Genomic DNA, 288358 nt, shown 5'->3' with positions numbered 1-288358 from the left:
TTAGCACAGACTAAATTGGTTTTCAACCATTTACATCGTTGTAACGAATCATTTTTTATTAAAATCATTCCTGTAACCGAGAAGAGTTATACCTTCCCGTTGTCTTATTATTATTGCCGAAATAACATTGGACAACGTGAAGAATGCGTAAGAAAAATATATATTTAATAAAGTTACATTCTACGCATAAAAGCATCTAAAACTCTAACAGACATAATGTCAATGTCCTGGCGACAGTTATGACGTTGCTGTTGTGTTTACGCCTTCAGGACTTGAGGACGATTTACATTGTTTACTGATGTACTTAATTCATGATTATGTTTAAATTTCTTTATTATGTCATTACCCTCCAGTAATTTCATTTCCTTCCAAGATACATGCGATGAATTACTATTTCAGTATCAACATACGCTGAAATGAGAAAACAATGTATACGTACAATGTCTATTTAAAAAGTTAATTACACAAAAAATTAAGTGAGCTGCTAAATAACATAAATGGAAATGTACCCTTGAGATTTAGTAACTTGTGGAGGTTATTTTTAAATCTTTATGTTTCTTCGGAAACTTAAAATAGTTATGTCTACTACAACTATCATTATTATTTCATATTGATGCTTAATCCCGCATGTCTAGCGATAGACTTGGGTGGGCAATATCGTTTTATCTTCTGTTATGTTATGTTCTGTTCGGTTCTATTGTGATCTGTTATGGTAATTTCCTTCCAAAATTTTAAGAACTAATTTATATAGGTTGGATTCTGCAGCTAGTAACAGTCATACACACGGTACAGAACTATATTAAGTCACATCGACATCGTATCAAACGTACATTAAACTATCCCCGAAGACTTGTTTAATTCTAATATTGTTTAAAACAGTTGCATACAAACACAAATACATTATATATACGTTAACATATGGCTAGCACAAGTTTCCAGTCTTAAATTATCCACAGCAACGGTACCAATACCTCATTAAGTTTTCGTTTCTATATTTGCAGACCCAGGGAAATGTCCTATATACTCTAATCCTTATCATGCTATTAAGCAGAGATGAAATAATAACAAGGGTACAGTCTACTACAACAATAGAACCTACGACTTCAACAATGACAATGTCCACAACTGCAGCACTAACCACATCGTCTACTGTTGAAACGACTATCATCGCTACTGATTCTTCACCTGCACCGTCTTCCACCGAAGTACCTACAACAACCGCTTCTACCGAAGCTCAGATTACTACACCATCTACTAATGTAGCCCCTTCTACAACTACTTCTATTGAAGATCAGACTACGACAACGTCTGCTACTCAGGCTGTTACCACTACGACTACAAACACAGCTCCAACGACGACCTCGTCTGCTACTTCAGCCAATACAACTACTGCTTTAACAGAAACAGCAACTAACACAGCGTCTATTACTGCATCCGCAACATCAGCTACTTCTACGGAATCTCCAAGTACAACAACGTCTACAACAACATCTTCCGCAACGAACAGTGCCTCCATCACCGAGGCCCCAACAACAACGTTGCCTGCAACAGAAGTCCTGACAACTATGATAACAACAACAGCCGTCGTGACTACCACTTCAACCACTGAAACTCCAACGGCAACTATTTCTATCACAGAATTCCCAGCAACGACTGCAGTGACAACCACCTCCACAACCGGTGCAACAGCATTCACATCTGATGCGCCTAACACGCAAACGTCAACAGTTACAACGAACAACATGCTTAGCACTGAGGTGTCTAGTGCGACATCTAGCACAGCTTCATCAATTACAACGACAACAACGGACGCATCTACTATATACGGTAATTAATGCATAGTTCGTTTCTGGATACTGAATTTTCATTACTTTTTGGTTTTCAAGTCTCTATATGTCTTGTGGTAGACCCTATATTTAATTAGGTCGTAGAGCCCTCTGTGTTACCTGCTGACCCCATTGTTTTCACAACAGCTCACAATACAATAAATGTCAAGCCGAGAATATAGATATTTGTAAAAAAAAAATATGAACACCGCAGACAGATGGCCTTGGGCCAGACAATAATCCTACACACTAATGATGTTATTGTATATACATGATGAAATGTATGAAATTATGTTTGTTATGACAAAATTGAAGACTAACTCAGCAAGAAATTTTGAAAAGGGAGAAAGAGAAAAGAGCAAGAAGAAAGAAATATGGTAAAGATAGGGAATGTAGATAAATATATATGATGCTATCTCTTTGTATCTGTGTGTTTGCATTATTGAATCGTTATTATTATTATTATTATTATTATTGTGGTTGTTGTTGCTGTTAATTATAATAATAATAATAATTCCATACAGCTATGTATTATGGAGACTGAGCTATTGATATATTTATTTCCTCCCTATATTACGAATTTCTACAATCAATACCACAGTGAATACAGCAAACATACAAAGTACAGTAAGTAAAGGGGAAAAATAACATACATTTACAAATGATCATATTTACACAAGTACATACAGGACCATCATTCACCACGAGACCTATAGAAACTGTATTCGATATATCTTCATATCATAGTGCCAATAATAATAATAAAAATAATAATAATAATATAGGACTAGAATATGTATATTGATGAAAAAAAGAAAGAATAAAACGAAGTGGAGAGAGGAGATATTAAGATACGGAAGTATTGCTAGTTTCACCATAAACAAACCATAAATACGCCTGTATATCATTTTCGGTCTGTTTAAGATATAAAATATAAGTTGATCAAAATAATATTTGAAAACTGTCGAGGTATCAGTCAATTTTCATGACGTACTAAAACAAGTTAAAACAATATAAATACATCTGTACCATACTACACAATTACAGCTTGTACCATTCACTGAGGGCCCCGAGTGGCCGAGTGGTCTAAAGCGCTGTCCTTTACGAATCACTGCCATCTCACCTCTGTCTGCGTGGGTTCGAGTCTCGGATTCAGCCAATGTGGGTATGTGAGAAAGCTTGCCAGTAGCTTCTCGTGGGTCGGTGGTTCTTTCCGGGGTTTTCCCGGGTTCTTCCTCCACCATTAATACTGGCCGCCATGTATAGCCTATCGTGTGCTGAAAAATGGCGTTAAACCCTACAACAACAACCATTCAATGAATGCGAACAATTCTAAAGAATAACAAAGAACCTCTGTCTGTCTTGCCTGACATTTGAATTTAAATCTATTGACATGCCTTTAATTATTTCAATTCTCATATTAAACAAATATGTTTACGAGCAAAGAATACAGCGAGAAGGACATTGCAGTAGTTGAGTGGAGAACAATGACAAGAGAAAAAACGGACAGTCTTAGTTTTGGGGGTCTTATAGGAATTATATTTTGATCATCGTTCTAGCTGGCACCACACCGGCGTCTATTAATATATATTCAGCTAATACGACAGAATCTGCCCCAATGACTACAAACTCCACCACTAAAGCTCCACACAGCACAACAACCACAACTGCTCTTGAGAAAACCATCACTATCAACGAAGCCCCAATTACTTCCACCTCTGTTACAGAACCCAAGACCATTACAACAACATCAACCACAGTAACCATCGCATCTACCATTGAGGTTCCGATCTAAAGTCCTCACTACTAAGACAACTATCCCCACCACTGCAACGCCATCTAGAACGAACATGTTTTCCACAAAAGCCGAAATAACTACCCATGTGACTACCACTACTACCAGTGAATCTTCAAAGATACACACCTCCAAAACATTATCCATGACTGCTACAACACCAGTAACCAACGTAATTCCTACATCAATAGCTGCAGTTCCAACTACAACTACAGCTACTACAGAGGCCAAAACAACTACGATAGGAACCATAACCAAGGCAACTGAGATATCAGCAGTAACCACAGAAGTCCCCACTGCTACGACAACTATTCCCTTCACAGAAGCACCTTTGAGTACAAGCATGACTTCGACAGACACCCCAAATACAACACCCGCTTATATAACTACTACTACCAAAGAAACTCCAACGACATACACGTCTAATACAGCATCCACCACCTCTGTAGCAACAGGCAAAATCGTAACCAGCACATCCACAAACGACATTCCAACTACATCTACTACAGATACCCCTATACCTACTGCAGTGACAACCAACAAGGCAACTGAGGCTTCAACATCAAACACGTTTACCACTGACATTCCCTACTACTTACCGCTGGAACTCCATTGAGTACTGGCATGCATTCTACAGAAGCACACACCAAAACAGCCACAATATCCCCTGCGACTACCATTCTTACCAATGAAGCTCCAAAAACACCCAGCTCCAATAAGGAAAACACGGCCAATACAAAAATAATAACAGCCGAAAACACCACATCTGTAACTGAAGTTTCAACTGCATCGTCATCTACAGCAGACGGCCGGATAGCTACCGCATTGACAACCAGAACAGCCATAAGGATTTAACAGCAAACATGACAAAAGCGAAGACAGGATCCTAAATAAAAGTATTACAGGGAGAAAATGACAAGGAAAAGCAGAGGGAAATAAATCAAAGGAAATGCGTAATAGATAACGATCTATAATGTCAACTTAGATTGTGTCTCCATGTTTGCGTAATACTAAAATTAAAAATCCTCTGATATATATCGTTAAAATTACTTGCTTGAATGAATGATTTATTTCTCAGTATATTACGAAAAAAACAGTTAATGTTACAGATAATGTTAATTATATACAGCAAATACATGTATACTGAATAAAATAGAAAGAAATATGCGAGGCGAAAATGAAGTTATAAAGATAAAGAAGTGTTGCGATTACAAACTCTAATACACAATATATATAAAACTGTATATCATAGTAGATTTGTTTATGATAAAATGTGCAAAGCCTTCATGAGGATATTTCGAAATTAAGGAGGTATCAATCAATTTATTTTCTTTACTTATGCAACAATTTAAAACACAATTAGTAGAAATATACCATTATTATATTACTTTCTTAAATCCAGTCACATTCATAGACTGCGAACAATAATAAAACATGGATATGCATTCTCTTCTACCTTGAGTAACATTTGAACCTGATTCGATTAAATAATTTTAATGGTTTTGAGTTCTGCTTCAAAAAACAACACGTTTCGGCACAAACAGTACAGACAGACAGGCATAACAGTAGCGGATTACAATAACAGAAAACCTTATCAGTCCTTTATATTCCAGACCATATAGTGCTTTTATTTTAATCAATATTTTAGCTGCCACCACAACAATCTCTACAAATACAGAGCCAACTAGTACATCTCCAACCACCACAACAATCCTCACTACTGAAGCTCCATTTAGTACAAGCATGCATTCTACAGACGCCCCAACAACAATCGTAAATGTCCCTGTCACTACCACCACTGCCTATCAAGCTCCAACGACATCTACCGCTAATACAGATTCCACGACCACTGCAACAACAGCAACCATGGTAGGAACTGCATCTACAACTGATGTTCCATCTACAACTACATTTACTTCAGAAACTCAGACAAGTACCACAGTGACAACCACTGAGGCTTCAACAGCATCCACGTTTACTACTGAAGCCCCTACTACTACGACAAATATCCTTACCCTTGGAACGTCACCAACTACAGATATGGCTTCCACAGAAGCCCCAACAGCCACAACTGCCTATGACAGTACCACCACTAACAATGAAGCTCCAACGACATCTGTTTCTAATACGGAATCAAAGGCAACCACAACAGCAGCAACAATCGTAACCACTACATCCACAACTGAAGTTCCAAATACATCTACTATAGAAGCTCCGACAACTCCACAAGCAGCAACTACTACAGTCACTAAGGCTTCAATCCCAACCGAGTTTACAAATGAATGGCTCACTACTACGACATCTGCCTCAACGAGCAGCACTTCCATCACTATGGGCACAACGACAATATTGTCTACAACAGAAGGCCCCATAACTGATATTGTGTCCACCACCTTAACTACTGGAGCTCCGACTACAACCATCCCTGATACAGAAGTTACAGCAACGGCCGTAGTGACAGTCACCTCCACCACTGGGTTGATAACTGCACCCATGTCCACTGCTGAAGTCACTACGACTGAAACAAATGCAGTCGCACCGTCCAACAACCTCAGCACTGAGGTCTTTACAGCGATTGATAGCACAGTTTCACCAACAATATCAACATCAACTATCCTTTCCACTTTCTCGGGTAAGTAATCAACAGTCTTTATTCAATCCAGAATTTTCATTTGTTTCCTGGTTTTCAAGTTTCTGTCCTTTCTTGTGCTTGACTCTGTATATACTTTAGCCACAGAGTCGTCTGTATTGATTAAAAATAATCTAATAACCAAATTGTTCGTCAAGCAGCTTCTAAGAAAATACAAACACATGACAAGACAAGAATGTTTTCTTTTCTTTTTACTATTCTCCTTACAGAGGTGGCAAAAGGTAGGTAACAATGCTACAAACCAACTTACAGATTATTTTTGTCATGTTTGTGTTATTGTCCATATAGAGCAAATTATGTCAAATTACCTTTCGCATGACAAACGTGAACACACGATGGTAAATACAATTTTTCAAGGGAGTAAAGGAAAAGAGCAAGATACTGGAAATACATCTAAGGATAGTCGTTGTAGATAAAGATCTATAATTGTATATATATTTGTGTCTGTACGTTTGCATAATGATAGAAACAATAATAAAAATAATCTCCTAAGAAAATCTCATTAAAATTGCTTCCTTGGTTAAATGCAGCATTTCTCCGTATATTACGAGTAAAGCAATCAATGGTCCGGATAATATAACTACAAAAACAATATACGCAAATTAACTATAAGAAAATAAAATACGTTTACAATTGATCATTTGCTTTAAAATTAAAAAAATATATAATATATATTCCCCATGAAAATAAGGACTTTTAAACTCGGCATATATTCGTCTAATAGTTCTAATAACAATAATAATAATAATAATAATAATTCTCTCATTCAACGATGCGTAACGAATGAAATAGAAAAAAATATACGAGTTGGTGATGGAAGATATTAAGAAATAGAAGTGTTGCGATTACAAACTTTCGCACACCATATATATTAAACAGCATCTCATCGCAGATTTGTTTATGATAATATGTGCAAAGCTTTCATGATGATATCTCGAAATTAAGGTGTCAATCAATTTTCTTTACTGATTCAACAATTTAAAAATTAATTAGTAGAAATATTCCATTGTTATATTACTTTCTTAAATCCAGTGACATTCATTGAATGATAATAATTACGAAACATGGATATGCATCTTTTCTACCTTCAGTGACATTTGAACTTGATTCGATTAAATAATTTTAATTGTTTTGAGTTCGGCTCAAAAGAACAACACTTCTCGGCACAAATAGTACAGACAGAAGGGCATAGCAATAGTCGATTACAATACCAACAGAAAACCTTATCAGTCCATTATATCGAGGTCATATAGAACTTATTTTGATCGCCATTTCAGCTGCCACCACAACAATCTCTACAAATACAGAGCCAACTAGTACATCTCCCACCACCACAACAATCCTCACTACTGAAGCTCCATTTAGTACAAGCATGCATTCTACGGACGCCCCAACAACAATCGTAAATGTCCCTGTCACTACCACCACTGCCAATCAAGCTCCAACGACATCTACCGCTAATACAGATTCCACGACCACTGCAACCACAGCAACTATGGTAGGAACTGCATCTACAGCTGATGTTCCATCTACAACTACATCTACTTCAGGAGCCCAGACAAGTACCACAGTGACAACCACTGTGGCTTCAACAGCATCCACGTTTACAACTGAAGTCCCTACTACTACGACAAATATCCTTACCCTTGGAACGTCACCAACTACAAATATGGCTTCCACAGAAGCCCCAACAGCCACAACTGCCTATGACAGTACCACCACTAACAATGAAGCTCCAACGACATCCGTCTCTAATACGGAATCAAAGGCAACCACAACAGCAGCAACAATCGTAACCACTACATCCACAACTGAAGTTCCAAATACATCTACCACAGATGCTCCGACAACTCCACAAGCAGCAACTACCACAGTCACTAAGGCTTCAATCCCAACCGAGTTTACAAATGAATGGCTCACTACTACGACATCTGCCTCAACGAGCAGCACTTCCATTACTGAGGGCACAACGACAATATTGTCTACAACAGAAGGCCCCATAACTGCTACTGTGTCCACCACCTCAACTACTGGAGCTCCGACTACAACCATGTCTGCTACAGAAGTCACAACAACGGCCACAGTGACAGTCACCTCCACCACTGGGTTGATAACTGCACCCACGTCCACTGCTGAAGGCCCCACGACTGAAACAACTGCAGTCGCACCGGCCAACAACCTCAGCACTGAGGTCCCGACTGCGATAGATAGCACAGCTTCACCAACAATATCAACATCAACTATCCTTTCTACTATCTCGGGTAAGTAATCAACAGTCTTTATTCAATCCAGAATTTTCATTTGTTTCTTGGTTTTCAAGTTTATGTCCTTTCTTGTGATTGACTCTGTATATACTTTATTCACAGAGACCTCTGTATTGATTAAAAATAATCTAATAACCAAATTGTTCGTCAAACAGCTTGTAAAACAATACAAACACATGACAAGCCAAGAATGTTTTCTTTTCGTTTTAATATTCTCCGTACAGCGGTAGTAATGGATAGGGAACAATGCTACAAACTAATTTACAAATTATTTTTGTCATGTTTGTGTTATTGTCCATATAGAGGAAATTATGTCAAATTACTTTTCGCATGACAAATATGAACACAAGATGGTAAATAACAAGATTCAAGGGAGAAAAGGAAAAGAACAAGAAACTGCAAATGCATCTAAGGATAGTCAATGGAGATAAAGATGTATAATTACATATATATTTGTGTATGTATGTTTGCATAATGATAGAAACAATAAAAAATAATCTCCATTGGACAAATCTCATTAAAATTGCTTGCTTGATTGAATGATTTATTTCTCCGTACATTGCGAGTAAAGCAATCAATGGTTCAGATAATACAACAACAACAACAATATACGCTAATTAATGGTAAGAAAATAAAATACGTTTATAATTGATCATTCTTTAAGAAAAAGAATATATAAGAAATATTCTCCATGAAAATAAGGAGTATTAAACTCGCATATATTCGTCTGATAGTTCTAATAATAATAATAATAATAATAATAATAATAATAATTATATCCGGGATCGATATGTGTAAGGAATGAAATGGAAAGAAAATGTACGAGTTGGTGATTGAAGATATTAAGAAAAAGAAGTGTTGCGATTACAAACTTTCGCACACCATACATTCAAAACTGCATATCATTGCAGATTTGTTAATGGTAAAATGTGGAAAGCTTTGATGAAGATATTTCGAAATTAAACAGGTATCAATCAATTTTGTTTACCTATTGAACAATTTAAAAAATCAATTAGTAGAAATATAAAATTATTATATTACTTTCTTAAATCCAGTGACATTCATTGAGTGCGAATAATTATGAAACATGGATATGCATCTTTTCTACCTTGAGTGACATTTGAACTTGATTCGATTAAATAATTTTAATTGTTTTGAGTTCTGCTCAAAAGAACAACACTTTTTGGCACAAATAGTACAGACAGACAGGCATAGCAATAGTGGATTATAATAACAACAGAAAACCTTATCAGTCCTTTATATCGAGGTCATATAGAACGTATTTTGATCGCCATTTCAGCTGCCACCACAACAATCTCTACAAATACAGAGCCATCTAGTACATCTCCCACCACCACAACAATCCTCACTACTGAAGCTCCATTTAGTACAAGCATGCATTCTACAGACACCTCAACAACAGTCGTAAATGTCCCTGTCACTACCACCACTGCCAATCAAGCTCCAACGACATCTACCGCTAATACAGATTCCACGACCAGTGCAACCGCTGCAACCATGGTAGGAACTGCATCTACAACTGATGTTCCATCTACAACTACATCTACTTCAGAAGCCCAAACAAGTACCACAGTGACAACCACTGTGGCTTCAACAGCATCCACGTTTACAACTGAAGTCCCTGCTACTACGACAAATATCCTTACCCTTGGAACGTCACCAACTACAAATATGGCTTCCACAGAAGCCCCAACAGCCACAACTGCCTATGACAGTACCACCACTAACAATGAAGCTCCAACGACATCCGTCTCTAATACGGAATCAAAGGCAACCACAACAGCAGCAACAATCGTAACCACTACATCCACAACTGAAGTTCCAAATACATCTACCACAGATGCTCCGACAACTCCACAAGCAGCAACTACCACAGTCACTAAGGCTTCAATCCCAACCGAGTTTACAAATGAATGGCTCACTACTACGACATCTGCCTCAACGAGCAGCACTTCCATTACTGAGGGCACAACGACAATATTGTCTACAACAGAAGGCCCCATAACTGCTACTGTGTCCACCACCTCAACTACTGGAGCTCCGACTACAACCATGTCTGCTACAGAAGTCACAACAACGGCCACAGTGACAGTCACCTCCACCACTGGGTTGATAACTGCACCCACGTCCACTGCTGAAGGCCCCACGACTGAAACAACTGCAGTCGCACCGGCCAACAACCTCAGCACTGAGGTCCCGACTGCGATAGATAGCACAGCTTCACCAACAATATCAACATCAACTATCCTTTCTACTCTCTCGGGTAAGTAATCAACAGTCTTTATTCAATCCAGAATTTTCATTTGTTTCTTGGTTTTCAAGTTTATGTCCTTTCTTGTGATTGACTCTGTATATACTTTATTCACAGAGACCTCTGTATTGATTAAAAATAATCTAATAACCAAATTGTTCGTCAAACAGCTTGTAAAACAATACAAACACATGACAAGCCAAGAATGTTTTCTTTTCGTTTTAATATTCTCCGTACAGCGGTAGTAATGGATAGGGAACAATGCTACAAACTAATTTACAAATTATTTTTGTCATGTTTGTGTTATTGTCCATATAGAGGAAATTATGTCAAATTACTTTTCGCATGACAAATATGAACACAAGATGGTAAATAACAAGATTCAAGGGAGAAAAGGAAAAGAACAAGAAACTGCAAATGCATCTAAGGATAGTCAATGGAGATAAAGATGTATAATTACATATATATTTGTGTATGTATGTTTGCATAATGATAGAAACAATAAAAAATAATCTCCATTGGACAAATCTCATTAAAATTGCTTGCTTGATTGAATGATTTATTTCTCCGTACATTGCGAGTAAAGCAATCAATGGTTCAGATAATACAACAACAACAACAATATACGCTAATTAATGGTAAGAAAATAAAATACGTTTATAATTGATCATTCTTTAAGAAAAAGAATATATAAGAAATATTCTCCATGAAAATAAGGAGTATTAAACTCGCATATATTCGTCTGATAGTTCTAATAATAATAATAATAATAATAATAATAATAATAATAATTATATCCGGGATCGATATGTGTAAGGAATGAAATGGAAAGAAAATGTACGAGTTGGTGATTGAAGATATTAAGAAAAAGAAGTGTTGCGATTACAAACTTTCGCACACCATACATTCAAAACTGCATATCATTGCAGATTTGTTAATGGTAAAATGTGGAAAGCTTTGATGAAGATATTTCGAAATTAAACAGGTATCAATCAATTTTGTTTACCTATTGAACAATTTAAAAAATCAATTAGTAGAAATATAAAATTATTATATTACTTTCTTAAATCCAGTGACATTCATTGAGTGCGAATAATTATGAAACATGGATATGCATCTTTTCTACCTTGAGTGACATTTGAACTTGATTCGATTAAATAATTTTAATTGTTTTGAGTTCTGCTCAAAAGAACAACACTTTTTGGCCCAAATAGTACAGACAGACAGGCATAGCAATAGTGGATTATAATAACAACAGAAAACCTTATCAGTCCTTTATATCGAGGTCATATAGAACGTATTTTGATCGCCATTTCAGCTGCCACCACAACAATCTCTACAAATACAGAGCCATCTAGTACATCTCCCACCACCACAACAATCCTCACTACTGAAGCTCCATTTAGTACAAGCATGCATTCTACAGACACCTCAACAACAGTCGTAAATGTCCCTGTCACTACCACCACTGCCAATCAAGCTCCAACGACATCTACCGCTAATACAGATTCCACGACCAGTGCAACCGCTGCAACCATGGTAGGAACTGCATCTACAACTGATGTTCCATCTACAACTACATCTACTTCAGAAGCCCAAACAAGTACCACAGTGACAACCACTGTGGCTTCAACAGCATCCACGTTTACAACTGAAGTCCCTGCTACTACGACAAATATCCTTACCCTTGGAACGTCACCAACTACAAATATGGCTTCCACAGAAGCCCCAACAGCCACAACTGCCTATGACAGTACCACCACTAACAATGAAGCTCCAACGACATCCGTCTCTAATACGGAATCAAAGGCAACCACAACAGCAGCAACAATCGTAACCACTACATCCACAACTGAAGTTCCAAATACATCTACCACAGATGCTCCGACAACTCCACAAGCAGCAACTACCACAGTCACTAAGGCTTCAATCCCAACCGAGTTTACAAATGAATTGCTCACTACTACGACATCTGCCTCAACGAGCAGCACTTCCATTACTGAGGGCACAACGACAATATTGTCTACAACAGAAGGCCCCATAACTGCTACTGTGTCCACCACCTCAGCTACTGGAGCTCCGACTACAACCATGTCTCCTACAGAAGTCACAACAACGGCCACAGTGACAGTCACCTCCACCACTGGGTTGATAACTGCACCCACGTCCACTGCTGAAGGCCCCACGACTGAAACAACTGCAGTCGCACCGACCAACAACCTCAGCACTGAGGTCCCGACTGCGATAGATAGCACAGCTTCACCAACAATATCAACATCAACTATCCTTTCTACTCTCTCGGGTAAGTAATCAACAGTCTTTATTCAATCCAGAATTTTCATTTGTTTCTTGGTTTTCAAGTTTATGTCCTTTCTTGTGATTGCCTCTGTATATACTTTATTCAAAGAGACCTCTGTATTGATTAAAAATAATCTAATAACCAAACTGTTCGTCAAACAGCTTGTAAAACAATACAAACACATGACAAGCCAAGAATGTTTTCTTTTCGTTTTAATATTCTCCGTACAGCGGTAGTAATGGATAGGGAACAATGCTACAAACTAATTTACAAATTATTTTTGTCATGTTTGTGTTATTGTCCATATAGAGGAAATTATGTCAAATTACTTTTCGCATGACAAATATGAACACAAGATGGTAAATAACAAGATTCAAGGGAGAAAAGGAAAAGAACAAGAAACTGCAAATGCATCTAAGGATAGTCAATGGAGATAAAGATGTATAATTACATATATATTTGTGTATGTATGTTTGCATAATGATAGAAACAATAAAAAATAATCTCCATTGGACAAATCTCATTAAAATTGCTTGCTTGATTGAATGATTTATTTCTCCGTACATTGCGAGTAAAGCAATCAATGGTTCAGATAATACAACAACAACAACAATATACGCTAATTAATGGTAAGAAAATAAAATACGTTTATAATTGATCATTCTTTAAGAAAAAAATATATAAGAAATATTCTCCATGAAAATAAGGAGTATTAAACTCGCATATATTCGTCTGATAGTTCTAATAATAATAATAATAATAATAATAATAATAATAATTATATCCGGGATCGATATGTGTAAGGAATGAAATGGAAAGAAAATGTACGAGTTGGTGATTGAAGATATTAAGAAAAAGAAGTGTTGCGATTACAAACTTTCGCACACCATACATTCAAAACTGCATATCATTGCAGATTTGTTAATGGTAAAATGTGGAAAGCTTTGATGAAGATATTTCGAAATTAAACAGGTATCAATCAATTTTGTTTACCTATTGAACAATTTAAAAAATCAATTAGTAGAAATATAAAATTATTATATTACTTTCTTAAATCCAGTGACATTCATTGAGTGCGAATAATTATGAAACATGGATATGCATCTTTTCTACCTTGAGTGACATTTGAACTTGATTCGATTAAATAATTTTAATTGTTTTGAGTTCTGCTCAAAAGAACAACACTTTTTGGCCCAAATAGTACAGACAGACAGGCATAGCAATAGTGGATTATAATAACAACAGAAAACCTTATCAGTCCTTTATATCGAGGTCATATAGAACGTATTTTGATCGCCATTTCAGCTGCCACCACAACAATCTCTACAAATACAGAGCCATCTAGTACATCTCCCACCACCACAACAATCCTCACTACTGAAGCTCCATTTAGTACAAGCATGCATTCTACAGACACCTCAACAACAGTCGTAAATGTCCCTGTCACTACCACCACTGCCAATCAAGCTCCAACGACATCTACCGCTAATACAGATTCCACGACCAGTGCAACCGCTGCAACCATGGTAGGAACTGCATCTACAACTGATGTTCCATCTACAACTACATCTACTTCAGAAGCCCAAACAAGTACCACAGTGACAACCACTGTGGCTTCAACAGCATCCACGTTTACAACTGAAGTCCCTGCTACTACGACAAATATCCTTACCCTTGGAACGTCACCAACTACAAATATGGCTTCCACAGAAGCCCCAACAGCCACAACTGCCTATGACAGTACCACCACTAACAATGAAGCTCCAACGACATCCGTCTCTAATACGGAATCAAAGGCAACCACAACAGCAGCAACAATCGTAACCACTACATCCACAACTGAAGTTCCAAATACATCTACCACAGATGCTCCGACAACTCCACAAGCAGCAACTACCACAGTCACTAAGGCTTCAATCCCAACCGAGTTTACAAATGAATGGCTCACTACTACGACATCTGCCTCAACGAGCAGCACTTCCATTACTGAGGGCACAACGACAATATTGTCTACAACAGAAGGCCCCATAACTGCTACTGTGTCCACCACCTCAACTACTGGAGCTCCGACTACAACCATGTCTGCTACAGAAGTCACAACAACGGCCACAGTGACAGTCACCTCCACCACTGGGTTGATAACTGCACCCACGTCCACTGCTGAAGGCCCCACGACTGAAACAACTGCAGTCGCACCGGCCAACAACCTCAGCACTGAGGTCCCGACTGCGATAGATAGCACAGCTTCACCAACAATATCAACATCAACTATCCTTTCTACTATCTCGGGTAAGTAATCAACAGTCTTTATTCAATCCAGAATTTTCATTTGTTTCTTGGTTTTCAAGTTTATGTCCTTTCTTGTGATTGACTCTGTATATACTTTATTCACAGAGACCTCTGTATTGATTAAAAATAATCTAATAACCAAATTGTTCGTCAAACAGCTTGTAAAACAATACAAACACATGACAAGCCAAGAATGTTTTCTTTTCGTTTTAATATTCTCCGTACAGCGGTAGTAATGGATAGGGAACAATGCTACAAACTAATTTACAAATTATTTTTGTCATGTTTGTGTTATTGTCCATATAGAGGAAATTATGTCAAATTACTTTTCGCATGACAAATATGAACACAAGATGGTAAATAACAAGATTCAAGGGAGAAAAGGAAAAGAACAAGAAACTGCAAATGCATCTAAGGATAGTCAATGGAGATAAAGATGTATAATTACATATATATTTGTGTATGTATGTTTGCATAATGATAGAAACAATAAAAAATAATCTCCATTGGACAAATCTCATTAAAATTGCTTGCTTGATTGAATGATTTATTTCTCCGTACATTGCGAGTAAAGCAATCAATGGTTCAGATAATACAACAACAACAACAATATACGCTAATTAATGGTAAGAAAATAAAATACGTTTATAATTGATCATTCTTTAAGAAAAAGAATATATAAGAAATATTCTCCATGAAAATAAGGAGTATTAAACTCGCATATATTCGTCTGATAGTTCTAATAATAATAATAATAATAATAATAATAATAATAATAATTATATCCGGGATCGATATGTGTAAGGAATGAAATGGAAAGAAAATGTACGAGTTGGTGATTGAAGATATTAAGAAAAAGAAGTGTTGCGATTACAAACTTTCGCACACCATACATTCAAAACTGCATATCATTGCAGATTTGTTAATGGTAAAATGTGGAAAGCTTTGATGAAGATATTTCGAAATTAAACAGGTATCAATCAATTTTGTTTACCTATTGAACAATTTAAAAAATCAATTAGTAGAAATATAAAATTATTATATTACTTTCTTAAATCCAGTGACATTCATTGAGTGCGAATAATTATGAAACATGGATATGCATCTTTTCTACCTTGAGTGACATTTGAACTTGATTCGATTAAATAATTTTAATTGTTTTGAGTTCTGCTCAAAAGAACAACACTTTTTGGCCCAAATAGTACAGACAGACAGGCATAGCAATAGTGGATTATAATAACAACAGAAAACCTTATCAGTCCTTTATATCGAGGTCATATAGAACGTATTTTGATCGCCATTTCAGCTGCCACCACAACAATCTCTACAAATACAGAGCCATCTAGTACATCTCCCACCACCACAACAATCCTCACTACTGAAGCTCCATTTAGTACAAGCATGCATTCTACAGACACCTCAACAACAGTCGTAAATGTCCCTGTCACTACCACCACTGCCAATCAAGCTCCAACGACATCTACCGCTAATACAGATTCCACGACCAGTGCAACCGCTGCAACCATGGTAGGAACTGCATCTACAACTGATGTTCCATCTACAACTACATCTACTTCAGAAGCCCAAACAAGTACCACAGTGACAACCACTGTGGCTTCAACAGCATCCACGTTTACAACTGAAGTCCCTGCTACTACGACAAATATCCTTACCCTTGGAACGTCACCAACTACAAATATGGCTTCCACAGAAGCCCCAACAGCCACAACTGCCTATGACAGTACCACCACTAACAATGAAGCTCCAACGACATCCGTCTCTAATACGGAATCAAAGGCAACCACAACAGCAGCAACAATCGTAACCACTACATCCACAACTGAAGTTCCAAATACATCTACCACAGATGCTCCGACAACTCCACAAGCAGCAACTACCACAGTCACTAAGGCTTCAATCCCAACCGAGTTTACAAATGAATTGCTCACTACTACGACATCTGCCTCAACGAGCAGCACTTCCATTACTGAGGGCACAACGACAATATTGTCTACAACAGAAGGCCCCATAACTGCTACTGTGTCCACCACCTCAGCTACTGGAGCTCCGACTACAACCATGTCTCCTACAGAAGTCACAACAACGGCCACAGTGACAGTCACCTCCACCACTGGGTTGATAACTGCACCCACGTCCACTGCTGAAGGCCCCACGACTGAAACAACTGCAGTCGCACCGACCAACAACCTCAGCACTGAGGTCCCGACTGCGATAGATAGCACAGCTTCACCAACAATATCAACATCAACTATCCTTTCTACTCTCTCGGGTAAGTAATCAACAGTCTTTATTCAATCCAGAATTTTCATTTGTTTCTTGGTTTTCAAGTTTCTGTCCTTTCTTGTGATTGCCTCTGTATATACTTTATTCAAAGAGACCTCTGTATTGATTAAAAATAATCTAATAACCAAACTGTTCGTCAAACAGCTTGTAAAACAATACAAACACATGACAAGCCAAGAATGTTTTCTTTTCGTTTTAATATTCTCCGTACAGCGGTAGTAATGGATAGGGAACAATGCTACAAACTAATTTACAAATTATTTTTGTCATGTTTGTGTTATTGTCCATATAGAGGAAATTATGTCAAATTACTTTTCGCATGACAAATATGAACACAAGATGGTAAATAACAAGATTCAAGGGAGAAAAGGAAAAGAACAAGAAACTGCAAATGCATCTAAGGATAGTCAATGGAGATAAAGATGTATAATTACATATATATTTGTGTATGTATGTTTGCATAATGATAGAAACAATAAAAAATAATCTCCATTGGACAAATCTCATTAAAATTGCTTGCTTGATTGAATGATTTATTTCTCCGTACATTGCGAGTAAAGCAATCAATGGTTCAGATAATACAACAACAACAACAATATACGCTAATTAATGGTAAGAAAATAAAATACGTTTATAATTGATCATTCTTTAAGAAAAAGAATATATAAGAAATATTCTCCATGAAAATAAGGAGTATTAAACTCGCATATATTCGTCTGATAGTTCTAATAATAATAATAATAATAATAATAATAATTATATCCGGGATCGATATGTGTAAGGAATGAAATGGAAAGAAAATGTACGAGTTGGTGATTGAAGATATTAAGAAAAAGAAGTGTTGCGATTACAAACTTTCGCACACCATACATTCAAAACTGCATATCATTGCAGATTTGTTAATGGTAAAATGTGGAAAGCTTTGATGAAGATATTTCGAAATTAAACAGGTATCAATCAATTTTGTTTACCTATTGAACAATTTAAAAAATCAATTAGTAGAAATATAAAATTATTATATTACTTTCTTAAATCCAGTGACATTCATTGAGTGCGAATAATTATGAAACATGGATATGCATCTTTTCTACCTTGAGTGACATTTGAACTTGATTCGATTAAATAATTTTAATTGTTTTGAGTTCTGCTCAAAAGAACAACACTTTTCGGCACAAATAGTACAGACAGACAGGCATAGCAATAGTGGATTATAATAACAACAGAAAACCTTATCAGTCCTTTATATCGAGGTCATATAGAACGTATTTTGATCGCCATTTCAGCTGCCACCACAACAATCTCTACAAATACAGAGCCATCTAGTACATCTCCCACCACCACAACAATCCTCACTACTGAAGCTCCATTTAGTACAAGCATGCATTCTACAGACACCTCAACAACAGTCGTAAATGTCCCTGTCACTACCACCACTGCCAATCAAGCTCCAACGACATCTACCACTAATACAGATTCCACGACCAGTGCAACCGCTGCAACCATGGTAGGAACTGCATCTACAACTGATGTTCCATCTACAACTACATCTACTTCAGAAGCCCAAACAAGTACCACAGTGACAACCACTGTGGCTTCAACAGCATCCACGTTTACAACTGAAGTCCCTGCTACTACGACAAATATCCTTACCCTTGGAACGTCACCAACTACAAATATGGCTTCCACAGAAGCCCCAACAGCCACAACTGCCTATGACAGTACCACCACTAACAATGAAGCTCCAACGACATCCGTCTCTAATACGGAATCAAAGGCAACCACAACAGCAGCAACAATCGTAACCACTACATCCACAACTGAAGTTCCAAATACATCTACCACAGATGCTCCGACAACTCCACAAGCAGCAACTACCACAGTCACTAAGGCTTCAATCCCAACCGAGTTTACAAATGAATGGCTCACTACTACGACATCTGCCTCAACGAGCAGCACTTCCATTACTGAGGGCACAACGACAATATTGTCTACAACAGAAGGCCCCATAACTGCTACTGTGTCCACCACCTCAACTACTGGAGCTCCGACTACAACCATGTCTGCTACAGAAGTCACAACAACGGCCACAGTGACAGTCACCTCCACCACTGGGTTGATAACTGCACCCACGTCCACTGCTGAAGGCCCCACGACTGAAACAACTGCAGTCGCACCGGCCAACAACCTCAGCACTGAGGTCCCGAGTGCGATAGATAGCACAGCTTCACCAACAATATCAACATCAACTATCCTTTCTACTATCTCGGGTAAGTAATCAACAGTCTTTATTCAATCCAGAATTTTCATTTGTTTCTTGGTTTTCAAGTTTATGTCCTTTCTTGTGATTGACTCTGTATATACTTTATTCACAGAGACCTCTGTATTGATTAAAAATAATCTAATAACCAAATTGTTCGTCAAACAGCTTGTAAAACAATACAAACACATGACAAGCCAAGAATGTTTTCTTTTCGTTTTAATATTCTCCGTACAGCGGTAGTAATGGATAGGGAACAATGCTACAAACTAATTTACAAATTATTTTTGTCATGTTTGTGTTATTGTCCATATAGAGGAAATTATGTCAAATTACTTTTCGCATGACAAATATGAACACAAGATGGTAAATAACAAGATTCAAGGGAGAAAAGGAAAAGAACAAGAAACTGCAAATGCATCTAAGGATAGTCAATGGAGATAAAGATGTATAATTACATATATATTTGTGTATGTATGTTTGCATAATGATAGAAACAATAAAAAATAATCTCCATTGGACAAATCTCATTAAAATTGCTTGCTTGATTGAATGATTTATTTCTCCGTACATTGCGAGTAAAGCAATCAATGGTTCAGATAATACAACAACAACAACAATATACGCTAATTAATGGTAAGAAAATAAAATACGTTTATAATTGATCATTCTTTAAGAAAAAGAATATATAAGAAATATTCTCCATGAAAATAAGGAGTATTAAACTCGCATATATTCGTCTGATAGTTCTAATAATAATAATAATAAATAATAATAATAATAATAATAATAATAATTATATCCGGGATCGATATGTGTAAGGAATGAAATGGAAAGAAAATGTACGAGTTGGTGATTGAAGATATTAAGAAAAAGAAGTGTTGCGATTACAAACTTTCGCACACCATACATTCAAAACTGCATATCATTGCAGATTTGTTAATGGTAAAATGTGGAAAGCTTTGATGAAGATATTTCGAAATTAAACAGGTATCAATCAATTTTGTTTACCTATTGAACAATTTAAAAAATCAATTAGTAGAAATATAAAATTATTATATTACTTTCTTAAATCCAGTGACATTCATTGAGTGCGAATAATTATGAAACATGGATATGCATCTTTTCTACCTTGAGTGACATTTGAACTTGATTCGATTAAATAATTTTAATTGTTTTGAGTTCTGCTCAAAAGAACAACACTTTTTGGCCCAAATAGTACAGACAGACAGGCATAGCAATAGTGGATTATAATAACAACAGAAAACCTTATCAGTCCTTTATATCGAGGTCATATAGAACGTATTTTGATCGCCATTTCAGCTGCCACCACAACAATCTCTACAAATACAGAGCCATCTAGTACATCTCCCACCACCACAACAATCCTCACTACTGAAGCTCCATTTAGTACAAGCATGCATTCTACAGACACCTCAACAACAGTCATAAATGTCCCTGTCACTACCACCACTGCCAATCAAGCTCCAACGACATCTACCGCTAATACAGATTCCACGACCAGTGCAACCGCTGCAACCATGGTAGGAACTGCATCTACAACTGATGTTCCATCTACAACTACATCTACTTCAGAAGCCCAAACAAGTACCACAGTGACAACCACTGTGGCTTCAACAGCATCCACGTTTACAACTGAAGTCCCTGCTACTACGACAAATATCCTTACCCTTGGAACGTCACCAACTACAAATATGGCTTCCACAGAAGCCCCAACAGCCACAACTGCCTATGACAGTACCACCACTAACAATGAAGCTCCAACGACATCCGTCTCTAATACGGAATCAAAGGCAACCACAACAGCAGCAACAATCGTAACCACTACATCCACAACTGAAGTTCCAAATACATCTACCACAGATGCTCCGACAACTCCACAAGCAGCAACTACCACAGTCACTAAGGCTTCAATCCCAACCGAGTTTACAAATGAATTGCTCACTACTACGACATCTGCCTCAACGAGCAGCACTTCCATTACTGAGAGCACAACGACAATATTGTCTACAACAGAAGGCCCCATAACTGCTACTGTGTCCACCACCTCAGCTACTGGAGCTCCGACTACAACCATGTCTCCTACAGAAGTCACAACAACGGCCACAGTGACAGTCACCTCCACCACTGGGTTGATAACTGCACCCACGTCCACTGCTGAAGGCCCCACGACTGAAACAACTGCAGTCGCACCGACCAACAACCTCAGCACTGAGGTCCCGACTGCGATAGATAGCACAGCTTCACCAACAATATCAACATCAACTATCCTTTCTACTCTCTCGGGTAAGTAATCAACAGTCTTTATTCAATCCAGAATTTTCATTTGTTTCTTGGTTTTCAAGTTTCTGTCCTTTCTTGTGATTGCCTCTGTATATACTTTATTCAAAGAGACCTCTGTATTGATTAAAAATAATCTAATAACCAAACTGTTCGTCAAACAGCTTGTAAAACAATACAAACACATGACAAGCCAAGAATGTTTTCTTTTCGTTTTAATATTCTCCGTACAGCGGTAGTAATGGATAGGGAACAATGCTACAAACTAATTTACAAATTATTTTTGTCATGTTTGTGTTATTGTCCATATAGAGGAAATTATGTCAAATTACTTTTCGCATGACAAATATGAACACAAGATGGTAAATAACAAGATTCAAGGGAGAAAAGGAAAAGAACAAGAAACTGCAAATGCATCTAAGGATAGTCAATGGAGATAAAGATGTATAATTACATATATATTTGTGTATGTATGTTTGCATAATGATAGAAACAATAAAAAATAATCTCCATTGGACAAATCTCATTAAAATTGCTTGCTTGATTGAATGATTTATTTCTCCGTACATTGCGAGTAAAGCAATCAATGGTTCAGATAATACAACAACAACAACAATATACGCTAATTAATGGTAAGAAAATAAAATACGTTTATAATTGATCATTCTTTAAGAAAAAGAATATATAAGAAATATTCTCCATGAAAATAAGGAGTATTAAACTCGCATATATTCGTCTGATAGTTCTAATAATAATAATAGTAATAATAATAATAATAATTATATCCGGGATCGATATGTGTAAGGAATGAAATGGAAAGAAAATGTACGAGTTGGTGATTGAAGATATTAAGAAAAAGAAGTGTTGCGATTACAAACTTTCGCACACCATACATTCAAAACTGCATATCATTGCAGATTTGTTAATGGTAAAATGTGGAAAGCTTTGATGAAGATATTTCGAAATTAAACAGGTATCAATCAATTTTGTTTACCTATTGAACAATTTAAAAAATCAATTAGTAGAAATATAAAATTATTATATTACTTTCTTAAATCCAGTGACATTCATTGAGTGCGAATAATTATGAAACATGGATATGCATCTTTTCTACCTTGAGTGACATTTGAACTTGATTCGATTAAATAATTTTAATTGTTTTGAGTTCTGCTCAAAAGAACAACACTTTTCGGCACAAATAGTACAGACAGACAGGCATAGCAATAGTGGATTATAATAACAACAGAAAACCTTATCAGTCCTTTATATCGAGGTCATATAGAACGTATTTTGATCGCCATTTCAGCTGCCACCACAACAATCTCTACAAATACAGAGCCATCTAGTACATCTCCCACCACCACAACAATCCTCACTACTGAAGCTCCATTTAGTACAAGCATGCATTCTACAGACACCTCAACAACAGTCGTAAATGTCCCTGTCACTACCACCACTGCCAATCAAGCTCCAACGACATCTACCGCTAATACAGATTCCACGACCAGTGCAACCGCTGCAACCATGGTAGGAACTGCATCTACAACTGATGTTCCATCTACAACTACATCTACTTCAGAAGCCCAAACAAGTACCACAGTGACAACCACTGTGGCTTCAACAGCATCCACGTTTACAACTGAAGTCCCTGCTACTACGACAAATATCCTTACCCTTGGAACGTCACCAACTACAAATATGGCTTCCACAGAAGCCCCAACAGCCACAACTGCCTATGACAGTACCACCACTAACAATGAAGCTCCAACGACATCCGTCTCTAATACGGAATCAAAGGCAACCACAACAGCAGCAACAATCGTAACCACTACATCCACAACTGAAGTTCCAAATACATCTACCACAGATGCTCCGACAACTCCACAAGCAGCAACTACCACAGTCACTAAGGCTTCAATCCCAACCGAGTTTACAAATGAATTGCTCACTACTACGACATCTGCCTCAACGAGCAGCACTTCCATTACTGAGAGCACAACGACAATATTGTCTACAACAGAAGGCCCCATAACTGCTACTGTGTCCACCACCTCAGCTACTGGAGCTCCGACTACAACCATGTCTCCTACAGAAGTCACAACAACGGCCACAGTGACAGTCACCTCCACCACTGGGTTGATAACTGCACCCACGTCCACTGCTGAAGGCCCCACGACTGAAACAACTGCAGTCGCACCGACCAACAACCTCAGCACTGAGGTCCCGACTGCGATAGATAGCACAGCTTCACCAACAATATCAACATCAACTATCCTTTCTACTCTCTCGGGTAAGTAATCAACAGTCTTTATTCAATCCAGAATTTTCATTTGTTTCTTGGTTTTCAAGTTTCTGTCCTTTCTTGTGATTGCCTCTGTATATACTTTATTCAAAGAGACCTCTGTATTGATTAAAAATAATCTAATAACCAAACTGTTCGTCAAACAGCTTGTAAAACAATACAAACACATGACAAGCCAAGAATGTTTTCTTTTCGTTTTAATATTCTCCGTACAGCGGTAGTAATGGATAGGGAACAATGCTACAAACTAATTTACAAATTATTTTTGTCATGTTTGTGTTATTGTCCATATAGAGGAAATTATGTCAAATTACTTTTCGCATGACAAATATGAACACAAGATGGTAAATAACAAGATTCAAGGGAGAAAAGGAAAAGAACAAGAAACTGCAAATGCATCTAAGGATAGTCAATGGAGATAAAGATGTATAATTACATATATATTTGTGTATGTATGTTTGCATAATGATAGAAACAATAAAAAATAATCTCCATTGGACAAATCTCATTAAAATTGCTTGCTTGATTGAATGATTTATTTCTCCGTACATTGCGAGTAAAGCAATCAATGGTTCAGATAATACAACAACAACAACAATATACGCTAATTAATGGTAAGAAAATAAAATACGTTTATAATTGATCATTCTTTAAGAAAAAGAATATATAAGAAATATTCTCCATGAAAATAAGGAGTATTAAACTCGCATATATTCGTCTGATAGTTCTAATAATAATAATAGTAATAATAATAATAATAATTATATCCGGGATCGATATGTGTAAGGAATGAAATGGAAAGAAAATGTACGAGTTGGTGATTGAAGATATTAAGAAAAAGAAGTGTTGCGATTACAAACTTTCGCACACCATACATTCAAAACTGCATATCATTGCAGATTTGTTAATGGTAAAATGTGGAAAGCTTTGATGAAGATATTTCGAAATTAAGCAGGTATCAATCAATTTTGTTTACTTTTTGAACAATTTAAAAAATCAATTAGTAGAAATATAAAATTATTATATTACTTTCTTAAATCCAGTGACATTCATTGAGTGCGAATAATTATGAAACATGGATATGCATCTTTTCTACCTTGAGTGACATTTGAACTTGATTCGATTAAATAATTTTAATTGTTTTGAGTTCTGCTCAAAAGAACAACACTTTTTGGCACAAATAGTACAGACAGACAGGCATAGCAATAGTGGATTATAATAACAACAGAAAACCTTATCAGTCCTTTATATTGAGGTCATATAGAACGTATTTTGATCGCCATTTCAGCTGCCACCACAACAATCTCTACAAATACAGAGCCATCTAGTACATCTCCCACCACCACAACAATCCTCACTACTGAAGCTCCATTTAGTACAAGCATGCATTCTACAGACACCTCAACAACAGTCGTAAATGTCCCTGTCACTACCACCACTGCCAATCAAGCTCCAACGACATCTACCGCTAATACAGATTCCACGACCAGTGCAACCGCTGCAACCATGGTAGGAACTGCATCTACAACTGATGTTCCATCTACAACTACATCTACTTCAGAAGCCCAAACAAGTACCACAGTGACAACCACTGTGGCTTCAACAGCATCCACGTTTACAACTGAAGTCCCTGCTACTACGACAAATATCCTTACCCTTGGAACGTCACCAACTACAAATATGGCTTCCACAGAAGCCCCAACAGCCACAACTGCCTATGACAGTACCACCACTAACAATGAAGCTCCAACGACATCCGTCTCTAATACGGAATCAAAGGCAACCACAACAGCAGCAACAATCGTAACCACTACATCCACAACTGAAGTTCCAAATACATCTACCACAGATGCTCCGACAACTCCACAAGCAGCAACTACCACAGTCACTAAGGCTTCAATCCCAACCGAGTTTACAAATGAATGGCTCACTACTACGACATCTGCCTCAACGAGCAGCACTTCCATTACTGAGGGCACAACGACAATATTGTCTACAACAGAAGGCCCCATAACTGCTACTGTGTCCACCACCTCAACTACTGGAGCTCCGACTACAACCATGTCTGCTACAGAAGTCACAACAACGGCCACAGTGACAGTCACCTCCACCACTGGGTTGATAACTGCACATACGTCCACTGCTGAAGGCCCCACGACTGAAACAACTGCAGTCGCACCGGCCAACAACCTCAGCACTGAGGTCCCGACTGCGATAGATAGCACAGCTTCACCAACAATATCAACATCAACTATCCTTTCTACTCTCTCGGGTAAGTAATCAACAGTCTTTATTCAATCCAGAATTTTCATTTGTTTCTTGGTTTTCAAGTTTCTGTCCTTTCTTGTGATTACCTCTGTATATACTTTATTCAAAGAGACCTATGTATTGATTAAAAATAATCTAATAACCAAATTGTTCGTCAAACAGCTTGTAAAACAATACAAACACATGACAAGCCAAGAATGTTTTCTTTTCTTTTTGATATTCTCCGTACAGCGGTAACAATCGATAGTGAACAATGCTACAAACCAACTTACAAATTATTTTTGTCATGTTTGTGTTATTGTCCATATAGAGCAAATTATGTCAAATTACTTTTCGCATGACAAATATGAACACAAGATGGTAAATAAAAAAATTCAAGGGAGAAAAGGAAAAGAGCAAGAAATCGGAAATGTATCTAAGGATAGTCATTGCAGATAAAGATGTATAATTACATATATATTTGTGTATGTATGTTTGCATAATGATGGAAACAATAAAAAATAATCTCCATTGGACTAATCTAATTAAAATTGCTTGCTTGATTCAATGATTTATTTCTCCGTATATTACGAGTAAAGCAATCAATGGTTCAGATAACACAACAACAACAACAATATACGATAATTAACGATCAGAATATAAAATACGTTTATAATTGACCATTCTTTAAAAAAAAAAGGAATATATGAGAAATATTATCCATGAAAATAAGGAGCATTAAATTCGGCATATATTCGTCTGATAGTTCTAATAATAATAATAATAATAATAATAATAATTATATCTGGGATCTATATGTGTAAGGAATGAAATGGAAAGAAAATGTACGAGTTGGTGATTGAAGATATTAAGAAAAAGAAGTGTTGCGATTACAAACTTTCGCACACCATACATTCAAAACTGCATATCATTGCAGATTTGTTAATGGTAAAATGTGGAAAGCCTTGATGAAGATATTTCGAAATTAAGCAGGTATCAATCAATTTTGTTTACTTTTTGAACAATTTAAAAAATCAATTAGTAGAAATATACCATTATTATATTACTTTCTTAAATCCAGTGACATTCATCGAGTGCAAATAATTATGAAACATGGATATGCATCTTTTCTACCTTGAGTGACATTTGAACTTGATTCGATTAAATAATTTTAATTGTTTTGAGTTCTGCTCAAAAGAACAACACTTTTCGGCCCAAATAGTACAAACAGACAGACAGGCATAGCAATAGTGGATTCTAATTACAACAGAAAACCTTATCAGTCCTTTATATCCAGGTCATATAGAACGTATTTTGATCGCCATTTCAGCTGCCACCACAATAATCTCTACAAATACAGAGCCAACTAGTACATCTCCCACCACCACCACAATCCTCACTACTGAAGCTCCATTTAGTACAAGCATGCATTCTACAGACGCCCCAACAACAATCGTAAATGTCCCTGTCACTACCACCACTGCCAATCAAGCTCCAACGACATCTACCGCTAATACAGATTCCACGACCAGTGAAACAACAGCAACCATGGTAGGAACTGCATCTACAACTGATGTTCCATCTACAACTACATCTACTTCAGAAGCCCAGACAAGTACAACAGTGACAACAAGTGACGCTTCAACAGCATCCACGTTTACTACTGAAGTCCCTACTACTACGACAAATATCCTTACCCTTGGAACGTCACCAACTACAAATATGGTTTCCACAGAAGCCCCAACAGCCACAACTGCCTATGACAGTACCACCACTAACAATGAAGCTCCAACGACATCCGTCTCTAATACGGAATCAAAGGCAACCACAACAGCAGCAACAATCGTAACCACTACATCCACAACTGAAGTTCCAAATACATCTACTATAGAAGCTCCGACAACTCCACAAGCAGCAACTACCACAGTCACTAAGGCTTCAATCCCAACCGAGTTTACAAATGAATGGCTCACTACTACGACATCTGCCTCAACGAGCAGCACTTCCATTACTGAGGGCACAACGACAATATTGTCTACAACAGAAGGCCCCATAACTGCTACTGTGTCCACCACCTCATCTACTGGAGCTCCGACTACAACCATGTCTGCTACAGAAGTCACAACAACGGCCACAGTGACAGTCACCTCCACCACTGGGTTGATAACTGCACCCACGTCCACTGCTGAAGGCCCCACGACTGAAACAACTGCAGTCGTATCGGCCAACAACCTCAGCACTGAGGTCCCGACTGCGATAGATAGCACAGCTGCACCAACAATATCAACATCAACTATCCTTTCTACTCTCTCGGGTAAGTAATCAACAGTCTTTATTCAATCCAGAATTTTCATTTGTTTCTTGGTTTTCAAGTTTATGTCCTTTCTTGTGATTGACTCTGTATATACTTTATTCACAGAGACCTCTGTATTGATTAAAAATAATCTAATAACCAAATTGTTCGTCAAACAGCTTGTAAAACAATACAAACACATGACAAGCCAAGAATGTTTTCTTTTCTGTTTAATATTCTCCGTACAGCGGTGGTAATGGATAGGGAACAATGCTACAAACTAATTTACAAATTATTTTTGTCATGTTTGTGTTATTGTCCATATAGAGGAAATTATGTCAAATTACTTTTCGCATGACAAATATGAACACAAGATGGTAAATAAAAAGATTCAAGGGAGAAAAGGAAAAGAACAAGAAACTGCAAATGCATCTAAGGATAGTCATTGCAGATAAAGATGTATAATTACATATATATTTGTGTATGTATGTTTGCATAATGATAGAAACAATAAAAAATAATCTCCATTGGACAAATCTCATTAAAATTGCTTGCTTGATTGAATGATTTATTTCTCCGTATATTGCGAGTAAAGCAATCAATGGTTCAGATAATACAACAACAACAACAATATACGCTAATTAATGGTAAGAAAATAAAATACGTTTATGATTGATCATTCTTTAAGAAAAAGAATATATAAGAAATATTCTCCATGAAAATAAGGAGCATTAAACTCGCATATATTCGTCTGATAGTTCTAATAATAATAATAATAATAATAATAATAATAATAATAATTATATCCGGGATCGATATGTGTAAGGAATGAAATGGAAAGAAAATGTACGAGTTGGTGATTGAAGATATTAAGAAAAAGAAGTGTTGCGATTACAAACTTTCGCACACCATACATTCAAAACAGCATATCATTGCAGATTTGTTAATGGTAAAATGTGGAAAGCTTTGATGAAGATATTTCGAAATTAAGCAGGTATCTATCAATTTTGTTTACTTATTGAACAATTTAAAAAACCAATTAGTAGAAATATACCATTATTATATTACTTTCTTAAATCCAGTGACATTCATTCAGTGCGAATAATTATGAAACATGGATATGCATCTTTTCTACCTTGAGTGACATTTGAACTTGATTCGATTAAATAATTTTAATTGTTTTGAGTTCTGCTCAAAAGAACAACACTTTTCGGCACAAATAGTACAAACAGACAGACAGGCATAGCAATAGTGGATTATAATAACAACAGAAAACCTTATCAGTCCTTTATATCGAGGTCATATAGAACTTATTTTGATCGCCATTTCAGCTGCCACCACAACAATCTCTACAAATACAGAGCCAACTAGTACATCTCCCACCACCACCACAATCCTCACTACTGAAGCTCCATTTAGTACAAGCATGCATTCTACAGACGCCCCAACAACAATCGTAAATGTCCCTGTCACTACCACCACTGCCAATCAAGCTTCAACGACATCTACCGCTAATACAGATTCCACAACCAGTGCAACCGCAGCAACCATGGTAGGAACTGCATCTACAACTGATGTTCCATTTACAACTACATCTACTTCAGAAGCCCAAACAAGTACCACAGTGACAACCACTGTGGCTTCAACAGCATCCACGTTTACAACTGAAGTCCCTACTACTACGACAAATATCCTTACCCTTGGAACGTCACCAACTACAAATATGGCTTCCACAGAAGCCCCAACAGCCACAACTGCCTATGACAGTACCACCACTAACAATGAAGCTCCAACGACATCCGTCTCTAATACGGAATCAAAGGCAACCACAACAGCAGCAACAATCGTAACCACTACATCCACAACTGAAGTTCCAAATACATCTACCACAGATGCTCCGACAACTCCACAAGCAGCAACTACCACAGTCACTAAGGCTTCAATCCCAACCGAGTTTACGAATGAATTGCTCACTACTACGACATCTGCCTCAACGAGCAGCACTTCCATTACTGAGGGCACAACGACAATATTGTCTACAACAGAAGGCCCCATAACTGCTACTGTGTCCACCACCTCAACTACTGGAGCTCCGACTACAACCATGTCTGCTACAGAAGTCACAACAACGGCCACAGTGACAGTCACCTCCACCACTGGGTTGATAACTGCACCCACGTCCACTGCTGAAGGCTCCACGACTGAAACAACTGCAGTCGCACCGGAAAACAACCTCAGCACTGAGGTCCCGAGTGCGATAGATAGCACAGCTTCACCAACAATATCAACATCAACTATCCTTTCTACTATCTCGGGTAAGTAATCAACAGTCTTTATTCAATCCAGAATTTTCATTTGTTTCTTGGTTTTCAAGTTTATGCCCTTTCTTGTGACTGACTCTGTATATACTTTAGTCATAGAGTCCTCTGTATTCATTAGAAATAATCTAATAACCAAATTTTTCGTCAAGCAGCTAGTAAGACAATACAAACACATGACAAGCCAAGAATGTTTTCTTTTCTTTTTAATATTCTCCTTACAGAGGTTGCATAAGGTAGGTAACAATGCTACAAACTAACTTACAGATTATTTTTGTCATGTTTGTGTTATTGTCCATATAGAGGAAATTATGTCAAATTACTTTTCGCATGACAAACGTGAACAAAAGACGGTAAATAAAAAAATTCAAGGGAGAAAAGGAAAAGAGCAGAAAACTGGAAATGCATCTAAAGATAGTCATTGTAAATAACTATGTATTATTGCATATATAATTGTGTCTCTATGTTTGCGTAATGATAGAAACAATAATAAAAATAATCTCCTAAGACAAATCTAATTAGAATTGCATGCTTGGTTGAATGCTTCATTTATCCGTATATTACGAGTAAAGCAATCAATGGTTCAGATAATAAAACAACAACAACAATATACGCTAATTAACTATAAGAAAATAAAATACGTTTACAATTGATCATTCTTTTTAAAATAAAAAGCATATATGATAAATATTCCCCATGAAAATAAGGAGTATTAAACTCGGCATATATTCCTCTGATAGTTCTAATAATAATGATAATAATAATAGTGATAATAATAATTCTTTCCCGGAACGATATGTGTAAGGAATGAAATGGAAAGAAAATATACGAGTTGGTGATTGGAGATATTAAGGAAAGGAAGTGTTGCGATTACAAACTTTCGCACACCATATATTCAAAACTGCATATCATTGCAGATTTGTTTATGATAAAATGTGCAAAGCTTTCATGAGGATATTTCGAAATTAAGGAGGTATCAATCAATTTTCTTTACTTCTTCAACAATTTAAAAAATCAATTAGTAGAAATATACCATTATTATATTACTTTCTTAAATCCAGTCACATTCATTGAATGCGAATAATTTATGAAACATGGATATGCATCTTTTCTACCTTGAGTGACATTTGAACTTGATTCGATTAAATAATTTTAATTGTTTTGAGTTCTGCTCAAAAGAACAACACTTTTTGGCACAAATAGTACAGACAGACGTGCATAGCAATAGCGGATTAAAATGACAACAGAAAACCTTATCAGTCCTTTATATCGAGGTCATATAGAACTTATTTTGATCGCCATTTCAGCTGCCACCACAACAATCTCTACAAATACAGAGCCAACTAGTACATCTCCCACCACCACCACAATCCTCACTACTGAAGCTCCATTTAGTACAAGCATGCATTCTACAGACGCCCCAACAACAATCGTAAATGTCCCTGTCACTACCACCACTGCCAATCAAGCTCCAACGACATCTACCGCTAATACAGATTCCACGACCACTGCAACAACAGCAACCATGGTAGGAACTGCATCTACAACTGATGTTCCATCTACAACTACATCTACTTCAGAAGCCCAGACAAGTACAACAGTGACAACAAGTGACGCTTCAACAGCATCCACGTTTACTACTGAAGTCCCTACTACTACGACAAATATCCTTACCATTGGAACGTCACCAACTACAAATATGGTTTCCACAGAAGCCCCAACAGCCACAACTGCCTATGACAGTACCACCACTAACAATGAAGCTCCAACGACATCCGTCTCTAATACGGAATCAAAGGCAACCACAACAGCAGCAACAATCGTAACCACTACATCCACAACTGAAGTTCCAAATACATCTACTACAGATGCTCCGACAACTCCACAAGCAGCAACTACCACAGTCACTAAGGCTTCAATCCCAACCGAGTTTACAAATGAATTGCTCACTGCTACGACATCTGCCTCAACGAGCAGCACTTCCATTACTGAGGGCACAACGACAATATTGTCTACAACAGAAGGCCCCATAACTGCTACTGTGTCCACCACCTCAACTACTGGAGCTCCGACTACAACCATGTCTGCTACAGAAGTCACAACAACGGCCACAGTGACAGTCACCTCCACCACTGGGTTGATAACTGCACCCACGTCCACTGCTGAAGGCCCCTCGACTGAAACAACTGCAGTCGCACCGGCCAACAACCTCAGCACTGAGGTCCCGACTGCGATAGATAGCACAGCTTCACCAACAATATCAACATCAACTATCCTTTCTACTCTCTCGGGTAAGTAATCAACAGTCTTTATTCAATCCAGAATTTTCATTTGTTTCTTGGTTTTCAAGTTTATGTCCTTTCTTGTGATTGACTCTGTATATACTTTATTCACAGAGACCTCTGTATTGATTAAAAATAATCTAATAACCAAATTGTTCGTCAAACAGCTTGTAAAACAATACAAACACATGACAAGCCAAGAATGTTTTCTTTTCTTTTTAATATTCTCCGTACAGCGGTAGTAATGGATAGGGAACAATGCTACAAACTAATTTACAAATTATTTTTGTCATGTTTGTGTTATTGTCCATATAGAGGAAATTATGTCAAATTACTTTTCGCATGACAAATATGAACACAAGATGGTAAATAAAAAGATTCAAGGGAGAAAAGGAAAAGAACAAGAAACTGCAAATGCATCTAAGGATAGTCATTGCAGATAAAGATGTATAATTACATATATATTTGTGTATGTATGTTTGCATAATGATAGAAACAATAAAAAATAATCTCCATTGGACAAATCTCATTAAAATTGCTTGCTTGATTGAATGATTTATTTCTCCGTATATTGCGAGTAAAGCAATCAATGGTTCAGATAATACAACAACAACAACAATATACGCTAATTAATGGTAAGAAAATAAAATACGTTTATGATTGATCATTCTTTAAGAAAAAGAATATATAAGAAATATTCTCCATGAAAATAAGGAGCATTAAACTCGCATATATTCGTCTGATAGTTCTAATAATAATAATAATAATAATAATAATAATAATAATAATTATATCCGGGATCGATATGTGTAAGGAATGAAATGGAAAGAAAATGTACGAGTTGGTGATTGAAGATATTAAGAAAAAGAAGTGTTGCGATTACAAACTTTCGCACACCATACATTCAAAACTGCATATCATTGCAGATTTGTTAATGGTAAAATGTGGAAAGCTTTGATGAAGATATTTCGAAATTAAGCAGGTATCTATCAATTTTGTTTACTTATTGAACAATTTAAAAAACCAATTAGTAGAAATATACCATTATTATATTACTTTCTTAAATCCAGTGACATTCATTCAGTGCGAATAATTATGAAACATGGATATGCATCTTTTCTACCTTGAGTGACATTTGAACTTGATTCGATTAAATAATTTTAATTGTTTTGAGTTCTGCTCAAAAGAACAACACTTTTCGGCACAAATAGTACAAACAGACAGACAGGCATAGCAATAGTGGATTATAATAACAACAGAAAACCTTATCAGTCCTTTATATCGAGGTCATATAGAACTTATTTTGATCGCCATTTCAGCTGCCACCACAACAATCTCTACAAATACAGAGCCAACTAGTACATCTCCCACCACCACCACAATCCTCACTACTGAAGCTCCATTTAGTACAAGCATGCATTCTACAGACGCCCCAACAACAATCGTAAATGTCCCTGTCACTACCACCACTGCCAATCAAGCTTCAACGACATCTACCGCTAATACAGATTCCACAACCAGTGCAACCGCAGCAACCATGGTAGGAACTGCATCTACAACTGATGTTCCATTTACAACTACATCTACTTCAGAAGCCCAAACAAGTACCACAGTGACAACCACTGTGGCTTCAACAGCATCCACGTTTACAACTGAAGTCCCTACTACTACGACAAATATCCTTACCCTTGGAACGTCACCAACTACAAATATGGCTTCCACAGAAGCCCCAACAGCCACAACTGCCTATGACAGTACCACCACTAACAATGAAGCTCCAACGACATCCGTCTCTAATACGGAATCAAAGGCAACCACAACAGCAGCAACAATCGTAACCACTACATCCACAACTGAAGTTCCAAATACATCTACCACAGATGCTCCGACAACTCCACAAGCAGCAACTACCACAGTCACTAAGGCTTCAATCCCAACCGAGTTTACGAATGAATTGCTCACTACTACGACATCTGCCTCAACGAGCAGCACTTCCATTACTGAGGGCACAACGACAATATTGTCTACAACAGAAGGCCCCATAACTGCTACTGTGTCCACCACCTCAACTACTGGAGCTCCGACTACAACCATGTCTGCTACAGAAGTCACAACAACGGCCACAGTGACAGTCACCTCCACCACTGGGTTGATAACTGCACCCACGTCCACTGCTGAAGGCTCCACGACTGAAACAACTGCAGTCGCACCGGAAAACAACCTCAGCACTGAGGTCCCGAGTGCGATAGATAGCACAGCTTCACCAACAATATCAACATCAACTATCCTTTCTACTATCTCGGGTAAGTAATCAACAGTCTTTATTCAATCCAGAATTTTCATTTGTTTCTTGGTTTTCAAGTTTATGCCCTTTCTTGTGACTGACTCTGTATATACTTTAGTCATAGAGTCCTCTGTATTCATTAGAAATAATCTAATAACCAAATTTTTCGTCAAGCAGCTAGTAAGACAATACAAACACATGACAAGCCAAGAATGTTTTCTTTTCTTTTTAATATTCTCCTTACAGAGGTTGCAAAAGGTAGGTAACAATGCTACAAACTAACTTACAGATTATTTTTGTCATGTTTGTGTTATTGTCCATATAGAGGAAATTATGTCAAATTACTTTTCGCATGACAAACGTGAACAAAAGACGGTAAATAAAAAAATTCAAGGGAGAAAAGGAAAAGAGCAGAAAACTGGAAATGCATCTAAAGATAGTCATTGTAAATAACTATGTATTATTGCATATATAATTGTGTCTCTATGTTTGCGTAATGATAGAAACAATAATAAAAATAATCTCCTAAGACAAATCTAATTAGAATTGCATGCTTGGTTGAATGCTTCATTTATCCGTATATTACGAGTAAAGCAATCAATGGTTCAGATAATAAAACAACAACAACAATATACGCTAATTAACTATAAGAAAATAAAATACGTTTACAATTGATCATTCTTTTTAAAATAAAAAGCATATATGATAAATATTCCCCATGAAAATAAGGAGTATTAAACTCGGCATATATTCCTCTGATAGTTCTAATAATAATGATAATAATAATAGTGATAATAATAATTCTTTCCCGGAACGATATGTGTAAGGAATGAAATGGAAAGAAAATATACGAGTTGGTGATTGGAGATATTAAGGAAAGGAAGTGTTGCGATTACAAACTTTCGCACACCATATATTCAAAACTGCATATCATTGCAGATTTGTTTATGATAAAATGTGCAAAGCTTTCATGAGGATATTTCGAAATTAAGGAGGTATCAATCAATTTTCTTTACTTCTTCAACAATTTAAAAAATCAATTAGTAGAAATATACCATTATTATATTACTTTCTTAAATCCAGTCACATTCATTGAATGCGAATAATTTATGAAACATGGATATGCATCTTTTCTACCTTGAGTGACATTTGAACTTGATTCGATTAAATAATTTTAATTGTTTTGAGTTCTGCTCAAAAGAACAACACTTTTTGGCACAAATAGTACAGACAGACGTGCATAGCAATAGCGGATTAAAATGACAACAGAAAACCTTATCAGTCCTTTATATCGAGGTCATATAGAACTTATTTTGATCGCCATTTCAGCTGCCACCACAACAATCTCTACAAATACAGAGCCAACTAGTACATCTCCCACCACCACCACAATCCTCACTACTGAAGCTCCATTTAGTACAAGCATGCATTCTACAGACGCCCCAACAACAATCGTAAATGTCCCTGTCACTACCACCACTGCCAATCAAGCTCCAACGACATCTACCGCTAATACAGATTCCACGACCACTGCAACAACAGCAACCATGGTAGGAACTGCATCTACAACTGATGTTCCATCTACAACTACATCTACTTCAGAAGCCCAGACAAGTACAACAGTGACAACAAGTGACGCTTCAACAGCATCCACGTTTACTACTGAAGTCCCTACTACTACGACAAATATCCTTACCATTGGAACGTCACCAACTACAAATATGGTTTCCACAGAAGCCCCAACAGCCACAACTGCCTATGACAGTACCACCACTAACAATGAAGCTCCAACGACATCCGTCTCTAATACGGAATCAAAGGCAACCACAACAGCAGCAACAATCGTAACCACTACATCCACAACTGAAGTTCCAAATACATCTACTACAGATGCTCCGACAACTCCACAAGCAGCAACTACCACAGTCACTAAGGCTTCAATCCCAACCGAGTTTACAAATGAATTGCTCACTGCTACGACATCTGCCTCAACGAGCAGCACTTCCATTACTGAGGGCACAACGACAATATTGTCTACAACAGAAGGCCCCATAACTGCTACTGTGTCCACCACCTCAACTACTGGAGCTCCGACTACAACCATGTCTGCTACAGAAGTCACAACAACGGCCACAGTGACAGTCACCTCCACCACTGGGTTGATAACTGCACCCACGTCCACTGCTGAAGGCCCCTCGACTGAAACAACTGCAGTCGCACCGGCCAACAACCTCAGCACTGAGGTCCCGACTGCGATAGATAGCACAGCTTCACCAACAATATCAACATCAACTATCCTTTCTACTCTCTCGGGTAAGTAATCAACAGTCTTTATTCAATCCAGAATTTTCATTTGTTTCTTGGTTTTCAAGTTTATGTCCTTTCTTGTGATTGCCTCTGTATATACTTTATTCACAGAGACCTCTGTATTGATTAAAAATAATCTAATAACCAAATTGTTCGTCAAACAGCTTGTAAAACAATACAAACACATGACAAGCCAAGAATGTTTTCTTTTCTTTTTAATATTCTCCGTACAGCGGTAGTAATGGATAGGGAACAATGCTACAAACTAATTTACAAATTATTTTTGTCATGTTTGTGTTATTGTCCATATAGAGGAAATTATGTCAAATTACTTTTCGCATGACAAATATGAACACAAGATGGTAAATAAAAAGATTCAAGGGAGAAAAGGAAAAGAACAAGAAACTGCAAATGCATCTAAGGATAGTCATTGCAGATAAAGATGTATAATTACATATATATTTGTGTATGTATGTTTGCATAATGATAGAAACAATAAAAAATAATCTCCATTGGACAAATCTCATTAAAATTGCTTGCTTGATTGAATGATTTATTTCTCCGTATATTGCGAGTAAAGCAATCAATGGTTCAGATAATACAACAACAACAACAATATACGCTAATTAATGGTAAGACAATAAAATACGTTTATGATTGATCATTCTTTAAGAAAAAGAATATATAAGAAATATTCTCCATGAAAATAAGGAGCATTAAACTCGCATATATTCGTCTGATAGTTCTAATAATAATAATAATAATAATAATAATAATAATAATAATTATATCCGGGATCGATATGTGTAAGGAATGAAATGGAAAGAAAATGTACGAGTTGGTGATTGAAGATATTAAGAAAAAGAAGTGTTGCGATTACAAACTTTCGCACACCATACATTCAAAACTGCATATCATTGCAGATTTGTTAATGGTAAAATGTGGAAAGCTTTGATGAAGATATTTCGAAATTAAGCAGGTATCAATCAATTTTGTTTACCTATTGAACAATTTAAAAAATCAATTAGTAGAAATATACCATTATTATATTACTTTCTTAAATCCAGTCACATTCATTGAGTGCGAATAATTATGAAAAATGGATATGCATCTTTTCTACCTTGAGTGACATTTGAACTTGATTCGATTAAATAATTTTAATTGTTTTGAGTTCTGCTCAAAAGAACAACACTTTTCGGCCCAAATAGTACAAACAGACAGACAGGCATAGCAATAGTGGATTATAATAACAACAGAAAACCTTATCAGTCCTTTATATCGAGGTCATATAGAACTTATTTTGATCGCCATTTCAGCTGCCACCACAACAATCTCTACAAATACAGAGCCAACTAGTACATCTCCCACCACCACCACAATCCTTACTACTGAAGCTCCATTTAGTACAAGCATGCATTCTACAGACGCCCCAACAACAATCGTAAATGTCCCTGTCACTACCACCACTGCCAATCAAGCTCCAACGACATCTACCGCTAATACAGATTCCACGACCAGTGCAACCGCAGCAACCATGGTAGGAACTGCATCTACAACTGATGTTCCATCTACAACTACATCTACTTCAGAAGCCCAAACAAGTACCACAGTGACAACCACTGTGGCTTCAACAGCATCCACGTTTACAACTGAAGTCCCTACTACTACGACAAATATCCTTACCCTTGGAACGTCACCAACTACAAATATGGCTTCCACAGAAGCCCCAACAGCCACAACTGCCTATGACAGTACCACCACTAACAATGAAGCTCCAACGACATCCGTCTCTAATACGGAATCAAAGGCAACCACAACAGCAGCAACAATCGTAACCACTACATCCACAACTGAAGTTCCAAATACATCTACCACAGATGCTCCGACAACTCCACAAACAGCAACTACCACAGTCACTAAGGCTTCAATCCCAACCGAGTTTACAAATGAATTGCTCACTACTACGACATCTGCCTCAACGAGCAGCACTTCTATTACTGAGGGCACAACGACAATATTGTCTACAACAGAAGGCCCCATAACTGCTACTGTGTCCACCACCTCAACTACTGGAGCTCCGACTACAACCATGTCTCCTACAGAAGTCACAACAACGGCCACAGTGACAGTCACCTCCACCACTGGGTTGATAACTGCACCCACGTCCACTGCTGAAGGCCCCACGACTGAAACAACTGCAGTCGCACCGGCCAAGAACCTCAGCACTGAGGTCCCGACTGCGATAGATAGCACAGCTTCACCAACAATATCAACATCAACTATCCTTTCTACTCTCTCGGGTAAGTAATCAACAGTCTTTATTCAATCCAGAATTTTCATTTGTTTCTTGGTTTTCAAGTTTCTGTCCTTTCTTGTGATTGCCTCTGTATATACTTTATTCAAAGAGACCTCTGTATTGATTAAAAATAATCTAATAACCAAACTGTTCGTCAAACAGCTTGTAAAACAATACAAACACATGACAAGCCAAGAATGTTTTCTTTTCTTTTTGATATTCTCCGTACAGCGGTAACAATCGATAGTGAACAATGCTACAAACCAACTTACAAATTATTTTTGTCATGTTTGTGTTATTGTCCATATAGAGCAAATTATGTCAAATTACTTTTCGCATGACAAATATGAACACAAGATGGTAAATTAAAAAATTCAAGGGAGAAAAGGAAAAGAGCAAGAAATTGGAAATGCATCTAAGGATAGTCATTGCAGATAAAGATGTATAATTACATATATATTTGTGTATGTATGTTTGCATAATGATAGAAACAATAAAAAATAATCTCCAGTGGACTAATCTCATTAAAATTGCTTGCTTGATTGAATGATTTATTTCTCCGTACATTGCGAGTAAAGCAATCAATGGTTCAGATAATACAACAACAACAACAATATACGATAATTAACGATCAGAATATAAAATACGTGTATAATTGACCATTCTTTAAAAAAAAAAGGAATATATGAGAAATATTCTCCATGAAAATAAGGAGTATTAAATTCGGCATATATTCGTCTGATAGTTCTAATAATAATAATAATAATAATAATAATGATTATATCTGGGATCGATATGTGTAAGGAATGAAATGGAAAGAAAATGTACGAGTTGGTGATTGAAGATATTAAGAAAAAGAAGTGTTGCGATTACAAACTTTCGCACACCATACATTCAAAACTGCATATCATTGCAGATTTGTTAATGGTAAAATGTGGAAAGCCTTGATGAAGATATTTCGAAATTAAGCAGGTATCAATCAATTTTGTTTACTTTTTGAACAATTTAAAAAATCAATTAGTAGAAATATACCATTATTATATTACTTTCTTAAATCCAGTGACATTCATTGAGTGCGAATAATTATGAAACATGGATATGCATCTTTTCTACCTTCAGTGACATTTGAACTTGATTCGATTAAATAATTTTAATTGTTTTGAGTTCTGCTCAAAAGAACAACACTTTTCTTCACAAATAGTACAAACAGACAGACAGGCATAGCAATAGTGGATTACAATTACAACAGAAAACCTTATCAGTCCTTTATATCGAGGTCATATAGAACGTATTTTGATCGCCATTTCAGCTGCCACCACAACAATCTCTACAAATACAGAGCCAACTAGTACATCTCCCACCACCACAACAATCCTCACTACTGAAGCTCCATTTAGTACAAGCATGCATTCTACAGATGCCCCAACAACAATCGTAAATGTCCCTGTCACTACCACCACTGCCAATCAAGCTCCAACGACATCTACCGCTAATACAGATTCCACGACCAGTGAAACAACAGCAACCATGGTAGGAACTGCATCTACAACTGATGTTCCATCTACAACTACATCTACTTCAGAAGCCCAGACAAGTACAACAGTGACAACAAGTGACGCTTCAACAGCATCCACGTTTACTACTGAAGTCCCTACTACTACGACAAATATCCTTACCATTGGAACGTCATCAACTACAAATATGGTTTCCACAGAAGCCCCAACAGCCACAACTGCCTATGACAGTACCACCACCAACAATGAAGCTCCAACGACATCCGTCTCTAATACGGAATCAAAGGCAACCACAACAGCAGCAACAATCGTAACCACTACATCCACAACTGAAGTTCCAAATACATCTACTATAGAAGCTCCGACAACTCCACAAGCAGCAACTACCACAGTCACTAAGGCTTCAATCCCAACCGAGTTTACAAATGAATTGCTCACTACTACGACATCTGCCTCAACGAGCAGCACTTCTATTACTGAGGGCACAACGACAATATTGTCTACAACAGAAGGCCCCATAACTGCTACTGTGTCCACCACCTCAACTACTGGAGCTCCGACTACAACCATGTCTGCTACAGAAGTCACAACAACGGCCACAGTGACAGTCACCTCCACCACTGGGTTGATAACTGCACCCACGTCCACTGCTGAAGGCCCCTCGACTGAAACAACTGCAGTCGCACCGCAAAACAACCTCAGCACTGAGGTCCGGACTGCGATAGATAGCACAGCTGCACCAACAATATCAACATCAACTTTCCTTTCCACTCTCTCGGGTAAGTAATCAACAGTCTTTATTCAATCCAGAATTTTCATTTGTTTCTTGGTTTTCAAGTTTATGTCCTTTCTTGTGACTGACTCTGTATATACTTTAGTCATAGAGTCCTCTGTATTCATTAGAAATAATCTAATAACCAAATTGTTCGTCAAGCAGCTAGTAAGACAATACAAACACATGACAAGCCAAGAATGTTTTCTTTTCTTTTTAATATTCTCCTTACAGAGGTTGCAAAAGGTAGGTAACAATGCTACAAACTAACTTACAGATTATTTTTGTCATGTTTGTGTTATTGTCCATATAGAGGAAATTATGTCAAATTACTTTTCGCATGACAAACGTGAACAAAAGACGGTAAATAAAAAAATTCAAGGGAGAAAAGGAAAAGAGCAGAAAACTGGAAATGCATCTAAAGATAGTCATTGTAAATAACTATGTATTATTGCATATATAATTGTGTCTCTATGTTTGCGTAATGATAGAAACAATAATAAAAATAATCTCCTAAGACAAATCTAATTAGAATTGCATGCTTGGTTGAATGCTTCATTTATCCGTATATTACGAGTAAAGCAATCAATGGTTCAGATAATAAAACAACAACAACAATATACGCTAATTAACTATAAGAAAATAAAATACGTTTACAATTGATCATTCTTTTTAAAATAAAAAGCATAAATGATAAATATTCCCCATGAAAATAAGGAGTATTAAACTCGGCATATATTCCTCGGATAGTTCTAATAATAATAATAATAATAATAATAGTGATAATGATAATTCTTTCCCGGAACGATATGTGTAAGGAATGAAATGGAAAGAAAATATACGAGTTGGTGATTGGAGATATAAAGGAAAAGAAATGTTGCGATTACAAACTTTCGCACACCATATATTCAAAACTGCATATCATTGCAGATTTGTTTATGATAAAATGTGCAAAGCTTTCATGAGGATATTTCGAAATTAAGGAGGTATCAATCAATTTTCTTTACTTCTTCAACAATTTAAAAAATCAATTAGTAGAAATATACCATTATTATATTACTTTCTTAAATCCAGTCACATTCATTGAATGCGAATAATTTATGAAACATGGATATGCATCTTTTCTACCTTGAGTGACATTTGAACTTGATTCGATTAAATAATTTTAATTGTTTTGAGTTCTGCTCAAAAGAACAACACATTTTGGCACAAATAGTACAGACAGACGTGCATAGCAATAGCGGATTAAAATGACAACAGAAAACCTTATCAGTCCTTTATATCGAGGTCATATAGAACTTATTTTGATCGCCATTTCAGCTGCCACCACAACAATCTCTACAAATACAGAGCCAACTAGTACATCTCCCACCACCACAACAATCCTCACTACTGAAGCTCCATTTAGTACAAGCATGCATTCTACAGACGCCCCAACAACAATCGTAAATGTCCCTGTCACTACCTCCACTGCCAATCAAGCTCCAACGACATCTACCGCTAATACAGATTCCACGACCACTGCAACAACAGCAACCATGGTAGGAACTGCATCTACAACTGATGTTCCATCTACAAATACATCTACTTCAGAAGCCCAATCAAGTACCACAGTGACAACAAGTGACGCTTCAACAGCATCCACGTTTACAACTGAAGTCCCTACTACTACGACAAATATCCTTACCAATGGAACGTCACCAACTACAAATATGGCTTCCACAGAAGCCCCAACAGCCACAACTGCCTATGACAGTACCACCACTAACAATGAAGCTCCAACGACATCCGTCTCTAATACGGAATCAAAGGCAACCACAACAGCAGCAACAATCGTAACCACTACATCCACAACTGAAGTTCCAAATACATCTACCACAGATGCTTCGACAACTCCACAAGCAGCAACTACCACAGTCACTAAGGCTTCAATCCCAACCGAGTTTACAAATGAATTGCTCACTACTACGACATCTGCCTCAACGAGCAGCACTTCCATTACTGAGGGCACAACGACAATATTGTCTACAACAGAAGGCCCCATAACTGCTACTGCGTCCACCACCTCAACTACTGGAGCTCCGACTACAACCATGTCTGCTACAGAAGTCACAACAACGGCCACAGTGACAGTCACCTCCACCACTGGGTTGATAACTGCACCCACGTCCACTGCTGAAGGCCCCTCGACTGAAACAACTGCAGTCGCACCGGCCAACAACCTCAGCACTGAGATCTCGACTGCGATAGATAGCACAGCTTCACCAACAATATCAACATCAACTTTCCTTTCCACTCTCTCGGGTAAGTAATCAACAGTCTTTATTCAATCCAGAATTTTCATTTGTTTCTTGGTTTTCAAGTTTATGTCCTTTCTTGTGATTGACTCTGTATATACTTTAGTCATAGAGTCCTCTGTATTCGTTAGAAATAATCTAATAACCAAATTGTTCGTCAAACAGCTTGTAAAACAATACAAACACATGACAAGCCAAGAATGTTTTCTTTTCTTTTTAATATTCTCCGTACAGAGGTGGCAATGGGTAGGGAACAATGGTACAAACTAATTTACAGTTTTTTTTTGTCATGTTTGTGTTATTGTCCATATAGAGCAAATTATGTCAAATTACTTTTCGCATGACAAATATGAACACAAGATGGTAAATAAAAAAATTCAAGGGAAAAAAGGAAAAGAGCAAGAAACTGGAAATGCATCTAAGAATAGTCATTGGAGATAAAGATGTATGATTGCATATATAATTGTGTCTGTGTTTGTGCATAATAATAGAAACAATAATAAAAATAATCTCTTAGGACAAATCTCATTAAAATTGCTTGCTTGGTTGAATGCTTTATTTCTCCGTATGTTACGAGTAAAGCATTCAATGGTTCAGATAATACAACAACAACAACAATATACGCTAATTACTATAAGAAAATAAATTACGTTTACAATTGATCATTCTTTTTAAAATAAAAAGCATAAATGATAAATATTCCCCATGAAAATAAGAAGTATTAAACTCGGCATATATTCCTCGGATAGTTCTAATAATAATAATAATAATAATAATGATAATAGTGATAATAATAACTCTTTCCGGGAACGATATGTGTAAGGAATGAAATGGAAAGAAAATATACGAGTTGGTGATTGAAGATATTTAGAAAAAGAAGTGTTGCGATTACAAACTTTCGCACACCATATATTCAAAACTGCATATCATTGCAGATTTGTTTATGATAAAATGTGCAAAGCTTTCATGAGGATATTTCGAAATTAAGGAGGTATCAATCAATTTTCTTTACTTCTTCAACAATTTAAAAAATCAATTAGTAGAAATATACCATTATTATATTACTTTCTTAAATCCAGTCACATTCATTGAATGCGAATAATTTATGAAACATGGATATGCATCTTTTCTACCTTGAGTGACATTTGAACTTGATTCGATTAAATAATTTTAATTGTTTTGAGTTCTGCTCAAAAGAACAACACTTTTTGGCACAAATAGTACAGACAGACGTGCATAGCAATAGCGGATTAAAATGACAACAGAAAACCTTATCAGTCCTTTATATCGAGGTCATATAAAACTTATTTTGATCGCCATTTCAGCTGCCACCACAACAATCTCTACAAATACAGAGCCAACTAGTACATCTCCCACCACCACAACAATCCTCACTACTGAAGCTCCATTTAGTACAAGCATGCATTCTACAGACGCCCCAACAACAATCGTAAATGTCCCTGTCACTACCACCACTGCCAATCAAGCTCCAACGACATCTACCGCTAATACAGATTCCACGACCACTGCAACAACAGCAACCATGGTAGGAACTGCATCTACAACTAATGTTCCATCTACAAATACATCTACTTCAGAAGCCCAGACAAGTACAACAGTGACAACAAGTGACGCTTCAACAGCATCCACGTTTACAACTGAAGTCCCTACTACTACGACAAATATCCTTACCCTTGGAACGTCACCAACTACAAATATGGCTTCCACAGAAGCCCCAACAGCCACAACTGCCTATGACAGTACCACCACTAACAATGAAGCTCCAACGACATCCGTCTCTAATACGGAATCAAAGGCAACCACAACAGCAGCAACAATCGTAACCACTACATCCACAACTGAAGTTCCAAATACATCTACCACAGATGCTCCGACAACTCCACAAGCAGCAACTACCACAGTCACTAAGGCTTCAATCCCAACCGAGTTTACAAATGAATTGCTCACTACTACGACATCTGCCTCAACGAGCAGCACTTCCATTACTGAGGGCACAACGACAATATTGTCTACAACAGAAGGCCCCATAACTGCTACTGTGTCCACCGCCTTAACTACTGGAGCTCCGACTGCAACCATGTCTCCTACAGAAGTCACAACAACGGCCACAGTGACAGTCACCTCCACCACTGGGTTGATAACTGCACCCACGTCCACTGCTGAAGGCCCCTCGACTGAAACAACTGCAGTCGCACCGGCCAACACCCTCAGCACTGAGGTCTCGACTGCGATAGATAGCACAGCTGCACCAACAATATCAACATCAACTTTCCTTTCCACTCTCTCGGGTAAGTAATCAAGAGTCTTTTTCAATCCAGAATTTTCATTTGTTTCTTGGTTTTCAAGTTTATGTCCTTTCTTGTGATTGACTCTGTATATACTTAGTCATAAAAATAATAAAGATAATTATTATTATTATTAATGATAATTCTAATAACCCCATACAGTTATGTATTACGGAAATTGAGTGATTGATTGGTGTCTTTATTTTCTCTGTATATTACGAATTTATATAATCAATAGTACAGTGAATACAGCAAACACAGAAAGTACAGCAATTGATGGTGAAAAATAAGACGCATTTACAAATGATCATACTTAAACAAGTACAAGGCCGAACATTCACCATGGAAAATTAACTAGGCGTATATTCATGTCATAGTTATTTTACTTTCTACAAGGTCGATAACAACAACAACAATATTAATAATAATAATAATGTGCTGCTATGATATGCATAATGATAATGAAAAAGAGGCTTGGAGAGAAAATATTATGAAGCAGAAATATAATACTTTATATCTGATTATTTTTTTAGGATAAAATTTACAAAGTGTTGATGAAAGAATTTTTTTAGAAATTGTGGACGCATCATTTAACTTTCATGATTTTTTAAAACAATTTCGAACAATAGATACAAATATAACTGTGCCAGTCTACTATAACGTATGTCATTCACAGAATACATAGAAATGCGCCTGTTTGACTTTGCTTGAAACTTTAATTTCATTCAACAGAAATTTGGTTCATGGTTTTGATTAACGCTCCGGAAACGAACATATTTACCAACAAACAGAATAGACAAATGTTAGACACTTCTATATTACACATCGAGTTGATAAAAATAACCTGGTCAGCCCATAATATTTGAGGTCTTATGGTAATTATAGTCTGATGATCATTTCAGCTGCCACCACACCAACGTCTCATAACATGACAACATCTGCAACCACGACAACCATCACTACCAGTGAAACTTCATTTACTACAATCATGCCTTCTACAGAAACCCCAACAACAACCCCAACTGCCCCTGTCAATACCACCACTACCAATGAAACTTTATTTACTACAATAGTGCATTCTATACAAACCCCAACAACAACCACAACTGTCCCTGTCAATACCACCACTACCAATGAAACTTTATTTACTACAATCATGCCTTCTACAGAAACCCCAACAACAACAACAACTGTCCCTGTCAATACCACCACTACCAATGAAACTTTATTTATTACAAAAGTGCATTCTACACAAACCCCAACAACAACCACAACTGTCCCTGTCAATACCACCACTACCAATGAAACTTTATTTACTACAATAGTGCATTCTACACAAACCCCAACAACAACCCCAACTGCCCCTGTCAATACCACCACTACCAATGAAACTTTATTTACTACAATAGTGCATTCTACACAAACCCCAACAACAACCACAACTGTCCCTGTCAATACCACCACTACCAATGAAACTTTATTTACTACAATAGTGCATTCTACACAAACCCCAACAACAACCACAACTGCCCCTGTCAATACCACCACTACCAATGAAACTGTATTTACTACAATAATCCCTTCTACACAAACCCCAACAACAACCACAACTGTCCCTGTCAATACCACCACTACCAATGAAACTCCAACTACATCAACCTCTGAAACTTTATTTACTACAATCATGCCTTCTACAGAAACCCCAACAATCACCACAACTGTCCCTGTCAATACCACCACTACCAATGAAACTGTATTTACTACAATAATCCCTTCTACACAAACCCCAACAACAACCACAACTGTCCCTGTCAATACCACCACTACCAATGAAACTCCAACTACATCAACCTCTGAAACTTTATTTACTACAATCATGCCTTCTACAGAAACCCCAACAACAACCCCAACTGCCCCTCTCAATACCACCACTACCGATGAAACTCCAACTACATCAACCTCTAATACTGGATCTACAACCACTATAATAACATCAACCACCGTAACCACCACATCTACAACTGAATATACACTGACATCTGCTCCTGCAACAACAGTCGCAACGACCACCAGTTTCAGAACTAATGACCCTGCAGCAACATCTAGCACAGCTTCATCTCCAACAACTACAACAACGACCATTTCTGCTATAACTGGTAAGTATTTTGTGGCATTTCACATTTTCACTTGTTTCTTGAGTTCAAGTCTCTGTCCCTTTTTGTTACTGACCATATATCTAAACTGAACACAGAGCCTTCTTTGTTCATTAGAAAACAAGGAGTAACTAGCTCCTACAGTTAAAGCTAAGAATTTTTTTAGTGTTGGCGTATATTGATAGCCGTATGTCAGTGAACCATCCCAAGGATTACCTTACAGCTTATATTATCACACGTGTGTTATTCACGATACATAATCACATCTAGGGAATTAAACTTGTCAAGAAAAAAGTGAAGAATAAGAAGAAGAAAATGAGGAATAAAAAAGAGAAACAGATAAGAGCAAGACTTAACAAGTTAGGTAAAGTTGTGCTATTTTAGGAGCAGTATACATTCAGCTTCTAAACATTTCATTTTATTCCTTCTTTAAACTATTAGCGTCTCAGAAATGTAGTGTCTTTTGTGAAATAAGAAGAAAACAAAAGGTAGAGATGATTACTTTATTTTAAGTGTATACTTCAATATATTTAAGCTATCATTATTGCAAAATAATTACATTATCAGCGTCTAAGAATCCTACAATTATTCCCTTGCGTTAAAAAGAAAGAGCGAAAAAGCATTATTTCTGATTTTCTATTTCAAATCAGGAAAAAAGTTGGTCTCAACATTGTATATTTCTTTTAGTTTTGCTTTGAACAAGATTATACTTTTCTGATTGTTTGAAGCTATTTCTAAATTTATATAAACCTTAGCAGGCAGGTCCTCATACGTTTTTCACACCTAATTTTCGAGGTGTAGAGCACTAGGTATAATATAACAGTTTTACAATTGATAATAATCACCGCCTATACTCGCTTAGAAGTCGAATCCAGCCGCAAACTGCACAGTCCCTGATCTACCGTTTCATAATGAGCCGGTAGACCTGAATCTGTGTTGTTTGTTAGGAGTAATTAATAGAACAAAAGCCAAATGCATAGACCCTGATCTGCCGGAAAATTTTACCACAAAATATCAGGGTCTATATTGTTTGTAGTTGGATTCGACTTTAAAAGCGAGTTACTCCCTAATTTAAAGTGACGCTTAGTGTGTATATTAGATTTCAACACATCTAAGACAAATGATGAACTTCAGGAGCCAATCAGTCAATGCAGATATGTATTTTGACAACAGCCAATGTAGAAACTGTCTTTCTGAGAATATTTAATGAACTTCTCTCTGCTTTGGATAGTGGAAAAATTACAGTACTCACCCTACCTAATTTGTCTGCGGCATTTGACACAATACAATAGACCACGATAAATTACCTCACCGTCTCTAGCATATATTTGGTACTCATGATAAGCCTTACTATGGTTTAAGTCCTACTTAGTCAACAGCACACAAATTGTGTCCATAAATGGAAAACATCCCAGTCAAGACGATCTAGGTTTAATGTTTCCACACGGATCTGATCTCAGCCCTGTTCTCTTCATTTTATACACACAGCCACTCTGAAGTGTCATAGATCGATGTCTGATGTCTCACGAACTCTACGCTGACGACATCGTACTATACAAATCTAGCTGCCCAGCTGAAGCTGGGGTTACCACTGAAGGTGCATTTTCAGTGTGACATCATGACATGTAACAAGCTGCAGATGAATGATGATAAAACTGAAGCTATCCTGATCAGCACGCAATGACTTCATCATTCAAATCATTTACCTCAAACAATAAGCATCAGTACCAACGTTAAATTCAAAGTGTCAGTATAAAACTAGCATTCTCGACAGTACTCTCTCATTACAACCATATGTCATGAACATATGCAAGGCTGCATATCTGGAGCTGAGATGCATCAGCTCCATTCGCAGTTTTCTTTAGGCTGATGCTACTAAACCACTTGTGTGTTCCTTAGTACTTTCAAGGCTGGACTATTGTAATTCACCTCTACCTGGTTCGTCTTAGTATCTACCACAAACACTTCACAATGTTCAAATCGCAGCTGCTCGGATTATCCTTAGAGTACGAAGAACTGAGTACACCTTCCTCTGCTCTGTAACCTCCACTTGCTCTCCGTTCGTTCCAGAATCAGATACAAGATCTGTTCGCTATGCTACATTTCGTCAACTGATTCCAGTACAATATACATATCTGACCTCATCTATGTTTATACCCCATCAATAAACTTACGCTTATCTTTCGACGCTCATCTTCTCGTTGTTCCCACTGTTTAAAGGTCGTACGTGACAACGTTCTTTCCGTAACATAATCTACTATGTGGAACGACTTGCCCATTGATATTAGAAACAAGGACATTGTGACCTCATTCATGAATGTTTTTAAACTCACCTTTCGACTACAAGAACAGACACAAAGACTTAGCGTTTCCTTCCTTTATTATTGTCAGCATGTTTTTGTTTTGTAATTTCATGGTTTTTTGTCTTTGTAATCTTGTCGTTGTTTATGTTTTTATGTATTATCTAATATGCGCTTAGAGATTCTAAGGATTAGGCTCTGTACTAAGCCCATATTATTATTATTATTATTTTTTAGTAGTAGTGGTATATTTTAGAAATTCTTTCATCTAATAGACTTTAAGATAAAATACCCTAAGGTCATTTTTGGAAAATGAATGTGCTACTTGTGTTTTTCCGTTATCGAGTCCTTAAAACTGAATTTCATCTGCAGCGTCTAATGACATTGTTGCTACATGCGTGAAAGGTGCTGATGTCGTATCGCATTCAGTGGCACGTGATAGTGATGCGTGAATATGGTGTTGATCATTAGCAATTTTGGCATTATTCCCTAAAAACTGCGTCAAAATCCGGTTAAGATGAATAAATATGATCCGGACTCGAGCACCTTTAAAATGTGACGTTTAAACTTAACAAAACCATATCCGGTAACATAAAAAATAAGTTCGTCATTTGTTGTCCCGGCTTTTTTCTCTAACAACGCTCTATGAAGTTAATATCGATGGTGGTGCGGGTAGATCTGATTCGATTTACATTCATGATACGGTCTCCGCTAATTATGTCTCCATCTTTTTAAACTGTTGATTATGTATGCTCATCGACATATTGTTTTGTTGCAGTGTTAGAATCACTGACGTATTGATTCGTTGCAGCAATGTTTCATCAGCATCGTTGGTGGGTTTTCCCAGCCATCTAATTCGATTTCGGTCATGATGAGGTCTTGTCTCATTTCAGCACTGACCTTCTTAACTTTGAATCCGTGTTTGTAATGACGTCATTTTTTGTAGATTCCAACGAATCAGTGAATCGTCCGATTTAATTGATCGAGTCCGGGTTCTGCGCAAATTGGTAGTAATACTCGTGTACGTGTTTGTGTATGTCCACTCTTGTGATAGATCCACTCAACGGTTGTATCATTACTCATTCATATAAGTCATGGGTATCTAGGTACGTAATGTAACTTTTCTGGATGGTGGGGTCATATCTATCCACGTGTGATTTATTTGTTCAAGCGTAGCGATGACTCGCCATCGAAATCTCGGCACAAATACCACGTTCGGCAAACAAATGCTGATCGATGTCAGTAAACAGTTCCAACTCGACGCTGATTTTCGACAGCGGTGCACCCCCTTGCTATCCACGGTATTGACAAGTAGTGCGTGGGATCGAACATCGAACTTGTACACGCGCATATAAGTAGATCATCGAAACAGCCTGTACGAGCAAACCCTAACATGAACTTTCGCACATTTTTAAAGAGTATTCCCTGAATTTTCCTGGGTTCAGTCATCAAACGTCTCGAGGATCTTTGCAAAACTTCTATCGTTTTCATCATTGATTACCTTGGTGTCTTTGCGGTTCAGGATCCAAAGAGCACCATGGCAAAGTACTCGCAGTCTCGCATGATATTTTGACCCCATCCTTGAAACCATTGATTGAGGAAATATAGTAAAGTCCGAAATTAATGTTTACCGTGACGCCAGATGTGAGTGGCATTACGACTACCTGCCCCAATGTTGATATGATTCCCGAACGTATGTTTGAGAAAAGCTTGACAGCGGATAATTGAGTTGACATTTTAATTCTGATTGTAGGTGTTAAATTTATAACATTTAACAACTCCCTCCCCCATTCCAGCCATTTTTCTGTAACGAGTGACTACTCTTTCATGTCCGAAATTGAATATACGAAAAACCACAAAAGATGACACAACGTTTGCTATTCATGAAATTTTGTCAAATCTTGCAGACAGTTTAGCCAGAAAACTTTGAACAGGGCCTTGACACGTTTTCAGTGCATGTATGAAACAATTGGTCGCTTCAACAATCGATTCTGATCCATATGGATTATTGATAATACCGGAAAAACTTGGTATGACGATGTTGTTGTTTATTTTTTCTTTCTTTTTTTTTTCGTTCTGATGCAAACTAGTATGTATCTTGTGATTCACATTTAATGACCATTTCTTTCAGAATTCATCGCTGCATTTATCTCAGTATCAAACAATTGTTCATATTTTCTTTTCGTTATACACATATTCTACAGCTATTCCTGCTTATTGGATTTGGACTACATGGGATAGCTGCTCTAAGTCATGTGGCACCGGAATTAGGACAAGAACACAGATTTGTACTGATGCTAATAGTGCAGACAGGACAAATGCATGCAGTGGATCAGCACAAACTGAAAGTGTTAGTTGCGTGAATTCGAAAGACGTCAGTTGTCCAGGTAAATATATTCATTCACTCATTCATTACCCATTGAAAATGACAGATTTTCCAAGTTGTCTACACTTACATTAAATTTTCATTACTTTTGCTGTTTACTAATGAAAGTACATATTATCTTGCAAATCTGCGGGAAATGTAAAGATATTTCTTCGAAATGTATTGCATGGAATCATTTTCTACTGTTTCCGAATGTTTAGAAGATAAACGTTTGGAAATGTAGCTTTAGGGGCCGACGAGTTTGAAAAAGTGTGGTGATAGTCTGGGGGAAATGATCGGGCTCACACGTACAAAATATTACTGATCTCAATGTGAAAACTGCATTGGTTCCCGTTTGAAATTAAACAACATATGGTTTCATCAGATAAATTGACTTTTCTGAGGAATCAGAACTTCATATATTGAAACTAAATCTCTTATTATTTTCTTTCATAGTAATAACTATATATTCCAAAATTATTAATGGTACGTGCACATCTTTTCCAAACAATGACTCACTGGTGTCTTTCTGAAGTTCGATGTTTTCTTTTGTCGTTCATTTACAGTCTGACAAAATAAATGCAATCAGTTTTCAATGTTCGTCATTTAATTATTTTTACTGTACTGATTTCGAAAAACAATTTCATCTTTTAGCCTCTCTCTCTCTCTCTCTCTCTGAAAAATATATGTTTCCTCACTATCATTTATTTTTTATACATATGGCAAGAATAAGTCGAACTGATTTGGTATCTACCCTTCATATTTCTTGCTAAATGATTCAATTTCGAAAACTCATAATTATATGCATGTATTTTATAATCTTCCTTGATGCATTATTGTAAATGGCTGCTTGCAAGTGCTACTTTCATAATTTTATCAATGTATATTGTATTTACATTGATGCAGATTGTACATGGCAATTTGCAATTGCTACTTTCCTTCTGCATTATTGTCAATGGCTGCTTGCAAGTGCTACACTCATAATTCTAGTCATAATTTTCTATTCTTCATTGATGCAAGTTGTAAATGATTGCTTGAAAGTGCCTAGATCTACTTTTCTTCTGCGTCATTGTATCTTGCAATTTGCCAACTAACGAATTTATTCTGTAGTTTGTTGTATGGCAAATGCTATGTCAGTTATTACAAGTTTTAACATTCCATTGATAAACTTGCTATAATACAAGTTACACAAACTGCACCTTCCAAAATCATGACTATGATGTAGCATCAAGCACGTGGCAAGTTAGAATCAAGTAAGTAGCATAAAATAATGCCTCATTATGACAACAGATGGCGCTGTGACACATCCATTTCTTACAATACGACAGTTCCCCTGACCCTAGCAACAAGAGGTTATACCACTTTACGGCATGTTTGGGCGTCTTATTTAAAATAGCATACGAATTAAATTACACCAGCTGATGTCTCTGAGTATTAACATTCGGAAGAGAGGTGACCTGCAAGTAACACAAAACAAATTAAATGCATCAAATTGTATAAAATTAGATGTATTTACACAACGTTATATTTCCTCTAACCCTTCCCACCCTATTTTATTTGAACATTTTGTCGGTTTAATTTACCGCTGCCGCACGGTGGCAGAATGGTAGCCGCTTGCAAGTAAGATTTAAGGTCCCAATTTGTTTATATATTCTCCCTCACAATGTTATCAGTTTAGAGCATATTTATTATTTTAGAGTGCAGTACAAATTCTGCTCTTTGTAGCAGTAAAGACTTCGTAAGGTTTGAGCAAAGTGCAGATAATTGCACCTCGAGGTCATACATTCATTTCTTTATTCACGAGAGAGAGTTGTTGTTTTTGTGGGGTTTAACGCCATTTTTCAGCACAAGATAGGCTATGTATGGCGGCTAGTATTAATAGTGGAGGAAGAACCCGGGAATAACCACCGACCCACGAGAAGCTACTGGCAAGCTTTCTCACATACCCACATTGGTCGAATCCTAGACTGGAACCCACGCAGACAGAGGTGAGATGGTAGTGATCCATAACGGAGAGCGCTTTAAACCACTTAGCCACTCGGGGCCTCCACAAGAGAGAGAGAGAGAGTACATTACAGAGATGAGGATTCTGTTTATTATCTCAACCATATGTAATTAAATTTTACTCTTAACCTGCAGTTCACAGTGGCAGTTTATATATATATATATATATATATATCACCATGTCGGCCAATTCTGCGCGTCGGGTAATTCTGCTCAACGATACGTCATTTATGTCAACATTTGATCACGTGATATTTTTGGTCAAAAATCCATTTGTGTTCAGAAAGAACAATTGTACGTTAATTAAGAAAAGTGATATTCATAAAGTGTACAAAAATATCCCACATTTAGGCTCGAAATGTACATAAAAATGTGAGTTCTAAATGGCAACGTGAAGACCCACTCCATGACCTTCTTGAACCAGTAACCCAGAAAATTTGATTTACTATGCATCTTTTAGAATCATACAAATAAATACATTACATAAAAGATGGAAATGTATACCTTAAAACAAAACTATTTAAATCCAAGTGTCCAATTTTGCAAGAAGTTGTCCCACACGTACAAAAACGTCTGCTACCCAATGTGTATACTTGCTCCTAGAACATAAATTTTTAACAAATGCCCCAGTGTATAGTCTGTTTCTAAATTCTCTAGTAATTTTTCCCCATCAACAAGATGTTGTAAACACATTCCATCCTATTCATTGTTGTTTCTCTTCCACGTAATAGCTTATTTTTCATAAAAATGTTGAACTTTACTTTTTCACAAGATCGGTTTAGATTGCTTAATATTTTTTGCCATTTATTGGCATTTTTATGTCGAATTTTATAAAACTAGCTATAAAACTGACCTAATTACTCAACTGAACTGCTGACAGAATCAGTCCAAAGTAATATATTTAAGTTCTATAGCCCGATGGATAAACATTACATCTTTTCAAAGCCATGCGCAGAATAGGCCGACATAGTGCGAGTCAGGAAAAGGGGGGATGGGTGGAGTTATCCCCTGTGTCCAAAAGTAATATTATTTGGAACAAAATATTCTGGTGGCAATTGCGTCTTTTCAGTTGGTAAGCATTGCTGTATTTAATTTTTGTCAATTACTCAAATTCGGTATGCATTTTGCTTCAATATTGGAAATGAAAACATTAGGTGCGCAGAAATGCCTGACAGCAGTGTATATATATATATATATATATATATATATATATATATATATATATATAGAGTGTATATATAACAAGAAGTAAGGTAAATAGTCAAATTATACAGAATTCTTATATATGTATGGCATCATTGGCATGGATGATTATTCAATAACCAGATAGTATTGTTACAAGTTGAATGTGACAAGAATGTTATATCTCCAATTTCATTTTAAATCTCCAATTCCAATACAACAGCAAAAGGCAAATGACTTAAAACAAGGACATCACATACAAAGCATATATGCTACAAAAATATGAACATATTTCATTATATAAGAAAAGAAATTCTAAGAGTATACTTCCATACAATTATGAGATGCTTTATTTTGACAGATATCAAACTGGAAACTACATTTTTTTATTATTTAAAACCAGATTCATCCAGATATGAAGCAATATTTTTAGTACAGATAAGATGACTGATTGTACAGTACCTCACTGATAAAACATCAGACTCCTTTGGTAGCAATTATAAAAATATAATATATTGAATATAAATAACATTGCTACCACTACCAGTAACCAGCTCAGTTTGTTTGTGTTACTGCTATAGTACAGTACCAAAATTGCCTGATACATTTGGATATGAAATTAATGTAGTAGTTAAAAAGATTAATACAAATTTTTACATGTATCTTCTACAGATGTGATTGTTTTCTGTTAGAAGAATAAGACATCCCCTACATAATTTTCTAAAAAAACTTGTAAAGTTTGTAAGGCTAGTCACGGCTCAGGCTGTTGTAGCATTCACCACCCCACATAAACATCTTCATTTGTCTGTGATTTTATCATTATTTTATCCTGTTTAAAATATAAGTTAATATTGTCATGACACAAAAAATATCAGCACAACTATGCAATAAAGCAAAATAAATAAAAACAATATACAGTCCTATGTTTAACTTTTCATAGGAAATATAAGAGAAAAAAAGTTTAATTTAGACCGGCAGTCATAAAACAATACTGTTAGATGAATTAGTCTGAAACAAAAATTATCATACAGGTAGGCAGTTATAAGGAACAAATACCTGGATTGTCTTGTTACATTGTTCATATAGATTTATTTGCCAATCCCTTTTGTTTTTCACTTTCACATGAATAAATTATGAATGAAGACAAGCTTTTCACATAATCTGGCTTTTGGATTGGACGTACACTCATCATTGCAAATTCTGAGGAATTAAAACTAAATTCTGGAATGGCCAAGACACATTATCTTTTGTGTACCAATACATTTGTAAATTATGACTCAAGAACAGTCAGGTTATATTCCCTAGTGTCTGTTTCAAGAATTAATCCCCAAAAACATTCCATTACTGCATCTGTATTCAATATATATATATGTACTGTACAAAAATGCTCACTTTTTGATGAATTTATTTTGAAGGCAACAAAAACAAGTTGTTTGCACTTGCTATGAGCAAAAAAACATGAAAAGGATTATATTTTACTTGCTAATTTGTTATTTCTGATACTGTTACCTTCACAGAACTATTATATTTATGAACCTGAGATGAAATTGTAAATTTGGCCTCTTATCCCTAATTTATGTGTCTTGGAACAATGGATAAGTTAAATTCCATAATTTAAATGTCTTAATCACTCAGCAGAGAGATTCATAAGTAAGTTAGTTTCTTCACAGAATAATAGAAACCACTAGCCAATTTCTGACTGCAGTTGTAAGATATCTGAGCAGAAAGTAACAGTTACTTTATAAGCATGCATGTCATTTTAATGTGATTTATAGGCCCCCCCAAGTACTATTCCTCAGAGAAGACACAAGACTGGGTTTTAGAAATGAAAGCCACACAAGTACCAGTTTGTTACTTTGTGAAAAATTGTGTCATTATGAGAAAATGGAGACACCTGATGTACCTGCTGGTGATGAGTGGTCAGTGGGCAATCGAACTGTTGTTCCTAAGTCATATAGACAGGAATTGCATAGTCTAGCCCATAAAACTCCTTAAGCTATTCATTTTGGCATCAATAAGACTTCTCACAAAATCCTGAATCATTTTTATTTTGCCGAAAATTACAAGTGATGTTTATAAGTACCATAGATCTTGCCACACTTGTCAAATGGTAGGAAATCCCAGTCAGAAGATATCTAAGGCACATCTACAACCTAATCCTGCATTTGACCATTTGACAAGCCATTTAACAGAAAAATGATAGACTGTTGGTTCTTTACCTAATACCAAGTCAAGCAACCAATACTTGTTGACCATAATGTACTCATCCTCAAGATTTCCATATTCTATTCCTTTGAAGAATATTAAAGCAAAAACATCTAAATGTTTAGGCAATCTTTTTAACACTTGTTTGCCTCCCCAAATCTGTCCAGCAGATTTTATGTTTGATTATTTCCAACAACTTATGCATGAATTAAACATCAAACAGTTTAATATTTCTGTCATCCTGAAAGTAATGGGGCTAGCTCAAGACTGTCCTTAAACATTTTCACCTACCCAGGATACATGTATACCATTATATTGAATCAAACCTTAAAAAGGACAGTGATCAGTAAAATCATGCATTGTATAATTATCGAGTAAGATCAAGAGTGTTTTATTCCCCATATTGGTATTTATCACCAAATGAAAGACACCATGACTACCCTAAAACAATAAAAGACTGTCCCAAAACACCATCATTTACCCAGGATACATATAGGCAATGATATAGAATAAAACCAAATAAAAAGACAGTGATCTGTAAAATTCTACCCTGTATAATTATCGAGTAAGATCAGTAGAGTTTTTTCTTTTGTTGATACTTGCTGAAGACTGTCCCAAAACACACTCATCAACCCAGGATACGTGTATACAATTACAGTGACTTAATGAAATAAGCATTTTTGGTGCATTCTCTCTCTTTCTTTCTCTCTCTTTCTTTGATCATAGATAATTCACTAAACTAATTTCATATTGCAAAGAGCAGCACAATTAACAAGTCAGAATCATGCATCACTACATTCATATTTCAAAAATTCTGTGCAGCTTTTTTTTTAAATCTTTAATGTGACAAGGAGCAACTGAATAATTAGAACCTAAGGGTGCTGTATTTATATTTGTAACATTCTTGAACCAAATTATTAATTTTAATTGGTTTGATGATGGTAAGAATTACAATAAATAAAAGTAAAATCTCATGTAACATCTTTTGTCTCTGACTATTTCCACTTTTACAAAAGTTTTAAAGGATGCAAACCCGTTTTAAAGCATTTTTTAAAATTGTTTTTTATATATAAATACATTCAAAGGTTGAGGTCCTGTACATTACAATGCAATTTAAGTATTGAAAAACAATTGTACACTAAATCTAATCTTTCTAATCGCAAGTAAACATTTTTAGCGTGATATGATCGTGATTTTCCACAGTTTGATTATTTCTGTTTTTGCGGCAAAATATGTTCCAAAATGAAGATCGTGATAAGAATAAGAACACCTTTAAGGAATGCTTAATTTTTTTTGTCATTTTACCTATAAATATTTTTTTATGTGCTATTGATGTTGCTGTGAAATATTTTATTTTCACGGGAGCTTATGTACAAGAGTATCACAGGAAAAGATAGACATCTGTGAGGTGCATCAAAATGGGTGATGTACAGTACAATCCTTACAACCAGGATTTGTCTGATGAAAGCTCGTTAGGAAGAGTATGAGGGAATATATCATTGTCATTTCTGATCCTTACTGAAATAACTAATGTTTCCAAAGTAATGAGAGATATCACTAAGAGGCAGATTTCTTAAACGGTGAAGGTAAATACTTATGTGCGTCAAAACTAGGGTTGAAAAAGATGGACCACCCTGCTGTACTGTATGTGTTTTTGTTTTTGTAAGGTACTATAGATCACTTAGATCTTCGAGAAAGCATATGGTTTTAGAGATGATTAAAACTTTTGCTAACGTACACCTTAAAAAAGGGATTGAAAAAGTTATCTACACAAAATGAATGTCGTAAAGCTCTGTGGGGAGCATTCATTATTTATAGTAAAGGAAATACTTTAGAAATTTAGAGTGCCGTCTGTTGTCATAATGATAATGGCTAACTAATCTCTAGTGTGCCATTATGACAACAGATGGCAACATGAGTTGGACAACAAAGACGATACTGATAAAACTTAGTATTTACATTGTTGCAAAGCCAAATCTGTATGAGAACAGCAGTTGGAATGATGTAATTGTGAAGTTTATAAATAGATTATACAAAACTTGTAATAACTGACATAGCATTTGCCATACGACAAATTACAGAATCAATTCAGTTAAAATTGGCAAATTGCAAGATACAATGACGCAGAAGGAAAGTAGATCGAAAACCTTGCAAGCAAACATTCATAGCCTGGATCAATGAAAAATAGAAAATTCATGACTAGAGTTATGAATGTAGCACTTGCTAGCAGTCATTTACAATAATGCAGAAGGAAAGTAGCACTTGCAAACTGCCACGTAGAATCTGCATCAATGAAAATACAATATACATTGATAGAAATATGAAAGTAGCACTTGCAAGCAGCCATTTATAATAATGCACAAGGAAGATTAGGAAATACACGCATGAAATTATAGCGGTAATCCTCCTCCATAGTCTCATACTGTCTGATCTAGTACGCTATGAGTAATGTCAGAAATAAATAAAAGGTGGAGAAATACTTGTTGGTCTAGAAGTTTTCCATATTCCTAACTTTTGGTTTAGGTCTGCTTAGCTATTGTTAATTTGGTATTTAGGGATGGGTATGATCGTGTAACATTCCTATGGTACTATTACAATCTATTATTTTGATTTTTTTTAATAATAGTAGTAGCTGCAGTATTAGTAGTTCTTATTGTTTGTGATGTGTTTTTTTTTCTTGTTGTGGTTGTTGTCGTTTTTATTTGCTGGAACACAAATGAATGAAAATTGCAATGCTTGAGTTGAAGTTATATTTACACAGTAAGTTCTGGGGAAGAATAAAAATAGATTTAAGTCAATAAAAAGTCTTAAATGGGTACTGCCTCTGGAATTTACCTTCATCTGCCTATCAAAGCATAAAAAGTTTAGCTTTTATATTCAGATTTCACCAGTTTTGAAAACACTTAAAGACAATGTTTTGGATTACACCTTCATTTTCATGTTTGAAACATTTTCCCAGTGATAAGCAGCAAGTGCTTACTGTGTCTCTGAAGGTTGTTGTCAATGAAGTAACTATGCTAAATTAAACATGCTGATAAATTGCTCATAATGGAAAGGAATAGATGTTAAATTAGTTATTATGTAATCATTATTTACAAATACATGACCCTTGAAGGATTTGTTCTTCGTAATGCATTTAATTAACAATCAGACTCATTGACATCAGACTTGCTCAGAGGGTGCGTTTTGGGATGAACCACACCAACAGTTGATTTGCTTAGAACTTTACAAATCTTGTCTGGTGTCTAATTATGTTACCCCTCGGCTATGCTACACCGGGAGATCATCCTGCGATGAATGTGTTTTGCAAATCAATACTGGATATCACGACTCACCTTACATGATTTATTAAAATGTTGTTAAACCCTTGGGATGAAGGTTCAATGCATGCAAAATGGGTTCCTCAGTGACCAACTTTTCAGGATTTCATGTAGTATTACCTGAGATTTGCAGTGTATTCTTTTATCTTGCAGTATTGGTGCTTCATCCTCCCAAAAACATATTTTTGTGACCTATATTCATAGATTTGCCTAAGCAAACTGATTGAAAGATACAGACTTGTATCACATACATGAGGGCACCTTGTAGGTAGCAACATAAGATACAGGTAGATATATAGTGTATAATACATGGTATACTTCTTTTGTCAGGAATTGCAAGTAACCCATGTGGCAATGACCCTTGCAATGAAAACAATGTGCCCCGGACAAATCACTCTTGCGAACAAGTCTACAATTCCTATGGATTCATCAGTGGTTTCAAATGCCACTGTCAACCTGGTTACATGGAAGCAGGAGTTTTCTGTGAAGGTAAGATGGGTTCCATTTCTGAGAAAAACTAATTCTAACAGAGTTAATAAATTAGGCAGCAATGTTTTTTACAAATGTCTTTAACTTCAAAAACTTTAAACCATGGGAACATGTTTGGTTGAGACTACAAGTTTTTTTATGCCGTATATAAGACCATGTTTAACATCATTACTGAGTCATTTGAGGCATCAATACACTAATTAAATTTAGATGAATCAAGACCACTAATGTTAAACACTAACTCAGACACAGTATATACAAAAATTGTCTTAGGTTATGTTGCATTTTCTAAATATAATTGCATTTGAATGAAATGGCTGGAGCTTTGAATGTCATTGACCTTTCTAGAATGGACTGAATTAGACTTCTTTGAGGCTGTTCAACTCGATGAACATTTTAAGTTTTTATTTAGGCTCTGATTACTATTAAATGCAAGTAATATTTCTTTGTATTGGTTAGCAATCCTCCAGAAAACTCAGAGTAAAAACTATTGAATGCAAGTAACATTTTGTATTGATTAGCAAACCTCCATAAAATTTGGAGTAAAAACTATTTAATGATGATTTCTCAGGACTACAGTATATTTGCAATAACAGCTGATTAGCTCAATAAGTGTAGGAATACTTTTAAGTATTTGAGTGATTCATGTAGGAAATGTTAAGATAGATTTTGCTGCAATTGATCATTAAAATATTCAGTGAGAAAATCTATGTACTGGTAATGACCATGATTAAAATACCGCTGTTGAAAATCTCTTAGATCTTTATGGAAATTATTTGTTTGGACATTTACAACATTTATCAAATACAAGTGAAATCAATACATGTAGATATCCCCTCTCATTTTCAAAGACAATTTTTATTTTGTTATGAGAATGACTCATTGTAAATAAGCCATTAAGCATACTGATTATAAGAAAATTATAAAAATCGATTGGTAGATTTTTATTTCACCCCTTGTGTGCATTAAATACAGGCAAACTAATTTGATTGTTTTTGTATACAGAAAAGCAAGCCAAAATAATGGTGTGACTGATTCTCATACAACATTGTGGTTGATATGACAATATCTTTCCTTTGTTAATATTTGACTTAGGCAGGAAGTGGGAAAATTCAATCAACATGTTTTTTTTTTCTCCTCAGATAAGAATGAATGCACATCAGAAGACAATATGTGTAACCAAACTTCATCAGTGTGCAAGAATACAATTGGCTCATATAAGTGTGTTTGTAAAACCGGCTATCAGCAGTTGACAGATCTTAATTGCAGAGGTTAGTGAATGGTATCAAGTGTGTGTATATCAGCAGTTGACAGATCTTATTTGCAGAGGTTAGTGAATGGTATCAAGTGTGTTTATATCAGCAGTTGACAGATCTTATTTGCAGAGGTTAGTGGATGGTATCAAGTGTGTTTATATCAGCAGTTGACAGATCTTACTTGCAGAGGTTAGTGGATGGTATCAGGTGTGTTTATATCAGCAGTTGACATATCTTACTTGCAGAGGTTAGTGAATGGTATCAAATGTGTGTATATCAGCAGTTGACAGATCTTATTTGCAGAGGTTAGTGGATGGTATCAAGTGTGTGCATATCAGCAGATGACAGATCTTATTTGCAGAGGTTAGTGAATGGTATCAAGTGTGTTTATATCAGCAGTTGACAGATCTTATTTGCAGAGGTTAGTGAATGGTATCAAGTGTGTTTATATCAGCAGTTGACAGATCTTATTTGCAGAGGTTAGTGGATGGTATCAAGTGTGTTTATATCAGCAGTTGACAGATCTTACTTGCAGAGGTTAGTGGATGGTATCAAGTGTGTTTATATCAGCAGTTGACATCTTACTTGCAGAGGTTAGTGAATCGTATCAAATGTGTGTATATCAGCAGTTGACAGATCTTATTTGCAGAGTTGGGTTAAATGTAACACATACTGTACATATCACAGGTGAGTGAAGTGTGAAAACAGTTAAATAACAGGATATAACAGATTTTACTGGCAGAGGTAAGTGAATAATGTGAATAATCTATGTGTCAGCAGTATAGAGCATACAATATTGTCCTTAATTTTGGTATCATTTTTGTAAATTGCTTCTAATTTACTAGTATTTATTAGCAATGATAATTGTCAGTTGCAGTTAATTTTCAAATACAAACATGTGGAAACTTGAATAAGAAAGAGTTTTCTCTACAATAATTAGAAGAAAAATATATTTTGTTGATTAATAATATATGAAAACTCGTAGATGATAAAAAAATTACAGACATAGATTCACTTTTGGAAATAATTTATTTTTTCATTTAAGAAATATATTTGACTTTACTTGTTATTTAACAAAAAAATATACAGTATTTCCATTTTATCTTCTGCTCCTTGTCTCTTTCTCTTTCTCTCTCTTTTTCTCTCCATCAGGACAAACAGGTCTTAAAATATAAAGAGCCTGTATGCCCTATCATTCATATTATATTTAATAAATCAATAACTAGGTGCCATTAAAAAAAGTGCCTTAAAGTTAACTTGAAACAACAAAGAATAGGGTAAAAGGATTAACTTTTTAATTAGTTTTCCGTGTGAATACTGCACATTATTAGCAATTGAACATTAATTAAATGTTTCTATGCGATATTCCATCACTGGTTCAGAATTGTATACCTTTTAACAATTTAGGACCAGTGTACAAAACGTCTAGTTAAATAGTAATAAAATTGTTTAAATAGCATTTCAAATTCTCATTGCAACCATTTCAGAGCGATGAAACGAGACACTAATGAATGTAGATTGCAAAACGAAATTTAGTGAGAATCCAACTTTAGAACTGTGTGATGTTTATACATTAAAATGTATAAAGTTTAAAACACTTGCCTTTGATTCCTTGCAGATATTGATGAGTGTTCTCGAGGAACAGTCAACTGTGATGAACCAAGCAAGAGGTCCATCTGCACAAACACTCCAGGCAGCTATACTTGTACATGTGCAGCCGGGTACACAGGAAATGGGACTTACTGCATCAGTAAGTTATTAAAGGAACATATTTCAATTTTTGTCTCATTTTCTAGAATTCCAAAGCACCATAAAATGCTAAAGTTTTTTAGATGACCCTTTCCTTCATTGTTTCTGTTTTCAAATACGAAAACGTTTCATAGTACTCAGAGGGGGACATCCACTATGTTGAAGCTCCAGTTGTCAAATGCTAGACAAAATATTAACTATGTTTTTGGCGTGTTTTTGCTGTAACTGTGCTAAAAGGTCATCTGCTTGATGAATTTGGAGTTAGATAAGAGTGGTCTCTCATTGAATAAATGGATTGGTACCAGGTTTTTGTCGCATGTTTGGCTCATGCCTAAACAATACACATTTGCAAGAGGCTTTTGCAATAACCAGGCATCCCTTGTCAAAACAGATTTGATCCTCTTGCTGATGCATGTTCTGAATGTGGAAACTTACCAGCTAATTGTACAGATTCAAATATGACTGATAGTTCAGATTTATACTATGATTATAAAAATAGAAAATGCAGTTGTAGAAAAACTAATTTGTTATACAGTAATGATAGTTGTAATGATGATCACTGTGAACATAGTTTTAATACTTTTAATGTCTCCTTGAGTGCCTCTAATAGCATTAATACTAATCTCATGAATTTAGGAGTTTCTAGCAAAGGTTTACACATAGGTCATTTAAATATTCAGGGTTTTCGTGGAAAGATTGATAAAGTGAAGTTACTGCTAACCTCTCCAAATAATAATATCCTTTTATTTGGGCTCTCGGAAACAATGTTAACAAAAAATCAGGGTGAAAATTTCTTGTATATCAATGGCTACGACAAACCTTATCGAAAGGATAGGAAAACAGGTGGCGGTAGGCTCCTTGTGTATATTATAACCGATACTATTTGTAAAAGACGGGAAGACCTAGAAATACAGGAAATAGAATCCATTTGGCTACAGATCACTCCAGAAAAAGCTAAGCCCTATTTAGTAGGTTTTGTGTACAGACCCCCATCATCACCACATGCTGATTGGTGTGAATATTTTGAACTTCAAGTAGATAAAATTTAAAAAGAAGATAAAGAATTTTACATTCTAGGCGATATAAATAGAGACCTTCTCAATGATCAAATAAAAGTGAATTGGATGAATTTTATTGCTTCATTAGGTATGGAGCAACTAGTAAATGAATCCACCAGAGTAACATCTACCTCTAAAACACTTATAGATCATATTTATACCAATACAAAAGAAAATGTTTTGGAAGTAATGGTTCCAAAGATTGGTATAAGTGACCACTTTGCAATTTTTCTAACACATAAAGTCAATGGCAAATCAACAAAAACATAATATCCATAAATCCATTACTTATAAATCCTTTCAAAACTTTGATACTGTTAAATTCCTAGAAGATCTGAAACAGATTTCATGGAATACAGTTTAAATCTTTGAAGATATTGATGATGTTTTCGATACTTGGACAGATTTGTTCATCAGTATAGTGAACAAGCATGCCTCTTTAAAAACACACAGGATAAAGAAAGACCACCAGCCAGGCTGGATCTCCCCAGAAATTTTAGAAGCAATAAAGCGAAGAGACCAACTAAAATCAGTAGGAAATCAAACTGAATATAGAGTTTGGAGGAATAAAGTTAATAAAATGATACATCAAGCCAAACAAGCGCACTATAAAAAAGTGCTTGATGAAAACCAAAATAATCCCAAAGCTATCGGAAAGTGTTTACAGGGTTCGATGCAGATAAATGTAAGAGTAAAGCTAAAATTTTATCCCTCAATCATGAGGGCATTTACACTGATAATCCAGCTGACATCTCAAATATTTTTAACAACTTTTTTGTTCAAATTGCTGAAAAACTTAAAGAACCCAGAACTTCATCTGATCATCTGGAACTCAAACATTTTTGTGCTAAAAAACTATCAAACAATATAAAGTTTGAAATTCCTGAAATGAGTCCTGAATTTGTGTTGAAATATATAAAAAAAATGGATGATTGTAAAGCTACAGGACTTGATATGATTGGACCAAGGCTACTAAAGGTAGCTGCACCTGCAATTGTAGAGAGTATAGCTTTCATTTGCAATGAAAGTATTAGGTCTAATAAATTTCCACAAACATGGAAAACTGCCAAGATTATACGATTGCATAAAGCAGGGACAAAAGATGATGTAAATAACTACAGACCCATCTCTATCCTTCCTTGTCTCTCCATATTACTAGAAAAACATGTACATGATTATTTTCTCAACTATTTAAACACTTATGATCTTATTCATGATAATCAGTCTGCCTTTCGCCAGAATCACTCCTGTGAAACTGCACTTGTATCGTTGATTGATAAATGGCTGAAAGCATTAGATCAAGGAGAAATGGTAGGCACTGTTATGGTTGATTTTCGTAAAGCTTTTGATCTTGTAGACCATGAAATTTTGCTTGAAAAACTAAAAATCTATCAATGCAGTGAAAACTCCCTAAACTGGTTTACTTCTTACTTAACTGATAGAGTGCAAAAAGTATCTTTAAATGGTCAACTTTCTGAAAGTAAAAATATTAATTGTGGAATACCACAAGGCTCTATCCTTGGGCCTCTGTTATTCATATTATTTATCAACGATTTACCTCTTAAGATTGGAACTTCAGTTTCTTCCACTGACCTTTATGCAGATGATACTACACTGAGATTGGTAAAACCAAAACAGTACTTGAAAATAACTTACAAGATGCTCTCAACAGACTTCAAGTATGGTGCAAGGAAAACAGTATGATCATAAATACAGAAAAAACGAAAGCCCTACTAGTTACAACACAACAAAAATGAGCAAGGCTAGATAGCAACAAACTCCAGGTTCTGTTTGACAGTGTGAGCCTCAATATGACCTCTCAAGATAGAATTCTTGGTGTATTCGTGGATAACAATCTTACTTGGTCTATTCACATTAAACATATTTCAGAAAAGGTTAACTCTTATCTTTGGCTACTGAGGAAAATCAAAACATACATTCCTCTTCAGTATAGGGTCATCTTTTATAAAAGTTACATTCAGCCATATCTGGACTTCTATAATGTAATTTGGGGTAATACCTCTAATTCAAACATAACAACACTTTTAAGACTCCAAAAGAGGGCTTGCCATTTAATTCTATATCAAAGTATAAACAATTTTCAGGATGCAATGAATAATATAAAGGTTTTAACAATACATGAAAGAATATTTCTTAGAAAGGCCAAATTGATGTATAAAATATCCAGAAAAGACATTCCTGTCTATCTAAGCAATATCTTTCACCAAAGAGATGCTGATGGCACTCCAAATTTAAGGTCCATAAGAAGAAAAAATTACATTATACCAAGGCCAAAGAAGGAATTGTTTAAAACAAGTTTTCAATATACTGGTCCACTGGTATGGAACAACATTCCCAGTGACATAAGGCAGGCTCCTAGCATTTCATCTTTTCACAGTCAATGTTTTAAATGGATGAAATCTTTAGAAAATTGAACAGTTCTAGTACAAAAAATACCGCCTGCTTTTCTGTAATTTTACATCATTTTCATAGCTGAATTTTTCAATGCAGGATTATATTTTATGTTTTATATATGTTTATGTTTTCGCTGATGCCTGTGAATGTGTTCCAGGCTTGATACTTTGAATTTTAAAATTACCAGACTCTTCACATCATGTTGTATATACTGTATATATTGTACATAACAGATAGAAGGCCTCAAGGTAGATTAGTTCTGTAACTAACTGAGTTACCTTCTCTAAATAAAGTCTTTATTATTATTATTATTATTATCCACTTTGTATCTTGACTCTGGCTAATCTAAGAGAGCCAAACCATGCATATACAAAGATGCAGATGCCATTAATTGTGCCATCTCAGCACTGACTTCTTGATGAATGGATCACTATGGACAGAATGATTGCAAATTCAGTACAAGATATAACAAATTCCTTGTAAAACAAAGCATGTCAGAATATCAGTTTCTTACAGTGTCCCACACTATTGTATTCCTGCCATTGCCCACAGTGGGATAACCAGGGTATATTCGAAATGAACAGACTACCAGGCTCATATTGACATGGCAAAGTGGCCCACATGTAACAGTTATTTATAACTCAACACATATGTAGATCTTGATACTGTCTGTAGTGATAATTCTCTTGATAGCTGGTACAAGTCATAAGCATCAGCCATCAAGTCAGGATCATTATCCACTTAATCATTAGACATCAGTCAAGTCAGGATCACTTATGCTTTGACACAGTTTCAGACTTTGCATTCTGAGCAGCAGAACTGGGTATGGTACTCTGTTTTCCCAATATAGTTAATACCAGGTCTGTCACAGATACCAAGTGTACCGTGGACTGGATTTGGTGAACAAACAAATGTCTTAAATTGAATGAAATAGTGTCTCTTTGGATACAGACATTTCTACAAACTTCTAAGCCATTTCATATTGGCCATCTACGTCTCATGTAAAACTGGATGACATATTTTGAATTAGAAATTGTAAAATCCTAAAAGATAACAAGAAATATTACATTATTGGTGGTCGTGGGTTCGATCCCCAGCTGAGTCATACCAAAGACTTACAAAAATGGTACTAACAGGTGCCTTGCTTGGCGCTCAGCATTAAGAGGTTAGTGTTAGGACTGGTCGGCCCGGTGTCAGGATAATGTGACTGGGTTAGACATCATGCTACATGTCTGCGGCATGATGCCCCAGTGCTAAACATCACTATAAACTGCCACATTGCAGACATTGTAGCGATATGACTGAAAAATTGTTAGAGCTATGTTAAAAATCGAAATCACATCACATCACATTATTGGTAATATGAACAAGGCTTTACTAAATAACACATATGTCAAAACTGGACTGATATTATTGAACATTTTGGACTGATTCAATTAGTTATGGAACCCACTAGAAAAACAACTAACTAAAAATCATTTAATGGTTGATATATATATATATATATATATATATACATACTCTTGAAAACGTTTATAAATTGTACATTTCTTAAATTGGATTCATAGATTCAATGTTATTCTTCTGACTTGAAAAACAAGCAACAAAAGTAAAAACACAAATATCAATTTTTTACAGGGTATTTAAAACTGTTAAGAATGTCAACTTTTGGAGGGCTTATAACATATTCATTGGGGTACTCTAGCAACATTTGAAGACACAGATGATATCTTGGATAGACTTGTTGCTGAATGTAATCAATCAATACATACCATTAAAAATGCATAGAATAAAACATGATCTTCAACCAGGAAATCATGTATGTTATTAAGACAAGAAACTACTCATAAGCTGCAGGTATGGAAGAGTATAAATGTTGGAGAAATAAAGTAATACAGATGATTAAAAATGCAAGATAGACAAATTATCAAAAAGTTATTAAGGACAATTAAAACAACCCTAAAGCTACTTGGAGATTATTCAGTGATTAAGGAGCTGGAAAATCAAAGCATAAGACTGGTAAATTATGTCTGAACATTGATGGTGTATGGAAAGGACCGTTTATAAATAGCAAATATTTGTAATTACTTTCTTGTGAATATGGCCTATCAGCTATTACAAGCTAAGATTTTATCAAATCACTCACAGTTCCAAGGATTTTGTGCTAAAGGGTCATAAGAAGATGCCAGGTTTTTGAAATTCTTGAAATAAGTTTAAGTTTCAGCTTAAAATATTTGCAAAACATTGACATTACTATATCAACAGGACTTTGTATGATTGTCTCAAAACTTTTAAAAGCAGCAGAGACAATTTTATTAACATGTAATATTGGCCTGTTGATACTACTTTCACTAAAGCAGCTACAAAACAAACTTAGAAATTAATCTTCATAAAAGGCTTCAATAAAATGTAGGGAGAATGGTATATGTACTGTTGTAAGTACAAATAAAACAAAAGAACATTTGCATTATTAATAACAAGACATCACACAAAGAAGCAAAATTAAAGACAAATGACTTGAGACTTCTCTGTAATATCAAAAACTGAAAGTGGTTTCCACAGACAACATTCTTGATATTCTTGTTGACAGTCATTTATTTTATGTGGTCTGATCATGCAAGTTTCAAGACAAAGAAAAATCAAACTCTTATCTTTTGATTTTAAGACAAATAAAGTGTTTCATTAATAAACAAGACAGTGTCACCTTTTACAAGAACTTAAATCAGTCTCAGTTGTTTATTCACTGCCAAATTTTGAACAAAATTTAATTGCAGCAATTCAACCACTTGTGTGTTGTTAAAAGTATGTATATATTGTTACACAGTATTGCCATTAGTATGATCATTTCAGCCTTTTTTGACTCCCCATGCTTAATTGTTTGATTATTGCTGTAATATTAATTAAAATAGGGTATCTAATAACTTCTGATTTCATTCCAAACATTGTTATGAAATTTCATTATGACTTTACAAACACAAAAGTAGTGAAAAGAAGGGTAATACTCAGAATTGCCTGCATGTGACCTTTGGATTCTTCTACTATCGTTAGTGTTGTGGGTAACATGTGTACCTATCATGCAAAAGATCTGTGGTTCGAATCTCATTGTTTCCATTATATTTTTATGCATAGTGTTATTTCATTGCCTTTATTTTCTCCTGCAACTCTTCATTTTACACAACTCAAATACTGTTTGCTGATAAAATTATTTGATCATATGGATGTACTGTCTGGTGTAAGTGTTGCATTGTATAACCTGATTTTCCTGGCTTTAGAGTCAATACATATTAGTGATAGAAGTATAATACAACATTGCAACTGTTCCTTTTGAACATAGAAACAAAAGTACATTGAGATCTACATGAAAAGCTGTTTTACAGCCTCTTCAAATATTTTTATCTACCAACAAAAATTTATTTAATATTTCTATTTTGTAATTCTGTGATAATATGACTGCTCAATGAGCCTGCTCAAATATGATGTGTGAATGTTAACTTCAAAATATAAAGTTAAAAACAAAATATTAATGGTGCCTTTACAATGTGCATATACATTTTCTCTATGCCATGAACACAGATCTTGTGCACATGCATTTCTTTCAAATGGGGCATTGGATGAAAATTATTAGTCTTGGTTATTTTTGAAGAATTTATACACCCACATCTTTTTCTAATTAGAGGTCTTATTTGAGTAACACATCGCTCTTGAATACTTTTTAGAAAAGTGGTTTTAATATGGATTGATTTTGAATCTAAATCTGAATGATTGCTCAAAATTTGAATGATTTCTCTAAACCTGAAAGATTTTTCTAAATCCGAACAATTTTTCTAAATCTGAATGATTTCTCTAAATCTGAATGATTTCTCTAAACCTCATTGAGAAGGCTTGCACTTGATACTGATAAGATTTTCATGCAGCTTAAAAAATGTTTCCAGTTTTATATTTTTTGGGGATTTCTTTTATTGATGGAATGATGGCCTTTTACTTTAGAGTATGCGTGACTGTTATGGGGGCTTACAGGGTTTAAGGGACACAAATCTATTTGTTAGATTTTGCTGAGCCAGTACATAGGCATCTAAGCACATTGTTTTCTGTGCTGTTAGTCTTGCACACAATCAAACCATTTTTTTAAAACTTGACTGGCATAATTGTTAATATTGCTGCCTTAATTTATGGTTGCTCACTCCTACATTGCTACAGAGAACAGATTTATGTCATTTGTCATCATCCTTCCTGCTCCTCTACCTCCCTCCCCCCCACCATGCCCCCTTTGCCTTGTTCACAGCCACTGAGGGTCTGTTGATTGGTTGTTTTCTTCTAAATTTGTAAGGTAGTGGATGTACTCCTAATATATTATAATTAGATGAGTATTGTCAATGAGTATTTGGACTTTAGAAATTACCTTGAAATCATCTGGGGTTTTTTTAATAAAAAAGAACCAAAGAATTCAGAGACTTCCTTGGTTATTTCCTGGGCATTTTTACCATGTGAATGTATCTCTATCAGTAAAAGTGTGAAATGGATCCCAGACATAGATAGCTGGCTGGTTGGCTGGATCAGTAGACAAACATAGCCAAATTTGTTTTAATATTTTAAATAAATAGAGTACAGGTTAAAGATATTTTGAGATATAGATCAAGATGATAATAATTTTATGTTGTTCTCTCACCTTCAGGTGACAACATGTAGGTATCACTTTCCTGGCAGCAAAAAAACTTTATATAAAGTTGAATTTTGAGGAAAATAACAGTAAACAGTAGTTGTATAAACTATTTAATAGACTATATAAACTACACTGTATAAGAAAGGCATACAATACCATTATACATAATGGATGGTATTTGTAAAAGAAATGATTATTAGGTTACAAAAACATACAATAATTAAAATAAATACAAGGTTTTACAGAAACAATTTAAGTAATTTTAATGAAGAAGGTGACTAAACATAAAATATATAGTTTTACAAAATAAAAGTACATCCATAACTTTCATACCATATACAAATACATCCATAACTTTCATACCATATACAAATACATCAATAACTTTAGTACAACATATATGCATAATTTTTATGCAACATACTAATGCATAAATGACTTTCATACAACATACAGGTAGATCCATGACTTTCATACAACACACAGGTAGATCCATGACTTTCATACAACATACAGGTAGATCCATGGCTTTCATACAACATACAGGTAGATCCATGACTTTCATACAACATACCTATACATCCATGACTTTCATACACCATACAGGTAGATCCATGACTTTCATACAACATACAGGTAGATCCATGACTTTCATACAACATATAAAAATACATCCATGACTTTCATACAACATACAGGTAGATCCATGACTTTCATACCTATACAAATACATCAATAACTTTAGTACAACATATATGCATAATTTTTATGCAACATACTAATGCATAAATGACTTTCATACAACATACAGGTAGATCCATGACTTTCATACAACACACAGGTAGATCCATGACTTTCATACAACATACAGGTAGATCCATGGCTTTCATACAACATACAGGTAGATCCATGACTTTCATACAACATACCTATACATCCATGACTTTCATACACCATACAGGTAGATCCATGACTTTCATACAACATACAGGTAGATCCATGACTTTCATACAACATATAAAAATACATCCATGACTTTCATACAACATACAGGTAGATCCATGACTTTCATACCACATACAGGTAGATCCATGACTTTCATACAACATACAGGTAGATCCATAACTTTCATACCTATACAAATACATCAATAACTTTAGTACAACATATATGCATAATTTTTATGCAACATACTAATGCATAAATGACTTTCATACAACATACAGGTAGATCCATGACTTTCATACAACACACAGGTAGATCCATGACTTTCATACAACATACAGGTAGATCCATGACTTTCATACAACATACAGGTAGATCCATGACTTTCATACAACATACAGGTAGATCCATAACTTTCATACCTATACAAATACATCAATAACTTTAGTACAACATATATGCATAATTTTTATGCAACATACTAATGCATAAATGACTTTCATACAACATACAGGTAGATCCATGACTTTCATACAACACACAGGTAGATCCATGACTTTCATACAACATACAGGTAGATCCATGGCTTTCATACAACATACAGGTAGATCCATGACTTTCATACAACATACCTATACATCCATGACTTTCATACACCATACAGGTAGATCCAAGGCTTTCATACACCATACAGGTAGATCCATGACTTTCATACAACATACACACCAGAAATCAAACATTAAGACAAATGCTTAGTATTAGGTAATGCACATAAATAAGGAAACAAATTAAAACACTATGCAAAGGCATTTAACACAAAGTTTTTAATTAACAAGATATTGGTTCCTCAGAACCTTTTGTGTTGCATGCGGTCTATGCAATGGTATATCTGCATGTATAAGCCTTGCATGAAACTGAACACCAAACTTAAACTAACTGAATCTTAGCAGTGATGCTGCCATTGCTGATGATTTTGGAAATGCCAATGTTTTATCGTATTATTGCATGTGAGAGAATAAATTCATTGTTGAGTCTGTAGATGACTTAGTGTGTTATAAACATTGACACTGATGTATATTTTGTCAATTTTATTTAGTATGATGTCCTATCATTGTATTGTTATCAATATTACAGGGACTGATCATCTTATGCCATTCAGTAGCCATGAAATCATGAACAGTGCTTACTCAGCCTACATCTTTCCCAAGTATGCCGTTCGCATCTACAACTCCATGTGTTTATCTTTCTATGTAAGTATCACAAGAAGGTATATGGAGAGCTTTCCAAGGTGAATGTGTTTTGTATATTTAATTTGTATTGTGTGATTAACCTTTGGCCATTGTTAAGGGTAGGAGTTTGGGCATATGTGTCTTATGTCATTTTTTTGTAAACATGTTGACTTGATTTTGAGTTTTAGATATAGCCTTGATTCAGTAGGTAGCAGATTCCAGAAGCAAATTTTGCTTACAGTTTGATGTATATTTCTATTAAGATGACCCTCATCCTGGTCCTCTTATTGTGTCCTAGGTTTTTATATTAATGTTGTTTACTTCAGAATTGTTCATTCTTATTTTCAATTTCAGTTGCATTCAGATTTAATTTGAGAGGAATCTTTTATTTAAATTATTCAATGCAATTACAAAGTGTTCATTAACATTTTCATTCTAAATCAATATTTTGGGATTATTGTGAATTAATTTAGAGACAGTTTTGAATTATTTCATTATGAAAAAAATACTGTTAGCACATCAACACTGTTCCAGACTATTGTTACATTAATACATTCAAGATTAGAATTTAGTAGGAACACCTCTGGAATTCATTCTGAATGCTTTACACATTTGGAATTGTGTATAGAACTTTTAGGACTGTTTGGGATTTAATTCACAATACGGTATGTTCTTTTTAAGTTTTAACTTTGTATTCTAGGGAAATAAATTATTTCTTGAATTTTATAAATTTGTTGGTTTTCACTCTTTTCTGTTACTTAGTTTAAAACCATAGGGTCATAACAAATGAAAAGGAGGAAACCAATGGATTACTTAACCCTTTACCTCAAAGAGCAGAGTTATAAAGTGCAGCACGCTATAAATAGAACACCTGTTACCTATTTGATTCCATACGCGTAGGCCTGCCTGTTAACTGTTAAGCAATGTAAATTAAGTTACGTTTAACAACAATTTTAACCATTTTACATTTTTGGTACACATTTATTATGTGTGGAAAATTTAAGAATAAAGTCCAATTGTTATAGCTGTGTAATTATTTTTCACGGAAGAATTTTTTATATGCTTTAAAATCTTGAGAGAACTCATTCACTGTCAAGTCAGTCAGACCGCGTGACCAACTGTAGTTGACATTTCTCATACTCGAAATTTACAAGTTTTTTGTCCGCATCTACATCACTAAGTCATCTGGATTTGATAATTTATAAAAACTAATTGCTGCCTACATCAGTATCAGAGCCTTTACCTAAGTTATTGAAGCTTTCATAATTCTGATTCTAATCGCGAAAACTTTGTAAATACTGAATGAAATTTGCGACCTCCATTTTGGGGAGTGGAGATTGCGAACCAGTTACTTTAAATAGCAGATATCAACCAGAGCATAAACAGTGACCACATGATCTGATGTAATTGTCATTCGCAGAAATGAATGTAGTATTTAATAAAGGGGTTTTCCCCGAAGGTGGCACTATGAAAACTGGCTTAAAATGGCTGATGTTTACAGCAGACGTCAAAAGGTGCTTCCATAAGAATAGTGTAGAGGTGTCCAAAGGGACTTGCATGAGATAATGGGTTAAGATATGCACATAGATGTTTCATTGAAAGATTATCTGCATTTCTGTGATTTTTTTACTTATAATATTCAGCTTCTACTTTGGATTTTGTAATGTTAGTGTTCTTTTCCTTATCAGAGATCAAACGTGGCGATTTTCAGCATTTTTCTTATCCAAACATACATGTGAGAAAAAGGGCAATTACATGGTGTAAAAAGTATATCTTTTATATGTTCATACCTTCACTTAGTTTAAACTTTCAACAGTACATATTGTATCAGTTCTATACTCAGATTGGAATAGTCACAATGAATGCACAAAATTATGGCAGTTAGAGAAATTAAATGTTATGAAATCAATGATATTACAGACAAATCAGATGCAAACTATGGATGAAATAATGTTTCTTGATTTAAATTACCAAATAATAGCAAATGTCTACATTGAAATCATCAAGCTTTAATATATGCTTTAAGTTGAATCAAGTCACATTCTGTCTCTTCATGTGTAAATATGTAACACATATGTAATTAAACACTTCTTTAGATTTTGCCTGTTGCCTTGTTAACAGTTTAAGTGATGTAATAAGCATCAGATGTCATGTGATAAAAATAGTAAGGATATATATATATATATATATATATATATATATATATATATATATATATATATATTTTGTTGGTTCACATGACCATAAAGCCAAATTAATTAAAGGTATGGCATATATCCATAGTGACTTTTGCATCCATCAACAATTGCTTGTTTACACTCAGGAATCTGATCTGAATAAAGTCAGACTTGAAGCATGGGTTTACATCATGAGGTGATCTCGCATCTAACTGGTTAACCTAAGAATGAAACGATGCACCTGTGATGCATATCGATATCATACACGATAGACAGAATGCGATATGATGCATATTGATACATATATGAACTAGATGGTATTTAATCTTTGGAAGGTTACTAAGGTGGTCCCCTTTGATGTGGGTTGACAGACTGGTTGTATTTTCAATATTATAGATAGACATATAGTCATCATATATTTATATGCAATTCTCATCAATGACAAGATAATAAAAATACTTTCAAACAGACTATCTGTTGGTTGTTTGTGAGTTTTACTGAACATTATAGCCATTGAATGGTGGCTCCATTTAACTAACTTTAGCCACCAGGCCTTTTATTTTACATGGCATGAATGCTTTGAAACATCTTTTTACCAATTTCATGTCTCACTTAAACCTGGAAGAGATTACAGTGTTATCTTAAACAGAAGAAATAATTCAATTTCCTTGTGCAAAGAAAATCTCATCTAGAACAAATCCAAGCACAGGAATGAGGATGAATACCAACAAAATCAATCAGGCAGAATGATATGATGCAAAAGACTGCTGCAGCCATAGATAATTGTATTTGTTAGTGAAGTAGGAAAACTACTGAAAATTATGTACATCTGACTCATATTTAACATTATTTTCAAGCTCCTAACAAAATCATAACCTGAAAATAATCGGTTTTCTATGTATTCCATATTTTAAACATGCATTTGTAAAACTTCCTTGATGGAACATACAAACTTCACCATATTGCTTATTCCAGGGCCAAATATACTGATCAAATTTAGTTTAACAACCATTCATGTTGTGTTTAAAGAACTCAGATGTGTAAACAGTTGCCTCCCTGAAAAACAGATATCATGACAAGAATGGTTAAATAAAAATTGTATCCTTTGCAGAGCACATTTTCATATGTGGGACTTTCAACTAATTTGCAGGAGTTCTTATGCATCAATGTTCTCCAAGGGTGCAAATTCATACAAATTTGCATGATTCATGCAATCAAACAGCCTTTCTGTTTAAATACTTTGCACAGCAAGTCATGACTTTTGCATAAAATTTCTCTGTTGCTTTGACAATACTTCTGTTTGTCATGCAAGGAATAAGCTACATTAATTTCTGATTGTTGGTTATTGTTTAACCTGGACCAGAATAAGCAAAAGTATTGATGCATCGATATACTGTATTGATGAATTGTTTCACCCCCAGGTTAACCTTGTTACCACACTGGAGGCCATATTTTGTTATCTGATTTTGATCAAACTTGGAATGTATGCTTATAAAATTATGGTTGTCCATGCATTATTAAATAGTGAGGTGTTTATGCATTTCGTTGACTGAACTCATTACCGCTCTGGAGGCTAAAATTTTTATCGGATCTTAATCATAAATGGAAAATATACTTATACCAGTAGAATTTTGGGTGAATTTCACAATTTTGCAAATTGATTAGGCAAGCTTGCATCTTTTTTGATGAGCTTGCAGGGATGGTCCTGGCTTTTAAAAAGCTGTCGCCAAAAAAATCGCCAACCTCAATATTTTGTCGCCAATTTTTAAAAAGTGTTGCTAAAAAAAAGTGTTACATGAAGATCTGTCGCGATTTTAGGGCTGCCCACTTGTTGAATGCAGTTTCAAAGTCTAATTTTTCACATCTGTACATGCTGATTCTCATTAAATCTCGAGAGGTGAGATGCAGAGCTTTTTTTTGATGTCAGTTTTTATGAGGTTCATCTTACTGAATCCACGTTCACAGTCCTCAGTGCTGACAGGTGACACTAGTAGTCTCTCAGCAGACCCCCCCCCCCCTTATGGCTAGCTTCACAAAGCTTGTAGCGAATTGCTTCCTAAATCCCAAGAATGATCACTGAATGCTGTATAAATTTTCTCGACAAGAAAAATATGATCTCCATTCCCATGAATGAAACTTACACGAGTCAACACCTGGCAGTATTGGACTGTATATATAAGCATAAATTCACACCCAATTTAGGGATTCTTTCACTCCTGTATTTTGAGAAATAAATAATTATTATTAATTATGCAAAACTGTTTTTTTTGCTATTTCTTGTTGCGGAGTTTAAGTCTCTGCAGCCGTAACACGGGACTGATGGCAAAAGGAAAAGATCAATGAGTAAAATGCTGCACTGGCGACAGATGTAATTGTGATTGAGATTTTTCCATTTGCTTTGTATTTATACACAGTAGTTGGTACTTCAGAGGTTATCAGTTTTCTATGAAGGTTCAGCAAAACTATTGTATTGGTATATGTATAAAAAAACACAGAAGGATTAGCCATTCAATTAATTGTATCTGTTCTATTCGCATCTTCAGAAGTCGGTCAGTTGTAGGTATAGTGCGGTAGCATGATTGACTGTATCACAGCATACAGTACTCAGCCCAGATGTCAGCATAAGCAGATTATGATGTAACAATGCACTGTAAAGATGGGGTTGTCAATAAGAACAAAGGATCGTTTGTGTAACAGATTGATTCCAATACATTGCTTAGTCAAGTTTGTGGCTTCCTTTCATTCTGCCTTTTAATTTATCCAGTCCAAATCCATGATTGTATGTACAAATTAAATAACCAAAAAGTATGTCACCAAAAAAATCACCAGATGGGATATTTTTGTCGCCAATAAGAAAAAAAATCGCAATTTGCGACACTGACGAAGCCCAGGATGATCCCTGGCTTGGAAAGCTATATTTCTGATTTGATTTTGATGAAATGTGAATGTGTTTCTTTTGGGAATTAATTCCTTGAACAGTGTTATGGTGTGTGTGGCATCATAGAGCAGTCAAATCTGACATCCCACAAATCATATCATCTTTCTATTACAGATTGGTTTAAATGGTATTTATTTAAAGAAGTCATCATGGAAGTACATAAAATCAAGCAAGAGTTATAGAGGATTTATCTACAAGCATAAGCTCTCTTCTCATCAACAATAATATTTGCTTATATAATTTGGCTTACGTGATTAATGAAAGCATAATATTGCAAACACTGAAACATGATAATTAGATATTAAAAGAAAATTATACTTGGAATATTGTTATAAGGTCCAACAGCAGTTCTAATAAGTGTTTACAGCAAAATAATTTTACTGTACACTTTAAAAAAAAGAAGTATTTTGACAATAGGTAACAATGAATATTAAATATAAACAGATAATGATCAACTCGGTGGCTAATAATAGGTAGCACTGATTATTATATGCTCATTTTTTTCTCTGTTAACTTTACATTGTCAGAATCATGCAATATTACCCAATACTGAACTTGCATGCAAATACACATGTTGCATTCACTTGCATAAAGGAACTACTTTCTATTGTAAACAAACAATGGACGCAGATGCCAGAACTTTTGATTTGTAAACAAATAATGTACTTAAATTATTAGTTCTGCAAATCTGAATTACATGAGCCATGTCATAGGTTCTCAATCTTGATTGCACATTTCGAAATTGTACTGTAATTTTGAATATAAGTGCAATTACATCCTCCTTACTGCACTCAAAATGAAATAAGCATTCAATTCTATAGCATCTTTTTGATAATTGCAATTGAAATACTTCATATTTTTCCCACATTATGATTTCAAACATTCAAGGACAGAACCAGAAACACATTTGCTTCTTCCTCACTTCTTCAATCCGATGTATTTCATGTGGAATTGTCACATAAATCTAGTCCATAATCACAAAATTTTGTAGAATTGAAAAAAAATACCCAAATCTATTCATTCCAGATCAAATGGAAAAGTTGTTGCAATGTGTGATCATTCACAATATGACTCCCAATTTCAATTTTAACTAGACATGTCTTTTTCAAATTTATCTGGCCAGAGTTATGTGCGCAGTAATAATGTTGTTGTTGTGTAATGATGAATCTGCACTTGTGTATTTAGTTTGGAATTTGGCATACATTCAGTTACTTTATTTCTTGTAGTGTATTTTGTTAATATAATTAAGCATTAGGTAAAATAAAAATGTTAGCAATATAATAAAAAGGTTACTGCATTTGTATGGGAAAATATGAACTCGTTTTGTCAGATGGATATACGGCACTCCCAATGTCGTGCAGTATTTCCATTGAAAAATCTCATTCATAGTTTCCCATACAAATGCAGTAACCTATAAATATTAAATAGAAACAGATCATGGTGATTTTAGTTGCTGACAGAAGGTGACACTAAATATCCAATAAAAACAGATCATGATAAACTCAGTCACTGACAATAGGTGATACTGAATATCAAATAGAAACAGATCATGATAAGATCAGTCGCTGACAATAGGTGATATTGAATATGAAATAGAAACAGATCATGATAACCTCAGTCACTGACAATAGGTGATATTGAACATCAAATAGAAACAGATCATGATAAGCTCAGTCACTGACAATAGGTGATATTGAACATCAAATAGAAACAGATCGTGATAAGCTTAGTCACTGATAATAGGTGATATTGAATATCAAATAGAAACAGATCGTGATAAGCTCAGTCACTGACAATAGGTGATATTGAATATCAAATAGAAACAGATCATGATAAGCCCAGTTGCTGACAGTTTGTATGATCAAATGATTCATGGGAAAAATTAATTTAAATAAGATGATACTTGAAATTTACTCATTGTTTTTTGGTGTTTGTTCAGTATGCAGTTACTAGGAACATTTTATTTGTGAGTTGTTCATATTAACAAGAAGAAGAAGAAGAAAACTGAATTAAATTTTTGTATCTGATATAAGAACCAGTGTATAAATGGGAAAATAAAGTAGTTCTAAAGTTGATATCACCAGTGGTGATATCACATGTTTGCTAATATGGTGATATCATTTTTATAGCTACTAGTTTTTCTCACGCTGATAAATTTGAATGTCATTATTAAATTCTATATCAACTTAGATAGCAATATCAATGCCATATATCAACTTAAATAGCAATATCAATGTCACAATTATCAACTTAGATGGCAATATCAATGTTATATATCAAATTAGATAGCAATATCAGTGCCATATATCAACTTAGATAGCAATATCAGTGTCACAATTATCAACTTAGATAGCAATATCAATGTCACATATCAACTTTTATAGCGATATCAGTGTCTTATATCAACTTAGATGGCAATATCAATGTCATATATCAACTTAGATAGCAATATCAATGTCATATATCAACTTAGATAGCAATATCAGTGTCATATATCAACTTAGTATATTGACACATATATGATGAACTCCCCAACAAGATCAGGTCCTATACTGCATCTGCTGTTTGTGGTTTCAAGCAAACATTCTTAATCCTGATCATCTTTAACATTATACAATGGTTTATCTGTAACATTATACATTGACTTAACTAAGTCTGTAACATTATCCAATGGCTTATCTAAGTCTGTAACATTATACAATGGTTTATCTGTAACATTATACAATGACTTAACTAAGTCTGTAACATTATCCAATGGCTTATCTAAGTCTGTAACATTATACAATGACTTAACTAAGTCTGTAACATTATCCAATGGCTTATCTAAGTCTGTAACATTATACAATGGCTTATCTGTAACATTATACAATGGTTTATCTAAGTCTGTAACATTAGCCAATGGCTTATCTAAGTCTGTAACATTATACAATGGCTTATCTAAGTCTGTAACATTATGCAATGACTTATCTAAGTCTGTAACATTATACAATGACTTATCTAAGTCTGTAACATTATACAATGGCTTATCTAAGTCTGTAATGTTATACAGTGGCTTATCTGTAACATTATACAGTGGCTTATCTGTAACATTATACAATGGTTTATCTGTAACATTATACAATGGCTTATCTGTAACATTATACAATGGCGTACCTGTTACATTATACAATGGCTTACCTGTAACATTATAAAATGGCTTACCTGTAAGATTTTACAATGGCTATCCTGTAACATTATACAATGGCTTACCTGTTACATTATACAATGGCTTACCTGTAACATTATACAATGGCTTTCCTGTAAGATTATACAATGGCTATCCTGTAACATTATACAATAGCTTACCTGTAACATTATGCAATGGTTTACCTGTTACATTATACAATGGTTTATCTGTAACATTATGCAATGGCTTATCTGTAACATTATGCAATGGCTATCCTGTAACATTATACAATGGCTTACCTGTAACATTATACAATGGCTTACCTGTTACATTATACAATGGCTTACATGTAAGATTATACAATGGCTATCCTGTAACATTATACAATGGCTTACATGTAACATTATACAATGGCTTACCTGTTACATTATACAATTGCTTACCTGTTACATTATACAATGGCTTACCTGTTACATTATACAATGGCTATCCTGTAACATTTTACAATGGCTTACCTGTAACATTATACAATAGCTTATCTGTAACATTATACAATGTCTTATCTGTAACATTATACAATGGCGTATCTGTAACATTATACAATAGCTTATATATGTATGTGCTGTTTGCCAATCTGATTAACACTAAGGTCAGTCTGACAAAAGAGACATGTGACAAGCACAGATAAAAGTTAATATTCAGGTGTCCTTTAAAATTCACAGTCCACATTAGTTTAGTAACCCAACAGATCAAGCACTGCCTTTTGTGTTTTGAAGAGTTATTGCTAGTAATGATATGATGCTTCTTATTTCCATCATTATAAAGGCTGTAATTTGATTTCTGTCAATCAACCATATTATCAGTAGATCTGTATTTTAATCAGATTGTACTGTATGCAATAACAATTACATTATCCCCAGAAAATCTGGCAGACAAATTAATGAGCCTTCTCTTTATTTATTTTAGATAACAAGGAGTGGTCTCCTTCTCTGCACCATCATTTCACAGTCAGTACAAGGAAGAGGTGTAAGGAAGAGTTATTCTAACCCATCAGCATCCTTAGATGTTTCTTCAGACACACAAGTCAATGCTTTACTGGCAGCCTGGTGGGCAAACATGGAACCATCTTCTCAGATTGTAAGTATTTTCTATGCAGCAAGAAAGGAACTTTCAATTTACTTCATAGTTGGATGAAAAATACTTATCAAAACATATATAAAATGATGAAGGAAAGGTTGTTTTTTTTTGCATATATTATTTCATAGTGAGTCATTATTCAAAATGTGCATCAAATGCTAAATGAATGGTTTTATTTTGTCCAAACTGTGATTGCTTGGTGTGTCATTATTTAAAACATACATCCAATTCATAATGAATGACTTGCACTTAAAATTGCATGGTGAGTCACAGCATTATCCCTCATGGCTGCATCCATTAATATTCTATTTTCACCACTCATTTTTCTATGCCTGGATAACTCATGAACATCCTTATGACATGATGTGGAAAACCATCTTTGTAAGCTTCATAACAGAATGAAAGAAATTGATGATGAAGACTATTATGCCTTCAGGCAAATCATTCTAATGAACCATTCATATTAATATGCAAATGGCCTGACTGTACCATCAAGAAAATCATACAAGTCATACTTATCAACCATTCATATTAATATGCAAATGGCTTGACTGTACCATCAAGCAAATCATACAAGTCATACTTATCAACCATTCATGTTAATTTGCAAATGGCCTGACTGTACCATCAAGAAAATCATACAAGTCATACTTATCAACCATTCATATTAATATGCAAATGGCCTGACTGTACCATCAAGAAAATCATACAAGTCATACTTATCAACCATTCATATTAATATGCAAATGGCCTGACTGTACCATCAAGCAAATCATACAAGTCATACTTATCAACCATTCATATTAATATGCAAATGGCCTGACTGTACCATCAAGCAAATCATACAAGTCATACTTATCAACCATTCATATTAATATGCAAATGGCCTGACTGTACCATCAAGAAAATCATACAAGTCATACTTATCAACCATTCATATTAATATGCAAATGGCCTGACTGTACCATCAAGCAAATTTTACAAGTCATACTTATCAACCATTCATATTAATATGCAAATGGCCTGACTGTACCATCAAGCAAATTTTACAAGTCATACTTATCAACCATTCATATTAATATGCAAATGGCCTGACTGTACCATCAAGAAAATCATACAAGTCATACTTATCAACCATTCATATTAATATGCAAATGGCCTGATTGTACCATCAAGCAAATTTTACAAGTCATACTTATCAACCATTCATATTAATATGCAAATGGCCTGACTGTACCATCAAGCAAATTTTACAAGTCATACTTATCAACCATTCATATTAATATGCAAATGGCCTGACTGTACCATCAAGAAAATCATACAAGTCATACTTATCAACCATTCATATTAATATGCAAATGGTCTGACTGTACCATCAAGAAAATCATACAAGTCATACTTATCAACCATTCATATTAATATGCAAATGGTCTGACTGTACCATCAAGAAAATCATACAAGTCATACTTATCAACCATTCATATTAATATGCAAATGGCCTGACTGTACCATCAAGCAAATTTTACAAGTCATACTTATCAACCATTCATATTAATATGCAAATGGCCTGACTGTACCATCAAGAAAATCATACAAGTCATACTTATCAACCATTCATATTAATATGCAGATGGCCTGATTTTACCATCAAGCAAATCATACAAGTCAAACTTATAAAATATTCATATTAATATGCAAATGGCCTGACTGTACCATCAAGCAAATCATACAAGTCATACTTATCAACCATTCATATTAATATGCAAATGGCCTGACTGTACCATCAAGAAAATCATACAAGTCATACTTATCAACTGTTCATATGTATATGCAGATGGCCTGACTGTATCATCAAGCAAATCATACTTGTCATACTTATCAACCATTCATATTAATATGCAGATGGCCCAACTGTACCATCAAGCAAATCATACAAGTCATACTTATCAACCATTCATATTAATATGCAAATGGCCTGACTGTACCATCAAGCAAATCATACAAGTCATACTTATCAACCATTCATATTAATATGCAAATGGCCTGACTGTACCATCAAGAAAATCATACAGGTCATACTTATCAACCATTCATATTAATATGCAAATGGCCTGACTGTACCATCAAGAAAATCATACAAGTCATACTTATCAACCATTCATATGAATATGCAAATGGCCTGACTGTACCATCAAGCAAATTATACAAGTCATACTTATCAACCATTCATATTAATATGCAAATGGCCTGACTGTACCATCAAGAAAATCATACAAGTCATACTTATCAACCATTCATATTAATATGCAAATGGCCTGACTGTACCATCAAGCAAATTATACAAGTCATACTTATCAACCATTCATATTAATATGCAGATGGCCCGACTGTACCATCAAGCAAATCATACAAGTCAAGTCATACTTATCAACCATTCATATTAATATGCAAATGGCCTGACTGTACCATCAAGAAAATCATACAAGTCATACTTATCAACCATTCATATTAATATGCAAATGGCCTGACTGTACCATCAAGCAAATCATACAGGTCATACTTATCAACCATTCATATTAATATGCAAATGGCCTGACTGTACCATCAAGCAAATTATACAGGTCATACTTATCAACCATTCATATTAATATGCAAATGGCCTGACTGTACCATCAAGAAAATCATACAGGTCATACTTATCAACCATTCATATTAATATGCAAATGGCCTGACTGTACCATCAAGCAAATTATACAAGTCATACTTATCAACCATTCATATTAATATGCAGATGGCCCGACTGTACCATCAAGCAAATCATACAAGTCAAGTCATACTTATCAACCATTCATATTAATATGCAAATGGCCTGACTGTACCATCAAGAAAATCATACAAGTCATACTTATCAACCATTCATATTAATATGCAAATGGCCTGACTGTACCATCAAGCAAATCATACAGGTCATACTTATCAACCATTCATATTAATATGCAAATGGCCTGACTGTACCATCAAGCAAATTATACAGGTCATACTTATCAACCATTCATATTAATATGCAAATGGCCTGACTGTACCATCAAGCAAATTATACAGGTCATACTTATCAACCATTCATATTAATATGCAAATGGCCTGACTGTACCATCAAGCAAATTATACAAGTCATACTTATCAACTGTTCATATTTATATGCAAATGGCCTGACTGTATCATCAAGCAGATTATACAAGTCATGCTTATCAACCATTCATATTAATATGCAGATGGCCTGACTGTACCATCAAGAAAATCATACAAGTCATACTTATCAACCATTCATATTAATATGCAGATGGCCTGACTGTACCATCAAGCAAATCATACAAGTCATACTTATCAACCATTCATATTAATATGCAGATGGCCCAACTGTACCATCAAACAAATCATACAGGTCATACTTATCAACCATTCATATTAATATGCAAATGGCCTGACTGTACCATCAAGCAAATTATACAAGTCATACTTATCAACTGTTCATATTTATATGCAAATGGCCTGACTGTACCATCAAGAAAATCATGCAAGTCATACTTATCAACCATTCATATTAATATGCAAATGGCCTGACTGTACCATCAAGCAAATCATACAAGTCATACTTATCAACCATTCATATTAATATGCAAATGGCCTGACTGTACCATCAAGCAAATCATACAAGTCATACTTATCAACCATTCATATTAATATGCAGATGGCCTGACTGTACCATCAAGCAAATCATGCAAGTCATACTTATCAACCATTCATATTAATATGCAAATGGCCTGACTGTACCATCAAGCAGATTATACAAGTCATACTTATCAACCATTCATATTAATATGCAAATGGCCTGACTGTACCATCAAGCAAATCATACAAGTCATACTTATCAACCATTCATATTAATATGCAAATGGCCTGACTTTACCATCAAGAAAATCGTACAAGTCATACTTATCAACCATTCATATTAAGATGCAAATAGCCTGACTGTACCATCAAGAAAATCATGCAAGTCATTATTATAATTATTATTATTATTATTATTATCATTATTGTTGTTATTATTATTATTATTATTATTATTATTATTATTATAAACACATAATGCCCTTAATGGGAGCTATAGAACATATTGCTTTACAGTGAGACCATCTAATATGATGTTCATAATACATATAATGTTACTACCATTGAATGAAATGAGATTCATAACATACTTGCCTTATAGCAAAATCTATTACTCCCAGCATATATCCGACCAATCTAGACTGTCCAGTGGTTTGGATGAAATTACATTGTCATCTGGATTCTAGGTTTGACTACAGTGACAAAACTGCAAGAAATTAAAGTGTCTTGCCATTACTTGGAGTGTTTCCTTGCATAATTGGACTTGTTTTCACCTCTTGTGTGACAGAGCAGAAGCTGGCACACCAGGAAGTCTCTTCCTCCAGTTTGGTTTGTAAAATTGTGTGAATACATGAATGCATCTCCTAATACCCTCACATTTAAGAAGTTAATGAGACCACTAGTCCACATGTATAACTAAATATGCCATATGTACCACCTGTCATATTGCCAGTGAGAGTACTTTAAAAAAATTGCTAGAATCAGTTCCTTAGTTTGGAATAACTGTAAGCTTGAAATAAAGTTTACTTTAAGGGCTGTGAATCAAGATATGGTGTCCCTATAGCAGTCACCTTGTTTATCAACCCAATAATTCAAACTTCTTTATTGGCAACATTGCTCTGCAATCCTTCAACATAACTTGTTGATATTTTGGTAGATGAAACCCGCATTTACATCTTGATATGCCTTTTAAAGGTTTCCACAACTCAGGTTCAATTTTCATGGAGTTATTGCAGTTTTCCAGCAATGTTACTTTTCTGCTACAGTCAGTCTGTGTGACCAGCATTAACTCAGCAGGCGTTACATAAATTCTTCCATTTATGTCCCTGCCTGGCAAATTGTAACGAGCCAGGATCTGTATGATGCACTTACCATAGCTCTAGATTGCAGTAAATTTTCAAGGATATAAAAAGATAATTTATACAATTAAATGGTTTTTCATGCAAACTCTGGTAGCTATATCACTGTTCTATATGAAACTTAAGAAATATATTCATGGAACATAAATTACCGAGACCTGCCTTAGCGACCTAGATGCCAAAGTTACCTGGACTGACAGATGGATGGAAGGATGGATGGGTTTAACACTATATGTATCATCCACATTTCATGGTGAGGCATAAAAAAAAAGGATCATTCCATTTCAGAGCAGTCCGGCAGCTGGTGTTTATTACAAGGTTTTGCGTTCTGAGATAACAGGAGATGCATCAACATTAGCTCAAATGACAAACCTGGTTAAGTCATCACTGAATATAGCAGAAGTGGAAAATTTCACAGCCAGTTTTGTTGTGGTGGTCACGTGGAATAAGTTGAAGATGACTGATTCAAAAGATAACACAAAGGTAAAGCAATTATTATCTACAACGCATACCTGTTAAATCTCAAGTACATGCTGTAGTCTTCCTTACCTTATACACTCGCTTACAAATTGAGTCAATCCACAGACAACAAAGATCCTCATCTGCCACAGCATTAAGCACCTGCCAATTAGTGTGTAAGTTGTTTGTTATACTGATATTCCTAACAAACTGCACAGACCCAGATCTGCCAGCACATTATGCACTGGCTGATCTGGGTTTGTGAAGTTGCCACTGGATTACTCTCATTAGCAAGTAGATAAGGTACCACCAACTTATCTCACTGTTAGTCACACTTTGCATACCAAATCAGTTGTCATTGATGAAGGAGACTGCATTATGATGTAATGTTAGAATGAAAATAATGGAGGTTACAATATTCCACTTATGTCAGAATTTAGGGTCAATCATTTTTGTATGTCACTGAGCTTACAATAACAGGAACATAGATATATGCAAGTGAATTTTGGTTAGATGATTTTAGTTGCATTTTGGTGAACAAGTTGATAGTCAGCACTCCAACTTTGATTTTAAGGTCAAAGGTTATGACCCAGGATTTAGCTGATCCAGCATACATACACAAAACAGGTATGAATCAATTTTTGATCAGTCATTTTTTTAAAATTTCTTCTTTTACAGATATTTTTATTATTGATTTTACTCAACTTATCATATGGACATATCTAGACATTGTCTATGACAATGTAGATTAATGCTCTTCGGTTCAAGATAACAAGTTCAAGGTCAAGTCAAAGAGTTATGTACTGCACTTGTATCTTGTGTTAAACAATAACAAAGTATTTTTGCTACAACATTTACTATATTGGGGGTTCTCAATAATATTACATTTGGTTTCAGTACTTAGAAGTTAAAAAGAACAAAGAAACAGAAAAAGAGACATAGCATTCATTTCTGGACATTTTTTTTGGGTCTGTAGAGCATCCATCCATCCTTTGGAAGACTTTTGTTTGTAATTTCCTCAGTGAAAATACTTATTTTGTACAACTGTGAATTAAACATGAATCTAAACTTTTTGGCGATATGGTTGCATCATTAATTAAAATAAACAAATGTTATGTTTGTAAAATCTCTGTGATCGACTATTTTATGGTAAAGTATCCGGCATGTGCATAAGAGATTTCCATACAGGTCTGTTTCATAAGGAGCAATAATGATATAAAGATATCTTCTAATAATACTATGGATATTGCAATATAACTCTCATGGTAGTTAGCTAGAAAAGAAATGATATGTTTTCAAGTCAAGATTTTTTTTCCTCATAAGCTTTTTTGCATTATGTTATTAGAACTTGTACCAGGTATTACATCCTTCTCAGAATCATTAGCAATTCTTGCAAAACTATTTTGAAGGTGTCAAAAAGAATGATGATACATTTTTTTAAATTAGACAAAAATATCATTTGTAGTTAATGATGAGAATATTTTAAGATTGTAAATGGAGATGATGGAGAAGGTGGTCTTGTTAATACCAAGTATCTACCTAAAATTGAATGGTTTACCTTGTTTGTTTTGGTTATGTTTTTGATATATACTCTCTTATTTGTTCAAGCTCTAACACCAAGAGTGGAAACTAATTATGACACCCAAAATTACATAGAGACTAAATAGATTATAGGGACGGGATAGCACAGTGGTAGTGCAATCATTTTGCACTTAGGCAGTCCTAGGTTTGAGAAGAGTAATGTGGTCATAAATCTAAGGTCAGGTTTCCTTTGAGCCCTCCAGTTTCCTTTACCATTAAGGACCATATCATAATGACACTTCTGAACCATTAGAGAAGCTATTGGTAGAACTTTTTGTGTAAAATAGTTTACTTTGTTATAGAAAACAATTTTTAGCATCTGTTTTAGAAATAGCATGTTCTAATGGTAAATTGTATTATTTCAGACATATCTTTTACATATCATAGCATTAAGTGTTTCTTTTTCAGACTGTTATGTTCCAATCAATACTGATCTCTAACTATGTACATACCTTTTGGATTGCAAAATATGGAGATCGACAAATGCTTTGGAATATTGCTTTGGATTCCACCATGGGAAACTACCCTGCTCAAGTAGGGTTATATGTGCAAACAGGGACAAAATTCATTTACCGCTATGCCTACCTTCCATACACTGATGTCAGCAATATGAATTTCATCGAGAAAATTGACCAAGTATATTTTGTTGTACCAATATCAATATCCTCTTTGCAAACATTGAAAAATCTATGGGTCACCAATGGTTATCAATACACAAAAGACAAGGCTACAGCAGAACGCAGCTACAATGGTCAGAATGGTTTGTTAAAATGGGGAGAGGCATTCTTAGGTCTAACAGATAACAGTCAAAGTTTTAGACACCTGGCTATTGAATTTGATGATTGGCTCAGCATGGACATGGCCGATCAGACAAATGTAATAGATGTAACCCATGCTGAGAAGTGTCCATGTACTTTGAGTCAAGCATCCAGTGTATTTGAGCCAGTGCATGATCCAAAATCAAAGATACCAGCTGGCTTTATGTGTATCAGCAAGGAATATGACCAGGAATCAAATGATGGCCGTGCTGTGCGATGCTGTTATAACTTGCAAAATCAACTCATACATGACCATGCCCTTGTCAATGGAATGAACACTTGCAGGTTTGTAGCTTTAAAATTGAATGCATCATATTCATAATTAACGGTTGTCTCCATTTGAACATTTAGGATAGTGTTTCAATGTTACCCACTCACAAGAAGCCAATATCCTGTCAAATACATGAAAAAGCTTTCATTCCATTCTCCTTTGCTTCTGCTACTGTCAACTGAGATATACATGTCGTGTGTTGCTTTAGTTATTAGACACAACAATTAGCATAGGTAGATTCTGAATGAACATCAGCAGCCATATTTGTGGTATGCTGGCAGATTTGCCATTGATTTTATATAGTGTTTGTAAGTTTAAATAAATTCATTGAATCTCAGGATACTGCTACAAACATGCATACATAAAGAGAACGCAAATCAGGCTTTCTGTTAGTATCTATATTTGTACCATAATTTATAAGTTGATCTTACCTAAGTGTGCCTTGATCAGAATGGTAAATTTTGATGGTGACATATAGGAGAAACTGCCAGGTTGCCCATCATCCAGGTAAATGGACACAAGATTGTCTGCTAGTGACCTTATAGGGAAGCATCTATACATGTACTTCCACAACATTGTCACCTGATTCGTTTTGATTGCAATTGTTAATTAGTGTCATTTAACATTAAAACTGCATAATTCACCACTCACTAAGGGCATTAATGCAAGCTTGATTTATTTTAGGCTTTGTGACTAATCTATAGTACCGTATATACTCACTTATAAGAGGAGTCCAACTGCAAACTGCACAGACCCAGATCTGCCAGCACATAATGCACTGGTTGATCTTGGTCTGTGCAGTTTGTTAGGAGTAATCAGTTGAACAAACAACATAGACCCTGATCTGCAGGCACCTTATGCTATGGCAGACAAGGATCTTTGTTGTTTACAGACTGATTCATTTTATAAGTGAGTATATAAGGTACATGAAGAGCTGCAGTTGCTAAGTGTGATGAGTCAGAATTTAAAGACTGCACTTTCTGACCAAATTACTAAGTTTTATCTTTGTATATGATCCTGAAGTATTTTAACAGCAGATTTATGGTGCTGATGATGCAGGAGTTGGTAGCATCTGTTCTTTTTATGGTTGTTGTAGGGTAGAAGTATTAATATAAATTATTGATGTTGTTTGTTGTAGGGGCAATTGTGGAACTTAGCCATCATCTTGACTTCATTTTTAACTCATGTTGCTGTAAGGCCATGTAACCTTCATCCATTGTACACATGTCAGTTTGCAGATGGTTTTACAGGGAACAATCAGGTGTCATGGCTATAAAGTTTGTTCAGCAGATGAAAACTTTCATTACGTAGCTACCATTACTATAAATAGAAAAGTCCTTTTAAGCAACTTCTCAAAAATTGCTGAATATTATTTAACCAAATTTTTTCACCAAAGCATCCTGGCATCAAGGTCTTCTAAGTTTGTTCAAATGATGCAAAGTGACCATGAAATATAGCCACTGTTACTGAAAATATAAACACCTATCAAAGACTGCTTAAAACTCAACAGATTTCGACCAGGAAGCATTCTAGCATGAAGGCAAATGATGAACACCATCAATTACAAAAATAGATAAAAGCAGCTTTTTCTCATCAACTCCTCAGCAGAATGTAACTAACATTCAGATATTAAGCACATGCACATTTTTTGTACAATCGATGTTACGCTTAACCATCATATATGTCTGCCATTACTGATAATACAGAATGATTTCAATGCCTTTACACAAAAAACTCTCAAAAAGCATCCTGGTATGAAGAGCTTTTAAGTTTGTACAAATGATGATTTTACCATTAAATATGGCTGCTATTACTAAATATAGAAACACCTTAAAAACATTTTCTAAAAAACTGTGTAACAGAATTCGACCACATATGTAAAAATGCATCCTAGCTTGAAGACCTTTCAAGTTTATAAAAATGATGCAGATTTGCTGTCAAATTTGGCAGCTGTTATTGAAAACAGAAAAACATTTTCACTGCTTTCTCTCAAAAAAATACTCAACAGAATCTGCCCAAGTTTGACTGAATATTTCTTGGCATAGAGGCCTTTCATTATTCTACAAATGATGCCATCCAGTAAGAATGATATAAAAAATACAGAACCCATGAAACAATCCTTTTCATAAACACAGAACCAACAGTACTGAATTTTTTTTGTACTGTAAGCATCCTACTGGCCAAGTTGTCAAGGTTATCTAATCGTACATTTGACCATTAGACAAATGTCAGCCAGGTGAGAGATCTCAGACCAACTTGAGCCACATGCTTACACATTCTTTTAATAATTATAAAATATTGAAAACCTTTAAGTTGATTTTGTGATCTAGATTTTATTAAAAATTCGTATTTCAGACGGTACCTTCCACCAAGGTCCGATAAAGATGATGACATGTATGATCTTGCCTGCTCCAGCAATGTGCATAGTTACACTGGTGAAGACTTGTGCTCAAAATTTATTACACGCCGTCCACATTCTACAGGCTGTATTGAATTTAAACCATCAACAGCAGGTTGGTCAAATAGATACAAGTAAATTTATTATGAATGTGAGGATTGTTACAGTTGGGGCTGGGCTGCTCTCAATAGTTTATTAAACTATTATAGAAGTCCCAGGCTTGATTTTGGTCGGAATTTAAATTAGTGAAAGTTAGATGTAAAGCTCTTAGCACCCAGTCAGTAATGCCAATGGTTAGATGGTTAAACATACAAAAAGGTTGAAATTTTATGAATAACAATTTAATAACAGTTGAATAATCAATTGATTCAAATTTCAAAATACACTCCTTATGCTCAACCCATTAATAGCCTATTGCATCACATGATTAGCAGTGTGAGATTGCTTTCTACCTGCCCTTGTATTCTACTCATCTGTGGTATTCTTCTCTCTCCTATTTCCCCCATTCCTTCTCCTATTCCTCCCCAAATATCTCCAATTTCCTTCTCCTCCTCAACTTTTCTCTATACACCTTTTCCTCCTCCACTTTCTCCTCCAGACTCCTTTTTCTCCTCCTCCACCTTTTTTTCCACCAACTAGACTTCTATCAGCTAGTCTCACTACCTACTCTAACTCTTGAAGACTCGGGACTCGATCGAACCCAAAGATTTGTGTCTCCTAAAAAAGCATCCTGTGAAAACACAAGGACGATACAGCATTTTTCCCTAGCCTTCTCATCTCCTACTACACAGCCTATCATCAAATAATGGCTTTTAAACATCTTTGGTCATGCATTCATTCACATTGCGATACCCATACATTCTTGTACGGTAAAAGAAATTTCATACAGCAGACTATCAATAACTTCTTTAGCAATAAATTCTGTCACATCAATACATATTCCTAATCCAGTGATGCAAAACAATATCACAGTAATCAGATGCATTTCTTTACCTTACAACTCAAACAAAGTACACAAACATTCAAATATCCATGATTTGATATATGCATACATCCATAGTAACTTATCTTACATACTTCACCCATTTTCCAAATTCACAATTCAAGTATGTGCAAATTCTAACATAACATGTTAATGAATGCAATAATTTACTATGAAGTAACCTATTAGGGAATTACAATATTAATTCTGACCACAAACTAACAATCTACATACTAAACTATCCTAGTAATTAAGTGTACATACTACAAATAATTACTATTATGATGCCATAATATTCTGCAAAAATCGAGAAAATAACTTGCTAACCTTTTCATAGCTTTGTCTTTCCTTAGAATCAGTACCTTTAAGTTTTACCACCAAATTACAAGTGGCTTCTTCTTGGAGTAACCCTATTTTGCTCAGCAATCTTCCTAGGTGAGACTAAATTTTCGCTTGCTAGTTAGAATGTATAATTCATGTCAGATTGTAGTTACACCCTCTATTTCAATTTCTGCTGTGAACCAATCCAATCAAACTTAACAGACATGGTCCACCTCACTATCAATGTGGGTACGGATAAGAACATGCCTTGTTCACCTTATGGGCTTCCATCTGAACTTAAGAATAAACTGTAACACATAGGTGTGATTCGGCAAACCTTTGTCAACTGATGTGAGTGGTCGCCTTTGCTGATTCAAGATTCTGGTCTTCTGGCTGGTCACGGTAACATTACGTAAGAGATTAACAATAACCTGCGACAATCATTAGACATCAAACACATGGCTGCAGTAATATTTCCAAGACAGTAGATTATAGCTTATACATGACTTTATAGCTGGGGCTTAGCAAACATGACAGTGGGACCCGGTTCCAGTATTAGGGGAAAGTATTTGTCTTATCTTTCATCTTGCCTAATTTTATCATCTTAGAATTACTTAAAATGAATCTTGGAAAATTCTGGGAATACATTTCAGCGTGTTACTGGTTCAGTATCAAAATAGCAGGCTAGAAGGATTTTCTTTGCTATCAAAGACAAAGTTTGAAAAGGATAAAGGTGGTGCTGTACAGTTTCATATTTTGCATAGGGTTAGAATTTTAAAGAAAAAGAATTCCCTGCATTTACTCACTGATTATACTGGCTATTTAAAAAAGACCTTGCTTATCTTAGGTATTGTTCTAAGAACCTTAATTCCCCGTATTTTGGTGTATGATTGATGGGTGTAATATGGGTTATAGAGCATACAGGTGGCCCTTACTCCAGATGTGTACTTTCATAAAACTGCTAGCTCCACTTGGTCATTTTCACTTCCTGGACTTCAGAGGTAAGTTGTCAAAAAATCTGATAACTTTTCTTGCATTTTATATTTTTGGTAACTCATTCATTGCACTTTAAGAAGCTGATATAATCTAGTCTGGAAAAATTAATTTTTGCTATTTTAATAGCTGCTAAAGATAGTGCACTTTAGTCTAATTCAGGCAGACTTTTGTTAGCATAAGGGAGCAGTCATTTTAGTCAGCTGTGTGCTTAGATCATGCTTTATTTCAACAAGTACAATATCCAAAGAAATGTCAGCCACATTACATCAATGTAGCGTAGAGGTATGTCAACATTCTCTTCACTGTGCATGTTTCAAATGCAAACAACTTAGCCATACATATGTCAATCTCTCAAAAGTAAATAATAACTGGTGAACGTCCCCAAGACTGAGCCAGTCACCTACCTGAATGAGTCAGAATGTGGTGTTTGATTGGTTGAATGTCAGGAATGATGTCATGACACCACTTAGACATGTACATTGAAGGTTTGAACATGGAGAAAAGTAAATGAAACATCTAAGTATGTCTGACTGAAATTTAATATGGAAGATTGTGATTTGATATTTTAAAAAAGTGAATAAAGCAAAATCTACATTAATATTTTGGGGAATAAACAAGGATATAAGAGATGCTAAGCATCACTTGAATTTGTAAGTACTGTACATTTTAGTACAGCATAGTCTTGTGGGTATACTCTAACCTACCAGTGAATTACCTTGAATTTGTAAGTACTGTACATTTTAGTACAGCATATGCTTGTGGGTAAAGTCAAACCTGCCAGTGAATTACCTTGAATTTGTAAGTACTGTACATTTTAGTACAGCATAGTCTTGTGGGTACATGTATACTCTAACCTGCCAGTGAATTACCTTGAATTTGTAAGTACTGTACATTTTAGTATGGCATAGACTTGTGGGTATACTCTAACCTGCCAGTGAATTACCTTTATTTAATTTCATGTTGGACAAATCAGAAAATACGCAAATGCAAATTAATCACAAAAACACTCATAGTATGTAACAGTTTATTGATGTGGTTATTGAAATAGCTGGTCACAGTTGTGTGACTTGTGTTGATCTTGCCAATTTTGTTTTGAAATTTTTTGTTTCTAGAAGTGATGGGTCACGGAAAATGCTATATTCTTATATGTCTATAAGTCATGGGACACATAAAAAAATTAATAAATTTTTTGTCTGAAGATTTACAGCCATTACAGTATGCTGATTTGTTACATTATAGAAAAGAGATTATTATAAACAACTCCCTTACATTATAACATGGTACTTTTTGGTCCATAAATACTGAGTGTGTTAAGTGCCAAATGGAGGTAGGAATAATAATAGAAATGTATATGAATGCATTTATGTGGGTGTTGCAGAGACTAGGGGAATGGGGGGGAGGGACAAAATTAGATGAAAAAATTCCCACCTTATGGTATTGATAAATTTAATTTTTGTCTGAATAACAATGTTTTAAAAATTGTTCTGGCAAATGTATTATTCAGAAGACATCAGAGAGATAGGCTTCAGGAAAGTTCAGAATTCCAGGTGTCTCAGAGAATAGTACATTTGCATGCTGTTCTCTAATTGTCATCAGCTTTAGTTTTACATCAAAGCATATCAGTAATTATATAGACAGTGTATACCTATTATATAACATTATGTTGTTTAGTAAAACTGACAAGGTCTTTGATCATGCAACCAAGATTCACTTTGGATACATTGAAGAAAGAAAATATTTTTGAAAAGAATCTTATTTGAACACAACTTTTTGCTTAAAAAACAACAAACATTTATTTTTCTTTGGGCCTAATACTTTAAAGAACTTGGATTTCTGGTATTCCATGTCACTGATTTTGGCTTTTGAATGATCTTCTCCAGTTTTGGTTTTCCAATAGTACTTCTGCATAAGAACCAACAGGCAAATTTGTTGACAGTTAAGTGCTATGTGATATACCTATTGGAATTAATTCTAGTTTTATGTCACATTCCATCATCCTGATAGGTTCACATCAGTGTAGCCATTCTCTGATACTTTTATACAGTATCAAAAAGCAACTGTTTGATTAGAAGTTATGAAAGAATGCCATTGTGAAAATGTTATTTAGCCTGCATAATGTTAAAAAATAACCACATGAAATTATTAAATATTAACCTACAGCTGGTGGCATTGGAGACCCTCATTTAAAGACACTAGATGGCATCACCTATACTTTCAATGGCATGGGAGAATTCATCCTGTTGAGGCATTCCTGGTTTGAACTACAAGGTCGAACAGCTCCAATAGTTAGAGATGGTGTGGAACAGCCTGCCACTGGCTTCACCTCCCTCGCAGCCAAACAGCTCTCACCTGAAAGTAATAAGACTGAAATTAGGATATGTACGATCGGAATTAAACTTGGTAAGTTTTTAGAATACCAGACTGGTTAAAGTTAGTTTATGTATCTGTATGTATGCCCACATATCATGCTGTGACTTTGCACCTCTCTCCATCCATTCATCTGTATAGCACAGAAAGATTTTGCATCTGATCAGATTAAAGTTTCTCACTTTTCATTATTTATCAGTAAAAGAACACATTCTGATTATGTTATTATGTAGACTCCAAAAGGGTTTGATGTTATATATTGTTGATGTGTATGTCTGTCTGCCCATCCTAGACCACTCCGGTAATCTAGTGGTTAAATCATCTACTTAAGATGCAGGAGGTCATGTGTTTGAACCCTGGACAAGTCATGCCAAAGACTTCTAATAATGGTACTAACAATATGCCTTGCTAGGCACTCAGCATTAGGAGGTTAGTGTTAGGACTGGTCAGACTGGTGTTAGGATGTGATTGTGTGGGGACATCATTCTGCATGTCTGTGGCATGATGCCCCAGTGCTAGACATCACTGTATACTGCCACACTGCAGACATCATAGCGATATGACTGAAAAATTGGTAAAGCTACATTAAAAATCCAAATCACACACACACACACACATTCTGCCCTTTCATTCATCTTCGCATCAGCACTTTGTTAGAATGTGTGTTGACATCATTTCTGCAAATACTTTTGCATATAAAGTTAGACTAATTGATGGGTAAGTATTTTATGAGAATATTACATCACTCAGTGAAATCTAAGCCACTGTGACTTGTATTTCAGGGTGTGCAATCCAACCATACCATCATTAACAGTTCCCTTTGCTGTATCTGAAGTATACAGTACACAAAAGTTTAGTAACACCAGAATGAATCATAAAGCCTTAAAAGTAAAAAAAAATGCATTGCATATTGTATGAATAAAAAATTGATTTATCAGAGTCATGGATAATTTGCCTGACCTTATCCTATTGGTTTTTTTTAATGTTTTATTTCTTGTTTGACTGTCCAATAAAGTATCCATTTTTTTATTTGGAATTGTTTAGAACTGGTATACATTGCATGTCATGACTCTATGACAGTGATAACCTATAGCATTTTAGTTAACAGAGATTATTCCCGACATTGCATCATGGAATTTGAGGGAACCAGTTTATGTTGCGGGTGCTTTAATCGTACATGTGAAAGGTTCTAATTCATTTGTTTCATTGTTTTTGTTTGTTTCAAGGTACTAATTTTGCTATGCACAATACAGTATGAATTCTGTATGTGATTTTATTTATTATAGTTTTTTTTTTTTTTTTAATGATCAGTTTGCAAGAATTGAATTCAGATTTTATTAAAAACAAGTCCCCACCCAAATTAAAATATATTTTGTGCTTTTAAAAGCATATCTTGTACTTACACTACTGAAGGAAATCTAACTGCTAGAGCATGATGCATACCATTTCATTCTGACTTTCTCCCCCCAAACTGTGTGCATATCTGTTAGTTCTGTCATCTATGTCTGTTTTCTCAGAACCTGTAATTGATGGTGTACTACAGATTATTTTTTTTAAAAATTCAATTTATTTGTGCATTTAAATTGCATTTCCTATTTCCTCAGAAATTCTGATTGATGGAGTGCTGCAAAACCTTGATTTCAGTTCTGGTTCAGTTGAGTTTCATAACCTCAAGATAGAAAGAGAGCTAAACCAAAATGTCTTTGGGGGAACAGGAGATGAAATTTACATTTTCTACATGAGATTTACTCGTGGTATCCGTGTGGGTGTTAGACTTAGCAAGAAGTTACTTCTCATCCAGCTCGAGATCGACTCTGGCTTTAGAAATGGAACACTTGGTAAGTTGAAGTTCCATTACAGTTAAATGTTCGATGATATAGTGACAACAACCATCAATTTTCAAGATTACCTCTACTAATAAGGAAACACTTTTAATATGGAACACCAGATTTACAATACTGGGAAAGCATGTAATTCACATTTGCAGGACTTTGCTGTAATAAAATTATCATGACATAAAATGCTCAAACATATATCAGCTTAAATTGCTCCCATTTTTTTGCAGCATTATATTAAAATATTGATCTTTTGTATGTGAAAATTAACTTTTCTAAATTTAAAAATTTGTGCCTGTTTTTCTTGTTCACAGGTAATCTATTGTTGTAGATAAATTGTGCATCACTGAGATTCCAGCTTAGTCTTGGTGATCTTGCAACTAATGCAGCTGTTGATGATGACATAATGCAACTGGTGCTGGCACTACCACAACTACTACTACTGTGACTGCTGCTTCAATTGCTGCTACCACTTTTCCTTCTCCTCTTCTCTGTACTCTCATTATTATTATTATTATTATTATTATTAGTATTAGTATTATTATTTGCAGGTCTCCTGGGGACTTTTAATGACAACCAAAATGATGAGTTTGTCCTACCAAATGGAACTGTGTACCTCTCTGGAGCATCACTGACTGAACAAAATTTGTATTCCTATGGCTTCCACTGTAGGTGTAACAACACTTATATTTCTATGGTTTCCACTGTAGGTGTAACAAAACGTATATTTATGTGGTTTCTGATATAGGTGTAACAAAATTTGTATTACTATGGTTTCCATTGTAGGTGTCACATGTAGAACTATTATTAGTTATGGTCAATAGTGAAAACACAGATTTTAACACAGATTTTAGTTGCTGTGATGTGTGCCTGTAATTGTATTTGATTTCCATCTTGATCACATGCAGTAATAATTTTATCTAAACATGTGCATTTGACGGAAGAAAAAAAAATCCTATACTACCATCTTTCTTAAATTAAGCTAAACAAGTTATTTACATTATTTCATTTTTGATAATTAAAGCATAACTCTAAAATATGAACACTGCAAAAAAACAAATAGCGAAAAAAGTGATTTTACCAATCTGTAGTTATTGAATTTGCGTTAAATTTTAATTCATCCTAAAACTGTTTTTTTCAGTGTATTTATAGGACTTTGTATTGTTTTAAATTTTGGTATCTTATGTCTCTTTGCAGGGAGAACTCAAGAAACATCATCGCTCTTTAAGTATGATGGAACTCAATCATGGGCCAGTATTAACAATCTCGCATTTATGCCACTCTTCTTCAATTCCAACTTGACTGTCTTCTTTCCAAATGCCACAATCCGAAGATATGCACAGGATATTTGTTATGGAGAAGGGCTCAATGATCCAACACCGGAACAAAGAAAACCATGCTATTTTGATTTTGGTGTCACCTTTGATGCAGACATTGCCAATGATACAGAGAGGACTCTCAAAACTATAGAATCAGACAAAAAAATGTTAGGTATGTCATATGTCCTCCTTTTTTGCAAATTAATGTCATTATCTTCAATAAGACCAGGCTTCCTTGATACACTGTATGTAGATTTCGACAAAGAGATCAGATTGTAATAATGGGAATTTAAGTTTTGGATTAAGATATATTTTTACGACTAAATTACTTACAAATTTGATCTAATTCTATTGCAGTAGATCTTCTACAACAGTAATTTAGAAAAATAGATTACAGCGCCATATAAATAAATACATTCATGTTTTTTCTTGCAGATAGTCTTGTATCTGAGAAATATTTGATGATATATATCCTTAAATCTAAGAAATTCCTCCCAAAAAAAAATGTTAAACAAACAAGACTCGCAGCTGTGCAATTTAAAACAAAGTAGTTATGTTTTGTTGCTTTAATTCTATCACAAAAATATCAGCATTGCCAGAAATAAAGCAAGATAATACAAAATCTCAATCTGAGGAAAGTTTTGAGAATTTTAGCAAAACTAGGGCCAGTGGAATCAGTTAAATCAGTGTGTGACTGAAGCCAGTGTACACCACTGGTTTTTCACAGTAAAATGCATTGCCTGGACTCCTCATTAAAAAGATGTTGATCCCTATCATGTTCTTTACTGGTGCTGCTATTTTTTTCAGGCAATTTTCCACCTAGAATTTCTAATACAGATGTATTGCAAGTTGAAGTTGGTAGATCTTACCCAAACCTAGTCACACTGCACACAGTGGATCCAAATGGAGACCCTTTTTACTATTATCTAGAACCTGGTACTGCAGCTGGTGTTTCGGTGAACAATGCTACACACTTATTGTCCTGGAATGCTGTACCAGATGGGTACAACTTGACAGTTGGGGTTGTAGTCTCAGATGAATTAGCATCCGCCTTGTGGAGACCAAGAATTGAGCTTTGTAAATGCAAGGTAAGAATAAAATATATTTGAAATATACATTTCTTCTTTAAATACACTCTTCCAATCACACTGACATCAGGAGGGATATAAGCCTGCTGCACCATGAATCAAGCTCTCCTAAAAAGATGAAAATTCATCAGTTCTATCTCATGTAGACAAAGGGCAATAACTTTTACCCATTACCTCCCCTTGCCACCACCAGGTATTGCATTTTTAGTTTTGCTTCCATACTTTTAACTTCATGCAGATAGCTTCAGACCAATCCATGACGTATAGGTGGAAAAAATTAGCAATCCACCATGGAACTTTGGATTTATTATGTATAGGAATAATTTCCCTACAAAAAAAGGTTGCATACATTATTTATACATTTTGTCTAAATTTTGGGTGAATTTGTCACATTATACAGATTTGTATATTTTAGCCACGTGTAAAACATGCTGTCAGTGAATGTATTTTGTCACTGATGGTTTAGTGCAACACTAACTATTTTCGCTTACTCCTTAGAAACATGTATAGTATAACAACTTATGTACATGCTGGATTGTTCATTTATCCTTTTTTCTCTTCTTGTGTCATTTCAGTTTAAAATGTCAACCAAGTGCATAAAATGTAAGAATTTTAAAGCAATGGAAGATGCACATAAGTCTTATCTAGTATGTACAAAATATAGGTCATCTCTTAATTGTAGCATGCACTGTGTTGTCGGAAGAAGTTTGGGCTGTAGTTTAGTAAAGCAGCCAAAGGGAGAAAGAAAATAAATAGTATCACATTTTTATGATGTTGATATTCTAAGCATTCATCCAAAGTCAGTATCTCTTGCTAGCCTTGTGGGGTATGCTGCTTGGGGTGCCCCCCACCCACCCAATTGTGAAATTTACAATCAATAGCTGTGTTTATTTCAATGGAAATGGGGGAACAAAACATTGATGTTTCACAAATCATCATGGAACAGCAAGCTCATTTGCTCAGGTACTGATTTGGCACCAGTCCCTCTAAGAGAAGACCACTCTTATTTGACTATTGTCTGTGCAAGCAGATGACCTTTTAGCACTTTTCTTGCTAAAACAAGAAAAAAGACGTAGTAAATGAACTTTCTTTGCTTGGGGAGCTTAATTTCTGAGGTAGTTTAATTGATGTTCTTCTAATATATTATGATTGGGTAAGTACTGTTAATAACAAACCATTTTACTCCTAGAAAATGGTTTCACAGGTTAATCCCACATCTTTTGCAGGGTCAATTCATGTCAGATTAATGAAGCTTATAGTATAAATTTTAAAAAATTCTCTCTTGAGATGAATTAATTGTTGATTACTTCTTTCTTATTAGTAAAATTGTTGGCATTTCTAATAAATAGCAACCAGTTTGGACAGAGTTCAGTATTGCTCCTTGACAGTGCCATCAAATTTGGACACAGTTCAATATTGCTCCTTGACAGTGCCATCAAATTTGGACACAGTTCAATATTGCTCATTGACAGTGCCATCTAGTTTGGACAGAGTTCAATATTGCTCCTTGACAGTGCCATCAAATTTGGACACAGTTCAATATTGCTCCTTGACAGTGCCATCAAATTTGGACACAGTTCAATATTGCTCATTGACAGTGCCATCAAATTTGGACACAGTTCAATATTGCTCATTGACAGTGCCATCTAGTTTGGACAGAGATCAATTTTGCTTCTTGATAGTGCCATTATTTTCGCACTCATTTATGAAATTAAAAGTTCCATAGATTTCCTCAGTAACTTTTTTTAAGAACCTCATTCACATGCTAGTCATCCATGCATTTTGTGGATACAGTCTGCCTTAAATGAGATGCTTTAGAACTAAACATTGACCTTTGACACCTTGTTTTAAATCCTTCACAATATTAGTGCCAAGATAAGTGATTTTGCACATTTTGTTTAGGATTCCACACTGCTTAATCTGAAATTATTGATATGCAGTAATATTCCCAAGACAGGTTGACTATAGCTTATATTATGTCTCTATAGAATGGGCTTAACAAACGTGACATATACAGTTAAAAGAAATGTTAAAAAAGAAAATGTTAAAATATAGTTTCATATATTTAAATGAAATTACTTAAAAAAATCAAAAATTTTGTCCAGAGTTATATCATCATAAAGATTTTTAAATCACAACCCATAACAAAAATTTCCATCACACAGAATGGAAGTCTTCAAGAATATATTTGATTGTCATTAGGACACTGGCACAATATATACACTCTGGTCAAGATTCACTCTTCAGGAGGTAGGTATTTGTGTCCTGTATGCAATTAGTATAGTATCATCTCATCAGCTTGTCAGATGAAGAATGCCACCCTCCAGTGATGGTCTTCATATTCTGAAGTTTGATTGTGGAGTCTTTTTTCCACCTCTTTTGCAAAGCATGTATGACAATAATTTATATAATATTTAAAGTCAGTATATCTAATCTTCCATTCAGACATAGGTGACTGCAGGGTAGCTTTGGCTGCATTATCTGCCTTTTGATTACACATGATACTATGATTACTCATGATACCAATATTAGCAGGCAGTCAACAGTACTTTTTCTAGACTGTTATAGCAATATGAACGGTTTATAAGATTTAAGGTTTGCAAAGTTTTTGGGGATCCCATAAGGTGAGGAAATGTTGAGAAATTTCTATGTAGTATGAAGATTTTTGTATGGCTGTAATTTCTGCTATAAAAAAATGGAGGCTTTATACAGTAACAGGCTGGAGATAGTGCCATGCGGTGTAGTTATGGAAGTTTTGACCTTGTCTCCACCTTTGTCCGTACACAGGGACATTTGGCCTTGACAGCAGGTTATGATTTTCATTGAACTTAATTTAAAAATGAAAGGTTTCATTGAAGATTGGTATTGGAGAAGAAAAAATGGCACAAAAATATGACTAAAGAAATAAAATGAAAGAAAACTTTGTTTTTTTTAATTATGAACATCTTTTTATTTGGTTAGACATTATTTCACCTTTATGTGATGTTTCTTGTCAGTAAATATTTTAATAATGGTATGGGCATATGGGCACCAAATTACCGTTTCACACAGGGCACCATATTATATTGTGCTGGTCTTGTTTAGGAATATAGCATTTTGCAGTATTTGCAAGATTGGCTTTTGCTACTTCTAGATAGGACAGATTTGTATATTATAAGACATACTAAAGTTTGGATCTGAGCATAAAATGTTTGGCATTCAGGCCTAAAGATGGCATAAAATGCTTGGCATTCAGGCCTAAAGATGGCATAAAATGCTGGGCATTCAGGCCTAAAGATGGCATAAAATGCTAAGCATTCAGGCCTAAAGATGGCATAAAATTCTTGGCATTCAGGCCTAAAGATGGTATAAAATGCTTGGCATTCAGGCCTAAAGATGGCATAAAATACTTGGCATTCAGGCCTAAAGATGGTATAAAATGCTTGGCATTCAGGCCTAAAGATGGTATAAAATGCTTGGCATTCAGGCCTAAAGATGGCATAAAATGCTTGGCATTCAGGCCTAAATATGCATAAAATGCTTGGCATTCAGGCCTAAAGATGGCATAAAATGCTTGGCATTCAGGCCTAAAGATGGCATAAAATGCTTGAAATTCAGGCCTGAAAATGCCCAATTAACTGGATAAGAAGATAGTTTGGTAGCAGTTTGATTCACCTGAGATAAATTATCATTCATTTACCTAAGCATAGAGGCTTCTGAAGGAGAATTTCAAACTTTTCCCAGACAAAGTCTAAGTCCCAGATTGTATATTGAATTTAGCATCTGCATTAGTTCATGATAAAATATAAGCTCAAAAAAATTATCTCCTTTACAAACAATGTAATAGAACTGTCAAGGCCGAGTTTGGGATCATTGCGAATAGAACTGTCAAGACTGAGTTTGGGATCATTGTGAATAGAGTTGTTAAGACTGAGTTTGGGATCATTGTGAATAGAACTGTCAAGACTGAGTTTGGGATCATTGCAAATAGAACTGTCAAGACTGAGTTTGGGATCATTGTGAATAGAGCTGTTAAGACTGAGTTTGGGATCATTGCGAATAGAACTGTCAAGACTGAGTTTGGGATCATTGTGAATAGAACTGTCAAGACTGAGTTTGGGATTATTGCAAATAGAACTGTCAAGACTGAGTTTGGGATCATTGTGAATAGAGTTGTTAAGACTGAGTTTGGGATCATTGCGAATAGAACTGTCAAGACTGAGTTTGGGATCATTGTGAATAGAACTGTCAAGACTGAGTTTGGGATCATTGCAAATAGAACTGGCAAGACTGAGTTTGGGATCATTGTGAATAGAGCTGTTAAGACTGAGTTTGGGATCATTATGAATAGAACTGTCAAGACTGAGTTTGGGATCATTGTGAATTCTCTGTTTATGTAGAAGTGTATACAGATCATTTTGGATTTTAAAAAATTTGAACCCATTTTCTTCTGCTCATTTCTGAACTCCATTTAAGCATATCAGTTATCAAAGGTTGACATGATCCTTAGTTACAACTGTCTCACTGTGCATATTGTTTAAATATGGATTAAACTGAAGATATGCCCCAAATGTGTATATTAATGGATTATAATCCCAGTGTAAAGTATTTCAAATTATGGTGAACTCCCAATATAAGCGGTTGATTGCTAAAAATTGTATTCCCATTTGTCACCCAAATCATTGGCTCACGACCCAGTCAGGATCACCCAAGAGAATGCCCCATTCAACATGTCCTTCCACACCAATGAAGATAAATTTTAAATGTTAAGATATGATTACAGATTTTAAACTTTGAGATAGGAGTTGGGTGGTCTTTAGATATGCATGATGGGTTTAGAATTTCCATTCATTACTGTGTTGGGGCCCAGGGCACTTTTATAGGGATGGAACTCTTTAAAGAATTTAAAGAACTAATAAACAATTATTCTTTCATATAAAAAAACAGGACCCATTCTCAAGTTCATGAATTAAAGTAATGACAGAAATGTCATTCTTCCAAAACCAGGAAATTTATATCCATGAAAATATACGAAGTCAGAGTTTTTGTATCATTTCATGCAGTACTACGCAATTTGTGTGTATTAAGGAAAGAATGTGCAATTTATGTTCCTTTTGTCACATTTCAATAGTTTTGATCATTTTCTATGATTCAACCTTGTTTGCATTTTCTAGAAAATTTATCAAGTGACTGATAATTGATCATTAGCTACCTTTAACAAATAACCTTTTGAATATATTCAAAGATGATTATTTTTATATGAGACCAGTATGATAATTTAGCAGAAGAAATCAAGACAGTTGAAATGTTATTTGTGCTTTGTCATTACATGTATATGCTGACTGGTTCTTCATCAAGTTTTTATGCAAGGTACTCCAGAAGGTATCAGAATACAATAGTTCACTGCCAGTAACCAGTCAAGTTAAATAACAATGTAGATGTATTAGATAATTCATCTGTTTAATGTAATTAATGACTGTTTTTCAATTGGCTGAAAGTAAGTAGGGTAATCACAACTTTAGGCACATAAGAGCATAATACAGTCTTGTGGAAATTTTGTTTGACATAACATTAAATGGCTGAGTCAGACTATTTAACTAGACAGATTGAAAATTTAATATTAAAAATATAATAAATAGTAGCACAGAGAAATGATACAGATTAATGCTTTGTATTGCTAGACTTGTTCAAATAAAAGCTTATTGAAAGTAATTGAAAGAAAAACTTAGTATTTACAATTCTTGATCAAAATGTACAGCATTTTCTGCAAATACTATATATAATATATGTTCAACAGAATGGAGGTGTGTGTGACTTCTCTGTTGCTGGAAGTGAACTGTTTGTGATAGTACCATGTAACTGTACTGCTGGTTATGCAAGTCAGTTCTGCGAGATTGATATTGATGGCTGTGCAGGTAATCCTTGTTACAGTGGTGTAACCTGCACAGATGTACCTGCTCACCTTCTGAGTACCACGCCAGCTGGTTATGTATGTGGTCCCTGTCCAATTGGTCTGATAGGAAATGGAAGTGCATGTCGGGGTAAGTATCTTTGGTAGTTTTATTTGGCTTGGAAATTTCCAATTACTGTTCAACAAGAAATGTTCAAGCAAATTATATGTGGAATCTAAGTGTAGAAATGCAGTTTTGTTATTGTTTTAAATTTGCATTGGTCCAGTGACTGCAGAAGTTGCTAAAATTAGCAATTAAAATATATTGCTAAACTGGAGTAAATTAATTGCCGATTTTGATTTTGAATGTAGCCATGAGACATCAGTGCTGTCACTTTAACAGCTATGTGCATATCCATCCATGCATATGCCCACATCCTAAATCAGTTTTGATTTCAGTTTTTGTTTACTTTTCTTTTATTTTAGTTATATTCTGTGACCCACCCTCTTTAGGTTTGGGAATACAACTTTAGTATGTGCTTTTCTTGATCTAAATAAATGCCTACATCAATGAAACTTGTGGATGGGCTCAACATGCCAGCCATGGCCAACTTGTTGCATGAAGCATGTGAATGGGCTCAACATGCCAGCCATAGCCAGCTTGTTGCATGAAGCATGTAGTTGGGCTCAACGTGCCAGCCATGGCCAGCTTGTTGCATGAAGCATGTGGATGGGCTCAACATGCCAGCCATGGCCAACTTGTTGCATGAAGCATGTGGATGGGCTCAACATGCCAGCCATGGCCAGCTTGTTGCATGAAGCATGTACTTGGGCTCAACATGCCAGCCATGGCCAACTTGTTGCATGAAGCATGTAGTTGGGCTCAACATGCCAGCCATGGCCAGCTTGTTGCATGAAGCATGTACTTGGGCTCAACATGCCAGCCATGGCCAGCTTGTTGCATGAAGCATGTGGATGGGCTCAACATGCCAGCCATGGCCAACTTGTTGCATGAAGGATGTACTTGGGCTCAACATGCCAGCCATGGCCAACTTGTTGCATGAAGCATGTAGTTGGGCTCAACATGCCAGCCATGGCCAGCTTGTTGCATGAAGCATGTGGATGGACTCAACATGCTATCTATGGCCAGCTTGTTGCATGAAGCATGTAGTTGGGCTCAACGTGCCAGCCATGGCCAGCTTGTTGCATGAAGCATGTAGTTGGGCTCAATGTGCCAGCCATGGCCAGCTTGTTGCATGAAGCATGTACTTGGGCTCAACATGCCAGCCATGGCCAACTTGTTGCATGAAGCATGTGGATGGGCTCAACATGCCAGCCATGGCCAGCTTGTTGCATGAAGCATGTGGATGGGCTCAACATGCTATCTATGGCCAGCTTGTTGCTTGAAGCATGTACTTGGGCTCAACATGCCAGCCATGGCCAGCTTGTTGCATGAAGCATGTGGATGGGCTCAACATGCCAGCCATGGCCAGCTTGTTGCATGAAGCATGTAGTTTGGCTCAACATGCCAGCCATGGCCAGCTTGTTGCATGAAGCATGTGGATGGGCTCAACATGCTATCTATGGCCAGCTTGTTGCATGAAGCATGTACTTGGGCTCAACATGCCAGCCATGGCCAGCTTGTTGCATGAAACATGTGGATGGGCTCAACATGCTATCTATGGCCAGCTTGTTGCATGAAGCATGTACTTGGGCTCAACATGCCAGCCATGGCCAGCTTGTTGCATGAAACATGTGGATGGGCTCAACATGCTATCTATGGCTTGTTTCATTATGATTGATTATACACTGTGAACCAATTGTTGATAAATTCCTTTTTTCTTGTTTTAATATTCGACAAAATATCAGCAAACTAATTTGAATAATTTTATTACAGATCTAAATGAGTGTCTGGAAGTAACCCCAGCTCCTTGTCAACATATTTGTAAGGACCATCCTGGCACTTACCAATGTTCATGTTATACAGGTTATTCTCTGCAGGATGACCTGAAGACCTGTTTAGGTACTGTCATTGTATTGTCAGTTTTATGTCAGTGTGTTGTTGATAAGAAATCAGTGAGGTAACCACTCTTTTATTGTATAATGCATGTTAGTGGGAAAGCATGATGTTGCAGTATATTTTCCACCTCCATTGCCAGCAGTAATTGCAGTGGCATCGGTGTCAACAGATTGAATATTTTCATTTGCATATATTTTTTACAGCCCTTGATGGATTTTGTTAATGCTTGGCATCAGTCTTTATGAAGCTATTCTGTGGCATGATGGCTTACCCCATTGACCTTGGGATCAAGGTCACAGTCATAGAGCATTTGCATTAAAACATTGGTTAAAGTGTTTGATTATATTTCCTAAAGTCCTTGATATATTTGGTTTAAACTGGAGACAATTCATGAAGCTATTACATTTCATCCTGTGACATGACGGCACCCCTCTTTAGCCTTGGAGTCAATGTCACTGTCATAGAAAGTTTGCATTAAAGTTTTGGTTACAGATTTGTATTTGTTTATATTTACTAGATCCCTTGATAGAGTTTCTTGACACATTTTATTCTGTTACATTTGTATTATTTTTATTTCCCTTATTACCATTTCAGGTAATTTCCAACTTACGTATTTAAGCAGGGTGCATTTTATATGATTATATAATATAATAATAAAAAAACATTTTTAAATCTGATAACATTAGCGTTTATTTTTTGCTTGATGGGGCACTACCCACATTTTTGGGTGGCACAAGAAGTTATTAATATATTCATTTTTGTGTTCCATTATGATTTCAATAGCGATTTAGAGCAAAATAAGTTAATACACAGTTACTTTTCTTCATTTTCTGCACAAATTTGTAATTGTGTCTCATTTAGCCTGGCTGTAGCTACCACTACTGTATATATGCAGTGTCAATACCACTTGTCTAGTCCCCACTGATGCATGTATGCTTATAATACAGCACTTATAACTCGAAATTCCAGTATTGCATAGATGCGTACATTACCTCTTCATTAAATTAACTATGTTTGGTTGAAAGTACCAAAGTTTATAAATTTTTGATGACCATAACCAATAAGAGAACTGTTTACTAAACATTTTGATACAAGTTTGGAATGTGATTGGCTAAATTTAGACACAAATGAAGGGCTTTTCTGCACTTTTCTGACACATGTAGATGAGATGAACAAAGATGGATTCCGATTCAGATATGAATGAGTTTGAAGGATACAGTGCAGGCGATATTGAAAAATATCATGGCTCAGTCATAGAAACTGGATCAGATATTATGTTGGTCCAGTTTTAACACCTGATGTAAGTGATTTTGAATCACATGAGGAGAAGTCCATTGTCCCACTTGCACAGTGGAGTGATGACATTGCTGTGGTCAAGATAAACAATTTTGGTTCTGATGTGGGTTCAACTATTGAACTTGAACCGAAGCAATGAGAAAGATTTTTTCAAGTTTCTTCCTGAATTTCTTATGGAAAAGCTTGTACAAGAAACAAATTATTATGTCAAGAAAATTGGGAATCAAAAGCAAGACCCGAAATGGTATTCTATCAGCATCCCAGATATCTGGGCATTTCTTGGAATCCACATTGTCAAAAGTATTATGCAGATACCCAAGTATTCTATAGCTTGGATGATTATGTGTATTGCATAAGTTGCCAGTAGAGTTTGTTTAAGGTACACAATACCCAATATATTTCCCTTTGACAGGTTAAGATTCATTTTGTACAATGTATACCACACCCAATATGGTGCCCCTGAATGGCTAAGATTCATTTTGTACAAAGTATACAATACTCAATATGGCCGTGCCCTTGAATGGTTAAGATGCATGTATTATTACTGAGCAGCATGATTATACAAATGAATGAAGACAGTGTAAAAACATTCTGGCTGCATGCATTAAATTACAATGTCTGTAGCAATATATAAACATAAGCACATGCAGATCTTGTGCATAAGTTCTAATTTGATTATGTACTTTGCCGTTCTTTTGTCAGATTGCTAATTCATTTTTTTTTCCACAATTTATTTTACACATTTTGTATTTGTAGATATACACACAAGGTAGAGGTAAAATGTATTGCATATACACAAGGTAGAGGAAAATATATTGTGCTTGCACAAGGTTGTTGTTGTTGGGTTTAGCGCCATTTTTCAGCACAAGATAGGCTATGCATGGCAGCCAGTATAACTGGTGGAGGAACCCTGGAAAACCTGGGAAAGACCCACCAACCCACAAGAAACTACTGGCAAGCTTTCTCATGTACCCATGTTAGCTGGGCCTGAGACTCGAACCCATGCAGACAGAGGTGAGATGGCAGTGATCTAGAATGGTGAGCACTTTAGACCACTTAGCCACTCGTGGCCCCATACACAAGGTAGTGGTAAATGTATTGAATAAGCACCACAAAAAAGATGGAAACACAGTGATGTTTTTTTTTGATCTGATATAAAATATTGTTGTTTTTTTACATCTTGAGTCTGTTCAAAACTTTTGTATTTTTTCCTGGATCACCTGGAGTTTTTCATTTTCTATCTGTTAAAGAAATACAGTATTAAAAGGTTTCTTCTTGTTAGGCCACAAAATATTGGTGTTGCCTCCTTAATCGTAGGTCATAGGTATTGTATACGACAACACCAATGAAAAAAATGGATTCTATCTTAAGAGATCACCTATGAGAATTCAGAAAAGTGGTCTCTAAAGAAAGTGGCCTTTAGTATAGATTCATTCAGCATCTACACTATCACCTGTAGAATAAAATTATGTGGTGTCTGAAAACAGCTAGGTTTTTTTAGCACAGGTTTGATTGTTTCACATGTGTTGTAATTAAGTACTTTACTGTCTTGCACTTGTGCAAGAAGTTGATTGTCAAATTCATTTTTATGGATTCTCCTGATTGAAATAGATTGTCAAATTAATTATGGACTATACCCAGTTTGAAATAAATTGCCAGATTAATATTCATAGATTTGAAATTTATCAAACTTATTTAAATAGATTGTCAAACTCATTAATTATTGACTTTAGTCATTGAAACAGACTGTCAAACCCATTTTTATGAATTTTAAATTTAATACTCATTGAACAGACTGTCAAACTCATTTATATGGACTTTAGCCATTGAAATAGACTGTCAAACCCATTTTTATTGACTTTGAATTTGACACTCATTGAAACATACTGTCAAACTCATATTTTAGTATTTTACATTTAGTACACATTGAAATAGACTGTCAAACTTATATTTGAGTACTTTACATTTAGCACACATTGAAATAGACTGTCAAACTCATATTTGAGTATTTTACATTTAGCACACATTGAAATAGACTGTCAAACTCATATTAGAGTACATGTACTTTACATTTAGCACACATTGAAATAGACTGTCAAACTCATTAGACTTCAAATTTAGCACATTCACATATGCTTTCAAACTCATATTAGAGTACTTTACATTTAGTACACATTGAAATATACTGTCAAACTCATATTAGACTTTAAATTTAGCACACATTGAAATAGACTATCAAACTCAGAGTACTTTATGTTTAGCACACATTGAAAAAGACTGTCAAACTCATGTTAGACTTCAAATTTAGCACACATTGAAATAAACTGTCAAACTCATTGATTATGGATTTTATTCACTGAAATAGACTGTCAGACTCATTGATTATGGACTTTGCTCGTTGAAATAGACTGTCAAACTTATATTTATGGACTTTAAATTTATGAAACTAATTGTACTATACTGTATGTTACTTGCTGCATGCAGCTTGTTGTCTATATACTGTAGTATTCAGTTGGTTTAAGAAATTTCATCAACTAATCAATTCTTGCATGAAATAAACGCAGTTAAGAATTTCCAAAATTCACAGTGCTGCATCCCCAACATGTGCTTCAAAATGTTTGTATTGTTTCTAGATTTTTTTTAAGATCACATGCATAAGATTGCTTTTCATGAGGGCTGTGCAAATAATTGAATTGATCCAAAGTGTTTGAGTGATAATTCAGTTCTATAAGTTTTATGGAAGTTTAACCTTTAAATCCAGTTTCGTTTTATTTCTTGATTATTTTTTTTCCAGATGTAAATGAATGTGTACTTGGGACTCATTTTTGTGATGAAAATGCAGTGTGTGTTAACACAGTTGGCTCATATACATGTACGTGTAATTCAGGCTTTACCAAAGTCAATCTGGGTCTAATTGGAGACTGCCTGGGTAAGTACATTGAATATGTTTTCTATGACTACTATATAATAACAAGAACCCTTCCATCATGGACAGGTTAGTTCCCAAGTACATAGACTCACTATGAGTGAGGGTGTGAGTTATTGAGGGACCTATAATAAAACTTATAAAGGTATGGAAATCAATGGAGTGGGGTGAAAGGGGGAGGGGCAGGTTACATTGTTGAATACTCATCTAATAATCATGTTGAAATTAACTGGATATCAATATCTCTTGTTAATGGTATAGTTTATTTTTCTTCATATATTAACTTTAATTTCAGGATAAACTATGTTGAAGAGATTTGTTAAAACATTATTCCACATTATTTCAGTACACTTAACATGTGAACCACAAAACACATTGTGTATTATTACATCACTGCTTTTCATGTTGAATTGAATACATTCCAGTTTCATTGTTCTTTCAAAATATATGAGATTTCTTTTTTGTCAAAAGATAGATATTCATTTCGAGAAACTACAATATCAAAACTTGTGTTGTCTTCTATCATTAGAAAGAGAGATAGATAGATAGACAGACGTACAGATGGATGGATTAAGTTACCCATATTTGATTGAATCCATCATCAGAATCAACATCGTGCAAGTAAATTCCCAAAGTAATCCCAGGACTTTTGCTCACCCTTGAGCCAACCTCTGAGTGTTGTCTCAACAAAATGCAGTTCATTACAAACTTTTGATCTCACGTCACCATTATGAACCCTATCTATGATACATAACTTTTTATTCATCAAGTTTGCCTTTTGCTTGATTCCTTTGCTCCCTGTGATCACTTTTACAAATGATTAAGAAACATTACTGATTAATATATATACTGATGTTAAGTAACATATAATATTTGAAACCATGTTTGATTGGTCAAATAAAATGGATTGGTTTTGATACATTATAGTGCCCACAAGAGCTTATGAATGCAGGATTTGCATGAATGGAACAATTTATTGTGTACCCCATTATTTGATTTGATACAAATGAAAATATGATTGATATTTTATTTGTTCCAAATTGTATTCAATAGAAATTCACTGATGAATTTGTCTCATGATAATAAATACCACTTTTCTTCTTTTGTTTGCTTGTGTTTCCTCATTGATTTTGCCTGAATAAATAAATAAGTCCCGATGAAACAAGCAAAAGCTTAACACGAATTGTGGGTCTTACTCTTGCCTATGTAGACGTCACAGAAACTCAAGTTGCTACTATTGTACATGTACTTGAAAGTCATTATTCCTAGTTATTTTTACTTTGTGAATTAACAATTTGTATAGTGCATGATTTTTGTGTTAATAACAGTAGCTATTCTACAGGCAATGGTAGTCATTCGCTTTGTAATAGTTAAAAAGCCATTGTCATTTATATATCTTATGTACATGCTTATAAGTCGAGTCAAACTGCACAAAACAAAGATCCTGATCTGCCATAGCATATTGCGCCTGCAGATTAGGGTCTTGTTTGTTCTACTGATTACTCCTGACAAATTGCACAGACCCAGACATTGTATCATATGATGGCAGATCTAGGTCTGTGCAGTTTGTAGATGGACATGTCTAATAAAAGCAAGTAATGATGGTTAGTGATATTTTCTATACATAGTGCACAAATAATTTAAAGATCATTTTTCTGGCTTTCTTCCTCTGTCCTTTGGCAGTGTTATCATGCATACCCATCAGTCACACATTGGTTAGGTATTGCTTTCCTGTCATTTTTGGCACTGTTATGGAGCATCCATGTTCCATGAACACATTGTTCATAGTCTGGTACAAAACTCAAGGCTCAGAATTTTAAACTTAATGGTTTTGAGTATAATAATATTTTTAAGTTTCAGAATGCAGGAGAAGAACCAGAGTTTAAAAAACACTAAAATTACTATCATTTTAGCTTTGTTCAGAGCAAAATTACCAGGTGTCAACATTTTCAGACTTTTAGAAGTCTTATTCTCTAATTCCAAAGGTTTAAAAGGCTACAATACTGAGATTTAACCCAAGTCAGATTGACCTAAAATGCCAAATATGGTCTTGTAATATTTGCATAGTGTCAGGTATTTTTACTTCTCTAACTCTGTGATAGTGCTGTGGCAGTGTTGGGCTTATTGAAATATCATGCTTGATGCTCCAATACTTATAAAACTTTCACTATACTTATACATATTCAGATAGTTTGGTAATACTTGTCACTTCATTACCGTATTCCATGTAATTTTTTGTACACGAAAAAATAATTATCAATTTAAGTGTACAAAAAATTATATGTAAAATAAATAATTATCATTTGGTGGTATTGACCATGTACAAAAAATAAAGGGATCGTACCTGAACAAGTTCTACAGAACACACACTACTAAACAACCTAACGGTACAAACATACAAAGTAAACGTATATTTTCTGTCTCATTCTGCTCTCAATTCAAGAATCTAATTAAAATAAAAATAAAAGTGCTTAAAAAGATTTTTGTTGTTAGTGAAAGAGGGAGAGAGAGAGGATTATGTCTCAGCGTGCAAGCTCAGTGTCTGCATTTAGAGCATATGTATCTGTTATGTTGTTTAATGTTGTCAAAATGATTAACATGGCTTGAATATGTATTAGTTATGTGTATTATTTATTGGTAAATTGTACGCAATGATACGAGTCCACATTGTCAAGAAATTAATAGCAACTTGTATTTTTACAGCAACAATAATCTAATAATCAAATTGCAATAAAAAATAACTTGAAATCATATTTTAGTTAATGGGCATGATCATGCGCACGTGTGTGTGTGTGTGGAAGAGAGAAAGAGATGAAACAAAATTTTGTCAGCGTACAAGACCACAATTATTCAGGGTGGTTTATTTGTAGCTTTTGCAAATAGAAAAAGAATATTATGAGTTACCTGATGATTGTGATAATCCTCAAATATTATGACACTACTGTATTCCATTATCAATAAACAGCAGTAAATCAACTATTCACCCTTGTATTAATTATGATGTACATTGTCACAACAACCATATGGCTATGCAGTGCTATTTACACGGTAATTAAACATGCTTAGCGCTTTGGTTATCCAGTTGAAACCAGATAGAGGGCAAGAATTGACAGAAGAAGTCAAATCAACAAAGCTGCCAGTAGGGAAATGAGGCTCTCTTTAGGGAAATGAAAATCTGTCACTGTGCTATTGAAGCCATTGTCCATACAGCAGATGTTATAAGTACAAGCGATCATACGCATTACTTATTATTCGAACTTGCCAATAAAGATAATAGTGGGGTATATCATAGATCAGATTAGCATTAAAATGTTAATTATATCCAAGTCAAAACAGAACAAGCACTTAAAAGATAATATATGTTTGTATACAAATCGATTTAACGAAGTCCGTGACTTTCAAATTTACAATGAAAAATGACAAGGTTTTTATGTTTTATGTTTGTATGACTATGATGAGACAATAAGACTAGTTGACCAATGGTCTGTGGTCTTCACTTTAGCATGTACTGAGATCTAATTTTTGTTGGATAAGAAAACATTAAATGGCTTCCAAACTCATTTTAAAATGCATATGGTGTTTTGTTAAGGTGATGGACTTAATAAGGATAACTAATTAACAATAATACTTAAAGGTATGGTCTGTGAAGTCCTTTGTCCATTTGTTAAAAATTACCAGTAGATATTGTAATGACAGTTAGAGAGCTTATGCACATGAGTGCCCACAGGATATTTTTGCTGAGGGGGGGTTTCAGAATTTTTTGCAGTCAGTCGTGGCTGGGAGAGTTAGTAGAGTAAGCAGTTTGAAACTAAAGCTGATATTTACTAAATGCTTTGAACTGAATCCTGTGACATATTTTCAGCTTCATTTGCATGATTAAACTTGTCGGAATTTATATTTTGTTGTTGTAGGGTTTAATGCCATTTTTCAGCACATGATAGGCTATACATGGCGGCCAGTATTAATGGGGGAGGAAGAAACCGAGAAAACCCCAGAAAAAAAACAACCCACAAGAAGCTACTGGCAAGCTTTCTCACATACCAACATTGGCTGAATCACTGAGACTCGAACCCACGCAGACAGAGGTGAGATGACAGTGATCCATAACAAAGAGCGCTTTAGACCATTCGGCCACTCAGGGACCCCTTGGAATATATATATATATATATATATATATGTATGTATGTATGTATGTATGTATGTATGTATGTATGTGTATATATATATATATATATATATATATATATATATATATATATATATATATATATATATATATATATATATATATATATATATATATATATATATATATTGCAGTATCACCTTTGCTGTGGGCACCCATGCTTATGCATCAATCATTGTGTTTTCTCACCAATAATTAAATAATAATTATTAATTTTTGTAAAAACAAAAAAAATTACAATATGGTATTTTTAATCTTTTTTACAAATGTAAATTTTCTTAGTATAAGTTTTATGTCTGATAATTTAATGGATTTTTTTTTAAAGTACAGTTTGATATGTACAAAAAAATTATGCTACATTTAATTAACTATTAGTTTGATAACTGGACTTTGTACACAAAATTAAAGGGTACGAAAAAATACATGAAATACGGTGTGTGTGTGTGTGTGTGTGTGTGTGTGTGTGTGTATATATATATATATATATACACAATAGTCCCCCTCTTGAATAGCCCTCCTGACCCAGCGGCCACCCACTTCTTATGGCCAGAATCCCTTGGCACCGACGAGTTTGTATTCAAAAGTACCCCTCAAGAACAGTCACCCCTGTAATGTGATCAGTGGCCAGCATATTAGTACAGAAATAGAAATTGTTCCATTCACAAGCAGACACTTTTTTTTCATATGTATCTAGAGCCAGTAATTAATTCATATCATGACATAAGGTAAGTAATCAGATTATCTCTATCATTGATACATGTCTCCCAATGTCAAGTTTCCATTACTGAAAGAAGTGGTGACTAAAGTACACGTAAATATTATATCATTGTCTATAAAAGCTGATGTTTACAAGAAATGGGCTCAACAATGTTATGATAGAGTTTTGGGCTTCACACATCTATTGTGTTCTTCTCTTTGATGATTAGGCCTACAACCAGATGTAATTGTCAAGATCATAACAGGGTCAGCATGGGCTGAAAATAGATTTTGTGCATTAACACATACACAGAGAAATTAACCTTGAACAAATCAGGCTACCAGACAAAGACCGAAAAATCACATGACAATACATTTATCGCTTCCTTTATGAAGAAGGCATTTTGTCCACTTGACAAAAGTTTCAGCTGCATAATTAAATCGCATACAGTTAGCAACATCCGAATAAATCATTACCAAACATTAACATGTCATCCCATAAACATAGACATATTATTTTAGAAGAAAGTCAGTTATTTTACTCAACAACATTAGTTGAGGTGGGGAGGGGGGACTTGATGAACAATTTTATGTTGAAAAGACTCGAATAAAACAATTTTATGTTGAAAAGACTGAAATAAACAACATCATAACCGATAAGGACATTTTTGAATGGTTTTGCAATGTGCATGATAACAGTATCTGCTCCCATATATATTGATGCCAAGAGTAAGAACTATTAATATATATTCAGTTGAAATAAGTCTGTTCTTAAGACAAGAAGAACCTTTTAATAATTAATGTTACTTTTAAATGAAGACATTAAATGCCTTGAAGTATGTAGCTTTCTTACTATGTACATTACATTTACTTCTCACAAAAAATTTAGTCCCCCTCTGTTAAAGGCCACCCATCTTATAAGGACATTTTCCCGGTGCAGAAGGGGTGGCGTATAAGAGGGGGACCACTGTATATATATAGATATTATATAAGTTTGTCAATTATGTACCTTAATTTCCTTTGTCAGATATTGATGAGTGCAGTGGCCAAACAGACAACTGTCCTACAAACTCAGTATGTATTAACATGGAGGGAAGCTACAGATGTAACTGCCATGTTGGTTATAGAATGGACCAGGAAACAAATACTTGCATAGGTGAGAGGAACTTTGGCCTGTATTTATGACATTTTAAACATGTTTTGTCTCAGCATTTAGCCAAATATTTCCAGTGTAACCAGTTTGATGCACATTTTGAACGATACATTTACTGTAAAACATATTATCATTGATTGATTTGGTTATGTAATTAATGCATATTTTGCATGTATTTTTGACAAATTTATATTTTTGCAAATAAATGTAACTGTTTTCTTGAGCTTAACACATTAACCCCTGGTGACGAATTTAAGTAGCAGGAGGTAGTAGCCTACTGCCAAGCTCTGTAGCATCAAGGTCATGTATGATACGCTAAAGTGGGTGGTATTATTGAAAGGTAGACAGCTGTAGCTCTACAATGATGCCAAAAAAATCTGGAATTTCTAGTTGCACTACAAAATACAGAGTGAAAAACCTCATTTACTGGACCCAATTTTTTTTCTACCCAAAATTTGCCCGTGGTTGAATTTGATTTTGTGACTGAATTTTAGACATTTTGGTCTCAGATCCAAGGCAGACTGGTATGAACTGCAAACAGACAGATGAACCTTAAGTTTGCAAAATGTAGGATAAGTTGGGCATTTGGAATAAAGAGTGGTCTTGATAAGAAAATATCAGGTCCATTAAGCAAAAAAAAACTCCAGCTTTTACCCTTCTGCTCATGCACAAGCCAAATAGCCAATGAAAAATGATGTTTCTGACACAACTAGGCAGTATGTTATTGGAAGATCACCTGGAAATGTTTTAGGTTTTATTCAGAATTAGCTTTCAAAATGTGTTTCCTACTCGAATTTCAGACGAAAATGACAAAAGCCTCCAGGGGTTAATGTGTTAAGTATTTGCTCACTATATATGGTTCTTTATTGACTTCTTACCCTTTGGAAAAATGTATTTCAGTGTAACAACCCTGTGTATAATATACCATATATAATCACTTACAAGTTGTAAACTGCATAAAAACAAAGATCCTGATACGCTGTAGCATAATGCACCTGCAGATGAGGATCTGTATTGTTTGTTGTACTGATAGCACAGTTTGACAGGACCCTTGAGGAAATAATGTATTAGATGTAATTGGTGTTGACAGCAGAGTGGTGGGTAGCACTTTGCACCTTACTGGTCATGATTAAGTTGTTGGATTTATCTAGGTTTCTGTTGTCCACCACCACAATCAACCGTACTTATAATACCAACATCAGAACAATTAAGAGTACTTATCACAAATTGTGAGAATTTATTGTACAATCCATGTAAAGCAAAGTTTTGAAAATAAACTGAATAAATAAAAAATAACCATATATGATATAGTGACCATAATTTTTTAAAGTGATCACATTCCTTCAGAAGTCAACTGGAATTTCAGATGGCCCAGTAAACTGGAATTTCACATGTTGGTTCATTCAACTAGAATTTCAGATTTTGGCCCAGTAAACTGGAATTTCAGATGTTGGCCCATTCAACTGGAATTTCAGATGCTGGCCCAGTAAACTGGAATTTCAGATGTTAGCCCAGTCAACTGGAATTTCAGATTTTGGCCCAGTCAAATGGAGTTTGAGATGTTAGCCCAGTCAAATGGAAGTTCAGATGTTGGCCCAGTCAAATAGAATTTCAGATGTTGGCCCAGTCAAATGGAATTTCAGATGTTGGCCTAGTCAGCTGGAATTTCACATGTTAGCATTAAATTACTGTACGGTTGATTTTTATGCATTGCTCATGCTGCTCTTATTTTTCAGAGATCAATGAATGTTTGCTTCCAAACTTATGTGCCGAGATTTGTGTTGATGCTTTGAATAGCTATACCTGTAGCTGCCATTCAGGCTTTGTCCTCAACACATCTGATGGAATAACATGCCTACGTAAGTGGAGCATGTAATGGTTGATTTTTTAAATTCCACATCAAGTTATAGGCAGTTTTCTTTAAACAGTCTCTCTATGTCAATTCATTACATGTTTGACATGTCGTCATAGCTATAAATTTTATTGCATTACATTGTCATGCTCCCACTGCTGTAACTGTAGGGTGATCATTACCCATATTTTTAAAAATAGCATGTGAATGCATCTCAAGGAGCATGAGATAGCTATGCCAAAATCTGGTTGCTGTAATCCATTTTTGCGCTTGAGTGACCTATATATTTTCATCTGTTTCATACACCCTCAGTTACTTTGATTCTGTTATATATACACTCATAAAACTAATATATGCATGCTTTTCAGTGAAAGTAGTCTTATAATGCAAAAACTAGGTCAGTTTGATCTAGTTTTATGATTGATGTCTGTTCTGTATTTTTTAGCCATTTATTTCTTTAATCCTCATTATTTTTAAAACTATTACATCCAGACTAGTCCAACTATGGTTTGATCAAAAAATAATAAAACTGTGTTGGTACAGATGGATGAATAATAATATTTCCTTCATATGGCAGTTTATTTATCAGCTTGAACTCTCAAGAAAATGGTTAATTTATTCAAATCCTGTCCAGATTGTCCTAAATCAGATGTCATGACTTATCTCTTTGCATGACTTTCAGCTCTGCTATGATTGGCTTGACATCTGTTGTCCATAGTACTCTGTATATTGTCCAAATGTGTTCCTCTCGGCGTTGAGATTTTGTGTTTAGATTTATTTTTGCAGGTAAACACACTGTTTCTAAAATGCAGTTTAGGTAGACGTCTCAAGGTGTTCTGATTGTCCAGTACTCTGTTTTCATTTGTTCATTGGATTCCAACTTCTGTGGATTTCTTGGTTGCTACAAACCACAAATTGTAATAAACTGCAAACAATGGGACTACTCTCAATGGAATTGCCATACATTCATATACCCCAAAATGAGACTACTGTCATTGGAATAGCCATACATTTATATACCCCAAAATGATACTTGTGTCATTGGGATAGCCTCTGATTTAAATACCAGTGAATTTGAGACTTTTTACTTATTTTTTAAAATTACAACAGTGATAATCACAAACAATTAATTAATTCACAATTTCTAAAACTAATGCCACAAAATTGCACACCCTGGTCTAAGTGAAACTGATTGGAGATTGTAAGAATATTATTGTACATTTTGAATATTATTGTACACTTTGAATATTATTGTACACTTTGAACAGCTTCCTTATTGATGACAATGTTATTATACATTTTGAATATTATTGTAGATTTTGAACAGCTGTCTCCAACTGTACTGATGAGAATATGATTGTACATTTTGAATGTTATTGTACATTTTGAATATTATTGCACACTTTGAACAGCTTCCTTATTGATGACAATGTTATTATACATTTTGAATATTATTGTACATTTTGAACAGCTTCCTCTAACTGTACTGATGAGCAGAGACTTCATTGTGATGGAGGAAACTTACGGTCAGCCTGTGCCGTGGACATAACAGATGGTCAGATTTTATGTGAATGTCCACATGGATTTGCTCTGAATGGATCTAGATTTTGTGAGGGTGAGTTCAAGCTCTATAGTCATTGCAGAAAGTGGTCCTAATGAGCTCACACTTTTTTCAAGTCAAGACTTATGATGTAATAAAAATAAGCTATGTTAAAAATCAGAATCACGCACACACACACACACATTAAAAAAAAATACAAATAAACTCACAGTTTTACTTTTTGAGTTTTGCATTGTAAAGATTTTTTAACTGATTGTCTAATGATGCCTTTAGTTGAAATTATGGTGAATTGTCATTATTATGTGGGAATTTAATCGACACCATATTTATTATCTGCTGGTTCACCAATTTAATAAAGATGAAGCTGCATTCCATTACAAAAGAATCGAGAATACCATGATTGTAAATTGAAATGATCGCATAACATGATTTTATGGTTCTTCTGATGAAAAAGAGTGAAAATATTTTGAACAAATGTATGTCAGAGTCGGTAAAAAGAGGAATTCAAGCAGGACTTGAAAATCTCAGGCAGATGGTTTAGCATTTAAATAATGTGGGCTGTTTAGTGAAGAGTGTCAACACCTCCATTCATATTATGATGTCAACAACCAAAATGAAGTCACCAAGGCACATAGTCACTCCATTGTCAACAACCCAACAATGAAGTCACCAAGGCACATAGTCACTCCATTGTCAACAACCCAACAGTGAAGTCACCAAGGCACATAGTCACTCCATTGTCAACAACCCAACAATGAATTCACCATGGCACAGAGTAATTTCATTGTCAATAAACCAACAGTGAAGTCACAGTGGCACACAGTCATTCCATTGTGAACAAACCAACAGTAAAGTTACCATGGCACACAGTCATTACATTGTCAATAAACCAGCAATGAAGTCACCTTGGCACACAGTCATTTCATTGTAAATAAACCAAAATGAAGTCACCATGGCACATAGTCACTCCATTGTCAACAAATGAACAATGAAGTTACATGGCACACAGTCATTTCATTGTCAATAAACCAACAATGAAGTCACCATGGCACATAGTCTCTCCATTGTCAACAACCGAACAATGAAGTCACCATGGCACACAGTCATTTCATTGTAAATAAACCAACAGTGAAGTCACATGTGCCACACAGTCATTCCATTGTCAACAAACCAACAGTAAAGTCACCATGGCACACAGTCATTACATTGTCAATAAACCAGCAATGAAGTCACCTTGGCATACAGTCATTTTATTGTAAATAAACCAAAATGAAGTCACCATGGCACATAGTCACTTCATTGTCAACAAACCAACAATGAAGTTACATGGTACATGGATATTTCATTGTCAATAAACCAACAATGAAGTCACCTTAGCACACATCCACTCTATTGTCAACAAACCAACAATGAAGTCACTATGGCACACAGTTTTTTCATTGTCAATAAGCCTAAATGAAGTCACCATGGCACATAGTCACTCCATTGTCAACAAATGAACAATGAAGACACCATGGCACACAGTCATTTCATTGTCAATACACCAACAACGAAGTCACCTTGGCACATAGCCACTCCATTGTCAACAAACCACCAATGAAGTCACTATGGCACACAGTCATTTCATAGTCAATAAACCAAAATGAAGTCACCATGGCATATAGTCACTCCATTGTCAACAACCCAACAATGAAGTCATCATGGCACACAGTCATTTCATTGTCACTGCAAACCACCAATGAAGTCACCATGGCACACAGTCATTCCATTGTCAGTAAACCAACAATGAAAGTCATCATAGCACACAGTCATTCCATTGTCAGCAAACCAACAATGAAGTCACCATGGCACACAGTGATCCTCTAGTGAACTCCATGGATGGCAAACCAAAGTGTAGACAGTTTGTACTTTCCACGTCCTTATGTTTCTATAAAATGGTACTTGCCCTATCTAAATATCTGGTTCGACTATAAAATCATAATGGACCTGATGAAAAGTCCAGTCAGTCATCTAAACACAATGTGTATTGTTACGGGGTATAGCATTGACTGTTAACTTGGTAACTTGTTCAGTGACTCACTGTACTTTTGTGGTCAAGAAACATGCCTTGTAAGAAAATCACACCTTAATTAATAATTGTGATTATAAACCTAGATCACTTAATGTATTTGCTAAGTGTGCATACATTGAATAAAATATGCAATGCAAAAACAAATTTTAGCTTTAAAAATGAGTGATACCATAAGAAACCATGAAGTTAGATTACTGTGTTGTTCCAGATGTGCCAGACCTGGAAATGAAGCTGATACCTTGGATAGTTATACAGCCATTCATGGCATAGCATAGCATCATGGACTTAAACAGATCATAGTATGATTTATGATCAATTTATATGTGAATATGAAATATTAAGCAGGAATCATACCATCCCTCAGGGGGCCCCAAGTGGCAGAGTGGTCTAAAGCGCACTTCGTTATGGATCATTGCCATCTCACCTATGTCTGCATGGGTTCAAGTCTTGGATTCAGCTAATTAGGGTATGTGAGAAAGCTTGCCAGTAGCTTCTCATGGGTCAGTAGTTCTTTCCAGGGTTTTCCCAGGTTCTTCCTCCACCATTAATACTGGCCGCCATGTATAATAATAATAATAATAATGAGGACTTTGTACAGTGCCTAATCTTTAGAAGCTCTGAGCACTTTACAACATTAGACAACACCTATAAGATAAAAAACACATAATGAAATGATTACAAAAACAAACACCATGAAATTAGAAAACATAAAAAAAACATGCTGAGAATATTTAAGGTAGGAAACATTATTCAGTCTTTTAAGTTTGTTCTTGCAGTCGAAATAAGTGTGTTTTGAGAGCCCTCTTGAATGTGATTACTGTGTCTTTGTGTCTAAGTTCAGTGGGCAATTCATTCCACGTTGCTGGGCCCTGGTATGCAAAAGAACGCTGTCCATATGACTTTGTTTTCATAGTGGGAATAATGAGTATACGATTGTCAAAGAGGAGCGTAAGTATCTTGCTGGTGTGTATACGTGAGTGAGGTCAGATAGGTATGTTGGACTAGAGTCCGACAGTGAAACGTAGCACAGAGAACAAATTTTGTGTTTGATTCTGGATCAAATGGATAGCCAGTGTAGGGTACAGAGCAGCGGGGAAGTGTGCTCTGATCGTGGTACTCTAAATATGATCCAAGCAGCTGTGTTTTGAACTTTTTTGAGCAGATATTGAGATGAACCAGACAGAATTGAGTTACAATAGTCCAGTCTTGAAAGTACTAATGAACACACAAGTCTTTTAGTGGCATCCACTGAAAGATATTTGTGAATTGAGCTGATGCGTCTCAGTTCAAGATATGCAGCCTTGCATATGTTCATGACATGTTGGTGCAATGTGAGAGTACTATAGCCTATCGTGTGCTGAAAAATGGCATTAAACCCTACAACAACAACCATCCCTCAGATTTTTATTGTAGTAACTATACAAGAATAAATTAATATTGATCATAAATGTTGACAACATCCACCAACCTAGCTGCCATGGCATAACCCTGTCCACAAAGTGGACACATTAATACTACCACACACCCTGCTTTACCACTGAGAGCTATACAGTTAGTGAACTTATTTTAAAATCCACCCCACCCCACCCAAAATTTCAGGGCTCATTACAATGTTTACAATTTAAGGCAAATGTGGTATCAAAACCTCCACATCACTGTGTGAATAAAACTACTTTTAGATCACATCACAAGAGTTTCCCTAAAGAAGTAAAACTAAATTTTGCTGGGCAGAATATTTTCCATTGGAGATTGCAGCAAAGGGCATCCTCATGATATTGATTCAGAATCAATTTTGGGAAGGAATGCAGCTTGAAAACAATGCTAGACTAAGTAATTTGGAAGGTCAAAGTTACCTTAAATCTTTATTGTTAAAATTTGAAGTGTGATATATCTCCAGAATTCAGAGGGTTGTTAGTCTTGTACATCTTCACATTTTTATCAAAATTAAACATGTGTTAAGTGAAGTACACAAAATGCTAGGCATTCTCATACAGTAACTGTTAAGTGAAGTACACAAAATGCTAGGCATTCTCATACAGTAACTGTTAAGTGAAGTACACAAAATGCTAGGCATTCTCATACAGTAACTGTTAAGTGAAGTACACAAAATGCTAGGCATTCTCATACAGTAACTGTTAAGTGAAGTACACAAAATGCTAGGCATTCTCATACAGTAACTGTTAAGTGAAGTACACAAAATGCTAGGCATTCTCATACAGTGACTGTTAATTGTTCCATATGGTCAATAAGACCATTAGCAAAATTTTGAAAGTGTGTTAATTTTTAATAATGTCTGTTGGACTTTTCAAAGTGGAATCTTAATACATTTTACTGTAAGTATAAGACAGAGCTGTTAATTTTGGACAGTAAATTATTTTACAAATTAAACATGAAATGTAGTAAATCATAATTACTGTCATGTTCAGATTCATCATAGGATTTTAAACAACTTCCGATGATTTGTCCATCTGTAGATGTACTTTTTTATCAAAATATTCATATGATATGTCCATTTGTAGATGTCATTTTTTCATAAAAACAATACTCAGATGATTTAGGTTGTCATAGTTATTTTGACGATCATCATGATCAGATTGAGCATGATGATGACTATGCCAACAACGATGATGATGACAAGGGCTGTGATGATGAAAATTATGAGACAGATGAAATTTATACTTTAAAACACAGAATAACCTTACTCTGCATTATCATGAAATTATTTATTATTTGTGAAAACAAAATGTATGAAAAACATTAACACATTACTTCTTGTTTATCTGTTTTAGACATTGATGAATGTGCTATGAGGAGTGATATGTGTAACGAGGGAACTAGCATATGTGTAAACATAGAAGGTGGATATAGGTGCACATGCAAGCCAGGATATCAACATGCTCCAAACAATACCATTGAATGTGTTGGTAAGGTGCTTTGCATAATTTTCCTTAAGTGGTAGCACATAATTATAATTATAAACACACTGTTTTATGAGTTAGAAGGAGAGAAGTTTTCCATTTGGAACATCAGATTCTTCTCTGAAGAATAAATGGTAATATTCTCCAGAATCTTTTTTCTCTCACTTTTTTTTGACCATCAATTGCATTACTACTATATTTTTTAATGAGCATCAGCTGGGAATAAAAATCATAATGTCATATATTTCCTGCATTTTAATCCAATAAAAATATTGATTTCAAGAGCCCATATTCTGTAAGAAATGTCAGGGTTTGTAAATGAACTAGAGCTAATCCCATGGCTTACCATTGCAAAACTGGGGGCTTTTTATTAGATGTCCTGTCCCCTGTCACCCAACTTGACCTTGACCTAGGGATCATAACACAAATTTTATCACATGTGTTGTATATTGTATCACTGCAAAGTGAATATATAATAATTTGTGACAAATATAAAAATGTCCCTGTGATTTTTTGTTTATTTGACTTCAATCCCCAACTAGGAACCCAGAAGTGTGGGCCAGAAGCATGGGCCAGAAATAATGCTCCTCTTGCATATGGTGAGCACATGGATTACATATACTTGAGGAATTTCCACCCATCAATTTTGTAGGAGATTTAGTTATGCATGGATGAATGGATGGATGGGTAGACAGATAGATGATATAAAAATATGATGGGATTAAAAATATTTAAATATCGAACATTTTAGTGAATTTTCAAGGTAAGTATTCCTCATATAGTCCCAGAATATTAAAGATCCAGGAAAGTTTAGAATCACGTAATTCAAAATATTATGATTTACTGTAACTGTATTTTACTTTATTTTATTTGCAATTCAGACATCGATGAATGCATAGCTGCAACACACAACTGTACCAGTTCAGCTTTCTGTGTCAACGGGGTCGGCTCATATGGCTGTGATTGTATAACTGGATATACATTAACAAGTAATGGTTTGGGATGTGAAGGTAGGTTTTCAGAATAATTAGCAGCATGTGGTATGGGATGTAAAGGTAGATCTTCAGAATAATTAGCACCATTTCAGGTATGGGATGTGAAGGTAGGTCTGTGAGTAACTATCATCATGGGATGTGACTGTATGTTTACAAAATGACATCATTGTCAGATAGCTTCATGTATTTATTGTTAACTCCAATTATTTACCTTTTTTATCTTAGTCCTGGAAACTCACATTATGTTATGGTGTCTACAACCTTGAAAAATCTTTTAATTTAAGGGTTTTCCTCCATAACTCATTGAATTTTGAATCAAATGTTTTTTTCCTTGAAAACTCCTTGAATTTTTTGAAAATTTCATTGAATTGTTACAGAATTGCTTTAAATTTGTCTGAGGGAATACATAATGTTAAAACTAAATAAAATGTTTCACTTTTATTTTTGTTATTTACTTGTTCTCCAAAAAGCATGAATAAATAAATAATCAGATAGTGTAAAATTGGCTGACTCAACAGACACAAAATATGAGTAGCTTTTACCAGATGGAGTAGCATCCCTTTGTTGTTGTGGTGGGCTAATTAATTAAGTATTTGGGGTCTTATGTTATGTGTTTAGGCTCAAATAAACAGTAACACAAGAAAGAATGAAAACAACAAGCTTTGAAAAATATAATAATTTATTTCCCTGGAAAAATTCTGTAAAAATGAAAAAATATGAACTTACAGTTTTAAGAATCAAATCCAAAAATAATCCAAGAATAATTCACGAATAAAATTTTAGAAGTCCTAATAATAAAATGTTCTAATGATTTCAAGTTCAAGTCCCAACAAAGAATCCAAGATGGAAGATGGCGATGTATGCTGTAACCTGTAGTGTGTTGAAGTCTACAGGTCCTTGTAGAAACAAAAAATACCACTGGTTTTGGAAATTCAAATAAATTTTAATAAGAGCTGTCTTTGTTCAAGAATTTCATAAGAGCACATGTAAATCTTTAGAGATAAAAGAATTAATCATTTTGAATCCCAAAAATATGAAATAACTCCAAATGACACAACAATCACTTTTCAGTGTAATAGCCCAACTGAGATTATTTCTCTAAAACAAAGGTTATATCATATTCTAAAATGCAGTTTCGAAAATCCCCAAGTTGCGAAACAGAAAGGGGGGGTCATGTGATCGTGTTTATATGTATGCCAAACATGACCCTGACAAAAACCAATCATTTTACTCTGAAAAATAAAATGAAAAAAATTGTTTACATCTTAAACCACATAGTCCCATCATGACCTCGACAACAACCAATCATTTTTATAAAAAAAAATAAAACTTATTTATGTGGCTGCTACTAATTTTGAATTAAGGTCAGGCTCTAGGTCAACATTTGATGTTTATTAAAATGAACAGTCATGGAGGTCAACATTTGATGTTTATTAAAATGAACAGTCATGGTCAAACTATTTTCTGGAAAAAGTATGAGTTCCTAGCAAATATTATTTTTACATAAAATGAAATTTAAAAAAAAATATTTTAAAACTTACAAACAATTAAATCAGATATAATTAAATCAAATATACATAACAGGGGGCAGGTTTCTTTAGACATATTTATGCAGTGATAAATAAAACTAATGTGTAGAAAGTTTAGATTCCACAAGAGAAAATACTCCTTTAAAACTTCAATGTTATTGAAATTCCTTTAATAGTCTTAAAACAACAACTCATTGGGTCTGTATGAACCATGTATTTGGCCACCAATCTCTCTAATAATCTGCTAAATGCTGAGGAAACTTTGAGAAGAAAGTTAAGATCGAAAATGCACCCAAAATGTTTGCTCTGATCAGAGCTTGACCTTAACTGTTGCTGAAGTTAGGGCAAGTGTTAAAACTGAAGTTAGGGCAAGTGAAGACTAGAAGAGATTGTCCATCCTGGCAAGTGATTTTTCAGGTGTTACTGATTAGCATCTTAGAGGATCATGTTTGTTGCATTTGTAACTGAAATAATGTAAATTGCTATTCCCTGCTATTTTGCTGCTGTACGCTTGTCAATAATTACAAAACATTTGTTGAAATATCTCATTCTGGGCAGTAAGTGAAAGACAACTCAGAATGTAAATTCACACAGCCATGAGTCACATATCTTGATCCCTTTATAACCTGATGACTGCCTGCATATTAAACATATAATATAATAATCATCAGCTATAATTATTGGATTATTCAAATTAGGGATTACAGTTAATTTTTTTGAATGAAAACAAGCAGTATAGGATTCTTTGTCAGTCGAATGTTAAGTAACCTAGCAGGATTGCTAGAGTCATTAACCAGGCAGCTCACCATAACATGGCCAATGCCTTGGTCAACTTAGACCAGATATGACATATGACTCATATCTGCAGTCCATGCTGCTCAAGCCTCATCATACCCTTGCTTTACAGATGACACCATTTGGATATCCATTGCTTTTTGGAAGAACAATTGAAGAAGTTCAGAGGAAGGCAGCTCAGGACCTGCATCCCACTCCCAACTTGCCACTTGACCCACACAGGCATTTGAAAATGCTCAGCCCCCAGACCCCACCAGTGCCAAGCGGCATTAAAGCCTCAGGACGAGGCATATTTTCAGTCAGATTTGCACCAATATTGATCCAAACCCAATGCAAGAAGATAACAGTTTGAGGCAATCATACAGGGGCAGTAAGAAACCAGATCAACTCTCAGGCAACTCCGTGGTGGTGACCTATCTCGTCAAACAGGGGTGGGGCGTGGGGTACCAGATCCCAACATGTGTGTTCTAATTTGGCAGTTTCTACATTGGTGTGACAATCTGCATATCAATGTACAAATCAGACACATTCCCAGCAGAGTCATTGTTTTGACCAAACTCTATCAAGAAGAGGTTAAACATAGAATGGTTTCTCCATCATTTGATCTTCACTTGGATCTGCAAACTTTGGGTTCCATCTGATGATCTACCCTTCTGTGATAAGGTTTAACCACAAATTACCCACTTTCATATCTCCTGTCCCAGACCCAGAAGATTGGGCTGTGAATGCACTGTCAATCATTTGGAAAGAGTTGTTGGCATTTGCCTACCCTCCCACAATCCTAATCCAGATGTTATGGGGTCAGAAATGCAAGATGGTTCTGATAGCCCCTCTCAGATGAGACAAATCCTGGGTCACCAATCTACCCGATCTAGCATAGACCTGCCCAGGAAGATTCTGGCCAACCTAAATCTTATCAAGCAACTACGGTCACAGGTGTTCCTTCCTTGTGCTGACCATCTTCTTCAGCATGCTGATCTCTTATTAGACAGTCTTGCAAAACAAACAGTCTAACTCTTCCAATGTGGAGAGACTCTCAGGAGCAAAAAGACCCTCCGCTCTGAAGGCTTACAAAGGAAAGTGGCATGTTTTCAGGGACTGGTGTTTACCATAACATCGTCCCTGTGAGTGCCTCAATTGCTCAAATGGGCAACCTTTTTTATCAGGCTTTTCCAGGAGAAAAAGTTGGCTCCAATTGCTATCAAAGGCTACCACTCCATGAAATCATACAAATTCAAGCATCATAGTAGACATTATATTGCCATGATAAAGACCTATTGGATCATTTAGCCAATTTTGATCTCAATTGACCAAAATCCCTAACTTTGTTTCCAAAATGGAATCAAAGAATCCTGGGTTTTATTGTTGTTGTTGTTGTTGTTGTAGGGTTTAATGCCATTTTTCAGCACACGATAGGCTATCCATTGCGGCCAGTATTAATGGTGGAGGAAGAACCCAGGAGAGAACCACCGACCCACGAGAAGCTTCTGGCAAGCTTTCTCACATACCCACATTGGCCATGGGTTTTAACATGGCTCAGTTCAAATGAATTTAAGCGTCTGGCCCACACTTTGCTAAAGTTACTATCACACAAGACATGTTTCCTGAGAGCTTTAGCTTCTGCATTCAGGGTAAGATGCATGTCCTTTCTGTTGACTCAAACTATCTTCAGTTCAGCTTTGATGGTTTGATGGTCCTCTAAGCACAACCAGGCTTTGTAGCCAAAAATAGGTTACCATACGTTGGTAATCAAAGAGTCATCATTTTGCTTGCTGATGTCTATAGACAGGTCGAGAGTAGTCAGCATGCAAGATCCTATCCGCACACTCAAGCACTACTTGAAATCCACATACCCAAGTCATGGCATGTGTAAATGCCTCTTTCTTCCAGTGAAAGCAGGGAAACAGGATATCGCCCCACAACCCCATGCTTCATGGCTGAAATTACCGCTCCGGTGGCCTAGTGGTTAGAGCGTCCGCCTCGGATGCGGGAGGTCGTGGGTTCGATCCCCAGCCGAGTCATACCAGAGACTTAAAAAATGGTACTAACAGCTGCCTCGCTTGGCATTCAGCATTAAGAGGTTAGTGTTAGGACTGGTCGGCCTGGTGTCTGGATAATGTGACTGGGTGGGACATCATGCTACATGTCTGCGGCATGATGCCCCAGTGCTAGACATCGCTATAAACTGCCATATTGCAGACATCGTAGCGATATGACTGAAAAATTGTTAAAGCTACGTTAAAAATCAAAAATCACATCACATCACATCACATCATGGCTGAAATTTGTTATATGCTTGGTGTACTCTGAGGTCTCACAAAATTAGAGTCACCTCATGAATATTACCATGGCCAGAAATAAGACTATATAATTATATCAGTTGTGACCCTTCCAATATAAGTTTGTATTGGAATACCAATTTTTTTATATCTAATGTATCTAATGTGATCAAAAGAGACACTGGAGAGGAGACAAACCAAAGAGACACTGGAGAGGAGACAAACCAAAGTCAGAGGTTCATCTTGTGGAATAAGTCTTTATGGAGTTTTGAACCTAACCACAAGTCAATGCAAAAACGTTACTAAAACTTGTAAAACATTTATAAAATAATATTGTCAGTTTCTGTTTATGCTTTGGATTTATTCAAGTGTATAGCAACTTTTACCTGATTTTCATATGTACACAATACTGTATTTCTTATCTATAGATAATGTTTCTAAAATGAAGCCTTTTAATTTTCATATGGAAATAAATAATGAAATGTAAGAGTGACATTATAAGCACAATGTAAATGTTCCCAGGTAATATGTAACGAACTCAATACAATTTGGCAGCAGTTCCAAACCTACTCTCAGGAGGAGTAGCAGAGACTTTGTAACCATGGCTCAATGGAAAGAAAGCAATTACCAGTCTCTCTCCAGCACAGCAGATAATGTGTAACCAGGTCTTGGAAAGAATTTTAGCAATTACCAGTCTCTCTCCAAAACAGCAGAGAATGTATAACCAGGTCTTGGGGGAAAAAGCAATACTAGTCTCTCTCCAGTACAGCAGAGACTGTGTAACCAGGTCTTGGGGGAAAAAAAGCAATTACCAGTCTCTCTCCAGTACAGCAGAGACTGTGTAACCAGGTCTTGGGGAAAAAAAGCAGTTACCAGCCTCTCTCCAGTAATGGGTTAACTGCTATTTCTGACTCTGATTCATAGCTAGCACATGAAAGTGATCTCCTTTATTTGCATATCAGCTGCAGCATTCATGTCATAATTATATAGGTAAATAAATGTCTGCCTTCATTGGAAGTTATTGGTAGGCCTATTTTACAGTCAGCTGAGCACTCAAATTAACACCTGTCCTATTAACCTGTGCAATGCAGCTCCAGTATGAAGTGTTGTAAAGTGCTGACACTTTGTAACTAGTGCTATTTTTCTAAGCTTTACATGGCAGTAAAGCAAAGACCTCAGTTGGTCCTGCAGGTTCGTGGTACCACTTAGTTAATGGTTTCATGCATTATATAACCCATGGTACTGGTCCCCCCCCCCCCCAGTGAGTTAAAGAGCAGCATTTGTTCAGATGATGAATAAGCCCAAACTCATGGCAGTGCCAATACTACTATATGATTAATAATACATGTGAACAGTACAGTAGAACCTGTTTCGAAAGACCATCCTGCTGCCAAGACAGGTACTCTCATGGCAGGTCTCAATACTATATAATTAATAAATGTGTGCATTGAGTATGGCCCCTTAAGACAGATTGTTTCTCCGCAGTGGTTTTTCAATACAGGTTTTAAAGTATTTGTCTAAAGAAGCTGTATAAAGATAATAAATGGGCAGATCAAGTAGACCATTGTTTGTTGTGCAAAAACTATCTTTGCATTGAAAATGAATATGGTTTCATTTTGTAAGGCCATATGAAGTTAATTAGGGAGCTTTCTTTTTGTTTTTGTTTTTTTTTACCAGCAAAAGAAATAAATCTACAAACCATACAGTGGTAAAAAATACGGTATCTCTAAAACTATTAATATGTATTTTTGGAACAAATCAAGGTTATACATGTAACATATAAGCATTATCATTTTAGGTAAGGTTTTAACATTTGAAATATTGATGTTAATTGAGTTTTCATTGTCAAAAATGAGTTTTGAAATATTGTAACTAACTGCAGAAACAAAACAACTTAAATATTTATCAAATTCTTAAAGTTTGATTTGTAAGTATCGGAATATTTAATGAAAAAACTTACAAAACTATAGTGAGTACTGCCTATATTGGACAAGTGAAACAGTCTGCAGGACAACTTATGTTCTTTTTCCAAATGACTTATTTGGGTTTAGGGGGCACTCACAAGTTAGTATGTACTTTTGAGAGTGTGACGTATGTAAGGTGAAGTTGTTTGCATTTAAAACATGCACAATGGAGAGAATATTGGCATACCTATATGCTGCATTAATGTAATGTGGATGATATTTCTTTGGATATTGTACTTTTGGAAATTGTACATGATTTAAACACACTGTTAACTAAAATGATTGCTCCCTTGTGCTAAAACATCAGCCTGAATTAGTCTAAAGTACACTATCCATAGCAGCTATTAAAATAGCGAAATGAATTTTGCCAGACTAGACAATACCAGCTTCTGAAAGTGCAGTGAATGAATTACCAAATATATAAAATGTAAAAAAGATTTATCCGCTCTTTTTTATACAATTTGCCTCTGAAGTTCAGGAAGTGAAAATGACTAGGTGGATCTAGCACTTTTTTGAAAGGTGCACATCTGGAGTAAGGCCAAGCTGTATACTCTATAACCCATATTACACTCATCAATCATACACCAAAATAAAGGGAATTAATGGTTTGAATTATACCTAAGATATACAAGGTCTTTTTCAAATAGTATAACCAGTGAGGAAAAGCCGAGAAAATTTTATTTCATTAAAATCCTAACCCTATGCAAAATACGAAACTGTAGAGCGCCACCTTAGTGAATAAAATAATAATGCTAATCCATGTCAGTGAGGAGTAATTCATCCAAGTCAGTGAGGAGTAATTCATTGAAGGCAGAGGTGGCGCTCACCAGATAATATGTACTTTTGAGAGAGTGACGTATGTAAGGTGAAGTAGTTCGCATTTAAAACATGCACAGTGGAGAGAATGTTTGCATACCTCTATGCTACATTAATGTAATGTGGATGATATTTCTTTTGGATATTGTACTTTTGGAAATTTTACATGATTTAAGCACACTGCTAACTAAAATGACTGCTCCCTTGTGTTAAAAAATCAGTCTGAATTAGTCTAAAGTACACTATACATAGCAGCTATTAAAATAGGGAAAATGAATTTTGCCAGACTAGACAATACCAGCTTCTGAAAGTGCAATGAATGAATTACCAAATATATAAAATGTAAAAAAAGTTATCGGCTCTTTTTTATACAATTGACCTCTGAAGTTCAGGAAGTGAAAATGACCAAGTAGAGCTAGCACGTTTTTGAAAGGTGCACATTTGAAGTAAGGCCAAGCTGTATACTCTATAACCCATAGTACACCCATCAATCATACACCAAAATAAAGGGAATTAAAGGTTCTTTGCATTATACCTAAGATATACAAGGTCTTTTTTAAATAGCCAGTATAACCAGTGAGGAAAGCCGGGGACATTCTTTTTCTTTAAATTCCTAACCCTATGCAAAATGCGAAACTGTATAGCGCCACCTTAAAGAAAATAAAAAAATGTTTGCAATTATTTTTTTTTATTTTCATATAATTATGTATGATGTTCTGAATAAAATGGTACATTCATATTGCATTTAAGCATGAAAATAAGCTAATTATGATCGTTTTTCTCTTGCTTACATAATTTGCCATGAGGTATGTTTGTGTGAGTAGTGACCTTAATTATGGGGAAATTAGAAGACTTAGAATATAGGAATAGAGTCAACTTAAATTTAAAACTGTTGCAATAAGTGACAGAAATATATGGTGAAAATGTTTCTTTTCATTTATTTGCAATGAAATAAAAAAATAAATGATGAGAAAGTGAATTCGCCTTTTCCATATTAAACAATAGGCAAATATTTTACACTTTGACCTTTGACCTTTATGAAACTGATGGGTTACCTCCCTTTTCTAATTGTAAAATTCATTGCTGATATCTCAGAAATAATTCTGGCTAGTTTCATGTTCCTATCATTCAGCATAACATTGGTTGCTATGTTTACAAAATGTAATGTGCATTCTTAAAATAGCTCACTTTTATCATGGGGGGGGTAGGCTGGACTTGTTAGAGACTCTGACACTCATAAATACTGTTCTGTGGGGAAAAAGGCAGGAGAATTATTCATAAGGATTGTTTTGATGCTTGCGACTTAAATGTTTCAGCCATAAAAACATAATTAAATCATAAAAAAATAATACCTACATCTTCTTTATGGTGGCGCTCACCAGATAATATGTACTTTTGAGAGAGTGACGTATGTAAGGTGAAGTAGTTCGCATTTAAAACATGCACAGTGGAGAGAATGTTTGCATACCTCTATGCTACATTAATGTAATGTGGATGATATTTCTTTTGGATATTGTACTTTTGGAAATTTTACATGATTTAAGCACACTGCTAACTAAAATGACTGCTCCCTTGTGTTAAAAAATCAGTCTGAATTAGTCTAAAGTACACTATACATAGCAGCTATTAAAATAGGGAAAATGAATTTTGCCAGACTAGACAATACCAGCTTCTGAAAGTGCAATGAATGAATTACCAAATATATAAAATGTAAAAAAAGTTATCGGCTCTTTTTTATACAATTGACCTCTGAAGTTCAGGAAGTGAAAATGACCAAGTAGAGCTAGCACTTTTTTGAAAGGTGCACATTTGAAGTAAGGCCAAGCTGTATACTCTATAACCCATAGTACACCCATCAATCATACACCAAAATAAAGGGAATTAAAGGTTCTTTGCATTATACCTAAGATATACAAGGTCTTTTTTAAATAGCCAGTATAACCAGTGAGGAAAGCCGGGGACATTCTTTTTCTTTAAATTCCTAACCCTATGCAAAATGCGAAACTGTATAGCGCCACCAGAGAGGCATAATTCATCAATGTCAGTGAGGAGTAATTCATCAATGTCAGTGAGGAGCAATGTCCTGATTATGCAAAGTAACATTGGGTATTACAAAGTGATGTTGAGATTGCATAGGGTTAATTAAAAATGTGTTGTTTTAAATGTCTTTACATTCTCTGTGTGTTCCAGACTTTAATGAATGCAATAACACAGCCACTAATACCTGCGACAAGGAGGATGCTGTTTGTACGAATACGGCACCACTGTTCCAATGTGACTGCAAGGTGGGCTATACAGGAGATGGATACACATGTGTTGGTAGGTGGTCTAAACTGAAGCAAACTAACAGTTATACTCGCTTAAAAGATGAATCCAACTGCAAACGCACAGACATAGATCTGCCACTTCATAATTGTGTTTGACCCGACTTATGAACAAGTGTATATGGTATATGGGTGATTTTAATTTCTCCCTAAGGTTCATGGTCTCCAGTTCAGAATCATTTCATTTAAGTCTGTGCATGAGAGAGGAGATTGTGGATGATTTTAATTATTGACTTTTTCCTATTATCAGCAGATCATGCCTGTAACTTAGGGACATAACAACTAGCCTACAGATTTGATTGGATGGTTGCTTTGTTGATATTTAATGGCACACCAACACTTGAAACATTATACAGGTATTATGCTGAAGACATTGGACTAATGTACCATGCTCACAGAGACACGATGGTGGCTAACGGTGTCCAGTCTGGAAAGGATTTGAACCTACACTTTCTAGTTTCAACACTGACATACCAATTAATCACTGGATCTGACTTCAGCATCTCCTACAAATAATATTTGCCAATGTCTCTAATAAAATTAATTTTTTTTAATGAAAATGTATTACTTTAAGGCTGATACAAGCTAGACTTTTTTAAAACAGAAAAGGTCACCACACTGGGGGAAAATGCTTTAAAGTTAAAACTTTTCAGAATAAAATAGTTTATCCTGTGCATTTATTTACTTATCTATGTGTCCGTGTTTTATGGATTATTAATCAGCTTTGACAATTTCAGTCATATCACTACGATGTCTGTAGTGTGACAGTTTACAGTGATGTCTAGCACTGGGGCATCATGCCACAGACATTTAGTGTCATATCCCACCCAGTCACATTATCTTGAAACAAGGCTGACCAGTCCAAGTTCTAACCTGTTAATGCTGAGTGCCCAGCAAGGCAACTACTAGTACAATTTGTATCAGTCTTTGGTAAGACTTGGCCAGGGTTTAAACCCATGACCTCCCACATTCAAGAGAATGCTCTAACCACTTGGGCACTTATTTATGCAAATCATAATATTTTAGCACCATTATCTATTAACAACTTTCTAGTTTCGGTATATAATGAGCATAAATTACTGATTAACAAAAGTATATTTATGTTTCTTATGATTTTGACAGTAAACAAGCAAAGTATACTGGCAAATAACACTATATATGCACTGAAAAAATATGAAAATAAATCAAGCATGGTTCTTTTATTTCATCAGAAAGGCTTATCATACCTTGAACAATATAAATTTCTATCATCAGTGAGGGATGTTTGAATAAATTAGATGAATTTCTGCCAACAATGAGGGATGTTTAAATACAACCAAATTAATGTTTTGTCAACAGTAAGGGATGTTGAATACAATAACATGAATTTCTGCCAACAGTGAGGGATGTTTGAATACAATAACATAAATTTCTTGTAACAGTGGGGGATGTTTGAAATTATACAGCAACATGAATTTATGTCAACAGTGATGGATGTTTGAATACAACAACAAAAATATCATGCAATAGTGACTAATGTTGGATAGAATAACATGAATTTCTGCCAACAGTGAGGGATGTTTGAATACAACAACATGAATTTCTGCCAACAGTGAGGGATGTTTGAACACAATAACATGATATTTTGCCAACAATTAGGGATATCTGAATACAACAACATGAATTTCTGACAACAGTGAAGGGTGTTTGAATATGAGAACATGAATTTCTGACAACAGTGAGGGATATTTGAATACAACAACATGAATTTCTGACAACAGTGAAGGGTGTTTGAATATGAGAACATGAATTTCTGACAACAGTGAGGGATATTTGAATACAATAACATAAATTTCTACCAACAGTGAGGGATGCTTGAATACAATGACAAGAATTTCTGCCATTAGTGAAGGATGTTTGAATATGACATGAATTTCTGTCAAGAATGAAGAATGCTTGAATACAAATTTAGAGAAAACATTCATCACAGTTTTTTATCGGAAAACTATACATGTCCATCTTCTGCTTAGCAGTGTGTTTAGTATTTATGGAATGATACTTGTGAAATTGTAACAAAACTAATATCTCGACTGGGATGCAAACTCTTTGTCTATGTTTGTATTCTTAAATCATAGACATTATGTCATCATCTTCTTGTCATATTATTTTAGCTTTAAGTTTAATAAAAATTGTATGTTCACTCACATTTTGTAATGCTTTATCCTTGATTGATTCCAGATCTGAATGAATGTGCCCTTCCCAACAAAGGCGGATGTAGCCAGACGTGCCATAATTCCATTGGCAACTATTCATGCTCCTGTCAGACAGGCTACATATTAAATCCAGATGGAAAAACCTGCAACAGTAAGATTAACAGTTGTATGTTGTATATCATTATTTAGATGAGGATTAGCTGGCAACCCTTCTGGAAATCTTTATTGAAATAAAGGATGATTTGTGTCAGAATGGGTTTTGTTTCAGCACTAAATCATTGCATAATAACTCATTTACAGTCATAAAATGGTTACAATGTGGTACATTGTATAGTAATAGTCTTTGATTGTATAGGAACTTGAGACCCAAAAATACATACATTTCTGATTGGAATGATTTGTGTATTATTTCCTGCAAAATTAAGAAATTTGAGTCTTGAAATGATAGGTTCAATGACATTGATGGTGGTTTACTGTTCTAAATTGAATTTTTTGAAGGAAGTATTAGTGGAACTGGTAAAAGAACTATTTACAATAGTTAATCCACTGGTAATATCCTGAAGAAGACTTGTCTTTATTCTAATATATTTTGGAAAACTTTTATCACAAACTGGACAAAAATATATTTTAGTTGTGGTTCTATATTAATAGATATACAATGGCATCGTGGTTTCCATCAGTATAGTATGAATTTAAATGCTGCAGATTTTAACACTTGACCAATCAGAAAACTTGTTACATTCAAAAGTATGCATATCTAGTTTTAGTATATGAAAAAAAGAAAAAAAAAATATGATCAAAGCGACATTCCACTTATAGAGGATAAATTGATTTATGTGACTATGCATTTATCTAATTATTTATTTATTTATTTATTTATTTATTTATTTATTTATTTATTTATTTATAATGTCTCCCAGTGAACGGCAAGATATACATATCATATATCCACTAGCAAAGCTTGTGGTGTCAACAATGGTGAGGTATTGTAAAGGTGTTTGAATGCAACTGATCTTCTATGACATCTGCATCTTAATAACGCTACTCCAAGGTGAGACACTGCATGCTGCAGAACAATTTTTATTTATTTATTGTAGACATAAATAATTTATTGTAACTAAATAACCATTTAATGGTATTTTTCTTTAGATGTGAATGAATGCCTGAAGGCGATTGACAATGACTGCTATTCAAGTGACTATTGCAACGATACGATAGGCAGTTATACATGCTCATGCCCAGTTGACTTCAGATTGAAAGCAGATGGACGGACATGTGAATGTAAGTCATTTTTATTTACAGTAAAATATATTTAAAACAACCTCTCAGTGAACAAACTAAATGTGATCACCATGAACAGATTATTTTGATATGCAGGCAAATATTTGTTACAAGTCTATACTCTTAAAATATTTTATTTCGCTAGAATACAAAGTGAAAATGAGAAAAAAGAACTTGTGGTATTGTGAATTAAATCCCAAAATAATCCAAATATTACAGACATAAGTCCTAATAATTTAATGTCCTGAATAAAATTCAGTACAAGTCCCAAAGAAATGAAGGCGATGACGTGTCTGTTATAGCTTATAGAGTGTTGATGTGTCAACAATCTTTTGTTGAATCACAGTAATATTATTCCAGGTTTGAATTCAGTATAAATTCCTGTGAATGTCTTTATTCAAGAATTTTGTCAGAGTACTTTTGTATTCCCATAGAAAATAATTTGAAGAAAATAAAATTCACCTAAACTGGTCACAATTTAATATGACAGTCCTAGATGCTGAAGCATGAATGACCAAGTCTTTACAATCACAGGATTATATAGTTCTCTATTTGACCTCGGGTCACAATTAGAATTTTCTAAAAACAACCATTACCTAATGGAAAATAACCTAGAATGATCCTGATGTTTACAAAACAGTAACCTGGATTCAGTATAATTCACTTAGGAAACTCCAAAAACTTTGACCCAAATAAACATTTACTTCTTCTATTAATAATGATCCTGATATCAAGCCCATACACAGAGAGAATAATTTAGCTATGTATTAGTTGCTTACATAAAATAAAATAAAAAAGTCAATTAGGTCAAGCAGAAATGAACTCAGTTTTGGACATTAGGTCAAATCCAGCGTACAATGTTATATTACAGTAGCATGCAATGAAATACATTTTTTTAAAACCTAACAAACAAACAATTAAATTAAAATTAAATATACATAATATATCATTGACTTTGTAATAAATGAGATCCAATATACTTGACCTTTGTATGCAGGTGAGTGTTACATGCATGTGGTCACTTTATCAGTTTTGACTGTACCCAGATCAACAATTAGATTTATTTGTTGATTAATAGATGGATGTGAGAATGAATGGAGAGACAGATTAATTGTCTGTTCTGCAGTTGCATTTGGCAAAGGTGTTTTTTAGACTAAAACCTTAGAATAATACTTTGTTTTATTATATCTTGGGGGAAAGAAAACAAAATTTATGCAAACACATATTAGGGTAAACTTGGTAATTCTGAGAATTTATGACATGTATATCAAATCTTACTTGAGTATTCATTTCAAAATAAAAATGAGGAAATACATTTAAAATGTCTGTATTTTTAGATGTTTGGCAAGAAAAGATTGGAATCAGCTTTATAAATTTCATATGAAATGAACACAATTGTACTAATCCTATTTTATCACATCACTTTTACCAGAGTTTATGATTAGATTTGGATCTGACTCCTAAGTCTGGTTAATTTACCAGTATATATGACTGGATTTTGATTAGTGTAATAAAGATAAGTGATACTAATGCATAGCAGTAATGTGCTAAGGTTTGGATGACCATTGGGGTCAAATCAGCTTTACTGCTTAAAGAGTATGAGTGGTGAGGAGTGTGTATCCAGAACGGTGCAAAATAGTATTGTGAAATCCTGATTCCTCAGACATTAAATCATTCCTTGTTTTAAGTTTTGACAGAGTTATGATGTCCAGTTATGTTTAATTTGTCTACTATCCAAAGTAAAATCTGGCATTGGTTTATGAAGTATCATAAATTACACCATAAATTAAAAGGCATACATATATAAATGAACATTTATGTGAGGTTTAATTTTTACATGGTTATAATTTGGACAAAAATTGTGTGAAATAAAAAATAGTAATTCAAAGATAAAATTGGAATACTGCAAATTCAAGACAATCAGTCATTCAAATTTGTTAAAATTTGAAAAATTGTCATAAATGTAATGTCAACATTCTGCCTTATATAGCATTACATTAACTATGCATAAGAATGATTACTTTATGGACTTGCATAGCATCACATTAACTATGCATAAGAGTGATTACTTTATGGACTTGCATAGCATCACATTAACTATGCATAAGAGTGATTACTTTATGGACTTGCATAGCATCACATTAACTATGCATAAGAGTGATTACTTTATGGACTTATATAACATCACATTAACTATGCATAAGAGTGATTACTTTATGGACTTGTATAGCATCACATTAACTATGCATGAAAGTGATTACTTTGTGGACTTGTATAACATCACATTAACTATGCATAAGAGTGATTACTTTATGGACTTGTATAGCATCACATTAACTATGCATAAGAGTGATTACTTTATGGACTTGTATATCATCACATTAACTATGCATAAGAGTGATTACTTTATGGACTTGTATAGCATCACATTAACTATGCATAAGAGTGATTACTTTATGGACTTGTATAGCATCACATTAACTATGCATAAGAGTGATTACTTTATGGACTTGTATAGCATCACATTAACTATGCATAAGAGTGATTACTTTATGGACTTGTATAGCATCACATTAACTATGCATAAGAGTGGTTACTTTATGGATTTGTATAGCATCACATTAACTATGCATAAGAGTGATTACTTTATGGACTTATATAGCATCACATTAACTATGCATAAGAGTGATTACTTTATGGACTTGTATAGCATCAAATTAACTATGCATAAGAGTGATTACTTTATGGACTTGTATAGCATTACATTAACTATGCATAAGAGTGATTACTTTATGGCCTTGTATAGCATTACATTAACTATGCATAAGAGTGATTATTTTATGGACTTTCAGCAATATATGAATGTGCAGCTGGCCATGGATGCAGCTACACATGTGGAAAGATTGGTGGTGTCGACATGTGTCAGTGTCAGCATGGAATGGAACTTGGCAGGGACAACAAGACATGCATAGGTTATTATTTGGATAATAATAATAATAATAATAATAATGATAATAATAATAATAATTTTTCTATTTATGCCACATTCACAAAACTCATTGAGAAGACAACAAATTGAGCCACAGGTCACTGTTGGCCATGTACCATACCTTATTTGTACTAGACTGATTCTTTTTTCAAGATAAGGTTTCTCAAATCACCCCGTATGATCTGTTCAGATGAAACAAAACAAACAAACATTTAACTGCCCAGTTACCATGTAAACTCATTTATAAGTCAAGTTCCACTTTAAACAGCATAGATCCTGATGTGCCATCACATAATGTATTGCAGATCGGTCTTTATTGTTTGTTCCACTGACTACTCCAAAGAAAAAGACATAGATTTGCCATTACATAATGCACAAGCATGTCTGGGTCTATGCAGTTTATAGTTAGATCCAGTTTGTACACACATATATATCGTATGTGTCTCTTTAGTTAGCGTTAGTGCCACAGTCCATTATATTAGTAGGGAAACAAATCTCAATCAATACAGCATTATTGTATCATATTCAAGGTTTCATTGACCTACATTTCATTTCAATACAGCCTCTTTGTATCAAATTAGGTCTCACTGACCTACATTTAAATTCAGTACAGCATCTTTATATTCTGTTAGGTTTCATTGAGCTATATTTCATGCAAATACATCATCCTTGTATCCTATTAGGTCTCAGTGACCTACATTTCATGTCAATACAGCATCCTTGCATCATATTATGTCTCAGTGACCAACATTTCATGTCAATACAGCATCCTTGTATCATATTATGTCTCAGTGACCTACATTTTATGTCAATACAGCATCCTTGTATCATATTGTCTCATTGACCTACTTTTCATGTCAATACAGCATCCTTGTATCATAGTATGTCTCAGTGACCTATATTTCATGTCAATACAGCATCCTTTTATCATATTATGTCTCAGTGACCTACATTACATGTCAATACAGTATCCTTGTATCATATTATGTCTCAGTGACCTACATTTCATGTCAATACAGCAGCTGATTATCCTTATAGGTCTCATTGACTTACATTTCATGCTTGAAACTTAAATCAACATCCACTGTGAATGACTGAGTTGCAAAAGTGTTAGGACTTTCATCCTAATGAGTACAGAACCATTTGCACCAAATTATATCACTTTGACTTATCCTTAACATGTGGTGAAATGCTAGCTCTCAACTGATATTGCCACAGGTGAGATCACATGTGCCCTGTTTACATATTTCAGTGTGATGCATGTCTTTGTCAGGTGTATATACTTATATTAAGTACATACTTTTACCATTACAGATGTTAATGAATGTAACAACAGCACACTCCACAACTGTCAACAGGAGAATAATGTAATGTGCATTAACACAAACATGTCCTATGAGTGCCAGTGTATAAACAGTTCTTACATTCAAGTTGAGCTGACTAGATGTATTGGTAAGTGTAAATAAATTATGAGTAGCAGGATATATTACAAGATACATTTAGAAGGTCTAGATGTTTTTCTTCTGTGTCAACATGGCAACCTTGTGTGTGATTTTCATTCATTTGCCTTTATTTCAAACAGCTTCTGCTATAATCAGTATCTCAAAAATAGTTCAAGAAATACAAAAACCGATGTATTTCAGCTAGAGGTACTTGTGTTGAGGTAATAATTATTTGAAAATAGTAAACTTAAACATATTTGTATGCATGTTTCCAATATAAACATATTGCCTCATTTAGAAAAATTCTAAGTTAAATAACTATTTCAAGTTTGCAGATTTTTTAATTTTATTCTGTATGAATCCTTGCAAGTAAAATTGCCATGTAAATATGAGTACAACTTTAGTTTTTCAGCAGTATAATGTCCAGTTTTTGTTGCAGCCTAAATTGACCTAATAAATTTCAAATAACAAAGTGTTGTTAATAATATATGATATTAAGCCGGCCAAACTTCAAAGTCCTAATCCCGAAAAAATTACAAGATATATCATATATTTTAGATTTTATGTAAAAAATATCTGCCAATACCTCAAGGTAATTGCTGTAATAACAGTTATCAGCTGTTCACTTACACTTTCTTTGAAGATGTTTAGATGAGAGGATTTTTATTTCTTCTCAAAGATTTGGATGAATGTGCAAGTGGAACTTACAGTTGCCCTACCCACTCCAGATGTGTGAATGCTGCACCTGGCTTCACCTGTCAATGTCTCACAGGCTATATTAAAATTGGAGGAGTGTGCCAAGGTGAATTTTTTTACCTTATGTATTTTAACAATAAAAGAGGAAGGCACTGTGAATATCTGTGTAAGTGTAAAATTACCCAACTATAAACTGTGCCAGCAGATAATGGTTTATGATTTTGTGTATAGGCAGTTTTATTCTATACAGATTTACTCTTGTATGGTTGATAGCATTATGTTTGGTTGGTTTTTATGTACTGCAAACACAAACTGAAACTATTTAATCAGCAGGATTAAGTGCACTGAGTGCAAATGCTTTAAGCTGGCTGACAATAGCCATGTTACATGCTGAAATGTATTGGGTGTGATACGAGTCATATATGCAGCATTTGTGTCTGATGGACAGGTAATCTGTGTCTGACCGTCTTGGCCAGGCAGTGAGGAGATGCAACATCAGAGGTGAATATGCCATTAGCCTTGCTACTGCCTCAGTGAATGACTCTATGCTGGTGAAAATATTAAAAGCAGAGAGTAAAATTAACCATTCTATATCAGGCATCAAACACAGTTTTAGCCGCTTTCTTCCCCTCCATGATCAGTACAGTTGTACCTATAGGATCAATTCCAACTTGGTATGCTGGCCTATATAGTCCAACAGTGGCATCCAAGGTTGTTTGGCAGAAGTTAATAGTAGCACTGTGATGACCTCAACTGATGCAAGGGGGTACCAATTATAGTGATTAGATGAAAGGATCACCCATCTCCATCATAAGTGGACTTTGCCAACAGAGGCAGATGGTACGTTGTCGACAATATGGTCAATACCAACTCCAATAAGGCCTATACTAATGCGAACCTCTGTTCTAGGTATACAAGGTCACTTACTAAACAGCTTAGCTGGTCCAGACCTTTTAGTCTCGTGGTATCTATACCCAACTGTGAAAGAGATCAACTTGGGTTTGATTCCAGACCATGACATTTTAAAATTTGTCTCCCCTCCTGTTACATCTAACTCTCAGTTGCTGTTGGTCAGGTTGGGAATACGGTTCGACTGCTCTGAGTGGTGAAACATGATGACATTTAAGGATGAATCTCAGGGTAAGAGTGTAGTGGTCTAGTAGCTGTGTGTGGCCAGTAATTAACTAGCTAGCTGGTCTGGACATTTTAGTATTGTGGTATATGCACCTGACTGTGAGACAGACAACCTGGTTTTGATTCCCAACCACAGTAGTTAGAATTTATTTCCTCTCCTATTACAGCTGTATGGATCCATATAGGCCTGGTGCTATTATGAATCCATCTGATTCCATTCCAAATACAAAGTCAGGTAGGTCCAGTACCATTACAGACCTATGATGGTCCATTGCCAACTCCTCATCCCCATTACAGACCCATGATGGTCTATTGCCAACTCCTCATCCCCATTACAGACCCATGATGGTCCACTGCCAGCTCCTCATCCCCATTACAGACCTATGATGGTCTACTGCCAACTCTTCATCCCCATTACAGACCCATGTTGGTCCATCGCCAATTCCTCATCGCTGTTTAAAACAGAGCCAGCTTGTCTTGTTATGGCCTACCAATCCGGTTGCAACAACAATGCAGTCTAAGAGAGATCATACTATTTTTGGACCATAATCGTTTCACATAAGAAAGAGTAGACAGCTTTGGCTCCTTCACAGCACCTCACAGCTTACCATTACAGTGATGGCTTTGGTGAAATTATAGTTCAGGTTGCCTGATATCATTTTCAGACCTTTGATGATGCATTCTGCGATCCTCAGGAAATTACAGTATCCCAACTTGTATCCTAATCTACTTTGCCATCTGTCTCAGAGGGGAAGGCATGGTAGCTCAGCTGGTAGAGTGTCAGATGTGTGTTATGTATATCTATATTGTGTACATCACTCTGTCCATAATTGGGGACTTTACTTTAAGTCAACGATCTTCTGTAAACATGTTTACATAGCTCCATTTTGTCAATGAAGTTGTAAATAAAATGTTGGCATAACCTTTTGAGTTTAGATTATTTGTTTAACAAACCTTTTTACAGTTTGATGGAATTTTAGGATGTGTATAGGAAGGGACTGGTAAATAAATAATTCCTGTTTTTGATTTAAATATGTCTTTTGAATTCATTTGATATCAAGGTTTACAGTTGTATTTATATATAATTCAAGAGTTATTTATTAAAAATATGTATTGAAATTACAAAGTGATCATTAACTTTGGATTAACACACTAATTTGGAATTATTTTGCATTCATTCAGAGACATTCTAGATTGCATCATTGTGGTACATCAGGACAGTCAAGACTTCAAATACATTTGGAACATTCTAAATTTTGGTATTTTAATAGGATATATAATTATTTTGGATTCAATTCACAATGCTCTAAATGTTTTTATTTTACTTAGATTGTTAGCTTAACTTTCTTTCTTTCTTTTACAAGAGAAGTCAGATTTTCAGAACGATACATAAGAATGGAGTTGGTAATTTTTATTATTGGTTTTTGACATTATTCATACTGTATGCAATATATTTACACAAACTTATATATTTACATGCAGATGATGATGAATGTATCAAGGGAACTCACACTTGTCATCCAACCAATGGACAATGTACAAACACAGATGGGAGTTATACTTGTTCTTGTAAGGCAGGCTATGGTGGAAATGGAGTTGTCTGCACAGGTAAACAAATTCTAGTGTATATCATGTGGACACTGAAGACAAGTAACAAAACCATTCAAAATTACAGCCTGCCTGATGACCCAGAACCAGCTTTTGACTGGACTTGTAACATTTTAAAGGATTTTGCTATTTGTTACATTAATTATGGGTCTGATAACCAGCCGGTACTAAAATTTAATTATGAACCCTGAGTACGAAGTAGATTTCTTTAATGATAATGGTTTACAGGTCTCAGGCAAATTTATGAATTAATATCCTTAAGATTGTGAATTAATTATAATTTAATTGGTTAAATATAATTTAAGTAATACACAGTGCATCCTTCTCTGGCTCCTTGCTGGGCCCCTCTTTGTCTACTATGGTTCTTTGCCCAGACATGATGTCATTGCAGCCAATATATGTTAATAAGCTAGTAACTAAATTTAGATACATTGTCATACTGAACCAATCAGATGACTGAGTTTTAGCATGTGATCAAACATTGTCAGTTAGGCATCATTCATGTAATTGTACACCTGTAGAGATGCACTATGTTCAGTGCAGATGCTGCATTTTTGTATGGAGTATTGGCAGATGTTATTATAGCAATCCTCAGGATCAGACTTATGGAGTTTTGCTTATCAGTGTCCCGATGTATAAGCCCCTTGCGGCTCCAACCCTACAAACTCCACCGGGTCTCTCTTACTGAGATATTCCTATTGAAACAATTCAGGGGCCATTGCCAAGTTTCATGCATTCACAACTTGGCTTTCAACCCCCAATTTGTGTCATTACTTAACTGTACTCAACTATTATGCCCACATACTTCATACCTGCATCCTACGGTGCATGTATGGAGTATCAGCTGAAGTTCTATTGTATCCACACACAGAGATAATAATTTTTGTGTTGGGTCTTTAGTTTTATGTTCATATAATCTACAAAAATATTGGTACACAATTAAAATGTGCATAATTTACAGCATTCTCACAATAATATCGTATTCATAGCTGTGATAATGCAGTAATGTTATGTTTTAATTTTTCTGCCCTCCTTTTTTCAGAATTACATTTGACTTTATGAAAAATAATGGTCCAGTATGACATATCCACGATGATGTAGTAAGAATTCATTAATTGTTTTCCTGTTTTTAAATAGAGATACATGAATACAAATAGACATTATTTTTTAAAATAAATATGTTGGTTGTCCATTTACCAATAGATATTAATGAGTGTGCTGTTGGAACCAATGCCTGTGACAAAAGACTTGGCAGAGGAATGTGTACAAATACTGATGGATCCTACGTCTGTTCTTGTTCCACTGGATATATTTTGGCTCCTGATGGAGTAAACTGCAATGGTAAATATCGTACCAGTTTGTCACTTAGTCTCAATCGTTAATTATGTTTCCTTTGTCTCAATAAATGTATTGAATATGCCCATAATCTTACATAAATTTTAATTACCTCATTTTATATTTATTAAATATTTAATTTAGACAGTATTTGAAAACATTATAAGTGCTTGTATTAATGCAAATAGGGACTTAATTGCCTTTTTATGCCATGGAATGTTCATTTTTAAAATCAGTAATATGCTGTAGTTGTAATTTGGAATTTGTGATGTTACAATCAAGAATTAAGAATTTGTTATGTTACAATCAAGAATTACAGTAAGTAGCAAAGACGGCTATTTCCTTTTTTATGTCACACTTATTCAATGAGTTAATGATTTTGTTTTGGGTACCAGTCTTAAAATTTAGAATGCCAAAATAAAAAATTCCAATAAAGAGTTTAACAGAATCTATAAAATGTACTGATGTGTTAGGATCAGAATAAATAAGAGAAACAACATACAAGAAATTTTATTGAACAATGGTAGTCTGAGTAAAATACATAAAACACTAGCTCTGTACCAGCTATTTTACCGACATAAGAACAACATTTCCTAATTCAGCAGACAGGTACACAGTATATATTTACAGTGTAACAGTACACATTTAGACATTACAGTGCCAATGGTAATATCAGATTTAAAAGACAATGCAGTAGTAAAAGACAATCGAATATTAGATAAAAGACAGTACAACAGCAGATTTTTAAGACAATACAGCATTAGATGCAAGACAGTACAAACAGGCAGGATCTTGATTAAACCTGAATTCTGTCCCCTGGATGATGGCCTCTTCAGTGTGGTTTTGCAAATTCCACACCAAATTGTGTAATTTCTCTATCCCTGGCTGTCTGTATGTCTGTCTTTTTCTCATGTGATTAATTATAAAACAAAACTAACAAAAGTAATCTGTTCAGAACATTTTACAACATGTATGCACATTATTAGATTAATAACCTGTACAATCTTAATTAATGTAGATGTTGATGAATGTACAAGGCAAACAGACAACTGTTCAGAGATTTGCACGAATACAGATGGCAGGTACCTGTGCAGCTGTCAGACAGGGTTTAGGCTGGCTGCAGATCAGCACACTTGCATAGGTCTGTATATGGTAAAACTAGAATGCTTTCTTCTTCAGTTACATTGTTCAATTATAATACAATAGGAGTACATTCATTATCATGCATAGTTGGCCCTTGATAGCTAGAAAAGACAGTCAGCATGTCTTATGGCATGGTAACAACAAAAGTGGTAAAAGGGCTATGGCTGACTATACTGATCTGTTCTTCCAATTCATTATCCAGTAATAATAATACAATAGGAGTACATCCATTACCATGCATATTTGACCCTCACAAGCTAGAAAAAGCATTTCCCATGTCTTTTGGCATGTTTTAACAACAAATTGGTGAAAGGTCCTTGGCAAGACTACAGACTAGACTCAGGTCTCCCCTTACATACATTATCCACTCATGATGCAATAGGAGCACATCTATTACGATGCATATTTGGCCCTCACTACCTAGAAAAGATGTTCGCCATGTCTCTTGGTTTGATTTAATGATAGAAGTGGTTAAAGGTCCTTGGAGTAGATGTATATATGCCAAATCGTATAAATCGAGTTACTAATTCCACTCATGTCTGTTTTGCATTATTCTTTACAAAGACTAATGGATACTGCTCTGCTTTGTTCCTTGATATGAGTTCGGTGATATCTTGGAGTTGTCTCACCTTAGAAGAATATTCCTGACCTATATTTTGTGGATAAGGGGGAACATTAAATTTGACCTATCCTTCCATCCATCCTTCTTTTCATCTGCCCCATTTTAATTTATTGACAGTGACTCTTTTAGTTATTACCAAATTTGTTATGTTGCTTGTTGCTTGATATTAATAAAACCTTGACAGTGTTCATTGTCAGCATCAGCATTTTTCATCATTATTTAGTTTAGTTATATTCCATGATTGTCTGTTTTTGCTCTTATAATTATAAAACATCACTCTGCAACTTTTCATTTTTTAGAAGAAAAAAATTCATGAATGAAATGTGTAGTAAAACCACTGTCAGTCAGTAACCTTAGCTTGTTAATATTTATTATTTTAGTAAAGAAAAGTCTTTTTTGATTGGTTTAATACCATCAGATTCTTGAAACACTCCTGTTAGTGACCAATTAGAGACATTTTTACTGCTGATCCTTTCACCACAGCTGAAAGTGGGATGGGCTATTGAATGATGTAAATGAAACCACAAGTATTGGTGGGATTGGCCTTATCTGAATAAAAAAAATAGACCATGAGTATTGTTATTAATGGATGGGAATGAGTTATTCCACTCAACATCTGACATCTCCTAACATATCATATATGGTGATATATTTGAAAGAAAACAAGTTTTTAGTAAAATATGTAATATATGATTAAATGATCATGGTTGGGTATTTATCAGTTTTTAAATTTACCTAATCGTTCACTTATCAGTTTTTAAATTTACCTAATCGTTCACAAAGTAAATAAAGTCGGAAGGATTTTATATTAACTTTGTGAGTGATTAGGTGAAACTAACAAATTGATAAATACCCAACTATGATCATTTTTATTCCTTATAATTCCAATATACTTTCTGTCTGTCATCATATCAGCAGATTTCATCAGCAAAACATTCACTTCTAGGTTTTCTTTCATTAGTGTCTTAATTGTGACAGAATAAATAGCCCTATGCATCTTCACTAGGGAAGAATCTTCAGTAGTAATAAAAGGTAGAGTGTCAGAGTGGATCATGGCAAGGATATATTGTTATGATCATTATTTTAATTTATTAAATAAATTGGTTGTAGCTGTTTAAACCAGGCTATTCCTTTTTTCAAATTTTATGCATGTGTATGGCAAATGTTGTTATAGCATTGCTTGCTTTGTATTGCGATCTTTCAAAAGCAAAATCATGTCCATTTTTAGTGAGATCCCTTGCTCGACATATGATCCAGACCTTTTTCATAAAAGCCTGGAGTGAAACATTGTTGAAGCAAAATGCAATGATTGGCTTGTAAATCCTGAAACATGCTTTCTTGGCAGAAGGGATGAGAGTTGAAATGCTGGAATGATTGTGCAATTACATTGTTTTAACTTCTATTGGACGATTTTAATCAGGGGTTTAACATTTAGGTCAGAAACCTCAAAGATGGATAGGTGTGGCTTGTTGTTATTATGGACAATGGTGTAGATATAACTATACGTAAAATTACCTGGAAAATTGGAACTAAAAGTAGTTGTCAGAATTTACGAATGTATAAAACAATTTTGATCAGTATCATGTGACCATAACCATTTATATCAGATCAGATTGCAGAAAATTTGGTCAGTTCATAAGAATTGGAATTATTATGTATTGCAGTTTGCAGTACAACTAAACTTATAATATGATATACATGTATATCATGAGAATGAAAGCTTGGAATATTCTTGGCTGCTTGGTATTATGCACCTTCACTGTTGCTCTCTAATTAGTTAGACCCATACTCTCTAATTAGTTAGACCCAGATTATAGTCCATGTATGAAATAGAAATTATGCCTGATTTCTTCAAAGTGATTTTATTCTGAGCACAGTTACAGGTTTCCAGTTTATACTTTTATGTTCTGAGAATAAGTGGCAGCTATTACTGATGATGATGATGATGATGATGATAATGATGATTGTTATTATTATTATTATTATTATTATTATTCTTTCAGTTGAGAAGGCATGTAATGCCACTTCAGCCCCTTCCTGTGAATATCAGTGTACTTCATTGAATGGGACAGACACATGTGTATGTAATACAGGCTACAGATTGTCAGGACTGACAGCATGTATTGGTAGGTAACTTGGATTGACAGATAGATGGATTGATAGATAAACAGATAGTATACATAGATAAGAGTTTATTGTTTACTAATCTATGAATATGTGAACTTTTCAAGAGAAATAATTTTGATAATTCACTGGACTAAATTGTCAAAATTATTTTTTCACGTCAGTCAGTAGACAGCAATGCCATACTATGACCATGGTCTAATAGCATCATGGCCACCTGTATTGAAGAAGTACCAGGTTCAAATCCAACAATGGGTTTTATTTCAGTTTTGTTTCTGTACATTTTAACTTTGAATTAGGAAGGAAAATTGTTACTACTGATATTTTTGGGCTAAAAGCAGACCAAAAATCATTAATGGCTGACTTTATTACGTGGAATGTTTAAAGAAACGTGTTACTTCAATCTGTTAAACATATAAACTAACCAGCACATTTGAGAATAAAAAGGAAAATTGCTTATTCCAAATGAATAATTAGTATATTTTCATCTGTTGCATGAAAATACTGAGTTTTTCACCCACTCGATGAAATCTATCCATTATTAACTCAATACAAGCATATATCCTCTATGTAAACTCCCAACAGAAACAGATATGCTGCTAACTGATGGAGCTAAAATTATAGTTTTCACTAAATACAAACTTCTCATGCAACCTTTTGAACTCATCATATACTATATTTGAGAATAAAGTATAGACCTTTTATTGATGTTGCCATGGGCGATTGAGATATTTTCTTTGGAGTATATTGCAAAACAATATTAGTACTGAACCTTACTATGTTTAGGTGGTTTAATACTGATTTCACTTTCAGTCCTTAATGTAAATACAAATACAGAATATGGCTATTGTCGTGTTTGAATCGAAATTTAGCTTTAACAGACAGAAAAGGCAGAACAAGTTGCAGAATATCATAGTATTTCTTACTTACAAATCTGTACCCCAGTCCAAGACTTATTCATTCATAATCATGTTACCATCTCCATGATTGCACTTATTCATTCATAACCATGCTTCCATCTCCATGATTGCACTTATTTATAACCATGCTTCCATCTCCATGATTGCACTTATTTATAACCATGTTACCATCTCCATGATTGCACTTATCCATTCATAATCATGTTACCATCTCCATGATTGCACTTATCCATTCATAACCATGTTTCCATCTCCATGATTGCACTTATTCATTCATAACCATGTTACCATCTCCATGATTGCACTTATTCATTCATAATCATGTTACCATCTCCATGATTGCACTTATTCATTCATAACCATGTTTCCATCTCCATGATTGCACTTATTCATTCATAATCATGTTACCATCTCCATGATTGCACTTATTCATTTATAATCATGTTACCATCTCCATGATTGCACTTATTCATTCATAACCATGTTACCATCTCCATGATTACACTTATTCATTCATAATCATGTTACCATCTCCATTATTGCACTTATTCATTCATAATCATGTTTCCATTTCCATGATTGCACTTATTCATTCATAATCATGTTACCATCTCCATGATTGCACTTATTCATTCATAATCATGTTACCATCTCCATGATTGCACTTATTCATTCATAACCATGTTACCATCTCCATGATTGCACTTATCCATTCATAATCATGTTACCATCTCCATGATTGCACTTATTCATTCATAATCATGTTACCATCTCCATGATTGCACTTATTCATTCATAACCATGTTACCATCTCCATGTTTGCACTTATTCATTCATAATCATGTTACCATCTCCATGATTGCACTTATTCATTTATAATCATGTTACCATCTCCATGATTGCACTTATTCATTCATAATCATGTTACCATCTCCATGATTGGACTTATTCATTCATAATCATGTTACCATCTCCATGATTGCACTTATTCATTCATAATCATGTTACCATCTCCATGATTGCACTTATTCATTCATAATCATGTTACCATCTCCATGATTGCACTTATCGATTCATAACCATGTTTCCATTTCCATGATTGCACTTATCCATTCATAACCATGTTACCATCTCCATGATTGCACTTATTCATTCATAATCATGTTACCATCTCCATGATTGCACTTATTCATTCATAACCATGTTACCATCTCCATGATTGCACTTATTCATTCATAACCATGTTTCCATCTCAATGATTGCACTTATTCATTCATAATCATGTTACCATCTCCATGATTGCACTTATTCATTCATAACCATGTTACCATCTCCATGATTGCACTTATTCATTTATAATCATGTTACCATCTCCATGATTGCACTTATTCATTCATAATCATGTTACCATCTCCATGATTGCACTTATTCATTTATAATCATGTTACCATCTCCATGAATGCACTTATTCATTCATAACCATGTTACCATCTCCATGATTGCACTTATTCATTCATAATCATGTTACCATCTCCATGATTGCACTTATTCATTTATAATCATGTTACCATCTCCATGATTGCACTTATTCATTTATAATCATGTTACCATCTCCATGATTGCACTTATTCATTTATAATCATGTTACCATCTCCATGATTGCACTTATTCATTCATAACCATGTTACCATCTCCATGATTGCACTTATTCATTTATAATCATGTTACCATCTCCATGATTGCACTTATTCATTCATAACCATGTTTCCATCTCCATGATTGCACTTATTTATAATCATGTTACCATCTCCATGATTGCACTTTTCATTCATAATCATGTTTCCATTTCCATGATTGCACTTATTCATTCATAATCATGTTTCCATCTCCATGATTGCACTTATTCATTTATAATCATGTTACCATCTCCATGATTGCACTTATTCATTCATAATCATGTTTCCATCTCCATGATTGCACTTATTTATAATCATGTTACCATCTCCATGATTGCACTTTTCATTCATAATCATGTTTCCATTTCCATGATTGCACTTATTCATTCATAATCATGTTTCCATCTCCATGATTGCACTTATTCATTTATAATCATGTTACCATCTCCATGATTGCACCATGATTTAGAAGAAGGACATTGTGCTAAAGTCTATCCAACTGTGTTTCCTCTTCTGCATGTATGGAAATCGACCTTAAAATTATTACATGGGTCGCTCATGTAATAACCATATGACATGAGTACAAGTCTTGGGTCCCTCCCCTGGTGTTTTTAGAATGGTGTCAAAGATTCAATATAAATGAATTGTAATTATAGTAACATTTTGTTATATGCCTTTTAACCAGCAGGCAAAGGAACCAATAATGTTATAGAATTGTTTTGTTCGTCCATACTAACCTACATTCATCCATACATGCATCCATTCAGTGTGCACAGTTAATGTAGTTTTTGAACATCTGCCTTTACAAAACCGTGTGAATGGCTAGCAAATGGAGGAATGAAGAATCCTGTTGATATAGAGATCTAAAAGTCAGAGGTCAATTACACTGACAGAAGAAAGAAAAATGGTTTCTTCACAACAACTTGTGTTCTACATCATCAAACTGTACTCAGTTTTGTGGATAACTTGCAATTAGAGTGAAAAAATGTTTAATAATTTTAGAATCAGAAGGTCAAAGGTCAAGACCACACTGTTGGTTTCTACACAAAAATTGTTAGCACTCAACCATTTTTACAAAGTTTTTGGAGAGTTCACTCTGGATAAAAAAACAAATTGATTGATGCTGGTGTGAAAAGGTCAGAAGTCAAGGTCAGTCTTGCTAAAAGAAGAAAAATGTTTTCACATGGTAACTTTAACTGGACCACATACCTTCATCAAACAGTGTGGCTGGTTGTACTTAAAGTGCAGATAAACTCAAATTAGTTTCAGGGTAAAAAGGTCAAGGTTATTTTGACACAGGATTTAAAATGGTTTTGCATAAGAACTGCTGTTCTAGATTAAGTTCCTTTACCAAATTTTATGGATGGCTTCAAATTACCATAGAAAAGCAAAATATAGAATTTAGGATCAAAGGTAATGGTCATGGTAAGTCTAATAAGAAAATAAAATTTAAGCATACTCAGTAAGTTTTGTTCAAGACTGTGTATCTTGACAAAAAGTCAAGGTTGTTGGAACCAAATGGTCAATACTATTAGGAATCAACAATACCCTGCTAGAATCTTCATGAAATACACATAGGACTCATAAACATTTGGTAGTTGTATCACGTACCACTCACTATACTCTTGTTCTTAGCAGAACATACAGTAATGTGTAATGGAGTTTGGTTTCAACTTGGGTTACAGTCTGGAAATTGACTATCCTAATTTAACATGTCTTTCTTTCTTACCCTTTGCTTGTTGAAGGCCAAGTCATAAATTCTTTGCTGTTTAACTGTGCATAACCCTAGTATAAAACTTTTTAAAGTTTCCACAATCTTGTAGATAAACTTCTCGTTTGCTTGTTTAGTGAAATAATTGGTTGCCTAGGCAATTAATCATGACATAATAATGATTATGATTTATTTGTTAGAACACTTGAAGACTTTGAACCTTAGGTGTTGTCTTTAGATTTAAGTACTTTCCTCATGTCCCATTGAACCTGTGAATATGACCAATGGAATGTTATTCAAATACATTCCTCATGTTCCAATGAACATATGATATGACCATGTTATTCAAATACTTTCCTCTTGTCCCAATGAACATGTGATATAACCATGTTATTCAAATACTTTCCTTTTGTCCCAAAGAACATGTGATATAACCATGTTGTTCAGATACTTTCCTCATGTCCCCATGAACAAGTGAATATGACAATATTGTTCATATACATTATTGTGTCCCAACAAACATGTAAATATGAACATTTTCAAATACTTTCCTCATGTCCCAATGAACATGTGATATGGCCATGTTATTCAGATACTTTCCTCATGTCCCAATGAACATGTGATATGACCATGTTATTCAACTACTTTCCTCCTGCCCCAACAATCATGTGAATATGACCATGCTATTCAAATAAAATCCTCACATCATAATGAATATGTGAATATGACCATGTTATTCAGATACCTTCATCATGTCCCAATGAACATGTGAATATGATAATTTTTTTATCTGTACCTTGTTGTAAAACAAAATTTCAGACATTGATGAATGCACAGAGTCCCAACCTTGTGATGTTCAGCATGGATTCTGCACAAATACAGCTGGGAGTTTCACATGTTCGTGTCTGGATAACTACATCCTAGGACCAGGAAATACATGTAGAGGTATGTGCTCTGTATACAAGTTACTGTTGTATGATTTCATTCATAAAGATGAACCATTCTTTAGAGTTGTTTTTATCATATTAACACACATGATACCTTACTGTTATGAATTCCAAATGTAATTAACAGCTATAATGCATCTATAGAGAGATTATTAGAGAGAATAATATAGCAGTATTTATTTCATACCTCATAAAGCCTGAAATTCCAATACGAGTCTAGCAGCAGGAAGGAATTTGACCTGTACCTACCTGTAATTTCAGATCGTAATGGTGGTTTTACTGTTTGGAGTCGTTGGTTGCCATGTTCAAAAACCTGTGGTGGAGGAACTCAGATGAGAACACGCACATGCACAAATCCCTCACCAGCTGGATATGGTGCACCATGTAATGGGTCTACATCAGAAACAGAAGTTTGCAATTCTGTCCTATGCCCAGGTATACTTTCAACTCATCATCATTTTCTTTTTTCCAGTCATTTTTTTCTTGAGGTCCCGAGTTGTTGTGATTGAAAGTGATGATTTTGTTTACTAGTGTAAACATGCATTTCATAATTGCACAGAAATTATTTTGATTTCAGACAATAAGATATTTGAATGCACGTTTTGTAGACATCTTTTATTAAAATAGAGAGCTTCAAACCCAGATGTCTATTCCCATAATGTTTTGTCAGTATTTTTATCATAACAAGATTTCTTGAATTAAGAATAAGTAAGCACATGTTATCCTGGAAACTTGAAATGGTGAGAAAATCTGGATTGACCAGATGAATCATTTATTTTTGTGGTATTAGTTTTCTCAGTTTTATGAAAAATTACTCTTTCCTTGTTACTTATATTGATAATGGTAATGGAGTCTTGTTGTTTCCACAGAAGGTTCAATATTCATTGGATTGTTAAAATTTGTGGCTTGTAACAGTGACAACATCCAGAAAATTGGCACCCCATGATATTTAGAAATTGGTATCTCCTGAAAATTAACGAATTCACAGTGATAGAGTTATGTTGTTAAATATGTTAATTTATTCCCAAACGTCCAGATTCTTGAATCTCTTCTCAGATGCCCTTACTCTTTAATCTCTTTTCAGATGTTGGTAATCTTAATCTCTTCTCAAATGCTGGTAGTCTTACATCTCTTCTCAAATGCTGGTAGTCTTACATATCTTCTCAAATGCTGGTAGTCTTACATATCTTCTCAAATGTTGGTAGTCTTACATCTCTTCTCAAATGTTGGTAGTCTTACATATCTTCTCAAATGCTGGTAGTCTTACATCTCTTCTCAAATGCTGGTAGTCTTACATCTCTTCTCAAATGTTGGTAGTCTTACATCTCTTCTCAAATGCTGGTAGTCTTACATCTCTTCTCAAATGCTGGTAGTCTTACATATCTTCTCAAATGTTGGTAGTCTTACATCTCTTCTCAAATGCTGGTAGTCTTACATCTCTTCTCAAATGCTGGTAGTCTTACATATCTTCTCAAATGTCTGTAGTCTTACATCTCTTCTCAAATGCTGGTAGTCTTAAATCTCTTCTCAGATATCAGTACTCTTACATCTCTTCTCAAATGTCTGTAGTCTTACATCTCTTCTCATATGCTGGTAGTCTTAAATCTCTTCTCAGATATCAGTACTCTTACATCTCTTCTCAAATGACCTTACTCTTTATTAATCAGTTTGTCCTTGTATTATCCTTTTTTAAATATAAAAGCAAATGGATAGATTTCATGCTTAATTTTTTTAATTAATGTGAAATTACTAATGATTTGTAGGATGCCATTTTTTATTTATTGGTAGCAGCCACAAAATTCAAGATTCGATGAACAATAAGCAAGGTTCGGCTGCTCATTCTTGGATTATTTTTGGTACAGTCATTGACCATTGTAGGGCTGGAGGAGAGAGTCCTCCACATTTTATCATGGAAATGAAGGCCATAACAATGCAGAATATCCTAAGTAGAAAGTTTGCCCTAATAATGTCTTACAAATCAGTGAAGGTCAGTTACTTCATCCTGGACACTGATATCAAGTACTGTTCTGAGATTTGACTGGAAATTTTCTTCAGTAAGGACATCTCTCCTTGTCCTTTAGTTTTTTCTGTTACTAGTGGTTATCCTTCTTTGTACTGTCTCTTCTTATATTATTGTTTCACTATTCAGAAATGAGGGCTCATATCATCAAATGGCATCCTCCAGGGTTACAGAGGTAGAGGTTTAAATGTTCGTCAGTTTCCTTCACCTCATGTTACCATTATCACTAATTGTGTTCCTCCAAGAAAACTTGGTATAATTTAGCCCTCCCACAAATGCAAGGATCTTTTGTTAATCTTTAACTTGAGTTTAAACTGAAGAGCATCCAGTGTAAAGGTGGTCACCTAGTGGTGACAAGGGGAAATAATTATGGTGGAATCTTGGTAATTATAAAGGGATCATCTTCCTGTAGATACTATGTTTTGTTGCCTCTTTCTGTGAGGCTTGGATTTAGTGGGATAGAAGAAGTTAATTCACAACTTGCATGTGATTGGGTAAATAATTGTTGAAAAAATAATTCACCCCAAAATATTTCCATTCTGCATCTAATCAAATTAACAATGAAGATTAACCAGGCAGATGACACACCTTTTCAAGAGGAAGTAAATACGCCTGATCTGAACTCTCTATAAAACATTATCTACACATGTCAAGATATATGCATTTTATTTAGATAATTGATCCTGCTGATAAGTGATAATGAAATAATCATAAACCAAATTAAGTGTGTGGTGGATACTTTTCAAGATTTGCTCCATAAAAATAATAACCAATTAAGTGTGTGGTAGATACTTTTCAAGTTTTGCTGTATAAAAAAATAACCAATTAAGTGTGTGGTGGATACTTCCTATGTTTTGCTGTATAAAAATAATAACCAATTAGGTGTGTGGTGGATACATTTCAAGTCTTGCACCATAAAAATAATAACCAATTAAGTCTGTGGTAGATACTTTTCAAGTTTTGCTGTATAACAATAATAACAAATTAAGTGTGTGGTGGATACTTCCTATGTTTTGCTGTATAAAAATAATAACCAATTAGGTGTGTGGTGGATACATTTCAAGTCTTGCACCATAAAAATAATAACCAATTAAGTCTGTGGTAGATACTTTTCAAGTTTTGCTGTATAAAATAATAACCAATTAAGTGTGTGGTGGATACTTCCTATGTTTTGCTGTATAAAAATAATAACCAATTAAGTGTGAGGTGGATACTTTTCAAGCCTTGCTGTATAAAAATAATAACCAGTTAAGTGTGTGGTGGATACTTTTCAGGTCTTGCTGTATAACAATAATAACCAATTAAGTGTGTGGTGGATACTTCCTATGTTTTGCAGAGGAAAATTGCTGAATGATTTGTTTACGGATACACAATTACTTTCTGACTCTGTTTTAAATTTACTTTAATATTCAGCCTCTGATGATGAATCCAACTACGGTGTTCTTGTTCAATTCGGTGGCCTAACAGTCAGCCAGGTAAGACACCATTAGTTAACATGAATCAGTGCATGAAACAAGCTCGAATATTCTCATCCACCCTGCTGTACATCATATAGAGATTCTATTTTTAGAAAACTGCTGATACAGGCAACATACATTAACAGTGTTTATGCATTAAAACAAGCCTCAGAATTTAGTGGATTTGAATCAAAACATAGCCATGTGTAGCTGTATTTAAAAGCACTTACAGCATTCCATCTTTACAGATGGGACAAATAATGCTATCATTTGTATTTCTAAATTAAAATATGAGGTATGAATGGTGTTATTTTCATATGTGAAGTAATGGGCATTGTATTCATATGTGAAGTAATGGTTGATATATTCATATGTAAAGTTATGGGTGGTATGTGTGTCTGTGATGTAATGGTTGCTATGTTAACCAGAAGTTGTTCTTTGCCACTTATTTCTGAAATTGTTGGCTGATACAAAGAAAAATCACATAACTGCAAGTAGCAGTTGCACTCTTTGACATGTAGAAATTTAGCATTTTGGGAGGCTTGCAATTTATGATGGAGAAATTTAGCATTTTGGAAGGCTTGCAGTTTGTGACATGTAGAAATTTAGCATTTTGAGAGGCTCACAGTTTATGACATGTAGAAATGTAGCATTTTGGGAGGCTCACACTTTATGTCATGTAGAAATATAGCATTTTGGGAGGCTTGCATTTTATGACATGTAGAAATTGAGCATTTTGGGAGGCTTTCATTTTATGACATGTAGAAATTTAGCAATTTGAGAGGATTGCAGTTTATGTCATGTAGAAATTTAGCATTTTAGGAGACTTGCTCTTTATGACATGTATAAATTTGGCATTTTGAGAGGGTTGCACTTTATGACATGTAGAAATATAGCATTTTGGGTGTTTGCATTTAATGACATGTAGAAACTTAGCATTTTGAGAGGCTTGCAGCTTGCATCATGTAGAAATTTAGCATTTTAGGAGGCTTGCATTTTATGACATGTAGAAATTTAGCATTTTGGGAGGCTTGCTTTTTGTGACATGTAGAAATTTAGCATTATGAGAGGCTTGCAGTTTATGTCATGTAGAAATTTAGCATTTTAGGAGACTTGCTCTTTATGACATGTATAAATTTGGCATTTTGAGAGGCTTGCATTTTATGACATGCAGAAATTTAGCAGTTTGAGAGGGTTGCACTTTATAACATGTAGAAATATAGCATTTTGGGTGTTTGCATTTAATGACATGTAGAAACGTAGCATTTTGAGAGGTTTGCAGCTTACATCATGTAGAAATTTAGCATTTTAGGAGGCTTGCATTTTATGACATGTAGAAATTTAGCATTTTGGGAGGCTTGCTTTTTGTGACATGTAGAAATTTAGCATTATGAGAGGCGTGCAGTTTATGTCATGTAGAAATTTAGCATTTTAGGAGACTTGCTCTTTGTGACATGTATAAATTTGGCATTTTGAGAGGCTTGCATTTTATGACATGTAGAAATTAAGCATTCTGAGAGGCTTGCACTTTATGGCAATCATGTAGAAATTGAGCATTTTGAGAGGCTTGCACCTTATGGCATGTAGAAATTTACTATTTTGAGAGGCTTGTACTTTTTGACATGTAGAAATTTAGCATTCTGGAAGGCCTGCAAAATTTAATCATATTGGTAAACCTTTATAAAGTGTGATCCCACTGTGGAATGCTCCATTATAACATGAATTCAGATAAAGCACGATCTTGTTGTGGCTCCTGAAATTTCATATGCATGTAGCTTTCTTGTATGCAAAAAAGTATTTTTTCTTCTTAAAAGAAGAGCAAATCACATGTAAAAGTTTACTTCATTTTGAAAGTTTGTATACATGTATATTTCTAGTACAAAAATAATGTATAGTTCTTCTTAAATGTATTAAAAATAATTTATAAAAGCTTAATTCAGTGAACATGCTGGACTTCACCACTGTTGCAAATTGCAATTTGTTTCCTTTATTGTTGACAAAATATACCATCAGGTAATTTTTTTGCGATGACATTGTTGGCTGTTTAAACTTTTATATATTATCTTGGATTTTGAGAGGAGAAATTCAAATGCACCATAAAAGGAAGCAGCAAACTTGATATAAAATGCACTGTAATCTATCATTACATAAACAAATCCTTCGTTCATATTGACAAACCATCTTAACAGTGAATTATTATATCATAATCTTATGCTGACATCTGGCCTGAGTAATGTATGCTGTGATCCACTCCAACAGTCATGCTATCAGACTAACTACAATTGACCAATCTTTGAAGGTAGGAACTGGAACAACTACAATCGACCAAACAAAGGCTAATTTTTAAAAAAAAACATACTCAGAAAAATAGTTTTGTTGACACTTCAAAGAAAAATGATTATCTTTTAAAGCACCAATCATTTTGAATAAATACTTAGCAAAACAATATTCAGTCTCAATCAGTGTTCTCTAGTTATTTCATGTTGCTGCCATTTCATCGAATCTTTTCATATCTTTTGAAAACAAGCCTTCTCAAAATTGGTCACTACAAGTCAATCACTAATATCTTACAATGATGAATTCTTAATCAGTCTTGCAGCCATATAATTATTCTCTACCATAGCCAGAATGTCTGATAAAATTTTCAGACAAAAAGATAGAGCTTTGACATATTGCAACCAAATTTGTACCATGTTAAGATTTCAAAGAATCTGGGTACCTTATTATCTGCCAGATTCCATACTACTGTACTCATCACAATGACTTATCATAAATAAATTGCGACACACTGTTACACAGAACTGTGAAAAACCATTGAACAATGAAGAGTCTGCGCAGTTGTGTGAAAAACAGAATCACAAACTTTTGTTTGATGTGAAGTTTTCTAAACTAAAATTTAGTTTTTAAGTGAATTATTTCATTCATTAGTGTTTTATTGTATGCATTTAACATACATATAAAGAGACTACACATGTAGGGGACATATTGTTTTGCTGCTGTTCATCAATATGTTTGTATGACAATCTCACATTTCACATGAAAGGATTGAACTTGGAGCTTTTAAATTGTATACAATTTATTAGGGTCATAACCTAATTAGATTCTCAGACCAGTACAGTAAATTTATCTTCTGTACAAAACTTTAACATTTTGGAGTTGGACTTTTTTCCACAAAAAATATTTTTGGTACATGTACAATTGAGCAAAACCGACTTGAGGTAGAAATTTAAGTTTTTTCCAGCTGTGCCTTTTCTTTTTCATATTGCTAGGTTTCAATATTTGTTGTTTTGGTCTGTTTTTCTGCCCATCCATGATCCACATTTTTGTTTCTGAAGCATGTCCTCATGTCCTAAACCAATTATGGCATCACCATTCAAGGCATCTCTGTGAAAGTTTGGTACACACATTGGACAAGTGAATATATATGGCATGTTTCTCATAAAACATACATTTTACATTTCCTCTTCAGGAAGTTATTATGGTGGCTATCTGCTGCCATTAATTCACTCAAGATGGATGGCACCAGTTTTATCTTTTGCTAAAGAAAACAATATTTTTAGTTATTTCAAACTTGCCTTCAAATAGTTTAGCAATGATCTCCTAAAGTTCAGTTAAAAATGCTAATAGTTATGTTGAAACTTGCCACTCAGCTAAAGGCAAAAATAAAAGTTAATTAGTAACATTATATGTATTCCAGTAATCATTATACATTTCTATTATAGGGGTCATTATTTTCTACCAGATTCATTAAAACTGATAAAAATATTTCATCATTAAATATTTTTGCATTTGTTACCGTGTAAAAATGAGACCCGCATAATTATCTGCAACAATGACAAAGCCATTTGCAAATTTGGTTGTCTAGTCAAGTCTGCAAATATTTTATTATTCCTGATTTAGATTTAAATTTTAATTAACATCTTCCTTCTTACAGTTTGCAAGCATAAAGTTATCCTTTGCACAGTCCGTGGCTAATCAGGCAAACAAATACTGTAACCAGAATGCTGAACATGCACGCCTCTGCTGCAATTCCAATCTTTACTACAGGTATGTTGTATCTTCTCTGTAAATCTGAAGACTTCATTTGTACATTTTTCCACTAGAATTTCAGTAACTTTTGGTGGACATGGAGGTGGAATAGCATTTTATGAATTATTTAAGAAGAGTTGTTGTAATTGATGAAAATATTGTTTTGTTCTTTATGTGTACATATGTGTATTATTCACACTTTCTATACATTGATGGTTTTACATAAGCTTTACTTTGTTATTAATAAGGTTTCCATGTCATGTAAAGTTTAAACAGAAGAAAGATTGCAAATACATCTTTCAAGCATTTGTTCAAATGGTGCTTTTCCTTAAATTTCAAATTTCATTGATTATTTTTTTTTTAAAGTCTTTGTGTGATCACTTTAGTTCATAAAGCATCTCTATCGAATAAACTTGGAAAATCACTGCAAAAAGTGAGAGAGAGGTTTTATACAGATATTTTTATGGTGTTGCAAGTTTATGAAGTTTCTGAGCAATTAAAACTTAGTAGTGGCAGACAGACATTATTATACTCATGGAACACTAGTTGGGTGGAGGGAGGGGCAAAATTGTGAGAAAACACAATACACTTGCATCATTATTCACAGTTAGTATGCCAGAACTAGAAATACAATCCATATCACTATAATGCTCTCATTTAATGATAATTAATTAGTTATTATTTTGTTTTGGTATCATTTGTTACGGATTTCATGTCAGCTTAAATCACAAATTGTAAAACCTAACAAAACGTTTTCAGCCTCTAACAATAAGAGGTCCTAAAGGCACAAATTTAAATAACCACAGAAAGTATATACCCACAACAAAATATTATTCCATGTTAAAAAATAAAATCCAGTAACTTAAGGATAAAGTCATAAAGCCATCAAGAGGCAACATTTGTCCCAAAGTTGTATCTCCCTTAATATTGCATTACTTAAACTATAATGACAACTAGTTATATTTTAACTTTGTTCTTATACCACTGTTTTACGGCTGGTGCAAATTAATAATAATTTTTTGTATCCATTCCATTTCAGTCCCAATCCAAACAATAACCTGGAATTCACGAATGTGAATAATGTGCTGATTGGGGATGATTACCCTTTGCTAGTGGATGGCAGAGTGACAGCCCTTGTACTGGCCAAATACAGCAAGAACAATGATCTTTGTTCTACAGTGGCTCGTGAGGGTACTGTCAGTAAAAGGAAAAAGCGGAGTATTGTCCTGGATGCTTCCGAACTTGCATTATTAAAAGGAATTCTGCAGAAAATATTTTGGCTTTAGTAAGTTACCTGTATGTGAACTGCAAACCCATTTTCAACTAAAACAAACACTGTTCAGAATAACTATTTAACCAAATTGAACTATGTCAGATAATCACATGTGTTTGAAAAAGGATGAGAGCCCCCAAAGTATCACAGAAGATGCTGCATTTAGTTCTATTGATAGACAAGCTTCTAACAGAATCAGAAGAAATTAATAAAAATAAAGTTTGCAAATTTCAGAAACTGTTCCTAAAATGAAAAATATAGAAGCTGAGAATTCTTAAAAGAAGTTCAATGCTTTTTGTGTGCTTGTAGAAATTTATTTTAAACATGATCATCAGTTATTAAATATTGTATCAAAATGAACAAGGATATTATGTTTTAAGATATGCCTAAAGCCTAATTGGTTATGGAGGAATTATATCAACGATTAGTGAAAGATTCATTATTTTCATGAGCATCAGATTGTATGAATACAGCTTTCAGCATGTTATAGAAAACGAAAAGTGCACGGGTCATTGGCTTGTTGAGATGGAAGCCATCTACTTCTTAAATGCTAGGAAAAACCAAGTCCCTTGCCATTTGTTATTTTATCAACTGGTGTCTTTGAGAAATTCATATTCAAACCCACCACACTGCAGGCAGGCTCTAGTTTCTAATGGACTCACCTTCCTGATAGAATCAGCTCCATGCTGTATAGTCCTTTTATCCCTCTGTCTTCTGTCTAATCAGTACCCGTTGCGGTCATTTTTCATCCCTTAGTCTTCTGTCAGATCTGTACCCGTTGCGGTCATCTTTCATCCCTTAGTCTTCTGTCAAATCTGTACCTGTTGTGGTCATCTTTCATCCCTTAGTCAACTGTCAAATCTGTACCCATTGTTGTCATCTTTCATCCCTTAGTCTTCTGTCAAATCTGTACCCGTTGCAATAATCTTTCATCCCTTAGTCTTCTGTCAAATCTGTACCCATTGCAGCCATCTTTCATCCCTTAGTCTTCTGTCTAATCTGTACCCATTGCAGTCATCTTTCATCCCTCTGTCTTCTGTCAAATCTGCACCCGTTGCAGTCGTCTTTCATCCCTCTGTCTTCTGTCTAATCTGTACCCGTTGCGGTCATCTTTCATTCCTTAGTCTTCTGTCGAATCTGTACCCATTGCAGTCATCTTTCATCCCTTAGTCAACTGTCAAATCTGTACCCATTGTTGTCATCTTTCATCCCTTAGTCTTCTGTCAAATCTGTACCCGTTGCAATAATCTTTCATCCCTTAGTCTTCTGTCGAATCTGTACCCATTGCGGTCATCTTTCATCCCTTAGTCTTCTGTCAAATCTGTACCTATTGGGATCATCTTTCGTACCGCAGTCTTCTGTCGAATCTGTACCCATTGTGGTCATCTTTCATCCCTTAGTCTCCTGTCAAATCTGTACCCGTTGCAGTCATCTTTCATCCCTTAGTCTTCTGTCAAATCTGTACCTATTGGGGTCATCTTTTGTACTGCAGTCTTCTGTCGAATCTGTACCCATTGGGGTAATCTTTCATATCTCAGTCTTCTGTCGAATCTGTACCTATTGGAGTCATATAAATGCAATGAATTGACAATGAACAGTACAAAGCTAGTATCTAAATAGCCTAAGCCCTTTCGACTCTTAATGAGTTTTTCTCAAAGGCAAATACAAAACATAGACGATACAAACAAATAAAACAGAAAAACCGTTGTGTTTGCAAAACTTTACATGGCTGTTTCTACAGGGATTAAACCTTTAAATGTATTATGTACTAGATTTAATTCCTGTAGAAACTGCCATGTAAAGTTTTGCAAACACAACGATTTTTCTGTTTTATTTGTTTGTCTTGTCTATGTTTTGTATTTGCCTTTCAGACTTTCAACAAACCAGGTCCACTTTTATTTTAAGACAAAGGGTACCCATATGTAAAGCTGGATGTATGTGCTTTCAGAGCTTTTACTAAGTGATTGTTTTCTTAAAATAATGAAGATGAGTTTGGAAGAGAGCTAACTAAAGGGCCAATCTGGAGAAATGGTATATATGCCTCAATTAAACAACTAATTGTAAATAAGTAAAGATTCACTCAACCATAATTTATCAATTGACTCCATGCACAGTCTGAGTAGCCCATTAGTACCATATTATTGAAGTTCAAAATGCTGAATAATGTAAAAGCAACTACATGTACCTTGGTTACAAAATTAAAAGGTCTGTTACAAGAACCCTGTCATACACATTAAACATTTTTTGAAGAATAAAATGTGATAATTTTCTTGTCTTTTAACATTATACAGTTTGAGACTAAGGAGTGATTGAGATTTAATTTTAGGACAGATTTTTTAAAGGTATCATTTTCAACATAGTTAAAGGCACAAAGTGCATAGCATTATTAGATTTGCTTTTAAGTATCTGCCCTGCCATTTGCACATGCTTCAGGATTTGTTTTTATTATTTTCAGTTTCTAAAACCTTGTCTATTAAGCAGTCAGCCTCGACTATTTGTACCTGGTCATGTGATTTTCATTATGGGATTTCCAGTCCACTTGCCCATTAATTTAAAATGGATTATACTTGCTTTCAAAAATGTAAATAATGTACTTTTTTCTCTTTATAGTAACCAAGACCTTACCAGTGACATGGAAGCACAAATTAAAGAGACACTTGGATTGTCCTTAAATATTTCTCTGCTTGCAGTGATACCAGTCTCATCAGCCTTAAATAGCGAGGTAAGTGGAGAATTTGTCAGTATAGAGTGTTAGTGTCTCATTCTAATTGTGTTCATGATGAGTTTGGTTTCACAGACACTATGAAAACCATAGTGGCTCAGTGGTCGGCATGCTGGACTTGTAATTATCATTAAGATGCAGGATCGAACACTGCCTAGACCATTCTGGGTTGGCTGCCAGGATGTGTCTGTGAGCAAGGCACTTCCAATTGCATTAAAATTATATAACCTTTAAGATGTGATGGTGTGCATTATTCAATAAATCTTTTATGTATGTAAAGATGAGACTCTATCCTTGCCCAGTGCTACTGAATATATATGTATGTATGTATGTATGTAATAATCACTATGTATGTATATATATATATATATATATATATATATATATATATATATATATATATATATATATATATAAAGACAGAACTTGCACACAAAAAAACATATGTTGAAGATATTCCTTTCCAAATAAACTTAAGCATGCAGTCCTAAAAGATAAAGAGTAAATATGTTAACAGTTTTTAAAAACAATTTAATTTAAAAAAAGGTATAAAATATAACATTCATATAATATCCTTAACATATAAGATGCTGTATCAAAGATGCAATTTTTCATTATGTTATAAGTACAGTGGTTTTGCATTGTAAAACCCTTCAGTAAATTGAGACCCTTCATAAAACACGTATGATTATGGATGAACAAAAATTCAGTTGCATTTTCTTTCTGTCCGATGGCTTCCTAAATAGCTCACACTAAGCATGCTAAAGTTAGGGATCACAATACTATTTGCAAGGTTCACATTCAGTAACTTTATGTTTATACATTGCAGAGTCCAGAACTAGTTGGGAAATCAGGGATTGCAGTATGGATCATTGTATTGTCTGTTATGATTTCAATATTGGTGATACTTGTCATCTTGGTGATAAATGTCATAATGTTTAAAATGTAAGTACACACAAATTTTTTACATTTTTAAAAGCATGAAAGTTTAACTCATTTTTACAGATTTTTGCAAGTTAATGTCAATGGGTCACACATAGTACTCAGTTCAAATTAATGTTTACGAATCACCAATAGTGTGCAATTCAATTAATGCTCATGAGTCACTGTTAGTACTCAATTCAAATTAATGTTTATGAGTCACTAATAGTGCTCAATTCCAATTAGGGGCACTCACCAGTTATTACGTACTTTTGAGAGAGTGATGTATGTATGGTGAAGTTGTTTGCATTTAAAACATGCACAATGGAGAGAATGTTGGCATACATCTGTATGGCCACCCCTTCTGCACCGGGAAAGTGGCAAGTTATAAGACAGGTGGCCTTTAACAGAGGGGGGCTAAAAAATAATTATGAGAAGTAAATGTTGGTGCCAAGGGATTCTAGCCATAAGAATCAGGTGGTCACTGGTCAGGGGACTGTTCAAGGGGGGGCATTAATGTATGCACAAGTCACCAATAATACTAATTCAAAGTAATGCATATGAGTCACTAGTTGTACTCATTACAAGTGTTAGTAGCATTGTGACTAATAACAATATGCAAAGTCTTCCCTAAATGGGGTCATGGACAGCAGAATTGTTTTCTTTCCGAGCCAAGTTTGCAGAAATCTTGAAAATATTTGTTGGAGTCTCTTTGTTAAAAAAATACTATCCCAGACTTGTAGATATACCAATTACATACGTGTTTTTCTCCAAGACAGCAGATAAAATGAGTTTTCCTCAGTGTAGTTACATGTCATAGCTGCTGGGTCAGAACTTATTCATACACCAAAATTTAGCAAGTTCTTTCCCCCAAATTGGTATAAAAAATGATGCATCCACACTTTCACACTATGAAATACTTTTAACTGTAGAGTATGAATGGACTTACTATAAATTGGAATTTATACATGTTTCTCTCTATACTTCTAAGAATATTGTTTTGTCATTGCCACTGAAAGCATCTATAGTTCCAGTCTTGGTTCATGATGCATAAATATGGATTCAGCATCCATATCCAATACTAGATAACTCACTTAAAAGTCAAGTCCATCTCCAAACATAGATTCTGATCTGCCATATCCTAATGCGCCTGCAGATTAGGGTTTTTGAAGTTTATTCTACTAATAACTCCTAACAAATTGCACGTCTAGATCTACCAGTGTGTTATATGACATCATATCTGGGTCTGTGTAGTTTTGCAGTTGGCTTCATCTTGTAAGCGAGTGCATATGATATTATGATGCTCTTGAATTGACCCTGTGTACTGCAATAATCATGGCTGTCTATAAAATTGACCCTGTTTACTGCAGTAATCATGGCTGTCAATGAAATTGGCCCTGTTTACTGCAATAATCATGGCTGTCAATAAAATTGACCCTGTTTACTGTAATAATCATGGCTGTCAATGAAATTGACCCTGTGTACTGCAATAATAATGGCTGTCAATAAAATTGACCCTGTTTACTGCAATAATCATGGCTGTCAATAATATTAAACCTGTTTACTGCTATAATCATGGCTGTCAATAAAATTGACCCTGTGTACTGCAATAATCATGGCTGTCAATGAAATTGACCCTGTTTACTGCAGTAATCATGGCTATCAATAAAATTTGAAATAATTCATGATCAGGCAGACTGAACATAGTACTTTGCATCTTGGCATTTCTTCTTAATGTCCATATTACATTTTGTACAAGGCAACAGCAAGCAGCTGTGATGTGATCTATCTTTATTTATACTCCGTTGTGATGTGGTCTTTATTTATAATCGGTTGTGATGTGGTCTGAATCTTTTGCATCTATAATCGGTTGTGATGTGGTCTGCCTTTATCTTTAGTCAAGTGATCAGCAGCATTTGATAACAGGATTTGTCTCCCCTAAAGTGACATATTATTTATCCATTTGTCTGTCTGTGTCTGTCTGTCTATTTAAAAGTGACATTATTTATCCATTTGTCTGTCTAACTACTAAAAGTGACATTTATCCATTTGTCTGTCGAACTATTTCACACCATAACTGTAATACCATTTGAGACAAATTGACCCCTCTTATGTATCATTACCCTAAGATGTGTTGCATACCACATTCAGGGTCATATGTTCAAGATCAAAGTCAAAGATCAACATTTGAGTTTTTCATTTCAATCCTTTAATGCAACAGCTGTTTTTTTAAAACTAGGCACAGCACATAATTTTGTCAAATTCACTTTGGAGGAATTTTTTTTCACTAGGCACACCGAATAATTTCATCAAATTCACTTTATTTTAGATAAACCTATCTTTGATTTACACAACTTAGGAGTCCTACCTAAACCTTGTGGACAAGTAAGAGTCCAAGTTAGCCTTGTGAAAACATAATTTTTTACAGAAGTTAAATACTCGAACATCGCATAAACAATTGTCCTTAAAGTGAATACAGTAAGGACCCTGGTTTGCTGTCAGATTATACAATGCCAAATCAGTGTTGATACTGTTTGCAACTGGGTGTGCTTTGGACATAGGGAGAATGGGTAGCTATTTTTTTAATGTGTCTTTGGGGAGTCATTGAGGTTGTTTATTATGCAAATGCATTCATTGTAGCAAGATTTGTTATAACAAGGGATTGTTTTACTCTAATATCCCCTCATAGTCATTTAGCATTTTGACTAAATCATCCTTGTTAATTATACTGATCTTCACTCTGCAAGACAAATACTTATTTGCTGATTTGATATGGAAGCTATTTGATAGCATACCAAATTAAAGATTCTGATTTTTTTTTTTACATTGGTTATAAAATGTATAAATGTTCCCATTAACACATTAACCCCATGAGGTTTTTGTCATTTTCGCCTGAATTTTGAGTAGGAAACACATTTTGAAAGCTATTTCTGAATACATCCGAAAATACCAACTTCCAGGTGATCTTCCAATAACATACTACCTAGTTGTGTTAGAAACATCGTTTTTCATTGGCTAAGAAGGGTGAAAGTTGGGGTTCTTTATTTTTTATATATATATTTTGGGGGGTACTAAAGGGACCCATTATTTTTATATCAAGATCACTCTTTATTCCAAATGCCCATCTTATCCTACTTTTTGCAAAGGTTCATTTGTCTGTTTGCAGTTCATGCCAGTTTGCCTTAGATCTGAGACCAAAAAGTCTCAAATCCAGAACATAAAATGTGATTCTAAACACAAGCAAACTTTGGGTAGAAAATATTGGGTCCAAACAATGAGGTTTTTCCCTCGTCTGTATTTAGTAGTGTAACTCGAAATTCCAGATTATTTGGTATCATTGTAGGGCTACATCTGTCTACCTTTCTATAATACCACCCACTTTAGCGTGTCATGCATGACCATGATGCTACAGAGTTCAGCAGTAAGGCTACTACCTCCTGCCACATTAACTCGTCACCAGGGGTTAATGTGTTAAACATGAATTCATGTATTTATTTCTATCTTAGAAACAAAGATTCTAAAAGAGGTACATATCTGAACAATTAATTACTGTTTCATTATAAAAAATTTGAATAATCTCTGACTGGGGACATGCTTATGGATTCTTTTTAAAAAATTGAGATAATGAAAGATTTTTTAAAATAAAATGACGCCTATTTATTCTGATTGCACTCTGTTGAACTTGTATGATGGCATCCAAGTGTCTCACTTAGCCATTGACTGTGTACTGATGTGATGATGTCAGAACGTGGCATCATACAAAAACTTACCATGGGTGACATTTACAAGCTCCCAAAAGATCTTTGTTATGCAGGATAAATGGTTCTTTTTATGCTATGCTATGCATAGGGAGGCAAAACATATTCATGTTAGAATATACAGCTAAACATTTTACACTTGCATATTTGTACATTTTACATTTGTTACTCTTTCCTTGTTCTCTTTTACCATCTGTACCTTTTTTCCTTTACTAACATTTTAAAATTTGTATATATATATATATATATATATATATATATATATATATATATATATATATATAGCATTTCTTATACATTTGTACCTTTATCATAGCACTATATAGACAATAATTTGAAAACATGCCTTAAATTCAATCATTTGACCAAATCATTTCAGTAAAACAAGCAACAAGGTCCACACATTGCCGATTCAGCGGCGGTCAGGAAATCCTGGACCATCAAGCAACAGCCTACAGAGGCAGCGATCACGTGATGCAGAGAAAGCAGAAGAACACAATCCACAGTTGGAAGAGTCTGCAAGAAATTTGCGGCAGGAAGTTTATATACATCATGATAACAGTGTTCCAGATGTGGAAGAGAGTAATCAGGAAACAAATCAACAAAGTAGACCCAGTTCAGGAACATTAATATATGTTGTTCCAGCCACAGAGAGTGAAACATGAAATTAGTAGGGAAACTCCATTCAGAACCTTTAATATTCAATGTAATTATCAAAACATATTTTAATGATGAATCCATAATGTCATTATATATGCCAGTAACATCTCTTGCATTGTACTGAACTAGTTATACATTAAGAGAGATTTATTTATTGCCATTGATAGTCTACAAATATGTCAGTAGAAATTGTTGTCATTTCCATCTTGTGCATTTGTTGTTTCTAATTAGTTACAGTCATTGTTACCATGTTATTAATTTCACCTTTTCTGAAAACCAACAGGTAAAAATATTTTGAATATTTATTACAATTCACTTGTTTCTGAGTATAATAAAAAGAGAGAAAATATGATAAAATGTCAGATAGTATGAGACGATCAGTGTAATTTATATCAATTTCTTGCTTAAATTTGCAACTGAATGGAACACATTGTTATGAAATTTACACCTTGATCTCTCTATATATGCCTGTGGTCAACAGGTGTGTAGTGAAATACCTGAGCTTATTGTCTAAAGTTGGTAAAAGATTTAAATTAATTTAAATCATATTATTAAAAGCTCATGTTTTTCTTAATCGAAGACAAAAATTGAAGTTCAGTTTAAGTTGAGTAGAGAATTTGACAGAAAGTTATGCATCACACTTGATATGCATACATATTTTGTATTGATTTCATTATTCTGTTGGATAGTATTCATTCCATAGTAATTTTACAAATGATAACCTTTTTAGAGAGTATAAATTGAAATTTAAACAAACTTTTCTAAACTACCAAGTATTGCTCATTAGCACCAATTAGATAATGGATAAATATATTTTGTATCTAATCCCTTTTTCTACCTTGTCTGTTCTGTTCACTAATTATCAATACTTAAAGGTTATCCATACTTGGTTATAAATAGATTTACTTGGTTATAATTAGGGGCCATCCATACCTGGTTATAATTAGGGGCCATTCATACTTTGTTATAATTAGGGGTCATCCATACTTGGTTATAAATAGGGGTCATCCATACTTGGTTATAATTAGAGGTCATCCATACTTGGATTTTAAGTAGGGGCCATCCATACTTTGTTATAATTAGGGGTCATCCATTCTTGGTTATAATTAGGGGTCATCCATACTTGGTTATAAATAGGGGTCATCCATTCTTGGTTATAATTAGGGGTCATCCATACTTTGTTATAATTAGGGGTCATCCATTCTTGGTTATAATTAGGGGTCATCCATACTTGGTTATAAATAGGAGTCATCCATACTTGGTTATAATTAAGGGTCTTATTGAGAGAATATAAAGACCTGTACTTTCTTTTTTCAATTCCCATTTTTAAAGTTCAAATAATAATTTGCTTAACACTTGATTTGTACATTTAATAAGTTATATGTTAAACTATTTTGTGAATAACCATTTACTGACAAGTTGTGATGTTTCAGATGCTTATCTGTGATCAGTGTTTTGTACAGTGTTTATGATATTCTATGTATATACTTTTATTTTGTTCTAATTGGTGACAATAACAATAGTGTTCCATCCAAATGTGTACACCAAATTTTATTGGACTTTCAACTATCATTAGTGTTCTTATTAACAAATTGAGACTTAGACCCTCAGTACAGTCCGTCCAGTTTCAAAAGTAATATTAAAATATCAGGTCCTTTCAAATCATGTAAACATAATGGTATGGTACAAGGAAGGTATAGTTGAATCTCTCTGAAAGGTGATTCAGTATGAAGAACACATGCCCATAAAGGACACCTAATGAATCTCTTTATATAAACGACACCTGTCCAGCATGGATAGAAGATGCTTTTTTCCCCAAAATTTATATTATTGTTTGAGCCCAAATTAGTGTGAAGCATGACATAGTAGTAAATTTTCCAGCAGCAATGGCACCATCAGCTTTACCAGTTTTGTTGTGGGTTTGGTTTTAAGTTTGTCAGGCAATGCTTTGATTGTGTGCTTGATATGCAGGTCCTGGTCTACTTGTCATTACATAACATATGAGAGACACTGTGATTGTCTAGGACCAGAGATCATAAAACTAGGACCTTGAGTCTGAGATTGAGTTTCCACCATCATCCAATCAGAAATTAGCTTTCAAAAGTACTGTCTTATCATTTATGATTGGTTGAAACAAAATCTCAAGCTCAAGAGGTTTTATGATTTCCTGGACTGGTTAATATAAACTTCTAAATAAGATTTGTGGCAATCAGCACACTGATGGATTTTCAACTAAAATTTCATCTTGGAAGTACTTTGACAAATAAAGCACAAAAAGGGAAAAATGTCAAAGAACTCATTTACAGACTAAAGTTCGTTCAGCAAAATTGACCATGCTAAATGCATTATGATACTTCCATACTTTTATCTGCACAAATTCAGTACAAGAAGGTTCTCAAGTGAGTTTATGCCTGAATAGATCATTGGAATGTTTTGACCAAGAAAAAGTTCTCTCAGTAGAGTTGTCTGTAATGAACACTATTGGTGTGTGATGTGTGCATGTGGCATCATTTGGTACAATATATACTCATCTGTAATTCGAGTCTAACTGCAAACAACATATTTCCAGATCTGCTGTAACATAATGCACCTACAGATCAGAGTCTATGTTGTTTGTCTTACTGATTACTCCAAACAAACTGCAGACACAGATCTGCTGGCATAATATGAGATAGCAGATCTGAGTCCATGCAGTTTGCAGTTGGACTTGTCTTATAAATGGGTGTATACAGTATAAAAGGATTGTATATATATGCAGATGTGACTAATGAAGTAATTTTGTGTTATTTTGATCATTGACAAGGGTGTTCCAATTGGGACTGTTTTCTGTAGATTGGTTTTACTGTACAGGTACTTTTATTCTTTCTTAAAAAGAAAAAAAATATATTTCCAAAATGTCTCTAGATGAAGGCAGGAGGCTTCCTGAATTTTTTCTAAATGTTGGTTGTTATTCCTATCTGGACCTCAGTTGCCCTGTTTAAAAATGCTGAAATAGTGGTATATATATAATTGCATAGTTTTGTCATATATATATGTTTTTCTCAAGTCTGCTTGACAGAAGCGTGAAATTACAATCACTCTGATATCTGCGTGCATGTCCATCCATATATATATTGGTATAGATGAGGTCAACATGAAAATTTTGTTTTAGGTAAATTCAAGGTGGGCTTGGAGAAATGTGGGTTTCTTGGATTTTGGGTGGGGAGGAGGGCTATGCACGTTGACAGTGTTACCAATTTCAGGGGGTGTCAGTAAAGGGAGTTGAGCAGGTTGGCAACATCGACAATGTAGGGTTTTGGGTGGAGAAGAGGCGGATAGGTAGGTTGGCAGTCTCAATATTGTAGGGCTTTGGGGTGGAAAGGGGAGGGTATTAAGGTTGCCAGCCTCAGCAGTCTCAAAATTGCATGGCTTTTGGGTGGGAAGCAGGGCTATGCAGGTTGACAGCCTCAACTGTTAATGCTGAGATTTGTGTTAAAATTTTCCAAAGCCATTGAACATTACAGCACTATTTGCAGGTGAGTGATATTGTTCAACAAGCACATTCCCCGAATGGTTTGGTGGCAGTATTTCAAAGTTTGCTTTGGTTTTTAATTTGCATTTTATAATGGTAGTAAAATTCTCACAGGAGTATATGTATTTTCAAATCATGTTTTTTTTAAAAAATTATTTTGATAACTAAAAATGTCATGCAATTATTTTTATTGTTCACACACTTTTCATGTGTCTGCTTAAGCAATTATGTTATTGACAAAGTTGCTGTTTAAGAAAGGCACTTGCTTAATACAGGTCACCATTAAGCCAGATTTGTTTATATAATCAAAACATTAGTTTTTACTCAATTTCATGCTAAAATCAAATTCGACTAAAGTTTGTTCTCAATTCTGTATCATATATTTGGGAAGGAGTGCAGTGTATATGCCAGTGTTGGCAATAATTGTTTTTACAAACACATTTCACTGTGATAATAATAAAAGTATGGTGGATGGAGTGTAAATCACAAAACTTTAAATTATTTTATCGATAATAAACATGTTATTTGTTGATGAAGTGTAGTTTCATTTTTTACTGGTGAGAGCGTATATAAATGGCCATATATATGTATGTCATTGAGCATCACAAAAATTTCAATATAAGGTCAAAACAAAATGGTGTACCCAAGCACACACATGAAACTTTCAAACAAGCTCAAGAATGAATGTGATATTTGCAGTGTCAACATCAAACTTGAGAGATGCATTAATTGAAAATACTGTTCTGATTTTTGAAACAGTTATTTAGGACCAATATTCATATATATTCATAAATAGAATGGTTCAGACTATGACCAGTGCTGTCGAGGGTCTTTAAAAATATATCCTAGAAAAACATATTGAGGCACCGACACTATCACATATCTATCAGAGACGTACCTTTTTTCAAGTCTTTCAAAATACTGGATTCAAAAAAAAAATGCAACTGAAGTTTTTGATCGAAAACTAAGAGTCTCAGAGCCAATAAGCCAAGATGAAAAGGTATTATTTCCACAGGCTAAATGGACTGTCACACAACAGCTGCTTTACAATGTTCCCAGTGTAACTATTTTGATACAATATTAGGCTAGCAATAGAAGACACACACTGTATGACACAGGTCATAACTGGGGTCCCTCCAACACTGAGATGAAAGTGACAGGGCATAAACATATGTCTGCTTAAGCTGGTAATAAGAATGGCAATAAATATACTTATATTTATGCATCTTGAATTTCTTCAAAATGTACTTTCTTAGTACTGCAAATCTGAATGATATGTCCTGCAAAACCTGATACACACTGAAACTGTACTAACATTATTTCACATCCTCCTTACTGCACTGAATTGACCCAATAAACCAGTCCATCGTAATCAGAAAAGCAGAAATGAGTTGGATCAACATAACAGCAAAATCCATCCATTCCAGACCAAATGGAAAAGTTGTTGTAATGTGTCTCATTCACAATATGACTCTAAATTTCAATTTTAAGTAGACCAAAATGACATTTCTTTTTTAAACTACTGTCGAGCGTGCAATAAACTTCAAAGGTCACTGGGCAGTACTATGTGTGCATTAATATTGTTATTGTGTATTAATTAATCTACATTTGTGTAATTCTTTTTTAATGCAGCATAAATTCAATTACTTTGTTTCTTGTAGCATATTTTTTATCACTAAGCCATAGATAGAATAAGAAAAGGAGTATATGATAAAAAGGTTACTGCATTTGTACGGGAAAATATGAATTCATTTTCTTGGATGAATACTTCACTCCCAAAGGTTGTACAGTGTTAATCCGAATAAAAAAAATCATGATTTTCCATACAAATGCAGTAGTCTATAAATCTTGTTTGAAAAATATTACTTCTGCCTGAAGAAAATATTTGGTTACAATTTAACATTAACATTAGATGGGCACATTTTAATTCTATATTAATGACTATCTAAAAGGGTAGAACAACTTCTTTTCCACAACTGATTAACTTGAAGAAGACTGAGTACTTATCCATGAGCAGTGGTATAGGGAAACAACTGAGTACTTGTCCATGAGCAGTGGTATAGGGAAACAACTGAGTACTTATCCATAAACAGTAGTAAGGGAAACAACTGATTCTGGTTTCAAAATATAATAAAAAGAGTTGCATCCTTAATACCATATGTCCTACACATGTTAATGGCCCAACAAGAACCATCATGGACACTAAAATTAATATGATATAAACCAGATGTTCTTAAACTGTAGTATGCAGACCAGTTGTGGTGCATGAGTTTCATTACGAGTGATCTACCAATACATTTAGTATGAGACCTTCTGCAATGTTCAAGTGGTCAACCGATACCCTTAGTATGAGACCTTCTGTAATGTTCAAGTGGTCTACCGATACCCTTAGTATGAGACCTTCTGCAATGTTCAAGTGGTCAACCGATACCCTTAGTATGAGACCTTCTGCAATGTTCAAGTGGTAAACTGATACCCTTTGTATGAGACCTTCTGCAATGTTCAAGTGGTCTACCGATACCCTTAGTATGAGACCTTCAGCAATGTTCAAGTGGTCTACCGATACCCTTAGTACGAGACCTTCAGCAATGTTCAAGTGGTCTACCAATACCCTTAGTATGAGACCTTCAGCAATGTTCAAGTGGTCTACCGATACCCTTAGTATGAGACCTTCAGCAATGTTCAAGTGGTCTACCGATACCCTTAGTATGAGACCTTCAGCAATGTTCAAGTGGTCTACTGATACCCTTAGTATGAGACCTTCAGCATTATGTTCAAGAGGTATACTGATACCCTTAGTATGAGACCTTCAGCAAAGTTCAAGTGGTCTATCGATACTCTTAGTATGATACCATTTATCCTGACCTACCATCCAGACAACCCCAAAATACTGGCAAAATCATCGGGAAACACTGGCCCATCGTGTAATGATCGGATGTACTAAAGTTAAAATTTTCCCTAACAAACCTGTAGTAGCATACCAGAGACCAAAAAACCTCAAGGACATCCTAGTCAGGATGAAGCTATAATGCCAATCACTAATCAAGACCACCCTATTTAATCTTGCCCCTGTGAATTTATCTCATCACATGTTAGATCTGTAGCCTTCAGTATGTTGGTGAAGCTGAAAAGCTACACAAAAGGATGAACCTTCAAAGATTTTACTGGATGACAAAGAAGCTGTACAGAAGCCAGGTCGCAGAACACTTCTCCTCCCCTGGCCACACTTTCAGTGACATAACGCTTATTGCAATTGCTGACAACCCCAACTGGAGTTCCAAAACCAGGAAAGAAAAGAATCTTACTGGATATGCCACCTTAGAACATTGAAACCAAATGGTTTAAACCTTGAAGATAACTTGATTGATTACTTGGATTTACGTCGCGTGCACCCAAAAGGACATGTGCAACAGGTTTATTCCTGCGCAGTGGGATGCTAAATGTTCCTGGGGGAAGGAATTAGTGCCACATCCCCCAGTTGTTTATGTGCTCAAGGAGCACTGCTAATTTATCTGTCAGGTCGTAGGACTAAAAAATGTCTCTAACAACCTGAATGAAGAGCTTTCATGAGTGGGAATGGGCCCAACACACACTCATGTTAACAAAGAGTTGATTTCAGTCCATTATTGACTACAAGGTGTCAACCCAAGCAATATGTAATGCCCATTGCGATGGGTTGCAACAATGATGTCCTATAAGGACACATAGCTTTAGGCAGGTGCAAATTGTTCCACATCTCCGCCGTTATACAATGTCAGAGAGAAGCAAGAGGGCAAGGAACTTGGCAAGCCAGCCATGGATGTCATGCACTCACAAGAACCCAGCCCATACTTAGTCAGATTTAGTCTAGTTGTACTAATGGACAATAAAAAATGCCAATAATGTGTTAGCCACCTATGCAATTGGGTCAAATCAAAACAAGTTGTAAAATTTTCCTACGTTCTAACAATCATAACAATTCTAGTACATAATGTACGTTGTAGATTCCCTACAAAATGTTAATAACTAATATGTCTGAGCAAAACATAAAAAGTTTGGTCACTGTTAGGTCATAAAAGGTTTGAACTTTGAAGCAGTGGATGGAAGAATCAAGTTAGTGTACATAATAGTTTTGTATAAATGGGATACCAAGCCAAAATGGTTCCCTGGATAAGAGGCAATATTGGTATCCCTTAGAAGGGCTTTTTAAGCAAAAGTAAAAATCCCCGTTTTTCCTCTGCTTCTTTACATTTCTCCACAGTCCTTTTTCCTCTCAGGTAATTTTGGGGAAATGGTAGCTGTGTAGCGTAAAAATGTAGTTTAAGCTGCTTCTACTAGCTGCTGGACTAGGTAGTTCTTGTTTGCCTCTTGACAGAAATGTGTAAGGATTCTGACACCATAAGTGCCACTCGCTATTCATTTTTTTTTGCTTTTATTTATGTTAGGTGTTTCATGCACAAGCTGCACACTTATTTCTGTCTGACTGAGGCAAGGGAGGTAGTGACCAGGAAGGCAGGCGACCATCTGCTGGCAGGAGTCCGCTCATTCCAGGGTACTGGTCTAAATGGATGAACTTGCACAAATTTTGAGTTTGGGTTAATCTTGTGTCTGAAATTGTTCTAAAGATGAGCTAGGTTGCATTGGATGGAAAACTCTGTGCTGCTTTTAGTGATAGTATGGTCTGTATCACAGAAGTAGGCTGCACTATTACCTTGGCGAGGAAAAGACAACCATGCACAAATAAAATTATCTTTTGCTGCCAACACATCTTTTAATTAATTCTCTAAATTTGCTTAATAGCCTATGACTACTATAACAATGAAATGTCCGGGATATAATTTGCGCTTACATAAATTTACATAAAATAATAGATGTCATTATGGCTCGTCAATTTCTAGGTCATTACAAAATATTTTCCAGTATCAGCAACAAGGTTTATTTCCTGTAAAAACAGCCATGTAAAGTTTTGTAAACATAACCATTTTTCTGTTTTATTTGTTTGTCTTTTTTTTGTGTTGTATTTGCCTTTGAAAAAGACTCATTAAAGAGTCAAAAGCACTCAGGCTAATTAGATACAAGTTTTGCACTGTTTGTTGTCAGTTTATTGCATTTATCTTAATCAATCCCTGACACCTTACGTGATCCCTTGTTGGATCCAGTGCACTTGAAAGGTTTGTTATTTGCCATATGATTTGTATTATATATATATATATATATATATATATATATATATATATATATATATATATATATATATATATATATATATATATATATATATATATTGTAACATATATCTGATTTACAGTGTCTCAACAATTGTACGCTGATGACACCCAAATATACAAATCTAGCCACCCAACTGAAGTTGATGCTACCATCCAAGGTATAGAGAGGTGCATTTCTGATGTGAAATCATGGATGACTTGTAACAAGCTGCAAATGAATGATGATAAAATTGAGGCCATTCTGATCACAACACAAAGACTTTCTCATTCACATCCTTTACCTCAAACAATAAATATCAGCAATACCAACATTAAATTCACACAATCAGTATGAAACCTAGGTGTTACTCTGGACAGTACTCTCACATTGCACCAACATGTCATGAACATATTCAAGGCTGCATATCTTGGGCTGATATGCATCAGCTCCATTCTCAAATATCTTTCAGTTGATGCCCTAAAACACTTGTGTGTTCATTATTACTTGCAAGACTGGACTATTGTAACTCAATTCTGTCTGGTTCATCTCAATATCTACTCCAGAAACTTCAAAAAGTTCAAAACACAGCTGCTCAGATCATACTTAGAGTACCACGATCAGAGCACACCTCCCTGCTGCTCTGTACCATACACTGGCTATCCATTCGATCCAGAATCAAACACAAAATTTGTTCTTGTAATTCTATTAAAATGCAAATTTTGTCACTAGAGATGAACATTTGATGTAAACAACTTTTTTTTTTTGATTTCTTAGAGAAAGTTATTGGTCTAATCAAGGCCATATTCTGTGTACGTGATATAAACATGATCCGTGACCCCTCCCCTTCTGATTTCGCAACTTGGGGGAATTTCAAAACTGCGTCTTATGATACAATATAACCTTTGTTTTGAGAGAGATTTCTCAGTTTTCGGGCTTTTACACTTGGTATCAAGTTGTTTTCTTTGTTGTTGCCAGATTTTGAGTTAATTATCTTCAGATCATTTGGATTTCGAAAGAAGTAATTCTTTATTCTCTGGAAATATCTGAAGAGTGCTTACACAGATTTTGGAAAGACATTGTTTACAAGTTTAATTTGGACTTCCAATACCGGAGTGCCATTATTTGTATTTCTATAAGGAAATGTAGGTAAGCACAGTACCGACTACAGCACAAAATTTGAACTTGAAATTATTAGAACATTTATTACTAGGACTTTTGCAATTTAATTCATGGATTATTCTTCGATTAATGTTGGTTTTGATTCTTGAAACTGTAAGTTCTTCTCCTTTGTTTCATTTTTACAGAATTTTCCAGGAAAAAAAATTATTTGTTAAATTTTAAAAAGCTTGTTGTTTTCACTCTTTCTGTGTTACTGTTTATTCGAGCCTAAACACATAACAATATAAATTAAATACAGTAAACATCTATGCATTATTAGTTGCAGCCTAACTTGATTGAGTAAAATTTCCATTAGGCTGCTTCAGTACCGTAACATGTACCAAGTTTCCCAGGCATTAACAAAAACTGCCAGTACACTTGCCAAGGCTTTTTTTTATAATGAAAATAGGTTACAATGAATAATGAAGGCTGTAATTATGAATAGGAATTGGACCTAAAGATTGTAAACTAGCAAGGCATGTAAATGTTTTGTGTATGCAAAGGCATATCAGAGTTTGTAAATAGCACTTGGTGTCTGCAGTTCCTATCATAAACTCTCAAATGTGCCTGTGGGGACCACTGTTGTAAAGAATACCATTCCTAAAAAAAATGTTTTTTAACTAATAAATGGGAAAAAAAAAAATTAGGAAAATTTGGGGACATGAGGTGGCTCTAAAAGTGATACAAAAATGTTCCTGCCAGCCGCCGGACTTGTTCCGTGCCGGAACCCGGGATTGAACCGGGGGCCTTTAGATCTTCAGTCTAACGCTCTCCCAACTGAGCTATTCCGGCTAACAATAACATATGAAGTATTTTATGTATATGAAAGTAATATAAGTTTCATAGTTTATTCAAATTGCTGAGAATATATTACCAATTGTAAATTAAGGTATTGGGTAGCCAGCCATATTTATTTTGGTAGTCTTTTATATGACTGTTACTGTTACCCAAATGGTATTTACTTCTACCATGAGTCAGTACTGTATAGGCAGGCAGAGGTAAATATTTTTTCTTTCTGGTTTTTTTTTTTTTTAAATTGAGTTTTGCTACCCTCTTGAATAAAGTACTATTATTATTATTATTATTATTATTATTTTAAAACCCAACTCCATATTGGAACCTATGCGTCCAGATATGTTCGGACGGGATGACGTCACTCACTTTGCGACCTACTTTCCGCTGTATTGCGAGGTGAAAACAATCTCTTTGTAACAGTCCTGCAGCGCGATAGGCTCATGGTCATTCCATACCTAAGTGGTTTCGTACCCAAGGTGCTGGTCGTTTCTTACCCAAGGTGCAAGTTGTTCGTACCCGATGTGCTGATCATTTCCTACCCAAGGTAGTGGTCGTTTCGTACCCATTAATTTACATGGTCAAATATACAGTATTGTTATATTTACCGCTCCCTCTTAGCACTAATATTAGTACCCTTACTCGTACCTCGTGGACAGGGTACTAACATGAGCATATACGTGTTAATGGAGCAAGCCGGGTGTGAAACACACCCGGCGCTCTCTTAGCCTAATAATAACACTTTACTGTAAAAATTTTCCTTGCATATAATCCAATAGAGTAGTTCTCTTATTTAATACCGGAAGTATCGAAAATCATTGTAGAAATAGTTGTAAAATCTCGTTTACTTTTTTCAGCCGATATTTTCGTTTAGATCGTCCGCCATGTTATTTCAAATAATGATTACTTCCGTTCTCAGCCTCGTTTGTTTGTGTGCCATATAAGGACATTGACGCCTTATTTGGAAATGTAAACAAATCGTAGTAAAAGTTTGGCGCCGTTTGGATCAGAAATTCTGCGCATTAAAAGTAAATACGGTTTATCGGCAACTTTGAAATTCAACCAAGAAGCGATTATTCGCACTTGATTGATAATAATATAGCATAGAATATCCAAAATATGTTCTGGCAAGCCTTACGTAGAAAAGGGGTCACGGCGAGAGTCTCGCGTTATCTGTCATGGCGGACAGGATAAGGTTAGAGTAACCATGCCAATTTATTTTATCGTGTAAGGGCTTAATAAATTCAAAATAAGCCAAACTTCTTTCAAAACATGATTATACTTATGTAGTTGATTTCTACACTGTTTGTTTTTCTGACTTTAGTGATGATATTTTTTGCTCCATTACATGATATGGGATCAGTTCGTAGCCTCAACCACAACAAATCAAGTTGAGTCTACGACATCGTAGCTAGCTCCCTCTATAGGCGAGATCTTTTTACAACCTTAAAAATTGCATGAGCAAAGCATACTCGGGCCAAAAATTGCCCAAACACAAATAATTACAGTACCTTTGTCCACTTTAAAGTCGGCAAGCTGAAGTAATTGTATTGTTTTCACTATATGTACAAAAAAGAATTAACAAAATTCACATTACCAGTAAAAAAAAAAATAAAAAGAAAACATTCTCAAGATTTAAATAACCGAATAAGTCTATTCTTTTTTGCATCGTTCAAAATTAACAAACATTGTTATATTTCTTGGTATTTTTTAGTAATGACTAACGTGACTGACAAAATTACAAATGTTTATCCTCTCAAAGCAACTAGAAATTCTGTGATCTTTTAATAATTGGGCTGAATGCGGATAAAACAATGTTGCTTGATTAAGTTTCTCTTCTCCAAGGACCAATGCTGGTGTTAATTTCAATTTTTGTCACCTGCTTTTAAAGGTGTTGTCCGCCAAGCCATTTTTTGGTAGACTGCCGGTGTAGTGTTAAATTTTGACCCTCGTTGAATTCTGACCCGCCGGGTCATTTTTCAACGATCGTGATCAAAATGTCACGTTAAAATCTGACCCTTTTTAAAATGTCCTGTTAAATAACGACCCAGATGTAGTATTACATTTTGACCTTCGTTAAATTCTGACCCGGTCGGTAATTTTTCAACGACTGTGATCAAAATTTCACGTTAAAAACTGACCCTTTTTAACGTCTCGTTAAATAACGACCGGTTCAGGTGAAATTATGACCTTAGGTTAAAATGTTCTGTTATCAAAACTCAACGTTGATTTTTGAACCACTTCTAAACTGAAATCAACTTATCACTCCTAGAGCTGTGTGTCTTTCTTAATTATTTTATTTTTATTTTAAGGAAACAATTGTGTGAAATAGAATGATGTTGTTAATCTGTCAATATCGTAATTCTCTCCGTTATACATTTCTTTTAAAAATGTCCCAAAATGCAGAACATTTTCAAAACAGCTGAACTTTGCTTTGGACAAATTGGACAAAATGAACGACTATGTTTCACTTTGGTAAAGCCGCAAGGTTCAACAGGGCAGGTAAACAACTGAACAGTATATTAGCGATGATCAGGAGCGTAGCTGCCTACAAGGCAGAAAGGCAGCTGCCTACACAGTTTTGACGATTTTTTTTTCAATGGTTTAAGTTTCACTCACGAAACCGATATGAAATCTATATAATATAATACAATACATGCGGAAAAGAGGATTCATTGGAAGCAAAAACACAAACAAGATAGTAGAAAACTCGATTGTATTGAGTCTGTTCATGAGAATTTGAAGTTTTATTTTTATTTTTACAGTATTAAAACAGTACCAAGGTTCAGAAAGTCTCAACAAGATGCATGAAATGCTATCTCAGATCCTCTAGATCGTAACAATGTTGCCCCGTACCCACATACACCCCACTCCTCTAGCCGTTCGAGGCTTATCCTTTCAACATGCCTAATCATCAATCATATACTAGCTACGTCCCTGAGGATAACTATAACAGTAATTAAGAACCCGTGAATAATGAATAAACCATCTACTGTCGGTTTAAAGACGCATACTAATTAACGACTTTGTCTTTTTGTTACTGTAGGTAAATCGGGTAAAATTAGGATTTTATTAAATGAAATTGCAGGTTATATGTGTGTGTGTGTGTGTGTGTGTAAGCGTTCGAATCCCAGTGAGGGTACTCTTTTATTAATTTATTTCAGATCGAATTTTGAAGTATTGATATGCAATTTGTTCTAACGTTTTCATGGTTTTAATCTATTTTTGAAATTATTTTTGGGAAATGCATATTATTTTATTTTCAAAAACATTCTGCATTTTAAATTACAAAATAATATTCAAGCGATACGACAAAAAAAAAAAGGCGTGGCGATGTAACTCTTGTTAGACCTAATATGCCGTGTATGTTTCTGAAGTGACCGCGACTTAGCTTGCGGTTTATATATATGTGCATTTAAGAAATTTTGATGCGATCTTAAAATTGCACACCGGTACTCTTAAAATCGATAATGCTAACTGTTTTGTCATGATATTACAACAAATAAAAATCTCAGATATGCATCAGCATGTATTATGTCTTATATATTTTTTTTTTAAATCATATCGAATAGGAATCGAACCAGTGGCCCCTTCTTGATAGATAAGATTTTAAAAAGCTTACAATGGCATGCATTTTAATGCGAATCATTTCAACTGTTATCAATATACATGGGTATAACTTATCTCCCTTTAAACACACCACTGTTTATAACGGTTATCATTTAACTATCGGCGGACAATACAGAGAAGCAGAGATCAATTGGCAATGTTTACGTTTAGGCCAAATGTAAACAAAATATATATTGAAATTTTAAAAATACATTTCTTAATTTTATTACAAGAAAAACGTAAAACCCGCGGCCGTAAAATATCGCTAATTTAGCACGGTTTACCTGTATTAAGATTTCCAAAAATGGCTTTCTTCACTTGGAATTAAATTATATTGTGCTTGGGTAGTGAACATTCCATTAATCCTTTAAAGTCTAACGAATACAGTTGGATAGTTGGGAGCAATCAGGTTTCCAAAAAGCAAGCAAAAAGTTTTTGCTACATTTAAACTAGTATTATGTGTTATTTGTTCAAAATCCCTCAAAATGTAAGGGTGATATGGAGCGGAAACCAAATATATAGTCTATTGGACCTTCGATCACAAAATACCACATTTAGCATGAACCGACAAGACTGGAATCGGTTCTCTGAGCATAATCTCAATATTGTACAAATTTGTGTCGAGTAATTTCAACATCCCTCGAGACGTAAGGAATATATTGACCGGTCATGAACTATATTCAGTTAACATCAAAATATTATATTGACCTTAAACCTACGTGGCTGAAACTTGTGCTCTGCAAATCGTCTCGGTATGATGAACATTTTAAACCAAAAGCACTACGTCTCCCCATTCTTTGGGGGAGATATAATTTGAAAAAAATATTATAAATGCTTGAATACAACTATAGAAACGTCATCTTTTTCCCCATGTTAAGAAATATTGCCTTAAAACACCGGGTACGCTAGTTAGTTGTACTGGGTGACAAATGAAAAAAAAACCACATATGAAGCAAGCAAACAAAAAATAAATAAACAATTTGAATTGGCATTCTTTTATCATGTTCGATAAACGCTTTATTTACAGAAAACACCACAGTAGTATCAAAACTGGCAGACAAGTTGGAATCTGAAAACTAAGAAATAAACTGTAAATAATTCAATTCAAAAGCAAGCGACTTGAACTAATCGACCTAAATGAACGTTAAGTTCGAAATTTAAATGATAACTTCAACTGTAATATTTCTTCAATAAACATTATTGTCACTACAAAGAGCAAGGCAATGGCCTGTACAGTTGCAGATTGCTCAGGAGTTATAAATGCGATTCTGTATTAAAAAAATTTTTATTTTATTGGTTCACTTCTGACAAAACTTCAGCATTTGGTGTCCTGCGTTTCACATCTATTGAAAAGCTGACAATCAAAACAGTAAGTCAAGAAAGTTCTCATGGTCACAAAGCAGATTAAAAACGTTAGGGTCAAATTCTTTCACGGCATCTTCGGTTCCTGGAATTTTGTAGTGCGCATCCTTATATTTCTGTACATAGACAGTATCTGGGCACTCTCTCATTTCTTGAAGTATTTTTTCATCATTATAGTTGTTGACAAAAGCAGCTTCGAGTGTTTCGGCAGAGACATATTTCCAGTATTTCTCTGGAACATAGTTGCGTATAGGAACGTAAGGTGGTCTGCTGAAGAGGTTTTGGAATTCGCAGTCTTCAACATCTAATACTGGCTCGTAATAGTCATTCCGGTGTAATATGTCCATGCTACTCTCTGAGGTAGAATTTATTGGAGTATACTTGTTCCAAGAACAATTATGCTCTGTACTGTACGTGCAATATACGTAAACGTTCGTATATTCCTTCTTTTTTATCATGCGAAAATTATTTTTTAAAAATATATGTTCACGAACTCCGTATATGTAGCGGACGCCGGCTTGCGTATGCATCCTTCGTGTAGTGTGTATCGCTTATGTCAAATAAAAAAATCGCAAATGAGACGAAAGTATCACCCGATTGTTTGAAGGCACCTGCCATTTACGCATGATAAGTTATTTATTGCAAACTGACCCAGACTGTATTGTATCCAGGTTAACTATAAGTCGGTATATCGCAAATAAAATAAAAAATCATTATTTTAATATACATTCAGTGTGAGTGCAAATGTTAATCTTCTTGCTGGCATGGGTTACAAAAGTATTATTAAAGCAAACATCGATTATGATTACATACGGCAAACGAATAGAAGCCCGGGCGATAAACACGACTAGCATGGAGCAGTAAACTCATTGTTTAAACTTACCGACAGGATACCAAATACATAGATTATTTTATTACAATGCAAACCAACCCCGGAAAATTGACTTTGGTATCTTTTTATTGTGCCGATGTTTTCTTCTGTAGTTGGCCGACAAAAGGAAGTCATGTTTGGTTCCTTTGGATTCTTTAATTGTGGCGATTTCTTTCATCTTTTTTTTATAAAGTCTGCCGACATAGGGAAGCCAGCATTGATTCTGTTTACCTGTATTAACAGGAATTTTCAAAATAAATTGAAAATTGGAACAGTTCTGAAAGCGACACAATCTAGTCCGTCGTGCACGCATACCGATATAAAGCTGAACAGTAAATTAGCTTTCATTAGTTTCATCTAAAATATTCCCTATCCATAGTTTATAGTGTTTTATTTTTCGACAAGAATAAGCATGTACTTCGTCTTGTAGGGATAAATGTACGTCATTTCCGGTTGCGTCCTCTATAGGTGGGAAATCGTAACTAAGGGGAAGTAACAGCGTTGTATACTTCTATTTCGAGTAATTAAATTATTATTTCTTCATTACCCTTGATAATTTTTTTGTTTTTTTGTGTGCGAGTATAACTATTTTTAATCATGTAATGCAAATCTGATATAAATAGGAAAATGTTGGAGTATGGCCGGTGACCTTTAACATACTTGCAACAGCTCTTATTTCCACATCCGTGCCCCATTTTCCGTCTTTCCACATCTGTGTTTGATTTCAATATTATGTTAAAGTTTTATTAGTGTATTGTTCAAATGTTCTGCTGTTCTTTGTCATATAACCTTCTGTCTGATTTCAGCATAATAGGTCTGAATTCCAAAAATAATGTAACTAAAAGTGCGGAACAAGCAATTACCGTCACCTCTCATCTGCGCATGTTTTACTGGACTTGCATTGATGCTGACATGTCTGGTAGGAACTGGCTTGTGATAGTTCTTAACTATATGACCAAAGCATCTTGACTTTTCCTTCTGCCAATTTTCACTGGGTGGGTCAAAAACAATGCTTGTTTGAGCCTCAACGTGAAGAGTTCTAACATCATTTGCCTCATATTCATTCCAAACACCTCTAAATCTTTTCCTTTTCTTTGGAGGTAGGAGAGTTTCATCGTCTGGATTATTCTGTCCACCTTTTTTCGACCTTAGTTTAGAGTCCTCTTGATGGTCTTTAATGGTTACTTCAGGTTCCCTTTTGCGTTTTCCAGCGCTACGTGTTGCGTTCACCTTTTCACTACAATGCCCATCATTTTAATGTTCATCTTAGGAGATGATGTTTCATTTTGTAATATAGGTGAATCAGTTATAGTACTTATGTCATTACTCACGACATTCTGTTCACTGCCCTTGACATAAATTTGCTTTATGTCGATATAATCATTCATTCCATATTTTGTGGAATTGTTACTTTTCATTTTCTTCTCGCCACTATATGCCATGTTAGAACCGCGCTGGTCAGTGTCTTGATTTGTTTCATTTTAAACTTGTACTCCTTTAGTCTGCATCCGTTTACAGCTACACTTTGACCATTCAGTCTATAACAACCGGATTTTAACACTTTTTGAATCGTGTAAGGTCCAGACCATAACGGATTTAGTTTTCCACCTTTTCTTGTAAGTTTTCGAGTGTTATGAAGCAAAACTTGATCGCCCACTTTAAACTGAGACGGTTTGATTGTAGAATTATACTACATTTTCTGTTTTTTTCCTGCTCTTTCTTTATATTTCTGCTGCATACTGCCAACATTCTATTAATTTCAAAAACATGTTTCCTCTTTTGTTTAAGTTTTCCTGGTTGTTTAAGTCATCTTGCTTGGTAGATGTTTTTGGCAACTGTAGTTCAACAGGAAGCCTGGCTTTTCTACCATATACCAGAAAAAATGGATCTTTTTTCGTAGTACTGTGCTCTGCTGTTCTATATGCAAATAGCACATATGGCAACTTCGAGTCCCAGTCGTCGCAGGTTTTGTTCACAAAGCTGATTAGCATGTTAGAAAGAGTACGGTTGAAACGTTCCGTTTGATCTCCAGTTTGTGGGTGGTATGGAGACGCAACTTTGTGATTTATTCCCCTTTTCTCACAAAATAACTTGTTCAGTTCATTACAGAATTCTCTGGCCTGGTCCGTTATTAAAGTGTCCGGAATTCCTTGGATGCATACGAATTTAACCAAGCTGTTAAGTATAGTTGCAGCATTTTTGTTAGGCACCGCCTCAGCATCTACCCACTTGGTCAATTACTCGATGTACACAACAATATACTTGTTTCCTGAAACAATAAAAAAAACAAATACTGGTTAATTATAGTGTAGACGAAATATCACAACTTATGATGAAACAAGAAATGTTTATAAAGAAAATGCAACCTGACTTTAATATTTAGTATTAGTGGGGGGTGGGGTGGGGGTTAACAAATTCATATTTTGTAAAATGAATTAGATGGGATATTTTGAGATTGCTCGATAAAGATAACATTGGACGAATTATGCAAATAATCAATTCCGAAGGTGTGATGAAATAGATACATGGGGAGTGTGGTGCTATAAGATAGTGACAGTTATGTTTTCACTAGAGGACTGGTTGAAACAATTAGAGCTGTTAATCATAACATAACTGCCTGGCCGAGGGCAGTGATCCTTGGGAGAGAGATACCTTAACTGCTTTCGTGTGTCAAGTATGAGGTTTCAACTAGACTAAATTATGGACTGGGACAGTGGTTTTAGTACTATTCGCAGACTTGAGAGAGGGAGGGAGATTTTGTAGCTTTCAATGTGAAAGGATGAATTTATAGAGTAATGGACTAACACAACGGGATAGAGAATTTTTACCTTACATAAAAAACCTCATTAAAAGCACCAATCTAACAGACACGTATAGGTTCTTACATCCCACTCAAGAAACTTAAACCTACACAAGAGGCGCGAACTTAAGATCCAGAATCGACAAATTTTACACTCATGCACAGCTAAACAAAAAAATAATAAGTAGCGACATCCCAACAACAACAGTAGTGGACCATCATGCGATAACTATCGAACTCCAGATAATGAGCTCCAATAAATTGGGCAAGGGACAGTGGAAACTAAATAAAGAAATCTTAGATCTCCCTAAATACCAAGAAAAAATATGCAGACTTCTAAGCGAACCACTTGAAAACCATACAGATATCTACACCAAATGGGAAAAAACTAAAACAGAAATAAATATCCCAGAAATATTCAAGGATGAGAAGGGAAAACCTGAAACTAATAGAAAAAGAATGCAATCAAATAATCAATGATCCCACCACAAGGAAAGATCAACTAGAAACCACTACCAAAATATTAGAAAAAATCCTGGATGACAAATATAACGGAGCTCGAATCAGATCCGGAAAATTTGATGATGTTTATAAAATAGAGAAAACAATATACATAAAATAAGAAATAAAAAGGGGAAACGAGAGAAGTATTTCCCAACTTACAGAGAGAGACACACTTATGACAACAAATGACCAAATACTCAACCACATCGAAAAATTCTACACATCATTATACACATCTCAAAACATACCCACAACAAATATAAAAGACTACATAAATAAAATAAGTCTACCCAAGCTAACACAACAACAAAAACAGCAATGCGATGAACTCATCTCACCCATAGAAATAAGTAATGAAATAGAACAGTTAAGCAAAAATAAATCCCCGGGAATAGATTTGTAGTTTATTCTAGTCGGAATCCACGAGTTCAAGGTGTCAGGATAATCCATCCATTTGATGAGAGATTTGTTACCTTTGGTTGAAAGGATTTTTTTGATCCTGAACACGTCTTGGATGGTTTTCTGCAACTCATACTCGTAAAAACAACCTTCGACGGGTTCTCCTGAGGCATCTTTAAGCGTGTACGGCATTGTTGTCTTGATTGTATGCACCGCAAAGACTTCCTCAGTCCAGTTGGGTGTGTATCCTTTCTTGATTGTGCTTTTTTGTCTGCTGATTCTCACTCGGTTACCTCCCTTAAATGTATGTCTAAAAATAAGGCGTATGTGACCTCCTGTTTTCGTTCATGGTCCCCCTATGGGGTTACTAATGAATCTACTGCTGGAGACAGTTTAATGCTTCGATGCCATGCTTTATTACACTGGTCAACGATCTCTTGCAAAATATCTAAGTATCATTTGGTGTTGTGTTATCGCTGGTGAATCTTTTCCACATGCGATATTTACAGTCCCCCACGTGTAGTTCTAGAAAGCTGAAGTCTTCTTCCAATACCGAGTAATCCTGGAAGAAGGGTTCCAGCAATACCAGCTAATAGTGGTGCCATAAATCGGCATGTTTCATCCCAGAGGTGGCCTGTCTGTCTGTGAGTCAACATAAGCTTATCAGGTCTTGTTACTGCTGCCGATATAAGCTTAATGGATATCGGTCTCTTATGCTGGGCTGCGTAGCAATATTTTCTTATGCTGCGGAGTCAGAGTTAATTTTACAGGTAAGTACAACTTTGCTTTACCATATATATATATATATATATATATATATATATATATATATATATATATATATATATATATATATATATATATATACACATGTATTATTTTTTTACGTCTCCAGTTACCATAATCAGCAGCTGAGGTGATGATGGCACGTTTTTGACACATTCCGTTTCGGGAAACACCGTTTCTCATGACTGGTTTTTGTGTTGCTCTAGTCACAGCTCCAGAAGCTGTAGCAAGACCCAGTGGAAACAATACCGAGCTTAATAATTTAGTTGCCTATGTTTTGACAAATGGGACTATAGCGCTGGCAATAAAACACCCTGAGATGTTTTTTCGTCCAGTCTTTTTAGCAGCTCGCTTTTTGCACTGGAGACTTTGTCGCTGACTGCGTTGCTGAGGAATTTTGATATATAATATTCCTTACACAACTGGTCGTTGTCTGCACAATGACGTTTATTTTTCCATCAGGCACATCCACGATCAGAAATCGATCGGATCTCACTAACGCATAACATACATAATCCGCACCAGGACTAGCAATAGTCCACTGGATCTCGACTTCGGCTGGGGAATCTTTGAGATGTTCTGAATGTGTTTAGACAGATCCAAATGAACAAATGGGATACAACGTGGCGAATTCTTCCAGTGACACATGCGTACCAGTATCAGTATCTTGGTATTTTTGCATGGCCTCCATGAGCATCAGGTACGCACGTGAATACTTTCTCGTGGCTGCAGCAAAATTACACTCCAATTCTCGTTCTCGATATTGCCTGGAATTGATACGAACACGAATACGAGATGAACTTAAATGATCGAATACGTGTTTTTTTTCAGCTTGATTTTCACGCCGTGCCGCTAAGTGAAAGACTACAAACACATTTCTGGGAAGGTCACTAACTGGATTCGTGGCCACTCTCCACGACGTAGTCACCTGTGCTTGAGCGAATTGTTGCACGTGAATTCGATTTAGTTCGAACTGAAGGTTTCTGGTAAATCGAGCCAAGGTAGCTTCTAATTCGAGCATGTGATCAGCCGAGTGTGTGATTTTAGGCTTCCACAGCGCGAGCAACGTCATAGTGAGCTGACCATCCTTTGGAGAACAAGCTACACCCGGTCTGTGTTATACTTTCGACGATAAATAATTTTACCTTGGAAAATGAAATTCATCAAAGCCTTTTCGATATCCTTCAGGTACAGTTCATCGCAAAGGCACGTCAGGAAATCATGTTTAGAACCGTTTGTTGTGGCAGAGTAATCATTTCTGTGAAGAATATTTAAAAACGCATGATAAAAAGGTCAGATATCACTGCCTCATAGGATACTGCTCACTTCCAAGGTAACCTCCATTTCAAAGATCCCCAGTTAATTCCGGTAATAGCTCATAATTTACGAGGGTATGACGGACACTTTCTCATCGCAGCGTTTAACCATTCGCAAGTCAAAGAACTCCTAAAATCGGTGGGAAGTAAAATCACATTCATCCCCAATACCTTAAGTACATGTCGTTCTCCATCGGATCCTTTCGATCTATTGATTCGTTTAAGTTAAAGTCAGCATCTCTAGACGAACTCGCTAAAAACTGTTCGATCTTCGTTCATCTCGACGAAACCAATCCAGAAAAAATATATCTACTCAAACAAAAAGGAATTTATCCTTGTTTGCCATTCTCAACCACGATTACAGTATGTCCCCACTAGAACAAATTTAAATCCTCACGTTTCTATTGCAATTCGTACTATGTCAACCATTTTGTTTGTTTGGCTGTATTCCACCATACCTAGTTCTTGCCAGTACCTAGTTTTTTTAATCGACAAGACAGGATATTCAGATTTACTGATTTTAGGGAAGTACCATTCAGTTTTCTTCGGGGGTTGAGGTGGATGTTGGAGAAGGAGGGCATTTTGCACGAAATCCCTTATAAAATTTACTCTGTTAATAATAAATAGTAGCTACTGTATTCATCATAGTATTTAAATAAAATGTATCCTAATTGGAAAGGAACTCTAGCGCCTTCCCATCCCAATGAAATCGCTGGTACCAAACTGATAATATTGATAATATGTAAGAAAAGACAACTATCTATCTATCTATATGTCTATCTATCTATCTATATATATATATATATATATATATATATATATATATATATATATATATATATATATATATATATATATATATATATATATATATATTATAATAATAATGAGGACTTTGTTTAGCGCCTAATCTTTAGAAGCTCTAAGCGCTTTACAACATTAGACAACACCAATAAGATGAAAAACATATTATAATATTATTACAAGAACAAACAGCATGAAATTAGAAAAATATTAAAAAATGAAAAACATGTTGAGAATATTTCAGGTAGGAAACATTATTGGGTCTTTAAATTTGTTCTTGCAGTCGAAATAAGTGAGTTTTGAGAGCCCTCTTGAATGTGATCACTGTGTCTTTGTGTCTAAGTTTAGTGGGCAATTCATTCCACGTTGCTGGGCCCTGGTATGCAAAAGAACGCTGTCCATATGACTTTGTTTTCATAGTGGGAATAACACTGGTCAACAGTGAAATCATTACTGACTTGAAAAGGCCCTAATCTGTAGTATTTTGGTGTGCCGAACACGAATATAACCGTGAAAAATTTGTTTTGGCTCTCGTTTTGAAGATATTCATATACCTCATTTTCTATGTTTCACTGTGTAAATTTCTCCAGTAGGACTGCAGCAACATCCGGAATAATGATGTAACATTGCATAATACCATCATGCTCACATCATCCACAGTTGATTGCATCATTTTCTGATGCAATGCAATACTAATGCCATGCGGCTGCTGAAGTAAGTTGACGTCAGCAGTGTACTATACATGTGTAGGCCTATTATACTAATGCCAGGCGGCTGCTGAAGCTGACGTAAGCAGTGTACTATATAAAGCCCAATCAGATAGGTTCAGCATTTAAAATATTTCAGACGTTGTGCGAGACAGTTCAAGCTACTGTTACATAAAACTTATTATTTTATCCATTTACGTACAATAAAGAACAGTAATGCCTTGAAAGTGTGTTAATACCGCGGACAATTTTTGCTATATTTGTGGGGAAGTGACATTTGCCAACCAGAAGAAAAGTATCAATTCTCAAGTGAAGAAGGCATATCATCTTTACTTCGGATGCAAGGTTGGTGACCAAGACAAGCCTTGGGCTCCGCATATATGCTGTGCTACATGTACAACACAGCTTTCACAGTGGTTGAATTGCAAGAGGTCATCAATGCCGTTTGCAGTCCCAATGGTGTGGAGAGAGCCAAGCAACCACCTAAATGACTGTTACTTCTGCTTGGTTCCTCCTCTTTCCGGCGGAATAACGAAGCGAAAAAAGTCGAGAATAGTCTACCCAAACATTCCCTCTGCATTGAGACCAGTTCCACATGGTGAGGGACTTCCTATTCCAGAACCTCCAGCAGAATATTCTCTTGATTCATCTGACGAAGACAAAGGTGAGTCGACCTGTTCTTCTCCTGGTCCATCAGCATGCAGTGATCCAGATTTTCACTGTGGTGCATCATCAACCCCACACAGAATAACACAGGAAGAACTAAATGACCTGATTCGTGATTTGGACTTATCAAAGAACAAGGCAGAATTGCTAGGATCAAGACTCCAACAATGGAATCTTCTAGAAGAAGATGTCACAATTACTGCATATCGAAAGCGCCACCAGCAATTGGAGCCTTTCTTCAGAAAGGAAAGTAATCTGATATTCTGTTCCGATATTGAGGGCCTCATGAATGCTTTAAAAATCACTCATGACCCACAAGAATGGAGACTATTTGTGGACTCTTCGAAACTGAGTCTCAAGGCTGTGCTTTTGCACAATGGAAACATTCTTCCATCTATTCCAGTAGCGTATGCTGTCCACATGAAAGAGACATACGATAACTTAAGGCAGCTACTGAATTCCATTGAGTATAACAAGTACAGCTGGCACCTCTGTGGTGATTTGAAGGTAGTTGCCCTTTTAATGGGACTGCAGCAAGGATATACAAAATACATGTGTTTCTTATGCGAGTGGGATAGCCGAGCAAGGGAAATGCACTACATGAGGAAGGAATGGACTCACAGGCAGAATGTAGCCATTGGAGAGAAGAATATCCAACACCCAGCTCTGGTTGAGGCTCAGAAAATCTTGCTACCACCCCTTCACATCAAACTAGGTTTGATGAAGAACTTCGTGAAAGCCATTGACCGGACTTTGCCAGCATTCCGATACCTGCATGAAAAATTCCCTCGACTCAGCGAAGCAAAGATTAAAGAGGGAGTTTTTGTGGGTCCTCAGATTCGAGAGCTTTTCAAAGATGACCGGTTCAACAACTTGCTGGAAGGTGACGCGAAACAAGCATGGAATGCTTTTCGCCTAGTTTCTACAAACTTACTCGAAAATGTTAGGGCAGAAAACTATAAGGAACTAGTAGAAGACATGTTGATGAAGTATAAGAAACTTGGCTGCAATATGTCTCTAAAGATTCACTTCCTTCATTCCCATTTGGATTTCTTTCCTAGCAACTGTGGTATTGTTAGTGATGAACACGGCGAACGTTTTCATCAAGATATCGCAACAATGGAACAAAGATACCAGGGAAAATGGTCCACTACAATGCTGGCTGACTACTGCTGGACACTCCTCAGAGATGCTCCCGAACAGCTGTACAAGAGACAGGCGAAGAAATCTAAGATGTAGTCAATGACTTGATTTTTTATAGGTAGGCTATTACAGTTGACCTTTTACTATTGGAATACATTTCGTTATGTAAACATTAATTTCTTGCAGATTACAAAAAAACTAGAGCCAATTTTGCAATTTGACTGTCATATTCGTGTTCAGCACATAAAAATTGATAAGAATTGACTAATTTTATTTCAGTAACATGACTTTTGTAAAAATTTGTTGTCCAGTGTAATGAGTATACGATTGTCAGAAGAGGAGCGTAAGTATCTTGCTGGTGTACATACATGGGTGGGATCGGATATCTTAGACTAGAGTCCGACAGTGAAACTTAGCACAGAGAACAAATATTGTGTTTGATTCTGGATCGAATGGATAGCCAGTGTAGGGTACAGAGCAGCGGGAGGTGTGCTCTGATCGTGGTACTCTAAGTATGATCCGAGCAGCTGTGTTTTGAACTTTTTGAAGTTTCTGGAGTAGATATTGAGATGAACCAGACAGAATTGAGTTACAATAGTCCAGTCTTGAAAGTACTAATGAACACACAAGTGTTTTATTGGCATCAACTGAAATATATTTGCGAATTGAGCTGATGCGTATCAGCTCAAGATATACAGCCTTGCATATGTTCATGACATGTTGGTGCAATGTGAGAGTACTGTCCAGAATAACACCTAGGTTTCGTACTGGTTGTGTGAATTTAATGTTGGCGTTGCTGATATTTATTGTTTGAGGTAAAGGATGTGAATGAGAAAGTCTTTGTGATGTGATCAGAATGGCCTCAGTTTTATCATCATTCATCTGCAGCTTGTTACATGTCATCCATGATTTCACATCAGTAATGCACCTCTCTACACCTTGGATGGTAGCATCAACTTCAGTTGGGTGGCTAGATTTGTATATTTGGGTGTCACCAGCGTACAGTTGGTGAGACACTGGATGATGATGTATGACAACTGAGAGCGACTGAGGGTAGAGAATGAAGAGAACAGGTCCATGAACAGACCACTGTGGAACACCACAACATAGATCAACTGGGCTGGAGTGTATTCTATTTGCAGATACAATTTGTGTCCTGTTGACCAAGTAGGACCACAGTAAGGCTGTATCATGAATGCCAAATACATGCTGGAGACGGTGAAGTAATATATCATGGTCTATTGTCAAATGCTGCAGACAAATCAAGGAGGGTGAGGACTGTAATCTTTCCGCAACGCAGAGATAATGTCATTAACTACTTTTAGAAGAGTAGTTTCAGTACTGTGGCAAAGGCAATATGCAGACTGAACAGTGCTAAAAAGACTGTTTGAATTTAGATGAGATACAGGCTGCGATAGAACAACCTTTTCTAAGATTTTTTATATGAGTGGGGAATTAGAAACTGGGCGGTAGTTCTTTAAATCATTATGGTCTAGTATTAGTTTCTACATCAGAGGCTTTACAATGGCAGTTTTGAAAAATGATGGGAATTCCCCGGATGAGAGAGAGAGGTATTAATAACATCAGTTATTGAAGGCAATACTGGATCAAAGTACTCAAGCAGCAGTGATGTTGGAATTGGATCAAGTTCACATGACTTTGGTGCACTCTTCATCACGATTGTACGTAATAAATCCATAGAGACAGGTTCAAATGTTGCTAATGGTTGCCGCTCAAATTCTGTATCCCAACTGTATGGTGACGACGAGTCAATTGAAATTGTGGTGTCAAGCTTATCTCTAATGGTTTGTACTTTGTCACGGAAGAAATTTGCAGACATGCCCGGAAGGTCGACTGGAGAGAAGGTAGTTGGAAGTGGTGTTGATTTGTTCCTTGACATTAGCTTGTTAGTAATCTCGAAGAGCTCTTTGCAGCTGGAACTTTCCATGATCTTAGTAGTGTAGTGGGCTGATTTCGCTGCATGGACTGTATTTGTGACATTCTTCTTAGCGGCTTCATAGATTTGCTTATGAATAGTGAGTCTGGTGGAAAGCCAAAGCCTCTCAGCTTTTCGGCAGTCTCTTTTGGCAGTGTGAAGCTGGTCCCTAACACTGCTATACCATGGAGAAAACTTTTGAATTGATACTCTGTACTTGGTAGCTGGGGCATATTTGTCAAGCAATGAACGCAGACAGTTATCGAGTTGTTCTGCGGTAGGAGGTAAGCAAGTTGTTAGGTTAGCTTGAATGTTGTGCATTAGTTTGGTTCTATTTATCATACGGAGGTTTCTCTTAGTACCATAAAGGTGGAGGGTTAGGGACTGATACGTCAAGATTTCACATAATGCAGAAGTGATCTGATGCAAGGTCATCGGATACCAGGGAGGATCGTAGAATGTTATCATCAGGTCTATGAAGAATCCAGTCTAAAATGTGACCATGTTTATGGGTGGGATGGTTAACTGACTGAGGTTGAACACATTAATGGAATCTATGAGTTTTGATGTATTTGAGTTTCCGGGACAGTCAAAGTGAAAGTTGAAATCTCCAAGAATAATCAGGCTGCCACCTATAGAATTTCCATAGTCCAGGAGATTCGGAAATTGCTCCAAATAATCAGGCTGCCACCTATAGAATTTCCATAGTCCAGGAGATTCGGAAATTGCTCCAAAAAGAGAGAGTTAGTCAACTTGTTTTTTCTACTAGGAGGAGGGCGGTATAGGCAGAAAAAAATGGACTGACCTTTGCTAAAGTGTGAGTGTGGTTTGCACTAGTTCAAACGATGTGTGGTCGAAATTGAATATTGTGGTGTAGTTAAGACGTTTTATCATGGAGTTTTTGGTGTTGACAGCAATTTCACCTTATCGAGAATTACGGGGGAACGACTTGATGGAGTAAACAGTGGTTGTTAGATCCGCACACTCAGGCTCATCGCCTGATGTTGTTAGCCATTTTTTCTGTCAGGAAAAATATGTCAACGTTTTGGTCGTTGATAAAATTAACTATTTCTGTGCGCTTTTCCGGTGGTCCTACTAACTGGGCATTGAATAATGCAATGCGCAGATGTATTTCTTGGATAGTTGACACAAAGGTTGACGAATTAATAGCGATTTGAATTAGGCTATCTAAATTAAAGGTCGAACTTTTTTTCCTGTTCTACGCCGGCCAGCTTTGAAACAACGATTATTTTTTGTTTCGCTTCTGTTTACATTTAGGTAATGATGAATGTAGTCCCAGTTCGTTTAGTCAAGAGCACAATGTAGTGTGGAGAGCCAAGGAGTGATCATTTAAAGCAATTAATGAGGGTCGATCGTAGCATAAACGGGTTGACTGGCGAGTATCACGTGATGGCGGTTTGTGCAAAAACAGTGGAGCAAGACACCTGAGAAAAAGTCGAATTGTTCTCGTTTCCAAAACATGGAGATGAAGAAACACATACGAATTTAACAGCCAATACATAATGAACACAATAACGAAGATGAAAACAGGCAACAAGCACAAATATCATGAAAACGGCACTAAAAAACGGAACAGCTTCTTCAAGCCGGTTAAGCGATAGCAGTCATCTTGTCAACATATATATATATATATATATATATATATATATATATATATATATATATATATATAGAGAGAGAGAGAGAGAGAGAGAGAGAGAGAGAGAGAGAGAGAGAGACTATCCAGTATACAGACTACTATTTGGTACAAAATATCAAACATCTTAAAAATGATATTTTTTTTAAAAACTGGCTCAAGTGTCCATCTCTGTGCGTATATACTGAAAGGTATCGACTTCTGTTCAAATATTAGTAGATTAGAATTAACGTTCAAAAAGATCTTAATGCATTATGTGATGCCCCACATATTCATAACTTCGGTAAGAGTAAAGCATGTTGCAAACATCCAAATTATTTAGATGGGTTCATTTGGACTGCATCTATAAGTTTCATCATTATGAGGATTACACCAGTCCTCACATTTTTAAAAATAAGGTAGATTGAAATCCATCTACTAATGTAAACGCTGATGAGTATGGGTGATAGAAATGATTAGCAATTCCTTCAAATGGTAGATAAATGTCATTTCTAAGAATACATATGCTGTTTGAAGAAACAATATTGGTATAATCATATATATGTATAACATCTAAGACAATAATATGTTACGATTTCAAGAACAATGAATATCTTAACAGATTTACGCACAGGTATTCTAAGAAATGGACACTTGTGTCAGTTTTATTTAATTTAATTGTATTTCATACATTGTAGGAGAAAAATGTCTTCATAGACTACTCATTAAGTCCAATGCTGATAAAAATTAAAAATCTGAACACGAGACTATTGAAAGATAGTGTATCTGATACTGAACGGTTCACACATAATCACACAAAGTCAAACCCGGAATGATTGTAAGTCTTTGCTATTGTACCTTTGACACATTACTGAATTTTTTTCCTCTGACATACAAATAATCACCATGGAATATAGAATGGAAATGAAACTCTTAAGAATTACGAGGAATATTTAACTGAAATTTATTTTTTACGTATCTAAAGTATGTTACAAGGCATGGTAACAGCATAAATTTATAATAATAATAATAATAATAGGCAACTTCCTGAGTAGAATTAAAATTACGAATATGTTACTTGCTCATTAAATGTCAGCATTATTCTGCCTTAAAATGCTCATATGTCTCTGCAAAATATTTCATTGAAAATTAAACACTTTTAGAAGAGAGGGAGAAAGAGGGACAGGATATCTTAGTTTCACACAGATTTCTTAATACGATTTTTGCTATCAGAATTTCTTGTCATCATTGAAAACACATACTTTCTCATTAATTCTTCAACACTAAATGCATTGTAGTTTACAAACATTAAGGTGGCAATGTTCCGTCTCGGAAGTTTTAATAGCAGACGAAGACAATTATTATAGCCAATAATCACGTTTCTTTTCATACATTCACTAAAGTTTGTCTAAAGAGCAGCGCAGTACAATACGCATCAATAAGATTTGAATCATGTAATTGTCATATTTATACCTGTCAATTTATCTGCAATAATTTCTTACAACCTGCGACAGAAGGACTCAACAGTGACACTTCACCAGCAAAACTAAAAGTTAAGAAGTAAAACATTTGGAGTCAACTGTATTCCCGCGTCACACTGACCCAGCTTAAGATCTATATCCTAAAAGTATATAATAAACAACAAAGGAGAAAGATCACCTCCCTGCCTCTCCCCGTTGCATACATGAAAGACTGGATACTGTACTTCCCCCAATGCAAATAAAACAACTGTTATATTTCAGAACAATAATTCTACAATGTGATAAATAATTTCTCTTCTATTCTCATTAACGGATTATCTTGCACTAAATATTGTGTAATCAAAGTATGATTTTTGTCTTTGTAATGTTGATGTATTTTCTAGTCAAACATTGAAACAATCCTTCGATGTCTATTTATTCCTCAATAACGACATGTTTCGTCTTTTGTAAATACACAATCGAGCAATGCTCAGAATGTAGTTCAGAAATAACTATTGATTGATTTTGTTTCTTTGTTATATTCTGTCATGAGCATTTGTTCAAGGGAAGTGCTATTAAGAAAACCAATATATATATAATTCTTTAAAGAGCTTAATTCAGGACATTTCAAAAACATGCGTAAATGAATCCTCTGTTTCCAACTGGCACACTGGGCATAAGTCATTACGTATTTCAGTCTCTCTTTTGTAAATAGTGTGCATTATTCTGTAATCCAGATCTACACAATCAGGGGTTATGAAAGACAAGTGTATCAATTTTTCAGTAGTTAAGCGTTTCCACTTTCTCCACTCTTATTATCTTGTTTTGCATTCTCAATTTCTTCTTTATCATCTGTCATTATGTGACTCCAACATCCCTCGTAGCATCACCAACCTGCGAATGGATAGTTGTGTATGAGGTACGTATACCGTCAATGGAAAATCCAGTCAAAAAGGTGTCGCAGCACTATGGCGTCAACATTTATAGCGACAAAGGGAATTGGCATTACAAGACCCCTTGGGCGTATATAGCGTCAAGTACGTTAAACATACACCCTGGACCTGAATAGCGACAAGGGAAATACAGCGTCTGACGTCACACATACACATAACACATATACAACAGACAAAACACTGATACAACATTTTTCTTTTTACAAATTGGGGGAGGGTAGGCAAGAAAGTCAATTTCTTTTCGATGCAAATGAGGGGCCCTGAAAAGGGCCTCTGACTTCTTCTTTTTCTATTTCCTCCACTTCTTCAGCCATCTCCTAACCTTTTCCATTATTCCTGTCTTCTTCTTCTTTTGGGAATCTGGCATCCAGTCAGGGTGGCCCATGGCTCTAAACTTATTTTTGATTTTGATCCAGTTATGGTTCAGCCTCTAAAAATCTTCCCTTTTCTTTATATTTTCTCTTTCTTTCCTCTCCTTTAACCACCTGTTCTTGATCTTCTTCACTTCTATATCTATCACCTCTCTCAACTGTTCTTCCGCTTTCTTCAGTTGTTCACCACCCCTTTTGACAAAGGGCCACTCTGACCATTGCTCTATCTCTTCCAAATAGCATCTGACTTCTATTACCTTATCCAGAGACTATTTTATTGTCCCCACTCTGACATGGGGGGATTAATTAATCCTCTCAACCTCTTCACATCTTCCTCTATTATCCCCTTTATCATCTCCCTGGCAACCTTTAGTTGGTTGACATAGGCAAGACTGTTTGTTAACCTCCATGTATCTATTTTTGTGGGGTTTTTTTCTTCACAGGTAATGATAAGTGATCAATTCGATCCTTACTTTCTCTTGGAAAATGTCTAACAAGTAAAAGGCGTTTAGCTCCGACATCTTAACCTTGTCCAAGAGACTTTCGATACGACTGATCTCCAGAGGCGTTAGTGGAGGACAAGAATATTTACGTAAGCCTTTATAGCACTGATGCAACACGACTTCCTTCGAGATGAGACCTCAAGCGTCGTCCAGATACTCGTCCAATTTTCTTCTTGACTCATCATCAGACATTTATCATGTTGAATTTGACTGGGATGATCGTTTTGGCATCCATATCAATTTTCCTTGATCAGTTCCTAAATTTTTTTTTGACAGGTATGTAGCAAAACAGGAGACTAAATGCTGTTTTTGTTCTGGCCATCTGGACTTCATCAATATGACTCCTTCGTCTTTGTGTTTGGGGTCTGCTTCCACAGTCTCCTCACATTCCATGTTCAAAGCTTATCTATAATGTAAAGAGGAATAACAGTCTTCCATGGCTTCTAATAGTCGAGAATTATTTCTCTCAAACTGTTGATTGCCAGGGTATTGTCAAATTCTGCATACAGGATGACGTTCTCCGTGTTAGGTACAGGTTCTGCAAACTGAAGTTCCACTCGAATCTGGCCGGATTTTATAGGGTGGAAATGTCCGTCGTCGCTGCCTTGATCTGGAGTGAAATCAAAAGCCCACAAAGTGTAGCCTTCTGCATAATCTTCGTAAGTAATGCAGTGGCTGGTGATGGTTCTTAACTGACCAGTGGCTTCGTACAGGGACAGGTACGACCTCAAGTAATTCTTCTTGTCACCAATCGAATGGACGGGTATATATGGTCTTGCCATCGCGACTGACGTCAATCTTGGACACGTTTTAGTGATAAAAGTGGAAAGGATGTTGATTGCGGATTCCATTGAAGGCTTCATTGCTCACGATACCAAGGATTAAACGTTTGGGTAACTGGCCTTGGAACAGATGAACTTCGATCATAGAGTGATGTCCTGTGGGAATGGTGAAATTATTCACTTCCACACGTCGAATCGGATACTTAGCGGTCGTTCTGCTCAAAGTGTGACTGATATCGTTTCCCACTTTAGGTAACACTTCCAAGCGTCGCACGTAGAGTTTGGCTTCTTCGATTTTGGTTTTGTAAGCGTCATCAGTTGCATCCATTACATGGAAAGCGGTACTGCTGAGGTTCAGTCTCAGGCGCACAACCACACCGTTCAGCAAATAATTTTCTTGTAACCACATGTCCAAATGCAAACGATCCGTCAGTTCTAAACTCTTGTTGTCTATGATTATTTTGTTCGTCGTTCTATAAATCCCTTATTGTGGCCTTTCTTTTCATCCACTTCGGTGTTGTTAAATTGACCTGGTGTGTCAGGTTTCCATGCCACGCAAGCATCCAGATGAGTTTTCTTCTCTTCTTTTCCGTACGTCAAGAGATTCTCCAGGTAGGCTCGGTAAGGGTAAGTATCCATGCTGCTACTGACCAGTTTGCTATTCAAGTACAAATCCGCTGAGCTGAACAAGGAATGCATACAATTGTTGACGGTGGCTACTGGCTCAGTGTCCTGTAGCATTTCCATCCTTATCCTTAACGTTGACTTTCAAATATAAGTAACTGCTATTCAGATCGATGAAATCTTCGGGCTGTCCTATGATTTCAAAACTCGAGGGGAGTTGATCATGAGTCTTTGACAGGAAACGGGGTGAAATTCGACCAATTGGGATTATTGCATGGTCATCATGGTAGGCGGCATGGCAAACATATCCAGTTCCGACTTGGAACAGGCGCAAGATTCTCAATCATTTTTCTGTTTCTCAATAATTTAATAATCGAAAACGTCTCGAACGGTTCTTCTTTTCTTTGTCTTTCTAGCTTTAGAAGTGTGAAGTCTTGTGAAAGGGTGTTTTCTTCTTCGTCTCTTTCTGCCTTGTCCTTGCTGTGGCGTCAGGTAAGCAGGAATGCCTGACTCGGTAGCGTGCAGGGCATTTATAGGAGTTTCTCTTCGCCCCAAAATGTCTATGTCCGTTTGCAGCAAAACATTTATGCCTGCTCTCAAGAATGCTTCTTTAGGGTTGTTTTTTTTGTCGATGATTACATTTTGGAGAAATTCTTGGCCTTGTATCAATGCGGCATCTTTCAAGGCATGCAATCCTCGTGTCACAGAACGAAAAGCTGATTTTAGCGTATCTCCTAAACCGTGTCCTCGCTGTCGAGCGACGCCTCGGTACACTGGATACATGACTTTTACGAGTCGTTAGAGAACCGTTTTCGAAAATGGAGTTTCACCGTGACTTTCCCTTTGGTGAATGAAATATTTTGTCCCAGATCTCCTTTTATAGCATGGTTTACAGTGTCCAAATAAAACTTGCTGACGGGTAAATAGTGAGGATGTACACATTCGTGGTGTACGTGATAAGTGTTTCAACCTTCCTCGTCAGCGTTCGTGGCAGAATCCACTTTGAAAGGAATGACACGCAGTAACGGTACGGAGGTGTGTCCCACCACGTTGTACTCCACCTTATCGGAGTACACAACGATAAAATTCAGTCCTTGATTCAGTTCTACTGGGGAACGAAAAATAATCGTTGTCGGAAATGACTACTAATTCGCCTCTTTCCTCTACTTTCTTTCTCATCTCCATGTCCCCGCCCAAGATGTCACACAATTCAGGACAAAATGAAATGGACAACATTTTTCTCCCCTCAGGAAATTTCACCAGGAAGCGTCGAGCCACTTAATGGTACTCAAGGGTGACACTTTTTCTGACACTCTACAGAGCTTTAAGAAACACTACATTAAACCTGGATTCAATGGTGTTCACCAAATGTTGACCACTAAAATAATAGCCTGGAGGAATAATCAAGTGATAGGTCGACTTTTGAGTTTCTGAGTTATGTGTTTTCTTATCATATTTTCCATGGGTATTCAAGTACTTTTGCATTTGCTGGTCATGAACTTCCACTGAAAAAACATTTTGATTTGGAAGGACATTGAAGACTTGGGTCAGGTGAATGATTTCCACTAAAGCCACTTCAAAATAGGATAATTGGATGGCCTGAGGTAACTTGGCCGTGTAACAGCACAAAGTGTTGTTGGGAAACACCTCCATGGAATTGTCACTGGGTAAAATTAAGTAAAATTGGTTATGGTGGCTCATAATTCCAGAGTTCTGTGGCTGTCCGATGGGTTACTTGAAGTCAGAGGAGTTCCCAAAATAGGGTTGTTGTTGTTGTTGTTTTTGGAGTGGTGACTGGCACTGGACACAAGATTTCCGTTGTTCCCGTTGAAAGAGAATTTCAGTGATGGATTAGGAAGAAGGTAACCAATGCCACTGCTCAATAAAATAGACCACAATTGTTTGTCTCCTGGTTGCAAAGTCAAATTGGTAATGGCTGCATCGAAGACACATTAGACCATAAAGATTTGGCAGAAAAAGACGATTTGCGTTTTAGTCAAACGTTCTCCACACCACACCCACAAGGGTTGTTCTGTAAATCTTGCAGAGAAGAACTGGGTGAAGGAGTGGTCGCTGCATTGGTAGCGGTAGCCGAGGTGTGTGAAAGGGCATGATGGGCACTTCTTTTTATAGTCGATGACTTGCGAAGCGTCGATCCAATAATCAAAACTATGTGTATATCCTTTCCAACGCAGTTTGACTTCTTTGACACGTCTTTTTCCCACTTTACGGGTTCTGCGTTCGAGAATGCTTTCGATGTCGTACACGTCTTCTTCTTTTTTGGTGACACGTTGTAACTCAGGCAAGTAAAACGTTCCTTTTAATACTTCTCCGTTCATGTATTCCAATTTATAGACGGCAGGAAGACGGCCATGAACTCATCCAGTGACACGAAACAATGCGTTTAGTTTTGCCAATGCGCACACAATCTCTCACCGCCAACACTTCACCTTTCTTGGGGACAGCCACCGTCGGGGACACACCAAACAGGCGGTCAGAAACCAGTACTTCGTTGCCGGGAGTCACATCTTGCGGGGCACGTCCAATGTTTCGATGGTAAGATTGGTTGTATGCTTGTACCAGGTGCAGTAAGATGTCGATGTACTTCAGAGTGTGGTGATGAGTAAAATATTTCCACATGCGTTCTTTCAAAGTTCGTTGAAAACGTTCCACGATGCTGGCATTGTTTTCAGGATTCACGGTAGTAAAAAAATGAATGTCACGTTTCTTTAATATTTTTTGGAAAGCTTGGTTCAGAAATTCGGTACCTTTGTCCGTTTGCCATCGAAGAGGGTGACAACCGCTTTGTTTCAACACCCGTTGCAGGGCTCTCAATAACTCGCTGATCGATTTGGAAGTCAATGGCACGACCCAGGCAAATTTGGAAAAGACGTCGATGACACAATACAAATATTTGTAGCCACGATTATAGCTAGCCAAATGGGATTAATCGGCTAAATCGGCTTGTCATTGATGATCGATGCCTTCCACTTGGGTGCGACTTCTGGAAAACTTGCGTTAAATGGTTTTGTGTAAAGTGTAGGTAGCTTGTTCTTGTAACCATCGATGCACTCGAGGTAAACGGAGACTTTTCAGCTGGGTTTTGGCAGCACGATACAATTTCTGAACTCCTCCGTAACCTTCAGGATGGGATGGATTGTAGTAAATGCTGGCTAAAATCTAATCCATTTTTTGGCTTGTTAATAAGTCATCCACTCTTCGCTGATGCTACTCTTTTTCTCGTGTGGTATTTTCTTGGTTTGTAATGCTTTGCGTGTGCGGCCGACGATATGTGTCGAGGAGGAGGATGTCTGAACAGGGGTAATCGGTTCTTGCTTCACTTCGTTCTTCACCTTCATTTTCTCTTCTGATGATGAAGGGGTAGCCATCAACTTTTTAATCCATCCAATTCTCGATGTAGGTGGTGTTGTTAACTTGCGTACTTTGTCTGGCGAAGTTTGAAACCCTTCTTCTTCTTCTTCTCCATTTTCTGTCCTGGTAACTGGCTGCAGTACTGGTGGTGGTGGTGCTGGACTTTTCATCAAGGTCTTAAAATCTTTCAGAGTGGGTAGAGCCGTTTTGTCGAAGCTTTCTGGTGAAAGAGCTGCAGAACAACAAATCGTGGCGATCCATCAACGACTGCAATTCGTGTTTTAACTGAGACATGTCGCTGAAATTGGGATTCAGAGACAAATGCGGGATTCGTTGTTCTTGCCAACGATGGTATTCCATCCATCGTTTGTAAGGCACTAAAGCTAGTTTTCGTCCTTTGGAATTTCCAATCGAACGTTTTAGAATCAAAATTAAACCAAAAAGGGGCGATTACAATATCAGAAATTGATAAGATTAACGATGGGGAATTATAATGCGCTGCAAATCCTAAGAGATTCTTGATTATAATCGTAAAACACTTTCCGCCAGACTTATTTTTCTATTTTACATTTCATTTTGAGATACTTCAAACCATGCATATACGTAGGAAACTGGAAACTCTGCATCTCACTGGACAAGTTTTAAAACAATTTCTTACTTTGTTGCGAGAGAGAGAGAGGGAGGATGCTCCTAACGATAATACAGATCAAAAGAGATTAAAATGAGTCTTGTCAGAAGATTGTTTTATTTCCTTTTAATCTTGTAAAGAATATTCGTTTATTAAAATGGTTTAAATGAGTTTTAAAATGAAAAGAGGTTTTAGAAAGAAAATACAAAAGATCCTGCCAGCCGCCGGATATGTTCCGTGCCGGAACCCGTGATTGAACCGGGGGCCTTTAGATCTTCGGTCTAACGCTCTCCCAAATCAGCTATTCTGCTTGACATTGACAATTGTCGCAACTTACCTATGTGAGATTGCATTTAACACGGCACACCTCATCCACATAACTGACAAATTTGATCATCTACTTTATCAAACAATTCAGTCACTTCTAAAGTCCACTTATAGACCATTGTACACCAGTAGTTTTCAAATGTATCTTCAGAATTGAAAAAAAAAAACCAGTTTTCTAGGCAGCACCGAGAAAATCAGTAAATTCACACGAATTTCATCGCTAGCTTTAACGATCTTCATACACGCCAACCACTAAAATAAACCGCCTTAAATAAGACAAGAATTCTTTATTTTAGATTGCGCGGTCCAAACATGTCAATTAAAATATACAATATGAATGCACAATAAAGATCAAAGGTGTCTTACGTGCAAATGTATAGACACATCTACAACTACAGAATGGTACAGCATTGTTAAGAACAAAATGAAGTAAGATCTTTCAATGGGTACTTTGTTCCAAATATTTATAATCCGAGAATGTAAATGAATATCGTAATTTTGGAAAGATTTCCTAATACAGATCTTGCCATCCCATATTCTTGTCATCATTGAAAACACATACTTTCTCATTAATTCTTCAACATTAAATGCATTGTAGTTTACAAATATCATGCAGACACTCTTCCGTCCCGGAAGGCTTAATAGCAGACGAAGACAGTTATTATAGTCAATAACCAAGTAAATTTTCATACATTCACTAACGTTTTTCCAAAGAGCATGTGCAGTACAATTCGCAGCAATAAGATCTAAATCATGTAAATGTCATATTTATACCTGTCAATTTATCCGCAATAATTTCCTTCAAACTGCGACAGAAGAACTTACCAATGACACATCACCAGCAAAACTAAAAGTGTTAAGAAGTAACACATTTGGAGTCAACTATATTCCCGCGTCACAGTGACCCAGCTTAAGATCTATTTCTTAAAAGTATAGACTAAACAACAAAGGAGAAAGATCACCTCCCTACCTCACCCCGGCACACATTGAAGAAACTGGATAATGTACTCTCCCAATGCAAACAAAACAACTGTTTGCCATAGCGGGAAACTCGAGTATGAACTATGGTGGCAGGAATTTGATTTTCAAGCAACTTTTCAAACAATGTCCAATGATGACATAGTCTAAATGGGTCCATCTAAAGCCTTTGACTCTTTGCCACGTGCCTTACTGGTAGATAACTACCAATGCGTGTGCTGTCATATAAAGGATTAACATCTTATTGAACGTTATCCTAAATCTAATATTATTAAAATTTTTTAAGATTCAAACGACAATCAGTACCTTTGACAGGTTTTTCACAGGAATGGACACTTGGGCAAGTTTAATGTAACATAATTTGTAATAATATTTAGATTTTGTAACAGATAGTAACCTTTATAGACACCAATGCTGATGAAGAAGTTTTCAATGTGATCAAGACACTAGTGAAAGATAATGTCTCAGATACTGAACGGTTCACAAAAAAATCAAGTGAAGCCACGTCCGTAATAATTGTAAATCGTCGCGATTGCTTCCTTGAAACATACTCAAAGTCGTTGCTTTGACACAAAAGTAATCACCATGGAATATATAATGGATATGAAATTCTTATGAATTACAATGGGCATTTAACTGAAATTTAGTATTTCTTTATCAAATTTATTTAACAATGCATCATCAAAGCCTAAACATGTAATAAAAACAAGCAATTTCCTCAGTATAATAAAAACCAATTGTGCTGTCCATACATGTCAATTAAAATATACAATATAAATGCATCCTACACAATAAAGATCAGTTCAAAACGCAAACATAATATTAAACGGAGTTTCCGATCGAACGTTTGAGAATCAAATTTAAACCAAATATGGGCGATTGCAATAATATTTTAAAATATCTGCAATCGATAAGCCTAAATATGATACGCTGCAACTCTTAAGGAATTCTTGATTGTAATCGTATCAAACTTTCCGCCAGATTAATTTTTCTATTTTACATTTTATTTTATACTACTTCACAACATGCATATGCGTGGGAAACAGGAAACTCTGCATCTCACTTGACAAGTTTTAAAACAATTTCTTACTTTGTTGAGAGAGAGAGAGAGAGAGAGAGAGAGAGAGAGAGAGATAGAGAGAGAAGAGAGAGGGAGAGGGGGAGGGAGGAGGAGGAAACTAACGATAATAGAGATAACAAAAGTGTGAAAGTGAGTTTTGTCGGAAGTTTGTTTTATTACCTTTTTAATCTTTTAAAAAATATTTATTTGTTAAAATGGTTTAAACGAGTTTTAAATTGAAAACAGGCTTTAGAAAGAAAATACAAAATTCCTGCCAGCCGCCGGATATGTTCCGTGCCGGAACCCGGGATTGAACCGGGGGCCTTTAGATCTTCAGTCTAACGCTCTCCCAACTGAGCTATTCCGGCTGACATTGACAATTGTCGCAACTTACCTATGTGAGATTGCATTTATCACTGCGTACCAAATCCACATCACTGACAAGTTTGATCATCTACCTTATAGAATAAGTCAGTCACTTCTAAAAGTACACTTATAGACCACTGTACATCAATAGTAGTGTTTCAATTGTGTCTTCGCAATTCTATAAAAGCAGCTTTCTAGGCAGCATCAAGAAAATCAGTAAATTCACACCAATCTCATCCCTAGCTTTAACGATCTTCATACACGCCAACCACTAAAATAAACCTCCTTAAATGAGACAAGAATTCTTTATTTTCGATTGCGCTGTCCATACATGTCAATTAAAATATACAATATAAATGCATTCTCCACAATACAGATCATAGGTGTCTTACGTGCAAATCTATAGACACATCTACAACTACAGAATGGAAAAGCATTGTTAAGAACAAAATGAAGTAAGACATTTCAATGGGTACTTTGTTCCAAATATCTACAATCCGAGAATGTAAACAAATGTCGTAATTTCGGAAAGATTTCATAATGCAGTTCTTACTATCCGATATTCTTGTCATCATTGAAAACACATACCTTCTCATTCATTCTTCAACACTAAATGCATTGTAGTTTACAAACATGATGGAGGCACTCTTCCGTCTCAGAAGGCTTGATAGCAGACGAAGACAGTTCTTATAGTAAATAACCATGTTTCTTTTCATACATTCACTAACGTTCATCCAAACAGCATCGCAGTACAATACACAGCAATAGGATTGAAATCATGTAAATGTCATATTTATACCTGTCAATTTATCTGCAATAACTTCCTTCAACCTGCGACAGAAGAACTTACCAATAACACATCACCAGCAAAACTAAAAGTGTTAAGAAGTAACACATTTGCAGTCAACTGTATTCCCGCGTCACACTCACCCAGCTAAAGATATATTTCTTTAAAGTATAGACTAAACAACAAAGGAGAAAGATCACCTCCCTACCTCACCCCGTTGAATACATTGAAGAAACTGGATCATGTACTCCCCCCACCCCGCCCCAATGCAAACAAAAGAACTGTTTCCCATACCAGGTAACTCGAGTATGAACTATGGTGGCAGGTATTAGATTCTCGAGGAACTTTTCAAACAATCTCGAATAATGACATAGTCTAAATGGGTCCATCTAAATCCTTTGACTCTTTGCCGCGTGGCTTACTGCTAGTAAAACTAGGAATGCGTGTGCTGTCATATAAAGGATTAACATCTTATTGGACGTTATCCTAAATCTAATATTATAATTTTTTTAAGGTTCAAACGACGATCATTACCTTTGACAGGTTTTTCACAAGAATGGACACTTGGGCTATTTTATTGTAACATAATTTGTAATAATATTTAGATTTTGTAACAGATAGTAATATTTATAGAGACCAATGCTGATGAAAAGTTTTCAATGTGATCAAGACACTAGTGAAAGACAATGTCTCAGATACTGAACGGTTCACAACAAAATCAAAGGAAGCTACGTCCGCAATAATTGTAAATCGTCGCTATTGCTTCTTTGAAACATAATCAAAGTCGTTGCTTTGACATACAAGTAATCACCATGGAATATAGAATGGAAATGAAACTCTTATGAAATACAATGGGCATTTAACTGAAATTTAGTATTTCATTATCAAATTTATTTAACAAGGCATGATCACAGCCAAGACTTGTAATAAATACAAGCAATTTCCTCAGTATAATAAAAACCAAACAATTTGTTATTTGATCATTAAATGAAAACATTATTCTTCTAAAGAATGCTCATATTTCTGTGCAAAATACTTCCATGAAAATGAAACACATTAATGAGAGACAGAGAGAGAGGTATACTCTGTGTGTGTGTGTGTGTGTGTCTGTGTGTGTATGTGTGTGTGTGTGTGATTTAGAATTGAAACGCAACTTTAAGAATTATTTTGTCATATCGCTAGGATGTCTACAGTGGCTCTTTATAGTGATGCCTAGCACTGGGGGCATCATGTCGCAGACATGTAGCATGATGTTCCACCCAGTCACATTATCGTGACACCAAGCTGACCAGTCCTATTACTAAAATCTTAAGCTGAGCGCCATGCCGAGCAGAGGTTAGTACTTTAATTTTGTTACGTCTTTGGTATGACTCGGCCGGAAATCAAGCACATTTAGGAAAGAGAGATCTTCTTTCAATGTATTATGTCTATGCATGTTTATGTGAGTCTCTAGTTGCAAGGATAAATGTCCTTTAGCTAAGAACAATTGCACAAGAGGCGTTTCAAATCAGAAAATCGATAGTCCATTCTATCAGTATAGTCATACAAAGTAAACTTCTTCCATGTTTACATATGTATTATACGAATAGATGTTTAGATATATATTCTTTCAAGCCATGGAATCCACTCACATGGAACCTTCACAATTATACCAGTGGAAAACGCAAACATAATATTAAACGGAATTTCCGATCGAACGTTTGAGAATCAAATTTAAACTAAATATGGGCGATTGCAGTAATATTTTACAATATCTGCAATCGATAAGCTTAATTATAAGACGCTGTAACTCTTAAGGAATTCTTGATTGTAATCGTATCAAACTTTCCGCCAGATTTATTTTTCTATTTTACATTTTATTTTATACTACTTCACAACATGCATATGCGTGGGAAACAGGAAACTCTGCATCTCACTTCACAAGGTTCAAAACAATTTCTTACTTTGTTGTGAGAGAGAGAGAGAGAGAGAGAGAGAGAGGGGAGGGAGGAGGAGGAACCTAACGATAATAGAGATAACAAAAGTGTGAAAGTGAGTTTTGTCGGAAGTTTGTTTTATTTCCTTTTTAATCTTTTAAAAAATATTTATTTGTTAAAATGGTTTAAACGAGTTTTAAAATGAAAAGAGGTTTTATAAAGAAAATACAAGACTTCCTGCCAGCCGCCGGATATGTTCCGTGCCGGAACCCGGGATTGAACCGGGGGCCTTTAGATCTTCAGTCTAACGCTCTCCCAACTGAGCTATTCCGGCTGACATTGACAATTGTCGCAACTTACCTATGTGAGATTGCATTTATCACTGCGCACCAAATCCACATCACTGACAAGTTTGATCATCTACTTTATCAAATAAGTCAGTCACTTCTAAAAGTCCACTTATAGACCACTGTACATCAATAGTAGTGTTTCAACTGTGTCTTCACAATTCTATAAAAGCAATTTTCTAGGCAACATCAAGAAAAGCAGTAAATTCACACCAATCTCATCCCTAGCTTTAAAGATCTTCATACACGCCAACCACTAAAATAAACCTCCTTAAATGAGACAAGAATTCTTTATTTTCGATTGCGCTGTCCATACATGTCAATTAAAATATACAATATAAATGCATTCTCCACAATACAGATCATAGGTGTCTTACGTGCAAATCTATAGACACATCTACAACTACAGAATGGAAAATCATTGTTAAGAACAAAATGAAGTAAGACATTTCAATGGGTACTTTGTTCCAAATATCTACAATCCGAGAATGTAAACGAAAACCGTAATTTCGGAAAGATTTCGTAATGCAGTTCTCACTATCCCATATTCTTGTGATCATTGAAAACACATACTTTCTCGTTAATTCTTCAACACTAAATGCATCGTAGTTTACAAACATGATGGAGGCACTCTTCCGTCTCAGAAGGCTTGATAGCAGACGAAGACAGTTATTGTTGTCAATAACCATGTTTCTTTTCATACATTCACTAACGTTTATCCAAACAGCATCGCAGTACAATACGCAGCAATAGGATTGAAATCATGTAAATGTCATATTTATACCTGTCAATTTATCTGCAATAACTTCCTTCAACCTGCGACAGAAGAACTTACCAATAACACATCACCAGCAAAACTAAAAGTGTTAAAAAGTAACACATTTGCAGTCAACTGTATTCCCGCGTCACACTCACCCAGCTTAAGATATATTTCTTAAAAGTATAGACTAAACAACAAAGGAGAAAGATCACCTCCCTACCTCACCCCGTTGAATACATTGAAGAAACTGGATCATGTACTCCCCACCCCCCGCCCCAATGCAAACAAAAGAACTGTTTGCCATACCAGTTAACTCGAGTATGAACTATGGTGGAAGGAATTGGATTCTCGAGCAACTTTTCAAACAATCTCCAATAATGTCATAGTCTAAATGGGTCCATCTAACGCCTTTCACTCTTTGCCACGTGCCTTACTACTAGTAAAACTAGGAATGCGCGTGCTGTCATATAAAGGATTAAAATCTTATTCAACGTTATCCTCAATCTAATATTATAATTTTTTTAAGGTTCAAACGACGATCTTTACCTTTGACAATTTTTTCACAAGAATGGACACTTGGGCTGTTTTAATGCAACATAATTTGTAATAATATTTAGATTTTGTAACAGATAGTAATATTTATAGAGACCAATGCTGATGAAAAGTTTTCAATGTGATCAAGACACTAGTGAAAGATAATGTCTCAGATACTGAACGGTTCACAACAAAATCAAAGGAAGCTACGTCCGCAATAATTGTAAATCGTCGCTATTGCTTCTTTGAAACATAATCAAAGTCGTTGCTTTGACATACAAGTAATCACCATGGAATATAGAATGGAAATGAAACTCTTATGAATTACAATGGGCATTTAACTGAAATTTAGTATTTCTTTATCAAATTTATTTGACAAGGCATGATAACAGCCTAAACTTGTAATAAAAACAAGCAATTTCCTCAGCATAATAAAAACCAAAGAATTTGTTATTTGCTCATTAAATGAAAACATTATTCTTCTAAAGAATGCTCATATTTCTGTGCAAAATACTTCAATGAAAATGAAACACATTAATGAGAGACAAAGAGAGACGTACACTCTGTGTGTGTGTGTGTGTGTGTGTGTCTGTGTGTGTATCTGTGTGTGTGTGTGTGATTTAGAATTGAAACGCAACTTTAAGAATTATTTTGTCATATCGCTAGGATGTCTACAGTGGCTCTTTATAGTGATGCCTAGCACTGGGGGCATCATGTCGCAGACATGTAGCATGATGTTCCACCCAGTCACATTATCGTGACACCAAGCCGACCAGTCCTATTACTAAAATCTTAAGCTGAGCGCCATGCCAAGCAGAGGTTAGTACTATAATTTTGTTACGTCTTTGGTATGACTCGGCCAGAAATCAAGCACATTTATGAAAGAGAGGTCTTCATTCAATGTATTATGTCTATGCATGTTTATGTGAGTCTCTAGTTGCAAGGATAAATGTCCTTTAGCTAAGAACAATTGCACAAGAGGCGTTTCAAATCAGAAAATCGATAGTCCATGCTATCAGTATAGTCATACAAAGTAAAATTCTTCCATGTTTACATATGTATTATACGAATAGATCTTTAGATATATATTCTCTCAAGCCATGGAATCCACTCACATGGCACCTTCACAATTATACCAGTTGATAACGCAAACATAATATTAAACGGAATTTCCGATCCAACGTTTGAGAATCAAATTTAAACCAAATATGGGCGATTGCAGTAATATTTTACAATATCTGCAATCGATAAGCTTAATTTTAATACGCTGCAACTCTTAAGGGATTCTTGATTGTAATCGTAGGAAACTTTCCGCCAGACTTATTTTTCTATTTTACATTTTGTTTGATACTACTTCACAACATGAATATGCGTGGGAAAAGGAAACTCTGCATCTCACTTGACAAGTTTTAAAACAATTTCTTACTTTCTTGAGAGAGAGAGAGAGAGAGAGAGAGAGAGAGAGAGAGAGAGAGAGAGAGGAGGGAGGAGGAGGAAATTAACGATAATAGAGATAACAAAAGTGTGAAAGTGAGTTTTGTCGGAAGTTTGTTTTATTTCCTTTCTAATCTTTTAAAAAAAATATTTATTTGTAAAAATGGTTTAAACGAGTTTTACAATGAAAAGAGGTTTTAGAAAGAAAATACAAAAATTCCTGCCAGCCGCCGGATATGTTCCGTGCCGGAACCCGGGATTGAACCGGGGGCCTTTAGATCTTCAGTCTAACGCTCTCCCAACTGAGCTATTCCGGCTGACATTGACAATTGTCGCAACTTACCTTTGTGAGATTGCATTTATCACTGCGCATCAAATCCACATCACTGACAAGTTTGATCATCTACCTTATCAAATAAGTCAGTCACTTCTAAGAGTCCACTTATAGACCACTGTACATCAATGGTAGTGTTTCAATTGTGTCTTCACAATTCTATAAAGGCAGTTTGCTAGGCAGCATCAAGAAAAGCAGTAAATTCACACCAATCTCATCCCTAGCTTTAACGATCTTCATACACGCCAACCACTAAAATAAACCTCCTTAAATGAGACAAGAATTCTTTATTTTCGATTGCGCTGTCCATACATGTCAATTAAAATATACAATATAAATGCATTCTCCACAATACAGATCATAGGTGTCTTACGTGCAAATCTATAGACACATCTACAACTACAGAATGGAAAAGCATTCTTAAGAACAAAATGAAGTAAGACATTTCAATGGGTACTTTGTTCCAAATATCTACAATCCGAGAATGTAAACGAATATCGTAATTTCGGAAAGATTTCGTAATGCAGTTCTTACTATCCCATATTCTTGTCATGATTGAAAACACATACTTTCTCATTGATTCTTCAGCACTAAATGCATTGTAGTTTACAAACATGATGGAGGCACTCCTCCGTCTCAGAAGGCTTGATAGCAGACGAAGACAGTTATTATAGTCAATAACCATGTTTCTTTTCATACATTCACTAGCGTTTATCCAAACAGCATCGAAGTACAATACGCAGCAATAGGATTGAAATCATGTAAATGTCATATTTATACCTGTCAATTTATCTGCAATAACTTCCTTCAACCTGCGACAGAAGAACTTACCAATAACACATCACCAGCAAAACTAAAAGTGTTAAGAAGTAACACATTTGCAGTCAACTGTATTCCCGCGTCACACTCACCCAGCTTAAGATATATTTCTTAAAAGTATAGACTATACAACAAAGGAGAAAGATCACCTCCCTACCTCACCCCGTTGCATACATTGAAGAAACTGGATCATTTACTCCCCCCCCCCCGCCCCAATGCAAACAAAAGAACTGTCTGCCATACCAGGTAACTCGAGTATGAACTATGGTGGCAGGTATTAGATTCTCGAGCAACCTTTCAAACAATCTCCAATAATGACATAGTCTTAATGGGTCCATCTGAATCCTTTGACTCTTTGCCGCGTGGCTTACTGCTAGTAAAACTAGGAATGCGTGTGCTGTCATATAAAGGATTAACATCTTATTGAACCTTATCCTAAATCTAATATTATAATTTTTTTAAGGTTCAAACGACGATCATTACCTTTGACAGGTTTTTCACAAGAATGGACACTTGGGCTATTTTAATGTAACATAATTTGTAATAATATTTAGATTTTGTAACAGATAGTAATATTTATAGAGACCAATGCTGATGAAAAGTTTTCAATGTGATCAAGACACTAGTGAAAGATAATGTCTCAGATACTGAACGGTTCACAACAAAATCAAAGGAAGCTACGTCCGCAATAATTGTAAATCGTCGCTATTGCTTCTTTGAAACATAATCAAAGTCGTTGCTTTGACATACAAGTAATCACCATGGAATATAGAATGGAAATGAAACTCTTATGAATTACAATGGGCATTTAACTGAAATTTAGTATTTCTTTATCAAATTTACTTAACAAGGCATGATCACAGCCTAAACTTGTAATAAAATCAAGCAATTTCCTCAGTATAATAAAAACCAAAGAATTTGTTATTTGCTCATTAAATGAAAACATTATTCTTCTAAAGAATGCTCATATTTCTGTGCAAAATACTTCAATGAAAATGAAACACATTAATGAGAGAGAAAGAGAGACGTACACTCTGTGTGTGTGTGTGTGTGTGTATGTGTGTGTGTGTGATTTAGAATTGAAACGCAACTTTAAGAATTATTTTGTCATATCGCTAGGATGTCTACAGTGGCTCTTTATAGTGATGCCTAGCACTGGGGGCATCATGTCGCAGACATGTAGCATGATGTTCCACCCAGTCACATTATCGTGACACCAAGTCGACCAGTCCTATTACTAAAATCTTAAGCTGAGCGCCATGCCAAGCAGAGGTTAGTACTATAATTTTGTTACGTCTTTGGTATGACTCGGCCGGAAATCAAGCACATTTAGGAAAGAGAGGTCTTCTTTCAATGTATTATGTCTATGCATGTTTATGTGAGTCTCTAGTTGCAAGGATAAATGTCCTTTAGCTAAGAACAATTGCACAAGAGGCGTTTGAAATCAGAAAATCGATAGTCCATGCTATCAGTATAGTCATACAAAGTAAAATTCTTCCATGTTTACATATGTATTATACGAATAGATGTTTAGATATATATTCTTTCAAGCCATGGAATCCACTCACATGGCACCTTCACAATTATACCAGTTGAAAACGCAAACATAATATTAAACGGAATTTCCGATCGAACGTTTGAGAATCAAATTTAAACCAAATATGGGCGATTGCAGTAATATTTTACAATATCTGCAATCGATAAGCTTATTTTTAATACGCTGCAACTCTTAAGGGATTCTTGATTGTAATCGTAGGAAACTTTCCGCCAGACTTATTTTTCTATTTTACATTTTATTTTATACTACTTCACAACATGAATATGCGTGGGAAAAGGAAACTCTGCATCTCACTTGAGAAGTTTTAAAACAATTTCTTACTTTCTTGAGAGAGAGAGAGAGAGAGAGAGAGAGAGAGGAGGGAGGAGGAGGAACCTAACGATAATAGAGATAACAAAAGTGTGAAAGTGAGTTTTGTCGGAAGTTTGTTTTATTTCGTTTTTAATCTTTTAAAAAAAATATTTATTTGTTAAAATGGTTTAAACGAGTTTTAAAATGAAAAGAGGTTTTATAAAGAAAATACAAAAATTCCTGCCAGCCGCCGGATATGTTCCGTGCCGGAACCCGGGATTGAACCGGGGGCCTTTAGATCTTCAGTCTAACGCTTTTTTTTTTTTTTCTTTCTTTATTTAAAAAACCCTTTGTACAGTATATAAGTTAAAAATATACAGTCAGTATGTACATAGTAGTTTGTAATGCTATATTACAAAATAATGGTTCTACAATAGTATTTTGTAATGCTATATTACAAAACAATGATTCTACAATAGTATTTTGTTAAGCTATATTACAGAACAATGATTCTAAAATTTTATTTTGTAATGCTATAGTACAAAACAATGATTCTACAATGTAATAAACACTTTATCCTCTTCTATTCTCATTAAAGGATTATCTTTTACAAAATACTTCGTAATCAAAGTCTGATTTTTGTCTTTGTAATGTTGATACGCATATAATATATATTTTCTAGTCAAATATTGGAACAATCTTTCGATGTCTATTTGTTTCCCTAATAAAGACATAATGTTTCTTCTTTTGTAAATGCACAATCGAGCAATGCTCAGAATGTAGTTCAAAAAATAACTATTTACTGATTTTGTTTCTTTGTTATATCCTATCATGAGCACTTGTTCAAAAGAAGTGCTATTGAGAACACCAACTCTACAATTTTTAAAAAGAATCTCAACTATATATACAATATAATTCTTAAAAGAGCTTAATTCAGGACATTTCAAAAACATGTGAAATAAATCCTCTGTTTCCAACTGGCACACTGGACATAAGTCATTATCAATTTTGCCATAGTATTTTAGTCTCTCTTTTGTAAATATTCGATTGTGCATTATTCTGTAATCCAAATCTATACAATCTGGGGTCTTGAAAGGTAGGTGTATCAATTTCCAGTATTTATGCTTTTCCAAACTAAATATCTTACTCCAAAAGGAAACAGAAGCTGGTTCTTGAAAAATCAACGTACATAAAAGCTTGTAAAATAGTTGTGTTGTACATAAACAGAGGTCATATAATTTTGTATCAACTCTGAGAAACATATTATTTCTCCCATTGGTTACAGTGGGTTTTGACTCTGTTGCAACAATATTTCTCCAGCCTAATGGTATACTTTCTATTATGCAATTATAGTCTTTTTTTATCTTATCTGTTTTGATCTCAGAATTTGATTTGTATATCATTTCTTGAATAGCTCTATAAGGTAGTATTCCAGGTACAAATTCATATGTAATATCCTGAACACGAACAATTCCTGCTTCTATAAATTCTGCGAAAAACAACGTTTTACCAGCACATGTAATATTAGGATTTAAAAAGAGAGGTTGTTCAAAAACATTCCTCACATCAATATTTGTATCGATATTATTTCTAAGTTTTTCCCATGCATGAAACATTTCTCTGTAAAATATAGGTAGGGTATTCAATTGTTGCTTATTTAAAGACATGAGAAACAACTCTTTGGTCAACCTCATGTTCAGGACAGTAGATAAAAAGTGATCAAAGGTATTTTTCCACATAGCATGGCAATTCACATCAAAGTATCTTTTTAAAAATTTTAGTCTGAATGCATACATTTTCATCTTTATATCAGTTAACTGTAGTCCGCCATTTCGCTTATCACCAATTATTGTATAATAGTGAACCAAATGGGACTTTCCTGACCAGATAAATCTGAGAAATAATTGCTTCAATTCATCAGCAATCATATCAGGAAGAGGCTGAACTGACACTATGTACAATACTCTAGAAACTAATAAGTTATTAACAACTGTTACTTTTCCTTGTATTGTCAAATATCTCTGTGACCACAGTTGTAATAAGTTTTTAATTTTAGACAATCTATCATTCCAGTTCAGTTGCTCACATAACTTTGCACATTTTCCAACATAAGCTCCCAAAATTAAGATGACGTGATCACACATTTGAATTTGTAATTGTTTGCAATAATCATCAGTAAGTTTACCAGATCCAATACACAGAAGTTCTGTCTTTTCCTTGTTCACCTTTGCACCAGATCCTTTACAATACAAGTCAAGTACATTAAAAGATTGATTAATGGATTGTGTGTCCGCTAATGTCAAGGTTGTATCATCTGCATGTTGAAAAACTTTACTTGTATTACTAGACAGTGGGAGTGGAATACCTTTGATAGTGGGATTTGCTTTGATAGCGAGTCCTAAGGGTTCTGCTGCTAATACATATAACATTGCTGATATAGGACAACCTTGTCTGACTGAATTTTTAATTAAAAAGGGTTTCGTTAGATGACCATTGCATTTAACACTACTTTTAATTTCATTATAAAATATCTTTATCCACTGAATAAAATTGTCACCAAAACCGAACTTTCGTAAAACAGAAATCAAATATGAGTGGCAAACTCTGTCAAACGCTTTTTCTTGATCAATTTTTAAGATATATCCCTCAAGATTGTCTCTCTCAACCATATCTATAATATCTCTTACAGTGACTATAGTATCAGCAATATCTCTCCCAACTATACAACATGTCTGAGTTTGAGAAATAATTTTGGGTAATACCATTTTTAAACGTGTAGACAAAATCCTTGCCAAAATTTTATAATCTACATTAAGTAAACTGATAGGACGCCAATTTTGCAATCTTCTATTATCCCCCTTATTTTTATAAATAAGTGATATAACCCCAAATCTCATTGATCTCGACATAATATTGTCATTCTTAACACTCTGAAAGATGTGCAACAGAATATCATATATACAATCATAAAATTTACATTACCACTCTACTGTCAATCCGTCCGGGCCGGGGCTTTTATTTTTAGCCATCCCTTTTATAGCTGTATGTATTTCATCAACTGTTATTATGGCATCACACATATCTTTATCCTCATCAGATACAGAACAGTTTACAAAATTTAAAAGTGAATCAGTACAATTATCATCAACAGTTACCGAAGAATATAAATGACTATAAAACTGATGTATTTCATCTAAGATTCCGCTTGTATTTGAAATAATTACACCATCATCATCAATCAATTCATTGATTACATTTTTGTTGTGTCGATATTTCTCAAGATTTAGAAAATATTTAGTATTTCTATCGCTTTCAATTGCCCATTTGGCCTTAGATCTCAATATAGCACCCCGACAAAAATCAGTTTCATAGTCACTTAGCTGGTGTTTTAGTTCTTCATATTTGTTAATGTCATATGATTCTTTATTTGCGACTTTTTCTGAAAATGATTTTAATTTATTTTGCAATGTAAAGTATTCTTGTAATCTTTCCTTATTTCTTCTTGTACAGTATACTTGGGAAAATTTTTTAATTTTGTATTTTACATTATCCCACCAAATGAGTGGTTCACTGAAATACATTTCGTCAGTTTTTCCCTCGGTAAGAATTGATTTCACTCTTTGTACATATTTTTCCTCAAAAAGAACATTGTTATTTAATATCCATAATCCGGGCCCTGTTTCCACTTTGCAGGTATTTAGTTTAAGGTATACAAAAGAATGATCACTAAAGGATGTATCTGCATAATAAATATTTTGCACATTGGAGTGCAATTTTGAGGAAATCAAAAAATAATCTATTCTACTCTGCTTCATTTCGCCTAGTACAACTTGTTTTCTGGAGAAACTACGAGTACTAGGATTTCGTGATCTCCATAAATCGGTAATATTCCTATCATGAATAATTTTATAAAGTTCACGCACTGCTACATCATTAATATGTAAGGCTTTGTTATGTCGATCAATACCTGCTAAAGTTGTATTAAAATCACCAGCCAGGATAGTGCTATCACTAGTACTGTTATGTAAATATGTATTTAGCTTCATGAAAAAGTTAAACCTTTCCTTCACAACATTTGGAGCATAAATATTGATTAAATCAATCACTTTATCATCAATAGCTATTTTAAGATGTAAAATCCTACCCTTTTCAATCATTTCTTGTGTCACCTGATTTCTCAATTCTCTCACTACTAAAACAGCAACACCTGCCCTCCTATTGTCAGCATTACTATAAAATATGTCACCATTCCAAATCTCATTTTCTCTAATACTTTCAACAAACTCATCATCCCAAAAGGTTTCTTGCAATAATAAAATATGGCCTCTTTTCTCTTTAAATATTTCTAAAACAGACTTTAGTTTATTCAAATTACGCAAGCCATTTACATTTAGAGATACAATATTTAAAGCCATGATTATGATGAGTGTATTGAAAGTATTAAAAAATGTTGAGTGTTTGATCATTTCTTCATAGGTGTTCGTCGCATGCTATTCATCTTCATGTTAGGTACTGGATTAAACCTTCTCCTTCTCCTTTGTACTACTTTGAAATTTTCGATATTAGTACCGTTTGCTTGACATGTACGTGATTCGTTTGATCTTTCAACAACGTCTGCATCCATCTTCCTGTCATCATCTGAATCTGTCCCCGATCCATCTCCAATTGTATGATTGTTGTTTACTTCCTCAGATTCTATTTCTACATTGGTCATATCAACTCCACTTCTTTCTTTTTCTTCCCCACTTTCTCCACTCTCATTATCTTTTTTTGCATTCTCAATTTCTTCTTTATCATCTTCGTCACTCTGTAACTCCAATATGTCTTCCCTCGTATCATCATCAACTTGCGAATGAATGCCTGCAATGGCCTCTCTGTAACACATACATGTTTGCGCCTCTTTGTGGCATTTGTCGCATATCCTGCATGTACACATAAGAGGAAAACTTCCACAACTGTCACATCTTTGCCTTGTGCAATTTTTTGCTACATGGCCTTGCTCCCCACACTTGTAGCATACAAAATCAGGGCAGTCTTTTATAACATGTCCCGGATCAAGACATCTAGAACATACCTTAACTTGATTATTGTGTAATACTCTAAAGTATTGTTGACCATTGACAGTCTGAAATTTCAGACTGTAAGGCAAGGATTTTACCTGCTGTGGAAATTTACATTTGACATAACGAGTCCCATCAGCCACACTAGTCCCAGGATAATATCTGCGTTGAATGGGAGAAAGAAGTTCTACTCCGTATTCACCGAGCTTCATACTTATATCATCATCTGTGATGTATGCTGGTAAATGAAGAATTGACACAATAATAGTGTCTGAATATAAAAGAGTACAATCAAAGTGTTCACTTCCAATATCAATTTCACACAAGGTATTATATGCTACTTCCTTACTCGGTAGTGTGACCTCATACAAATTTGCACCTTTGGGCACAACTGCATAGACCGACATATCTCCGGTTAATTCTTCTACACTTCTAACAATATCACTTGCCTTTATTTTCTTCACATCCTTTACATCAATCACCACGGTACATTCTTTCCCAAAACGACGAGAATCTCCTGTCTGTCTATCGATGTTACTCGACATGCCATTCTTATTGTTAGCTATTCCACTGGTGTCATTAGAGTGTGAGTCAGCTCCTTGTGCTGCACGTGCAGCACGACCAGGCTTTGTATTCATTGTCACAGAAAATAATATTTTGTGTGGTGGATAAAGTTATCCAAACACTCAAAATATATCTCACTTATAAATGAATGCGATCAAACAAATCTTATCAACGTACCTGTAACAAATTAAAACAGCAAAAATGTCCATTAAAGGAAAAAAACTTGAAAATTCACGGAGCGATCATCAAACGTGTTTTCCTTCTGATGTCATAACCGGAAGCCCTCTCGCACCAAATCCACATCACTGACAAGTTTGATCATCTACTTTATCAAATAAGTCAGTCACTTCTAAAAGTCCACTTATAGACCACTGTACATCAATGGTAGTGTTTTAATTGTGTCTTCACAATTCTATAAAAGCAGTTTGCTAGGCAGCATCAAGAAAATCAGTAAATTCACACCAATCTCATCCCTAGCTTTAACGATCCTCATACACGCCAACCACTAAAATAAACCTCCTTAAATAAGACAAGAATTCTTTATTTTCGATTGCGCTGTCCATACATGTCAATTGAAATATACAATATAAATGCATTCTCCACAATAAAGATCATAGGTGTCTTACGTGCAAATCTATAGACACATCTACAACTACAGAATGGAAAAGCATTCTTAAGAACAAAATGAAGTAAGACATTTCAATGGGTACTTTGTTCCAAATATCTACAATCCGAGAATGTAAACGAATATCGTAATTTCGGAAAGATTTCATAATGCAGTTCTTACTATCCGATATTCTTCTCATCATTGAAAACACATACTTTCTCATTCATTCTTCAACACTAAATGCATTGTAGTTTACAAACATGATGGAGGCACTCTTCCGTCTCAAAAGGCTTAATAGCAGACGAAGACAGTTATTATAGTCAATAACCATGTTTCTTTTCATACATTCACTAACGTTTATCCAAAGAGCATCGCAGTACAATACGCAGCAATAGGATTTAAATCATGTAAATGTCATATTTATACCTGTCAATTTATCTGCAATAACTTCCTTCAACCTGCGACAGAAGAACTAACCAATAACACATCACCAGCAAAACTAAAAGTGTTAAGAAGTAACACATTTTCAGTCAACTGTATTCCCGCGTCACACTCACCCAGCTTAAGATATATTTCTTAAAAGTATAGACTAAACAACAAAGGAGAAAGATCACCTCCCTACCTCACCCCGTTGAATACATTGAAGAAACTGGATCATGTACTCTCCCCCCCCCCCGCCCCAATCAAAACTGCTTGCTATACCAGGTAACTCGAGTATGAACTATGGTGGCAGGTATTTGATTCTCGAGCACCTTTTCAAACAATCTCCAATTATGTCATAGTCTAAATGGGTCCATCTAAATAAAGCCTTTGACTCTTTGCCACGTGCCTTACTGCTAGTAAAACTAGGAATGTGCGTGCTGTCATATAAAGGATTAACATCTTATTGAAAGTTATCCTAAATCTAATATTGTAATTTTTTTTAAGGTTCAAACGACGATCATTACCTTTGACAGGTTTTTCACAAGAATGGACACTTGGGCTATTTTAATGTAACATAATTTGTAATAATATTTAGATTTTGTAACAGATAGTAATATTTATAGAGACCAATGCTGATGAAAAGTTTTCAATGTGATCAAGACACTAGTGAAAGATAATGTCTCAGATACTGAACGGTTCACAACAAAATCAAAGGAAGCTGCGTCCGCAATAATTGTAAATCGTCGCTATTGCTTCTTTGAAACATAATCAAAGTCGTTGCTTTGACATACAAGTAATTACCATGGAATATAGAATGGAAATGAAACTCTTATGAATTACAATGGGCATTTAACTGAAATTTAGTATTTCTTTATCAAATTTATTTAACAAGGCATGATCACAGCCAACACTTGTAATAAACCAAGCAATTTCCTCAGCATAATAAAAACCAAAGAATTTGTTATTTGCTCATTAAATGAAAACATTATTCTTCTAAAGAATGCTCATATTTCTGTGCAAAATACTTCCATGAAAATGAAACACATTAATGAGAGACAGAGAGAGACGTACACTCTGTGTGTGTGTGTATGTGTGTGATTTAGAATTGAAACGCAACTTTAACAATTATTTTGTCATATCGCTAGGATATCTACAGTGGCTCTTTATAGTGATGCCTAGCACTGGGGGCATCATGTCGCAGACATGTAGCATGATGTTCCACCCAGTCACATTATCGTGACACCAAGCCGACCAGTCCTATTACTAAAATCTTAAGCTGAGCGCTATGCCAAGCAGAGGTTAGTACTATAATTTTGTTACGTCTTTGGTATGACTCGGCCAGAAATCAAGCACATTTAGGAAAGAGAGATCTTCATTCAATGTATTATGTCTATGCATGTTTATGTGAGTCTCTAGTTGCAAGGATAAATGTCCTTTAGCTAAGAACAATTGCACAAGAGGCGTTTCAAATCAGAAAATCGATAGTCCATGCTATCAGTATAGTCATACAAAGTAAAATTCTTCCATGTTTACATATGTATTACACGAATAGATGTTTAGATATATATTCTTTCACGCCATGGAATCCACTCACATGGCACCTTCACAATTATACCAGTTGAAAACGCAAACATAATATTAAACGGAATTTCCGATCGAACGTTTGAGAATCAAATTTAAACCAAATATGGGCGATTGCAGTAATATTTTACAATATTTGCAATCGATAAGCTTAATTATCATACGCTGCAACTCTTAAGGAATTCTTGATTGTAATCGTATCAAACTTTCCGCCAGATTTATTTTTCTATTTTACATTTTATTTTATACTACTTCACAACATGCATATTCGTGGGAAACATGAAACTCTGCATCTCACTTCACAAGTTTCAAAACAATTTCTTACTTTGTTGAGAGAGAGAGAGCGAGAGAGAGAGAGGGGAGGGAGGAGGAGGAACCTAACGATAATAGAGATAACAAAAGTGTGAAAGTGAGTTTTGTCGGAAGTTTGTTTTATTTCCTTTTTAATCTTTTAAAAAATATTTATTTGTTAAAATGGTTTAAACGAGTTTTAAAATGAAAACAGGCTTTTGAAGGAAAATACAAAAATTCCTGCCAGCCGCCGGATATGTTCCGTGCCGGAACCCGGGATTGAACCGGGGGCCTTTAGATCTTCAGTCTAACGCTCTCCCAACTGAGCTATTCCGGCTGACATTGACAATTGTCGCAACTTACCTATGTGAGATTGCATTTATCACTGCGCACCAAATCCACATCACTGACAAGTTTGATCATCTACTTTATCAAATAAGTCAGTCACTTCTACAAGTCCACTTATAGACCACTGTACATCAATGGTAGTGTTTCAATTGTGTCTTCACAATTCTATAAAAGCAGTTTGCTAGGCAGCATCAAGAAAATCAGTAAATTCACACCAATCTCATCCCTAGCTTTAACGATCTTCATACACGCCAACCACTAAAATAAACCTCCTTAAATAAGACAAGAATTCTTTATTTTCGATTGCGCTGTCCATACATGTCAATTAAAATATACAATATAAATGCATTCTCCACAATAAAGATCATAGGTGTCTTACGTGCAAATCTATAGACACATCTACAACTACAGAATGGAAAAGCATTCTTAAGAACAAAATGAAGTAAGACATTTCAATGGGTACTTTGTTCCAAATATCTACAATCCGAGAATGTAAACGAATATCGTAATTTCGGAAAGATTTCATAATGCAGTTCTTACTATCCGATATTCTTCTCATCATTGAAAACACATACTTTCTCATTCATTCTTCAACACTAAATGCATTGTAGTTTACAAACATGATGGAGGCACTCTTCCGTCTCAAAAGGCTTAATAGCAGACGAAGACAGTTATTATAGTCAATAACCATGTTTCTTTTCATACATTCACTAACGTTTATCCAAAGAGCATCGCAGTACAATACGCAGCAATAGGATTTAAATCATGTAAATGTCATATTTATACCTGTCAATTTATCTGCAATAACTTCCTTCAACCTGCGACAGAAGAACTTACCAATAACACATCACCAGCAAAACTAAAAGTGTTAAGAAGTAACACATTTTCAGTCAACTGTATTCCCGCGTCACACTCACCCAGCTTAAGATATATTTCTTAAAAGTATAGACTAAACAACAAAAGATAAAGATCACCTCCCTACCTCACCCCGTTGAATACATTGAAGAAACTGGATCATGTACTCCCCCCCCCCAGCCCCAATCAAAACTGGTTGCCATACCAGGTAACTCGAGTATGAACTATGGTGGCAGGTATTTGATTCTCGAGCACCTTTTCAAACAATCCCCAATAATGTCATAGTCTAAATGGGTCCATCTAAATAAAGCCTTTGACTCTTTGCCACGTGCCTTACTGCTAGTAAAACTAGGAATGTGCGTGCTGTCATATAAAGGATTAACATCTTATTGAAAGTTATCCTAAATCATATATTGTAATTTTTTTAAGGTTCAAACGACGATCATTACCTTTGACAGGTTTTTCACAAGAATGAACACTTGGGCTATTTTAATGTAACATAATTTGTAATAATATTTAGATTTTGTAACAGATAGTAATATTTATAGAGACCAATGCTGATGAAAAGTTTTCAATGTGATCAAGACACTAATGAAAGATAATGTCTCAGATACTGAACGGTTCACAACAAAATCAAAGGAAGCTGCGTCCGCAATAATTGTAAATCGTCGCTATTGCTTCTTTGAAACATAATCAAAGTCGTTGCTTTGACATACAAGTAATTACCATGGAATATAGAATGAAAATGAAACTCTTATGAATTACAATGGGCATTTAACTGAAATTTAGTATTTCTTTATCAAATTTATTTATCAAGGCATGATCACAGCCAACACTTGTAATAAACCAAGCAATTTCCTCAGCATAATAAAACCCAAAGAATTTGTTATTTGCTCATTGAATGAAAACATTATTCTTCTAAAGAATGCTCATATTTCTGTGCAAAATACTTCCATGAAAATGAAACACATTAATGAGAGACAGAGAGACGTACACTCTGTGTGTGTGTGTGTATGTGTGTGATTTAGAATTGAAACGCAACTTTAACAATTAATTTGTCATATCGTTAGGATATCTACAGTGGCTCTTTATAGTGATGCCTAGCACTGGGGGCATCATGTCGCAGACATGTAGCATGATGTTCCACCCAGTCACATTATCGTGACACCAAGCCGACCAGTCCTATTACTAAAATCTTAAGCTGAGCGCTATGCCAAGCAGAGGTTAGTACTATAATTTTGTTACGTCTTTGGTATGACTCGGCCAGAAATCAAGCACATTTAGGAAAGAGAGATCTTCATTCAATGTATTATGTCTATGCATGTTTATGTGAGTCTCTAGTTGCAAGGATAAATGTCCTTTAGCTAAGAACAATTGCACAAGAGGCGTTTCAAATCAGAAAATCGATAGTCCATGCTATCAGCATAATCATACAAAGTAAAATTCTTCCATGTTTACATATGTATTACACGAATAGATGTTTAGATATATATTCTTTCACGCCATGGAATCCACTCACATGGCACCTTCACAATTATACCAGTTGAAAACGCAAACATAATATTAAACGGAATTTCCGATCGAACGTTTGAGAATCAAATTTAAACCAAATATGGGCGATTGCAGTAATATTTTACAATATTTGCAATCGATAAGCTTAATTATCATACGCTGTAACTCTTAAGGAATTCTTGATTGTAATCGTATCAAACTTTCCGCCAGATTTATTTTTCTATTTTACATTTTATTTTATACTACTTCACAACATGCATATGCGTGGGAAACAGGAAACTCTGCATCTCACTTCACAAGGTTCAAAACAATTTCTTACTTTGTTGAGAGAGAGAGAGCGAGAGAGAGAGAGGGGAGGGAGGAGGAGGAACCTAACGATAATAGAGATAACAAAAGTGTGAAAGTGAGTTTTGTCGGAAGTTTGTTTTATTTCCTTTTTAATCTTTTAAAAAATATTTATTTGTTAAAATGGTTTAAACGAGTTTTAAAATGAAAACAGGCTTTTGAAGGAAAATACAAAAATTCCTGCCAGCCGCCGGATATGTTCCGTGCCGGAACCCGGGATTGAACCGGGGGCCTTTAGATCTTCAGTCTAACGCTCTCCCAACTGAGCTATTCCGGCTGACATTGACAATTGTCGCAACTTACCTATGTGAGATTGCATTTATCACTGCGCACCAAATCCACATCACTGACAAGTTTGATCATCTACTTTATCAAATAAGTCAGTCACTTCTACAAGTCCACTTATAGACCACTGTACATCAATGGTAGTGTTTCAATTGTGTCTTCACAATTCTATAAAAGCAGTTTGCTAGGCAGCATCAAGAAAATCAGTAAATTCACACCAATCTCATCCCTAGCTTTAACGATCTTCATACACGCCAACCACTAAAATAAACCTCCTTAAATAAGACAAGAATTCTTTATTTTCGATTGCGCTGTCCATACATGTCAATTAAAATATACAATATAAATGCATTCTCCACAATAAAGATCATAGGTGTCTTACGTGCAAATCTATAGACACATCTACAACTACAGAATGGAAAAGCATTCTTAAGAATAAAATGAAGTAAGACATTTCAATGGGTACTTTGTTCCAAATATCTACAATCCGAGAATGTAAACGAATATCGTAATTTCGGAAAGATTTCATAATGCAGTTCTTACTATCCGATATTCTTCTCATTATTGAAAACACATACTTTCTCATTCATTCTTCAACACTAAATGCATTGTAGTTTACAAACATGATGGAGGTACTCTTCCGTCTCAAAAGGCTTAATAGCAGACGAAGACAGTTATTATAGTCAATAACCATGTTTCTTTTCATACATTCACTAACGTTTATCCAAAGAGCATCGCAGTACAATACGCAGCAATAGGATTTAAATCATGTAAATGTCATATTTATACCTGTCAATTTATCTGCAATAACTTCCTTCAACCTGCGACAGAAGAACTTACCAATAACACATCACCAGCAAAACTAAAAGTGTTAAGAAGTAACACATTTTCAGTCAACTGTATTCCCGCGTCACACTCACCCAGCTTAAGATATATTTCTTAAAAGTATAGACTAAACAACAAAGGATAAAGATCACCTCCCTACCTCACCCCGTTGAATACATTGAAGAAACTGGATCATGTACTCCCCCCCCCCCCGCCCCAATCAAAACTGGTTGCCATACCAGGTAACTCGAGTATGAACTATGGTGGCAGGTATTTGATTCTCGAGCACCTTTTCAAACAATCCCCAATAATGTCATAGTCTAAATGGGTCCATCTAAATAAAGCCTTTGACTCTTTGCCACGTGCCTTACTGCTAGTAAAACTAGGAATGTGCGTGCTGTCATATAAAGGATTAACATCTTATTGAAAGTTATCCTAAATCATATATTGTAATTTTTTTAAGGTTCAAACGACGATCATTACCTTTGACAGGTTTTTCACAAGAATGAACACTTGGGCTATTTTAATGTAACATAATTTGTAATAATATTTAGATTTTGTAACAGATAGTAATATTTATAGAGACCAATGCTGATGAAAAGTTTTCAATGTGATCAAGACACTAATGAAAGATAATGTCTCAGATACTGAACGGTTCACAACAAAATCAAAGGAAGCTGCGTCCGCAATAATTGTAAATCGTCGCTATTGCTTCTTTGAAACATAATCAAAGTCGTTGCTTTGACATACAAGTAATTACCATGGAATATAGAATGAAAATGAAACTCTTATGAATTACAATGGGCATTTAACTGAAATTTAGTATTTCTTTATCAAATTTATTTATCAAGGCATGATCACAGCCAACACTTGTAATAAACCAAGCAATTTCCTCAGCATAATAAAACCCAAAGAATTTGTTATTTGCTCATTGAATGAAAACATTATTCTTCTAAAGAATGCTCATATTTCTGTGCAAAATACTTCCATGAAAATGAAACACATTAATGAGAGACAGAGAGAGACGTACACTCTGTGTGTGTGTGTGTGTATGTGTGTGATTTAGAATTGAAACGCAACTTTAACAATTATTTTGTCATATCGTTAGGATATCTACAGTGGCTCTTTATAGTGATGCCTAGCACTGGGGGCATCATGTCGCAGACATGTAGCATGATGTTCCACCCAGTCACATTATCGTGACACCAAGCCGACCAGTCCTATTACTAAAATCTTAAGCTGAGCGCTATGCCAAGCAGAGGTTAGTACTATAATTTTGTTACGTCTTTGGTATGACTCGGCCAGAAATCAAGCACATTTAGGAAAGAAAGATCTTCATTCAATGTATTATGTCTATGCATGTTTATGTGAGTCTCTAGTTGCAAGGATAAATGTCCTTTAGCTAAGAACAATTGCACAAGAGGCGTTTCAAACCAGAAAATCGATAGTCCATGCTATCAGCATAGTCATACAAAGTAAAATTCTTCCATGTTTACATATGTATTACACGAATAGATGTTTAGATATATATTCTTTCACGCCATGGAATCCACTCACATGGCACCTTCACAATTATACCAGTTGAAAACGCAAACATAATATTAAACGGAATTTCCGATCGAACGTTTGAGAATCAAATTTAAACCAAATATGGGCGATTGCAGTAATATTTTACAATATTTGCAATCGATAAGCTTAATTATCATACGCTGTAACTCTTAAGGAATTCTTGATTGTAATCGTATCAAACTTTCCGCCAGATTTATTTTTCTATTTTACATTTTATTTTATACTACTTCACAACATGCATATGCGTGGGAAACAGGAAACTCTGCATCTCACTTCACAAGGTTCAAAACAATTTCTTACTTTGTTGAGAGAGAGAGAGAGAGAGAGAGAGAGAGAGAGAAAGTGGGGAGGGAGGAGGAGGAACCTAACGATAATAGAGATAACAAAAGTGTGAAAGTGAGTTTTGTCGGAAGTTTGTTTTATTTCCTTTTTAATCTTTTAAAAAATATTTATTTGTTAAAATGGTTTAAACGAGTTTTAAAATGAAAACAGGCTTTTGAAGGAAAATACAAAAATTCCTGCCAGCCGCCGGATATGTTCCGTGCCGGAACCCGGGATTGAACCGGGGGCCTTTAGATCTTCAGTCTAACGCTCTCCCAACTGAGCTATTCCGGCTGACATTGACAATTGTCGCAACTTACCTATGTGAGATTGCATTTATCACTGCGCACCAAATCCACATCACTGACAAGTTTGATCATCTACTTTATCAAATAAGTCAGTCACTTCTACAAGTCCACTTATAGACCACTGTACATCAATGGTAGTGTTTCAATTGTGTCTTCACAATTCTATAAAAGCAGTTTGCTAGGCAGCATCAAGAAAATCAGTAAATTCACACCAATCTCATCCCTAGCTTTAACGATCTTCATACACGCCAACCACTAAAATAAACCTCCTTAAATAAGACAAGAATTCTTTATTTTCGATTGCGCTGTCCATACATGTCAATTAAAATATACAATATAAATGCATTCTCCACAATAAAGATCATAGGTGTCTTACGTGCAAATCTATAGACACATCTACAACTACAGAATGGAAAAGCATTCTTAAGAACAAAATGAAGTAAGACATTTCAATGGGTACTTTGTTCCAAATATCTACAATCCGAGAATGTAAACGAATATCGTAATTTCGGAAAGATTTCATAATGCAGTTCTTACTATCCGATATTCTTCTCATCATTGAAAACACATACTTTCTCATTCATTCTTCAACACTAAATGCATTGTAGTTTACAAACATGATGGAGGCACTCTTCCGTCTCAAAAGGCTTAATAGCAGACGAAGACAGTTATTATAGTCAATAACCATGTTTCTTTTCATACATTCACTAACGTTTATCCAAAGAGCATCGCAGTACAATACGCAGCAATAGGATTTAAATCATGTAAATGTCATATTTATACCTGTCAATTTATCTGCAATAACTTCCTTCAACCTGCGACAGAAGAACTTACCAATAACACATCACCAGCAAAACTAAAAGTGTTAAGAAGTAACACATTTTCAGTCAACTGTATTCCCGCGTCACACTCACCCAGCTTAAGATATATTTCTTAAAAGTATAGACTAAACAACAAAGGATAAAGATCACCTCCCTACCTCACCCCGTTGAATACATTGAAGAAACTGGATCATGTACTCCCCCCCCCCCGCCCCAATCAAAACTGGTTGCCATACCAGGTAACTCGAGTATGAACTATGGTGGCAGGTATTTGATTCTCGAGCACCTTTTCAAACAATCTCCAATAATGTCATAGTCTAAATGGGTCCATCTAAATAAAGCCTTTGACTCTTTGCCACGTGCCTTACTGCTAGTAAAACTAGGAATGTGCGTGCTGTCATATAAAGGATTAACATCTTATTGAAAGTTATCCTAAATCTAATATTGTAATTTTTTTAAGGTTCAAACGACGATCATTACCTTTGACAGGTTTTTCACAAGAATGAACACTTTGGCTATTTTAATGTAACATAATTTGTAATAATATTTAGATTTTGTAACAGATAGTAATATTTATAGAGACCAATGCTGATGAAAAGTTTTCAATGTGATCAAGACACTAATGAAAGATAATGTCTCAGATACTGAACGGTTCACAACAAAATCAAAGGAAGCTGCGTCCGCAATAATTGTAAATCGTCGCTATTGCTTCTTTGAAACATAATCAAAGTCGTTGCTTTGACATACAAGTAATTACCATGGAATATAGAATGAAAATGAAACTCTTATGAATTACAATGGGCATTTAACTGAAATTTAGTATTTCTTTATCAAATTTATTTATCAAGGCATGATCACAGCCAACACTTGTAATAAACCAAGCAATTTCCTCAGCATAATAAAACCCAAAGAATTTGTTATTTGCTCATTGAATGAAAACATTATTCTTCTAAAGAATGCTCATATTTCTGTGCAAAATACTTCCATGAAAATGAAACACATTAATGAGAGACAGAGAGAGACGTACACTCTGTGTGTGTGTGTATGTGTGTGATTTAGAATTGAAACGCAACTTTAACAATTATTTTGTCATATCGCTAGGATATCTACAGTGGCTCTTTATAGTGATGCCTAGCACTGGGGGCATCATGTCGCAGACATGTAGCATGATGTTCCACCCAGTCACATTATCGTGACACCAAGCCGACCAGTCCTATTACTAAAATCTTAAGCTGAGCGCTATGCCAAGCAGAGGTTAGTACTATAATTTTGTTACGTCTTTGGTATGACTCGGCCGGAAATCAAGCACATTTAGGAAAGAGCGATCTTCATTCAATATATTATGTCTATGCATGTTTATGTGAGTCTCTAGTTGCAAGGATAAATGTCCTTTAGCTAAGAACAATTGCACAAGAGGCGTTTCAAATCAGAAAATCGATAGTCCATGCTATCAGCATAATCATACAAAGTAAAATTCTTCCATGTTTACATATGTATTACACGAATAGATGTTTAGATATATATTCTTTCACGCCATGGAATCCACTCACATGGCACCTTCACAATTATACCAGTTGAAAACGCAAACATAATATTAAACGGAATTTCCGATCGAACGTTTGAGAATCAAATTTAAACCAAATATGGGCGATTGCAGTAATATTTTACAATATTTGCAATCGATAAGCTTAATTATCATACGCTGTAACTCTTAAGGAATTCTTGATTGTAATCGTATCAAACTTTCCGCCAGATTTATTTTTCTATTTTACATTTTATTTTATACTACTTCACAACATGCATATGCGTGGGAAACATGAAACTCTGCATCTCACTTCACAAGGTTCAAAACAATTTCTTACTTTGTTGAGAGAGAGAGAGAGAGAGAGAGAGAGGGGAGGGAGGAGGAGGAACCTAACGATAATAGAGATAACAAAAGTGTGAAAGTGAGTTTTGTCGGAAGTTTGTTTTATTTCCTTTTTAATCTTTTAAAAAATATTTATTTGTTAAAATGGTTTAAACGAGTTTTAAAATGAAAACAGGCTTTTGAAGGAAAATACAAAAATTCCTGCCAGCCGCCGGATATGTTCCGTGCCGGAACCCGGGATTGAACCGGGGGCCTTTAGATCTTCAGTCTAACGCTCTCCCAACTGAGCTATTCCGGCTGACATTGACAATTGTCGCAACTTACCTATGTGAGATTGCATTTATCACTGCGCACCAAATCCACATCACTGACAAGTTTGATCATCTACTTTATCAAATAAGTCAGTCACTTCTACAAGTCCACTTATAGACCACTGTACATCAATGGTAGTGTTTCAACTGTGTCTTCACAATTCTATAAAAGCAGTTTGCTAGGCAGCATCAAGAAAATCAGTAAATTCACACCAATCTCATCCCTAGCTTTAACGATCTTCATACACGCCAACCACTAAAATAAACCTCCTTAAATAAGACAAGAATTCTTTATTTTCGATTGCGCTGTCCATACATGTCAATTAAAATATACAATATAAATGCATTCTCCACAATAAAGATCATAGGTGTCTTACGTGCAAATCTATAGACACATCTACAACTACAGAATGGAAAAGCATTCTTAAGAACAAAATGAAGTAAGACATTTCAATGGGTACTTTGTTCCAAATATCTACAATCCGAGAATGTAAACGAATATCGTAATTTCGGAAAGATTTCATAATGCAGTTCTTACTATCCGATATTCTTCTCATCATTGAAAACACATACTTTCTCATTCATTCTTCAACACTAAATGCATTGTAGTTTACAAACATGATGGAGGCACTCTTCCGTCTCAAAAGGCTTAATAGCAGACGAAGACAGTTATTATAGTCAATAACCATGTTTCTTTTCATACATTCACTAACGTTTATCCAAAGAGCATCGCAGTACAATACGCAGCAATAGGATTTAAATCATGTAAATGTCATATTTATACCTGTCAATTTATCTGCAATAACTTCCTTCAACCTGCGACAGAAGAACTTACCAATAACACATCACCAGCAAAACTAAAAGTGTTAAGAAGTAACACATTTTCAGTCAACTGTATTCCCGCGTCACACTCACCCAGCTTAAGATATATTTCTTAAAAGTATAGACTAAACAACAAAGGATAAAGATCACCTCCCTACCTCACCCCGTTGAATACATTGAAGAAACTGGATCATGTACTCCCCCCCCCCGCCCCAATCAAAACTGGTTGCCATACCAGGTAACTCGAGTATGAACTATGGTGGCAGGTATTTGATTCTCGAGCACCTTTTCAAACAATCTCCAATAATGTCATAGTCTAAATGGGTCCATCTAAATAAAGCCTTTGACTCTTTGCCACGTGCCTTACTGCTAGTAAAACTAGGAATGTGCGTGCTGTCATATAAAGGATTAACATCTTATTGAAAGTTATCCTAAATCTAATATTGTAATTTTTTTAAGGTTCAAACGACGATCATTACCTTTGACAGGTTTTTCACAAGAATGAACACTTTGGCTATTTTAATGTAACATAATTTGTAATAATATTTAGATTTTGTAACAGATAGTAATATTTATAGAGACCAATGCTGATGAAAAGTTTTCAATGTGATCAAGACACTAATGAAAGATAATGTCTCAGATACTGAACGGTTCACAACAAAATCAAAGGAAGCTGCGTCCGCAATAATTGTAAATCGTCGCTATTGCTTCTTTGAAACATAATCAAAGTCGTTGCTTTGACATACAAGTAATTACCATGGAATATAGAATGAAAATGAAACTCTTATGAATTACAATGGGCATTTAACTGAAATTTAGTATTTCTTTATCAAATTTATTTATCAAGGCATGATCACAGCCAACACTTGTAATAAACCAAGCAATTTCCTCAGCATAATAAAACCCAAAGAATTTGTTATTTGCTCATTGAATGAAAACATTATTCTTCTAAAGAATGCTCATATTTCTGTGCAAAATACTTCCATGAAAATGAAACACATTAATGAGAGACAGAGAGAGACGTACACTCTGTGTGTGTGTGTATGTGTGTGATTTAGAATTGAAACGCAACTTTAACAATTATTTTGTCATATCGCTAGGATATCTACAGTGGCTCTTTATAGTGATGCCTAGCACTGGGGGCATCATGTCGCAGACATGTAGCATGATGTTCCACCCAGTCACATTATCGTGACACCAAGCCGACCAGTCCTATTACTAAAATCTTAAGCTGAGCGCTATGCCAAGCAGAGGTTAGTACTATAATTTTGTTACGTCTTTGGTATGACTCGGCCGGAAATCAAGCACATTTAGGAAAGAGCGATCTTCATTCAATATATTATGTCTATGCATGTTTATGTGAGTCTCTAGTTGCAAGGATAAATGTCCTTTAGCTAAGAACAATTGCACAAGAGGCGTTTCAAATCAGAAAATCGATAGTCCATGCTATCAGCATAATCATACAAAGTAAAATTCTTCCATGTTTACATATGTATTACACGAATAGATGTTTAGATATATATTCTTTCACGCCATGGAATCCACTCACATGGCACCTTCACAATTATACCAGTTGAAAACGCAAACATAATATTAAACGGAATTTCCGATCGAACGTTTGAGAATCAAATTTAAACCAAATATGGGCGATTGCAGTAATATTTTACAATATTTGCAATCGATAAGCTTAATTATCATACGCTGTAACTCTTAAGGAATTCTTGATTGTAATCGTATCAAACTTTCCGCCAGATTTATTTTTCTATTTTACATTTTATTTTATACTACTTCACAACATGCATATGCGTGGGAAACATGAAACTCTGCATCTCACTTCACAAGGTTCAAAACAATTTCTTACTTTGTTGAGAGAGAGAGAGAGAGAGAGAGAGAGGGGAGGGAGGAGGAGGAACCTAACGATAATAGAGATAACAAAAGTGTGAAAGTGAGTTTTGTCGGAAGTTTGTTTTATTTCCTTTTTAATCTTTTAAAAAATATTTATTTGTTAAAATGGTTTAAACGAGTTTTAAAATGAAAACAGGCTTTTGAAGGAAAATACAAAAATTCCTGCCAGCCGCCGGATATGTTCCGTGCCGGAACCCGGGATTGAACCGGGGGCCTTTAGATCTTCAGTCTAACGCTCTCCCAACTGAGCTATTCCGGCTGACATTGACAATTGTCGCAACTTACCTATGTGAGATTGCATTTATCACTGCGCACCAAATCCACATCACTGACAAGTTTGATCATCTACTTTATCAAATAAGTCAGTCACTTCTACATGTCCACTTATAGACCACTGTACATCAATGGTAGTGTTTCAACTGTGTCTTCACAATTCTATAAAAGCAGTTTGCTAGGCAGCATCAAGAAAATCAGTAAATTCACACCAATCTCATCCCTAGCTTTAACGATCTTCATACACGCCAACCACTAAAATAAACCTCCTTAAATAAGACAAGAATTCTTTATTTTCGATTGCGCTGTCCATACATGTCAATTAAAATATACAATATAAATGCATTCTCCACAATAAAGATCATAGGTGTCTTACGTGCAAATCTATAGACACATCTACAACTACAGAATGGAAAAGCATTCTTAAGAACAAAATGAAGTAAGACATTTCAATGGGTACTTTGTTCCAAATATCTACAATCCGAGAATGTAAACGAATATCGTAATTTCGGAAAGATTTCATAATGCAGTTCTTACTATCCGATATTCTTCTCATCATTGAAAACACATACTTTCTCATTCATTCTTCAACACTAAATGCATTGTAGTTTACAAACATGATGGAGGCACTCTTCCGTCTCAAAAGGCTTAATAGCAGACGAAGACAGTTATTATAGTCAATAACCATGTTTCTTTTCATACATTCACTAACGTTTATCCAAAGAGCATCGTAGTACAATACGCAGCAATAGGATTTAAATCATGTAAATGTCATATTTATACCTGTCAATTTATCTGCAATAACTTCCTTCAACCTGCGACAGAAGAACTTACCAATAACACATCACCAGCAAAACTAAAAGTGTTAAGAAGTAACACATTTTCAGTCAACTGTATTCCCGCGTCACACTCACCCAGCTTAAGATATATTTCTTAAAAGTATAGACTAAACAACAAAGGAGAAAGATCACCTCCCTACCTCACCCCGTTGAATACATTGAAGAAACTGGATCATGTACTCCCCCCCCCCCGCCCCAATCAAAACTGGTTGCCATACCAGGTAACTCGAGTATGAACTATGGTGGCAGGTATTTGATTCTCGAGCACCTTTTCAAACAATCTCCAATAATGTCATAGTCTAAATGGGTCCATCTAAATAAAGCCTTTGACTCTTTCCACGTGCCTTACTGCTAGTAAAACTAGGAATGTGCGTGCTGTCATATAAAGGATTAACATCTTATTGAAAGTTATCCTAAATCTAATATTGTAATTTTTTTAAGGTTCAAACGACGATCATTACCTTTGACAGGTTTTTCACAAGAATGAACACTTGGGCTATTTTAATGTAACATAATTTGTAATAATATTTAGATTTTGTAACAGATAGTAATATTTATAGAGACCAATGCTGATGAAAAGTTTTCAATGTGATCAAGACACTAATGAAAGATAATGTCTCAGATACTGAACGGTTCACAACAAAATCAAAGGAAGCTGCGTCCGCAATAATTGTAAATCGTCGCTATTGCTTCTTTGAAACATAATCAAAGTCGTTGCTTTGACATACAAGTAATTACCATGGAATATAGAATGAAAATGAAACTCTTATGAATTACAATGGGCATTTAACTGAAATTTAGTATTTCTTTATCAAATTTATTTATCAAGGCATGATCACAGCCAACACTTGTAATAAACCAAGCAATTTCCTCAGCATAATAAAACCCAAAGAATTTGTTATTTGCTCATTGAATGAAAACATTATTCTTCTAAAGAATGCTCATATTTCTGTGCAAAATACTTCCATGAAAATGAAACACATTAATGAGAGACAGAGAGAGACGTACACTCTGTGTGTGTGTGTGTGTGTATGTGTGTGATTTAGAATTGAAACGCAACTTTAACAATTATTTTGTCATATCGCTAGGATATCTACAGTGGCTCTTTATAGTGATGCCTAGCACTGGGGGCATCATGTCGCAGACATGTAGCATGATGTTCCACCCAGTCACATTATCGTGACACCAAGCCGACCAGTCCTATTACTAAAATCTTAAGCTGAGCGCTATGCCAAGCAGAGGTTAGTACTATAATTTTGTTACGTCTTTGGTATGACTCGGCCGGAAATCAAGCACATTTAGGAAAGAGAGATCTTCATTCAATGTATTATGTCTATGCATGTTTATGTGAGTCTCTAGTTGCAAGGATAAATGTCCTTTAGCTAAGAACAATTGCACAAGAGGCGTTTCAAATCAGAAAATCGATAGTCCATGCTATCAGCATAATCATACAAAGTAAAATTCTTCCATGTTTACATATGTATTACACGAATAGATGTTTAGATATATATTCTTTCACGCCATGGAATCCACTCACATGGCACCTTCACAATTATACCAGTTGAAAACGCAAACATAATATTAAACGGAATTTCCGATCGAACGTTTGAGAATCAAATTTAAACCAAATATGGGCGATTGCAGTAATATTTTACAATATTTGCAATCGATAAGCTTAATTATCATACGCTGTAACTCTTAAGGAATTCTTGATTGTAATCGTATCAAACTTTCCGCCAGATTTATTTTTCTATTTTACATTTTATTTTATACTACTTCACAACATGCATATGCGTGGGAAACAGGAAACTCTGCATCTCACTTCACAAGGTTCAAAACAATTTCTTACTTTGTTGAGAGAGAGAGAGAGAGAGAGAGAGAGAGAGAGAGAGTGGGGAGGGAGGAGGAGGAACCTAACGATAATAGAGATAACAAAAGTGTGAAAGTGAGTTTTGTCGGAAGTTTGTTTTATTTCCTTTTTAATCTTTTAAAAAATATTTATTTGTTAAAATGGTTTAAACGAGTTTTAAAATGAAAACAGGCTTTTGAAGGAAAATACAAAAATTCCTGCCAGCCGCCGGATATGTTCCGTGCCGGAACCCGGGATTGAACCGGGGGCCTTTAGATCTTCAGTCTAACGCTCTCCCAACTGAGCTATTCCGGCTGACATTGACAATTGTCGCAACTTACCTATGTGAGATTGCATTTATCACTGCGCACCAAATCCACATCACTGACAAGTTTGATCATCTACTTTATCAAATAAGTCAGTCACTTCTACAAGTCCACTTATAGACCACTGTACATCAATGGTAGTGTTTCAATTGTGTCTTCACAATTCTATAAAAGCAGTTTGCTAGGCAGCATCAAGAAAATCAGTAAATTCACACCAATCTCATCCCTAGCTTTAACGATCTTCATACACGCCAACCACTAAAATAAACCTCCTTAAATAAGACAAGAATTCTTTATTTTCGATTGCGCTGTCCATACATGTCAATTAAAATATACAATATAAATGCATTCTCCACAATAAAGATCATAGGTGTCTTACGTGCAAATCTATAGACACATCTACAACTACAGAATGGAAAAGCATTCTTAAGAACAAAATGAAGTAAGACATTTCAATGGGTACTTTGTTCCAAATATCTACAATCCGAGAATGTAAACGAATATCGTAATTTCGGAAAGATTTCATAATGCAGTTCTTACTATCCGATATTCTTCTCATCATTGAAAACACATACTTTCTCATTCATTCTTCAACACTAAATGCATTGTAGTTTACAAACATGATGGAGGCACTCTTCCGTCTCAAAAGGCTTAATAGCAGACGAAGACAGTTATTATAGTCAATAACCATGTTTCTTTTCATACATTCACTAACGTTTATCCAAAGAGCATCGCAGTACAATACGCAGCAATAGGATTTAAATCATGTAAATGTCATATTTATACCTGTCAATTTATCTGCAATAACTTCCTTCAACCTGCGACAGAAGAACTTACCAATAACACATCACCAGCAAAACTAAAAGTGTTAAGAAGTAACACATTTTCAGTCAACTGTATTCCCGCGTCACACTCACCCAGCTTAAGATATATTTCTTAAAAGTATAGACTAAACAACAAAGGATAAAGATCACCTCCCTACCTCACCCCGTTGAATACATTGAAGAAACTGGATCATGTACTCCCCCCCCCCCGCCCCAATCAAAACTGGTTGCCAAACCAGGTAACTCGAGTATGAACTATGGTGGCAGGTATTTGATTCTCGAGCACCTTTTCAAACAATCTCCAATAATGTCATAGTCTAAATGGGTCCATCTAAATAAAGCCTTTGACTCTTTGCCACGTGCCTTACTGCTAGTAAAACTAGGAATGTGCGTGCTGTCATATAAAGGATTAACATCTTATTGAAAGTTATCCTAAATCTAATATTGTAATTTTTTTAAGGTTCAAACGACGATCATTACCTTTGACAGGTTTTTCACAAGAATGAACACTTTGGCTATTTTAATGTAACATAATTTGTAATAATATTTAGATTTTGTAACAGATAGTAATATTTATAGAGACCAATGCTGATGAAAAGTTTTCAATGTGATCAAGACACTAATGAAAGATAATGTCTCAGATACTGAACGGTTCACAACAAAATCAAAGGAAGCTGCGTCCGCAATAATTGTAAATCGTCGCTATTGCTTCTTTGAAACATAATCAAAGTCGTTGCTTTGACATACAAGTAATTACCATGGAATATAGAATGAAAATGAAACTCTTATGAATTACAATGGGCATTTAACTGAAATTTAGTATTTCTTTATCAAATTTATTTATCAAGGCATGATCACAGCCAACACTTGTAATAAACCAAGCAATTTCCTCAGCATAATAAAACCCAAAGAATTTGTTATTTGCTCATTGAATGAAAACATTATTCTTCTAAAGAATGCTCATATTTCTGTGCAAAATACTTCCATGAAAATGAAACACATTAATGAGAGACAGAGAGAGACGTACACTCTGTGTGTGTGTGTATGTGTGTGATTTAGAATTGAAACGCAACTTTAACAATTATTTTGTCATATCGCTAGGATATCTACAGTGGCTCTTTATAGTGATGCCTAGCACTGGGGGCATCATGTCGCAGACATGTAGCATGATGTTCCACCCAGTCACATTATCGTGACACCAAGCCGACCAGTCCTATTACTAAAATCTTAAGCTGAGCGCTATGCCAAGCAGAGGTTAGTACTATAATTTTGTTACGTCTTTGGTATGACTCGGCCGGAAATCAAGCACATTTAGGAAAGAGCGATCTTCATTCAATATATTACGTCTATGCATGTTTATGTGAGTCTCTAGTTGCAAGGATAAATGTCCTTTAGCTAAGAACAATTGCACAAGAGGCGTTTCAAATCAGAAAATCGATAGTCCATGCTATCAGCATAATCATACAAAGTAAAATTCTTCCATGTTTACATATGTATTACACGAATAGATGTTTAGATATATATTCTTTCACGCCATGGAATCCACTCACATGGCACCTTCACAATTATACCAGTTGAAAACGCAAACATAATATTAAACGGAATTTCCGATCGAACGTTTGAGAATCAAATTTAAACCAAATATGGGCGATTGCAGTAATATTTTACAATATTTGCAATCGATAAGCTTAATTATCATACGCTGTAACTCTTAAGGAATTCTTGATTGTAATCGTATCAAACTTTCCGCCAGATTTATTTTTCTATTTTACATTTTATTTTATACTACTTCACAACATGCATATGCGTGGGAAACATGAAACTCTGCATCTCACTTCACAAGGTTCAAAACAATTTCTTACTTTGTTGAGAGAGAGAGAGAGAGAGAGAGAGAGAGGGGAGGGAGGAGGAGGAACCTAACGATAATAGAGATAACAAAAGTGTGAAAGTGAGTTTTGTCGGAAGTTTGTTTTATTTCCTTTTTAATCTTTTAAAAAATATTTATTTGTTAAAATGGTTTAAACGAGTTTTAAAATGAAAACAGGCTTTTGAAGGAAAATACAAAAATTCCTGCCAGCCGCCGGATATGTTCCGTGCCGGAACCCGGGATTGAACCGGGGGCCTTTAGATCTTCAGTCTAACGCTCTCCCAACTGAGCTATTCCGGCTGACATTGACAATTGTCGCAACTTACCTATGTGAGATTGCATTTATCACTGCGCACCAAATCCACATCACTGACAAGTTTGATCATCTACTTTATCAAATAAGTCAGTCACTTCTACAAGTCCACTTATAGACCACTGTACATCAATGGTAGTGTTTCAATTGTGTCTTCACAATTCTATAAAAGCAGTTTGCTAGGCAGCATCAAGAAAATCAGTAAATTCACACCAATCTCATCCCTAGCTTTAACGATCTTCATACACGCCAACCACTAAAATAAACCTCCTTAAATAAGACAAGAATTCTTTATTTTCGATTGCGCTGTCCATACATGTCAATTAAAATATACAATATAAATGCATTCTCCACAATAAAGATCATAGGTGTCTTACGTGCAAATCTATAGACACATCTACAACTACAGAATGGAAAAGCATTCTTAAGAACAAAATGAAGTAAGACATTTCAATGGGTACTTTGTTCCAAATATCTACAATCCGAGAATGTAAACGAATATCGTAATTTCGGAAAGATTTCATAATGCAGTTCTTACTATCCGATATTCTTCTCATCATTGAAAACACATACTTTCTCATTCATTCTTCAACACTAAATGCATTGTAGTTTACAAACATGATGGAGGCACTCTTCCGTCTCAAAAGGCTTAATAGCAGACGAAGACAGTTATTATAGTCAATAACCATGTTTCTTTTCATACATTCACTAACGTTTATCCAAAGAGCATCGCAGTACAATACGCAGCAATAGGATTTAAATCATGTAAATGTCATATTTATACCTGTCAATTTATCTGCAATAACTTCCTTCAACCTGCGACAGAAGAACTTACCAATAACACATCACCAGCAAAACTAAAAGTGTTAAGAAGTAACACATTTTCAGTCAACTGTATTCCCGCGTCACACTCACCCAGCTTAAGATATATTTCTTAAAAGTATAGACTAAACAACAAAGGATAAAGATCACCTCCCTACCTCACCCCGTTGAATACATTGAAGAAACTGGATCATGTACTCCCCCCCCCCCCGCCCCAATCAAAACTGGTTGCCATACCAGGTAACTCGAGTATGAACTATGGTGGCAGGTATTTGATTCTCGAGCACCTTTTCAAACAATCTCCAATAATGTCATAGTCTAAATGGGTCCATCTAAATAAAGCCTTTGACTCTTTGCCACGTGCCTTACTGCTAGTAAAACTAGGAATGTGCGTGCTGTCATATAAAGGATTAACATCTTATTGAAAGTTATCCTAAATCTAATATTGTAATTTTTTTAAGGTTCAAACGACGATCATTACCTTTGACAGGTTTTTCACAAGAATGAACACTTGGGCTATTTTAATGTAACATAATTTGTAATAATATTTAGATTTTGTAACAGATAGTAATATTTATAGAGACCAATGCTGATGAAAAGTTTTCAATGTGATCAAGACACTAATGAAAGATAATGTCTCAGATACTGAACGGTTCACAACAAAATCAAAGGAAGCTGCGTCCGCAATAATTGTAAATCGTCGCTATTGCTTCTTTGAAACATAATCAAAGTCGTTGCTTTGACATACAAGTAATTACCATGGAATATAGAATGAAAATGAAACTCTTATGAATTACAATGGGCATTTAACTGAAATTTAGTATTTCTTTATCAAATTTATTTATCAAGGCATGATCACAGCCAACACTTGTAATAAACCAAGCAATTTCCTCAGCATAATAAAACCCAAAGAATTTGTTATTTGCTCATTGAATGAAAACATTATTCTTCTAAAGAATGCTCATATTTCTGTGCAAAATACTTCCATGAAAATGAAACACATTAATGAGAGACAGAGAGAGACGTACACTCTGTGTGTGTGTGTATGTGTGTGATTTAGAATTGAAACGCAACTTTAACAATTATTTTGTCATATCGCTAGGATATCTACAGTGGCTCTTTATAGTGATGCCTAGCACTGGGGGCATCATGTCGCAGACATGTAGCATGATGTTCCACCCAGTCACATTATCGTGACACCAAGCCGACCAGTCCTATTACTAAAATCTTAAGCTGAGCGCTATGCCAAGCAGAGGTTAGTACTATAATTTTGTTACGTCTTTGGTATGACTCGGCCGGAAATCAAGCACATTTAGGAAAGAGCGATCTTCATTCAATATATTATGTCTATGCATGTTTATGTGAGTCTCTAGTTGCAAGGATAAATGTCCTTTAGCTAAGAACAATTGCACAAGAGGCGTTTCAAATCAGAAAATCGATAGTCCATGCTATCAGCATAATCATACAAAGTAAAATTCTTCCATGTTTACATATGTATTACACGAATAGATGTTTAGATATATATTCTTTCACGCCATGGAATCCACTCACATGGCACCTTCACAATTATACCAGTTGAAAACGCAAACATAATATTAAACGGAATTTCCGATCGAACGTTTGAGAATCAAATTTAAACCAAATATGGGCGATTGCAGTAATATTTTACAATATTTGCAATCGATAAGCTTAATTATCATACGCTGTAACTCTTAAGGAATTCTTGATTGTAATCGTATCAAACTTTCCGCCAGATTTATTTTTCTATTTTACATTTTATTTTATACTACTTCACAACATGCATATGCGTGGGAAACAGGAAACTCTGCATCTCACTTCACAAGGTTCAAAACAATTTCTTACTTTGTTGAGAGAGAGAGAGAGAGAGAGAGAGAGAGAGAGAGAGTGGGGAGGGAGGAGGAGGAACCTAACGATAATAGAGATAACAAAAGTGTGAAAGTGAGTTTTGTCGGAAGTTTGTTTTATTTCCTTTTTAATCTTTTAAAAAATATTTATTTGTTAAAATGGTTTAAACGAGTTTTAAAATGAAAACAGGCTTTTGAAGGAAAATACAAAAATTCCTGCCAGCCGCCGGATATGTTCCGTGCCGGAACCCGGGATTGAACCGGGGGCCTTTAGATCTTCAGTCTAACGCTCTCCCAACTGAGCTATTCCGGCTGACATTGACAATTGTCGCAACTTACCTATGTGAGATTGCATTTATCACTGCGCACCAAATCCACATCACTGACAAGTTTGATCATCTACTTTATCAAATAAGTCAGTCACTTCTACAAGTCCACTTATAGACCACTGTACATCAATGGTAGTGTTTCAATTGTGTCTTCACAATTCTATAAAAGCAGTTTGCTAGGCAGCATCAAGAAAATCAGTAAATTCACACCAATCTCATCCCTAGCTTTAACGATCTTCATACACGCCAACCACTAAAATAAACCTCCTTAAATAAGACAAGAATTCTTTATTTTCGATTGCGCTGTCCATACATGTCAATTAAAATATACAATATAAATGCATTCTCCACAATAAAGATCATAGGTGTCTTACGTGCAAATCTATAGACACATCTACAACTACAGAATGGAAAAGCATTCTTAAGAACAAAATGAAGTAAGACATTTCAATGGGTACTTTGTTCCAAATATCTACAATCCGAGAATGTAAACGAATATCGTAATTTCGGAAAGATTTCATAATGCAGTTCTTACTATCCGATATTCTTCTCATCATTGAAAACACATACTTTCTCATTCATTCTTCAACACTAAATGCATTGTAGTTTACAAACATGATGGAGGCACTCTTCCGTCTCAAAAGGCTTAATAGCAGACGAAGACAGTTATTATAGTCAATAACCATGTTTCTTTTCATACATTCACTAACGTTTATCCAAAGAGCATCGCAGTACAATACGCAGCAATAGGATTTAAATCATGTAAATGTCATATTTATACCTGTCAATTTATCTGCAATAACTTCCTTCAACCTGCGACAGAAGAACTTACCAATAACACATCACCAGCAAAACTAAAAGTGTTAAGAAGTAACACATTTTCAGTCAACTGTATTCCCGCGTCACACTCACCCAGCTTAAGATATATTTCTTAAAAGTATAGACTAAACAACAAAGGATAAAGATCACCTCCCTACCTCACCCCGTTGAATACATTGAAGAAACTGGATCATGTACTCCCCCCCCCCGCCCCAATCAAAACTGGTTGCCATACCAGGTAACTCGAGTATGAACTATGGTGGCAGGTATTTGATTCTCGAGCACCTTTTCAAACAATCTCCAATAATGTCATAGTCTAAATGGGTCCATCTAAATAAAGCCTTTGACTCTTTGCCACGTGCCTTACTGCTAGTAAAACTAGGAATGTGCGTGCTGTCATATAAAGGATTAACATCTTATTGAAAGTTATCCTAAATCTAATATTGTAATTTTTTTAAGGTTCAAACGACGATCATTACCTTTGACAGGTTTTTCACAAGAATGAACACTTGGGCTATTTTAATGTAACATAATTTGTAATAATATTTAGATTTTGTAACAGATAGTAATATTTATAGAGACCAATGCTGATGAAAAGTTTTCAATGTGATCAAGACACTAATGAAAGATAATGTCTCAGATACTGAACGGTTCACAACAAAATCAAAGGAAGCTGCGTCCGCAATAATTGTAAATCGTCGCTATTGCTTCTTTGAAACATAATCAAAGTCGTTGCTTTGACATACAAGTAATTACCATGGAATATAGAATGAAAATGAAACTCTTATGAATTACAATGGGCATTTAACTGAAATTTAGTATTTCTTTATCAAATTTATTTATCAAGGCATGATCACAGCCAACACTTGTAATAAACCAAGCAATTTCCTCAGCATAATAAAACCCAAAGAATTTGTTATTTGCTCATTGAATGAAAACATTATTCTTCTAAAGAATGCTCATATTTCTGTGCAAAATACTTCCATGAAAATGAAACACATTAATGAGAGACAGAGAGAGACGTACACTCTGTGTGTGTGTGTGTGTATGTGTGTGATTTAGAATTGAAACGCAACTTTAACAATTATTTTGTCATATCGTTAGGATATCTACAGTGGCTCTTTATAGTGATGCCTAGCACTGGGGGCATCATGTCGCAGACATGTAGCATGATGTTCCACCCAGTCACATTATCGTGACACCAAGCCGACCAGTCCTATTACTAAAATCTTAAGCTGAGCGCTATGCCAAGCAGAGGTTAGTACTATAATTTTGTTACGTCTTTGGTATGACTCGGCCAGAAATCAAGCACATTTAGGAAAGAGAGATCTTCATTCAATGTATTATGTCTATGCATGTTTATGTGAGTCTCTAGTTGCAAGGATAAATGTCCTTTAGCTAAGAACAATTGCACAAGAGGCGTTTCAAATCAGAAAATCGATAGTCCATGCTATCAGCATAATCATACAAAGTAAAATTCTTCCATGTTTACATATGTATTACACGAATAGATGTTTAGATATATATTCTTTCACGCCATGGAATCCACTCACATGGCACCTTCACAATTATACCAGTTGAAAACGCAAACATAATATTAAACGGAATTTCCGATCGAACGTTTGAGAATCAAATTTAAACCAAATATGGGCGATTGCAGTAATATTTTACAATATTTGCAATCGATAAGCTTAATTATCATACGCTGTAACTCTTAAGGAATTCTTGATTGTAATCGTATCAAACTTTCCGCCAGATTTATTTTTCTATTTTACATTTTATTTTATACTACTTCACAACATGCATATGCGTGGGAAACAGGAAACTCTGCATCTCACTTCACAAGGTTCAAAACAATTTCTTACTTTGTTGAGAGAGAGAGAGAGAGAGAGAGAGAGAGAGAGAGAGTGGGGAGGGAGGAGGAGGAACCTAACGATAATAGAGATAACAAAAGTGTGAAAGTGAGTTTTGTCGGAAGTTTGTTTTATTTCCTTTTTAATCTTTTAAAAAATATTTATTTGTTAAAATGGTTTAAACGAGTTTTAAAATGAAAACAGGCTTTTGAAGGAAAATACAAAAATTCCTGCCAGCCGCCGGATATGTTCCGTGCCGGAACCCGGGATTGAACCGGGGGCCTTTGGATCTTCAGTCTAACGCTCTCCCAACTGAGCTATTCCGGCTGACATTGACAATTGTCGCAACTTACCTATGTGAGATTGCATTTATCACTGCGCACCAAATCCACATCACTGACAAGTTTGATCATCTACTTTATCAAATAAGTCAGTCACTTCTACAAGTCCACTTATAGACCACTGTACATCAATGGTAGTGTTTCAATTGTGTCTTCACAATTCTATAAAAGCAGTTTGCTAGGCAGCATCAAGAAAATCAGTAAATTCACACCAATCTCATCCCTAGCTTTAACGATCTTCATACACGCCAACCACTAAAATAAACCTCCTTAAATAAGACAAGAATTCTTTATTTTCGATTGCGCTGTCCATACATGTCAATTAAAATATACAATATAAATGCATTCTCCACAATAAAGATCATAGGTGTCTTACGTGCAAATCTATAGACACATCTACAACTACAGAATGGAAAAGCATTCTTAAGAACAAAATGAAGTAAGACATTTCAATGGGTACTTTGTTCCAAATATCTACAATCCGAGAATGTAAACGAATATCGTAATTTCGGAAAGATTTCATAATGCAGTTCTTACTATCCGATATTCTTCTCATCATTGAAAACACATACTTTCTCATTCATTCTTCAACACTAAATGCATTGTAGTTTACAAACATGATGGAGGCACTCTTCCGTCTCAAAAGGCTTAATAGCAGACGAAGACAGTTATTATAGTCAATAACCATGTTTCTTTTCATACATTCACTAACGTTTATCCAAAGAGCATCGCAGTACAATACGCAGCAATAGGATTTAAATCATGTAAATGTCATATTTATACCTGTCAATTTATCTGCAATAACTTCCTTCAACCTGCGACAGAAGAACTTACCAATAACACATCACCAGCAAAACTAAAAGTGTTAAGAAGTAACACATTTTCAGTCAACTGTATTCCCGCGTCACACTCACCCAGCTTAAGATATATTTCTTAAAAGTATAGACTAAACAACAAAGGATAAAGATCACCTCCCTACCTCACCCCGTTGAATACATTGAAGAAACTGGATCATGTACTCCCCCCCCCCCCCGCCCCAATCAAAACTGGTTGCCATACCAGGTAACTCGAGTATGAACTATGGTGGCAGGTATTTGATTCTCGAGCACCTTTTCAAACAATCTCCAATAATGTCATAGTCTAAATGGGTCCATCTAAATAAAGCCTTTGACTCTTTGCCACGTGCCTTACTGCTAGTAAAACTAGGAATGTGCGTGCTGTCATATAAAGGATTAACATCTTATTGAAAGTTATCCTAAATCTAATATTGTAATTTTTTTAAGGTTCAAACGACGATCATTACCTTTGACAGGTTTTTCACAAGAATGAACACTTGGGCTATTTTAATGTAACATAATTTGTAATAATATTTAGATTTTGTAACAGATAGTAATATTTATAGAGACCAATGCTGATGAAAAGTTTTCAATGTGATCAAGACACTAATGAAAGATAATGTCTCAGATACTGAACGGTTCACAACAAAATCAAAGGAAGCTGCGTCCGCAATAATTGTAAATCGTCGCTATTGCTTCTTTGAAACATAATCAAAGTCGTTGCTTTGACATACAAGTAATTACCATGGAATATAGAATGAAAATGAAACTCTTATGAATTACAATGGGCATTTAACTGAAATTTAGTATTTCTTTATCAAATTTATTTATCAAGGCATGATCACAGCCAACACTTGTAATAAACCAAGCAATTTCCTCAGCATAATAAAACCCAAAGAATTTGTTATTTGCTCATTGAATGAAAACATTATTCTTCTAAAGAATGCTCATATTTCTGTGCAAAATACTTCCATGAAAATGAAACACATTAATGAGAGACAGAGAGAGACGTACACTCTGTGTGTGTGTGTGTGTATGTGTGTGATTTAGAATTGAAACGCAACTTTAACAATTATTTTGTCATATCGTTAGGATATCTACAGTGGCTCTTTATAGTGATGCCTAGCACTGGGGGCATCATGTCGCAGACATGTAGCATGATGTTCCACCCAGTCACATTATCGTGACACCAAGCCGACCAGTCCTATTACTAAAATCTTAAGCTGAGCGCTATGCCAAGCAGAGGTTAGTACTATAATTTTGTTACGTCTTTGGTATGACTCGGCCAGAAATCAAGCACATTTAGGAAAGAGAGATCTTCATTCAATGTATTATGTCTATGCATGTTTATGTGAGTCTCTAGTTGCAAGGATAAATGTCCTTTAGCTAAGAACAATTGCACAAGAGGCGTTTCAAATCAGAAAATCGATAGTCCATGCTATCAGCATAATCATACAAAGTAAAATTCTTCCATGTTTACATATGTATTACACGAATAGATGTTTAGATATATATTCTTTCACGCCATGGAATCCACTCACATGGCACCTTCACAATTATACCAGTTGAAAACGCAAACATAATATTAAACGGAATTTCCGATCGAACGTTTGAGAATCAAATTTAAACCAAATATGGGCGATTGCAGTAATATTTTACAATATTTGCAATCGATAAGCTTAATTATCATACGCTGTAACTCTTAAGGAATTCTTGATTGTAATCGTATCAAACTTTCCGCCAGATTTATTTTTCTATTTTACATTTTATTTTATACTACTTCACAACATGCATATGCGTGGGAAACAGGAAACTCTGCATCTCACTTCACAAGGTTCAAAACAATTTCTTACTTTGTTGAGAGAGAGAGAGAGAGAGAGAGAGAGAGAGAGAGAGGGGAGGGAGGAGGAGGAACCTAACGATAATAGAGATAACAAAAGTGTGAAAGTGAGTTTTGTCGGAAGTTTGTTTTATTTCCTTTTTAATCTTTTAAAAAATATTTATTTGTTAAAATGGTTTAAACGAGTTTTAAAATGAAAACAGGCTTTTGAAGGAAAATACAAAAATTCCTGCCAGCCGCCGGATATGTTCCGTGCCGGAACCCGGGATTGAACCGGGGGCCTTTAGATCTTCAGTCTAACGCTCTCCCAACTGAGCTATTCCGGCTGACATTGACAATTGTCGCAACTTACCTATGTGAGATTGCATTTATCACTGCGCACCAAATCCACATCACTGACAAGTTTGATCATCTACTTTATCAAATAAGTCAGTCACTTCTACAAGTCCACTTATAGACCACTGTACATCAATGGTAGTGTTTCAATTGTGTCTTCACAATTCTATAAAAGCAGTTTGCTAGGCAGCATCAAGAAAATCAGTAAATTCACACCAATCTCATCCCTAGCTTTAACGATCTTCATACACGCCAACCACTAAAATAAACCTCCTTAAATAAGACAAGAATTCTTTATTTTCGATTGCGCTGTCCATACATGTCAATTAAAATATACAATATAAATGCATTCTCCACAATAAAGATCATAGGTGTCTTACGTGCAAATCTATAGACACATCTACAACTACAGAATGGAAAAGCATTCTTAAGAACAAAATGAAGTAAGACATTTCAATGGGTACTTTGTTCCAAATATCTACAATCCGAGAATGTAAACGAATATCGTAATTTCGGAAAGATTTCATAATGCAGTTCTTACTATCCGATATTCTTCTCATCATTGAAAACACATACTTTCTCATTCATTCTTCAACACTAAATGCATTGTAGTTTACAAACATGATGGAGGCACTCTTCCGTCTCAAAAGGCTTAATAGCAGACGAAGACAGTTATTATAGTCAATAACCATGTTTCTTTTCATACATTCACTAACGTTTATCCAAAGAGCATCGCAGTACAATACGCAGCAATAGGATTTAAATCATGTAAATGTCATATTTATACCTGTCAATTTATCTGCAATAACTTCCTTCAACCTGCGACAGAAGAACTTACCAATAACACATCACCAGCAAAACTAAAAGTGTTAAGAAGTAACACATTTTCAGTCAACTGTATTCCCGCGTCACACTCACCCAGCTTAAGATATATTTCTTAAAAGTATAGACTAAACAACAAAGGATAAAGATCACCTCCCTACCTCACCCCGTTGAATACATTGAAGAAACTGGATCATGTACTCCCCCCCCCCCGCCCCAATCAAAACTGGTTGCCATACCAGGTAACTCGAGTATGAACTATGGTGGCAGGTATTTGATTCTCGAGCACCTTTTCAAACAATCTCCAATAATGTCATAGTCTAAATGGGTCCATCTAAATAAAGCCTTTGACTCTTTGCCACGTGCCTTACTGCTAGTAAAACTAGGAATGTGCGTGCTGTCATATAAAGGATTAACATCTTATTGAAAGTTATCCTAAATCTAATATTGTAATTTTTTTAAGGTTCAAACGACGATCATTACCTTTGACAGGTTTTTCACAAGAATGAACACTTGGGCTATTTTAATGTAACATAATTTGTAATAATATTTAGATTTTGTAACAGATAGTAATATTTATAGAGACCAATGCTGATGAAAAGTTTTCAATGTGATCAAGACACTAATGAAAGATAATGTCTCAGATACTGAACGGTTCACAACAAAATCAAAGGAAGCTGCGTCCGCAATAATTGTAAATCGTCGCTATTGCTTCTTTGAAACATAATCAAAGTCGTTGCTTTGACATACAAGTAATTACCATGGAATATAGAATGAAAATGAAACTCTTATGAATTACAATGGGCATTTAACTGAAATTTAGTATTTCTTTATCAAATTTATTTATCAAGGCATGATCACAGCCAACACTTGTAATAAACCAAGCAATTTCCTCAGCATAATAAAACCCAAAGAATTTGTTATTTGCTCATTGAATGAAAACATTATTCTTCTAAAGAATGCTCATATTTCTGTGCAAAATACTTCCATGAAAATGAAACACATTAATGAGAGACAGAGAGAGACGTACACTCTGTGTGTGTGTGTGTGTGTATGTGTGTGATTTAGAATTGAAACGCAACTTTAACAATTATTTTGTCATATCGTTAGGATATCTACAGTGGCTCTTTATAGTGATGCCTAGCACTGGGGGCATCATGTCGCAGACATGTAGCATGATGTTCCACCCAGTCACATTATCGTGACACCAAGCCGACCAGTCCTATTACTAAAATCTTAAGCTGAGCGCTATGCCAAGCAGAGGTTAGTACTATAATTTTGTTACGTCTTTGGTATGACTCGGCCAGAAATCAAGCACATTTAGGAAAGAGAGATCTTCATTCAATGTATTATGTCTATGCATGTTTATGTGAGTCTCTAGTTGCAAGGATAAATGTCCTTTAGCTAAGAACAATTGCACAAGAGGCGTTTCAAATCAGAAAATCGATAGTCCATGCTATCAGCATAATCATACAAAGTAAAATTCTTCCATGTTTACATATGTATTACACGAATAGATGTTTAGATATATATTCTTTCACGCCATGGAATCCACTCACATGGCACCTTCACAATTATACCAGTTGAAAACGCAAACATAATATTAAACGGAATTTCCGATCGAACGTTTGAGAATCAAATTTAAACCAAATATGGGCGATTGCAGTAATATTTTACAATATTTGCAATCGATAAGCTTAATTATCATACGCTGTAACTCTTAAGGAATTCTTGATTGTAATCGTATCAAACTTTCCGCCAGATTTATTTTTCTATTTTACATTTTATTTTATACTACTTCACAACATGCATATGCGTGGGAAACAGGAAACTCTGCATCTCACTTCACAAGGTTCAAAACAATTTCTTACTTTGTTGAGAGAGAGAGAGAGAGAGAGAGAGAGAGAGTGGGGAGGGAGGAGGAGGAACCTAACGATAATAGAGATAACAAAAGTGTGAAAGTGAGTTTTGTCGGAAGTTTGTTTTATTTCCTTTTTAATCTTTTAAAAAATATTTATTTGTTAAAATGGTTTAAACGAGTTTTAAAATGAAAACAGGCTTTTGAAGGAAAATACAAAAATTCCTGCCAGCCGCCGGATATGTTCCGTGCCGGAACCCGGGATTGAACCGGGGGCCTTTAGATCTTCAGTCTAACGCTCTCCCAACTGAGCTATTCCGGCTGACATTGACAATTGTCGCAACTTACCTATGTGAGATTGCATTTATCACTGCGCACCAAATCCACATCACTGACAAGTTTGATCATCTACTTTATCAAATAAGTCAGTCACTTCTACAAGTCCACTTATAGACCACTGTACATCAATGGTAGTGTTTCAATTGTGTCTTCACAATTCTATAAAAGCAGTTTGCTAGGCAGCATCAAGAAAATCAGTAAATTCACACCAATCTCATCCCTAGCTTTAACGATCTTCATACACGCCAACCACTAAAATAAACCTCCTTAAATAAGACAAGAATTCTTTATTTTCGATTGCGCTGTCCATACATGTCAATTAAAATATACAATATAAATGCATTCTCCACAATAAAGATCATAGGTGTCTTACGTGCAAATCTATAGACACATCTACAACTACAGAATGGAAAAGCATTCTTAAGAACAAAATGAAGTAAGACATTTCAATGGGTACTTTGTTCCAAATATCTACAATCCGAGAATGTAAACGAATATCGTAATTTCGGAAAGATTTCATAATGCAGTTCTTACTATCCGATATTCTTCTCATCATTGAAAACACATACTTTCTCATTCATTCTTCAACACTAAATGCATTGTAGTTTACAAACATGATGGAGGCACTCTTCCGTCTCAAAAGGCTTAATAGCAGACGAAGACAGTTATTATAGTCAATAACCATGTTTCTTTTCATACATTCACTAACGTTTATCCAAAGAGCATCGCAGTACAATACGCAGCAATAGGATTTAAATCATGTAAATGTCATATTTATACCTGTCAATTTATCTGCAATAACTTCCTTCAACCTGCGACAGAAGAACTTACCAATAACACATCACCAGCAAAACTAAAAGTGTTAAGAAGTAACACATTTTCAGTCAACTGTATTCCCGCGTCACACTCACCCAGCTTAAGATATATTTCTTAAAAGTATAGACTAAACAACAAAGGATAAAGATCACCTCCCTACCTCACCCCGTTGAATACATTGAAGAAACTGGATCATGTACTCCCCCCCCCGCCCCAATCAAAACTGGTTGCCATACCAGGTAACTCGAGTATGAACTATGGTGGCAGGTATTTGATTCTCGAGCACCTTTTCAAACAATCTCCAATAATGTCATAGTCTAAATGGGTCCATCTAAATAAAGCCTTTGACTCTTTGCCACGTGCCTTACTGCTAGTAAAACTAGGAATGTGCGTGCTGTCATATAAAGGATTAACATCTTATTGAAAGTTATCCTAAATCTAATATTGTAATTTTTTTAAGGTTCAAACGACGATCATTACCTTTGACAGGTTTTTCACAAGAATGAACACTTTGGCTATTTTAATGTAACATAATTTGTAATAATATTTAGATTTTGTAACAGATAGTAATATTTATAGAGACCGATGCTGATGAAAAGTTTTCAATGTGATCAAGACACTAATGAAAGATAATGTCTCAGATACTGAACGGTTCACAACAAAATCAAAGGAAGCTGCGTCCGCAATAATTGTAAATCGTCGCTATTGCTTCTTTGAAACATAATCAAAGTCGTTGCTTTGACATACAAGTAATTACCATGGAATATAGAATGAAAATGAAACTCTTATGAATTACAATGGGCATTTAACTGAAATTTAGTATTTCTTTATCAAATTTATTTATCAAGGCATGATCACAGCCAACACTTGTAATAAACCAAGCAATTTCCTCAGCATAATAAAACCCAAAGAATTTGTTATTTGCTCATTGAATGAAAACATTATTCTTCTAAAGAATGCTCATATTTCTGTGCAAAATACTTCCATGAAAATGAAACACATTAATGAGAGACAGAGAGAGACGTACACTCTGTGTGTGTGTGTGTGTGTATGTGTGTGATTTAGAATTGAAACGCAACTTTAACAATTATTTTGTCATATCGTTAGGATATCTACAGTGGCTCTTTATAGTGATGCCTAGCACTGGGGGCATCATGTCGCAGACATGTAGCATGATGTTCCACCCAGTCACATTATCGTGACACCAAGCCGACCAGTCCTATTACTAAAATCTTAAGCTGAGCGCTATGCCAAGCAGAGGTTAGTACTATAATTTTGTTACGTCTTTGGTATGACTCGGCCAGAAATCAAGCACATTTAGGAAAGAGAGATCTTCATTCAATGTATTATGTCTATGCATGTTTATGTGAGTCTCTAGTTGCAAGGATAAATGTCCTTTAGCTAAGAACAATTGCACAAGAGGCGTTTCAAATCAGAAAATCGATAGTCCATGCTATCAGCATAATCATACAAAGTAAAATTCTTCCATGTTTACATATGTATTACACGAATAGATGTTTAGATATATATTCTTTCACGCCATGGAATCCACTCACATGGCACCTTCACAATTATACCAGTTGAAAACGCAAACATAATATTAAACGGAATTTCCGATCGAACGTTTGAGAATCAAATTTAAACCAAATATGGGCGATTGCAGTAATATTTTACAATATTTGCAATCGATAAGCTTAATTATCATACGCTGTAACTCTTAAGGAATTCTTGATTGTAATCGTATCAAACTTTCCGCCAGATTTATTTTTCTATTTTACATTTTATTTTATACTACTTCACAACATGCATATGCGTGGGAAACATGAAACTCTGCATCTCACTTCACAAGGTTCAAAACAATTTCTTACTTTGTTGAGAGAGAGAGAGAGAGAGAGAGAGAGAGAGAGGGGAGGGAGGAGGAGGAACCTAACGATAATAGAGATAACAAAAGTGTGAAAGTGAGTTTTGTCGGAAGTTTGTTTTATTTCCTTTTTAATCTTTTAAAAAATATTTATTTGTTAAAATGGTTTAAACGAGTTTTAAAATGAAAACAGGCTTTTGAAGGAAAATACAAAAATTCCTGCCAGCCGCCGGATATGTTCCGTGCCGGAACCCGGGATTGAACCGGGGGCCTTTAGATCTTCAGTCTAACGCTCTCCCAACTGAGCTATTCCGGCTGACATTGACAATTGTCGCAACTTACCTATGTGAGATTGCATTTATCACTGCGCACCAAATCCACATCACTGACAAGTTTGATCATCTACTTTATCAAATAAGTCAGTCACTTCTACAAGTCCACTTATAGACCACTGTACATCAATGGTAGTGTTTCAATTGTGTCTTCACAATTCTATAAAAGCAGTTTGCTAGGCAGCATCAAGAAAATCAGTAAATTCACACCAATCTCATCCCTAGCTTTAACGATCTTCATACACGCCAACCACTAAAATAAACCTCCTTAAATAAGACAAGAATTCTTTATTTTCGATTGCGCTGTCCATACATGTCAATTAAAATATACAATATAAATGCATTCTCCACAATAAAGATCATAGGTGTCTTACGTGCAAATCTATAGACACATCTACAACTACAGAATGGAAAAGCATTCTTAAGAACAAAATGAAGTAAGACATTTCAATGGGTACTTTGTTCCAAATATCTACAATCCGAGAATGTAAACGAATATCGTAATTTCGGAAAGATTTCATAATGCAGTTCTTACTATCCGATATTCTTCTCATCATTGAAAACACATACTTTCTCATTCATTCTTCAACACTAAATGCATTGTAGTTTACAAACATGATGGAGGCACTCTTCCGTCTCAAAAGGCTTAATAGCAGACGAAGACAGTTATTATAGTCAATAACCATGTTTCTTTTCATACATTCACTAACGTTTATCCAAAGAGCATCGCAGTACAATACGCAGCAATAGGATTTAAATCATGTAAATGTCATATTTATACCTGTCAATTTATCTGCAATAACTTCCTTCAACCTGCGACAGAAGAACTTACCAATAACACATCACCAGCAAAACTAAAAGTGTTAAGAAGTAACACATTTTCAGTCAACTGTATTCCCGCGTCACACTCACCCAGCTTAAGATATATTTCTTAAAAGTATAGACTAAACAACAAAGGATAAAGATCACCTCCCTACCTCACCCCGTTGAATACATTGAAGAAACTGGATCATGTACTCCCCCCCCCCGCCCCAATCAAAACTGGTTGCCATACCAGGTAACTCGAGTATGAACTATGGTGGCAGGTATTTGATTCTCGAGCACCTTTTCAAACAATCTCCAATAATGTCATAGTCTAAATGGGTCCATCTAAATAAAGCCTTTGACTCTTTGCCACGTGCCTTACTGCTAGTAAAACTAGGAATGTGCGTGCTGTCATATAAAGGATTAACATCTTATTGAAAGTTATCCTAAATCTAATATTGTAATTTTTTTAAGGTTCAAACGACGATCATTACCTTTGACAGGTTTTTCACAAGAATGAACACTTTGGCTATTTTAATGTAACATAATTTGTAATAATATTTAGATTTTGTAACAGATAGTAATATTTATAGAGACCAATGCTGATGAAAAGTTTTCAATGTGATCAAGACACTAATGAAAGATAATGTCTCAGATACTGAACGGTTCACAACAAAATCAAAGGAAGCTGCGTCCGCAATAATTGTAAATCGTCGCTATTGCTTCTTTGAAACATAATCAAAGTCGTTGCTTTGACATACAAGTAATTACCATGGAATATAGAATGAAAATGAAACTCTTATGAATTACAATGGGCATTTAACTGAAATTTAGTATTTCTTTATCAAATTTATTTATCAAGGCATGATCACAGCCAACACTTGTAATAAACCAAGCAATTTCCTCAGCATAATAAAACCCAAAGAATTTGTTATTTGCTCATTGAATGAAAACATTATTCTTCTAAAGAATGCTCATATTTCTGTGCAAAATACTTCCATGAAAATGAAACACATTAATGAGAGACAGAGAGAGACGTACACTCTGTGTGTGTGTGTATGTGTGTGATTTAGAATTGAAACGCAACTTTAACAATTATTTTGTCATATCGCTAGGATATCTACAGTGGCTCTTTATAGTGATGCCTAGCACTGGGGGCATCATGTCGCAGACATGTAGCATGATGTTCCACCCAGTCACATTATCGTAACACCAAGCCGACCAGTCCTATTACTAAAATCTTAAGCTGAGCGCTATGCCAAGCAGAGGTTAGTACTATAATTTTGTTACGTCTTTGGTATGACTCGGCCGGAAATCAAGCACATTTAGGAAAGAGCGATCTTCATTCAATATATTATGTCTATGCATGTTTATGTGAGTCTCTAGTTGCAAGGATAAATGTCCTTTAGCTAAGAACAATTGCACAAGAGGCGTTTCAAATCAGAAAATCGATAGTCCATGCTATCAGCATAATCATACAAAGTAAAATTCTTCCATGTTTACATATGTATTACACGAATAGATGTTTAGATATATATTCTTTCACGCCATGGAATCCACTCACATGGCACCTTCACAATTATACCAGTTGAAAACGCAAACATAATATTAAACGGAATTTCCGATCGAACGTTTGAGAATCAAATTTAAACCAAATATGGGCGATTGCAGTAATATTTTACAATATTTGCAATCGATAAGCTTAATTATCATACGCTGTAAATCTTAAGGAATTCTTGATTGTAATCGTATCAAACTTTCCGCCAGATTTATTTTTCTATTTTACATTTTATTTTATACTACTTCACAACATGCATATGCGTGGGAAACAGGAAACTCTGCATCTCACTTCACAAGGTTCAAAACAATTTCTTACTTTGTTGAGAGAGAGAGAGAGAGAGAGAGAGGGGGGGGGAGGGAGGAGGAGGAACCTAACGATAATAGAGATAACAAAAGTGTGAAAGTGAGTTTTGTCGGAAGTTTGTTTTATTTCCTTTTTAATCTTTTAAAAAATATTTATTTGTTAAAATGGTTTAAACGAGTTTTAAAATGAAAACAGGCTTTTGAAGGAAAATACAAAAATTCCTGCCAGCCGCTGGATATGTTCCGTGCCGGAACCCGGGATTGAACCGGGGACCTTTAGATCTTCAGTCTAACGCTCTCCCAACTGAGCTATTCCGGCTGACATTGACAATTGTCGCAACTTACCTATGTGAGATTGCATTTATCACTGCGCACCAAATCCACATCACTGACAAGTTTGATCATCTACTTTATCAAATAAGTCAGTCACTTCTACAAGTCCACTTATAGACACTGTACATCAATGGTAGTGTTTCAATTGTGTCTTCACAATTCTATAAAAGCAGTTTGCTGGGCAGCATCAGGAAAAGCAGTAAATTCACACCAATCTCATCCCTAGCTTTAACGATCTTCATACACGCCAACCACTAAAATAAACCTCCTTAAATAAGACAAGAATTCTTTATTTTCGATTGCGCTGTCCATACATGTCAATTAAAATATACAATATAAATGCATTCTCCACAATAAAGATCATAGGTGTCTTACGTGCAAATCTATAGACACATCTACAACTACAGAATGGAAAAGCATTCTTAAGAACAAAATGAAGTAAGACATTTCAATGGGTACTTTGTTCCAAATATCTACAATCCGAGAATGTAAACGAATATCGTAATTTCGGAAAGATTTCATAATGCAGTTCTTACTATCCGATATTCTTCTCATCATTGAAAACACATACTTTCTCATTCATTCTTCAACACTAAATGCATTGTAGTTTACAAACATGATGGAGGCACTCTTCCGTCTCAAAAGGCTTAATAGCAGACGAAGACAGTTATTATAGTCAATAACCATGTTTCTTTTCATACATTCACTAACGTTTATCCAAAGAGCATCGCAGTACAATACGCAGCAATAGGATTTAAATCATGTAAATGTCATATTTATACCTGTCAATTTATCTGCAATAACTTCCTTCAACCTGCGACAGAAGAACTTACCAATAACACATCACCAGCAAAACTAAAAGTGTTAAGAAGTAACACATTTTCAGTCAACTGTATTCCCGCGTCACACTCACCCAGCTTAAGATATATTTCTTAAAAGTATAGACTAAACAACAAAGCATAAAGATCACCTCCCTACCTCACCCCGTTGAATACATTGAAGAAACTGGATCATGTACTCCCCCCCCCCGCCCCAATCAAAACTGGTTGCCATACCAGGTAACTCGAGTATGAACTATGGTGGCAGGTATTTGATTCTCGAGCACCTTTTCAAACAATCTCCAATAATGTCATAGTCTAAATGGGTCCATCTAAATAAAGCCTTTGACTCTTTGCCACGTGCCTTACTGCTAGTAAAACTAGGAATGTGCGTGCTGTCATATAAAGGATTAACATCTTATTGAAAGTTATCCTAAATCTAATATTGTAATTTTTTTAAGGTTCAAACGACGATCATTACCTTTGACAGGTTTTTCACAAGAATGAACACTTTGGCTATTTTAATGTAACATAATTTGTAATAATATTTAGATTTTGTAACAGATAGTAATATTTATAGAGACCAATGCTGATGAAAAGTTTTCAATGTGATCAAGACACTAATGAAAGATAATGTCTCAGATACTGAACGGTTCACAACAAAATCAAAGGAAGCTGCGTCCGCAATAATTGTAAATCGTCGCTATTGCTTCTTTGAAACATAATCAAAGTCGTTGCTTTGACATACAAGTAATTACCATGGAATATAGAATGAAAATGAAACTCTTATGAATTACAATGGGCATTTAACTGAAATTTAGTATTTCTTTATCAAATTTATTTATCAAGGCATGATCACAGCCAACACTTGTAATAAACCAAGCAATTTCCTCAGCATAATAAAACCCAAAGAATTTGTTATTTGCTCATTGAATGAAAACATTATTCTTCTAAAGAATGCTCATATTTCTGTGCAAAATACTTCCATGAAAATGAAACACATTAATGAGAGACAGAGAGAGACGTACACTCTGTGTGTGTGTGTATGTGTGTGATTTAGAATTGAAACGCAACTTTAACAATTATTTTGTCATATCGCTAGGATATCTACAGTGGCTCTTTATAGTGATGCCTAGCACTGGGGGCATCATGTCGCAGACATGTAGCATGATGTTCCACCCAGTCACATTATCGTAACACCAAGCCGACCAGTCCTATTACTAAAATCTTAAGCTGAGCGCTATGCCAAGCAGAGGTTAGTACTATAATTTTGTTACGTCTTTGGTATGACTCGGCCGGAAATCAAGCACATTTAGGAAAGAGCGATCTTCATTCAATATATTATGTCTATGCATGTTTATGTGAGTCTCTAGTTGCAAGGATAAATGTCCTTTAGCTAAGAACAATTGCACAAGAGGCGTTTCAAATCAGAAAATCGATAGTCCATGCTATCAGCATAATCATACAAAGTAAAATTCTTCCATGTTTACATATGTATTACACGAATAGATGTTTAGATATATATTCTTTCACGCCATGGAATCCACTCACATGGCACCTTCACAATTATACCAGTTGAAAACGCAAACATAATATTAAACGGAATTTCCGATCGAACGTTTGAGAATCAAATTTAAACCAAATATGGGCGATTGCAGTAATATTTTACAATATTTGCAATCGATAAGCTTAATTATCATACGCTGTAAATCTTAAGGAATTCTTGATTGTAATCGTATCAAACTTTCCGCCAGATTTATTTTTCTATTTTACATTTTATTTTATACTACTTCACAACATGCATATGCGTGGGAAACAGGAAACTCTGCATCTCACTTCACAAGGTTCAAAACAATTTCTTACTTTGTTGAGAGAGAGAGAGAGAGAGAGAGAGAGGGGGGGGAGGGAGGAGGAGGAACCTAACGATAATAGAGATAACAAAAGTGTGAAAGTGAGTTTTGTCGGAAGTTTGTTTTATTTCCTTTTTAATCTTTTAAAAAATATTTATTTGTTAAAATGGTTTAAACGAGTTTTAAAATGAAAACAGGCTTTTGAAGGAAAATACAAAAATTCCTGCCAGCCGCTGGATATGTTCCGTGCCGGAACCCGGGATTGAACCGGGGACCTTTAGATCTTCAGTCTAACGCTCTCCCAACTGAGCTATTCCGGCTGACATTGACAATTGTCGCAACTTACCTATGTGAGATTGCATTTATCACTGCGCACCAAATCCACATCACTGACAAGTTTGATCATCTACTTTATCAAATAAGTCAGTCACTTCTACAAGTCCACTTATAGACACTGTACATCAATGGTAGTGTTTCAATTGTGTCTTCACAATTCTATAAAAGCAGTTTGCTGGGCAGCATCAGGAAAAGCAGTAAATTCACACCAATCTCATCCCTAGCTTTAACGATCTTCATACACGCCAACCACTAAAATAAACCTCCTTAAATAAGACAAGAATTCTTTATTTTCGATTGCGCTGTCCATACATGTCAATTAAAATATACAATATAAATGCATTCTCCACAATAAAGATCATAGGTGTCTTACGTGCAAATCTATAGACACATCTACAACTACAGAATGGAAAAGCATTCTTAAGAACAAAATGAAGTAAGACATTTCAATGGGTACTTTGTTCCAAATATCTACAATCCGAGAATGTAAACGAATATCGTAATTTCGGAAAGATTTCATAATGCAGTTCTTACTATCCGATATTCTTCTCATCATTGAAAACACATACTTTCTCATTCATTCTTCAACACTAAATGCATTGTAGTTTACAAACATGATGGAGGCACTCTTCCGTCTCAAAAGGCTTAATAGCAGACGAAGACAGTTATTATAGTCAATAACCATGTTTCTTTTCATACATTCACTAACGTTTATCCAAAGAGCATCGCAGTACAATACGCAGCAATAGGATTTAAATCATGTAAATGTCATATTTATACCTGTCAATTTATCTGCAATAACTTCCTTCAACCTGCGACAGAAGAACTTACCAATAACACATCACCAGCAAAACTAAAAGTGTTAAGAAGTAACACATTTTCAGTCAACTGTATTCCCGCGTCACACTCACCCAGCTTAAGATATATTTCTTAAAAGTATAGACTAAACAACAAAGCATAAAGATCACCTCCCTACCTCACCCCGTTGAATACATTGAAGAAACTGGATCATGTACTCCCCCCCCGCCCCAATCAAAACTGGTTGCCATACCAGGTAACTCGAGTATGAACTATGGTGGCAGGTATTTGATTCTCGAGCACCTTTTCAAACAATCTCCAATAATGTCATAGTCTAAATGGGTCCATCTAAATAAAGCCTTTGACTCTTTGCCACGTGCCTTACTGCTAGTAAAACTAGGAATGTGCGTGCTGTCATATAAAGGATTAACATCTTATTGAAAGTTATCCTAAATCTAATATTGTAATTTTTTTAAGGTTCAAACGACGATCATTACCTTTGACAGGTTTTTCACAAGAATGAACACTTTGGCTATTTTAATGTAACATAATTTGTAATAATATTTAGATTTTGTAACAGATAGTAATATTTATAGAGACCAATGCTGATGAAAAGTTTTCAATGTGATCAAGACACTAATGAAAGATAATGTCTCAGATACTGAACGGTTCACAACAAAATCAAAGGAAGCTGCGTCCGCAATAATTGTAAATCGTCGCTATTGCTTCTTTGAAACATAATCAAAGTCGTTGCTTTGACATACAAGTAATTACCATGGAATATAGAATGAAAATGAAACTCTTATGAATTACAATGGGCATTTAACTGAAATTTAGTATTTCTTTATCAAATTTATTTATCAAGGCATGATCACAGCCAACACTTGTAATAAACCAAGCAATTTCCTCAGCATAATAAAACCCAAAGAATTTGTTATTTGCTCATTGAATGAAAACATTATTCTTCTAAAGAATGCTCATATTTCTGTGCAAAATACTTCCATGAAAATGAAACACATTAATGAGAGACAGAGAGAGACGTACACTCTGTGTGTGTGTGTGTGTGTATGTGTGTGATTTAGAATTGAAACGCAACTTTAACAATTATTTTGTCATATCGTTAGGATATCTACAGTGGCTCTTTATAGTGATGCCTAGCACTGGGGGCATCATGTCGCAGACATGTAGCATGATGTTCCACCCAGTCACATTATCGTGACACCAAGCCGACCAGTCCTATTACTAAAATCTTAAGCTGAGCGCTATGCCAAGCAGAGGTTAGTACTATAATTTTGTTACGTCTTTGGTATGACTCGGCCAGAAATCAAGCACATTTAGGAAAGAGAGATCTTCATTCAATGTATTATGTCTATGCATGTTTATGTGAGTCTCTAGTTGCAAGGATAAATGTCCTTTAGCTAAGAACAATTGCACAAGAGGCGTTTCAAATCAGAAAATCGATAGTCCATGCTATCAGCATAATCATACAAAGTAAAATTCTTCCATGTTTACATATGTATTACACGAATAGATGTTTAGATATATATTCTTTCACGCCATGGAATCCACTCACATGGCACCTTCACAATTATACCAGTTGAAAACGCAAACATAATATTAAACGGAATTTCCGATCGAACGTTTGAGAATCAAATTTAAACCAAATATGGGCGATTGCAGTTATATTTTACAATATTTGCAATCGATAAGCTTAATTATCATACGCTGTAACTCTTAAGGAATTCTTGATTGTAATCGTATCAAACTTTCCGCCAGATTTATTTTTCTATTTTACATTTTATTTTATACTACTTCACAACATGCATATGCGTGGGAAACATGAAACTCTGCATCTCACTTCACAAGGTTCAAAACAATTTCTTACTTTGTTGAGAGAGAGAGAGAGAGAGAGAGAGAGAGAGAGAGAGGGGAGGGAGGAGGAGGAACCTAACGATAATAGAGATAACAAAAGTGTGAAAGTGAGTTTTGTCGGAAGTTTGTTTTATTTCCTTTTTAATCTTTTAAAAAATATTTATTTGTTAAAATGGTTTAAACGAGTTTTAAAATGAAAACAGGCTTTTGAAGGAAAATACAAAAATTCCTGCCAGCCGCCGGATATGTTCCGTGCCGGAACCCGGGATTGAACCGGGGGCCTTTAGATCTTCAGTCTAACGCTCTCCCAACTGAGCTATTCCGGCTGACATTGACAATTGTCGCAACTTACCTATGTGAGATTGCATTTATCACTGCGCACCAAATCCACATCACTGACAAGTTTGATCATCTACTTTATCAAATAAGTCAGTCACTTCTACAAGTCCACTTATAGACCACTGTACATCAATGGTAGTGTTTCAATTGTGTCTTCACAATTCTATAAAAGCAGTTTGCTAGGCAGCATCAAGAAAATCAGTAAATTCACACCAATCTCATCCCTAGCTTTAACGATCTTCATACACGCCAACCACTAAAATAAACCTCCTTAAATAAGACAAGAATTCTTTATTTTCGATTGCGCTGTCCATACATGTCAATTAAAATATACAATATAAATGCATTCTCCACAATAAAGATCATAGGTGTCTTACGTGCAAATCTATAGACACATCTACAACTACAGAATGGAAAAGCATTCTTAAGAACAAAATGAAGTAAGACATTTCAATGGGTACTTTGTTCCAAATATCTACAATCCGAGAATGTAAACGAATATCGTAATTTCGGAAAGATTTCATAATGCAGTTCTTACTATCCGATATTCTTCTCATCATTGAAAACACATACTTTCTCATTCATTCTTCAACACTAAATGCATTGTAGTTTACAAACATGATGGAGGCACTCTTCCGTCTCAAAAGGCTTAATAGCAGACGAAGACAGTTATTATAGTCAATAACCATGTTTCTTTTCATACATTCACTAACGTTTATCCAAAGAGCATCGCAGTACAATACGCAGCAATAGGATTTAAATCATGTAAATGTCATATTTATACCTGTCAATTTATCTGCAATAACTTCCTTCAACCTGCGACAGAAGAACTTACCAATAACACATCACCAGCAAAACTAAAAGTGTTAAGAAGTAACACATTTTCAGTCAACTGTATTCCCGCGTCACACTCACCCAGCTTAAGATATATTTCTTAAAAGTATAGACTAAACAACAAAGGATAAAGATCACCTCCCTACCTCACCCCGTTGAATACATTGAAGAAACTGGATCATGTACTCCCCCCCCCCCCGCCCCAATCAAAACTGGTTGCCATACCAGGTAACTCGAGTATGAACTATGGTGGCAGGTATTTGATTCTCGAGCACCTTTTCAAACAATCTCCAATAATGTCATAGTCTAAATGGGTCCATCTAAATAAAGCCTTTGACTCTTTGCCACGTGCCTTACTGCTAGTAAAACTAGGAATGTGCGTGCTGTCATATAAAGGATTAACATCTTATTGAAAGTTATCCTAAATCTAATATTGTAATTTTTTTAAGGTTCAAACGACGATCATTACCTTTGACAGGTTTTTCACAAGAATGAACACTTTGGCTATTTTAATGTAACATAATTTGTAATAATATTTAGATTTTGTAACAGATAGTAATATTTATAGAGACCAATGCTGATGAAAAGTTTTCAATGTGATCAAGACACTAATGAAAGATAATGTCTCAGATACTGAACGGTTCACAACAAAATCAAAGGAAGCTGCGTCCGCAATAATTGTAAATCGTCGCTATTGCTTCTTTGAAACATAATCAAAGTCGTTGCTTTGACATACAAGTAATTACCATGGAATATAGAATGAAAATGAAACTCTTATGAATTACAATGGGCATTTAACTGAAATTTAGTATTTCTTTATCAAATTTATTTATCAAGGCATGATCACAGCCAACACTTGTAATAAACCAAGCAATTTCCTCAGCATAATAAAACCCAAAGAATTTGTTATTTGCTCATTGAATGAAAACATTATTCTTCTAAAGAATGCTCATATTTCTGTGCAAAATACTTCCATGAAAATGAAACACATTAATGAGAGACAGAGAGAGACGTACACTCTGTGTGTGTGTGTATGTGTGTGATTTAGAATTGAAACGCAACTTTAACAATTATTTTGTCATATCGCTAGGATATCTACAGTGGCTCTTTATAGTGATGCCTAGCACTGGGGGCATCATGTCGCAGACATGTAGCATGATGTTCCACCCAGTCACATTATCGTGACACCAAGCCGACCAGTCCTATTACTAAAATCTTAAGCTGAGCGCTATGCCAAGCAGAGGTTAGTACTATAATTTTGTTACGTCTTTGGTATGACTCGGCCGGAAATCAAGCACATTTAGGAAAGAGCGATCTTCATTCAATATATTATGTCTATGCATGTTTATGTGAGTCTCTAGTTGCAAGGATAAATGTCCTTTAGCTAAGAACAATTGCACAAGAGGCGTTTCAAATCAGAAAATCGATAGTCCATGCTATCAGCATAATCATACAAAGTAAAATTCTTCCATGTTTACATATGTATTACACGAATAGATGTTTAGATATATATTCTTTCACGCCATGGAATCCACTCACATGGCACCTTCACAATTATACCAGTTGAAAACGCAAACATAATATTAAACGGAATTTCCGATCGAACGTTTGAGAATCAAATTTAAACCAAATATGGGCGATTGCAGTAATATTTTACAATATTTGCAATCGATAAGCTTAATTATCATACGCTGTAAATCTTAAGGAATTCTTGATTGTAATCGTATCAAACTTTCCGCCAGATTTATTTTTCTATTTTACATTTTATTTTATACTACTTCACAACATGCATATGCGTGGGAAACAGGAAACTCTGCATCTCACTTCACAAGGTTCAAAACAATTTCTTACTTTGTTGAGAGAGAGAGAGAGAGAGAGAGAGAGAGGGGGGAGGGAGGAGGAGCAACCTAACGATAATAGAGATAACAAAAGTGTGAAAGTGAGTTTTGTCGGAAGTTTGTTTTATTTCCTTTTTAATCTTTTAAAAAATATTTATTTGTTAAAATGGTTTAAACGAGTTTTAAAATGAAAACAGGCTTTTGAAGGAAAATACAAAAATTCCTGCCAGCCGCCGGATATGTTCCGTGCCGGAACCCGGGATTGAACCGGGGAACTTTAGATCTTCAGTCTAACGCTCTCCCAACTGAGCTATTCCGGCTGACATTGACAATTGTCGCAACTTACCTATGTGAGATTGCATTTATCACTGCGCACCAAATCCACATCACTGACAAGTTTGATCATCTACTTTATCAAATAAGTCAGTCACTTCTACAAGTCCACTTATAGACACTGTACATCAATGGTAGTGTTTCAATTGTGTCTTCACAATTCTATAAAAGCAGTTTGCTAGGCAGCATCAGGAAAAGCAGTAAATTCACACCAATCTCATCCCTAGCTTTAACGATCTTCATACACGCCAACCACTAAAATAAACCTCCTTAAATAAGACAAGAATTCTTTATTTTCGATTGCGCTGTCCATACATGTCAATTAAAATATACAATATAAATGCATTCTCCACAATAAAGATCATAGGTGTCTTACGTGCAAATCTATAGACACATCTACAACTACAGAATGGAAAAGCATTCTTAAGAACAAAATGAAGTAAGACATTTCAATGGGTACTTTGTTCCAAATATCTACAATCCGAGAATGTAAACGAATATCGTAATTTCGGAAAGATTTCATAATGCAGTTCTTACTATCCGATATTCTTCTCATCATTGAAAACACATACTTTCTCATTCATTCTTCAACACTAAATGCATTGTAGTTTACAAACATGATGGAGGCACTCTTCCGTCTCAAAAGGCTTAATAGCAGACGAAGACAGTTATTATAGTCAATAACCATGTTTCTTTTCATACATTCACTAACGTTTATCCAAAGAGCATCGCAGTACAATACGCAGCAATAGGATTTAAATCATGTAAATGTCATATTTATACCTGTCAATTTATCTGCAATAACTTCCTTCAACCTGCGACAGAAGAACTTACCAATAACACATCACCAGCAAAACTAAAAGTGTTAAGAAGTAACACATTTTCAGTCAACTGTATTCCCGCGTCACACTCACCCAGCTTAAGATATATTTCTTAAAAGTATAGACTAAACAACAAAGCATAAAGATCACCTCCCTACCTCACCCCGTTGAATACATTGAAGAAACTGGATCATGTACTCCCCCCCCCCCGCCCCAATCAAAACTGGTTGCCATACCAGGTAACTCGAGTATGAACTATGGTGGCAGGTATTTGATTCTCGAGCACCTTTTCAAACAATCTCCAATAATGTCATAGTCTAAATGGGTCCATCTAAATAAAGCCTTTGACTCTTTGCCACGTGCCTTACTGCTAGTAAAACTAGGAATGTGCGTGCTGTCATATAAAGGATTAACATCTTATTGAAAGTTATCCTAAATCTAATATTGTAATTTTTTTAAGGTTCAAACGACGATCATTACCTTTGACAGGTTTTTCACAAGAATGAACACTTTGGCTATTTTAATGTAACATAATTTGTAATAATATTTAGATTTTGTAACAGATAGTAATATTTATAGAGACCAATGCTGATGAAAAGTTTTCAATGTGATCAAGACACTAATGAAAGATAATGTCTCAGATACTGAACGGTTCACAACAAAATCAAAGGAAGCTGCGTCCGCAATAATTGTAAATCGTCGCTATTGCTTCTTTGAAACATAATCAAAGTCGTTGCTTTGACATACAAGTAATTACCATGGAATATAGAATGAAAATGAAACTCTTATGAATTACAATGGGCATTTAACTGAAATTTAGTATTTCTTTATCAAATTTATTTATCAAGGCATGATCACAGCCAACACTTGTAATAAACCAAGCAATTTCCTCAGCATAATAAAACCCAAAGAATTTGTTATTTGCTCATTGAATGAAAACATTATTCTTCTAAAGAATGCTCATATTTCTGTGCAAAATACTTCCATGAAAATGAAACACATTAATGAGAGACAGAGAGAGACGTACACTCTGTGTGTGTGTGTATGTGTGTGATTTAGAATTGAAACGCAACTTTAACAATTATTTTGTCATATCGCTAGGATATCTACAGTGGCTCTTTATAGTGATGCCTAGCACTGGGGGCATCATGTCGCAGACATGTAGCATGATGTTCCACCCAGTCACATTATCGTGACACCAAGCCGACCAGTCCTATTACTAAAATCTTAAGCTGAGCGCTATGCCAAGCAGAGGTTAGTACTATAATTTTGTTACGTCTTTGGTATGACTCGGCCGGAAATCAAGCACATTTAGGAAAGAGCGATCTTCATTCAATATATTATGTCTATGCATGTTTATGTGAGTCTCTAGTTGCAAGGATAAATGTCCTTTAGCTAAGAACAATTGCACAAGAGGCGTTTCAAATCAGAAAATCGATAGTCCATGCTATCAGCATAATCATACAAAGTAAAATTCTTCCATGTTTACATATGTATTACACGAATAGATGTTTAGATATATATTCTTTCACGCCATGGAATCCACTCACATGGCACCTTCACAATTATACCAGTTGAAAACGCAAACATAATATTAAACGGAATTTCCGATCGAACGTTTGAGAATCAAATTTAAACCAAATATGGGCGATTGCAGTAATATTTTACAATATTTGCAATCGATAAGCTTAATTATCATACGCTGTAACTCTTAAGGAATTCTTGATTGTAATCGTATCAAACTTTCCGCCAGATTTATTTTTCTATTTTACATTTTATTTTATACTACTTCACAACATGCATATGCGTGGGAAACATGAAACTCTGCATCTCACTTCACAAGGTTCAAAACAATTTCTTACTTTGTTGAGAGAGAGAGAGAGAGAGAGAGAGAGAGAGGGGAGGGAGGAGGAGGAACCTAACGATAATAGAGATAACAAAAGTGTGAAAGTGAGTTTTGTCGGAAGTTTGTTTTATTTCCTTTTTAATCTTTTAAAAAATATTTATTTGTTAAAATGGTTTAAACGAGTTTTAAAATGAAAACAGGCTTTTGAAGGAAAATACAAAAATTCCTGCCAGCCGCCGGATATGTTCCGTGCCGGAACCCGGGATTGAACCGGGGGCCTTTAGATCTTCAGTCTAACGCTCTCCCAACTGAGCTATTCCGGCTGACATTGACAATTGTCGCAACTTACCTATGTGAGATTGCATTTATCACTGCGCACCAAATCCACATCACTGACAAGTTTGATCATCTACTTTATCAAATAAGTCAGTCACTTCTACAAGTCCACTTATAGACCACTGTACATCAATGGTAGTGTTTCAATTGTGTCTTCACAATTCTATAAAAGCAGTTTGCTAGGCAGCATCAAGAAAATCAGTAAATTCACACCAATCTCATCCCTAGCTTTAACGATCTTCATACACGCCAACCACTAAAATAAACCTCCTTAAATAAGACAAGAATTCTTTATTTTCGATTGCGCTGTCCATACATGTCAATTAAAATATACAATATAAATGCATTCTCCACAATAAAGATCATAGGTG

At 35.2% G+C, this 288358-nt stretch overlaps 1 protein-coding gene and 21 non-coding genes across 22 annotated transcripts; 1 reads left to right on the top strand and 21 right to left on the bottom strand.

Moving 5' to 3' along the window:
- The first annotated feature begins 76259 nt into the window (after positions 1-76259).
- On the top strand, positions 76260-185638 carry LOC149792574 (uncharacterized). The gene is made up of 36 exons (XM_089969585.1): positions 76260-76826; positions 86053-86223; positions 91539-91733; positions 93699-94393; positions 96735-96892; positions 101237-101476; positions 103048-103281; positions 103830-103946; positions 104476-104769; positions 105405-105685; positions 111462-111705; positions 113452-113577; positions 117665-117799; positions 123706-123834; positions 125568-125690; positions 127155-127298; positions 132105-132239; positions 133115-133243; positions 142802-142930; positions 145153-145278; positions 146277-146408; positions 149261-149380; positions 150712-150849; positions 151519-151641; positions 154152-154277; positions 155481-155618; positions 156631-156753; positions 159381-159503; positions 164628-164753; positions 165017-165190; positions 168189-168250; positions 172167-172279; positions 173301-173546; positions 176145-176256; positions 177086-177201; positions 181315-185638. Exons 1-36 carry the CDS (start codon positions 76647-76649, stop codon positions 181598-181600), a joined length of 6243 nt encoding a protein of 2080 aa, XP_089825711.1. The 5' UTR covers positions 76260-76646; the 3' UTR covers positions 181601-185638.
- A 6532-nt stretch (positions 185639-192170) lies between these two features.
- Trnaf-gaa (transfer RNA phenylalanine (anticodon GAA)) lies at positions 192171-192243 on the bottom strand. The gene has a single exon. It is a non-coding gene; the product is annotated as a tRNA-Phe (tRNA).
- Positions 192244-222135: 29892 nt separating this feature from the next.
- Trnaf-gaa (transfer RNA phenylalanine (anticodon GAA)) lies at positions 222136-222208 on the bottom strand. Its single transcript has one exon. It is a non-coding gene; the product is annotated as a tRNA-Phe (tRNA).
- A 2962-nt stretch (positions 222209-225170) lies between these two features.
- On the bottom strand, positions 225171-225243 carry Trnaf-gaa (transfer RNA phenylalanine (anticodon GAA)). The gene has a single exon. It is a non-coding gene; the product is annotated as a tRNA-Phe (tRNA).
- A 2985-nt stretch (positions 225244-228228) lies between these two features.
- Positions 228229-228301, bottom strand: Trnaf-gaa (transfer RNA phenylalanine (anticodon GAA)). The gene has a single exon. It is a non-coding gene; the product is annotated as a tRNA-Phe (tRNA).
- An 11475-nt stretch (positions 228302-239776) lies between these two features.
- Positions 239777-239849, bottom strand: Trnaf-gaa (transfer RNA phenylalanine (anticodon GAA)). Its single transcript has one exon. It is a non-coding gene; the product is annotated as a tRNA-Phe (tRNA).
- A 2927-nt stretch (positions 239850-242776) lies between these two features.
- Positions 242777-242849, bottom strand: Trnaf-gaa (transfer RNA phenylalanine (anticodon GAA)). Its single transcript has one exon. It is a non-coding gene; the product is annotated as a tRNA-Phe (tRNA).
- Positions 242850-245793: 2944 nt separating this feature from the next.
- Positions 245794-245866, bottom strand: Trnaf-gaa (transfer RNA phenylalanine (anticodon GAA)). Its single transcript has one exon. It is a non-coding gene; the product is annotated as a tRNA-Phe (tRNA).
- Positions 245867-248793: 2927 nt separating this feature from the next.
- On the bottom strand, positions 248794-248866 carry Trnaf-gaa (transfer RNA phenylalanine (anticodon GAA)). The gene has a single exon. It is a non-coding gene; the product is annotated as a tRNA-Phe (tRNA).
- A 2926-nt stretch (positions 248867-251792) lies between these two features.
- On the bottom strand, positions 251793-251865 carry Trnaf-gaa (transfer RNA phenylalanine (anticodon GAA)). Its single transcript has one exon. It is a non-coding gene; the product is annotated as a tRNA-Phe (tRNA).
- A 2944-nt stretch (positions 251866-254809) lies between these two features.
- Trnaf-gaa (transfer RNA phenylalanine (anticodon GAA)) lies at positions 254810-254882 on the bottom strand. Its single transcript has one exon. It is a non-coding gene; the product is annotated as a tRNA-Phe (tRNA).
- A 2929-nt stretch (positions 254883-257811) lies between these two features.
- Positions 257812-257884, bottom strand: Trnaf-gaa (transfer RNA phenylalanine (anticodon GAA)). Its single transcript has one exon. It is a non-coding gene; the product is annotated as a tRNA-Phe (tRNA).
- Positions 257885-260824: 2940 nt separating this feature from the next.
- On the bottom strand, positions 260825-260897 carry Trnaf-gaa (transfer RNA phenylalanine (anticodon GAA)). The gene has a single exon. It is a non-coding gene; the product is annotated as a tRNA-Phe (tRNA).
- Positions 260898-263839: 2942 nt separating this feature from the next.
- On the bottom strand, positions 263840-263912 carry Trnaf-gaa (transfer RNA phenylalanine (anticodon GAA)). The gene has a single exon. It is a non-coding gene; the product is annotated as a tRNA-Phe (tRNA).
- Positions 263913-266855: 2943 nt separating this feature from the next.
- Positions 266856-266928, bottom strand: Trnaf-gaa (transfer RNA phenylalanine (anticodon GAA)). The gene has a single exon. It is a non-coding gene; the product is annotated as a tRNA-Phe (tRNA).
- A 2939-nt stretch (positions 266929-269867) lies between these two features.
- Trnaf-gaa (transfer RNA phenylalanine (anticodon GAA)) lies at positions 269868-269940 on the bottom strand. The gene has a single exon. It is a non-coding gene; the product is annotated as a tRNA-Phe (tRNA).
- A 2937-nt stretch (positions 269941-272877) lies between these two features.
- Positions 272878-272950, bottom strand: Trnaf-gaa (transfer RNA phenylalanine (anticodon GAA)). The gene has a single exon. It is a non-coding gene; the product is annotated as a tRNA-Phe (tRNA).
- Positions 272951-275879: 2929 nt separating this feature from the next.
- On the bottom strand, positions 275880-275952 carry Trnaf-gaa (transfer RNA phenylalanine (anticodon GAA)). Its single transcript has one exon. It is a non-coding gene; the product is annotated as a tRNA-Phe (tRNA).
- Positions 275953-278881: 2929 nt separating this feature from the next.
- On the bottom strand, positions 278882-278954 carry Trnaf-gaa (transfer RNA phenylalanine (anticodon GAA)). Its single transcript has one exon. It is a non-coding gene; the product is annotated as a tRNA-Phe (tRNA).
- Positions 278955-281893: 2939 nt separating this feature from the next.
- On the bottom strand, positions 281894-281966 carry Trnaf-gaa (transfer RNA phenylalanine (anticodon GAA)). The gene has a single exon. It is a non-coding gene; the product is annotated as a tRNA-Phe (tRNA).
- Positions 281967-284898: 2932 nt separating this feature from the next.
- Trnaf-gaa (transfer RNA phenylalanine (anticodon GAA)) lies at positions 284899-284971 on the bottom strand. Its single transcript has one exon. It is a non-coding gene; the product is annotated as a tRNA-Phe (tRNA).
- A 2930-nt stretch (positions 284972-287901) lies between these two features.
- Positions 287902-287974, bottom strand: Trnaf-gaa (transfer RNA phenylalanine (anticodon GAA)). Its single transcript has one exon. It is a non-coding gene; the product is annotated as a tRNA-Phe (tRNA).
- Positions 287975-288358: the final 384 nt, after the last annotated feature.

The sequence above is a fragment of the Sinohyriopsis cumingii genome, chromosome 9, assembly GCF_028554795.1.
Source record: "Sinohyriopsis cumingii isolate HCF-2022 chromosome 9, ASM2855479v2, whole genome shotgun sequence".
NCBI lineage: Eukaryota > Metazoa > Mollusca > Bivalvia > Unionida > Unionidae > Sinohyriopsis > Sinohyriopsis cumingii.
The sequence above is the reverse complement of the archived record's forward strand: the minus strand, read 5'-3'. Positions and strand labels throughout refer to the sequence as shown.

Excerpts from the sequence above, each read along its gene's own strand:
- LOC149792574 (XM_089969585.1), top strand. The coding sequence starts at position 76,647 with ATGTATATTTTGTCAATTTTATTTAGTATGATGTCCTATCATTGTATT. Across the intron at positions 105,686-111,461 it reads TTGAGCTTTGTAAATGCAAG|AATGGAGGTGTGTGTGACTT; the intron begins GTAAGAATAAAA and ends TATGTTCAACAG. Across the intron at positions 168,251-172,166 it reads GTGGCCTAACAGTCAGCCAG|TTTGCAAGCATAAAGTTATC; the intron begins GTAAGACACCAT and ends TCCTTCTTACAG.